Source organism: Marmota monax, unplaced genomic scaffold (assembly GCF_021218885.2).
Source record: "Marmota monax isolate L192 unplaced genomic scaffold, Marmota_monax_Labrador192_F-V1.1 WCK01_AAM20220418_F8-fsc00315, whole genome shotgun sequence".
NCBI lineage: Eukaryota > Metazoa > Chordata > Mammalia > Rodentia > Sciuridae > Marmota > Marmota monax.
In genome coordinates this window covers 49,889-338,246 of record NW_026692798.1, presented here as the reverse complement: position 1 = coordinate 338,246, position 288,358 = coordinate 49,889, and the positions used below count along the sequence as shown (strand labels likewise).

Below are 288,358 nucleotides of genomic sequence, written 5' to 3'. Positions count from 1 at the left end.
TCTTATTGATTTTCCATTAATGTAATCCCTCCCTCTGATGATTTTCATCACTGTTTTTCATTTACTGTTCATGGAATATTTTGCTGAGGATGTTCTGTAGTGCAGGCTTTCTAGTTGTACATTCTTTTAACTTTGTTTATCATTTCATCATCAAATCTAAAACTTAGTTTTGCTGGATATAAGATTCTTGGTTGGCATCTATTTTCTTTTAGGGCTTTATATATATTTCTATAATCTTCTGGCTTTGAGGATCTGGGTTGGAAAATCTGCCGAGATAAGAATTGGTGTCCCCCTATATGTGATCTAATTCCTCTTTCTTGTGGCACTTAAGATTCTATCCTTATTGTGTATGCTAGGCATTTTCATTGTAATGTGCATAGGTGTAGATCTGTTGTAATTTTGTGCATTTGGTGTCCTGTAAGCCTCTTGTATTTGGTTTTTCAATTCATTCTTCATGCTTGGGAAACTTTCTGATATTATCTCATTGAAGAGATTGTGCATTCCTTTGATTTGAAACTCTGTGCCTTCCTTTATCCCAATAACTCTTAGATTTGGTCTTTTGATGCTGCTCCATAATTCTTGGATGTTCTGTTCATGGTTTGTAACTTTCTTCACTGTGTGATCAACTTTATTTTCCAGATTGAATACTTTGTCTTCATTATCTGACATTCTTTCTTCCAAGTGACCTAGTCTGTTGGTTATGCTTTCTATTGAGTTTTTTATTTGATTTATTGTATCCTTCATTTCAAGGATTTCTGACTGTTTTTTAGAATCTCTCTCTCTCTCTTGAAGTAATCTTTTGCTATCTGTATTTTCTCCCTTATCTCATTGTTGGAGTGATCAATTTTTGCTTGTATTTGCTCATTTAGGTCATTCTTTAATTCACAGATCATTTTAATTATGAACCTTCTGAACTTCTTCTCTGACATTTCATCAACTTCACTGTCAATGTGTTCTGTTATTATAGTGTCCCGGTTTGTTTAGGACACTTACCTCCCTAGTTTTTTTCATGGTGTCTATGTGTCTTCCTTATTTGCAGTGTGGATCTGAGATATTATAGTTTCTTCCCTAAATTCTTGTAGTACCTGTGCAGATTGTCTGTACCTCACCTTGATGTTGAGCTTCCAGACCCTGCTGGTGTCTGTCAATGGATGCTACTTCATCTTGGTTCTGGGACCTGTGTAAGTTGGAGTGGGTGGATCTCAGTCACTGGGCTTAACCTCCCATGGTAATCTGCTGGTCAGAAGGGGCGGTCCTACGCCAAAGGCTAGGCTCTGGTGGTGTCTGCTCTGCCAGGGGAGAGATGAACAGGGCCTACTGAGATTCTGGATCCCACTTGAGCTGGTGTGGGTGGTCTGAGCTGGATTTTGGCTCCCATGGTGGTAGCCCACTGGTCAGAAGGGGCAGTCCTGCACCAGAGGCTAGGCTCTGGAGAGTGCCTGCCCCACTGGAAAAAGGGTGGATCAGGCCTGCTGTACACCTGCGTCCTGCAGACACTGGTGAGAGTGGATCTCAATTTTTGCATTCTTTAGCAGGTAATGTTAAACATTTTCACTAAAAATTTTCATGTTGACTCACACAGCTGTATGCTCAATCCTTTCACCAGGCTGTGCAACCACCCGCACTGTGTAGCTGCAGATGGAACCCTCAATAGAGCACATGGGTCCTGTGGAGGAGGACACACACAGGCAATCAGACAGGTGTCTTTGGAAGTTTGGGTCTCTGGTTCTCATTTATGAAATGGAACAGTAGTCCCCTCCCTGGGTGATATGAATCCAAATTGTATATGGTTGTGTGTGGAACTCCCCTGCCATTCCTAGGCCTAAGGCTGTGTGGGCACATGCCATTGAAACCATTCAAAGACACAATACAGCATTTGAAGAGCACAGAAGTCAGTGCTCAGGAGACATTTTCATTTCTTCAAGGCATTTAAACCATCATTATTACATTTTTTAAAAGTAAATTTTACTTTTCTTTTTTCTTTTTCTTTTCCTTTTTCTTTCTTTTCCTCCTCCTCCTCCTCCTCCTCCTCCTCCTCCTCCTCCTCCTTCCTCCTCCTCCTCCTCCTCCTCCTCCTCCTTCTTCCTCCTCCTCCTCCTCCTCCTCCTCCTCCTTCTTCCTCCTCCTCCTCCTCTTCCTCCTCCTCCTCCTCTGGAATAAACTCAAGCTTCTGTACTACTGAGTTTCTTCTACAACAATTTTTTGTTTGTTTATTTTGAGAGGATCTCACCAAATTGCCAAGACTGAATTCAAACTTGAGATCTTCCTGCCTTAATTCCTCAGGATGCTAGATTTATAGGTGTGTTACCAGGCCTCACTGTGTGGCTCTTCTTATAGGATTGCTACAGTTTGCCCCTAAGTTTTTTTTTTTTCCTTTGGGCAGGGTGGTGGTGGTGGTGGTGGATTGAAATCAAATTCCTTGCATGTTTAATTTTGTTAAACTAAACTCAAATACTATGTGTAATTATAATATTCTAATAAAAGAAAATAAAAAGGAGGAGGAGGAGAAAACTGAATTGTCTGTCCACTCTATCTAGTAGCTTAGCTACTGAATGATTATTGCTTTCTGAGATGCTTCTTTTTTACTGTCTACTGGGGCCTTGTTTCATTTTAGTTAGAATAGTAGGAGAAAACTGTCTGTCTGAAACTGCACAGAGGACAAAAGGAAGTGGCTTGCTGCCACTCTGAAAGAAGAAATGCATGCTTGCATAAAGACATGGAAAAGAGAAGTCCACACACATGGTTATTACCATGCTATTGGACAACCTGGTGGCTAGTTCCCACCATCCTTGCTCCTTGATATATATTGTACATCAGTGAATTTTACAACCCAAACTTTTTATCTATGGGAGACACTAAGTGATGGAAGCATAGGAATTCCACCTCCTTGCCATTCAATGGGGTCCCCTGATGTCTGCCTAGTGCCACACTAGCTTTTTCCCTAAAGGTCTGGAATCCCAGCAGTACTCTTTGCTGAGGAGCCCCCTTATCCTTCTTCTTCCTTCTCTCCCTGATGACCAAAGAACAAGAAAACTATAATATGACATGCTACTGTCAGTTTGTCACAAACATAAATACCAATTTTCAAAATATGCTGACTGGTAATGATAGGGAAAAAGAGGGAAAGAAGTAGTCAGAAATTCAGGAAAAGATGATATACAATCTCCCATAACCAATGTTTTTGTCAGCTTGTTCCCTGCTGTGACCAAATACATGACAAGAACAATTTCTGAGGCAACAAAGTCCATTTAGGTCTCACAGTTTCAGAGATCTCAGTCCTTGGACAGCCAGCTCCATTGCTCTGTGCACAGGTGAGACAGAACATCAGGATGGAAAAGTGTGGCAGAGGAAAGCACACATCCTATTTGGAGGACAGGGGTTGGCCTATTCTCAGGGATAGGAGTTTTATATGAATTGGGAAAGGCCCAGGGAAAGGCATTCATATTGGGGTTTTTCTTCTGTAGCTCCAGTGGCACCTCAACTTACAGAACTTCAGCAACAGAGCCCAATTTACAATCTTAACTTTGGGGCAACTCGCAACCATTTTTCTTGAGCTACTGGAAAAGAAGCCATCAATGCAGGAGGATGGATCAACTCTGGCACCATCTCCACAGGGAGAGATGGGGCCTCCAGAGGCCACTGTGCACCTTGAGGACCAAGAAGTAGCTCAACTGCTAGCAATGAAGCCAGAAGACAGTCTACCATGTCTTCCAGCTGCTGTAGATGCTGAGCCAGCTGTGTCTACATCTATGGCAAGAGAGCTTCCTTCCTCTGTGGCAATTTCTACTGTTTTTAAATTTCAGGCACTGAAAATCCAGAGGCAGGAAGTTGATAAGCAGTCAGGCCAGAGCCCATGTACTTTTTGTGGGACAGTTTCCATGTTTCCTGGTTCTAAAGCACTCTCTAGAATTTCCCACCATGTCAGATCCTTAATGTGACCAATGCCAGTCTCCCATGTCCAGCTTTCTCCCACTCCCCTTAGAAAGTATCCCTTTTATTTTTTGTGATACTGATACTTTAAATGTTTAGTTTGACATTTTAAGAATTTGTAGTAATAAAATTTCATTGTTGACTCATTTAAAGTTGCCTGTTCAATCCATTCAGTGGGTCTGTGCCACCACCAGCACTGTATTGCTGTTTGGCAACCTAGACAAGGAGGGAGTCCCTACCATGAGTAACCCTGCCAGGTGTCCTGGGGACAGTTGACACATATAAGGGTACCTACAGGCAGGTGCCAACACTCAAGATAGTGAATGTCCTAGGCAGGAGGAGTGGACCTGAAGATGCTCTCAGATATAGGAGGTCTGATGATTCTAGTTAGGCTGAGGGACACCCCATCCAATGGGGGGGGGCGTGAGAATGATTTCAAGGAGGAACAGTGCAGTCAGAGCAAGGTGGGCCTGCCCATCAGAGAGAAGAGAGTGGGAAGAGACCAGAGTCCATGGCAGCAGTGTCCTAGTAGGGGGAGACATCAGAAGAAACAGCCTAGGCTTTCTGTTTCCCTGCAGGAGCCCATGATCATCTATGTCACTTATTGCACTGCATGTGCTGAAGACACCAGATAAAAATGGAATGAGCATCCTCATTAGAGTGATGAGGAAACTGAGTCTTTGTTAATTAGCCCCTACAGAGTGACAGAGTTGGGGGTCTAATCCCAAGGCTATGAGGCTCTATGGGCCCCACATGACAAGGGGGATGCATTGTGTGCCCTGGTATGGACTTCTTGGATCTGCTCTTCCAAGAACATTTTCTCCTGGTACCTGGAGAGAAGCCTTGTCCTGCTCACAGATAGGTGGACCTGGTAGATGGAGAGCAGAGGGCCCAGGGTGGCTTTTCCCTACCTAGTACCAATGCAGACAGTGATGATGGCTCTGTCATATGAGTTTACAGTGATGGAAGAAGAAAACTCACAGTTCATGGTTGTTGTTTCTTAAATGACTGTTTGTAAAAACACACTTCTCGAGGCATGGTGTTCCCAGCAGGCAGTATCCTGTTAGAGGACAGCAAGGATTGAGAAGAAAACGCACACACCCTGTACAACTGAAAACTTCCATTCACAACAGGAGACTTCTGAATACCAATGAAGAAATGACCTGTGTAATGCCTGGTCACATGGCCCAGAGGTTTTGCACAAAGGTGCTATTCTCAGCCATGGCAAATTCCATCCTCAATACAGAAGTTGTCAATCTGCCCTGAGTTCTTCCATGCCTGGAATCTTCCTCAGGATGGAACAAGCTTCTAGACATGAACAATGAGGACTTACACTTTAAAATTCCCTTTCTCAGGGACACAGCCAATATAAATACAAATGACATGAAACCCAGCTCACATCAGTAGGGCCAAAATAGGGAAGAAAAGCTTCAGTTTAGACAAAGCACAGCCCTTGCCTGTTTCCACCTGGAGACATTTCACAGGATTCATTTCAGAAGTGTGGCCATGGGTGCTGGGTCCACATCCCATGTGTTACCTTTAGCAGTAAAGCTCTTGCTTTGCAAGTGTGATGCTTTGATCTGGGTGTGGTGACTTGTGTCTGAAGTCACTGCTACTCAGGAGACGAGGCAGGAGAATGGCAAGTTTCAGGACAGTGTGGGCAAAATATCAAGCCCTGGTTAAAAAACAATCAAAGGGGTGGGGCTGCCTGGCAGTGGTAGAACACTCCTGGATGCAAACCCCACTACCTAAGTAAACAAAATGAAGCAAAAGAGAAAAACTGCATTGATGCTTTGGGGGAAACATATGAGCAAGAGTCATAAAGTGGTAATAAGTAATTTATTCTGGTGAAAATCCTTTACTATTTCTTTGAGAGTTAAAATTCACCAGAAAAGGTAAACCATCTACACAGATCAGCATTAAGTATATACCACACTAGGGCTGGGGATCAGTCTGATGTGGGCACAAAGTTACAAACACTAAAAGCAAACAGATACTGCCTGCAGTATACAAGCCCCCAGTTGACATGAATACTCCAACAATGATTGTAATCATTTATTTGAATTGTCAACTTGATTGGATGAAGAGATGCCAAAGATTAAGAAGCTTCTGAGTGTTCCAATGAGGGTGTGTCTAGGTATGATTGGCATGTGGGGTAGTGAACTGAATTGGAGGCACTCCCTAAGCCTGAGTAGCACCATCCAATAAGATCTTGGCTTGAATGAAAAAAGTTGGAAGAATAAGGAAGCCCCAGCAGATGTAAGTTTATTCTTCTTGAATGAGTTCTTGATTGCTGCTGTGATCTCCTTGAAGATATCAGACTTTCACTCCTTCACTTTTTCAAAGTGGACTCTGCCAGTGATTCTCCAGGGAGTTTCCAATGGTCTCAGACTGGGGTAGCACCATTGATCCCTCTTGTTCTGAGGCTTCAGCGTAGCTCCTGCTTCCTCCAGCTCTCCAGCCTGCAATGGCCATTGTGAACTATCCAGCTTCTGGTCAGGTAAGCCAATCGAATAAATCCCCTTTTATAATCATACTGTTGATTCTGTTCCTTTAGAGAACCCTGACTAATATAATGGTATTATTTTGAATGTTTCAGAATGGACTTTCTTTTTAAATAATGATCCATATCTCACTGGAAACAAGCTGAATCCCACTCATACCTATGTCCTCACTCACTCATGCATCAATCATGATAATCACACTCTCACCAGAAGAGATTGCTTCAGCCAAAGGAGCCATTGCAATGCAATAGTCAAATCTAACATGAGAGAAAAGTGCTCTCAAATAGCAAGGATTCTCAGCCTTTCTTATTATACACTGCAACATGCACAAGTTTAATTGCTAGCATGCAGCTTTCAGTCCTCAAAAGTCTCCAGCTGCTAGAATTTCTCTTGAATTAACATGGCAGTCACCATTTTCATATAGTTCATTACAGATCTTAGTGTTAATGTCTTTCAGATCAAATCTGATATACTTTCTTTGATACAAAGCACAGTTATCTCACTCAAGCTAACAACAACAACTAATGAAATTCAACTATATCAAGAATAAATATTCCCATCTTCAAACATCAGTCATCACATCCTGGGAGTATATCCTGGGAGTTTGGAATTTCACTCCAATAATACAGTCTTAGTATGGATACAACTGGGAGTTGACTTTAATTCAGGGAATGTTTTCTCAATGCTTTTATTTTTTTTAAGTCCCACAAAACTCCTTTGCTTAAGATGAAATGCTTCCTCCACTGCATGACACTCAGCACACTTAAGTCAAATGGACTATTTGGTGCATTCAGCAGGGCACATCCTTCTTTTTGTGGGGAGGGGGTGCTGAGGATAGCACTCAGGGGCACTCAACCACTGAGCCACATCCCCAGCCCTATTTTGTATTTTACTTAGAGACAACTAGAGTTGCTTAGCACCTTGCAGTTGCTGAGGCTCCCTTTGAACTCATGAACCTCCTGCCTCAGCCTCCCAAGCTGCTGGGATTATATGGTGCACCCTTCAGGGCACATCCTTCTTGACCTCAGGTCTCAGGATCAGCACAACCTGCTGATGTGCTCAGGGTCACATTAGCATTAGAGCCTGGGTTCATTTTCTATCAAGTTTGGTAGCTGTGCTGACACACTATTAGTGTATGCAGTTTCCTCTCAATGTAATAAGCAGGTTTGCAAAATCTATAGTCACACAAAATAAGTATTTGCTGAAGAAGAAAACAAGTCTGTCAACAGCATAATATTACCACATGAAAAGGTAAATGCCTCAATGGTTATCTTCAAATCTCTTCTTCCAACTCCAGTATGTTCTCCCTGACACTTTGCTTCTAAGAAAAAGCAAAATTCATAAACTAGAATTTTGATCTTTTCCTCTGATGAAGAAGAAAGTGGACAAATGGTAGAGCACAGAAGGCAAGAGGAGCCACACCAATTCTCAATGCTAAATGGAGCATACCAGAGATGTAGCAAGAAGAGCTCATAGAACATCATCCAGAAAAAAGAAATAACTGATGAAAAGTGACTTAATTGTCAAAACTACCAATTAAATCCACTAGTTTTAGAGTACTGACACTATCATTAATGTCAGTAATACATTTTCAGTTTATCAATTAATGAATTAGGCAGATGAGGCACTTAATATTACTGGGAATCAAAGGGAAGTCCTTGCTCACACTAGACAAATGCTGCACCACTGAGCTACATCCACAATCATTTTATATTATTTGAGACAGCATCTCCTGGAGTTAGTAGGGAGGCTGCATCAAATCCTCCTGAGTCAGCCTCCAGAGTAGCTGGGATTACTGGCTAGAACCACTGAGCCCTGCTTTCATGAGGCAATTTAATGTATAGGAAGATTACAATGACAGAAAATATAGAAGTAAACAAAAACAAATTCTTTCTATGATGCTAGCCAAGAGCTCATGTTCATAAGAGTGTAACATTATTCTCTTGATAGAAAATATAAAAGTCTCAGAAATAAGAGGACTTATACCTGACTATTCCCAGTAAGATAAAACAAACAAGCAAAAAATAACAAATAAATTCATGCATGATGAAGCTGTACGTCACAAATACAGTCATATCTCTTTCTGACCAACATCTGAAAGCTTGCTTCAGAGATATTTTATTTTAAAAATTGCATTTAAAAAAATGCATTTTAAAAGTCTTCATGGTCAGGATAAGCATAGAATTTTTAGTGTAAATATGATCTAAAAATAATTTATTGGCATGGAAGCAGAGCAGCAGGAGAGCCTGGAGCCCCATTGGGGTCACTATCCTGGGCTGTCCAGCCTCTCCCACATGTGCTTTGGTCATTTGGGATGTGGCAGGGTCTTCTGGAGCTGGACTCCACAGTCCCTAAGCCTTCAGACTTACCCAATCCCCAATCAAATAGTACTACCCACCCCCCCCCCACCCCCCACCCCAGACCCAACCCTAGAGTCCCACTGCTGAATAGCACAGAGCACTATCCTTTCATTTGCAAAGATAGGCTGCTTCTGGACACCTGAGATTTCCTGACAGGGTGTGGCCACTGCTGATCCTACAAACATGAGAGGCCAGTCCTGGAGCTGCCTGTGTTTCAGGAGCCAGTGACCTTTGAGGACATGGCCGTGCACTTGTTAAGAGAAGAGTAGAGCATCTGACCTGGACCACAGGGCCTTCTACTAGAACCTGATGCTGGACAACTTCAGGAGCTGCGTTGCTTTGTGGTTTTGAGGCCCCAAACCAGACCTTGTATCTCACCTGCAGCAGTAGAATGAGCCCTGGATTGGGAGAGACAAGAGTTTGGGGAAGCAGGGAGAGAATTCCCACCCAGCTCCTCTGGGAAGAGATATCAAGCAGCTGTGTGAATCTAAGACAAGTTGGGAGATCCCTAGGTGGATCACATGGAACCTCAGGCTGAGGAGGGTGTGAGGTCTCTGGCTGGAAGGAAGCATATCCCAAAGAAAGGGTAAGAAAGCCTGTTGATGAGAAGAGATTGATGAGAAAGTCAGCTGATTTGCTGGCCTAGGCTTAGTAGAAAGTCCATTATGGGGAAGATCCTAGAATGTGGCTGGTTTCAGGAAGAGCTTCCTCCAGACTGCTACAAATATGCAGCATCTCAGAGCCACTTTAGGGAGAAAAGTGGACAAGCCCACAGTTCTGCAGGGTGGGAAGTCTTGCATACAGTGGCCTGGCCCCAGGGAGAAGCACAACGACCTCTCATCAGGCCATAGATCATGAATTCATCCATGGCCTGGTACAGAGCTGGCTGGGCTGAACTGCCATAGCCTAGTGGCCATTTAAAAAATAGGACACACAGGGACAAGGTCCTTTGATTGCTTCAAATGCAACCAGACCTTCTGGTGGCATTTCAACCTCCTGTGCCATAGAGAAATCAGAGTGAGAAGCCCACCAACTGTGAGTTGGGTGGTTGGGCACAGCATTGCCAATCCACACACAGCCCTGGGCCTCCGTGTGCATTGACTGGGCAAAGGCCTTCAAGGAGAAGTCCATCCTTTACCAACACCAGCTGGTGCACATTTGGGAGAACCATTCCTCTGTGCTTCAAGCCTTCCTTGACTGGTAGATTCACAGCAGAGAGAAGCCCCATGCCTGTGCCAACTGAGGAAGATAACCCAAGCGATTCAGCACCCACCAGAGGCTGCAGCTGACCAAGAGTTTCCATGGGTGTGTGAGCTGTGGGGAAGTTTCCACCATCTTGACTTCTTCCTGTGGCATCAAGGAATACAAAGAGGATGAGGGCTAGATTTACCTGGTCTGTCAGGTGCCCCACTTTGCTGGATATTTGGGCCTTAGGGAGCAGCTACCAGGGCAGATGCACTTGAGCCTGGAAGGAAAAATTCTTGATCCTCCATGCAGTAATTCAGAGCTCCCCTTAATCCCACAAATTGTTCTACCAGGTGAACTGCCATCTGGAGAAGGGGATTCGAGTACAACAGCAGAGCTTGCAGTGCCTACTCTCCAGGTACCAGGCCCCAGGGAACTGCAGAGGGTATGTTCAGAGGGGGTATTCAGAGGGCACGTTCAGCTACCATGTGTCCAAGGCTGGAATTTGAATTCTCTCCCTAGCCCCAATGTCACTCATGTGCCCTTTCAATTTCTTTCTTCCCAGGCTTCTTCTTCCCTATTCTTGATCATCTGCCTTTCTTCCATCTGTCTGTACAAGCCAGATTTGTGGTTTTCAGAGAAGCAAAAGACTTGATTGCTAGGTCAGAGTGTGGTTAGAGCACTGTGTTTGGCAATGTATTTGTGTGGGTTACAAAGCACAAGATCTGGGGGACTCACAAGTTTATTCAAACCACATTCACAGCCCTATTCATTTGGCACAGCTTCTCAGACTATAAGGGACTAGGGACCAACAGTAGTGGTGCACACCTATAATCCTAGTTGCCCTGAGTCTAAGGCAGGGGGATTGTGAGTTCAAAGCCAGCCTCAGCAATTTATGCCCTATATCAAAATAAAAATATAAAAAGGGCTAGTGATGTAGTTAAGTGGTTAAGTGTCCCTGGGTTCAATCTCTGGTACCAAAATAAATAAATAAGTAAAAAAAATGTGACTTGGGTGATGGGTCTTTGGAAAAATAGCATTGCATCTTTGCTTCTGTATATTTCTGCTCATAGGCTATGCCTATGAAGGCTGTTTCCAGGGCCATGGTCTGTGCCTTTGCCTCAGATCACAGCTGTCCACTTAGGGAGGTGAAGGAGAAGTTAAGCATCTGCTTCTGAGTCTGGGGGTGAAGAATGGACCAGTCTTACTATCCCTGCATTCCAATGTGGATCCAAGAGTCATAGAGATACTGCCATGCTGGGACTCTTTTGCTCTGTCCTACACCTTTGGGTTTAGGGCCCTTTGGTAAACAAGACCCCAGAGCACTTCTTTGTGTCATAGACTTTATGATTGCTGGATAGCTTCACATGCCTGGCAAGTCTCTGGTTGGGTTGGGATGATCTATTCTCCTGGTGGGAAAGAACTGCCAAACACCTGCCATCACAGAAGAAGCTCTCTCTACCCAGCTCTGTCATCATCAGATTGGTCGCTGCTGGAGTTGGCAAGTAAAACTGGATCTTAGAGCAGTAGGAGGGGACCCTGTTCATGTTGAGCTTCTTCTTAGGGTGTCTATTTACCCAGTCAGAAACACAAGTCTGCCAGGTGAAACTCATAGAGGCAGTGCCATATTCCAATAGCTGATCAAGGGACCAAGTACTTACCCTGACTGTCTCTCAGGTCATCTTAATAACTGGTGGAGGTTTATGGTTTTTAAGAATTCTGGTTAATAGCTGGGCACAGTGGTGTGCACCTGAAATTAAAGGTACTAGGAGGCAGGTGGGTTACAAGTTCTAGGCCAGCCTCAGGAACTTAGCAAGAATATCTAGAAGTTTAAATGGCTGGGCATGTAGCTCTGTAGTAGAGTACTCTTGCATGAGACCCTGTGTTCAATCTCCAGTACTAAAAATATAATAATTCTAGTTAACAACAGAATTCAAAATGAGTTCACAGAAAACAGGGTGCAGAGGACCAACTCATCTCACCAAGAGGAAGCACCAAGCCCAGACCCCTGAAAGATGTTGTCAGACAAACACTTCTCCAGGAAAACAGAGGTACAGAGAAATGTCAGAGGGTGGGCTGGTGGCCCTGATTCTAGCAACCAAGTGTAAGAAGTCATTTTTGAGACAATCATGGAAAATTGAAAAAGGATGTGGGTATTAACTGTAATACAGATTTGTTGTGATGACATGCTGTTGAGAAGAACTCTGATGTATTTATTGTAGAAATGACATGGTGTCTGGGATTTGCTATAAAGGTCCAATAAAAAGGAAAAAAAATATTACTACATTGACTAAGGTAAATCCAAGATGACTTCTTATCAGCATGATACCATATACTTCAGGCATGAAAAGACACAAATTCTACCTTTCCCCGAGGGACAAAATTGGCCTGAATTAATTAACACAAAACAGCAGAAAACACTAAATCCTTGTATTCATGGAATTGATCACTTAGTAGGGTAGAAAAATACCACTATGCCCTATTCAAAGTGCCAATAAGAGTTCAAATGGGAAAACCAGCTCTTTCAGTGGAGGTAAGAGAATATGGGGGATGACAAAGCTGCATGTATACTGGACTCTGGAGGGTGGGGAAGTTTTGACAGTGAAGGTCAAGTTGAAGACACACTAGCATTGAAAGCACAATGCTTTGAGAAAGGGTGGAAGAGCAAGCAACCAGCTTGGTTAGTGTATAGAGCACATGAGAAATAGACAGCTGAAATTGGGCAGGACCGTGAGGGATCATGAATGGCCATGAAGCAGGGACTTTATTCAATAGGCAATGGTTAGTCACTGAATCTTTGAGAAGTAATTTAGAATCTACAGTCTAAAGTCAATTTAAAATTGACTCAAGGGAGCTGTGGTGTAGCTCAGCAGCAAGTTTACATAGTCCCATCAAGGCTGAGGCAGGAGGATCACTTGAACTGAGGAGTTCAGGGTCACCCCAACAATGTAGTGAGATCCCACCTTAATAAGTAATTGAGTAAACATACAATAAAGCATAGTTAAAATTACATAATTGTAAAGAAACCAAATACAACAACTAAAGAGTAAAAAGCTTTTGAAACCATGCTGTTGATTTTAATAGTATTGATGATTGTTGAGAGACCTTTGCAGCTACAGTCTTACTGGCTTTCACCTCTCGAAACTCTCATTTTCATCAATATGTTGGTGACAAATAATAATCTCCCATTTCTTGAACTATTATGAATAATAAATGTTAACAAAGAGCCCTTCACAACCAAATGCAGCACATAAGGAGTGTCTTATGCTTATCATCAGGAGAACCCTTTAGTTATGCTAAGATAATGCTGACCTATGAAGAAAATAAACTACAAATACCAATTCTACATCATTTTTGTCTTACCCCATACCTACATAATAATTTTTTATTTGCTTGACTCTATCTCATCATCTTCCCTTCCCTTTTCTTTCATTAAATACTGCATATATTTCAACATGTTCATTCCTAAATGTATTTTATCTAAATAGATCTCTTCCCCTTCTCTCAGCATTTTCTGCTATTACTCTAATATAAGCCTCCACTCTCTATTATTAAAATTAATGCAGAGTCCTGACTGCCTGTGATCCAATGTCTGGATGAAAGGTAGCCTGCTAAACTGTTTGCTAAGACAAAAGTCTGAGAGTCACTCTGGATATCTCCTGGTGCTGAAGTAGTTGCTTCTTATTGCCAGGAACTGTGCCACTGAGGGGCTAGTAATCAAACAACCTCTGCCCCAGAGTTCAAAATAGTGTTTAAATCATAGTGAAAGACAAACATGAACAAGTAATTTGGGGATTTGTTGAAACCTTCCTGGAAGAAAGAACAACAGAGTTGGATCTTCAAGGGTTAGTAAAAACCTGCAGATCAGAGAGAAGTGCTCCAGGAAGCAGGAAAATCATCAACAAAAGGAGTTTACTGAACTATATAGAGTGTGCAGGCTACTACCTCTTCAGGATTCCAAAGGATAAGATAGGAAGAGAAGATGGAGCTATGAAGTAGGGAAGGTTGGACTTGATGCTGATGCATGGGAAGTCAAATATCAATTTCTACTGAAAGGAAAGTGACCACAACACTCGGAGGGACCAAAATATCTTTATTGCAGCAGTGCAAAAGAGGAGAAAAGAGAGGAGTGAGAAAGAGTGGGGGGAGCAGAGGGGGGGGGGAAGGAGAGAGGGAGAGGGAGAGCAAAAGCCAGAGAAGAAAGAGAGAACAAGAGAGAGAGAAAGCAAGAGAGAGAGAGGCCCTGTAGGAGGGAGTTTTTATAGCCAAAATCTAATGGGATCTTTGGGTCTGCAAGCTCCCTTGTTGGTGTACAATGATTGGATCACACAGTAGTTGTTAAGGGTGCCATCTTCTGCCTTCAGGCAGATGGGACAGGGGTCAGATGTGTATTTCTATTGCACCAGACTGGTGGGGGTTGAGTGTTCAGCCTTGAGTGGGGTCGAGTGTTCAGCCTTGAGTGGGGTTGAGTGTTCAGCCTTGACGCAAATAGATGATAAAGGACCAGACAGAGAGGGGTTTGAGTGCCCAGATTATCATGCAGCTAACGTTTGTTCAGCCTGCCCTGTAGACAACTTAGTTCAGCCTGCCCTGCACCTAACATCTACCTGGTTATAAAACATTGCCTCTCCTCCTAAAATGTTTTTCTCTGACATTTGCTGAATCCAACAAAGATCTGAGTTGTACTGAGCTGTCAATTCCCTGCCCCCAATAAGTTCCTCTTATATCTCATCAACATATCAGAACAGAAGAGATGACTCCAAGATAGCATTTAGCATCTGGCCATTAGATAAAGTCTCACATGAATTTTACAAATTGAGTAGTGCTACATTTAAAAACTCTTTCTAATTATCTGACTGTTCAGTTACAAAACAAGAAGAAATTATCTAGAATAATTCTTATCCCTTCTTGATCACATTAGACTTTCCTTGGAAAACAAAGATAAGATTGTATTTATTTTACTTTTTCATTTCATTTAATTAGAGGATACTGGGATTCAGGATTCGACCCAGGGCCTTGTGCAAACACTCTTCCACTGAGGTACATTCCCAGTTCTTTATATGTTGTGTTTTGAAATGTATTTTTTTAAATGGGCTTTAGTCATTATGTTGGTTGGAAAATTACTTCTTTTGAATTTCTTTCACATTTACCACCTTTTTTCAACTTTTTATATTAAGCTAATAGTAACCAAAGAGTCACTGGTTTGTTCATGCCCTGTTTGCATATAGAAAAACCAATCATCTGTTTTCATTAGATTTATATACAGTGTGAGAAGTGATGATGAGGTTTGTTGGCAAATCTTAGGAAAAGTGAGTTCATCTGTGAATTTAAGCTTATCAGCAGCTGAGGTGAGGTGGTAGAATAATTTGAGATCAATGTGAAGAGTTATCTGGAGTCTCTCTCTCTTCTTTTTTGTGGTACTGGAGGTTGAACTGAGGACCTTGTGTGTGATAGGCAAGCACTCTAGAATGAAGATCTATTCCTAGCCTCTTGTTTCTTCTTATAACATTTATAATCTTATCATTAGAACCCTGCCCTCAAGCCTCATCTAAACTTAATTACCTTTAAAGTAACAGGCTCCATTCTCAGAATAGCATTACATTGGGGTCAGGGCTTTAACCTGAATTGTGCAGTCACATAATAATTGTATTTCTAATGTGTGTACCTTTGTAGTCACCATCTAAGATACCATCTCCTACTACTAGTTTGATTAGATCAGTAATTTTTATTTATTCCTGTATTTATAAACTACTTATTTGGGAGTAAGGATATAAGTCAGTGATAGAGGCTGTGCTTCGTGTGTCTGAGGCCTGGGGTTTGATCCCCAGCAGCTCTACATAAATAAACTCTCTAATGGGAAGATAGATTCTATAATGGAAATACTATGGCTTTACAAAATTATTTTACTTTTTCTGTTACTGGTGATTGAACCAGGAGTGTTCTAAATTTAAGCTATATGCCAAAGTTTGTTAGAAAAACATGGCAAAATAAAATTCTGGTTTATTTTAGGACAGTATTGACTCACATACATCCAACAGTCCAACAAATAAAAGCAGCTTCATAGACAAAAAACAAATTAACAACAAACACACACAATAAAACCAAGGCATTTCATCTTTGGCTTTTTTAACCATCTCATATAAAGCAAGTACTTATATTACAGCTAAACTACATACACACACAAAAAAAATTTACTGGAAAAATTGGAAACAGATTTTTGTTGTTATTGTTGCTGTTTTTGATTTTTTTAAACAAGTTTTTTTCTTTTCTTTTTCCTTCTTTGACATTATAAGGCACATGGTCACGAAAAAGTAAACTCAGAAGTAGAACCAAGAACCACTCCAAGGATGGTTTGGTCATTCCAGATCAGTAAAAATGAATGGCCCCGACTAATCCGTATAAAAATACAAAATGTGAATAAAAAGCACAGATTTTCCTTTTTTAAAGTACTTTTAAGGGGGGAAATATAAGTAGGGCCTCGGAGGTTTTGGCTCTTGTTTACCCTCCCCTGTTGCAAACTCACTTTGTGTTTTCTGTGGGGTGGTGGAGAGCATATGTCACCTGCAGGTGGCGCTGGTGGGTGGGCGGGCTTCTGTCCTCCAGGTGACCTCCATTAGATTCCCAGAAAGGAAGTAGAGAGTGAAGAAGTCTCTGGGGCTTCCGTTGTTTAAGTTTGAATTCTCCTTTTCTGCTGTCTCGTCATCCTCATCCCTCTTGCGCTTCTTGGCATCAACGTCGTTCTCCTGGTCATCTGCAGGGCCCCTGGCCTGGCTGCCTAGGCGTCTTGGTCTTCCTCTCCTCGTCCTCCTCAGCGCCTCCCCCTCTGCTTCCCTGCCTCTCTGGGAGCCGCCAGCTGCATCTCCTCATTAGCATTCCCTTTAGCAGGGTTCTCTTCCTTTCTCTGCCTCCTCCACGACTTCCTTCTCCTCCTCTAAGTCCCTGGTGGTGATCTCGGAGCAAGTGGCCACAGAGGCCTCTGGCTTGGTGAGGCAAGCAGGTGATCCCCTGCAGCGGGGTAGAAAGAAAACTAGAGTTCAGGGACTGCGCCATAAAGCGGCTGGAGTCCGCGGGTGGAGGAGGCGCACACTGGGGGCAGTGGCGGCCAGAGCGGAGCTGGACCCGGGAACAATGCAAAGATGGATTTCTTCCTGGTAATGAATATATCTATCCCTGGTAAGCAGGATATTGCTAACGCCACATTTTGCATTTCTTTTCACAGTCAAGAGAAAGCGACAAAAGGGCTGATGATATTAATTACTTGGGAAGAAAGGGGACCCGGAAGGACTTAAAGATATAATTGGGATAAAGATAAGGAGGTCTTTAAATTTTGTGTGTGTGTGTGTGCACGCTAGAAGTGGCCTCTACAGTGGACTCTACAGCTGAGCTAAATACCACATCCAAGATACAAGAGTTTGACTCAGTTTACCCTCAGAATCAAATGATAAGATGTATGGGTAAAGAAGTAAAAGTAGGTGAAAGGGCAGATTTTGCTCCTTGTGCATGGCAAGCAAAAGAAGAGAACATTTTATTTAAATTTTTTTATTTTTAAATTTGTTCTAATTAGTTATACATGATAGTAGAATGCATTTTGATACATTGCACACAAACGGAGCACAACTTCTTCCTCTGGCTGAACATAGTGCAGAGTCACACTGGTTTTGTAATCATACATATATATAGGGTAATAATGTCCTTTTCATTCCACTATCCTTCCCATCCCCACACCCCCACCCCTCCCTTCACTCCCCTATGCACAATCAAAAGTCCTTTCATTCCCCCTTCCCATTATGGATCAGCATCTGCTTATTAGAGAAAACATTCAGCCTTTGGTTTTTTGGGTTTGGCTTATTTCACCTAGCATGATATTCTTCAGCTCCATCATTTCACTTGCAAATGCCATAATTTCATTCTTTTTTAAGGCTGAGTAATATTCCATTGTGTATAGGTACCACATTTTCTTTATCCATTCATCTGTTGAAGGGCATCTAGGTTGGTTCCATAGCTATTGTGAATTGAGCTGCTATAAACATTGATGTGGTACATCACGGTAATACACTGATTTTAAGTCCTTTGAGTATAAACTGAGGAAGGATAGCTGGGTCAGATGGTGATTCCAGTCCAAGTTTTCTGAGGAATTTCCATACTGCTTTCCATTATTGGCTCCACCAATTTGGAGTCCCACCAGCAATGCATGAGTGTACCTTTTCCCCCACATCCTCGCCAACACTTATTGTTGCTCTTATTCTTAATAATTACCATTCTGTACCATTTTGACTTGAATGAAATGAAATCTTAGAGTAGTTTTGATTTGCATTTCTCTAATTGCTAGAGATGATGAACATTTATTCTTATGTTTGTTGATCAATTGTATTTAAAAGAAGAGACCACTTTAAATAAAAGATGTCTTGAGGTTGTGGTAGAGACATTGTCTAGAACCTGTGAGGCCATGGGTTCCATACCCAGCACTTGTGGGGGTGTGGGGAGGAGGAGTAATTCTTCCATCTCTTTTCCAGCAACTCATAATAATTTAGGACAACACTGGCAAGATGCTGTCCAAATTGCAAGAGTATCAAAATTATTGAAGTCTGTCCTGTGGAAAAGAGGTATAGGTTGGGTTTTGCAAAGAAGAAATAAGACTTCTTTTGCTATTAATCCAATTCCTGGTCACATATTTTATATCTTTGGTACTAAAACATTCAAGTCCTAGGCTAGTTTATGCTAGGTCTCCTCAAATATCTACTTGAATATGCATGGGTGCGCGCACACACATCTATACACTTATACATATATGTGTGTGTGCATGTATGTGTGTGTGTGTGTGTGTCTGTAGTCCTGGATATGAAAACCAGAGACACTCTACAACTGAATTACACCCCCAGAACTTTTTTATTTTTTTTATTTTGAGAAAAGTCTCACTAAATTGCCCAGGCTGGCCTCAAACATGCAATTCTCTCCTGCCTTAGCCTCTCAAATAACTGGAATTGCAGGTGTGCTTCCATTTGACTATCTTACATACACATCCCCAAATTTAAGTGTTGCTTGGTATGGTCATACATAACTGTATGAAACTGAAGCAGGAGGATGACAACTTTGAGGCCATTTCAGCAACTTAACAAGACCCTGTCTTAATATTCAGTTATGATAAGGGCTAGGGATGTAGCTCATTGCCGGAACATCCCTAGGTTTCATCCCCAGTATTGAAAAACAGAAAATTACAACATCAAACAAGTGCCTGGTTTTTACCTCAAACTATCTCTCTTCCTCCTGCCCCATCATTGCTAAAGCCTAAACCATGAGAAACAATCTTCACAGTTGCTTTTTACTCATCCTCTCCTCTCTACCAATGTATCATCGAGTTTAGTAGCAAACAAGATCCTTCTCCATATAAAATTTTTAATTAAGTGAGATTTAAAAATACAAACAGGATTCAGAGAGAATAAAATTATCTCTGGGTATGGCCCCACATACCCACCCATAGTCCAAGCTCCTTGGCAAACTAAACCAGGATGAGCACTTGAGCCTAGTAGCTAGAGGCCAGCCTAGGCAGCACAGCCAACCTGCCCTAAAAAAAAACAAAACAAACAAACAAAAAAGGAAAACCATCAGTTATACTAATGGCAAATCTGTACTGCAAAATTGGGCTTACAGTAAGGAAAAAATGTTGCTACTTACTCTGGGCTGATCATGCCCTAAGAGGATAATTGGTCAGCTTGTCCAGGATCAGGGCCTGCCTCAGCCTAGTACAGAAGGCAAAGACAGATGAGCTACACCTGAGAAATGTCTCAGTGGTCTTATTCTCCCAGGAAAGAAACTTTAATGTAAAGGAGGTCGGATTTTCATTTCAGGAATGACAGCAGGGGACGTAGCTCAGTGGCAGAGCACTTGCCCAGCACTCACAAGTTTGAGTGAGTTTGACCACCAGGACCACCAAAAATAAAACTTAAATTAAAAAGCAGCAGCAAATACTTTGACTCTTCACCCCTAGAGAGAAGAAACCTGTGAAAAGTGATGCAACAAGAGTTTCTTCATCAATTCCAAGGAAGAACAAAAATAGACTAACGTAAAAAAAAAAAAGAGGGGGGTGGGGGAAGAGATCTCTGGGTGAATTGGCACACACAAACCTGTAATCCAGAGACTAGGGAAGCTGAGGTGGGAGGATCTCAAGCTTGAGTTGTGCCTGGACAATTTAGTGTGGCCCTGTCACAAAATAAAAAATAAAAAAAGATTGGGGATATAGCTCAGGTGCAAAATGCTCCTGGATGATATGATAGACATGCTCTTTTACATATGGAAGGAGATTGTACATCATTTTACCTGATTTTCTGGCTCTTCCTTTGTATCTCTCCCCATCATCACATTTCATATTGGAAATCTGCACATATGTGGTGACAAAATGAACCAGAGGACAAAGCTCAGAGATGAGTATGGACTTTTCTATGCTCTGCCCAAAGGTCTTTCAGGCTGAAGGCCTCTCCACAGAGCTGGCAGCTGAAGTGCTTCTCACCCTATGATTTTCTGGTGGCCTGGGAGACTGAACAACACCTCAAAGTTTGGTTCCATTGGAAGCACTCAAAGGACCTGGTCCCTATGTACACTGTTTGACAAGTGGCTAGCTGACTGTGGCAGCTCAGCACCTTCCTGCAAAATGCCACAGATAGACCCATGATCTTTAGCCTGGTACGGTACTTGTAATTCTCCCTGGGGACTTGCCGCCATTTGTAGGAGTTTCCACACACCTTGACATGGAGAGCCACAGGCTTGTCCATTTTCCTCCCCAAAGCAGCTCTGTGAAGGTACATGTTAGCTGTGGTCTGAAGGAAGATCTTCCTGAAGCCAGCCATATTCTGGGATCTTCCCCACAGGAGGACTTCTTAGGAGACTAGGCCAGCCAATCACAGCACCTCTTCTCATCAACAGGCTTTCTTGCAAGAATAAGGAAGATGTGAGATGCTGAACTGGCTACTTGCTGTTTTATTTCTCAAACTACCGAACATTTATCTACAGTAATTTGGCCATGAGTATTCCTCTGGGTAATGACAAATGTGCTTTTTCATTGGCTTTTTCTAGATTAAATCTTTGCTATTTGCCAAGTAACTGGATGTGTCAGTGTCCGCATTCTTTTCTTACTTTCTGATCTGTTTCTTGTGTTGGGAGGGAGTAGCCATACTGACAGCTGCTTCTGACCACAGTTCCAGGTTTTGCTATTACAGTTTTTTAAAATTATTTCTCAACTCTTCCCTCCTCTTTTTTTTGGGGGGGAGTGTGGTTTAAAGTAGCATGTTATTACTTCTTGTCTCCTGACTTTAATGATATCCAAGTCCAAGACAAAGGAAAGATTCAGAATACATCCTACTTCTAAAGGGAATGCAAATGCTGGAATTAAGAGGATCACCCTCTTTAGTCATGTGCAGAGGTGCACACCTGCAAGCCTAGCAACTTGGGAGGCTAAAAAAGGAAAATTTCAAATTCAAGGTCATCCCAGGAAATTTATAAAAGACCCTGTGTCAATAAATAATAAAAGGGCTGGGAGTGTGTCTCATTCATACAGTGTCCCAGGGTTCAAGTCCCCAATGCCACCCACTTTGTCATTGTTAGTTCTTTGAGAGGTGAAGAGGAAAATTTTTGATAGTTCTATAAAACATTTTCTTGTTCCTCTATGCTGGGTATTGAACCTCAGCATGCTACACTAGTGTTCTACAGTGAGCAAAGTTCCCAGCCCACTGTCAAAGTTTTTTGGTTTCTTTGTGTGTTTGTAATACTGAACATTGAACCCAAGGCCTCACACATCACCCCTGGGAATTCTTAACTGCTCTATTGCATGTAATGATTTCTGTTCACTTGGCAAAATGCAGTGAAGTTTTCTTGAGTAAATACCAGAATTACATGATACTAATTATCTGTACTAACCTGCTAATCCAGGGCCCATAGAAACCAGTGCTTTGGGAGGACTCTGGTGATCATTACTGCCCTCTACAGACTATTCTGGAAAAAGACATGCTACTGCTGTCCTGGTTCCTGCTCTCCCCACCTTGATTGCTCTTCTCACCTGTGTGCTTGTCCCATCTCATCTCAGATACAACCACTACTTGGGTGTGTCATGGGGGGAGTAAACAATGAATGCAGATAAGCATTTTGAACCTGATTACTATTACTTTTCTCAGTCCATGTGCTTATTTTACACACACACACACACACACACATACACACAGATTCCTTGCTTTTTTTCCTAAAGTTGTGACATGTTCACATTTTCCCAGCTTTTTTTTTTTTTTTTTTTTTTTTTAGAGACAGGGTCTCACTAAGTTGCTTAGGGCCTTGCTAAATTGCAGAGGTTGGCCTTGAACTTGTCATCCTTCTGTTTCATTCTCCCAAGCTGCTGGGATTACAGGCATGCATTATCTTGCCTAGCTTTCCTTTTCTTGTTTTAAGAGGTGTTTTATAGAAATAAATGGTTTTATATTTTTTTATGGTACTCGATAGTGAACCCTGGGGTGCTCTACAACTAAGTTACATCCCCCAGACACTTCTACTTTTTATTTAGAGACAGGGTGTCACTAATTTGCTGAGGCTGACCACAAACCAGCAAATCTCCTGCTTCTGCATCCTGGGTCACTGGGGTTATAGGCACGGTTCACTGAGCTGGGCTTTCTATCATGCGATTTAAAATAGTAATACTTCCCTTCCTTACGTGAGATTATTTAACCCATATCTGGCTGTGTTCCCCAGCTACCAGAGTCATGCATTCAACCCATCAGGGTCTTCCTCATGTTTGTGTTTATACAACAGGAGCCCTTCCCAAACAGCACAGGAGGGAATTGTTCTCAGGGATTTTGCAAGGCATTGTCATAGGTTCAAAGCAGCAGCTGGTCCAGATGATGCTCACCCAGTTCCCACCTCTCCTAAGGGAACACTTAGAGTGATAGGGCCCTTTTCAGTGTATATACCATTCCTCATTTGAAGAAACAGAATATGCAATGTAAATACAAATACTGACATTTTAACATTACTGGGTTTGCTGCCTCTCTCCCCAGGAAAAGGAAGTCAAAGCAAAACTTCCCTGTGAATAGTCTGCTATAAGTCCATTTGTTTCTGATCATTTCTTTCAATAGAATGTTCCTAAGTTTTTATGCACATGAGTTGTTGGCCAGCACCAAAGGAAAAGAAAAACTTATTTTTGCTTTGCCATATATTTTTTCCTGTGACTATAAGTCTTTTATTTCTTTCTTTCTACAGATTAAAGTGCCTCATGCAAGTGGGGCTCAGTGGTAATGCCAGGTACTCAGGGAGTATGCTGAGCAGGAGGATTGCCAGTTTGAGGCCAGCCTCCCTAACTTAGGGAGGCACTACCTCAAATAAAATGGTTATAGATAGATTAGTGATAGTGAACTTGCCTAGTGTGAGTGAGGCCCTCATTTTGATTCCCAGTACTGAGTTATAATAATAATCATAATGATTCAAAAAATTCAGTGCATCATCTGCCTAATTTATTACTTGATAAAGTGCAATTTATTTCTGACCCTCATGGTCTCAGCTCTCCACAAATAGTGGAATTGTAAGGGTCCGGTGAAGCGTCGGAGGAAGAGACCACCAAGAGACTACTCATGCAATTGGCAGAAGGGGATTTATTGATCCAGCATGCTGGGGCTCCATGCCCACTCAAGAAGGGAGAGCAGCCCAGAGCCCAGAGCAGGGGTTGAACAATGCTTAAGTACACTTTTTGGGGAGGGTGGGGGCTTTGCATACATCACAGTCTCCTTTAACAAATCACCTTACACCGTGGGAAAATCAAACAACAACTCCTAAACTTGATTAGTACATTCATTGGCGGGAACAGGGCTGGCTGGAGTGATAGGTCATTCCTAAGGAGGGGATTACATTTAAACTGATTGGTTCGGGCCCTGAATGTCTACGTGACAAGCTGCACAGGATCTTAGGCTATAAATCAACTAAATGGCCAGTAGGGCATTGTCTTAACTGCCTCAGGAATTTAACCCATGCTTTGCAGTTTAGAAGCAGGTTTACAATGCCTGGTCCTTTACATTTTAACTCAGGCTTTGCAGCTTAGAAACTTTACCCTTTCAGAATTAACTGGTAATTTTTTGAAATTAAATTACTTTAAGCATTTTAAATTAGGTATTTCCTTTTTTTTTTTTTCATGACATTCTGTGAGCTCTGCTAGCTACAGCTCTGGTTTGCTCAATTTATCATTGAGAATTGGTCTGGCTCCCCTCTTCCTTCTTCTTATCTTCCTTTTGTCCATTTTCTTCTTCACCAGAGGAAAAGATCAAGATTTAAGTCTATGAATTTTGCTTTTCATTTATAATCCATGTGTCAGGGAAAACATACTAGAGGTGGAAGAAAATGATATTTGAATATAACTAAAAATCCATTTTCCTACTCATGTGTCGATATAATGCCAATGACTTTAAGTATGATCATTCCTACAATTAGTCTTGTCTTCTTAGGCACATACTTACTTTGGTTTGATTCTAGGTTGTGCAAACCAAATCATCACAATGAGAGGACCCTCCATATTCTAATTACATGTCAGCATAACTAACAAACTTGCTAGAAAATAAACCCAGACTCAGATGTTAAGGATTCCTGGGGCACCTTAGCAGTTAATGCTGGATCTTGACAGATGAGGTCAGGAAGGATTCAACCTGCTGAATGCTCCAAATAGTCCACATGACCCAGATGAGCAAGGTTTCCTCCTTACCACCTCTATTCTGCCCTAGTCTTCTCTCTCCTTCCTTTTCTTCCTGAATACTTTTTTTTACCTACTTCTACCATTTGTCTATAAAACTGTTACCAGAGTGCAAGCTTTGATAAATCAATGTCTCTCTTTTATTTTTGTTTTCTTTTTGCTGAATTTCTCATACCTGATAGGCAAGTAATGAGCTGTGTCCCCAACCATTTCTTATTTTTATTTAAATGCAGGTTCTCACTAAGTTGCCTGGCTGGCCTCAGAATTATGATCTTCCTGCCTGACATATCTTGGTCATTAGCATTAGAGATGTGCACCACTGTACTTTGCAAAGAAATAATTATATATGTGTGTTTTTAGTTCAAATGTCCAGCATCTGAAACAATGCAGGCATACAATAAGTACTCAAAAAACAATTGCATGCTGGGCACAGTGGTGCATGCCTATAATCCCAGTGGCTCAGGAGGCTGAGACAGGAGGATCAAAGCCAGCCTCAACAATGGTGAGGCACTAAACAACTGAGACCTGATTTCTAAATAAAAAACAAGAAAATAGTGCTGGGGATGTGGCTCAGTGGATGAGTGCCTCTGAGTTCAATCCTCAGTACCCATCCCCCCAAAAAAAATTTCGTGTGGCTGGGCTCAATTATAGAGTGCCTATGCTTAGCATGAGCAAGCCATAGTTTCCATCCCTAGCAATGCAAAACAAAGCAAATGGATCAAACAAACAAAACCATTTACATAAATGAATGATAAGACCCTTTATCTAGATCCTGGAAAGTATTCAATAAATGCCAGCCATTGTTATGTCTCACATTAAAATCAAATAGGAATTCTGTGGATGCAACTGCCCTCTGGCTTCTTTATCCAGGGTGAAAACCTCATGGTAACCTTAGTCTCTGCTGTTCCCTGAGCCCACCCTCAGTCAGTTATCAAAACTTATCTTATGGTGCAGATACAACTGGCTCCTACCTGCTGTTGCCACCTCGGTTGGGGTTCACTCTTAGTGCTCCTCTTCAACCCCATCACTTCCCTTCAATCCATTCTCCACAGTCCATCTCAGAAATAGGAGGGTGCCACTCCAAGTGTTCTTAGGAGACAGAACTGAAGTGGTTGGTATGTAGATTAATGTGCTTGCCAATCTCTGAGCAAGGATCTCCTTATTCTTTTCTTTTAAGGTGCTGGGGATGAGACCCAGGGCCTTGCACAGGCTAGGTAAGCACTCTACCTCAGAGCCACACCCCAAACACTCACCACAGTCTTCATGTTGCTGGATATGACATTGCTTCTCTATTAGGACCTTCCTAATACTTAATTCTACTTAAGTGACAAACCACCACCTAGCCTCCAGTTCCCTTTCACTTAATTTCCACTGCTCCCTTGGAATCTTCTAGCCAAACTCAACAATTCACTGCACACTTTATTCATCCTGGGCTTCCTGTCTTCAGGCTTTTGCTGAAGGTATGGCCATGCCCTTTTCCCACTGCTCAAGGAACTACACTGTACCCTTCCTTCCAGCCTCAGCTCAATCCCCTAGCCATGAAGTTTTTCCTGATTCCATGAAGAACAAAGGGCCCCCACTTCTCCTTCAAGCTCCCTTGAATCTGACCTGTTTCTCACTTCTTTGCTGAAATTCTCTCCATCTTATTTCAATGTCATGAACCTGTCCCTCTTCCCTTTAGTCACCAGATCAGAACATCAGCAGCCAGGCCTAATTGACCTGAGTTAAGGAGTCCAGAACCTGTACTTTATCCCTTGCTTTGAAGGCATGTCAGGTATTTAATCCACAGGCCAATTTTCTCCCAGAGCACTGGTGAGGTCAGTGGACTGCAAAGTTATCATTTTTCTGTTATTTTGCTCCTCTCCCTTCCCCACTCCCCACCCACCTTTTGCTGTGGATTGAACCCAAGGGTACTACTACTGAGTTATATTCCCAGTCCACCTTAAAAAAATTTTTTTTTATTATAGCAATAGAGTTGTATCTGGTAGTTGGTTCATTTTGACAAAATCACATGCATGTAATTTGATTTAGCAGTTTTTAGTCTTTGTATCCCAATTTCCTCCCCTCCCCTCCCCCTTCTCCCTGTTTTCCTTCCTCTATTCATCTTAATCATTTATTTTGAGTGTTGCTTTGTACATATACATAAAGGTGATATTTCTGGAGTTACATTTATATAGGTACATAAGGTGATCTTGGTAAATCATTCCATGTTCCTTCTCTTTCCCTATCTCTGGGTCCCCTTCTGTTTCACTTATCTTCCCTATATCTTTATGATATTCAATCCCCCTCACTGTCCTTTTCCCCCTTAATTTGCTCTAGCTGCCACATATGAAATAAACGACCCTTGAATTTTTTTGAGTCTGGCTTCTTTCATTTAGCATGATGTTTTCCTTTTCCATCCATTTATGGACAAAAGCCATAATTTCATTCTTCTTTATGGCTCAGTAAAGCTGTTTTGTATGTATTTCCCTGATAAACAAAGGGGATGGATAAGGTGCTCCTTCCTAGAAGAGAGGGTTGCTTTGCAAGTCCTCAGACTTTCTGCCAAGCTCTGCTCAGGAGGCAGGTCAGCAGAAGGGTCATCAGAAATAGGACCATTGACTTATCCCCTGACTTCTGTTCCTTTTTGGAATATACTACTTTGGAGCTGCACAGCTTTGACTTTATTCTTATATTCACTTTTAGGAAATACTGCCACAGAGATCCCATGGTGTCTGAAGTGTATATTTTTCCCATGAAAGTAGAGCTGCTATACCATATGTATATTCGTGTTCTCTTCTTACACAGTTGAAATTCAGATTCTCACATAATCACAGGCCTCTTCTGTTTGATTCAATAGCATACACCCTGGAGTGTCTATTAAATACATCAGTAGCAAGCACACTTGTCTTACTCTGCTTTCTTACTATGAAAGCAAAATTACTAAATTTCTAAACAAAAATTATTCTTTTGTAAAAATTTTCAGGGCAGGGAGGCCAGTGCCTGTAATATAAGTGACATGGAAGGATGAGACAGGATGAATGCAACATCAAGGTTAGCCCAGGGAACATAGCAAGAGCCCTTGTCAAAAAAACAAAAACAAAACCTACCAAAAGGGATAGGAGTGTAGGGGGGCAAGGTGGCACCCACCTGTAATCAGACACAGGGGAGCTGAGGCAAGAGAATGGCAAGTTCAAGGCCAGCTTGGGCAACTAAGGAAAACTTGCCTTGAAATTAAAAAATATATGCATAATAAACACATATAAGGAAGGGGATGTAGCTAATTAGTAGAGTACTCCTGGGTTCATTTTTACTGAGAGAGACAGAAGAAAGGAATGAAAGAAAATGGGTACAGCTCAGTGGAATAAAACTTAGCATGCAAATATGAGGCCCTAGGTTCAATCACCAGTATTGCAAAAATAGACTAATTAATTAATGAAAGTTAGAACAACCTACACAGCACCTAAAAAGGCTCACATCTTCTCTCCCAAACATCATACTTCAATATCAATTTTTAAATGGCTTTTGTTTCCCAGATAGTAAATACTTTCTGTATTTCTGTGTCTTGATGGGAGGGCAAGGAATTAAAAGCAAAATATGCTAAAAAGCCGCTTCCAAACTTTTCCAACATCCTTGCGTGTTGTTGCAGGCAACACAACCGAGAGCCATGAAAGGGAATCTCTGCACCACCTATCTTCTGGACAGATCTTTGGGGAGCCAGAGAAGAGCTTCCCTCAAGCGCTGGGCAAGGTGCAATTCCTCCACTCTAAAGGGAGGTGACTGCCTGCTCTGCCACCCAGACCCGCTTCTGCTCAGCTACCAGCTCCAGCCCCTCCTCTGGGCTGCAGCCAGCACCTCTGCTGCCAGTGGCTCTTCACCCTGAGGATGGATGGGCTGCTGCCCTTGTGTTTCTTCCTCCTCAAACTTGGGCTGAGGAGCTTTTTTCTTTGTCTTTACATTCCACACATGGGAAACATTTGTATGCACTAAAAAAAAAAAAAAAAAAAAAAAAAAAAATCTCTTGCTCAGACTCACAAGTAGGTGGGAGTTTCCATGGTAAATTTTAGGGTGGAAGTATAAAGCGAGTTGATATGGAAATGGTTTCATATGCAAATAGGTAACCACAGCCTGCCTTCCTCTTTTCCACCTGGAAACTTTGCCTTCTGAATGTTGTAGATTTTTTTCCCTTTTCCAGGTGCTGGTGTGCAAGGCTAGGACTGGGTGTAGCTATAGGGAGAAAGAGTCACCAAAGCCATCACCTGGGTGAAAAGCTGCCTGTAGTGCAAAGCCTGCATCTTTGCCTGTGGAGGACTGAGGGGAAGGGAAATTGTTTATATTCTCTTGCCCTTGCCTTTTCTTGCAAATCAGCAGGGTCAAGAGCAGGGTGTGAACCTAAGGAAAAGGGCAGGCCCTAGATAGGGAGAGCCTTACCCATTGTTATTCTTATGCACTTTGTTTCTGAAAATTCTTTCTCTTGATGAGTGGTACCACTGGTGGGGAAAGGCTGGAAATGCCATTAAGTAATGAGATTTATGCTTTTCCAACATCTTATTTTCTGAATTAAAGTATTAGGCTGTAAGTTATTGAAGGTAACTTTTCAGCTCAGCTTCTTAAATTTGGCATAAATTTTAAGATTTTGCTATAAGAGAGGAATCCTATTTTAATGTTATAAATTGAGAGAACTGGAAATATTTTGATACAAGAATACTGTAACACTGAGGTACATCTTTCACACTTTTTCTTTGCCATTTTAAGAAGGATTCAGGAAAATTGCCAAGGGTGGCCTGGAACTCATATTCCTCCGAGAAGTTTTAGGTTCCCAAGTAGTTTGGCATTCCAAAGCACAGGATTTTTTCTGTTTTTCCAGATGATTGAACCCAAGATACTCTACCACTGAACAACCTTCACAGCCCATTTGATGTTTAATTTGAAGACTGGGTCTCACAAATTGCAGAGAATAGCCTTCAATTTGCAAACTTGCCCTCCAAGACACCTCAGAGCATGGCATTCCAGGTGTGCACTGCCATTCCTGGATTCTGGATCATAGCACATGGAAAGGTTGTGAACTCTGGGGTTTGACACTTTGCTACTACTGGAACCCACCTGACACTGTAAGGGTAAAAGAAATTGAAGTTAAAGCGTAAAAGTTAAAGGGTAAAAGACCGGGTGTTGTAAAAGTTTCTAAGCTGCAAGGTCTGAGTTAAAATGTAAAGGAGGTATTGTTAGGTTTCTATGCTACCTGCAAAACCTGAAATTTCTGTAGCTGTTAAGACAATGCTTAGAACCACCCAGTAAACATTTCCCCTGATTGTCTGGTTGTTTAGTAACTGAAGGGGTCTGTGTGGTTGCACGTAGGCATTGCAGGGCTTGAACCAATCAGTTTGAATGTATACTCTCCTTAGGAATGACCTATCACTCCAGCCTGACCTGTTCCCGCCAATGAATGAACTAATCATGTTTAGGAGTTGTTGTTCAATTTTCCCGCGCCTCATGATGATTTGTTCTGATGTATACAAAGCCCTCCGCCCTCCCCAAAAAGTGTACTTAAGCAGTGCTCAGCCCCTGCTCGGGGCTCTGGGCTGCTTTCCCTTCTTGAGTGGGCACGGAGCCCCAGCATGCTGGTTCAATAAATCCCCTTCTGCCAATTGCATGAGTGGTCACTTGGCGGTCTCTTTCTCCGACGTTTTGCGGGACCCTTACAACACCATGTCCAAGAGTCCAGGCTAACTCACTAGAGGCTGACTGTGGTGAGAAAACCTCATCAGCCCAGTCACCTCTACTAGGCCCTGGATGCAGGCTGGCCCTAGACATCCCATTTGCTCACTGCACACACAAGTGTGAGTCCTAATGAGCTGGAGCCAATGTAGCACAAAGCAGGATGATCTAGTGAACAGGATTCCATATTAGTGACCCTCCATAAAGTCAACTGAAACAATGATGGTCACCTTGAAAGTCAGCAAGGAGCTGAAAAGCAAGAGCAAATGGATACTCTGAAGTTTAGTGGTAGTGTTCCAGTGTTCCTCAACCGAGATCCCCCTTCAGTCTCACCAGGACTGGACCACAACTTACATAGGCTCAGGAATGGCTCATATGTTCTTCCCGAAACATCATTCTTTCATAGGAATTTTCATAGGCTTTTGGATCCCCTAGAGAAAAGCATTTGTGGGTCTGGCAGGAATTATAAGAAATGAAAAGCACAATATTCGAATCAGCCACTTTCAAGCAGCTGAGACAGCATGCCTGCATGCGGTGGCAGGCAACGGAACCCAGAATCATGAATGGTGTAGTCTCAGGCTGTGCCTATCTGTGGACAGATCCCTGACAGGACCCCAAGACCCAGGAGTCCTCAGGGACTTAGGTGCAACCCATGCTCAGAGACAGGAGTCTGTCTGTTGGCCGCCAGGGGGCACGCGCTCCAGTGCTGCGGGCGGAGTTGGTGCGTCCTCCATTCAGCCCAGTCCTGCTCTGCGCCAAAGGGCGCTGCGGAAGGTGCAAGTTGCAGCTCTTCCCAAAGGAGGCCACCGGCCTCTCAGTCACCCCAAGCCACCCCTTCTCTGCCCCCAGCGCAGGCCCCGCCTCCCGGTTGCAGGTTGCCGCCAGCAGGACAGCGCCCCTGGCGGCGGTTCGTGGGCCTTGTGGAGTGGCCCAGATGCTCAGGGTCCGTGACCCTGGGGTCATTGCTTGCATTGCACACAGGATGGGCTCCATCTGAGGCTCTTCCATGCCAAGACCTCCAGGGGGAGGCAGCAGTCCCTGCTGCCTCTGCAGGGTTTTCCTAAGTCCAAATTGGGCAGAGGACTCCTGGCTGCCAGGTTTCTCTTTGGATTCCACTTGTGGGAGGCATTTATATATGAAAGGAGAAAAAGAAAGACCAAAAAAAAAAAAAAAGTCATCCTCAAGACTCAGGCTCACTAGCAAGTTAGGGCTTCCAGCATTATCTCTAGGCTGCAAGTGTAAAGAGGGTTGATATGGAAATGCTTGCCTGTGCAAGGAGGTAACCACAGCCCTGCCTTCCTGTCTTTCACCTACATACTTTTTCTTCTGTGTGTTGTAGATTTTCCCTTTCCACATGCTGGTTTGCAAAGCCAGACCTGGGAGAAGCATGCACCAGAAAGACCACCTGGATGAGAAGCTGCAAGAGTGGCAAGCCTGCATTTTGGCCTGTGGAGGATTGAAGGGGAAGGGAATCTCTTGGTATTCCCTTGCCTCTGGTTTTTCTTGAAAATCAGCAGGGTCAAAGCAGGCTGTGAACCCAAGTACAAGAGCAGGCCCTAGATAGGGAGAGCCTCAGGCAGTGTTAGTCACAGGCAATTTTTTCTGAAAGTTCTTTCTCTGATGAGCAAGACCCTTGGGGTGGGGGGAATGCCTATGAGTCTCAGTACTCACTGAGGCTTGCCCTTTTCCAGCACGTGGTTTTCTGACTTCAAGTCTTAGGCTTTAGTTAGCGAGCGAAGGTAAGTGTGTTTTCAGCTCAGCCTCTTCAACGTGGCAGAAATAGAAAGATTTTGCTCTAAGAGAAAATTGCACTTGAATGTTCTCATTTGAAAGAACTAGAAAGTTTCTGACACAAGGCTTCTCTAGTAGTGAGGTCCATCTTCCACACTTTTTCTTTTTCTTTTTCAGACAGAATCAGGACAATTGCCCAGGTTCTCCTGGGTCTCCTGATGTCCAAGGAGACTTAGATTCCCAAGTAGTCTGGCGTTCGCAGAGGGCACTTCTGTGCCACGGTTCTGAAGCACAGGGTATTTTTTGTCTTTCCAGTATAGACCATTGAACCCAGGATGCTCTGCCCCTGAGCTCCATCCACAGCTCCTTCATTTTGAGGCCAGGACTCTCTAATTGCAGGGTGCGGCCTTCCATTCGCAATCCTGCCCTCCCAGGGTCTTCAGTGTCTGCATGACCTGGATCCTGGCCCATAGCATTTGGAAAGAACGTGAACTCTGGGGAGGGACGCTACTACTGGCTACTACTGGAACGCACCTGCTGCCATGTCCCTGAGTACAGGCTACCTCACTGGAGGATGACTGTGGTGAGACAACCTCATCAACCCAGTCACCTCTACTAGGCCCTCGATGCAGGCTGGCACTAGACATCCCATCTGCTCATTGCACACACAGGTGTGGATCCTAATGAGCTGGAGCCAATCTAGCACAAAGCTGGATGATCCAAGGCACTGAATTCCATATTGCTGAACCTCCATCATGTCAACTGAAACAATGATGGTCACCTTGAAAGTCAGCCAGGAGCTCCAAAGCAAAAGCAAATGGATACTCTGAGGTGTAGTGGTGATGTTGCAGTGTTCCTCTGATGAGATCCCCCATTCAGACCATCTGCCTAGGTCACTGCACACCATCTGCAAGTCTCTCCCCCACCCCCCATTCCTGTGACATTCAGCATCCAGAGTGTGGGCACCTGTCTCTAAGGCACTAGGAAGTATGTTATCTTCTTGTGGGTCAGGTGTTGGGGTGATAGGTGGTGGGGCATCCTCACCTCCTAGGCATCTAAAGGGCTGCACTGTACCAGGAGAGGGCCCCACCCACAGCAGCTTTCCCTGACTCAAGGAGACAGCACCCAGGGCTCTGAATCTGACAAGTTCCAACCTTTATTATGGCTGGCTATCTTTGGCCTGGTCCTGAAGGGAGTCTTTTGGACATGTGATTTCTGTGTATTTGTTTGCATGACATTACCAGGATCCAATGTGTGTAAGTTCCTTAGATGAGGGCTTTGACACATACACTCCACCCTCAGACACTGTGGACATCGGGAGCAGTGCTCTAAGTCGATCCTCATACTGGGCCTGTGCCTATCAACATTCTGCATGATCCAGTCAGGAGGATCTCAAAATTTGTGCCAGCCTTCGCCAATTAGGGAGTTTTTCACAAAATGCTCCAAGAAAGAGTCCTACCCAAGAACCTCGGTAGCAGAGCACCCTGGTTTCCTTGCACATCACTGCAAAAGAAAACAAAAACAAAGAAAAAATAAAGAAGAAAGATGTTGTTTGAAATAGGTCAACCATCATGTTTTCAGGGCTTTGCATGAGGAAAATGTGGCTCCTGAACACGAACTTGTGTGCTCTTCCAATTCTGCATGGTGTCTTGGCATGGATTCAATGACATGAGCCCAAAGCCTGAGACCCAGAGTTGGCACGGGAGTTCCATTTGCCATCACATTTCCATTTGAGTTCCTACCACCCAGTAGGGGGCAGGGGTTCCAGTCCACATTGGATAGCAGGAGACCTAAGTGTGACCACACTGGCAAAGACACCTCTTCTGTTGGATTCTACATTCCATGTGCATGGTCCTAAGGGCATTGCCCCCAGAAAAGCAGCCCCTTCTGGTGGCATGGAATCCTCAACCTTTTAGGCAGTCACCTCTCCCCCATACTCAGGGGTCTCTATCTCACCTCCTCAGAATGACCAGTGTGTGTTCTCCCCCACAAGACCCATGTGCTCTTCAGGAGTCTCTCCCATGGAAGCTACACAGTGTTGGTGGTGGCACAGCCTTGGGAATGGATTGAGCAGGCAACTTGATATCACACAATGTAAAACTTTATTACCATACTTTTTAACACACCTATCTCAACAATGAAAACTTATAGCGAAATAATCATAACAACAACAATGAAAGAACCTGAAACAACTAAACAAAACTCAAACGAAACCAGATAATAAATAAATAAATAAACAAATGAATAAAGGAAGGAAGGAAGGAAATAAATAACTAAAGGTAATAAATAAATAAATAAGGAATTAATAAATAAGGAAATAAATAAATTTTAGAAATCCAGAAATTTCTAGAGGAGAGGAAGAGGAGTGGCGTGGTGGGGATCTGGAACTGAGTAGTCCTCAGGAGCTCACAAAGGTAGAGGGGCCAGAGGAGATATGAGCCCTAGGGCAGTGTCTTCTTTCCAGCACATGTGGAGTTGGTGCTGGCCTGAGAGATGGGTGACCTGGTGCCTGTGGTGTTTGGCTGTGTTTAATTGAGGGTTTTTCCTGGAGAGGCAGCTGCAAGAGAAAAGAGCCCCAACATGACTGCCTTTCCCTGTGTCTTTCCTGATTCTCAGAAGAACCCTGGCTGTGAGAAGAGCCCAGCCCCTATCCCGACACCAGGTCTTCTTCCCAGATGAGAGCCCACCAGCTGCATGGGGTCTGGCATATTTGGCTGGTGACCACAGGCCAGTTCCCAGTAGGAGAATTAGAGGTTCCCAGACACACACACAGTCATCCACCTGAGGCCCCCTCATTAAATTGCTTCAGACTCACTGGGATCTGTTTTCTCCATGCCCCAGTATTAGGAGTAAAGAAACCTCCCAGAAGGCAACATCAATACAGTAGCTAATGCTTCTGAGGAGGCACATGGACAGATAACTCAGTGTAGAGAAATGGATGGGAAAGAGGAGGCCACTCCTGGCATGTGCACTCCCTCACCAAATGCATGTTGACTGAGCACCCTGTGCTCACTGTTTAGTGCAACCCAAGTGGCTGAGGTCTTCCCTGCTCCCAAGGGACTTTCAGAATTCTCCACCCATACCAGGAACCTCAGGTCCACCTTCCTGGTGCACACAGATCTAAGCGGCTGCTCATGTAAGCCAAGGTCAGAGGCACAGCATAGACCACTGGCCAGGAAAGACTGGAAGATCACTCCTCACATGCCAAATCACCCCTGAGGGGCTGGCTCCTAGCACAGGGCATCCCTGGATGTATGCTGGAGCATGGTAGATGGGTATATATTACCAGAATGAATACTAGCAACTTGGAATACTGATGGCTTTATGCTTTTCCATGTTCCAGTCATTGTGAAAACAGGAATATGTACCTTGTTTTCTAAGCTGGTTGATGTCAATTAATGGAGAATGAGCTCTGGTCCTGCCATCATGGGTCATGCCCTAAGCACAAGTTTAGCCAGGACCCTTCTCGCTTAATAGATCCTGGAAGCTATGAAGGACATCTGGTGATGTTTTTTCTTTCCTTCCTTCTTTCTTTCTTTTCTTTTCTTTCTTTTTTTTTTCTTGGAAACTTTTCTCAATATTGCCTTACTCTTGTCTTTTTTTTTTTAACTTTCCAAAATTGAAGACAGCATCAATAATTTCTGGAACTAATTATGATCAAAATGTTTTTTTTTCCCCAAGCTGTGGTCTTAGATTTTATATTCAGGTTTCCTACATGTTAATCAAATTTTTTTAAGACGCAAGTGTGTCTGACTCCATTTCCAACTCTTTTGTCAAGACTGTAGTTGGATGGTTGGGAATGGAGGCATCTCCTGCTAGCATTTTGTTTCTGAGGAAAGACTAAAGGCTGCTCTTTGTTCAAGTTGAAAATTCACCACATGTCTCAGCTCACCCAGCAGGTACAGCATGTTTTCTCTACTTTTTTGTATTCTTATGTCAGAGAGAATAATGTTCACACAATGTGCCCACAGCTGTTTCACCAATCTTGGCCAAATGCTGAAATCCATTCCTTCCCAGGTTTGTGTGAGATACCTGGAAAAATTTGGATGTCTTTGTCTTCAAATTTGAAGCCTGAAGTTGTAACTGAGGACAGCAATATATCCACAAAATGGATTCAGACAATACCACCATGGAACACCCTCATCCCCTGCTAGTCCTTCCCATGAAGAAGAGGTATTTTTTTTTCCCTTTGGAAACAGGCCTCCTGCTCTATAGCCATATTCCCCATACATGGCCCTGAGCATTGGGTCCACTCAAGTGAAGCCATGCTCTGAAGAGTTTGGGACCAGCTCTGGCCTTGGGTCCGTGAATAGCCTGAGTGAACAGCAGCTGGGCTCCAAAAGCAGCCCTCTGCATCACAAAGATTCCTCAGCTTACCCCAAAAGGGCCAGCCACGTGGTGGCTTGCCTCACTCTGGGCCACCAAGGAATAGAGCAGACACCAGCCTTGATGACTACCTGCTTTCTATGCCAATGCAACATCCAACATTGTCAACCTTAGGAACTCTTAGGAAGAGGCTCTACAATCACAACAGGTGTGAGTCCCAACTCTGCCACTTCCTAGCCATGAAGCCTCCTCCTGTATCTCCTGTCTAGTCCCTTTTCATTCAGTAAAACCCCAGGGCTTCTCTAGCACATTGCAGGCTGTGTAGGTTACACCTTACCCTGCTAACTGGGACTCTTGTTTCTTGCCCTTTCTATCCTTTCTGAACTCACTGTGTGTTGCCTGTCAGCATCAATCACACTCAACTCCCCACACAAAGGTTCCTTGCTCATCTCCTTTTTTTTTGTCTCCATCTTCTCTCCCCTTTTTCTTCTTCCTGAACACTTATATATAATTTTACTTATATCTCTCTTTGGACTAACACCAGAAAAGCAATCTTCCAAACATCTACAAATCTCTTCAATTCTGTGTTTTTCTATTTCTTTATTCCTTATTTTTTTCATGGTAGTGAGGATTGAACCCACATTGTCACATATGATAGGTACATAATGAACTAGGTTCTCAAACATTTCCTCATTTAATTTTGATAAAAGGTCTGCTAAGTTGCTCAGGCTTGCCTTAGACTAATGGTCTTCCTGCCACAGCTAACTTGATTATTGGCATTGAAGATGTGTATCACCTTGTGTGGCAAAGCAATAATGTCTAATCTCTTTGGTTAATATGACACATCCAGCATGCACAATGCAGACCCACAGTAGGTGCTCCCTAAACAATGGCATGCTGCTGGGCTCAGCTTTAGAGTATATACTTCCGGTCAGGTGGCCCCCACCTCAGATGTGACTCAGAGGAGCTGAGGCATGAGAATGCCAAGTTCAAGACCAACTTGGCTAACTAAGGGAAACCTAACTCACCATTAAAAAAAAAAATTACATATGTAAACACATATAAGAAACGACATGTAGTTAAGTGGCAGAGCACCCCTGGGTTTAGCTCCACTTTCAAAGGGGTAAAAAAGTGAAAGAGAAAAAGAAAGAAAATGAAAGGCATGTAGTTCAGTGTGAGAAACCTTACCTATTATGTGATCATTATGTCCTAGGTTCAACTGCTAGTGTTACAAAATTTGATTAATTCATTAAAGATCAAACAATTTATATAGCTACCAGAAAGGCTCACATCTTCTCCCCCAAACATCATACTTTAATATGAATTTTAATAGCTTTTTTTCCATTTAGAAATGAATTTCTCTGTGTTGAAGGAATTGTGAAGAATTACATGCAAAATAATCTAATAGACAATTTCCAAAGAGGTCAGAATGCATGCTTGAATGCTGTTGCAGGCACAGTGGTTCATGGGTCTTGTGGTGAGGCACAGAGCCTCAGGGGCACCTACTCTGGAGTCAGGACAGGCTTTGCAGACAGGAATGGGCTCCACCTGTGGCTAGGCTTCACCATTACCGCCTTGATGACCTTTCAGTCGCTGCAGGCTTTTTCCTCCTCCAACTTGGGAGTAGCCCATTTCTCTCTTGATTCCACATCTGGAAGGCATTTATTTATACACAGAAAAATTTTTTTAAGAAAATTTCATCCTCAGGACTCACAAGTAGGGTAGAGCTTCCAGGATAAACTTTAGGCTATAGGTGTAAAGAGACTTCATATGGAAATGAATTCCTATGCAAATGGATAATCACAGCCCTGCCTTCCTCTCTTCTACCTGAATAATTTTCCTTCTGCATGGTGTAGACTTTTTCCTTTTCCAGGTGCTGGTGTGCAAGGCCAGGCCTAGGTGTAGCCATTGGGAGAAGGAGGTACAAGAGCCATCACCTGGGTAAAAAGCTGCAAGCAGTGGGAAGCCTGAGTCTTTGCCCCTGGAGGACTGAAGGTGAAGGGAATCTGTTTGTAATTCTCTTGACCCTGCCTTTTCTTGAAAATCAGCAGGATCAAGACCAGGGATTGAGCCTAGTAAAAGGGCTGGCCCTAGATTAGGGAGAAGACCCCATGTTAGTCTTACACAGTTTCTTTCTGACAGTCCTCTCAATTATTCACTCAGGCCAATTAGACCTTCCACTTGGGAACCAGGGGATCAACCCTCCCTCTTTTCAGGAAAAGTCCTGCCTGTCCCACACCCATTGCCTCAGCCTCTTCTTTCTGCTCTCAAATGCACTGTCTATGCGACCCTACATTGTTTGTTGTTCCTTTTCTCCCAGGCTGTGAGCACGTGTTGTCAGTCTCATCTCTCCTGGATCTTGGATTTGGAGTCTGGCCATACCCATAATCCACAGGCAGGACTCCATCTCTCATCATTGAAGTGGGAAATAAGTAAGCAAAAAATGTACTGACTCTTATCTAGATTTGTCCTTCATAACTCTTTTGGAGATTCTGAAATGCTCACTGTTTATATTCAGACTATTCTCCTAGGATTTCCAGATGGGAGCTGGGCCAATACACAATTCTGTTTTTACTTTGAAAATTGACTTGTCATTTCTATCTGCAATTTTGATTTGTGTTATTTCAAAGTATATTTTTCACTTGTGCTCTGTTCCTTTTTTCCCATTATTTTGTGATGAACAACAACCAAAAATAGCCTGGTAGCCAATGGTCATATAGTTCACCTTAAAACAAATCACAGGAACAAGAGGGGTGAAGTCTCATGGGAAGGACAATAGGAATATTAGGGGAGCCATCAATGGGGTGAACCAGGATACCAAACAGGACTTTAATAAGTATACATGTTAGAAAGAGTTCTTTTCTCATTGCTCTGGCTCCTAAATCATCTCAGTGAATGGCTTCCAACTCAAAACTATCTTTCCCGATTATTTCCTTTATACTCATTAAATCACACTTGAACTCTGAGAGGGATTCCAGAATACCTATTTGTATCTCAGTGAGAAAATAAGTATTGCAGTTGTCAGGATGACTTTGGAAGAAGGAGAAAACTTATTATCAATGAAAGGTAGAATTTAGTAATTAGATTTAATGCAAAAATGATGGATCCACAAGAATCAAATCACAGAAAGATGAAGGGATAAAGCAATATATAAATAAGAAAGAAAGAAAGAAAGAAAGAAAGAAAGAAAGAAAGAAAGAAAGAAAGAAAGAAAGAAAGAAAGAAAGAAAGAAAGAAAGAAAGAAAGAACACCAACTCGGGTCTGGAAAACATTGAAACAAACAATAGAAATATAAAACTACAAAAAGTGAGAAATTGATTTTGGAGAGCAAAGAATTATGGGAAGAAGTGAGACTCCAGGGGAGAGAGTAGGAAAGCAGAAAATGCAGTGGAGTTTGGTCTGAATTCCTCCTGTGTTACAGGTTACTCTCTTCTCCTTTGTTCTGAGGGAATTTCTAAGGTCTGTGCTGGCTCTCACATTATTTTTTTTTTATCCATTTGAAGCTTGTTTTGTTCATAGTCTGACTTTATAGTTGTAAGTCCCTAGGACTCTAGTTTCCCCAGGTCTTTAGCATTGCAGAGTATCATTGTACATTGTTCTTACAGATGTGACAGAGAAGGGACTCTTTTGGCTCCAAGTAACCCTCTGGTCTACTTCTGTGAACCCCAATTCACTCCCCAGTGCCTGCTTCTTTCTCAGTTCTTTGGATGAGTTTTTGGCAGAAGTACAAAGATGCCTGCATCCTCTAGGCAGTTGCATTTATCAATTGCCTGAAAATTAAGTTCACCTCTGTTGATAAAAAGAGGCACAACTAAATGCGAATGTTATGCTTTCATTGTTATCCATTATATTATTTTATTTTTTTGGCGGTGCTGGAAATTAAACCCAAGGCCTTGGGCATGCTAGTCAAGTGCAGTAATACTTGTTTACACTGTGTCCTTTTAAAAATGTTATTGTGAGATAGGGACTTGCTTTGTGTCCCAGGCTGTCCTGCAATTCTCCTGCCTAAGTCTTTTGAGTGGCTGGGATTACGTGTGCACAACACCATGCCCCACGTGATTCATTATTTTAGACAATTTTGTCTATTCTTCTAGGATAATTTTGCCTATGCCTAGTTAAATTTCCCATATTATGATCATAACTATCTCAGTCAGCTCAGGTTCTCTCAAGAAAATGCCAATTGAGTAGCTTCAAAACAAAAATATATTATCTCACAATTCTGGAAGCTGGAAATTTCCAAAGAGGATGATAGTAGCTTGTCTGTTGAGGGGCTCTCTCTTCTGGCTTGCAAATAGAACCCAGTCACTATGTCCTCACATGGTAGACAGAGAGAAAGGTGATAGAGGAGGTGAGTCATCAGTTGTTTGCTTCTCTCACTTTTTTTTAATTTGTGGTAGTAGAAAAAAACAGAGTCTCTTAAGAGGGGGGCAGATGCCCTACTACTAAGAATCATCCCATATCCAAGATAGAGGAGTTTGATTCAGTTTAGCCTCAAAATCAGAATAAAAGTTAAGATGTGTGAAGAACTGAAGGGATGCAAAAGGAAAGATCTTGCTTCATGGACATGCCAATCAAAAGGAAGTTTAGGTGTATCTCAGTGGTAGTGAGTTTGCCTAGCATGAGAGAAGCTATAGGATCCATCTCCAGCACTTAAAGTAAAAAAGTAAGAACTCATTCTTTTTTTTTTCTTTCTGAAGAACTTATGATAAATGTGTTCATGGCACAAATGGCAGAAAGTTGTTTGTGTTACAAGAGTATCACTAAGATCCAAGTCTGACCTGCACAAAGGATGTAGAGGACAGGATTGCAAAAGAACAACTAGACTTCTTTTGCTATTAATCCAATATCTGAATTCCGGGTCAGACTTTTTATCTCTTTGGCAAGGACACATTCATGTCCCAGGCTAATTTATCCTAATGTGCTCTTCAAATAGTTTCATAAATACACACACACATACTTATTAATATTAGATATTGAACCCAGGGTGGTGTAGCAATATACAACACCTCTCTCCCTATAGAATTTTTAATTAACTGGGAATTAAATATACACAAGATTCACAGAGACGAAAATTATTACTGGATGTGATGGCCCCCACTGTTGTTCCAGCACCCCAGGAGGCTGAGACAGGAGAAATTCTGGAGTCCAGGAGCCAACTTAAATAAAACAGGGAGACCCTGCCTCTAAAAACAAACAAAAAGAAAAAAGAAAAAGAAAAAGTAATCAAAGGAAAGTTCACAGATTTATTGATGGTTGATCTGAATTGTGAATTAGGGCTGAGTGTAAGGATTAAATGTTGCTCCTATACTGGATCTGACAACCCCTAGGGAGATATTTGATCAGTTAGTCCAGAATCAGGGCCCACTTCAGCTTAATGCAGAAGCCAAAGATGAGGCAGCTGTACCTGAGAAATGCTTCAATGGTCTCATCCTCCCCAGAAAGAAACTCCAATGTAAAGTGTGGAGAATGATGGTGGGGAGGTAGTTAAGTGGTAGAGCACTTGCCTGGCACTCACAAGACACCGAGTTCCATCACCAGCACTGTCAGGAAGAAAAAGGAGATTAAAACTAGATATACTCACTTTTCTAGAGAGAAACCTGTGAGAAGACCAGTGTCTTCTCTATTCTATTGAAAGGGAAGAGGCAGAGTTAGGCAGTGAAAAAAACAGGGAAAGGGAATGCCCAGCATCGTGGCTTAAGAGACAAAGAGGGCTGAGGTAGCTTCAGCAAGTGAGCAAGACCTCATCTCCAGATGACAATAAAAAAGGCTGAGGATGTAGCTCAGTGGTAAAATGTACCAGGATTCTTTTCTCATTATTGAAAATAAACATACACACAAAAACACAACAACAGCAAAATAACAACAAACAACAAAAAACAAATGAAAGAATAAACAAAAACCTGGTTGGGTACGTAGAGAGGGAGAAAAAAGGACCTTATTGGAACTCTATGGAATGTGCTTTCCATCAGAAACAATGTTCTGGGGAGAACACATTGGAGGTGGCAGGAGAACGGGATTTGAAGAAAGACAATGACTCTTTGTCCTATTCATGTGCAAACCTATGCTCTTGACTTAAGAGGAATCATTTCAAGTTACAAGTCTTGTCATCTTGGAAAAACATACTTCATGGGACTCTAGCTTCTATAAACCTGCTGATCACATTGAAGGGATACTCCATATTCTACTTCCCAGTCAGTACAGTTAATGAAGTTGCTAGACAATGAACCCATGCTTGGGTGATAGGTCCTCTAAGGCAGCCTGGAACCACTGAGCTGCTGATGCTGGACCCTGAGAGTTGAGGTCAGAAAGTGTTTGACCTACTGAATGCACCAAAAAGTTCATATGAGGGAAATGTACCAGGCATCTTGTAGAGGAGGAGGATTTTCATCTTTGTCATAGGAGTTTGTTTCTCACCACAAAAATTTGAAAACAATAGGAAACCATCCTCTGAACTAAAGTCACAGCGGAAGTATGTTGTCAGAGCAAAATCCATCAGACCTGAGGATGTATGGACCCAGAAGTCATGGCTGTGTGTGCCATGAATGATTTAAGTGTAATGTATTTCTGAATGATTTAAAATAATTTGCACATATGAATAAATCTAAGAAAACTAAACACAAGATATATTTTATATTCAAATTTCCAAAGTTTCCTAAAATATCTTTTAGAGTTCCTTCCCCTTTCAATCCAGAAGCCAAAGTTTACACTTTGCATTTGGTTACTGATACAGTTGGTTCTTTTTAACCAAGAATAATCCATCCTTTCTTTTTCCTAGTGGCATTTAGTTATTGATGTCTAGACCAATTTTATTACAGAATTTATTACACTGTGAATTTTTTTGGTTGTTGACTCAAAATTTCAGTGTTAGTTTTATCTGTGCCACAGCTCTTAAATGTGATTAGGGTTTTACTTCTTCATGAAATGGAGTACAAGCCAGGTAGAGTGGCTAATGCCTGCAAACTCAGCAACTTCAGAGGCTGAGGCAGGAGGATTGCCAGATGGAGGCCAAACTGAAGAGCTTAGCAGGGCCCTAAGCAACTTAGCAAGACCTTGTCTCAAAATAAAAAATAAAAAGGAATGGGGTTGTGGCTCAGTGGTAAAACACACCTTGGTTCAATCCCCAGTATTATAACAATAACAACAGCAATAATAATAATTTAAGAAATAAAAATGGAATATAGAGAGAATGATGCTGTATGACATGCCATGCCAGACACAAAATTTAATGTGGTTTCTGCCTCATCCTCCTAGGTAGCTTGCTCTTAGAATTCAGCAAGAGAAGTGATATTACAAATAGGTATTCTAGTCAACAATCTAAGTCAAAGTTCCCGATGACAAGACAAGAAGCACTAATGATGTTTTATCACAATCACCTACTATCTTCATTTTCATAAAACAAAACAAATGGTGAGATCCCTGCTCCAAAGAGATTCATGTCCCAAATTCTTTGTTATAGTACTTGAGGTTTTCAACAAAATCTATCAATCATTCATTTTTTTAAGTGTTCAAGTGACTACTATATGATGTCTAATATTAGTGCCAAATTGTTTCTTATATTTTATTTTTGTTTTCCTTAGAGATGATGGTATGGTAGCTCTAAAAGTCTGTTGGTTAGCTATTCCTTCATTCTAAAAAAGTCTCTTGTAAACAGGAGTATAATACAGCATATGCAGTGAGAAAATAAATAGGCTGGAGCCCTATCTGGCTACCTAAATTTTGTGATCTTGAATAAGTGGCTAAATCCTTTGGAAGTTTAATTGGCTCATCAAAAACAATAGCATTCAAGACAATAATCTTCATGAGTAGGACTTTTTGGCAATATTTTGTGCATGTATGTAGGTTATGCTGTCAATATCATTTATTAGAAATGCTCTATAATTGTTGTTTGAAAATTTTTTTTCAGTTCAAGAATTATTTAGAAGACTGATTTTCCTTCTTCTAAGAATGGTTTTTGTTTTAATTAGAATATTTTGATATAATTTCTAAAATAATGACAAAAGATTTACTACTTTTTGAGAAAGGAATTGTGTATTCACTGAGGTAGGTACATAATTTTAAATAGTTTGTGAATCTGTCCCATTACTTTTATTATAGTTTGTTATATCCAAATGGGCCTTTAGTCAAATAAACCTAGCAAGTATAGAGTATGATATGGTGAAGCTTCTCACTATAATTTGTTTCTGTATATCTCAGATATATTTTAAAACATTTCCTTAGATATTCTTTATGTACTTGTGGTACCTAAAAGTACAAGAGCAATAATTTAAAGACAGCAATTGACTGACAATATCCAGTGATATTTTTGTTACTGGGGATACATCAGTCAACAAAAAGGGCAAAGATCCTGGACCTTGTAGCACTCAGATTCTCTGTTGGTCATATTGACAACAACAACAACAACAAAATAAGAAAATATGTAAGAGTAAAAAAATATGTGAGAGGTGGTGGTGACAGAGACCATTGTATTCTATAAGGTATTGAAAGTTGAATATACTGAGCAAAGATGTGAAGGGGAAGAGAATTTTAGCCAATAATTGTCAAGGAGATGAGAGACAAGAAAGCAGGATCCAGGCAGAAGGAAGAATGGCTGGTGTGTTCCAGTAATAGCAAGAAAAGAACATCTGAAGAGAAGTAACAAAGGCAAGTAGTAGGAATTGTCAGCAGGATAGCAAGGCAAGACCATGTAAACTCGTGTCAGCCATTAGAAGGACTTGGCTTCTACTCTATGAGAAATGGGAAGAGCAAAGACTTGATTTGCCTTACATTTTAGTTTTTAGGGATCACCTTGGTTTCTGTATTGGTAAAAGGCTATGAAGGTAAAGGTAGAAGCCAGCAGCAGACAGGTCAGGAGGCCCTACAGTAATAAATCAAGGAAGGAGGGTGCTCAGAGCAGTGTGAGAGCGGTGGAGACAGTGAATGGTGCTTGGAGCCTGTTATATTTTGAAGGTGGAACAAACAAAATTTTCTGAAACATGGGTTTGGGAGGTGAGAGAGGACAATAGAGGGTTTTCTCAAGGGAGTACAGGGAAGGGAGATTTGTTACCAAATATAATGTAGATTGGATTGATGAATTTATCCAATTGCCTAGTTGACCTTGCTGGAAGATGTCTGAGGAAATGTATTTATATGTTACATACATGTAAAGTAGAACTCTTGATGATGTGCTCATTAACACTCTACTTCAAAAACTGATATTACAGCTGGGTTTGGTGCTGCATGCCTATAATTCCAGCTGCTCTGGAGGCTGAGGCTAGTGGATCACAACGAAAATTTTGGCAATTTGGCTAGTTCCGAAGCAATTTAGGGAGACCTTGTCTCAAAATATAAAATAAAAATGGGCTGGAGTTGTGGCTCAGTAGTTAAGTACCCCTGGGTTCATTCCTGGAACTTAAAGAAAAATGGTATTATCTATTTACCTACTACCACTAACAACAACAATTCTTGACTCCTCACTAATTTTTTATCCTGCCCAGCAAGTTCAAGTGGCTCTACTTTCTGAATATTGCTTATTTAACTCCCCAGCTACTATCTCATTAAAAAGCCTCCTAACCTCTCATATTTATCTTCTCTATAGTCTCTTCTGGTGGTCTGCTTCCATTTTTAATTGCTTAAAACCTATTCTTATCAAATAAGCTAAAGTAATTCTTAAAAATTAAATTTTATTCATACTAATTAACTGAATAACTGATGTCTGATCATTTCAACCATAATAGAATTTATTCATTGAAAAAATATTCATTGAGCAAATACCATATATTGTATATAAAAATACAGGAGAAGACACAGTTTTTGGTTTCTGTTCTCACTGAGCTCACAGAAAAATACAGAAGACAAATGCTAAAACAGCACTTTAAATGCAATGGATTATGGATTATGAAGGAAAAATCGTAGGTGGTTCCAAGGGAAAATTTACAAAATGATGACAGAAGGAAGATTATGCTAATTTTCAGATTTAGTTTAACAATGTATTATTTTACACCTGGGTCAAGTGTAGGCATTTCCTAGGAAATGGCTATAAACTTGTTATAACAAAGATTTTTATATTTGAGAAATAGATAGAAGTTCATTAGCTTCATTAGACACTAGGCCTGAAGAGGGATGAATATCCTTTTTAAAACATCATTTATTTATTTACTTTTGTTATAGAAGTTAGATAATTAATTAGTTAATTAAATAATTATTATTATTATTATTTTTTTGTACTGGGAATTGAACTCAGGAGCACTTAACCACTGAGCCACATCCCCAGCCCTTTTTATATTTTATTTAGAGAGAGGGCCTTGCTGAGTTGCTTAGGGCCTTCCTAAGTTGCTGAGGCTGGCTTTGAACTCATGATCCTCCTGCCTCAGCCTTCCCAGCCACTGGGATTACAGGGATGTGCCACCATGCCTGGCTTAAACTTTCTTACTATAAACTAGGGCTTGGATAATAAAAGCAAGTTTAAAAAGAAAGTTTGTGTTACTTTTAAGTTGTGTAAATGAAATTCTTATAAAGCAGAGCATCAGTTCTCCACAACTTGAAAGAAGATAGCCTTGCAGTTTTAGAATCTTGACTTTGATCAATTCCACAGGTCCCAGGAAAAATCAGCCCCACTTGGTCAGCCTCACCAGCCTCAGGTTTAATGCTGATAGTATACATTAAGTAGAATAAAGTCAATAGTCCTATGCATTGTAAGACAGAGAAAAGTGAATGTGATTTGACTTAATTATTGAAACAGGATTTTTATCTATTTTTTATTTTCTTTCATGTTCCAGTACACATTGCAATGGCATCAAGAAAGGGCATTCTTATAGGTCTGATGAGACAAAACTAATTGATTTTAAATGTTAGCTTATTTCAGCCATAGATCATTTGAGAAACAATATTTCTAAGAAATGGATGAAAGGTTAGTGGAAAAATTGGGCTTAAATGGAAGAAGAGAACTTAATCTTATAAACAAAAGCTACATGATTCTACCTATATGTAGCATGGAAATTGGTAAAATTTAGAACTGAGTAGAATGGGAGGAGAGAAGGAGATGGGGAATTTGATGTTCAATGGGCATAAATTTTCAGTAATACAAGATGAGTTAGTTCTACAGATCGACTATGTAACATTGTGCTTATAATTATCAACATTGTGCTTGTAATACAATATACACTAGAGCACTGGTTAGGTCTACTTCCTAGAGCATTAGAGCACTCATTAGGAGGTAGCTCTAATGAGTGCTCTAGGGTATAGATGTTAAGTGTTCTTAGAATTCTTTAAAATGGAGTTCAGGAAAAATGTATTCAAATATATGTGAAATTGTGTGAGAGGTAGTAGAGGGAAATCATGTCTTATTTATTTTATTGATATAATAGAATAAAACTTGGGAATAGTTGAAAGATTGGCAATTGATGCAGAGTAACTTACATAGCTGGATTGCCAGAAGTCTTTCTCTACAAAATATTCATTTGTGTAGTTGTGTTATTTCTTCAAAACTAGGTCATGAATAAAAGTAAGAGCATATTATTATTCAAGATAGCCCTGATCAAGAATAATTATCTTATAAAAAAAGAAAAGCTCCATTTCTTTCCCTTTCTTCCTTTGGTACTAGATAATAGCACTGATAACTCTTTCCTTTATGTCTTTATTACACTTTAAAGATGTTATGGTTTGAATATAATGTGTCCCTCCAAGGCTAGTATGGTAAGTAAGGGCTTGGTCCCAGTGCAGCAATATTCAGAGGGGGGGATTTGGGGAAGTGACTGCATCTTGAGGGCCTCTCTTTGTCAATGAATTAGCCCATTGGGGGATTCATAGCTGCAGGACAGTTGGGATGTGGTGGTAGAAACTGTAGGATGTGGAACCTACTTGAAAGGAGTTGGTCCTTGGGGGCATGCCCCTGGGCACTATATCATGTCCCCAGCCCCTATCTCTGCTTTTCAGCTGCCATAAAGTGAGCAGCTTTCCTCTGACATGCCTTTCTGCTATGATATTCAGGCCCAGAGCGAGTTGACTGGGAACTGAAACCTCTAAAACTATGAGCCAAAATAAATCTTTCCTCCTTAAAGTTGTTTTTCACAGGTATTTTGTCACAGTGACAGAAAACCAACACAGAAGATGCCACAAGTCAGTGACCAAAAGGAAATAAACACAGTTCTGATCTTTAAAAAGTTTTTGGGGCTGGGGATGTGGCTCAAGCGGTAACGCACTCACCTGGCATGCGCGGGGTGCTGGGTTTGATCCTCAGCACCACATAAAAATAAAGATGTTGTGTCCACGGAAAACTAAAAAGTAAAAAAAAAAAAAAATTAAAAAATAAAAAATTCTCTCTCTCTCTCTCTCTCTTTCTCTCTCTCTTAAAAAAAAAAAAGTTTTTAACAAAGACCTTATCATTATCTTGACTCTAAACTATTTTCTAATGCCAAATAAGTGCTTTCCTATTTGCACAATCTTTAGTTCATAAAAGAAAACCTGGCTTTTAAAAGAGCTGAGTTAACGCTTGGATTTTGTGTTTGTAGGTATTTTTAAAAGTTAGTATTATTATTTCTTTTGTTTTGCTTTAATTTTGCACCCTGGAAGGGTAAGTAGTCAAGGAAGCAGTTTGCCAATGTATGTGCTGGACTAAATTAAACAAATATTATTTGAATAATTTCCACAATGCCAGAACAATTACAGTTCAGCACATGGAAAAATATTTATGCTTCTTCCTTCTTCCTGGAACAGTGCAAATCACTGACCTGGTAACAGGAAAAAAACCACTGGCTTTTCTCAATCATTGATCCTTTCTCTGGCTTGAAATGTCAGTTGATCTAACCACAGAGACAGGCTGTACAAACACAGATGGAATTGTAGAGGCTACACATTGTACAATGGCCACATTCTACACAAACAGAAATGGAGCCAGATTAAGTTCAAATTCTTATGTCACCTTATAGGTCTTAAATTTATGAATTCTTAAAATGTGCCAAGCATTGTTCTAAGCACTTTAATAACTCTTTAACCCTTTTAAGAAACCTATGCAATAGATACTAATATTTTTCTAATTTTAAAAATAATAAATTAGTTTCTGAAAGGTTTCAACTTGCCCAATATGAATTTGTGCTTTAAGAAGCCTAGATTTGAAGCATGTCAGACTCCAGAACCCACAATTTAACATAGTATATTCTTATTCTCTAACACTTTATAACCAGCAATATTGTCTAACCAATTTACCCAAACATGTGAAACTATATATATGTTCATTAACATATCAACATAATTGTTAGTCATATTTTATATCTTATTTATTAACATCAACATAATTTAAAATTTTATGTATTTACTCTAGTGTAATATACATTGTATTTATCAGCAAATGGTTAATCCCTTTCTCATGTCGTCATCTAATGTCTTTATAAAATATTTAAACAGTTAAACACTAAATACATTAAATATGTTAGATCTAAAAATATGCAACAAGCATTTTTCTAAAAATTTTATACTACATTTCCCCCCTTTTCTAGTCAGTCAGTACCAATAAATCTTAATTTACAAGAACTTTTTCTCCCTGAGACTTTTACAAAACTCCAACTTTATTCCTCTCTCTATTTTTTTAAAAATAATATTTCTCCATTTCTTGTATATAGAAAACATTCAGAAATTTTAAACTAATGAATCGGTGGAAAAGGGAAATTGATGCAAATCATTAGAATCTGAGTTTCCTGTTCTGCAATTACAATTTGGAAAAACTTCTCCCTAAACAGAAAAGGAAAATATATATCAGTAACTGTCATCATTTCAAGATAACTTTATTGTATATTTGAAAAACTCAATACTTTAAAATGTTCCTGTACAACAAGACAGTAAAATATAACATGAATATTTAGAAATTGAATGAAAAAGAAGAACTAAAGCAAAATGTAAATCATACTTCCTGCTCTCCATGAATAAATTTTTTTTTGTATTTGACTTAAGTCAGTTCTGCTAGTATTCATGAAACACTCAGTTTAGCTCTTGTTTGTGCTTAAGATAAAAATCTCAAATGCTTCACAGTTCTTGACAGTTTGGGGGCTGAAAATGGGATACCAACAGACACATACACAATAATCCCCATGAGTTGGGATACAGAATATGAAAATACTTCCTGAGGTCTGATGGTAATTAGTGTTAGCCAAGTAGTAGGCAGAGAGGGAGAATAAAATTCTTCAACTGACCTATAACTTAATCAATGTTTAGGTGCTAAGAAGTAAAAGATAGAATTGAGGCAAATTTCCTGAATGATGCCTTACGTTTTGCTACACGGTCCTGCAGAAAGTAACAGAGGCAGGCAGTATCCGGTCTTACAGGGCCTCATAGGTCAGGCCTTAGTTCCATTTTCTGTTCCTCCTAACCTTGATTAGCTTCCACAATATAGGGAAATCACTCTTCCTTACCTTTTCCATGAAAGTGTTCAGCATTTACTGTTTCTCCATGTATAGCACTGTGACCCCAAAAGAATTTTAGAAGACAGCCATGCCTATATTTTACAAAGACAAATAAAAAAGAAATATAATTTACCATGGAAAAATGATCCTTCAAGCTCTTGGAGAAATTAAAAAATGTATGACACCTCTATTATATACACCATTCCAATTGTTTCTTCCTTTCTTATTTTTCCTCTTCTTTCCTTCCTAGGATAGAGGTAGTAGGATCTATCTGTAGAGAAAGAACCATCATTGCTTTTCCTTGGAAGCATACAAGTGCAGAGACAGTGAGGGGCCAAACAGAAGCACACTGGAGGTAGATGAGGATTTGAAGAGAGGAGGATATTTCTAAGGGTGGTTTGAGGATATTAACTTGGGCAAATTAATTTAGTTGAACAAATAGATAAAAGCATGCAGATAATTAGAATTGGGTTTCTCTCACCTGGAAAATATATTTACAAACAGGTACAATTAGAAGTCCAAAATACCCCTACAGTATTGGATTAAAATGAATTATCCGTGTGAACTCACAATTATAGATGTTGCATGTTTATTTCTCTCTTTCTATTTGTCTTTTCTCTTGTGATCATCTACCTCCGCTAACTCTGTGTCCACTGACAGGGCCTAGAAACAATAGTACTCCAGTCATAGTGCACACATACAGCACCCAGTACTTCTAAATACTGTCCTCTTCTAAAGAAACCAAAACTCCTTGGAGGAATAACTGACTTTAAGGTCGAAGCAGGGAAAGTACAAAATTAGTTTCTAAATTTATTTTTTGAACTCATTTTAGTGGGAAAAGCAAATAAATAAGCAAGCTAATGTACATATATAGTTTGTCATATGGGAATGTGTTGAAGAAAAATAAAACAATGAATAGAATTGGAGCTGCTGAGAAATGTATAAAATATAGTGGTTAAGAGAATGCCTCAGTAGAAGTTGGCATTTGAGAAAAGACTTGGAGCTGGTGAGGGTGTGAGCCTTGAAGTTATATGCAGAAGAAGGTTCCATGCAGAGAAACAGCAAACAAAATGTTGTGCTGTGGGTACACCATGCTCCTTCCGATCTCTTAAGAGGGAGAGGGAAAATTCTGGCAACTTCCAGGTTCTAGGTCTGTAATAAGGGAGGCTGCTCCTAACATAAGTTTGCATTTCACTTGCAGCATTAGACCTGAACAGACTCTTCTCAGAAGAGGATATACAACCAATCAACAAATATACAAAAAAAAAAAAAAATGCTCATCATCTCTATCAATCAGAGAAATGCAAATTAAAACTACTTTAAGATACCATCTCACCCAGTAAGAACAGCAGCCATTATGAAGACAAACAACAACAAGTGCTGGTGAGGATGCCGGGGTTGGGGGGGAGAGGGGGAGAAGGTACACTCATACACTGCTGGTGGGACTGCAAATTGGTGCAGCCAATTTGGAAAGCAGTATGGAGATTCCTTGGAAAGCTGGGAATGGAACCACCATTTGACCCAGCTATTTCTCTTCTCGGACTATACCCAAAGGACCTAAAAACAGCATACTACAGGGATACAGCCACATCAATGTTCATAGCAGCACAATTCACAATAGCTAAACTGTGGAGCCAACCTAGATGTCCTTCAGTGGATGAATGGATAAAAAAAATGTGGCATTTATACACAATGGAATATTACTCAGCTATGAAAAAGAATAAGATCATGGCATTTGCAGGGAAATAGGTGGCATTAGAGCAGATTATGTTAAGTGAAGTTAGCCAGTCCCCTCAAAACAAATGCCAAATGTCTTCTCTGATATAAGGGAGGTGATTCAAAATGGGGTAGGGAGGGGGAGCATGAGAAGAAGATTACCTCTAGATAGGAATAGGGGTGGGAGGGAAAGGGAGGGAGAAGGGGAATAGCATGGATGGTGGAAGGAGACTCTCATCATTATACAAATACATGTATGAAAATGTGAATTTGGTGTCAACATACCTTATATACAAACAGAGATATGTTAAATTGTGGTATAAATGTGTATTAAGAATTGTAATGCAAAAATAATAAGAATAATAAGAGAGCTCATGTATAATGGCATAATTTGGCATGAACATACTTTATATTCAGAGTTATGAAAAATTGTGCTGTGAATGGATAATTATGATTGTAATGCATTCCACTATTGTCATGTATGTAAGAAATTAAAAAAAAAAGTGTCTTGAAACACATGCACTTTATGATTCCAAGGCTCAGGAGAGTGAAGAAGATTTGGAGGGGTGGAGGAAAGGAGGGTATGGGAAAGTCTCCATGGCTGAGGAGGCCTGTTATTCTTAGGAATCATCTTCAATTCGTATAATTTCCACTTATTATTTTAACTAACATGGACTTATTGTGTGCTTACTCTGTTTGAGACATGGTGCTCTGACCTAGAATAATATACTTGTGAACAACCAAACAGATTCTCTCTTCAGAGGAAACACAGCACAATAAATATTTACTAAATGAATGTTTTTCAAAAGAAATGTCCATTTCTGGCTGGGGGGTATAACTCATGGGTAGAGCATTAGCCTAGCATGAGCAAGTCCCTGGATTCAATACGCAGCACTGGGCTGAGCCGGCCGCGGGCGCGACTGGAGGCAGTTTCTGTTACTATGGCAATGACGGCAGGGACTACAACAACCTTTCCTATGAGCAACTATACCGGGAAAGAGTGACTGTAGCCAAGCTCACATTGGAAAATTTTTACAGCAATCTAATTTTACAGCATGAAGAAAGAGAAACCAGGCAGCAGAAATTAGAAGTGGCCATGGAAGAAGAAGGATTAGCAGATGAAGAGAAAAAATTACGCCGATCACAACATGCTCGCAAGGAAACGGAGTTTTTACGGCTCAAGAGGACCAGGCTTGGCTTGGATGGCTTTGAGTCTCTGAAAGTTATAGTAAGAGGAGCTTTTGGAGAGGTACGGCTGGTCCAAAAAAAGATACAGGACATATCTATGCAATGAAGATATTGAGAAAGGCTGATATGCTTGAAAAAGAACAGGTGGCACATATCCGAGCAGAAAGAGATATTTTGGTGGAAGCAGATGGTGCCTGGGTGGTGAAGATGTTTTACAGTTTTCAGGATAAGAGGAACCTTTATCTCATCATGGAATTTCTTCCTGGAGGTGACATGATGACATTGTTAATGAAGAAGGATACCTTGACAGTTCTACATTTCAGAGACTGTTCTGGCAATAGATGCAATCCACCAGTTGGGCTTCATCCATCGGGATATCAAGCCAGACAACCTTTTATTGGATGCCAAGGGACATGTAAAATTATCTGATTTTGGTTTATGCACAGGGTTAAAGAAAGCTCACAGGACTGAATTCTACAGAAATCTTACACACAACCCACCAAGTGACTTCTCATTTCAGAACATGAACTCAAAGAGGAAAGCGGAAACATGGAAGAAAAACAGGAGACAACTGGCATATTCCACAGTTGGGACACCAGATTACATTGCTCCAGAAGTCTTCATGCAGACTGGTTACAACAAGTTGTGTGACTGGTGGTCTTTGGGAGTGATTATGTATGAAATGTTAATAGGCTATCCACCTTTCTGCTCCGAAACGCCTCAAGAAACATACAGAAAAGTGATGAATTAGAAAGAAACTCTAGTATTTCCTCCAGAAGTACCTATCTCTGAGAAAGCCAAGGATTTAATTCTCAGATTTTGTACTGATTCTGAAAATAGAATTGGGAATAGTGGAGTAGAAGAAATAAAAAGTCATCCCTTTTTTGAAGGCATAGACTGGGGTCATATAAGGGAAAGGCCAGCAGCAATCCCTATAGAAATCAAGAGCATTGATGACACTTCAAATTTTGATGACTTCCCTGAATCTGATATCTTACAACCAGTGCCAAATACCACAGAACCAGACTATAAATCCAAAGACTGGGTCTTTCTCAATTATACCTACAAAAGGTTTGAAGGGTTGACTCAGCGTGGCTCTATCCCCACCTACATGAAAGCTGGGAAATTATGAATGAAGATCACAGTCACCCATAACCAAGAGAACTCAGGTAGCTGCATCACCAGGCTTGCTTGGCATAGGTAACAAGACACTGAAATACCCTGAAGACGGTGGTGCTTATTGACTACAAGAGGAAATTCTACAGGATTAGGATTTCTAAGACTACTACAGGAATTGGTTGGCAGTGCCAGCTGGCTTTTTTAAAAAATATTTTATTGATTTTGTTAACTTTATTATACGAAGGTACTGGAATAAAAGGAACGTATAGCCCTTTCTAACTGCACTGCCCACGTGCGTATTAAGGTCCATTCTGCCTGTGTGTGCTTTGGCTTTGAACTGTAACACCTCTAATCAATTCAGGAGAAATACATATCATTTAAAGCAGCATAGGCTAACCTGTAGGTAACACTGCAGTATTGCTGATTCACTGCAAATCTTATGGGTCTAGATAATCAGTAAAAGCCATCTTCCATAGTTAGAACATTTTCCCTATTGGTTTGGACATCTGTAGAATATATATGAAGACAATTTCTATAATGGTTTTAAGAAATTTAAAAAGAGATACACTGGTTCTTTAAAAATAGAATTTTATCATCAAATTATTACACAAACTCCACTGTAGGGAGTGACAAGTTTCTAATAAGGAAAAGGAAGTTTTAATACTTTCACTCAAGAACTCCACTAAGATATTTACTTTGTGGTCAGAAATACTGATGACCTTTATATACGTAGTCTGTATATTCATAGGGAGATGTACTGTATTATACAAAATGAAAAGTTGCTTTTTTTGTGACAAGAGGACTTCTTTTTTTAACAAGAAGACATGGCATTATTTTAATTTGATTATGGTGAGTTGAATTTCAGAATTGACCGTAAAGGCTGCTTGTAGAACCTAGCGTATTTTTGTTAAACTATTTTTTTAAATGTCAGACTTCTGATTATGTAAATGGACTTATAAAGAACAAAGAGCTATTTACTTTGGTTTTATAGAAAGTTGTTACATATCATGGCTAGTTACCTTTTATTTCTTTTGATCAAATTTTTTCCTTTGATAGTACTTGTATTATTGTGCCATTATTTTCTTATGCTCCAAATGTACCAAAGATCCTAAACAGAGTGGATGCTCCCAGCGGAATAGAATTTTACTTTCCTATGGGAATGCTGTATTCAGACATGAAAGATCTCTGTCTGATGGAGATCAGCTTATTTGAGGGCAGCACTATTTGGGTTGAGTTGCACCACTCTGGTTAATACCAATAGAAATAATGAAGTAAATGCAAGCCAAGAGATTGTTATTAGAGGAAGAGAGCAAATGTCAGCATCAAATTCTTTGGGTATTTCTCTAAGAATTAAATAATCTTTTCTTGCTCAACATTTTAATTCTAAAATGACTATCCCAAGGTTTTGGTTTCATATGTACTAGTTGAAGATAATACTTTATTAAAGAATGGCCTAATGTTTATCATAACTGTTAATTGATAGAATTATAAATGAATGATTTGTGATCAAAATCTAAAGTGATGATTTATTTGTAGGATGTCTTTCCTAAAGGGAAAGAATTGCATAGGAGCATTATACAAATCTACAAAAACTGATGACTGTTGCTAAGTAACTCCCAATGTTTCAGTAAGGCCATCCTGATGTGCCCCCCTCCTTTGGTTTGTTTCTTTATTTTTAAGCATTTGTTGAGTACTTTTTATGTGTTCATCTAGTAGTTTATCTCCATTTTTCTAGTTAGATCATGTGACTGAATATTTAGGAGAGAAAATTGTGAAAACTCTGGAGTTATCTCAATTTAACTGATTTTTCTAACTGCCTTTAATTTAAAAAAGAAAAAAAATTCTTTAACTCTTGCTGGGGTTCGTGAGATTTTCTCTCTCCAACACAGTCCCTTTTAAAAGGGATTTTAATCAGCAAAGATCCCTAGCTACTTGACATATTCTCTCTCTGAATTGTTAAAATTTAGAACATTTACAGTGACAATTTGCTGCAACCATGATTATTTCCTGTTTTCTTTATTTAAATTTCATATTTTCTTTTTTAAAAGGACTGTTTTGCTAGTGTGCTAATGAATAGTTAAGACACAAAGAAACTGCAATAGTCTGTAGTTTAGGTATCATAACTATGCTAGAACAGAAAGAATACCACTAATTCAAGTTGACTGAGAGACTGTAATCAATATAAGGAGCATATAAGAACAGAGCATTTTAGTTTTATTTCCTTCATTATTATCAGAAACAACTTAGAAATAGTTATGATTTCTTGGCATTAGAAGGGACATTTTGGAAAGTTTGCTTTGTTTAGAGCCTCATTCTTTTCTGGAGTTAATAGAGTGGTTCACATCTTTAGGGATTTCTCCTCATCAGAAGCGTTTCTTAAGTAAGATTGTGTCTGCCCTCTGGAAGCTACGAATTTGATTCATGATGCAAATTAGTTAGATAATTTGCAAAGTACCCTTGAGATTGAATTTTCTCTATTATACATTTCCCAAATTTCAGGTGAATCATTTAATTTAAATAACAGAACCCTATCTAATCAACTTCGCATAATGACATTTTCTTTAAATTAGACTCTATTTTGAATTAAAAGAATTTTATTATAAATTGTGTGCTTTTGGTTTTTTAAGTATATAGAAAGCTTGTATAATTCAGATTTTTCGGTTTCCTGATTTAATGTAGACATTGACTTTTTTATTAAACCTTTGTATTAAATAAAAAAAAAATACCCAGCACTGAGAAAATTAAAAAAAAGGAATGTCTATTTCTTCTCTTAAGTAAAATGTATATTATATCGTCTTTAATACTGATCCACATATATAGGTTAAATAACCAATACAATGATACTCACTTTGAAATTTATACAAAACCATGGAAAAGAATACTTCACAAGAAAATTTCACAGAAATATATTTTTTAAATAATTACAGCAAAATAAATGGAACCAAACATCCAAAATTTAGCCAAGAATATCTAACTACTTGTACCAAGAAAACCCTGATAGGAAACACTGAATCAGAAAACACTGAATCTTAGAAGTTTTATTGGAGAAGTTAAGCTTTAATTACAAAAATTATGCAGGTTAAAATTCAATACCAATAAAACATTTATAATAGCAGAAAATTTGAAGTGTGCCATGTGTTTATTGACGAATAAAAATAAAACAATGTCTTAAGGCCCAGAAAGTATGCCTGCGCTCTGCGGAGCAGTCAACCTGCTTTGGCACAGATCTGCTTCCAACCGGAAGGGGAGATTCTGTTCTCATTCTCTAATATAAGGAGCCTGACTCATAATGGGGTAGGAAGGGGGAGCATGGGCGGAATAGACGAACTCTAGATAGGGCAGAGGGGTGGGAGGGGAAGGGAGGGGGAAAGGAGTTAGAAAAGATGGTGGAATGTGATGGTCATCATTATCCAAAGTACATATATGAAGACACAAATTGGTGTGAATATACTTTGTATACAACCAGAGATATGAAAAATTGTGCTTTATATGTGTAATAAGAATTGTAATGCATTCCACTGTCATATACAAATAAAATAAATAAAAAAAAATAAAGGGGAGAAAAAAGGCCCAGAAAGCATGCCTGTGCTCTGCTGGGCAATCAACCTGCTTTGGCAATGGATCTGCTTCCACCTGGAGGAGGAGATTCTGTTCTCATCACACAAGGATGGCTACAGGGACTGATGGCAGCCCTACCATTAGGAATCTGAAATAACCCAAGTATTTCTTCATTATGTGTTCTGAAGGAAGGTTCCTGGGTTTCTGATGGTTCCATTTAGGACCCGGCTACGTTATCAGGACAAAGATCCCTTCTTCAGTCAGAGACAACATTCTCTTCAGTTTGTCAACTAGTCACTGAAATTTCAAAGCCTCTTCTGAGCAGTCTAATGAAACCACTCTGGGGCTGTGAGGGGCTTTCAAGAGAGGTCTCAGCACAATGTTGGTTCTCTCTCAGATACAACTTCATGAGCAAATAGCTTTTCCAAGTTGGCAGTTCAGGAGATAAGGAGAATTTCATGCCTCAAAGAAATAGGAAGGAAAGACAAGAAAGCAAACAGAAGACACTCAGGGATGATTCCATAGGCCAGGCCAAAAACAACACTGTAGTGCTTTGTCAAAAGTCCTCCCAAAGCATAGATTTAGATAATAGATCTACTCACAGGAGCAGGAAGCCAGAGACTGTGCTTGCTTCATACCTGTGAGTCAAACTGCCCCATCTTGTGCAATGCCTTGGAGCACATTGGCACCATAAAGGAATATCATGTTCAAGGAACTCTGTTTCAGGTTATACTGAAAACTACTTAAATGGAGCACTTGTAATTGGCATTTCTTATTTCCTTCTCTTGTGCCAACACTGCTATCAAAGTAGTTTCCATACTGTTCTATAACTGGGTTGAAAAATGTCTTTCATATTAGGTTTTAAAATCTCTGTGTCGGAATCATGTCTTGCTAATTATTGAACACTTGCTACGTTTTGCAACGCTTGGGAGATAGTAACTAGTCAGTATTTATTTGTTAAATGGATGACATTATTTTACACAAACTATCATGCTTATTTTTATCCTCACCCGATTACTTGAAGGACTTTTCAAGCAATGTTCACATTACAAGCATTGACAGAGTCCAAAGGCAAGAGAGAAATGATGACCTTCAATTTGTTATGCACAGTAACTTGGTAATCTACCTTGAAGGTATTATTGGAAATTCATGATCACCAATGAATGGACTGACTGATCATGAAAAAGCAATTAAGATAAATTATTAAATTGTCATACCTTGTTCCAAGAATGTAATAACAATTTAAATTTACATGCTTGATATTTACTGTTAGAGTAACAACGTCAGTCAGATGGAATTTTGAATTGGCCTAAGGCAAACAGGATGTGAAATATACCTTTGAAACTAACTCCAGCATAGAAATATAATTTATAACCACTAAATGTATCATCACTGTATAATTGTGATATTAAAAAGTGGTAGAAAGATGAATGTGTGCAATTCCATTAAATAATATAAGAAGAGTAATATATAGATATTGTCTTTAAATAAATAATATAAAAAGAGTAATATGTAGATATTGTCTTTAAATATATCCACAGTAGTTACAGTGAGCTAGATGTACAGACTAAAATGATTATTTAGAGTAGTCTGAGGACTGCCTAGATCACAGTGAAGTAAGTTAGACCTACTCAGTTAAAGTTATTTCATTTCACTATGTCTTCATAATGAAAAAATAAAATAAAATACAATTTCCCAGTGCCTCCCTTGTTTTGCAAAGAAATACCTTCTTAATTGGTTTTACCAGTCCAGGAGTTGCTGATAGGAGGAAGAGTTCCCCCAATTCAGATGAACCCAAGGTAACACATTAGCTAATTATTGAGCACTTTTGTTTTAAATAGAAAACGGGAAAATCATACTTCTTATTCCAAATGTAGCATCCAATTTCCAGATTCAATGTTTTGATTCCATAATTTTATAATCAACTTTTTCCATGTTATATATATTGCTGCATCATCTAGCCCGTTTGTGTAACAACAGTTTGGGTTATGGAATTCAACAAAGTAAAATTAACACCTGAGGATTCTCAGTGGCACCTCTTTTGTGGAATCTTCTTTGATCCTGCTCCCCTCCAGGTAGAAAATATATGTTTCTAAAATGCAGGCTCCTCTACTCTTTCACTTACATGGTCTGGATTTGTTTTTGTGTTGATTTCACCAATCATATCTCCACATCCTTGAAAAAGCAAATCATACATCATTTTCCTTGATTTTACCCAATTTCAACACCTAAAATACATATTTATTGGTTAAGACATTTATTGAAAAGTGTGTTGACTGAATAATACTAATTGAAAGCAAAGTGTTTTGCTTAGGCCATGTTTCTCAAGACGGGTAGCAGAAATTTCTAGAAGAATGATTGTTTCTTAGATGAACTCCATAGTTATGAATGCTACATTATATTTTTATTGTTATTACATATTCTTTCTTCAATTTAACCATCCACCCCTTTAATATTTTAGTATTTTCTCTTGCAAAAAATTGTGGAACTAAAAGTGTCTGACCTATATAGTGGTGGTAGCATTTAATAAGTTTTTGTGCCAGGCATGGTGGTGGTACATGCCTGTGATCCCAGCAGCTCGGTAGGCAGAAGCAGGAAGATCATGAGTTCAAAACCATCATCAGCACCTTTGCAAGGCCCTAAGCAACTCAGTGAGACCCTGTCTCTAAATAAAATAGAAAAAAGGGCTGGAGTGACATTTGTTTAGTTTTGTCTTTTTGTCTGTGTGGAATTAAATTGTTTAGGCAAATAGAAGGATAAAAACTGATCCTAAATGATCTTGGATAAAATTATGTCTGACATTGTTAAATTTTGTTTACAGTGTTGAAAAAAATGTAGTAATCATTCACTGGGTCCTGCTTTAGACATCTGTTTCTTTGCTACTTTATTTTATTGGTATATTTTAATTATACATAACAGTGGATTTAATTGTTACATATTTGTACATGCATCCTCCATTACTTCTTTTCAATAACTTATCAATGGTTGTGAATATTTTTTAGAAAATTTTTGAAAAACTAATGATCAGACAGTGATGCAAGAGATAACTTCTGAGAGCAAGAAGGGTAGTTTCACTTTTATGAAGCAGCTTATTCTTTTATGAGGAAAAAGCGATTTCCCTTTCAATGGATTGCCATATTAGAAACTGAAGAGTTTTATTTATTTAAAGCATAACTAACTTCCTAAACACCACAGATCTTGGGCAATACTCTTGCAGTGTTAATTTTAAATTTTATAAAGGTGAAAAAAGAAGTTTAATATGTTCTCACTAGCTCTCTAATAAAACTATTTTTATTGAGTTCTTAATGGATTATAACACCATATAGCTAGAAAAACTCAACAAAATATTTTCATGTTTTAAAAAATGTGTAAAACATAAAACAAGTTTTTTAAGGCATCACCTCAAATTTAGTTAAATGGAATTAGAGAAATAAACAGATAGAAACATATGTTTTGTTTTTGGTAGTGAGGATTGAACTCAGAGGTACTTAGCCACTGAGCCACATCCCCAGCCTTTGTTTAATTTTATTTAGAGACAGGGTCTCACTGAGTTGCTAAGTGCCTCACTACTTTGCTGAGGCTGTCTTTGAACTCATGATTCTCCTGCCTTAGCCTCCTGAACCACTGGGATTACAGGCATGCACCACCACACAAGACATATCATCACCAGTATTTTTCTACCACTGACCTTCTTCCCTTTTGTAAATGGTTTCCCCATGTAATTATATCAAAGTCCATGATGATAATCTCATTCCTGTACTATAATGACTCCCAATTCTATATCCATATCTATTTTCCAGAGCACCAAATTATTTCCATTAACTGAAATCACCTCTGTTGAACTGCAGTTTCATCCTACTTAATATATACCAAAGTTAAATCCTCCCTTCATCTATGCTTATTTTGTCTTTAAGTGCAAAAGCATTCATCTTTAGTGTTTAGTTCCCTCCTCTCTTTCCTCTTCAATCCCCTATCAAAACAGCCTCAACTTCTAAGAATTGGAGTGAAAAAAATCTCTCTTCAGCTATTTCCATTGTTCAGAGTCTGAGCAAAGCTTTATATGTCTTTCTTATCATTACCCTATTCTTACTCTTTTTTGTTTATCATAAAATAGAAGTGTTGTTATACTTACTGCTTTTTGCTATAGCATTCAGACTTCTTTGCACAAGTTACAGACCTTCACAAGGCAAACATATTTTAATCCGCTCATTGATTTATTTCGTACCACACTCTTCAAGGAGTGATATCTTGGCATGGCTTTGATTTGCATTTCCATGCAAATTAGTGATTTTTGGCATTTTTCATATACTTGTTGGCCATTTGTATATTTTCTTTTGAGAAATATATTCATTTCTATTTATTCAAATCATTTTCCTATTTTAATTCAGATTACATTTTTTGCTGGTGTTTGAATTCCTCATATGTTTAATATGTTAATCCCTTGCCAGATGAATAATTCATAACAATTTTTCTCGATTCTGTTGATTCATTCCTTTGCTATTTATTTTCAAGCTTGTTATTGATAAGACACTCTCTTTCAATTTTTGTGTTTATCCTTTGTTCCTTTCCATCCCTTGTATTGTATGGAGTGTGATAGAGAAGTCCCTTTTCTTCCACCATCACTTAGCATAAGATACGGGATACAGACTTAAAAACACACAGAGACTGGGAATATCAAACAATTATGACTAATATATAAGAGCTAATGGAAAATAGACAACTGCAAGACCAAATGAGTGTCATAGGAAGGATGGAAATTATAGAATCATAGGTGTTAAAAATTAAAAAAAAAACACTGTAATGGCTATAAATAGCAGCCTTGATGGACTTATCAGTACACTGAACACAGCCAATGAAATAATCAGAGCCTGGAGATGTGGTAAAAGTAACTTTGCCATCAGAGGTACAAAGAAATGAGGGAAGGGAAAAATATGGCATAATAGACATAATATTGTATAATGAGTTAAGAAATTACAATATAAACATAATTGTGGGTAAAATAATTATCAGAAGAAACATTTGTGGTAATAATGGTTGAGATTTTCCAAAATTAATAAAAGAAATGAAACCCTGAGCACTCAAAGCTCAGGCTCACCAAGCAGGATGAATCCTTCCCCCAATCAAGTATCCTTTTCAGGCTGCTGAAAAACTAAACGTAATTAGAGGAAATCTTGAAAGAAAGCAGAAAGAAACTAATACCTTAAATATGTAGGAACTATGATGGGAATTACAATGGACTTCTGCTCAGAAAACATGAAAACAAGAAGTAAAGTGAAATAGTGTTGAAAGAAAGTGCTGAGGCTGGGCTCAGTGGTAGCACACTTGCCTGGCATGTGTGAGGCACTGGGATCAATCTTAGCACTGCATATAAATAAATAAAGGTCTATCAAAAACTAAAAGAATATTTTTTTTAAAAAATGTACTTTAAAAATAAAGTATATTATAGAAAATACTTTGACTCATGCTCAGGTGGAATGTGATCAAGTGGAGTTGACTTGAAATGTCTTAGGAGAGAAAGAAAATACAGAAGAGAGTATTGAAATTCATACATTCAAGTAAAATTGGGAAACAATGGGCAGTAACCACAAGGATGGACTTTTAACCCATAACATTACAAGATCTTGTCAAGTTCTCTATTCTTATGTTTCAAATTTGGAGAAATACAAGGAAACAAATTATTCTGCATTGAATATCATCCAATTTAGTTGGCAGAGATATTTAAAGTCAACTTTAGGTTTGTGTATTATTAGTTCTCTGAGTCTTATTAAATCAACAGTTACCCTCCAAGTGCTGGTGAGGACCTCTGTAGTCAATTGTGGTATCAAATGGCTTTTAATTCTCATCAGCCCAAGGACCTCTGCTTTCTATCTAAGTGGTTAGAGGGAAAGAAGAAAATTATCTTTTTTGCCTTAATTCTAGGATTATTTTACTAATTTAAAGTTACTGGAGTACATTGGCCTTTTATTTACAAGTGTGCATGAGAACAATAAGACAGTGGCACACAGCTGAAGGAGACTTCTGGCATCTGGGCCTCACTTTGTTGCACATTGAAATCACCTGGCAGGTTTACCAAGTGCTGATTCGAGGCTCCCACCTCTAAAGACTTTTCTTTGTTCTGAGGTGTAGACTTAACATAGGGATTTTTAATGTGCAGCCAGACTTGAGAAGCTAGAAGAAGTTCTTTCAGCACAGGAATATCTACCCTATGCTGAGTCGTAGTGGGGCAGTGAGCATGCCCTTTTTTACTCATAAATGTGGAGACATCATGATCTCTTTATTTGTTACAGTAGTCTTTCTTGCCACCTACTCTCCAGGTGATCTTATGAGGATTAATAGCTCGGTGTGAACTCCAGAAACACACTTGTGTTTTCTGAGGATTGCATGTAAGTTCCAGCACCAGGCCCAGCGCCTGCTACGTATTCATGTTCAGCTGCTGACTTTACTTTCTTGGATTTCCTAACATCCTCCTGCCTCTCCTTCTTTTCCTATCATCACCTATGCTACCTCTGTCCTCTTCTTGCTTCCTTTTTATCTTCCTTTCTTCCTCCTTGTCTTCCTTTCTTCCCTTCGATAATAGAAGGTAAAATCCTTCATTTTGTCTTATTAATCTTGTTATCTTTAGGAACCTAGCACCAACCTGGATGCATACAAGTTCTCAATAGGTATGTTGGGTTCATATATAAATTTTCTGGGATCAGAGCCCATTGACCAGAAGACTAAGCTGATCACATGAAATTATTTTGGTATATCACATTCATGGAGGGCGAGCTACCAAGAAAGCATGTTGGTTCTCAAGACAATTTTTAAAAATAGTGTATGACATATACTTTTGATAACACTGAGTTGTCTGGATAAAAGCAAGAAAATTAGGGTCATTTATTCAACATAAAAGTTTTGCATTTGGAAATATACAAACACTTTAGAGAAGTTTCACTACTTTAGATTATTGGCCTTGGGTATAAATATTTGGTTACTCTATACACAATCTGCTTTGTGGTGTCTTAGATGCTGGAGAATGAAAACTGGTGTGTTTCAATTATTTTGGAAGCTAGTAACTTAATTTAATATGAAGAGTCATTCTAATCATAAGCCTAATAGGCTGTCAGAGGAAAGGGTATCAGTCAAAACCAGAAAATAACAGTTTGAGGTTCCATTGGAATGAACTTATACCTTAAAATTATCAGGGAAGGCCAACAGTAGAAAATTAGCTTCTCTAGCAAATTTGAAGAGAGTTGGCTTTCTATGCAGGGTTGGAGGGAAGGCACACAGAGACAGAAGTCCTAGATGGGAATGAGTAAAGAAGTAATGTCTCAGCTCTACTGAGAGCAATGTGGTCAGAATTTTCATAAACACTATTCTGTCTTGGTAAAAATATGTGGTCAACAAGGAGGCCCTGTTCTCACGTGCTTTAGATCTTGTAGTTGCATGTATTTTACCACTTGCCTTATAAGTCCTCAGCTATTATGTAACACACTGCAGACTGTCAAGAGTTTTCCAGTTTCTTTGCCATGGCTTGTTTGCTTTATAGAAATGAGATGTTTTTCAATTAAGATTATGGTATTGTTGTTTGCCAAGAAGTGGGGTGTGTGTGTGTGTGTGTGTGTTATTCTATTTAAAGATTTATTCCTATGTTGGGAGAAGATACTGAACATGGGTAAAGTAAACGTCATCAAGAAAATTATATTAAATGTTGAATGCATATCAACATTTTAAATGTTGAATTCTGCATTCTGAAATTATAAAAGAATCACTTAACAATTTCAGTTATACATAAAATCAACCTATAAGGAGATCTGTTTGCATCATGTTTTGGCAATATCATAAATGCCCCTTCTCTCATAAGTCTGAAAAATTTACGTTTTGGGAATTGGTATGATAATTCTTTGGAGAAGCAATTTCTTCCAAGTGCTACCCTGGTGTAGCAGTGTTTTGATAACTGCGGTTAGTCCTGTGAGTGAAGTTTGGAAATGTGTCCAAAGTGTCACACAACTAGTTTCTTTGTTTTTCCTCTTTCTTCCTGTCCAACTTGTGCTGCTGATTCTAAAACCAGAGCATTATTCAGTGAACTTAAGCATGAACTTTATATAAAGTGATACTCCCTGGAGAAGAAATAGGAGATGTGATTTAAATGTGACAGGTGGGTCTCCTGACATTTGCTCCAAAAAGAAATTGATCTTTCATTGTGCATGACTATAAAAGCAATGATATAAAAAGGCAGAACAGAATGAAGAGAGAGTTGAAGTAGCTGATTTCTAATGAGAAAGTTTATTTTAAAGTTGTTGCTGTTCAGGCATTGGGATTAAAATGGTGCCTACCATTTTGCTGAGCACCTTTTTGCTTCATTGGACTATTGCTGTGGCTTCAGAACTGTAAGGGAATACTCACTATTTATACTAAACTACTAAAAATATGACCTTGTTAAAATAAGTCCAAATAAAATTTAATTGTCTTTTATCATTTCAACTTCTACAACTGAATGCTGATTTTTCCTATAAGTGCTTAGCAAGCATAACATCTTAATCTTAAGACATCTCTTTCTCTACCAAAATTTGTTGTAATGCTACCTATCATAAATGTGTATTTTAGGAATATTTCAATAAGCTGAAATAGCTTCTGGTGGATGTTATGTATTTTTCATATTCTTGTTTATAGAATGTTGGTTATTTTCTTTGCATAGGCAATATATCCTGTGGGTCCCCTCTGTGATACAGAGTTATTCTGCAGAAATAGCTTGCCTCCATCTTTTAAACCTCAATGAATCTGCATCCTTGAGTGTTTTCTTAGAATATGATGGATCTAATACCACAATTTTTGACCTGTCTGTGGGAGAAGACACCTTCTATGCTTGTGCAGATTTCAAGGTGAGGAACTGAATTTACTATTTCAGAGCTGCAGATGAGGACATTAAATTATTATTAAAAGATTATTTTTAAATAACAAAACTAGATTTTGGATGAGTTGTAAAAATTAGGGGGCACAATTAGGAATTCCAGAGAGGCAAGGAATAAAAGGAAAATTTATACATGCAGCAAGACTAATGAAATGTTGCTAATCTTCTATCATAAGAATTGATAATGAAATAACTACCTCACTTTAGATAGTAAAAATGTTTCACATTGTGAGGAAAGAAAATTTAGGGAAAAAAAGAAAGGTTTGAATTCAGGGCAACAGCAACAAAAAAAGTAAATGGAAGTCAAGAAGATACAAACACAGTTTATTAGAAAATGTCCTCATGCTAAATTAAGCAATTGTAACAAGCAATCATTAATTCTTTTTTAAATTTTTAAATTTGTTTTAATTAGTTATACATGACAGTAGAATGTACTTATATACTTTAGTATATCATACATAGATGGAATATATTTTCTCATTTTTCTGAGTATACATATTGTAGAATCATATTGGTCATACAGTCACATACATACATAAAGTAATAATGTCTGTTTCACTCTACTATCTTTCTAATCCCCACATCCTCTGCCTTCCCCTCCTTTCACTTCCCTCTACCTAATCTAAGGTAACACTATTCTTTCTTTTTTTTTGCATTACAATTCTTAATACACATATATACCACAAATTTTGTATCTCTATTTGTATATAAAGAATGTTGACACCCAATTCAACTCTTCATACATGTACTTTGTATAATGAGGTCCATCACATTCCACCATCCTTGAGTTCACAAGGATCTCTCTGCCTAACAAGTCAAATTAAGACATTATTTATGATTTTCAAATTCTCTGCTTTCCTATATCAACAGGTCTCTCAGAAGTCTTCTGAACAGTTTGCTTTTGTGACACTCTTGGCTAAGGGAGATACTCTTACAATCTTTGAGAGGAGATCTGTAGCAATCAGTTCAGAGGAGAAAGTAACTTTTGTGCAGACAGATAAGCCCATCTATAAACCTGGAGAGAATGGTAAGTCAAAAATCCCCTTTCCTTTGTATCATTGACTTTAGAAATACATTCTTCAAATTAAAAGCAATCCAAACATGTAAGATTTAGTCATGTTATCCTCAATATCATTGGATCATAAATTTTAAAAAAATCTTATTGATGATCTAGGTAAAGTATGGGATAGTACCCTTTAACACAAGTCACTGAATATTTTGATTTGTAAAATTTACCCATCTTCCCCTTCCCTGTGTATAAACTCTAGTAACATAAAGGTATAAAGGTTCAAGCATGGAATGGGGAGTATAATTGATTTATTTGCCAATTGGGCAAGTTAATTAACCATCTTCTTTTTTTAAAAACATCAGAAATTTATTAGTTGCTCAAAACATTACAGTGATCTTGACATATCATATATCATACATTTGTTTCAAATGGGATATGAATTCTTATTATTCCCACGTGTACAGACTGCAGGATCACATTGATTATACAGCCACGTTTATACATACTGCTATACTAGTGTCTGATTAACCCTCTTCTTAAGGTTCAATTATATCCTATGTAGAGAAAATGAAAATTTATCTCAAGAATATTGTGATAATGAATAGTAAAAGTGCCAATATTAAAGAGTGCCTAACACATAGTAAAGATCTCATAAGTGATATTTATTATTTTCACTATTATTACTGATTATCATAAGTGTAACTAGATGGATGATAACCTAGGCAGAACCCTGTATTTTTTTTATTACTATAATAAGAAGAAGGTGGTAGAAGGATGCAAAACTAGTGTTCCAAAGGGATTGGTTTTGGCTTGGTTAAAAAATATATATTGGGTTTTGTCAAATAAGTTTTCATCTTTGGAATTTAGTTTTCTCATTTTTAAATTTAAAGTTGATTAAAAGCATCTTTACATTTGGTCCTGATGAATATTATATGTTGCTATGGTTTATTGAAAAGAAGTACATGAACTAAATACAGAATTTTTATACTGAGATTTTTTGCTGCATTATATCATCTCTTCTGAATTTATTAAGTGTTATGATGATAGCTTCTATATTCTGTATGCAAAAAGAATCAAAATTTTTCTTTTCAACTGTTAGCTAGCATCAATTTAGTTTTTTAGGAGTACTGTGTTCTCTCTTTCATCATACATTTGACATATTGTTCCTTCTATGACTATTTCTGCCACTTGGTCTTTAAGTGTTCCTCTGGCTCTTGGGGTAAAAGTCTCTGCTGGTAGCAGCAGCCAGTGTGTCAGCTTTGGTCATAGCAAAACACCATTAAGAGAAGAATGACAAATGCAATAAGAGATATTTCTTTCCCAGTGAAACTCAGTCTCAAAGGGTCAAATTGGAGCTGGGAAAAAAGGGGAATATGGTATTCTGTGATAGCAGGACAATTTAATTTCTTTATGTATTTGAAAAAGATTGTTCCTTTGTTTTCTTTTAGTTAAATTTCGAATTGTGACATTGGATACCCGCTTCAAACCTATTGAGGATTTGGTGAGTTCAGTCATTTCTAATGGTGCAATAACATTTGAACATATTAAACAAATCCATAGCTATCTAACACATCTTCAGGAAGCTTTCTAAATGCATGCAAATAAGGTTCCAAAGTAGAGTACAAGATAGGTATAACTTCAGTGCTAACCTCATATTTAAATATAAACTTTCATTTATAGGGAGTTGAGTTACAATTTTTTAGGTCTTTTTATCAAATAAAGAAGCGCGTGTGTGCGTGCACACATGCACACACACACACACACACACACACACACACAAAACCACACAAACACACAAGTTGCATGAAACTTCTTTCTACTTCCCAGAGAAATTTAGGTTCTATTTCATATTTGGGATGTGTTTGGCACTTTTATCTATAGAAATTTTGTTCTCTGAGAATCAAGGGCTAATTCTACAAGATATCATATGTATAGTACAGTATTTGGCCAAAAGAAATGTGCTATTAAAGTATTAATCTGTGTTTTCTCTCTTTCAGTATCCTTTAATCACACTTCAGGTAAGAGAACTGCTTTTTGTATCCATTATTTTAATTACTCATATAAATAATGTATGTCTTGTTCTTGTTTCTATAATTAGAAATCAAGATGACTGAAATAAAGAGAAGACAGTCTTTATGTGCATTACTCTGTAAGGCATCAGATTAAGATCTAAATTAAAGTCTGTTCCTTTTTATGTTAGCATGTTGGGCAAATGCAATATCTTGGTTTTTATGGAATATAAAAGATTAGACTCTAAAGCAGATATATATTTGAAAGGGTCTGATTTTGGTTGCCAAGCCCTTTTCAGTCTTAATTAATTCATATCTTATTATAAGAAAATGGAAAACACAAATACCTAAAATATAGAAATATATGAGAAAGTGACATTATTATAAAGTGGATTGTTTGCTTTTAGAAAATAATTAACAGTTTCCTTCTACCAGTTTGTCTAAAGTATTGTGGCCTTCAATTTATTTGCTATCTTATGCCTATTAGTAAATAGCTTGAATTTTAATACATTCAGAATACATTACTGAAGTGATGTTGTTTTAATGATTTAAGACAATTAGTTCCATATAATGATAGTACTTTCTTTACTTCTAAAATAAAGAAGGAAAGAAAAATATGCAATTTCTGATTGTCTTTATTTATTGTTTCCTAGGATCCTCAAAACAATAAGATTTTTCAATGGCAAAATGTGACCTCTTTCAGAAATATTACCCAACTGTCATTCCAATTGATTTCAGAACCAATGATTGGAGATTATACAATTGTTGTAAAAGGAAAATCAGGAAATACACTGATACATGAATTTACTGTTAATAGATACGGTAACCAATTTCTAGGTTTTATTTTCTCATATAAATGAGTTCAAATAAATGAGTAAAATTTTACATTAGACTTAGGCGAATGTAGGTGAAGCTTGATTTGGTTTTCTGCAATCATCTTCTGTTCTCTTATCAATCCTTTCTTGCTCCTCACTCATTATTCTGATCCCTACTTATCTGTTTCCCCTAGGAAACATCTATTTTTTTAGAATGTATTTAATATATTTCAACAACAACAACAAATGAACCCAGGGACTTGTGTATGCTTGGCAAGCACTCAACCAACTGAGCCATATCCCAGACCCTGTAAAGTTATGAGGACAGGAAAAAGGAAAAAAGAAGGGAGGGGGGATACTGAATTCTTAATGAGACACTATCACTTACTGTGGTGGACTAGTTTCACATACAAGTGGGGGCAATTGAAACATGGTCAGCACAAATGTAAAAATAGGAAAAAATTATGCCATCATAATTTTTTTATGCATCATCACTATGGTTATCTACATGATTTCCATTAGTTTTTCTTCCAGCCATATGGGAGCTGAAAATATATATCTCTTTGTTTTCAGTGTTGCCCAAGTTTGAAGTTAAGGTCAGTGCTCCACAAACAATAACTATTTCAGATGATGAATTTCAAGTGGACACATGTGCTAAGTAAGTATTTATTATGATTTGTCCCCACAGGTAACAGAAAGCTCAGAGATAACAAAATAGTTTAGCTATTAAATTTGTTCATATGCTCACATTAAAATTCTTAGAGTATTTTTGAATATTTGAAAAATATAAAGGAAAATGTAAGAAATTAGCTATAATTAATTGTACTCATTGTCATTAACATTGTGATTAGTTTTCCTGTAATCTTTTAGGAATATTTTCTTTGACAGCAATCTTACCTTCTTATCTACAATACTTAAGAAAATATTTTTTCCTTATTATGTCATCCTTTTAAACTACTCTAATTCCTTTCTCTATCAACATATCTTTACATAGTTATCTTTAGCAAATTCACTGAACCATTATTATTTTATTATCTAACATGTGGGCTGTTCCATTTTATTTTTTTAGTAATTAATAATTTTGTAGCATGTACCATTCTATATTACTGTATAATAACTTTGAATTAACAGTTGTTTACTTAGAAAAGATTTACAAAAGGGGAAATACCAAGACAAAATAGATAAAAATCTTGTAATCTTTTGATTGCCTTATTGCTCACCAAAGTATTGTGCCAAGGTACAATTCCAACAGCTGGTACAAAAGTACCTACCTCACTTAGTCTTCACAATCACTGAATATTCCCATAAAAAATAAAATGAATATGAAAAGAGGGGAAAGAAAATCTAACATAGATACAATAAAATATTATTAATTGTATCTTTAAAATACATAAAAATAATAACAGAAAATGAGCTATTGAAATTGTCATAGTGGAACTAAGGAATTTTATACTTTAATTTGAATTCACTTGAGTCCTCTTAATACAAACAATCCAAATTTCTATTTTCTCCTTGGGAAATTATTTCTGATTACTGATATGCTACTTAGTGTCAAATCTCTCTGGCATATAGTGTAAAGTTTCAAGAAGTCAGAATAATGATCGTAATTTAAAGTAATGTAAGAAATAACTTTTCCAACACTAAGGGAGCCCTTTGATGACAGAACCAGGATTTACACCTGGGCTTTATGGCTTTAAAGATACTTCTCGATTAATAATTCCATTATACTTTATGTAAACACTTAAAATATCAATATTTGCATATCTGTGAAATAATTTATGGCTGACATAAATTACTATTTTTTTAGTATTTTGGCAGTATATTAAAGATACATTATGTAAAGAACTGTATAGTAAACATGTGAGGATAATTTTTGAAGTTCTTCAGAATCTTGGAAACTTTTAGTCTTTTTTAAAGTAGTATTTAATATCTTTGAATTCTAGGGAAATGATCATAAAAATTTTCAGAGTTTCAATGTGAATCTGTGCCAGAATTAATACATGTGAGATTACATATTATCTGTTAAAAATCATGGGATAATCAACATAAGAGTGAAGAAATCAAAGATCATAAACTGGTTTTGCTAGAAAACCCTACACGAAGCCAGAAATTTTAATGCCTTTCGCATTTCTAATGTATTCAAATACCTTGTATTATGCTAAGAAAGTACAACCCCACAAATCAGGAGACCCAAAATGTTTATGCAAAACTTTCTAAGCCAAACACTAACATGAAATTGATTGTTTCTTACATTACTTTAAATTATGATCATTATTCTGACTTCTTGAAACTTAACATTATATGCCAGATACATTTGACATTAAATAACATATCAGTAATCAGCAATAATAATCTCCTGCCACATGACCAGGCAACTACATAGGAGCTGTGCTTGCTGCAAAGATGTTACTGAGCAGGCTTTGATGGAAGGACGTGAAGTCACTGTCCAGATCTCAATTAACACAATCAAGGAGTTACCTTTTGGGGGTTGAATAGTACTGTACCAGTTGTGCCCAGAGATTTAGTTGGAATGGCTAAGGAAAACAACAGCAAAATTAGATTATTTTAGCAAACAATTTCAGAAATGAATTAGGCTTTTAAGAGTGAAGAAAATTTACCTACAGATAAAAGAGATTTTTAATAAATTCCATTAGCACCATCAAAAGCTTTTCAAATCACAAAGGGCTTTCCTACTCTGTGCTGCATGAAGAAGTAAACTACATGTTCCAGGGACAAACCTTAGTCTGTAAATAGTTGTATGGTAAAAATTTTATTTTATAAATAAAAGATAGAAGAAATAATAAGATATTTGTCTTATAATTCTTACATCTTACATGCATTAATGAGACCTAACATTTTTGGCCCAATCTTAGTTCAACTTCTATTTTACATGTGGTTGATAATTAGAACTAACAAATGATTATAGTAATTTAAGTTGAATCAAGATGTCAAAAGCATAAAGTATTTTTATAAAAAAAGAGAAATAGGTTAGCGGAATGACAGGAGAACAGACCATGGAGTGAAACAGATCTGTTTGAGTTTTCATTCTTTCAATCACAACATGGGGAAGTTAGCAAATCTCAGTTTACTAATCAAGTTCACTGGAAAAATTAAATCATATAAATAAAGATCTGGTACAGATCAAAGTCCAACAGTCATAAAAGCAAAATATTGTAATCTATAAATTTCCTAATATTAAGATTGATTATCTCCTATGTATTTGCTCTCTATTTTTCTAAATCCAAGTGGAAAGAATCCTTAAGTTAAAAAATACAAGGGGGAGAAATGAATTACAGTAGAGGGGGTAGAGAGAGAAGAGGGGAGGGGAGGTGAGGGGAGGGGGGGATAGTAGAGGATAGGAAAGGCAGCAGAATACAACAGACACTAGTATGGCAATATGTAAATCAATGGATGTGTAACTGATGTGATTCTGCAATCTGTATACGGGGTCAAAATGGGAGTTCATAACCCACTTGAATCAAAGTGTGAAATACGATATATCAAGAACTATGTAATGTTTTGAACAACCAACAATAAAAATTTAAAAAAATTAAAAAAAAGAAAAAAAACAAACACTGATATTGACTAGCTTTGTGTTTGGTTGAAATTTTGTTGTTGTTGTTGTCAATGGATCTTTATGTATTTATATGTGGTCTGAGAATGGAACCTAGTGCCTCACACATGCTAGGCAAGTGCTCTACCACTGTGCCACAACCCAAGCCCACTGGTTGAAATTTTTCAAAAATTTGCATTATAGTTTTAGGAGAAAATGAGGTAATTTGTGTTGTGCTTGTATTATGCTAAGAAAGTGCAACCCACAAATCAGAAGACCCAAATGTTTATGCAATGTGCTATGTACAAAAATACTTTCTAAACCAAACACTAACATGAAATTGGTTGTTTCTTACATTACTTTAAATTATGATCATAATTCTGATCACTCCAGAAGGTATTATAATTTTATTCAAAATATATCCAATTTATGTCAGTTCCAGAAATTTTTTGATTTTTGGAGTGGCAAAATGAGCATTGTTACTTAAAATGCTGATCTGGACATACTTCAAGAACCTGAATCATCCCAGATTTACTTACTTAAATACATATTTTCTGCTAAAGAAAGAGTCACAACTAATTTTTTTCTGATACTTCTATCAGATTAAAAATTATTTTAAAAAATTAATCATTAAATTTTATTTGTTGAGATTTTAGATTACTTCAGATACTATGTTACTGAATTTGGTTTTTTAAAAAGCAGCCACATCCTCCTAATAAATCAATTGACCAATTCTGCGAGGAAGACAGTGCCAATAGGTGAGGATTTGTAATTGAATTGGGTTAGATTCAAGTCTTCATAGTTCAGAGATTTCATGTATAATTGTTGAAAGAGTCCAGAAAATACTGCTCTCATGTCATTCATCTGTAATCACAAGTGCACCTTTTCCCACTAGGTACACTTATGGCCAGTCTGTGCAAGGAAAAGCCCAAATCCGAGTATGCAGAAAATTTTTTTCTTCTACAAGTTGTGAGAATGAAAACAATGAAATATGTGAGCAATTTATTGCACAGGTACTAACTATAATACTAAAAAAATCTAATTTTTGGCTATTTTATTTCTTTGATTTCATTTATAAAAAGGACTTAACACTATTTTCATTTTGTATAAAATGGAGGACTCAATTACAAAGGGTAAAAAATAAGGAGAAAATACAATGTCTAAAAGTTTCTTACTCTCTAGGCAACGTATATTGTTATTTATTTATCAGTTTTTAGAATTTTTAAAATTTGAAAAAGATTTTTTTGCATTCTTAATTTTATATACTAAGTGGCCTCCCCAATCTTTAAATAAACTAATCTGCATTATTTTTCACTATGCAGCCTAGACTTGTCCTTTTAATACAGCTTATGTTCAAACATCTGCAATTCAGATCATATACATCTATTGCTTTAGATTTGCAGTGGTATGTGTATGATGCTGGGGATTGACTTTGGGGCCTTAATATGTCCCCACACCCTGAGATTCATACGTCAAGCCCATAGTTGCTTTCTTCATCTATAACATCATAACTTTAAGATAATGACTCCACCCATTTCTTTTAGTGAGAATTGACTTTGGAATTCCCGTAGTGAAATTTGCATATATCCCATAGTATATATCTGGTTGTCCTGAAGTTACTCCTCAAATTTGATGATCACCCTCTAGGTAAATATCAATAATTGCATATACAGGCAAAAAGAACCCCTAACTTTGTATAGGAAATGCAGGCTAAGAAGTGTTAAATGAATTTCTTCCACATCAGTTGCACATCGTTTCACTGAGGTTGTGATGTAATGCAGTCAACCATTTTACCTAGTGAAAGGTGTTCATTCAGCTAATGTTTTTTCTTTCCCTATATGAAAAACATAGCATTAAAAAAATCTGATGCAACAATCTCTATGTGAGAAGTTTTATTTATTTGAAACATTCCTTGGAGTGAGTTTCCTGAATCTAACTCACTCCACTCACTCCACTCACTCACTCTAGGAAACTATAGATTGATATAAACATAAAGATTATTTCAAGAAATATTAGCATATTGCTATCCATAAATTTTAGGCATTCAAATTCTTGTCAGCAAAACATGGGAGTATATTTCCAAAGTTATTTCTAGCAATATATTTAAGACTTCAATTTTTTATCATTTTGGCAGACAAATTTATTTTGTTTTAACATGTATTATCTAATTCCTAGCTAATTTGGGCGTCTTTTCATATTTTTGTTATTAATTTGGATTTGGTCTTTTGAGAACTATTAATTGGCTCTGTTTTTCCCTATTAATATAAAACTAAAACTTTCTTTCATTATAAACATTATTCTCTATCCTCTAAGCAAATTTTTCCAGTATATTTAATTAAGTCAAAGCATTGACTTTGAAATTATGCTATTTTTGACATCCCAAGGTTCTTACCATTTATGGGTTTCAGGATTAGGGAGAAAATGTCTGATTTGTCCTTCTGTTGTACATGTAACTACCTAAGTATGCTTTAAGAGTATTTCAATTTCTTTAGTAAACATAAAATTAATTTTTTATATGTTTAATATAAGAAGTTTGTTTTCTCCCATATGGATATTGAGTTCATAGCACTCATTTTACATGTTTGCTTTCCCTCTTCATTCTAAATGACTCTTGTGTTTGTCTATTGTATAGGTTTTTAGTATAGTCTTATGTTATTTTGGGGTCATCATCATTAGCCTTCATCTTATTAATTCTTTTTCCTAATATTTTTAGTTGAAACTTTAAATATACAGTCATCCCTCCCTATCAATGGAAGTTGGATCCACAACCCCCATATACGAAAATCTATAGATAGCCGGGGCGCTTCTATAAAAGGGTGTAGATTTGCATATAGCCTAGCACATCCTCCAGTATACTTTAAACCTCTCTAGAGTACTTATGATATGTACAAATGTACATGTGATTTCAATAGTTGTTATACTGTATTATTAAGGAATAATGACAAGTAAAAATGTCTGCTTGCGTTCAGTGCAGGTACACTTTTTTCCAAATATTTTTTCCATTATTGGTTAAATCCATGGGTGTGGAGCCCACGAATACAAAGCTTCATTTAGTAATACACATATTCAGTGCTTTATATTTTTCTTTCGCCACACAGCTTAACATTATTTGATGCAAAGCATTTTTCCTTTACCCCAATATCTAGATTCTTACTAGTTTACATTATTTTTCTCTTTGAAGGATTACTGAAAATGTTTTTCTCCTAGTTTTAAAGACATTAAGATTCTTTTGGCCACTTTTAATTATTTCATTTTAATTTGTATTATTTAGACAAAGTAGAAGTAATGTTTTTGATGTCATTGATAAAATAGTTCCTAGTCTAGAGGAGTACACACTCTACAAACTACACACTTGTTTAGCTCCAACACCTTTTAACTCTGTGGCCTTGAGTAGGTTATATAATGTACTTGTGTTTCAGTTTATTCATCCTTATAATTGGTTTAATAATAGTGCCTGGCTCATATGACAGTTTTGAGGACCAAATGAATTGACAGGTACTTCTGTTTAAAATTTAAATTAGTAAATATTTTTTTCAAATAAAACAAAATCTTTTAAATTATTGATGTTACTGGTCAAAGGTTATCTACAGATTTTTCCTTATTTTAAATGAACAATTGATCTGAAGAAGTGTTTATTTTGATGGTACACCTTTAAAGAGTGATTCTTTTCCACCTGTTTTATGCCTTTCAAGATGATTTTAATTAAAAGTAATTAAATATTACTTTAAAAATATTATTCAACTTCATTTCCATCCTTTAATCTCTTCCCATTGACACTGCTTTCAATAGAATTTATTTTGAATCTGTAAAATAAAGATTATCTACTTTACCTTTTTTTGATATGCTGATATAATCTTTCCCCTCCCCTCCCTTCTCCTCTTTAGTTTTTTTTCTTTAATTATTTCAAAAGTCAGGGTTGGTGGTTATATACTTTTGCTAAAATTTCATAGTTTTTAAAATACTCTTAAATCCCTAACTTTTCCACAATATTTCTCTTTATTTTTCAGTTGAAAAATGGTTGTGTTTCTCAAATTGTACATACAAAAATCTTCCAATTTTATCGTTCTGGACTTTTTATGACATTGAATATCAATGTAGTTGTTACAGAATTTGGGACAGGTAAGAATTGAATTTTATGTACAACTGGGATATCAGCTTACTGGGAAGAAGCTTTTTGAGTTAGCAGTATGCACAAAATACACATCAATTATTGCTCAAACTGGTAAAATGTACTTTTTGCCTTTAGGTCAACTTGAGGTTTGTTTTTGAATAAAATTCTCCTAATTATATTTAAAGATAGAATAATTATGTAACTTTTTTATATTTTCATCTGTTTTTGTGACTCTATTAATCAGAAGTAGTAGACTTGAGCTAATAAATTGGCTATTCCTTTTTAATTTATATATATATATATATATATATATATATATATCAATTGATAAAAAAAATTACCAAAGTCTAACATCTGATTTAATTCTCAGTGTTTAAAATCTATGTCCCCAGGACCAATCCAGTTTTTTTTTTTTTTTAAACACAGTCACATTTTGTTTACCTTGCTTAACAGCTATAAGCAAAGTAGAGAACTTCTGTCAAATACTCAACCCAGAGTGGCCCACACCCTAGAATAACTGTTAGGCTCTTTATGGAAGTTTATCAACCCCTGATTTATTAGAATTGGGAACATTTGCAAGTGAAAAAAAAACTATTAGTGAGAAAATAATTTTGTACTATGTATGTACAAACTCATACATATATAGTGAGTGCTCAGTAAATATTTGTAAAAAGAATAAAAAACCAGGAAAGTGAGATTTTAATTTGGGCAAGGGAACCAGTTGAATTGCTCATAATTTCTTGTTACTTAAAAAGGGGTTGGACGTATGCTATTTAGTGATTTATGTACATATACTTGATCAATATTGTGATAGCTCTCACAATAGGTGAGTTTGTCACACTTACTATTAGCAACTTAGCTAAATATGTTTCATTCTGCCTATTTACTTGGTTTTTTGATATCTCAAGCCATTTCTTTTTACTTTGCTTTTCAAATCTGAATAAAGTCTAAATATTACATTTATTTTGTAGTGTCGAGAAAGTTTTCAGAAAGTGAAAATCCTGTTGTGGAGATGTTTAAGATATTCTCCATCATAAAGTTACAAGCCAGAACTGAGTGAATTGATAGGAAGGAAGAATTTGAGAGCATTTTCTCCTGCTCCTGATTTAATTATTTCCATACTAACATCATCATTCCTTTTGAAGATACAGATTGTGTGTATTTCAAACAATTTACATCTCCTTTTCAATATAGAACAAAAATGTAAACCTGTGTTTAGAGAGTTCTCACATGTACCATGTACCTTAAGCTTTTTTTTTTTTTCTTTTGGGGTTTTGAGATTGAAGCCAGGGCCTTGCCCATGTTAGGCAAATGCTCCATCATGGAGCTATATCCCCAGCTCTGAAATATTTGGTGGAATAGTTAATTCTTTCTGGACACTGTGTTTCCTCATTTCTTACAGGTGTACAGATCAGTGAAAAGACCTCCATTTTTATCACTCCATTGCTTGGCAGAGTGAACTTTGAGAATACGGACCCTTTCTATAGAAGAGGAATTTCTTATTTTGGAACTGTAGGTTTAACTTTAAAAAATGCAGGTCCTATTTCATTTTATTAGATCACTGATTATCCTTTGAAAATTTCTGGATACTTTTTTTTCTACTTTCATAATACATTTTCAGTATTACCATGTCTGATACACTGAAAAAGTCCTAGGCTAACAGTAATAAATACAATCTTAGCTGTTTCCATATTTTATATATAAACACATAAATACTTAATGAAACATCTTTCTGTTCATTAGAATTTAAGAAAATTTCTATTGTGTGATCAAAGTTAAGGACAGAAAATTATTTCTCTGTAGGAATATGACATTTTATATTCAAAGAGTATTAACATTTTTTTGTACAGCTTAAATTTTATGGTCCTAATAATGTACCTTTGGTGAGCAAGTTATTGCAATTGGAGCTCAATGATAAATTTATAGGAAATTACACTACAGATGAGGATGGTGAAGCTCAGTTTTCCATCGATACTTCAGACATATTTGATCCAGAGTTCAATCTGAAGGTAAGACATCAAAGAACAGATGAAGACTGGTAGGTATCCCACGTCATATTCAAATGTTAGTAATTTTGAACATTAGGAATCTCTCTCTCTCTCTCTCTCTCTCTCTCTCTCTCTCTCTCTCTCTGCCTCTGCCTCTCTCTCACTCTCCCTCTCCCTCTTTCTTTCTCTTTTACAGATCCTCTCTCTGAGGCTATTTTTTTTAAATTATTGTTTATTTTTAGTTACATGACAGCAAAATCCATTTTGATATAATTATTCAAGCATAGAATATATCTTATTCTAGTTAGAATCTCACTCTTATGGATGTGCATAACAGTGGGATTCACTGTGATGTTTTCATATATGTACATGTGAAAATCACGTCAGATTCATTCTACTGTCTCTTAAAAGACAACATATGTTTTGTTATTTGCTTGTTGGTTAAATAATGTGTGAGATTTGCTCAAGATGATGAGAAGATAATGATACTACAATACAATCATTATAAGTTCTATAACAACCACTATTTTCTTCTGAGGAGTTAGAAATAGCTCATGAAGAAAATTTGGCTTTTTTTTTTCCCTCAGATCATTTCATACATAAATAAGGGAAATACTCTGATTTCTCTTTTCTGCTGCTTAAATGGAATTTTGCAGTTAAACAATTTGTCAGTCTTCAAATGTAGCTTCAGGAAACAGAGATTACATTTCATTCTCTTTCAATCAAAAGTAAGAAACAATTTATTGTTAGTCTAGTAAAATGTTTATACAATTATGGTATAAAAGAGAAAGCTATTATTATTTCGATTCCAATAACTCCACAATGAAATGTCAGCCCCAAGCTAAGTTTCCTCCTTGCTTGGAAGACATGTCTTCTGTTACTGTCTTTGGAAGTCTTTGCCTCTCTAAGATCCTTCTCTTTCTTTTCTCATGTCAGGCTTCATATGTTCAACCTAAGAGCTGCTATCCTAACAGCTGGTTGACACCTGAATATTCGGAGGCCTACTTCAGAGTCTCACGCTTTTATTCACGAACCAGCAGCTTCCTGAAGATTGCTCCTGAACCGAAACAGCTTAGATGTAACCAACAGAAGATTATTACCATTCATTACTCCTTAAATCCTGATGCATATAAGGATGATTCACATGTCAACTTCTACTATTTAGTAAGTCTCAGTTAGTGTATTCTTGGAATCCTGCCTAATTATGAGTCTTCTGAGCACAGGACAGTTCAGACAGTGTGCATTAGTTGTGCCATGCCAATCTGAATGAGTTCCACCCTCTCACTTTGCTGGCAAATGCTACAGGATCCATTAGAAACAAACAGATAAAATGCTCTCAGATTATTTGTTTCCCTAAGATTTAAAAACTTATTATTCAGAATCTGCTTTTTTCGGCATTCAATTATTAATTCATATCAGGTGTTTAGAACGCTTTGTAATAGTTGAATATTACGCAGATGCAAAAAAATACAATGGAAGATTCACTTTGATAAGCAGTAAAAGGAAGTAGCTGGCCTGTGTCTATCCATTTTGTGTCTTCAAGGCAGATTGCAGAGTGACAGACAGACTTGGAAATTAAGGCAGTCCACCCTCTTGTTGCTTCTTGTTGTTTTTGTTGTTGTCATTGTCTTCTTCTTTTGCTTGTATTTTTGCGGGTGTGGGTGGGTACTAGGGACTGAACCCAGAGTCACTCTACCACTGAGCTCCATCCCCAGCATTTTTACTTTTTTAAGACAGGGTCTCACTAAGGTGCTTGTGGCCTTGCAATTTTTCTGAAGCTGGCCTTGAAGTTGTGATCCCCCTGCCTCAGCCTCCTGAGTCACTACCACACACAGCTTCCACCATCTCCTCTTAATCAGACAAGTTAGTCTATCTTGGACAGGTTCTTTAAACTCCTTAAGCCTTGGTTTCCTCAGATGTATATATGTAATTAGAAATGATAAGTTTTCCCTCCTAGGGTGGGGATTCCATGTCAGGTACTGCCCTTGTATGTATTGGCTGGCTTCATCAGCCTTACGGAAGTCTCATTTTTACAGCTAATGGAACAGAGGCAAACAGATAGAATGATGTGTCTTAAATCATATAGTTGATGGAGATTAGATAAAGACATATTCAGAGCCAGAAAGTCTGGATAAAATTCTCCTCCTCCTACAGTTCATTTCACATTGTTCACAGAGTTTCTAGTCCATGATAGGCTCCCAATCTATTGTGGTTACTTTCTGTTCTTCTTCAAATGTGCCAAGTTCACTTTTAATTTGTGGAAGCTTCCGTATCTTATGTAACAGAATTATCATGAGATAATTCATTATATAATGACAATATGATATGATATTAGGCAATAGATTTCATAGTGTGTTTTCTTTGTCCTGCACAGATGATGGTGAAAGGAGCTATCTTTCTCAGTGGACAAAAGGAAATCAAAAACAAAGGTGTATATAATGCAACCATTTATAAATATGTACTTTACCTTTTTTCTCTTTGAGGAAATATTATTAGAGAGTCTAGAAGCTGAATTGAAATAAGAGCACTTATTTCAATTTGAGGACAGAGTACAAATAGGATGGCTTAAAAAAGCTGCTAAATAATTGGATAAATGACAGTTTGACCTCTTTCTACTATTCCCAGGTCATCGAGTACATTACAGAAAAGGGATTTCCAAAACCAGAGTATTCTAATTACCTACATTACCCAGTCTTATTTTTCATATGTAGTTGGCATTATTTGATTTGCTTGTCTTTAAAACAAAGCCTAATTTGTACTTTATATCTTATGGATGATATAAGTCATTCTCTTTTATCTAAGCATACCCAGTGATGCAAGAAATTTTTGGCATTATCTGTTAATCTCCTGTTTACACAGCCTGGAATGGAAACTTCTCATTCCCCATCAGCATCAGTGCTGATCTGGCTCCTGTGGCTGTCGTCTTTGTCTACACCCTTCACCCCAGTGGAGAAATCGTGGCTGACAGTGTCAAGTTCCAGATTGAGAAATGTTTTAAAAACAAGGTGATTTTTCTTCTATGTGTGACCTGTCCAGAGAAAGAAGAGTAAGCAGTTTGCTTCTTACTACCTCCTTAATGGACCACTCTGATCTTTACGTGGCAATCTCACAATAAGTAGGGGTATCAATAAAGTTATTAGGGAATCAGAGAATTGCCAAAGGGAAAGAATTATCCTTGACAGTAGTGCCAATCCCGAGATGAGAGAAGGGTGGTAAAGGAGATGTCCCTTTAAGGAGAGCTGAGGGTGAACATGGGCTGGAGGAATATATGTACAGAATCTATAAGGATTTCTTTAGAAACTATTGAATTTATTCAGATTTTCCTCATAGAAATCATCTTTATTCCTTTTCTTCCTCTTCAGGTTAGCATAAAGTTCCATAAGGAGCAGGGGCTTCCTGGCTCTAATGCCAGTCTCAATCTTCAAGCAGCTCCTGACTCATTCTGTGCCCTCCGGGCTGTGGATAAAAGTGTCCTCCTGCTGAAATCGGAACAACAGCTATCAGCTGAAAGTGTAAGATCCCTGATTTCCTCAGTTTTCTTATTTCTATCTGGACTCTAAGTCTTACCCTTCATATGGAGCTTATGTGACATGGAACATGTTGAAACTATTGACTATTTCTTCCTTTGTTACTTTGTGAATTATTCACTTATTTTCTTTGACTTACTCAACACTCATAGTAAAACATAATTCTATAGATGATGTTTATTAGTTCAATGGGGATAATAAGACAATGGAGATCCAGGAAATCATCTTCATCATGGTAGTCAAAATTAATATCATCAAAGATGGGAAGATGGATCTTGTGTACCGTGGGTGTAATATCCTGAAAAACACATCATTTTTTGTGGTATTCTCATCAACATTTACACTTAAATTTAGCATTCATTGATAATTCTTGCCTGAACCAATATTGTTATAATAGTTGATGGTGGTTTTTCCAGTTTTACTTCTTCCTCTTTACTTGAGGACACACTTTTTTTTTTTTTAACTCAATGGTACATAATTTATTGCTATTCTTAATTATTTTTATGTTCAAATTGTTCCAGGTTTGTTCAGTAGGAAAATCATCAAGTTGGTCTCCATGTCCTCTTTGGTATGTCCATATGCTGGTTCTAGCACTCACCAACTTTCTACTTTAAGAGGTTCCAGAATTATGTTGTACATTCTTTGCATTAATCTTAAAAATCAGTATTTTTCCAGGGATCCCTGATTTCTAGTATAGAATAATAGTAATCTAATTTATCTTGTTTCATTTTATACCTATCTAGTTGACACAACACCATCTTTGCTCTGTTAGTTTAAAATATGACCTTTGTCATATGTTTCTATTTGTAGTTATGTTTATTTCTGAATTTTATATTCCATTTCACTGGTCTGTCTTATCATGTCTCAGCCCCACACTGTTTTAATTATAGAGAATCTGTGGTAAGTACTAATTTTTGTTGTGAAACAAATTCTTTGGCTTTCCTGGGTGCCCCAGTCACTTCAATTTTATGGTTCCCATAGATATTCTTGTTGATTTTATGTACCAACTTATTTCCAAGTTCTCAAATTCCAGCCTATTGATATTTTTGTTGTAATTACATAGACTTTATAAATTAACTTAATAGTTTCATCTTTATGGGATGATGTTCTGATTAAGACCAATAAATCTCTGTTTATTTGTCCAAGCATACTTTTGTGTTCTTTGTGAATTTTAGTTTTAAATAATTCTCTTATATAGTTTCTTACTAAGCTTACCAGCATTTAGCTTACCAGCATTTTAACTTTTTTTCTGTTTACTGTAAATAGATTTTTTTCCTTCCATTATATATTCTAAATGTTTTTATTTCTGTTCTTGGGAGTTATTTTTGCATAGTAATTTTATATTTTGCAAAATTGCCAGATTGCTTTTGGTTGAGTTAGTTTTCCATTGGTTTTCTAGGGGCTTTTAGATATGCAACTATATTATCAGAAAATAGTTTTACCTTTCATTTTTCATTTTATATGATTATTTTTTCCCTTAACATGAGTACAGTACCAAATTGCAAGGCAACAATAGCATTCTTGCCTTGTTCTTAACCTTAGTATAAATGACTAGTGTTTGGTGCATTTGTGTATCATAGACTCTTACCAATTTTCTTTTTCTTTTGACGAAAATAATTTTTTAAGCTTTTCTTCTATACTAATGTCAGTTTTGGCATATTGTTATTTTTTAAGAAATTAAGATATTTTATATATTTTAAATTTTTTGTCGAAAAATGGACTCTCAATAATTTTACTATGTTGCATCACTACATTCCTTTTATTTTTATGTTTTCCTGTATTATATAATTGTTATTTTGTATATTTGTACTTCTTTCCTTATTAGATTAATTAGTAGTTTCCCTATTTTGCTCTTCTCCCCAAAATAGGATTTTAATCTATCAGTAAGATGCAGTATGGGTTTTTTGGTACTCGATCACAATTTATCATTCCCTTAGCAGTACTTCATTTTGTTGTTGTTGTTTTTAGCTAGTTTTTTCTTTAATATAAAATTTACACAGTTTTCTCATTTTTTTTTATTGGTTTGAATGTTTAGGTGTTTTTCTGTAATGTGTGTGTGTGTGTGTGTGTGTATGTGATGCATGCCCCTGAGGATCAACCCCACGGCCTTGAGCATGTTAGGCAAGTATTCCAGCATTGAGCTATACCCAACCCTGATCTCTACTTTCAAAAATATCCCATGTATTCTGACATGTGATGATGGCTCCATTTTTATTTTAAAGAAATTCTTCAATTTCTGTTTGCATTTGTCCTTTCATCAAAAATTTACTTACTAGAACATTTTTTAATTGACCTGTAAAAATGCCTTTTTATTTTGGAATTTTATTTTAGTTTCAATTTATAGTGTCTCATAATCAGTAATATTTCTATTTTATAAAGTCTACTGATATATTTTTGTGCCCAAATACGTTTTTGACAATGCTTCCATTTTTTGAGAAGATATAGTTTCTATTATCTTATTTAGTACCCTTAAATCTGATTATTTAGATTTTTTTATTCTTGCCTATTTTCTTAAATCCACTTAGCCTGTCTTATACTGAAAGTAGTATATAAGAATACCCTGTAAGTATTGTTTTCATATTTTTCTCTCTCTGTAGTTTCTGCTTTATTACATGAGACACAGGTATTCATAATTGTTGAAACTTTATTATGAATTGCAGCTTTTCACAATATAAATCACAATTCTCTGTTTTACTTGAAACATTTTGGCCTTAATTCTTTTTTTTTCCCTGATATCAGGAGGACTGCAATCTCTACCTCATTATTTTCATTTACCTGCCCTTTAAATTTAACTTTGTTCTTTGAAACACTAAAATTTTGTGCTTAATTATTTTTATATAAATATATCTTTGGGTTTTGCTTTTTTTTTTTCTAAAAAAAAGTTGTTTTTGAAAGAGAATTAAGTTTTTTCACTGGTATTGATAATGATTTATATATTTAGACTTGAATTCTATCATTATTTTAGTTATAATTACTGTTAAATCATTATTGTTTTTTGTACTTTGTTAAAGATATCTTTTTTTCTTTTTGGTATTTATGTTAGATCAAAATTTTGTTTTAGTGGTTATATTTTTTAATACCGTAATCTCACTTTTTTCTTGCTTAAACTTTTTTTCTTTCCTTTTGCAGTTATGGAGCTCAAACCCAGTGTCTCACACTTCTTGTTTAACCCTGAAATTTAGTTAGTTTTTTTTTTTTTTTTTTTTTTTATTGTACCAGGGTTTGAACTCAGGGGCACTCAACCACTGAGCCACATCCCCAGCCCTATTCTGTATTTTATTTAGAGACAGGGTCTCACTGAGTTACTTAGCAACTTGCCATTGCTGAGGATGGCTTTGAACTCATGATCCTTCTGTCTCAGCCTCCCAAGCCACTGGGATTACAGGATGAGCCACCATAGCTAGTTATTTTTAAGTAGTATTCTTGACTTATACCTATTATCTACTCAACAGTTAATAATCTTATTTTAGTTTCTGCCTTTCTTTGCCTTTTGTTTCATTTTATAGTTGCTTCTTTTTCTTGTTTGAACATATAATGCTTACATTCTGACTTTTTCCTCTTATCTGCAATGTTTTAACAATTTCCTCATCACTTTTTGGTTACATAAAGCTCATTCTCTACTGGTTTCCTCAGAAGGTCATATAGGCTTAGAATTCCCTAAAAGACTTCATATTCCAAATTGTTTTTCTAAAGACTTCTTCACACATGAAGACAGTTATTTGTACATTAAATTCTTGGCTCATACATTAAATTACTTGGAATTACAGCTCCAATATTGCCTTGCTTTTAATACTGTATTTAAGAATTCTGACTTCAGCCTAATTTATTTTTTTGTTCTAGGTTATTTGACCTTTTTCTCTGAAGGCCTCGAAGGTTTATCCGTCTCAATACTTAAAATCTAATAGTTTAAGTAAAATATATCTCAATATTTATTATTTGGTTGAAGCTTTACCAGTAGAACCATGGAATATATAGACTACATTTTTTATTTCTAAAACTTCATCTTGAATTATAATTTAACACTAAATTTTTTATTTTTCCCTTTCTTGAAAGACTCCATCCATGTAGTACAACTACTTTGTCTGCTTTGCAATGCAACCATGTTGCCTATGACCTGTTTCATTCTTTTATTTTTCTCCAAAACTGTCTTTAGAGTTTTATTATGATCATTTTCTCTTGAGGTCTTTTGTACTTTCATACTTGCATTTGATGTGTTTGTTTATTTCATCTATTTTGGAGTTCATTAAATTATTATTTTATGTTTTTTTTTGTTTCACCCATTTTTATTCTATATTAAATTTCTAATTCACAGTGTTTTAAAATACCCAAATGCCAGCATGTGAACATTTCATTTATACTGAGATGTTTGGAGATGGCTTTTCTCTATTTATTTATTTACTTAATTACTTGAGTAGAGATGTTTCATCAGCTGAGATGTTTTTATTTGCAGTTTTTATTTCCCTTATAGCAATTTTATATGGAGTTATTTTTTTCTAATTCTTAGTATTTTATAGGTAGTGTTCATAGGTAAAAATACTTTTTATGTTATTTTACAAAAATAGTTTTTTTTTTTGTACCCAGGATTGAACCCATAGATGCTTACCCACTGAGCCATATCCCTAGCCCATTTTTATATTTTATTTAGAGACAGGTTCTCACTGAGTTGCTTAGGGCCTCATGAAGTTTCTGAGGCTGACCTTGAACTTGGGATCCTTCTGCCTCAGTTTCCCGAGCCCCTGGGATTACAGGGTGTGTCACTATGTCCTGCCAAAAATAATTTTTAATGAAAAATTCTTCTTTTGTTTCTGTAGTATCCTTAATGTTATCCCATTACATCCTTTTCTCCTTACCTGCCCTGTCTGCAATAGTCAGTACCCCACCTCTCTTGATCAAATTATTTTCCAGTACAAATGTTGGGCTTTATTTTGAGTTGATTCAATGTGTTTCTTCTAATTTCCATGTCATTTTCTTTTATTCATGATTCTCTCAAACTTTCCCTCTTCAGTTCTATGCACTCTCAAATGTTTAGTGTCATTAGGAGCTCTCATCTTCCACAAACAATTGGAAGATCATAGAATTTTTCTCTGTGTCTAAGTCATGTTAATGATATAAGTCAAGGATATTATTACTTGCTCTTTTTTAAATTTGGTATTTTCTTATGAAGCTACATGAGAAGATTTAGAATCAAGCAGTTAATATTATCCTCTGGACCTGGAAATAGACTTAGCATTATTAATAAGAATAATGAATTCTTTATGTACTAAGCTTTGGATTAATCAATAGCTAGATCTCAGCAAACTCTTTTATACTCTCCAAAATTCTACACTAGGGAGGAAAATTTTTGTGAATATGACGTTGACTGCCTAAAATAAAGTTGGTTTCTTATTTTGAAATAATAAGTCAACTAAAAAAATCGGATTAAATATTAGTCCCTTGTTCTTAAAGAAGAGGAAAAGAGTAAATGATTATGACACAAAATTTTTCAATTTTGTTGTTATAATAGGTGTGATTTAAACCACTGAGAAACATATGGTTTTCCACACAGGTGTACAACCTGCTTCCAAACGTAGAACCATATGGTTATTTCTACCATGGTCTCAACCTAGATGATGGCAAGGTGAACCCTTGCATTCCTCAGAAGAATATGTTCTACAATGGTTTGTATTATATGCCTATAAACAACTATGGAGATGGAGACATCTATGATATTGTCAGGGTAAGACCATTGAAGATTTTACAAAATATTTTATCTCAATTTTAATTTTAGTATTCATAATGTCTGTTTAATTGTTTCTCACCTAATTTGAGATTTAGTTTCAGTAATTTGCTAATACAGTATTCCAAACTTGTCTTATATAAAATGAGACATTATTTGTTGAGTTTTCTCTTTTCTGTTGAAAATATTTTGCTGAAATTATAAAGCTTCAGGTTAGAAGTAATGAGATAGTCACCCAATATATCACCCAAAAAATATTATGCAGAAAAAGTCAAATCAAGAGGCTAAAATATAGTCTGGATTCCATATATAACTAGGCTACAAAATAGCTGTGCTGAGGCTTTCATGAAAGGATGTGTATAATAGAATCACAGTTGTATAAGAACAGGGCTATTGAATCAGACAGACGTTAGCTCAAGTCCCAACTCTTCAATTTACTCAGTGTCCATTGTGTGTATGTGCGTGGGGGGTGCTTTTTCTGTCAATTAGCTAGTGCTGATTTCATGAGTAATATTGAATAATGATGTATAACACTTAGCAAAATGGTAACACATAAAAATAATAATTATTATAATTTTTCCTATAAATTAGGAGTTTTCCCTAAGTCAAATAGAGTGGTGACACCTATGACCCCATACTCTTGCTAGCACAGAAAATATGCTTATTTAAGATCTATTTATTACTACAATACTATAAGCCTTTTGTATGTCTTACATGAAAGGAATGAACTTTCTGTTTGTTTCTTTTCTTTCTTTCTTTTTTTTCCTGTTTGTTTCTTTAAAAGGACATGGGTCTGAAAGCCTTTACCAATCTCCATTATCGGAAACCAGAAATATGTTCAGAGGAGAATAATCTGCCATTCCCTAGGCCTGTCTATCTAAAAAGAGGAGAGTATGCATTGATGCAAAATGCTCCAGCTAGAAGTGCATGTGCGTAATCTAGATATTCATAATGACTCTTAAAATTAGGTGTATTGGGGATAAAACCACAGAAAATTTGGAATTTAAGTGTGAATATTAATGTTTTGGGCTATAACTAGACACCCTAAAGTTCAGTAAACAGAATAAGACAGGCCAGAATATTATTATTATTTTTCTGGCTATAGGGAATAATTGTCTTTAGATATGAGAGGAATTTTATTTTTATGGTAGAACAAAAGAAGTGTATAGGATCAGGCAGTGTGTGGTGATGTGTGAGAGGATAGTCATTATAAATGAGTATGACAGAGGAGAATGAGATCCCTTATGTGGCCATCATACCTTTATTATATAAAGAGAACAAAGTGCAGAGTCAAAGGCAGAAGGTATTTTATTTTAGCTTATTTTTTATTAGTTCATTATAGTTATACATATATTTTTTGGCTATAAGGAATAATTGTCTTTAGATATGAGAGGAATTTTATTTTTATTGGTAGAACAAAAGAAGTGTATAGGATCAATCAGTGTGTGGTAATGTGTGAGAGGATAGTCATTGTAAATGAGTATGATAGAGGAAAATGAGATCCCTTATGTGGTCATCATACCTTTATTATATAGAGAAAACAAAGTACAGAGTCAAAGGCAGAAGGTATTTTATTTTAGTTTATTTTTTATTAGTTCATTACAGTTATACATATATTGGGGTTATTTTGACATAATCACATGTGAATGGAATATAATTTCTTCCACTTCAGACCCCAGTTCTTCCTATTTCCATCCCTTTCATGTTGGCCATTTATACGTATTCTTTTGAGAGGTTTTTGCTTTGTTCTTTTGCCCATTTATTAATTGGGTCATTTGGGTTTTTATTTTTTTGTGTGTGTGTTAAATTTTTTGAGTTCTTTCTATATTCTGGATATTAATCCCCTGTTGGAGAATCCCTTGTTGATTCTTGTCCTTAACTCTATTTTAATGATAAATTAAATTTATTGATTTATGTATGTTGAACCAACCTAGCATCCCTGGGATGAAACCCACTTGATCGTGGTATATTATCATCTTTCTATGTTATTGAATGTAGTTTGCTAATATTTTATCAGGGATTTTTGTATGTATGTTCATCAGACATATTGGTCTGAAGTTTCATGGAATAATTTGAGAAGTATTGGCATTAGTTCATTTTTAAAAGTCTGATACAACTCAGCTGAAAATGCAGCTAGTCCTGGGCTTTTCTTTGTTGAAAGGCTTTTAATTGCTGCTTCAATCTTATTGCTTTATATTGGTCTGTTTAGGTTTTCTATAACCTCATGGTTCAATTTGGATAAGTCGTATATGCTTAGACATTTGTCAATATCTTCTGGATTTTCCAGTTTATTAAAGTATAACTTTTTAAAATAATTTCTAATAATCCTCCAGATTTCAGAAGGATTGGGTGGTATCATTTTTCATGTCAGATTTTGTTGATTTGGGTCTTTTCTCTCTTTTGGTTAGTCAGGCTAAAGGGTTATCAACCTTGTCTATCTATGTCAGTCTCATGTTCTGAAGGCAGAAATATTTTAATTCCTGGATAGCCATAGAGCTGGTTTCAGAGATATGTGTTCCAATACCAGTCCATTTCCAGTTAGAAGGACTATAAGTACAAAACCAGGAAATAATCTTGGATGATTAATATAAGTATGCAGATTTCTAATATAGAAATATATTCAGGGAAGCAAAATAGAACAAGTCCACCATAATAGAAATGAAATCAAAGCTGTATTCCCAATGCATCTGAGAGGACTTGAATAGCATTCCTTAAATCCCTCTGGCCTCGAATGGAGATTAGTCTAGTGATTAAAGTGGGGCTGATTCTGGAAATGGGTGTTGGAAGTTTCACCTGAGGAAAATTAAGGGCCTGAAGACTTTATGTAAGGATAGGTTGAATGAGTATGTAAGAGGCCTTATAAATTCTAAAAGTTGAAACCACTTTGAAGTCTGGTCAAGATGTCTACTCTTACTAATGGATTAAACCATATTTAGTGATCTTTATCAGAATGTCTAAACTTTTCTTTATCCATAATTAAAATATATGGAAACCCAAAGCTATTCTTTTAAATACTTTCTCTCTTAATCATTCATTTATTAATTCACTCAAGAAATATTTATTGAATCTGAGTACTGAGTGTATGCTGTAAATACACTGACTTAATCTCTGCTTCTCTGGAATTTTTCTTCTAAGAGGGAAGTATTACAATTAACAAGGTATTTACAAACACTGGGAAATAGTGCATTAAATGGAAATATATAACTTTGAATAGACGAAACCTAAATTTCTCAAGATCCTATGAAATGCTCCTAGGGGAATAATATACGGAGACCTGAAAGATAGATGATACTGTATCACAAAAAAGAGAATGATATTTCAAGTAAAAAGGGAACTACTATAAAAGATGAATTAAGAAGCCCTGCTTGAGAATAGCAGAAGGTGAGCTCAAGGCAAGAGCTCAAGCCCAGCTGAAGCAAGAATGATAAGCAAACAGATCATGAAAACCTTGCAGGGCGTTTAAAGAGTTTAGAATCCATTCTAATTCAATATACCATTAACAAGCTTTAAGCAGACAATGTACTATGTGTTTTAAAATGATCTCTATGAGAAACAATAAAAGAGGTAAATAGGGAGCCTACATCTTGGGAACAAATTTTTACTCCTCACACTTCAGATAGAGCCCTAATATCCAGAGTATACAAAGAACTCAAAAAATTAAACAATAAGAAAACAAATAACCCAATCAACAAATGGGCCAAAGACCTGAACAGACACTTCTCAGAGGAGGACATACAATCAATCAACAAGTACATGAAAAAATGCTCACCATCTCTAGCAGTCAGAGAAATGCAAATCAAAACCACCCTAAGATACCATCTCACTCCAGTAAGATTGGCAGCCATTATGAAGTCAAACAACAACAAGTGCTGGAGAGGATGTGGGGAAAAGGGTACTCTTGTACATTGCTGGTGGGACTGCAAACTGGTGTGGCCAATCTGGAAAGCAGTATGGAGATTCCTGGGAAAGCTGGGAATGGAACCACCATTTGACCCAGCTATTGCCCTTCTTGGACTTTTCCCTGAAGACCTTAAAAGAGCGTACTACAGGGATACTGCTACATCGATGTTCATAGCAGCACAATTCACAATTGCTAGACTGTGGAACCAACCCAGATGCCCTTCAATAGATGAATGGATAAAAAAAATGTGGCATTTATACACCATGGAGTATTATGCAGCACTAAAAAATGACAAAATCATAGAATTTGCAGGGAAATGGATGGCACTAGAGCAGATTATGCTTAGTGAAGCTAGCCAATCCCTAAAAAATAAATACCAAATGTCTTCTTTGATATAATGAGAGCAACTAAGAACAGAGCAGGGAGGAAGAGCAGGAAGAAAAGATTAACATTAAACAGATACATGAGGTGGGATGGAAAGGGAGAGAAAAGGGAAATTGCATGGTAATGGAGGGAGACCCTCATTGTTATACAAAATTACATATAAGAGGTTGTGAGGGGAATGGGAAAATAAACAAGGAGAGATATGAATTACAGTGGATGGGGTAGAGAGAGAAGATGGGAGGGGAGGGAGGGGGGATGGTAGAGGATAGGAAAGGTAGAAGAATACAACAGTTACTAATAGGGCATTATGTAAAAATGTGGATGTGTAACCGATGTGATTCTGCAATCTGTATTTGGGGTAAAATTGGGAGTTCATAACCAACTTGAATCTAATGTATGAAATATGATATGTCAAGAGCTTTATAATGTTTTGAACAACCAATAAAAAAAAATAAAAATAAATAAATAAAATGATCTCTATGGCAGCTATGAGGAAAAGGGGATTAGGATGTAGACTGCTTAAGAGTTTATGAAATTATGTAAATGTTAGTAAATTCAGGTGAAAGACAGTGGTGGCTTTGGATTACTATCAAAAGGCAGTAGAAATTTAGAAGTAAACAACTTACATGTCTAAGTTATTTTCAAGTTGTAAATAGATGACATTTGTAGGTTGATGAGTACTGGAAAATGCAGGGTAGGTAGGGATCAAAGATAATTCTGACTTGGGTAAATGGAGAGAAGCAGAGGGATACATAATGAATTTGGGACCAGTTATGTTTCAAATGCCTGTAAAGTATCCACAAGAAATGCATGCCCAGATGCATAAGTCTAGGGCTCAAGATAGAGTTTAAGTTGAAAGATGAGACTGAAGAGGCATCAGACTAAGTATTACAATTAAGTCATGCGTCAGGGTATCAATGGGGAAACAGTACATAATAGAAGACCTACAACGGAGTTGCTAGGAACAAATCAAGAATGAAGAGTTTTCATCCTTCAAAACAGACAAGAAAAACACTAGGATAAGGTATTGTGCAGGTTAACAGTAGTGCTTATTCGGGAAACAACACTGTTAAAGTATGTGAGATACAGTCTACAGACCACAAAGCTGAAAACCTGTTCTTGAGAATTATAAATACTAATGTCAGAGTTTATGAAATTAAATGTTAGTAAATTAAAATAAAACTAATGTGCTGTTTATGAATTTTAGCAAAGCTAATGTTAGCTAGTGGAATTGACAGGCATTGGTATGTCAGATGAGAAACTTAATTAAATCAGTAGACATTACTTTCTCTAAATTTGACTGTGGAAGAAAAATGTAGTCTTATTCTTTTTTATTTGTTATTGTTTTTAATGTAGAGGTTCAAATCTCAAAATGTTGATAGATTGAGATTTACCTTTATCAACAATGAGTACCAGGAGCAATATTCTGTGTTGCTTCACACACACTAAGTCACTCTGGGCATGTGTACTTCACATATTTTTATTCTCTTTAAATAATTCATTCTCTCTCTCTCTCTCTCTCTCTCTCTCTCTCTCTCTCTCTAGCTGTTGAGTTCACAGCAGATGTCAATTATGCGGAACAGGCTATAATTGAAACAGTAAGAACAAACTTTCCTGAGACATGGATATGGGATCTTGTCAGTGTTGAGTGAGTTTTTAACAGTTTTCTTTGTGTATCTTTATTTCTGTTTTGTTTTTCTTTTTATTCATTAGCTTATGCTCCTGGATATTTATAACTGTACCATATTTGTAAAATATATAGTATCATTCACTTATAAATACCAATCATTTTTTTTGTCTTTTCTTCTAGATTTTTTTTTCACCAAAGATTTCTCTTCTATAAATTTCATTCAGATAGATGTAAGCTGATTCTCTTAAAAAAAAAACAAACTAATGTGTTGTTTAAAGAATATAATCTTTCTAAGGTTAAGTTTTGTAGAAATCTAGCTCTCAAGATTTTTATCTAATGACCTTTCCAAGCACTACAACTCATTTTTTTTAACCTTAAATCAATATGCTTCTGCTTACTCTGCACTGAATTCAGGTTTTAGTTCAAAGAATGTGTTTTGGTAATCATCATTCCTTGCAGTTCCTCAGGTTTTGCAAATCTTTCATTCCTCATCCCTGATACCATAACCCAATGGGTGGCAAATGCCTTCTGTGTGAATGGTGATGCTGGATTTGGTATTTCATCAACGGTCTCCTTGGAAGCTTCTCAATCTTTCTTTGTTGAAATCGTTGCCCCCTTTTCAGTTGTTCAAAATGAACAGTGTGATTTGATCATCAATGTCTTCAGTTACCTGAATACCTGTGTAGAGGTAAGTTGTTCTCTTTTATATGGAAGCCAAAATCTAACAAAACTAAAAGTTTCTTAATATTCTTCTTCAACATCACTGTATTGTCTATACTCTCAAATGCAAAATGATACTATAAAGGAATAGACTTGGTTCCACATTCCTCAAACAAAAGCAATTGCCTTAACTCACAGCAATGATTTGTATAATGTTTTGAGAATAGCATTTCATAATTTTGCACATTTCCCCATATTTATCTTCTTACAAGAAGAGTCATTTGGTATCTTTTAATTTTGCTAACTTAAAACAAAGTCAGCCGGGCATGGTGGTATACACCTGAAATCCCAATGGCTTAGGAGGCTGAGGCAGGAGGATCATGAGTTCAAAGCCAGGCTCAGCAACAGCGAAACCCTGTCTCAAAACAAAATACAAAAAAAGTGTGTGTGGGGGGTGCTGGGGATGTGGTTCAGTGGTTCAGTGTCCCTGATTTCAATGCCTGGTACCTCCACCAAAAACCAAACCAAACCAAACCAAAACAAAACAAAATCAATAAAGCTGAATTGTCATAAGAAGAAAGATGGGATAATAACATTACAGTATTTAAGTTAATGAATCACTGTCTTGGTTCTTTTTTAGGTATCTGTTCAACTAGAAGCATCTCAGAATTATGAAGCCAACATCAACACCCTGAAAAGCAATGGCAGTGAGATTATCCAGGCTGGAGAGAAGAAAACATACCTCTGGACTCTGATACCTAAGAAATTGGGTCAGTAGCTATATATTCCTGCCAATCTTCCATGAGAAACAAGCCTTTTCAATAATCTGTTTTCCTTAAATTCTCTAAATAAATATTTTTTATTTTTTTTCATTATTCTGCATTAAAACTCTATTCTTGGGCTAGGGTTGTGGCTTAGTGGTGGAGTGCTTACCTAGCATGTATGAGGCACTGTGTTTGAGTCTCAGCACTGCATATAAATAAATAAAATAGAGGTCCATTGACAACTAAAAAATATTTTAAAAAACTCTATTCTTATCTAATTTCTGGTTGCTAATATATAGAGCAAAATCCCATTCACTTGCATACATATATAATGTTATTAAAATACAACATAAATGTTGCTGGGTAGGTGAGTATATGTCTCTAATCCCAGTTACTTAGGAGGCTAAGGCAGAAAGATTGCAAATTCAAGGACAATTTTTAAAAGGGGCCAAGTATGCAGCTAAGAGGTAGAACACTCCTGGGTTCAATCTCCAGTTCCATAAAAAAAATTATAATACAAAAGCACAATATAAATGTTAATTTCTATAACATGACAAGTCCACACATCATATCCTAAATAAAGATCACGTTTTCATTCATTAATGTGCCTTATTTTTTTTCTTTTCAACACCCATCATTTATTCAAAATGTCATTAATATAAAAATTGTTTTTCAATCACAGTGACCAATTATTGGAATTTCTTGGACATTTCTTGGAATTTACTAAATATGTGACAAGATATCAAAGACACTGAACACTTGAGTGAGGACCAAACACTGAAAAGGCTTTTGTCTCAGGGCATGTGTTATCTGTAGCATAGGAAACTAAATTTAGAAGTATCTTGTTGAAGATATAAGGAAGGGTGAAAGCTAAAAATCACAGTAAAAATTCTAGATGTGATGTGCATAATACTAATTATGAGTAATTTTTTTAGAGGTAGAAAGAAGTTTTTTTTAATTTCCTGTCTCATATTCATTGTATTATTATTATTATTATTATTATTATTATTATTATTATTATTGCAGCAAAGAGTATATTTATAAGATCATTTTTGTTTACTGATATTAATGTGCCTTGGATTATTTTTTTATACAATATTTAAACTTTGTCAATTTTTAGCCTATGCAAAGTCTTCAAAATTTTTACTTTGAAATTTATTTATAAATATTTTCATATAGGATTTTGAGATGGGTGAAACAAAATTTACCACATTATCTTTTCCAGGCAATGGAAGAAGCCAATTAATTTGCTCTGAACAGTAATATAATAATCATCTACTCCAAGATATGATTCAAAGATTCTAACACTTTCTCATTGTGCAAGGAACTGATGGTAGACTTAAATTGTATTTGGGAATATTTTCCAGGTAAAGTGAATATCACTGTGATTGCTGAGTCCAAACCAAACAGCGCCTGCCCAGGTGAAGCAACTGAGCAGCAAAATCTAAACTGGAAAGACACTGTGGTCAGAAGCTTATTAGTAGAGGTGTGTACCTGAAAACTATCAAGCTCTTTCTAATAAGAATAGATACTGTCGAAGAGGCTAAATAAGAAAAGACATTCTTCTTGAAAAGAGTTAATTGAGCAAAGTTACTTTTGATAGAAAACAGTCCATTTTAAATGAGTTAAAATATAAAAGTCTTTCTTTAATTAATACCTTAACCAGGATAGTGAAACTTACAGATTTTGTAATTTTTTTTATTCAATCCTGACTTATCAGGCTTTCTATGTACCTACGCCCCCTCCCCTCTCTTTTTCAACTGATTCTCAAATCCAGAAGACAAATCTACTTGCCCTACACTCCTGAGCAGTTCCTGTCATCCTAAAAAAAAGTTGATATCACATTTCTAAGCATGTCCCTACTCTACAAAACACTCATCTGTCTGCTGGAGATGCAGGACAGGATCAGAGGAGTTTAGAGTGTCATCCAATGACACAAGGTTGTCCTTGTTCAACCAATAAGAACAGAGAGTCCAAAAGAGTAGAGCTAATGTACAATGACATTTAGATATGTGTGAAGGGGACATGAACAGATCTGAAAAGGTAGACATTACCAGCCAGGCCTAAGTGAGACAATGATTTACTGCTTTTCCTTTGTGAAAAGATGATGCAGACTCATTATCTTGTGTTTCCTTTTGTTTACTCTTTGATAGCCGGAAGGTGTTGAAAAGGAAATGACCCAGAGTTTCCTTATCTGTACAAAAGGTAAGAAGTTATTTTAGGTGGTGAATTAGTCCTAAAGAAAATTTATCAATGGGGTCAGTTTATTGTATAAATTTAGCAAACAATATATATATATATATATATATATATATATATATATATATATATATGCAGTTTTTTAGTTCACCTGTGGCATTGTTCTTCCTCAACCTGTTTTTCTTAATCTTATGTATGCTTGACTCCTTTTTATTATGATTATCACACGGTTTTGGTCATTGAGAAATCAGGATTATGTTTACATAGCACATAATATAACCCTTGCTTTTGTACTCTTAGTATCAAATAATACATAAATATATCACTAATCCTCAATTGCCTTCTTTATGGTCCTCAGGAGTACTATTTTACCTGGACAATGGTGATCTGATTTTAATATTTAACCAGAATCTTCAAGCTGTACTTTTTATATGGACTGTTTTAAATATCTTAGTCAGAAGTTTTTGCATCTTTACTTTTTACTGAAGTATGGTTTAGACACTAAACTCATGCCAAATGGGTGCTACTAAAAAACACAGAAATATAGCATCTTCTGAAGATATTACTATACTAAACTAGACCAAACCCTTGATTTAATTTCATATAACAAGCAATTTATAAAATGAAAATAAATAATGAAATCGGTTTCTAATGTGTTTTTAAAATCTATTACTTATGAAAAGAAGTTTTCACATTATTTTTTATGGATGTTTTCTTTTTAGGTGCCAGAGCCTCTGAGGACATAGTTTTGGACCTGCCAAATGATGTAATAGAAGGCTCAGCCAGAGCCTTTGTCACTGTTGTGGGTAAATAGATTAAATTTTGTTTCATGATATTTGACAATCTTGGTTGAGGTGAATTTCCTAAAATAATAGAATGGAGAGATTTTCCTAAGCTATCAGAAGAAATTATTGTTTAGGTCTTCCCTTGTTTGTTTCCATAGGAGATCTAAAGGGATTATAATACCATTCCCAAACCATGTGCTGCCAAGAAACATTAGTTCTGGCAGATGATCAGGGGTGCTGGGATTTTCTAGTAGAAGGAAAAATCTATTTTATAAAAGGAAAAGTTCTTGTCTACCATCAACACCCTTTGGAGAGAGAAAGATTACAGTTTATACTTCATAGGATCAGTTTCTCCAAAACAAACAAGCAAAACATGCTTTCCTAACTTCCTATTTTCTCTGGTTAAAGAGATTTTCTGAAATATTTTTCACAGAAGAAATCCCTTTAATTCTATCTGTGTTAGTCAGTTTTTTTTTGTCACCATGGCTAAAATACTTAACCAGGAACAACTTAGAGGAAAAGTTTATTTGGAGCTCACAGTTTGAGAGGTTTCAGCCTATAGACCGCTGATTTCATTGCTCTGGGTGAGGCAGAACATCATGCTGGAAGTTATGGTGGAAGAGTTAGGCTCACCTCATGGTAGCAGAACCAGAGAGGGAAGAGGGGAAGGGAAGACATGACAAATGCATCCTGCCAGGGCACATTTCCAGGGACATACCTCCTCCATGTATGCTTCACCTGCCTACATTTACCAGTCTCTTTAAATGGATTGATTAGGTTACAGCTCATAAGCCAATCATCTTGCCTCTGAATATTCCTGTATTAACACAGGAGCTTTGGGGGATACCACATAAATAAACCATAGCACTTCTCTTCATATCCATCTACCTGGAATTACTTTATTAAATTTTTTTTTGTTTCTACATTTTAAACTCAAAGTGATTTTCTAATTCCCCTATGCCTTTTTAAAATATTTATTTTTTAGTTGTAGTTGGACACAATATCTTTATTTTATTTATTTATATGTGGTGCTGAGGATCAAACCCAGGGCCTTGCATGTGCTAGGCAAGCACTCTACTGATGAGCCACAATCCCAGCCCTTCCCCTATGCCTTTTTAATCTTTGGCTATTCATGCTGAGACGGCAAGAATAATTGATAGGACTTTGTGTTTTTCCTGTTTCCACAGGTGACATTCTAGGAGTTGCAAAGCAGAATCTGGATAATCTTGTCCAAGTGCCTTATGAATCTGGAGAGCAGAATATTGCCCTTCTATCTTCTAATACCTATGTCCTTGACTACCTGAAATTTACTGAACAATTAACAGAGGAATTTAAATCTAAAACTTTCTTTCTCTTATCTAATGGTAAGATGACTTAAGTAATTTGTGCCCGTAGTTAGTCAAATTGATTGCTAATAACATCAAGAAGTCATAAAGCTGTAATTATACACTTGTCTGGTGGAGCAAAAGTGAATCTGAATCTAGCCAGTCTGAGTCTTAGGTATGTTTTCTCTTTGACTTAAAAATTTGTGTGGGCATTTAGCTTCATAATCTAGTGCTGTAAAGATTCAAATTATAAATTAATTTATTTTAATGCCAAATGTTTTGACAGATTACCTTGTTTATTGTTGTTGTTAATAATAGATGTAAATGATTTATATTTCATCTCCTGGATTTGCTTTCCAGTTGTGTTTAATTGTAGTATTGAGATTTGTAGGCAGAAAGGGGCATATAATGTGATATTAAGGAAGCATGTGCTATAAAGGAAAAATCCAAGAGCATAATGGCTTTGTTTTACCTTTTTTTCAGAAAGGTAAAACCAAATAAAGTAAAATCATCTTTAAGGGAAAAGTATGGATTAGTAAGCAAAATGATGAGACAGTTATTAAGCTAGGCATTTTTCCCAGGAGACTTATTTGCCATAAAAATGCATAGGAAAGAAGTTATTTATTCCCCATATGGATAGAGTATCCAACTGTGAGAAATTAAAATAAGAAGTATTCATCATTCTAGTATTTTTTGTCTAAAAAATAATTTCCTACTACATTGTATTTTAGGTTATCAAAAGCAGTTGTCTTTTAGAAACTCTGATGGTTCATATAGTTTGTTTTGGCAGTGGAATCGGAAAGGAAGCATATGGTGAGACAACAATTTTATTTTCTATAATATAGGAATTACCTGAGGAGGGCTTAAAAGGAGGCAAGGGAGGATTGAGTTCAGTGTAGTTTTTCCAGCAAACTAGATTTCAAAGTGAATTTACAGAGAAGAATCAGATAAAACCAAATTATTTGATTATTCTAATTCTCATGTGACAATTTGCCTATAGTCTCATATAATTTGCTTAACAGCTTGATCATTTCATGATAATCTCTATACTTGTACAGTTGGTTAACTTCATGGAAAATGGCACATTCTACTCTACATTTCTCAGCATTCCCATTTAGATTTAAGAAAGTGATCCTGATGACGGCAGTTTTGTCTCCATGTACATATAATCTAACAGACTGTATAGCAAGACCTTTGAACTTAAACAGGCTAAAAACTACCTGCTCTAACTTATACAGATTGTTTTTCATAATATTTTACTAACACCAAAGAAATAGCCACTATCAATCAACATTGGTTGCCCTCAATATTAGCCAAGGTGAACGCATCCATCACCCAAAGGGAACAACAGTGATGAGTTGGCTGGGGAGCTGACATCATCATTTCTGTTTTTATCCAACTTTTGCTTTGGCCGTCCACATTACAGGCTCACTGCCCTTACTTTTAAGACATTGGAGAAAATGAAAGAATATGTATTTATTGATGAAACAGTTCAAAAGCAGAGTTTAATCTGGCTTTCAAGCAAACAGAAAAGCAATGGCTGCTTTGAAAATGATGACAAGCTGTTCAACAAAAAGGTGAGGAACTAATAGCAGAGACGTTCCTTGTTCCTCTGCCTACCTGTTCCTTCTCTTACCTCTGGCCTACTGTATCTGGAATAAGATCACTTGGTAGGGGGAATGTTATGCCTTCTGAATCGTCTGTAGTCACAGGCCTGTGGTGTCCTGGTCAACAGCATGGTTCCTGTTGTATGCACATTTAACCATAGCCAGGATACAACTCTTCCCAAATTTCGCATACATTATTAAGTCCTTAGTCCTTCCATTGTCAATCCTTTGCTATAAACAAATTGAAAAGAGGATAGAGAGGAAGAGAAGAAAACTTAGAGAGCAAATCTCAATAAGTTTGGAGCCAAAGAACATTTTAAAGGAAAGGGAGAGCTTTGAGAGTATGAGAAATTTAAATTTGTACCTATTCATGGGATCAAGAAATCTCAGGGGACAGTATCGAGTAATTATCATTGTTTCAATGAGGAAGGCTATTCTAATACCCTCTCAAGGAATTATGAATTGGTCAAATACCTATAATGTAAATGAGGTGAAGTGTGTTCTTGGCAGGACTCACTTTTTGCCCTTTCCTGCCCACATTTAGGTAAATCACTAAGCATTCTTCCTTCCTTCTTATTTCTGTTCTTTGAAGATAGCTATCCATCTCTTCCCCATCATGTGTCTCCTCTAAACTTTGTTTCCCTTTGGATGCTTGAAATCTCCTACCCTGATATGTTAGCATAACCTAATAGCTCCTAAAAAATTTCCTGGGCTTTTCGTCTGTAACATTACTAATAACCACTCTTAGTTTTGGAGTGAGGACTATAAATTTAATCATTACAAAATATGGATGAATAGTAACTCCTTATGAAATAGGACAGAAGAGTCTGGACACCCAATGAATTTTCAAGAAGCAGGTTTATTGGCTGTAGCTGTCCAGTCAAGAGTATGACTCATGCCTGAATTCTCCTCTAGACCAAGAGTCTAGAAATTCTTGGAACTTTATACTTGTTGAATCCCAACACAAAGAAAAGACCACCAACTACAATTTTTAATCAAATTAAAGCAAGCTTGTATTTGTGTACACAAAGGGAGTTGATCAGCAGCTGTCTCCCCTAACATAGGCTGGAAACCAGCCCCCAGCTCTCCAGGAACGAGGTTTTATAGCACAAAAAGTTGCAAAGGTAGGTGCTTGGGAACTTACAGATAATAGGATTTTGACAAACATAATATAAAGACAGATAGTAGGTTAATGATCTACAAGGCATGATATTTCAAGGTAGGGAGTAAATTCAGATCCCAACATCAGAATTTATGAGGCACCGCTGAGGTTTCAGAAAGATCTGTTATCTGGTCAGGGGAGCCAGGATTTATGAGGCACCACTAAGGTTTTATAGAGAGGGTTGTTTCCTGGGCAGGGAAAACCAGGCATTGGTGAGTTCAAGGCATGGGCAGGAATTCCAAACAAGTTTAGAAATCGCAGTAATTTATAGTAAAAGAGAAATTAACTTTTCAGGATTTTGTGACGAGATGGCTCCCAATCTTAAGATGGAATTAGGCTGGGTTCATCAATACCCAGTTCAAAATTCTTTGAACTTTATACATTGGCATTTTACATTTTTGTGGAGGTCTACATAAAATAACTTTTTTATTTTGAGTTCTCAGAAAGTGCTTTTTAGGCCAGACAGAGGTTTTAAAAGTTTTTACCAAGAAAACAGAGAAATATACTTTTGTGTCACAAGCTTGACTCTAAATTTGTCATACCTTTTGTGTGCAAACCTGGCTTTTTACAAGAAAGAGGAAACTTCAAACCACAATTCCTTTTACAGACATTTTGCTGATACTATTTGTAAAAATCTTTCTGACAAAAGGAGAAGCTTAATTATGGTCAGGGTCTTTTGGGTGGGGGTACCTGGTCTACTTCACTTAATGGTATTTAACTTCTTCTTTTTTTAAAATGGTGCTTGGAATTGAACCCAAGGCACTGTGCACGCAAGACAAGCATTCTACCAAGTGAGCTATATTCCCAACCTGGTATTTAACTTTAATGCAGTTTATTTTATATTACCCTCTTTAAGTTACTCCAGGACCCTTAGGAGAAGAGTTATTGTTCCTACATAGAAAAATCAATGACTTTTTAATGTTCTCTTTTAAACCACCTTCTCCACATCTTTCTTCTTATTGGATGTGTTACTGATCACTGCTTCTATTTGTGTGATCTTACCCAATCCATTCTCTATGCAGTATAGCTGGCCCTCTGTATCCAAGAGCTCCACATGTGTGGATTCAACCAGCCTAGGATTAAAAGTCTTTGGAGCGGAATGAAGGATTACTTCTGTATTGAACATGTACTAACTTTTTCCCATGTCATTATTCCCCAAACAATATAAGCGCTATTTATAGCAATGTAGAGCTATTTAGTATAGCAATTATATCATATTAGGTATTGTAAATATTTTAGAGATGATTTACATTATACAGAACCTAGGCATCCAGGGTTTTTTTTTTTTTTTCTTTTTTGGTATCTGCAGTGCATCCTGGAACCAATTCCCCATGGATACATAGGGATGACTGCAATTAAGTGTGTGTGTGTGTGTGTGTGTGTGTGTGTGTGTGTGGTAGATTATGAGAAAGAAAGATGCAAGAGAAAAATAAAAACGTGGCAGAAGAATGGTGATACCACTTAACTATAATTTAAATGTACTGCTAATCACATCTTACTTTGGTGTCCACCCTGTGCTATTATTTGCACCTTGAAAACTTTGTTCTTTTTTTCTTAGATAAAATGAGAGTTTTGTATTAGATCATTGGAACTCAAATGCCAGTCTGAATGCTATTTGCATCAGAATCACTACAGTACTCATTACAACTTATTTCCCTGAGCACCCATTTCAATTCATATTTCTGAGTTTTTAAATTATAATCTCTTGTGTGGATGCTAGCTTATTTAATGCTTGAGTTTCTTAGGGAACTTTTATACACAGTCAATTGCAAATTACTTGATTTATAGTTTTTTGATTTTTTTTTTAGTTTTACATTGTAAGACTCTACCTGACAACTGTTACCTCCTAATAATTTTGCATAGAGTTTTCACTGACTTTCTATTATACCCTATTACAAATTCTTTATTTGCTCTTTTCAAACTAATACCAAATAGTGTCAAATTGAGTCATATGAGTTTCTTGGAGTTCCTGCTTAATACCAGGCCACATAAATATCAGATATGCATTAAATATATTTAAAATTTTGTTATGTTTTATTTAATCATTACATTGGATCTTAATTGATTCCTGTTCAGATAGAATGGATATTAATTAGCAAGTTTAAAGTTTTTACATGTTTTGGTTTGAGGTTATAGCTTAGTGGTAGAACACTTGCCTAGCATATGAACCCTTGGGTTTGATCACCAGCATTGTGCGTGCATGCACACATGCACACACACACATACACATACACACACAATTGCATGTGTTCAAGTGTTTTATGAAAAAAGGATATTTGTGATATTTGTCCTGGTATTTCTTTCCACTTAGCTTCACTGCAGAAGAACAGCTGGTTTTTGGTTGTCTACTCTCTTATGTGACTCACTGTTGCTCTTTTTAGGGTGGTGATGAAGAGGACATTTTACTCACTGCATATATCGTTGGAGCGCTCCTTGAAGCTGGGCTCAATTCCACTGTATGAATTCTCATCAACTTCCAGTTTCAGCATCTGAATGTACATTAAATAGACTCTAGATTAAGAGTGGTTCAAAATTCTTGGAGGAAAACTGCCATATTCTTATTACCTAAATTTTGTTTCTCACATAGTAATAATAACATTACAAATGTATTTCAGTGATACTTTTGAAGTATATTACTTTTAAGTATATATGAATGAGTTTATATGCAAAATATATTTCAAAAATATACACGCATATTATATATTATATAATAATATATATATAATGAACAATGACTAGTTTAAATATCCAGCAAGCTTATACAATGTTGGGAATCATTTTAAAATATGTTTTTCCTCACTAGTTTCCTGTTCTGCGCAATGGGCTCTTTTGCCTAGAGGAGGCATTGGAAAGCGGTGTCTCTAATGGCTATACCCAGGCAATCCTAGCTTATGCTTTTGCATTAGCTGGAGAAAAAGAGAAAGTGGAAGCCTTATTCCAGATCCTGGATCATTCTGCTATAAAAACAAGTAAGTCATAACATTCAATTTTTCTATAGGAGATGATCTTTAAAACAACATGATGTAACTTAATACACAATCATTTCCTAACCCTGGCTTCACTAGAATGTTCCTACTGCGCTTAAGAAATTCAACTGTTTCCCTTTTTCTTTAAAGAATACTGTGTGTTTTAGATTCCCCTCTTTCTCTTTTCTTTTAGATTCCTCTCAAATGAGTATAGTAATGTAAACCAGGCACAGCAACCATGTTATATACAGTATCTTCTTCTGTTTTATTTTGGTTTTGGTTTAGTTTTAGCAGTTCTTGAGAGGAAACCCAGGGCCCATGCATGCTAGGCTAGTAATGTACCACTGAAATACATCAATAATCCATACTTATGAAACTTAAGCACATACCACTTTTGCCCTTACATAGTTACTCTTTGGAGTTATATTATTTTTCTAGAGCTATTAAACAAAAGACCACACTGACTTAAACAACATAAAATTATTTACTCACAGTTCTGAAGAGCAGAAGTCTAAGATGAAAAAGTCAATAGGTATACTTTTTTTACTTTAACTGGGCATCTCCCTGTCTTCACCTGGTTTCTCCTTTGAGTATAAGAATTCCTGGAGTTCCTTCTATGTCTCCAAATTTCTTATAAGAACATCAGATTAAATTTAATCCCACCCTAATGAACTCATTTGAACTTTATCTCTTCAAAGATCTCATATTCAATCACATTCTGAGGTCCCAGGAATTAAGACTTCAGTAGACGAATTTTAAGGAGGCATAACTCAACTCATAACAGAGGCCAAAAATGGAATTTTCCCCCTCCTTATCTATAAGTTCATAGGAACTTGTTTTTCAGACTATGTGAAAATTCATCCTTTTTCTCAGATAATGTGATATATTGGGAAAGAGAAAAGAAACCCAACACAGAAGAATCCCCATCCTATACTCCTTGGGCACTTTCTGGGGACAATGAGAAGACTTGCTATGTGCTGTTGGCTGTCATTTCCTGGAAAACTCAGGACCTCAGCTATGCTAGTGAGATTGTGCAGTGGCTGGCTCAACAGATGAACTCCCATGGTGGCTTCTCTTCCAGCCAGGTGATTGATGTGGGCCTGCCATTTATTACAAAAATGCAGAAGATGATATGCCATAAGAATCTAGATAGCAAAGATATTCACCAAAATTTACCTTCTAAGATGAAGAACATTAGATAATATATAAATCATCTTAGTCAACAATTATTTATGGGACAGTTATTGTACATCAGATACTCTATTAGGAAGTCTGTATAAACAAATGAATAAAATGAGCTCCATATGTAGGAATTTACACTAGTTTACAGCTCCAATTTAAACAGTAAAAGTAGAATGCAAGTCTAGAAATAATTTCTACTACAAGCATCAGAATCTCAGTACATTAGATATCTGATGACCCTGTAGTCAAAGTATATATCTATGAAGAAGAAAGATTTCTTTCTAATTCTATGCTCTAAACATTGAAAAAAGTAAATGATAAGAGTGGATAACAGGAGAAATCCATAACCATAAAAATAATGATTTCTTTCTTTCCCTAGTGGAAAAAAATGAAACTTCAAGGAAATATGATTTATTTATACACGAAAAATGTTCATTTCCCTCCTATTTTAGTCTCAGTTGTCATTAAAACCTTAGGCAGAGATTATATGTATAAATAAAATTATATCTATTATATTAAATATCATTTAAAACCTTTTAGAAAACTAAAATCAAATTAAGTTTTCTTGAAGACTGTCAAATGGCAACTACTTATACAAGTAAATATATTTTTTTATTGTTCAGGATATTGCTTCTTGATGTTCTGTTGACTGTTTTAGGGATATTTATATGAATTGATTGAAGATTTACAAATGATGACTAATATTGCCTCATTACAGAACTTGGGTCATTGCTTGTACTATTTCTGTGCAGGACACCATAGTCTGCCTTCTTGCCATAACTCGCTACATGAAATTAACCTTCTCTAGTGATCAAAACACCGTCACCTTTAGAAGTGAACAATCCAATGAGATTTTCCAGATCAACAATGATAACCGCCTACTGGTTCAACGTTTAGAACTAACAAAAGCACATGGACAATACACAGTAGATGTGGAAGGACACGGCTGCACATTTATCCAGGTAATAGAAATGAACCTAAGAAGACATAGAAAAATGTTTACCAGTGAACTGGCATCAGACCAATTGTTCAATTGTATATGAAGGGTTATTTTGCCATTTTGTATTGTTCTGTGATATCTCTATTCTTGCTCTCATACATGTTTTCTAATTAATAGCAGAAAATACAAGTTATTTTATGAAGAATCACTCACATATTTTTATGAGTTCATTTTAGCTATATATACTATTAGGGTTCATTTTGACATGATTTTAAAACCAAGGAATATAATTTGCTCTAATTAAGTTTCTTGTACTCAATACATTGTAATGGTTCCAATTTTCACTCTTCCAATGATGTAAACCCAACTCCAATTTCCAATCATGCAAAAGATGCTGTGACATATTAATAAAAAATATATAACAGTTTTTCTTAGTATGTATGTACATGTCAGTAAGTTCTCTGGGAGGCATACTGTGGAACAAATATTCAGAATTATAGGACATTTATCTTTATTTAACTAAATTATTAATTATTAATCTTTATTTTAACTAAAATATATCAGCAGTCTCTACATGAGTCTAGAGACTCACCCAGGTTCATAAACAGTGGTGTCATCTAGCCTTCTAGTTTTGTTAGTCTTTTGGCTATGAGAAGCAAATATATTGTAATTTAAATTTGCATTTATTTGATTATTTATGGTTATGAATATTTCTTTTTTATTTTGTTGGTTCTTTTTAGTGTACTCACTGTTAAGTCTAGATGGCTAGCAAAAGTTTCTTGAGGAATATTGTCATTAGAAAGTATTCTACCTTCAATAAATTTTGTTGTGAAAAATTTTGTGTCTGGAAGCTGAGGCTGTAGCTCAGTGGTAGAGCATTTGCTTAGCATATGTGAGGCACTGGGTTCGATCCTTAGCACCACATAAAAATAAATAAATAAAATAAAAGATCCATCTACAACTACAAAATATTTTTAAAAATTATATGTCTGATGAAAACTAAACCTGATTCCTTGATGATAAGTATATAAAATGCATTAATAATAGGCTTAGAGAACAGTTCCTTTCATTCTTAATACAGGATGAATTTTCTCATGATATGTCATCCTTTCTAGGCAACCCTCAAGTATAATGTGCCACTCCCTAAGGAAGCTTCTGGATTTTCCCTTTCCTTGGACATAGTAAAGAATAACTCCTCAGATACATTCCAGGCTAATTTTGATCTTACAGTGACTTTCAAGTAAGTGTTGCATTTTGATGTCAGCTCCCAGGTTGGAGAATAATAATATATAAAAAATAATTAAATAGAAGAGAAATAACAAAATATAAATGATGCTACCTGAGATAAGTTCACATGGTAGTGGTGGTGATAGTTCTGCAGAACAGTCACTTGCCAGCTTTGTGTACAGACACCACCATTTAGTACATCTTTAGCTAAATCAGAGCTAAGATTATGCAAGTACAGTTTGTACTCTGTGCAAATATAAATGGAATATTTCACCATGCTGATATTAACAGCAATGCTTTTATTTATTTATTTATTTATTTATTTTGTGTGTAATTATTTCTAATTTGGTACAATGGAGACAGTGTATTTTCTTCTCAAGACAGGTATAGGTGGCCCTACAGTGGAAATTCCACAAATTTTATTTTATACCTAGAAGAGCCAAATATTAGATTTCTACTTTTTAGAATGGAAAAAAAAACATCTTGAATTCAAATATGATTTATAGACACTAGAGAGTTTTATCATAAGTTAATGTCGAAAAAAATTATTTGGGGAGAGTGTACCTAGGATTTCTAAATGAAAAATCTCTTGAATACCACAGCCATGGAGTAAGTACATTGTGGAACTCTTAACTTTATGTCCCATTAATGCTTTCCAGAGGCAGAAACAGGTCTAGAATATGTGAGGGCATATGTGTACCAGAATACTGTCCTTCAAACTAAGATCTCTTCTACATGTTGTGCCGATCTAAGGTTAGCATGAGTATAAGTAATATAAGAGTATAAGCTTTACTTATAAGTTTTGACATTGAGATCTCAGGTGAACTTAAGAGCAGTGTTTAGGGAGAGTTTAGATCTAGATACTTTCTTATAGCTCTGTTGGTTTGTATCATCTCATTTATTATCACTCTGGTTGTACCAATTTTCAGATGTTTGAGGATAAATTTTCTAAGGTCTTTCTTCTTTAGCTTTTGCCTTTCCTCCAGACTTTTAGCCTATCAGTATTTATCCATCTTCCCCCTTTACTATGAATTAAGTCACATTTCTAAACTGATGTCTAAACTAATGTTGTCATTGTTTTAAAATTTAAGATATACTGGAATTCACAATAACTCCATTATGGTCCTTGTGGATGTAAAGATGCTATCAGGATTTACTCCCATCCTGACATCCATTCAAGAGGTAAACAGTTGAAATACAATCTTTTGGTACAGAGAAAATTACCCTTGTAAATAGATGAAATAAACCATTGGTTAGCAAACAAATCCATGTAATTTTTAACTTAAACATCCTCTTTAGAGTCCACATTTGTATTTTTGCTGTAACATAACTAGAGGGATGATGTTTTCAATTTGGAGCAATTCACAGTCATTTCCCCCCCCCCCCCATGGCTCATAGTATATTTGTTTGGTTCCTATGTGTGCTTATATAAACACCTCATAAATAATAACCTGACAAAATAACAACATGAACATACAATTTGGGAATGCTTCCCTCTGTGTTCTAATGTCTAACTCATCTTCCCTGCCACTTTCTTCTAAGCTTGAGAACAATGTCCAAATAATGAAGACTGAAGTAAAAAAATGACCATGTTCTTTTCTACATGGAAAATGTAAGTTCACAATAATTTATTTGTTTCATGCCTTTTATTGTTGTGTCTTCTGAAAGATTGTTGGGTGTTTCTTTTTCATATAGACATAAATTAGAGAGTTTACAAAAAATATGAGATATTAAATATCCTGTCCTACTGATCCTCTTCTCCCTGTTAACTGTAAAGTTGTTTAATTCAAGCTTTGGTTACCTGACTAGATAGTTCTCAAGTTTAGAATCTTCACCTCCCCATTTTTCATTCCTAACAACATCTGACATAGTCTGGTTACTGAGTAGAGATATATTTTACTCAGATTTTTCACCACGGTAACTAAAAGATCCGACTAGAACAATTTTAAAGGAGGAAAGTTTATTTGGAGGTTCACGGTTTCAGAGGTCTAAGTCCATGGAGAGCTGACTCCATCCCTCAGGGCTCAAGGTGAGGCAGAACATCATGGTGGAAAAATGTGACAGGTGGAAGCAGCTTACATGGTGATCAGGAGGTAGAGAGATAGTCCATTCACCAGATACAAATATATATACCCAAAGCCATCTCACAATTCCCACTTCCCCCACCCACACCCTACCATGTCAGTTACCAATCAGTTAATCTCTATTGGGGGATTAATTCATTGATTGGGTTAAGACTCTTATAACCCAATCATTTCTCCTCTGAACCTTCCTGCATTGTCTCACACCTGAGCTTTTGTGAGATACTCCACATCCAAACCATAACAAGATATAATTATTTCATCATTTGACTTCAATTCCAATGAAGGTGGAGATAATTTTTAAAATTCATTGAAATTGTATATATTTAAGGTGTACAGTGTGATGTTTCATATGTATTTGCTTAGTGAACTGAATGTTATGATCAAATTAATTAACACAATATCTCTTTATATAATTACCTTTTTGTGAAGATAACACTTAAGATCTATTAGCAAATTTTGAGTATACAGCAGAGTATTATTGACTATTGATCTCATACTTTAGATCTTTATAACTTATTCATTCTATATAACTGAAACTTAGTACACTTTGATTCCCTGACAACTACCATTCTGCTTTCTGCATCTGGGAATTTAACTTTTTATATTTTACTTCTAAGTATGATCATGCAGTATTATTTTCTTTATATGATTTATTTCACTTAGCATAATTTCCTTCAAGTTCATCCGTGTTGTCAAAATTGAAGATTTCCTTCCTTTCTAAGGCTAAATAATTTTCAATTTTGCATATGTACCATGGTTTCTTCATCCTTATCTGTTCACAAACACTTAGGTTATTTTCATATCTTGGTAATTGTGAACAATGCTGCATTGAACATGGGAGTGCAAATCTCTCTTCAATATAATAATCCAATTTCTTTTGAATCCATACTCAGAAGTGGGATTGCTGAATCATATAGTAGTTCTACTTTAACTTATTTAAAGAAACTTCAAATTATGTCATGAATTTTAGAGCCAACCTTTCTATATACACATCACTGCCACTCACATGAATATTCCTCTAACATTTTCAATTAAATTGCTTGCACCTCAATATAAACAATGGAACTGAAGGTGGTATACACTTTAACAATAGCTAGCTCATTGTTTTTGCTATTATGCAAGATAATGATCACATTAGATGTCTTTAATTGAGTAAATCATGAACAGCCTAGTGTTAAATTTCTCAGTAGTTTCTTTTTCAGACATGTTAAGATGTATTTATCATTGTTTCTTTCTAGGTTCCTGGTATAGTAAAAAGTTTCACTTTTTCTGTTGAGCAAAGCAACCTCGTATATAACATTCAACCTGCACCTGTCATGGTCTATAATTATTATGAAAAAGGTAGGAAATCTAACATTCTATGAGCAATGGGAGCTTTCCAAAGTCATCCTCTGTCTTGAAAAACTAAACAATGGATGGTTTTACATTGTATGATGATTATTATTACTCTGTGATATATTCCTGATTAGCCTATTTTCCAGTTACTGGAGTTTTTCAACACTTTATTTGTGATATAATGTGAAAAGACTCCCCTTTAACTTGAAATACAAACCATGCTAAGATTCTAAGTCTTTCTTGTTTTTGTCATTGTTGTTGATTCCAAGACTTACCCTTTCTTGCTACCTCAATAGACTCACTTATGGGGGGTGGGGTGAACAATATTCTCAAGTGTTATAAGAGAATTTCAGTAGCTTATGTGCCAGAACAGTTCCTAATATGTTGTAGAAACCATAAAACTCTTCCCTGAAAGGTTGATACTATTAGTTTCTTGTTAAATGGCATATGAAGTTTGTCAAAAAGTATTTTAACTCTGTCTCTGTCATTTGCGAATTGAATGCATTCTATCAAGTAACTTAAATTTTAGCAGAATATTTATGGATTTCTAAAATGGAGAAGTGACTGCTTCCCTTGAAAATTTATTGAAAGATTAAATATAACATGTTTATATTGTCTGACATAGTCTGATTATGGACAGTTGGAGAGTCAATACGGATGGATATTCCTTTTATTTTTCAGATGAATATGCCTTTAATTCTTACAACATCAATAACATTCCAGTTTCCCAATGAATCAAAGGTAAGGAAATTACCAGTATTATAGACTTGAAAGCATTCCTGGTAGAAAAGTGAAAATATGAAAATTGAACAATGGATCAAGCCAAGAGAAGTCTGTAGTACCTCATAAGAATATGTACCTATGTGTGCTACATCACTATTCTGATGTTCATTAAAACTTTCTCATATTGTCTAAAATAGCTTTAAGAAGTGTATAGCTATTTAAGTATTTTTTTATCAACCTGTCATTTTGTTTATAAGTTTGCAGGTCTATGTGCAAATATATTTATATAATTCATGTATACATTCTATGTATATATGTATATCTTCTGAACATGTATATATTAGTACATTTTTATGTCTATTTACTAACCCAAAAATATACACATATATGCATTTATCTATTTCTTAAACTATGTTTTAAATCCCAGGTGGAGAACTACTTCTTTTGACAAATTCCATTTCTGTATCAACCCTGAAGGAACCATGATGACCTCACATCCTGAAAAATTTGAAATCTGTTTTGTCTTTTTATCAAATTTTATTTCTTTATTATCCTATTAAATGCTGTCATTTCACATCTGAGTGCCTCATTTTCATTTATTTTAGTACTCATTCATAATTTTTATTCTAGAAAACTTGAGGCTTCATGTGATACCACCTTGTATAATGCACTTTATTGTTTCCAACTCAGAATTCAAGCCTTTAGACATTATGAGATATAGAATTGGAATCTTCCAATATGCAAAGAAAGATTGAGAGGTGGAGGAAAGGAGAAAGATTATGTGAAAGTTGAAGAGGACTTTATAAAAGCTCAAGGAAACAAACATAAACACACAAACACAATAAAACAGACTCTTCTCAGTAAAATGTTATAAAGAGGAAAAAAGTAGAGAAGAGTCACAAATTAAGTGATAATTTTATTCGATTTATATGCAAGATCAAGAGGTTAATCTCAGAGCATTTACCTTTTTAAAATTTTTAAATTCTTCTGAGTTTATAATTTATTGCTGAAAAGTCATACTCAATGTTAATCCTTTGCCTTATTTAACACCACTACTGTAATGAATAATGAGGCGAGAAGAGCTTTCAGGAAAAGGATTGAGGGTCACTATTTGGACTTTGGCTTTCATTGTTCAGAATAAACCTGGCACTCTCTGCAGGATTTGGGTAGAGGACGGACCTGCCCCAGTTGTTTCAAATATATCTCTTGGCTTCTGTGTTGAGAAGAGGTGGTAGGAGTGCAAGAGGAGAAATAAGGAAACTTGGTAGAATCTGCTGCAATGATCTAAGCAAAAAGTGATGGTTACTTGAACCAGTGTTAAAGCTGGGCAGATGGTGAAAAGTGAACAGGTTCTAGGTATGTTTTGATGGTAAATCCAATAGGTTTTCTTGATGGGTTAGATATAAGGAGTGATAAAAATAGTGAACAAAGATTATTTTAAATGTGTTTTGCCTGAGCTTTGGAAATATAGAATCATCATCATCTGAGCTGGTCATGGTTGAAATAGGTTTGAGATGGAAGATTAAGAATTCATTGGGGAGGTTTTGATGTTATAAACAGAAGTGGAGATACCAAGTTGGAAGTTGAATAATCAGTATAGGAATGTGAGAAAGCGAACTGTGTATTAAAAATATAAATTTGGGAGTTTTGGGCACATTACTAATAATCTCTTCCCTTTCAGGAAGTGAGTCTGGATAGAGAAAAGAATCAAGAACTTTGCTGTGAGCATTGCAAGGTAGAGAAGGCCAGTTAAGAAGGAATCAGCTTGGGAGACCAAAGGAGGGGCAAGTGAGATGGAAAGCCAAGGGAAACTAGAAAGGAAAAAGTGTCAAGTGCTATTACTTAGTCATGTAAAATGACAACTGCAAATTGATCATTTACTTACGTAGCAGAAAACAAAGTTACAAACTGTTTGATTTTGGTCTCATAAGAAATATCATATACCAAAGTAACTGGATTCTGTTGAGACCATGGCCTGGTTCTACTAGGGCAGTGGAATAGGTTGCCAAAAGGTGAAAGAAAATGCCTGAAGATAGTATTCAAGATACAAAGTTTATTGGAAAATGCTTTCAGGGAAATTCCATGGTGACACACTAGACAGCACCTCTGTCCCTCTTGGCACTTTGTCCAGTGGCAGCCAAATGGAAAAGTGACCCTTATCCTTTCCATAGTGCCACCAACTGTGTACTAGTTATTACACAGGAAGTGTTTTATGAGGTAGGCTACAGAAGCAGTGACATTGTTAGTTTGCCTAGTGTGCTTTGTTCTTTGTATGACTGGCATTCCAAGGAGCAGCTATTCTGGTATGCATGCAAGAAAGTAGTTCCTGCATATAACACTAGTTTTCCCCAGTTGTTACATAGGTGAGAAAGAGAGTTAGTGTCCTGTTCAAGATAGTAATTATTTGGATGTTCTGGTCTGAGCCCGCTTTTATTGTTCCCTTAACTTGACTAAGTTCTTGGGAATGGAAAGAGGAGTTTCAAGGACATGGTGTTTTATTGTCCTTTTTCAAGGATAGCATGCATTCATTCTTCTTACACCCCTAGCACCAGTGTACTAGAAGAATCACATTTTTCTTGGAAGGAATTTCTTGAACTTCATAATAGCCCAGGGTACTGGTTCTCTTTTTACAGTACAAAATGTGAATTCTTGTGTTTTACCTTCACTAACTTAATGAGAATCTCTGAGATAGTCGTGCTTGAACTTTAGTCGCCAGAACTACCCAGGTAATGAGATTGTTGAGGTTCTTTCTCAGGAGTCTGACTCAGACCATCTGGATGAACATAGACTTTGTATTTTGAGTAGATTCTAAGGTATTTCTGGTACTGTTAGGCTCAGGAAAACAACTAAAATTTTCTGATCTAAGAGTGTAGCTTTGGCATAAAAGCTCTCCAGGCATTTCTCATATTGAACTGGTTGAAGGCTGCTGCTTAGGAGCCTTGCCAATTCAAATGTGGTTAGAAGAGTAGCAGCATTGGCATTGCAGTGAGCCAGTTGGAAGTGAAAGGTTTCAGGTCCACATATACTGAACCAAAACTCATATGTTGAGGAGATCCTCAGATGATGCATAGACATGTTAAAGTTTCAGAAGCCTTTTTGGACCATGTCTGAATGTCTCTTTCAGGAAACACTACACATGTAGTAGTACCTAGGGAGAATGGGGAACCTTGGGTGGAATGTCTCTCTGAGGATAAGGGAAATTCTCAGAGCTGAAATCATCTGACAACCCAAAGTCCCCAATATTTGGGATTCTGAGTGCTTCCACCATAAAGCAGAGCATCTAAGGGCATACTATAGTAGATCCCACTTTGGTTTAGTAATAAGGGATATATATATATATATATATATATATATATATATATATATATATATATATATATATATATAAGCCAGAAGTGGCTAAGGAGCTATACAGAAGTGTTTCTTGGTGTGGCATCTGCAAAGACTTCACTCCTTGTTTAAAAGAGGAGAAAGTGGAGAAGAAGAAAGAAATGCAAAAGTAGGACATTCTTCCACTGCTGATTCCTTCCTTACAGATGGGTAGAAATAATCTCTAATTCTTCATGATCCAAATTGTGGCCAAAAAGGCAATAATATTTATATCCCAAGGATGTAGAGCATAAATAATATACAAATACTTTAATGGCACAAATGAGCTGCTAAATCAATCCCAGCACCACCATTCTTCAAGTTTGTTCCAATTTTCCATAGTAATTTGTGTATGAGTAGGAACTTGGGAGAGTGTGAGTATGTGACATTTCATCATTGTAAGGATTTATCCAAATGTTTGCTATGTGTCAGTCACTTTGCTAATCCCTTTAAGTATATTGATATATCTAATTCTTATTATACATTTATGACTTAACTGTTATTATTCCCAAGTATACACAAAAAGAAACACAGGGAATTTAAGCCACTCATCCGGTTCACTTATCTGGTAAGTGGTACAACCAGGATCTAAATACCAGCTGTAAGGCCTTCTCTATCACTGCCTTATGAGGAAAGGAAGGAAAATATTGTACCCTAAAAAGATGATGGTCATATACGAACATTTAAAAGTCAGTGTAAATGTAGTCCTCTCAGCCCCAACAAAAACATAACTATTTTTTATGAAAAAGAACTGCATCTACTGTAAACCATTCCCACCCAGCAAAGGGCATTCATTTCCCAACCACATTCTGCCTCCAAGACTCCACCTGCTTCCTGTGGCAATAAGTTTCTGGAAATGTGTATGACTTGCCATGATAACTTAATGCCAGATCAAACAAGTTTACAGATACTCTATTATGTTCAGTAGTGGTAATCTAGAGGATGCAAGCTTCTATCTACCCTGACACAGCTCCACCAGAGTCCATTCACCTTTGGATCTCAACACAAGGAGAGACTTTCAGGGAGAAGACAGGTAAACACTGCTTACCTTATACAGCATGAAATACCTACCCACTGAGGTTCTGGAAAGAGCCCTTGTTAAGAACAGGTTCTTCTGGGAAAAGCCAAGTTCTCATTTGTTAAATGACTCATAGTTTAAGTTCCTGGCAAATTTCCCCTAAGCCTTTCAACTCTACCTGAGAAGAGACACTGAATGTTATGCAAACTGATGACAGCAAAGGTTGCAAAATGATTAGGTTTCTTTCCTGAAGTTGTGACTTTCTTAATATTCCCTTTAGGAATACTACCACACTATAAAGAAAGTGAATCAGAAAATATGGCAGGATGTAGGAAAAATGAGAGGTTATATTTCAAAATTGACATTGAAGTAAAAAATATCCTTTCACTAGGAATGGAAGCATAATTTATTCTTACTCTTTTTACTTTTCATGAGAATATATGACTTATTTACTTTTTAAGAATATATGTTACTTATATATTCTTCAATCATTTTGCACTGTAGACAAAGATATCTAGATATAAATTTTTCTCTTATTTTAAATATAAGAAGTCACTGTAAATAAAAACACAGTATGTATCACCAGAATAAAATTCTTGCCATATATCCACAAAATAACTCATAATAATCTTATTTATATTTTAATTAATAATTACTGAACTTTTCATTAAAATAATTGCTGCTCTTTGGGGAAAAATCAATTTGAGGTATTCCAAATACATCCTTGACTAGAACAATAGTCTTAAATTTAGGAGCATTTGTTCAAATTTTATTTGGAATGCTTGAAGCTCTTATAGTAATTCTAAGGAGGACTTATACCAATACATTTTTTAATAGTTGTGATGAGGTAAATCTCTGTTTCACAGGATGAGGGAATGGATATTAGGATGTAGGTGAATGAAAAGGGATTTTCATATACCCTGTAAATAGTATGACCCAATTTCCTGAAAACCCACGCCATCATTTTCTCCACTCTCTACACCACACCCTTAAATTTATTAATGATGTCTTTCTCTTCTTATAAATAGTAAAATCTTTTCTTACATTAGAAGGGGAATTCCCCATGAGGTGGCCTGAAAATCAGAAATAATTGCTATGTATCCTCTATGCAAATAACATTGCTTTTTATTGACTTAATCAAAAAATCCTTGTTCAGATCTGTGTTCATATGTGCATATATCTTTCTGTATTTCTTAATGTTTCCTTTAAAACAATTATATTACCTTTATAAAATTTAGATGGTCTAGTATGGAGATATGTAACTATGTATCTGTGTAGATAACATTTAATGTGCAGTTACTTTGTAGATCTGGGGAGACATCTCAAAAATAAGCAATCCTACTCTCAGTAAGATGAAATTTATTGTAAAAGATATAAGGATAAATAATATAAAGAGAATCATTCCATAAGCATTGGACTTTTATGGAAAGAGAAACCATATTTCTAAATGTGAGCCCCAGGTATACAAATTTTAGGTGCTACTTAGCAATACAGAGCATTTTCATATAGGCCAATGTAGTAAGCTCAATGTTGACATAAATTTATTTTCCAGAGAGTTATTAGTCATGTATTTAAAATTATAATTGCCTTTACCAAATCAAATTATATGTATGTGTGTAAATATAAATTTTATTCACCTTATAAAAGAGAAATTTTCTGCAAATTTTCCTCCTACTCAATAATTTGAACATTTGCATGTATTTGTGTTTTTAACATTTTTATGTGAACTTTCTGTTATTGATGTTAGACTTGGACTTCCAAATTGTAATAAGTTAGTAAGATTTTGGAAGGCATTGGACCTCCAGGTATCCCCCACTACTGCTGTGATTTCTGTTGTGCATTTTATTTAGTAAGGGTATTCTATATAGAAGCAAATGTCTGACTGCATTTTTCAAATATTAAGTGACCATTTTAGATTCACACTTTGTAGTGAGTCTTATAGGAAGGGGAAAACAGACCCCAAGGAGTCAGTAATGGAAAAACAGAAAGAGTAGTAGATTTTGGTACTGCTTTTCATAAATAATATCATAAATGATCACCAGTCTGAGACTTTAAACTATCTGGCATATAAAAAAAAGTAGTAGATTAAAGGTGTAAAGTCCACACTCTTGAGTGAGAGGGTTCAGTTTTCTTCATATTTGGTCAAAACCTTGTAGATGAAGAACCATAAAATACCAAGCTATCTTTCTAGGAGGAGTTAGGGATAAATACAATAGAAGTAAATAAAAATGAATACCTCACTAAGCTGACCTGAAGATTATATCATGATTGGCATTATTCCATTTGCATTGAGTGCAATGCAGAACTGTAGAAGCCTAGGAGAAGACATTATTACCCAGAAAGGGGTGTCTGCCTTTTTGCATCAAAAGCCAGTGTGCTCTCCTTGGATAGAAAGACAGCACCCCAATAAGTGGGTTTGCTCACCAAGTCTGAGAGTGAAGGGTGCTTACTTACTTCAGAGACTTGCAATATCCCAGCTGTTGGAAAGCCAGCAACAAATCAAATCCACAGGCTGTGCCTTTGTGATTCTCACAGCTAAGTTGCACATATGACATGAAAACAAACAATTATGGTATAAAATGACATCCTGTAATAGAAATTTGTACCTAAGTAACAAGAGTTTAGGGAAGCAATAGCCAATTTCATCTTGGGAGTCACAAAATTTGAACTGAGTAACGAAGAATGAGAAGGAAATGTATACCTGGTAAAAAGGAAGTCAGAAATAGTGAGAGAGAGGGAGAGTCTAGACACATAAATGTACATGGAAAGATGAAAGAGCATGGCAGACCTAAGAAACTGCTAGTGTTTTCATGGAAGAAAACAAAAACTGTCTGTAGGGAAATGGTGGGTACAAAAGTATACAAGTACCTTAGTAAGAAGAAACTTGCTGGAGTTTGGGATTTATCTAATAGGCAGTAGCAGAACACTAGAGAGTTTTAAAGAAAAATTTATGTAATTAATTTGCCTCTTAGGAAAAAAAAGATTTTTATTCGATATAAAATGGATTTTCTGTTTAGTAAAAAGGGCAATATTAGAGGCAGAGCCTAATTACAGACGTGGTAATATGATGAAACCACAGCAATTGTGAGATTATCCTTCCAAGGGCTTCTTACTTAATCAAAACTCTAGTGATAAAGGACACAAAACACTTGGCAATAAATTTGTAATGGGAAAGACTAAAATTTAATTTAAAAAGTGATTTTCAAAAACTTTCTTGCTAATATACTTTGATATGTTCACTTAGGCCTTGATGAGGCCTACCTAACTCAGATTCATCTTAAGTTTGCCTGACTATGGTAGTGAAAGTTATGTCCTCATTTCCTCCTCAGATTGTTTCTACTCTATTTGGTTCTATTTATAAGAACTAAAAAGGGATTTAACCTTGGTAAAGTAAAGGGGGCTGAGGTAGGAGGTACAAAAAGAACTAAAACCAAACCAAAACAAAACATTTTATTGCATTTTTTCCAAGGATTTTTGGGTATCAGTTTGCTTTAAGTGAAATGTGACTTTCTATAGTTATATCAATATAGTAATCTAAATTTATCTTTAAGAAGCCAACTGCTCTTTCTAAATAAGTTAATATATGTGCCATTTATTATGCACTTTGCTACATTTTTAAACATAAGAGCAAGAGAAGATAATTTTATAACAATAAATTTTGTTGATTACTATCTTTATTTTTCTTATAATTATTCCTTTGAATATTTGAGAACTGGAATTAATTATTTCCTCTTGACTTAGAATTTCAAGTATATATTTGGCATGCAAATTATACTATATGGAAAATACAACATCAACAATTAATAAGTAAAATCACATGATCATGTTTGAATCTTTTATTTTTCCAATCTGAGCTTCCATAAGTCCATTTCTATTATTTTTACATTATTCCAATTCTAATGTCTACATGGAACTATTGCCAACCAAAAATCAATACTGTTATTTTCAACACAGATTTAGTTCTCAACCACAAAATAATGATTTAGCAAGATACCAATTTATTTTTAATGATTGAATTTATTGGAATGAAATTTCATTCGTGCTAGAAAGAGTCACTCATAGTCATTATGTATTAACTCTAGGAGTATTTTTCGTCAGAAGATGATGACACTCAAATGACACCCTAGTAACATAATAGACATGATTGATTACAGGGAGGTGACTAAAATTTCTAAAGTGTATCCAGTTGGATTACTTGTGTTATTCTTTAGGAATGATTCAGGAAATGGTCCTAGAAGTATTGCACGGATATATAGCTCTCCACACTTGGCTTTCTTGGGCCGTGAGAATGTCTGAGCTTCCAGCACATTGACCCACGTGTGGATATAACGAGCACAGTCTATTGACTTCTTTGTCTATTTGGATCATGAAGTGGATGAAAATACTTCTGGGTGTTCTTCTCTTTCATCTGTCTCTTTCTCAGTCTCCCCAAGTGTAAGTGATTGCATAGAATTTTGTTATTTCATGTGGAACCCAAATAGAGCTTGATATTAAAAATCAGAACTTGTTATATTTTTATTGCATTGATTAGATTTTAAATATATCCTTACACAGCATAGTAAACATGTTAATTTGTATAATGAATTCTGAATTTGAACGGTACCATTATCGCTGTTAGCATGTCTGCTGATTAAATTATAACACAATATTTATACCAATGAAGAGATGTCAAACAATTGCTGGGGGAAAAAAGCTAGACAAACACTAGGCAAAAATGAAATGGAATGTGCGTATCAGTTCACGAGCAAAAGCACTGCATGAAGACACAGATGGTAATTTTCATAGAACGAATGACAAATTACTTGCTTTTTTGCAAGTGGTATTATTCTTGTTGAATTCACGAATCCAACTCACAGGCAGCATATTCCTATTTCATGAATTTAACATCCTCTAATTTAGCATGCTGTATGTCTCTAACATTGAAAAACAATACATATTTCTTAAACTGCAATCCTTTAGATAACTAAATAATAGCTAAGTATCAAATCATTTCTTTGACAATTTTAATGTTCCTGCTTAAATTTTGTAGGCAGTATGTTCTGCTGGTCCCTTCTGTTCTCCAAGAAGGCTCTTTGGATAAAGCTTGTGTTCAGCTTTTTAATGTGACTGAGTTTCTTGTTTTGACTGTCTCCATCAACTATGGTGAGGTCCAGACCAAAATACTTGAAGAGCAGGTTACAGGAGAAAATGTCTTCAAATGCTTCAGCTTTGAGGTAAACATTTCATTCTGCTCACTATAGAGAAAATACTGCAGGGGCATGAAAGGCACCCACAAAACTGACTTTTATGGACAAATGTTATTTGCCTGTCTATATAAAGTTATTTTAATGTTTTCAAAAACAATATACTCCTCAGTTTCAGATAATGTAAGTACAGTTATAAATGGAGGCAAGGAGAAAAGTCTATTTACTATTTTAAAAGAAATTTATTGAAGAGAAGAAAACACACACACACATACACACATACATATACACAGAGAGAAATGGAATATTTTAAGAAGGCTAGAGACGCAGCTCAGTGGTAGAGTACTTACCTAGCATCCTAGCATGTGCAAGGATCTGGGTTCAATCCCTAGTACCATCAACAACAACAGCAACAACAAAAAAGATAAAGGAGAATTTATTTAAATGATGAGATAATTTATCTAAATGATGTGACAGAAGCAAGAAAAATGAACAAGGTGGGTTATTCAATAAATGGAAACAACAAGTTATGGATTTAAATTCACTGGTTAATAACGCACAATTAGTCATGGAGATCTCCTGCCAAACACCAGTCTCATGAAGTATGTATTTATTTGCTCCCTAGGTTCCTCAGGCCAGATTGGACCCAGTGGCTTTCATCACATTCTCTGCTAAAGGAGGCACAATCAATCTGGAAGAGAGAAGAGCTGTGGCAATCAGCCCCAGGGAAAATGTGGTCTTTGTGCAGACAGATAAATCCATCTACATGCCTGGACAGAAAGGTGTGTATACCTACATTCTGTTACCCTCAGCTAATATCATTTATAGAATGTTTAAAATGATAGTACACAATACAAGCTCAGAAAATTTATTGCATTAAAATCTACTAGGGAGATTGCTTTAAAATACAAAATAGCTCATGTTACCTAAATGTTTGAAATTTGATTTCAGTATGTCTCGGGTAGGGAGCCTCAGAAACTATTTTTAAAGAATTTCTCAATATTCTAATAATATCTAGTAATGTATATGTTTGGAAACCATGACATTTCAACTTATGTGAATTTAGGAATCATGGTTGAATTAGAAATTAAAGAGCAACAAAGTGTTTCAAGAACATATTAAGAGCTAGGCATAGTGGTGCACAACTGTAATTTCAGCTACTTTGTTTTTTTTTTTTATTGGTTGTTCAAAACATTATAAAGCTCTTGACATATCATATTTCATACATTAGATTCAAGTTGGTTATGAACTCCCAATTTTACCCCAAATACAGATTGCAGAATCACATCGGTTACACATCCACATTTTTACATAATGCCCTATTAGTAACTGTTGTATTCTTCTACCTTTCCTATCCTCTACCATCCCCCCTCCCTCCCCTCCCATCTTCTCTCTCTACCCCATCCACTGTAATTCATATCTCTCCTTGTTTATTTTCCCATTCCCCTCACAACCTCTTATATGTAATTTTGTATAACAATGAGGGTCTCCCTCCATTACCATGCAATTTCCCTTTTCTCTCCCTTTCCATCCCACCTCATGTATCTGTTTAATGTTAATCTTTTCTTCCTGCTCTTCCTCCCTGCTCTGTTCTTAGTTGCTCTCATTATATCAAAGAAGACATTTGGTATTTGTTTTTTAGGGATTGGCTAGCTTCACTAAGCATAATCTGCTCTAGTGCCATCCATTTCCCTGCAAATTCTATGATTTTGTCATTTTTTAGTGCTGCGTAATACTCCATGGTGTATAAATGCCACATTTTTTTTATCCATTCATCTATTGAAGGGCATCTGGGTTGGTTCCACAGTCTAGCAATTGTGAATTGTGCTGCTATGAACATCGATGTAGCAGTATCCCTGTAGTACGCTCTTTTAAGGTCTTCAGGGAAAAGTCCAAGAAGGGCAATAGCTGGGTCAAATGGTGGTTCCATTCCCAGCTTTCCCAGGAATCTTCATACTGCTTTCCAGATTGGCCGCACCAGTTTGCAGTCCCACCAGCAATGTACAAGAGTACCCTTTTCCCCACATCCTCTCCAGCACTTGTTGTTGTTTGACTTCATAATGGCTGCCAATCTTACTGGAGTGAGATGGTATCTTAGGGTGGTTTTGATTTGCATTTCTCTGACTGCTAGAGATAGTGAGCATTTTTTCATGTACTTGTTGATTGATTGTATGTCCTCCTCTGAGAAGTGTCTGTTCAGGTCTTTGGCCCATTTGTTGATTGGGTTATTTGTTTTCTTATTGTTTAATTTTTTGAGTTCTTTGTATACTCTGGATATTAGGGCTCTATCTGAAGTGTGAGGAGTAAAAATTTGTTCCCATGATGTAGGCTCCCTATTTATCTCTTTTATTGTTTCTCTTGCTGAGAGAAAACTTTTCAGTTTAAGTAAGTCCCATTTGTTGATTTTTGTTATCAACTTTTGTGCTATGGGTGTCCTATTAAGGAATTTGGAGCCCGACCCTACAATATGTAGATCGGAGCCAACTTTTTCTTCTATCAGACGCAGAGTCTCTGATTTGATATCTAGCTCCTTGATCCACTTTGAGTTAACTTTTGTGCATGGCAAGAGGAGGGGATTCAGTTTCATTTTGTTGCATATGGATTTCCAGTTTTCCCAGCACCATTTGTTGAAGATGCTATCCTCCCTCCATTGCATGCTTTTAGTTCCTTTATCAAATATAAGATAGTTGTAGCTTTGTGGATTAGTCTCTGTGTCCTCTATTCTGTACCATTGGTCCACCCTCCTGTTTTGGTACCAGTACCATGCTGTTTTTGTTACTATTGCTCTGTAATATAGTTTTAAGTCTGGTATCGCTATACCGCCTGATTCGCACTTCCTGCTTAGAATTGCTTTTGCTATTCTGGGTCTTTTATTTTTCCATATGAATTTCATGATTGCTTTATCCATTTCTACAAGAAATGCCGTTGGGATTTTGATTGGCATTGCATTAAACCTATAGAGAACTTTTGGTAATATCGCCATTTTGATGATGTTAGTTCTGCCTATCCATGAACAGGGTATATTTTTCCATCTTCTAAGATCTTCTTCTACTTCTCTTTTTAGGGTTTTGTAGTTTTCATTATATAAATCTTTCACCTCTTTTGTTAGGTTGATTCCCAAGTATTTTATTTTTTTTGAGGATATTGTGAATGGAGTGTTTTTCCTCATTTCCGTTTCAGAAGTTTTGTCGCTGATATACAGAAATGCCTTTGATTTATGCGTGTTGATTTTATATCCTGCCACTTTGCTGAATTCATTTATTAGTTCTAGTAGTTTTCAACAACCTAGACTTAACTGACATATATAGAATATATCAACCATCATCAAGTGGATATACTTTTTTCTCAGCAGCACATGGATCCTCCTCAAAAATAGACCATATATTATGCCATAGGGCAACCCTCAGTAAATATACAGGGGTGGAGATAATACCATGCATTTTATCTGATCATAATGGAATGAAACTGGAAATCAATGATAAAAGAAGGAAGGAAAAATCCTACATCACATGGAAAATGAACAATATGTTACTGAATGATCAATGGGTTACAGAAGACATAAAGGAGGAAATCAAAAAATTCTTAGAGATAAATGAAAATACAGACACAACATATCAGAATCTATGGGACACAATGAAAGCAGTTTTAAGAGGGAAATTCATTGCTTGGAGGTCATTCCTCAAAAAAAGGAAAAACCAACAAATAAATGAGCTCACACTTCATCTCAAAGCCCTAGGAAAGGAAGAGCAAAACAACAGCAAATGTAGCAGAAGGCAAGAAATAATTAAAATCAGAGCGGAAATCAACGAAATTGAAACAAAAGAAACTATTGAAAAAATTAACAAAACTAATTGGTTCTTTGAAAAAATAAATAAGATCGACAGACCCTTAGCCATGCTAACGAAGAGAAGAAGAGAGAGAACTCAAATTACTAACATACGGGATGAAAAAGGCAATATCACAACAGACACTACAGAAATACAGAAGACAATTAGAAATTATTTTGAAAACCTATATTCCAATAAAATAGAAGATAGTGAAGACATCGATAAATTCCTTAAGTCATATGATTTGCCCAGACTGAGTCAGGAGGATACTCACAACTTAAACAGACCAATAACAATAGATGAAATAGAAGAAGCAATCAAAAGACTTCCAACCAAGAAAAGCCCAGGACCGGATGGGTATACAGCGGAGTTTTACAAAACCTTTAAGGAAGAATTAATACCAATACTTTTCAAGTTATTTCAGGAAATAGAAAAAGAAGGAGCTCTGCCAAATTCATTCTATGAGGCCAACATCACCCTGATTCCGAAACCAGACAAAGACACCTCAAAGAAAGAAAACTACAGACCAATATCTCTGATGAACCTAGATGCAAAAATCCTCAATAAAATTCTGGCAAATTGGATACAAAGGCACATCAAAAAAATTGTGCACCATGATCAAGTAGGATTCATCCCTGGGATGCAAGGATGGTTCAATATATGGAAATCAATAAATGTTATTCACCACATCAATAGACTTAAAAATAAGAACCATATGATCATCTCAATAGACGCAGAAAAAGCATTCGACAAAGTACAGCATCCCTTTATGTTCAAAACATTAGAAAAACTAGGGATAACAGGAACTTACCTCGACATTGTAAAAGCTATCTATGCTAAGCCTCAGGCTAGCATCATTCTCAATGGAGAAAAATTGAAGGCATTCCCCCTAAAATCTGGAACAAGACAGGGATGCCCTCTATCACCACTTCTATTCAATATAGTTCTCAAAACACTGGCCAGAGCAATTAGACAGACGAAAGAAATTAAAAGCATAAAAATAGGAAAGGAAGAACTTAAATTATCACTATTTGCAGATGACATGATTCTATACCTAGAAGACCCAAAAGGGTCTACAAAAAATTTCAGCTACTTTGGAAACAGGCAAGAGGATCACAAATTCAAGGCAAGCCTGGACAACTTTTAGCAAGAGCTCCTCACAAAATTATAAAATGGGCCAGGGGTGTAACTAAGTGATAGAGTGCTTGCCTAGCATGCTCCAGGCCCTGTGTTCAGTTCTTAGTATCAAAAATACATATGCGCACACACACACACACACACAGTAATGGAGAGAGAGGTTCTCCTAGTGACTAAGTAATTGCCCTGCATGATGTTGAATTAAACTGAAAAGCCTTCTCTCGTCTCCTGGGTTTAGAAAGAGGTAAGGAACACAGCTACAATCTTAAAAAGGCAGACATTTCTCATGAGCTAAAGGAACACAAGAAAACATGGAGGTAGAATTAACTCAAAAACCAGACCTTAAAATGTTAAAGAGATAAACTTATTTGGAGTAGAGAAAATAAATGGAAGGAATAAGAAATGAAGTAAATGACAGTTGAAGAAAAGCCCTGATTGTGAGCGGAAGTGGCATTTTCATGCAGTTGAGCAATATCTATGAGGCATCACTACGGCTTTGGGGATTATGCCATGATGAAACACTATGAGGATTATTCTGAGAAATCTGCACATATTGTTATAGCACATCGTTTTTGTAAGCCATTAGTATTGATGTTGTAATGAGTAGCACAATGTGCTTGGACAAGAAGAGTGGGCATGAACATAGAGTAAAGGTTTGAGGAAAAAAACAGACCTGAGTGCTTCTATACTTCTGCTCCTCAAACAGGCTCCTTTTAAAAAAGAATAAACAAAAAATTTAAAAATATTACTTCTTTTGACATATGACAGGATCATGTTCTCATTAGACTTGCAAGTATGATCCTGTTGAATAATAAATTGAGATTTAATTTTTTATATATCTGTAATATAATATACGGTGACATTTATTTTTGATATACATATTGGGAAAATTCCATGCACTCATATTTTAAAGTTTAATGAAACATGCTGTTAAACCATTTTCATGTGTTAGTTAAAAATATATTTCATTTATGTGATGATCATTACTATCCAAAGTATGTTTATGAAGACACCAATTGGCGTGAATATTCTTTGTATATAACCAGAGATATCAAAAATTGTGCTCTATATATGTAATACAAATCGTAATGCATTCTGCTGTCATATATAAATTTTTTAAAAATTTAAAAATATAATTCATTTAAACTAGATGTATTTTTTATTAGAGCATTGTAGGTATACTTAGTAGTTGGGTTCATTTTGAAAAAATCACACATGCAAAGAATTTTATTTCAATCCCCAACTTCCCCTCTTTAGCTCCCTCCACTCTCTCCCACTACTCTCCTTCCTTTGCTCTACTTTCTTCTCACTTCTCTATTTATTTTTGATTGGTACTTTCTACATATACATAATGGTGAAATTCCCTTTGGAATTTAACATGATTTTGTTAAATTCATTGGATATTTCCTTCCCTTTTCTGTTCTCCCTCCTTCCTCTTATTCTCCTACTGATCTACTCCATTGAGCTTTCCTATATATTTATGATATTTGATTCAGTCCCCAGCTGCCTTCATTCTCATAGATAGATAGATAGATATAGATGTAGATTTTTTTTTGCTCTGGATTTCACATTTGAGAGAAAAATTTGGCCCTTGATTTTTCTGAGTCTGGCTTATTTTACTTAGCCTAAGGTTCTCCATTTTCACCAATTTACCAGCAAATGCCATTATTTTGTTCTTCTTTATGGCTAAGTAAAACTCCCTCATGTATATATACTACATTTTCGTAATCCATTCATCTATTCACAGACATCTGGGTTTATTACATAATTTGACTATTGTAAATTGTGTTTCTATAAACACGGAAGTGGCCATATCATTATAATATGATGGTTTTCATTCATTTGGATAAATACCAGGGAGTGGGAGAACTGGGCAAATGGTAGTTCCATTCCTAGTTTTTTAATGAGTCTCCACACTGCTTTCCAGAGTGGTTGTACTAATTTGCAGTTCTACCAACAATGTATGGGTGTACTTTTTCCCTGTATCCTGGGCAGAATTTATTAGTATTGTTTCGATAATTACCATTTTCACTAAAGTGAGATGAAACAGTGGTACAGTTTTGATTTGCATTTCCCTGATTGCTAGAGATGTTAAATATTTTTTTTCATGTATTTCTTGACCATTTGTGTTTCTATTTTTAAGAAATTTCTATTTAGTTCTTTGGCCCATTTAATAATTTGGTTACTTGAGGGCTTTTTGGCATTGAGTTTTTTGAGTTCTTTTATATATTCTGTTTATTAATCCAGCTATTTGAAGTTTCTGTTCTAATTACCAAGTCTTTGATGCATTTTGATTTCAATTTTGTACAGAGTGAGGAATAAGGATCTAGTTTCATTCTTGTATATATGTATATCCAGTTTTCCCAGTACCAATTGTTAAAAAGGCTATTTTTTTTCCTCCAACATACATTTTTGACACCTTTATCAAGTATCAGATGACTGTACCTATGTTGGTTTGTCTCTGCGTCCCACATTCTATTCTATTGGACTTCATGTCTATTTTGATGCAAATACTATACTGATTTTGTTATAGTTCTCAAGTATAATTTGAAATTGGATATTGTGGTGTCTCCTACATCACTCCTCTTGGTTAGAATTGCTTTGGCTATTCTGGGTATCTTGTTCTTTAAATTAATTTAAGGACTGTTTTTCTAGTTCTGTGAAGATGGTCACTGGTATTTTTCTTGGAATTACATTGAATCTGTATAACACTTCTAGTAGTATGGGCATTTTGACAATATTTTAATTCTTCCTATTCAAGAACATTGGAGGTGTTTCCATCTTCTACAGTGTTCTTCAATTTCCTTAGTGTTCTTCAGTTTTCATTGTACAGATCTTTCACCTCCTTGGTTAGATTAATTTCCAGATTTTTTTTTCAGGTTATTGTGAAAGAGATGTTCTTCTTGAATTCTTTCTTAGCAGAATCACTGCTGCAGTGTAGAAAATCTATGATCTATGAATGTTGATCTTGTATCCTTCTACTTTGCTTAATTCATTTATCAGCTCTAGAAGCAATTTTTTAGGTCTTCTAAATGTAGAATCATGTCATCAGCAGAGATAGTTTGAGTTCTTTTTCCATTTGTATCCCTTTAATTTGCTTCTCTTTCTTGATTCCTCTGCCTAGAGTTTCAAAACTATATTGAATAGAAATAGTGAGAGTGGACATCTTTGTCTTATTCCTAATTTTAGAGGAAATGCTTTCAGTTTTATTCCAATCAGTATGATGCTGGCTTTGAGTTTGTCACATATAACCCTTATATTGTTGAGGTAAGTTCCTTCTATCCCTAGCTTGTCTAGAATTTTTAACAAGAGTCTGTGCTGGATTTTATCAAAAGCCTTTTCTACATCTATTGAGAAGATTGGATGATTTTGTTCTTCATTCTATTTAAGTGGTGAATTATGTTTATTGATTTGCATATGTTGAACCAACCTTGTCTTCCTTAGATAAAGTCTACTTGATCATGAAATATTATCTTCTTGAAAAGTCTTTGAATGTGGTGTGCTAATACTTTGTTGCATGTATGTTCATCAGGGATATTGGTCTGTAGTTTTCTTTATGCATCTTTGCCTGCTTTTGGTATCAGGGTGATACTCACTTTATAGAATGTTTGGAAGTAGTCCATCCTTCTCAATTTTATGGAATAGTTTGAGAAAACCTGATATTTGTTCTTCTTTAAAGGTCTGGTAGAACTCAACTGAGAATTCATTAGGTTTGTGGTCTTTCTTCTTTTTTATTTTAAGAGAGAGAGAGAATTTTTAAAATTTATTTTTTAGTTTTCAGCAGACACAACATCTTTGTATGTGGTGCTGAGGATCGAACCCGGGCCGCACGCATGCCAGGCGAGTGCGCTACCTGCTTGAGCCACATCCCCAGCCCCGGGGTCTTTCTTTTTTGGAAGGTTTTAATTACTGTTTCAATTTCACTACTTGATATTGGTCAGTTTAGACTTTCTATATCTTCTTGGTTCAATTTGAGCAGGTCATATGTGCCTAGAAATTTGTCAATATCTTCTAGATTTTTCAATTTATTAGAATATAAATTTTCAAAGTAGTTTCTAATGGTCCTCTGGATTTCAGAATTGTCTTGGTGATATCTCCACTTTCACTTCTGATTTTGTTTACTTGGATCTTCTCTCTTTCTTTTTTTTGGTTCATTTGACTAGGAGTTTATCAATTTTATTTATCTTTTCAAAGAATCAACTTTTTGTTGCACTGATTTGTTGTATTCTTCTACTATTCTCAATTTCATTAATCTTGGCTCTGATCTGTCTTAAACTGATTTTAGAATTAGTTTGTTCTTCCATTTCTGAGTCCTTGAGGTGGAATATTACTTTATTTGGTTGGAATCTCTCTTTTTTAATTGTAATTTAAATGTAGGCATTCAATGCTGCACAATTTTCTTCTTAGAACTGCTTTCATACTGCCCCACAGATTTTGATATAATATGTTGTATTTGTGTTCTCATTTGTTTCTAAGAATTTCTTGAATCCTTGGGGCTGGGGATGTGGCTCAAGCAGTAATGTGCTCACCTGGCATGCGTGGGGTGCTAGGTTTGATCCTCAGCACCACATAAAAATAAAGATGTTGTGTACACCGAAAACTGAAAAATAAATACTAAAAAAAAAAAAATTATCTTTCTCTCTCTCTTCTCTCTCTCTCTCTCTCTCTCTCTCTCTCTCTCTCTCTCTCCTCTCTCTCTTAAAAAATAATTTCTTGAATCCTCTCATTTCTTCTTTGATTCATTCTTCACTTAAGAAAGTATTGTTCAATCTTCATGTGTTTGATTTCTATTATTTTTCTTACATTGTGTTCTAGTTTCATTCCATTATAACCCAATATGATGCATGGTATTGTATAACTTGTTTGTGTTTGCTAAAACTTACATTGTGATCTAGAATATGGTCTATTTTGGAAAAGGTTCCATGAGTTGCTGAGAAGAAGGCAAATTCGGCTTTTTTAGAGTAAAATATCCTGTAGGTGTCTATTAGGTCCATTTGAATTATCAATGGTATTATTTAGTTTAGAAATATCTTCATTGACTGTTTTGATGATATTTTTATTGAAGATAAGGATACATTAAAATCATTCTGAACTAAATGTATTTTTACCTTTTATATTATTTTTTTCAGAGCATTTTAGCTTTCTTAAATATATTAAGAAAAATACAATTGTCTCTCGGTATGCAATGAGAATTGGTTCCAGGACCAATTATCAAGCCTTATGGATGCTCACATTACTTATAAAATAGCATACTATTTCTGGGCATGATGACTTATGCCTGTAATTCCAGTGACTTGGGAGGCTAAGGCAGTAGAATCAGAAATTCAAGCCCAACCTCAATGCAGTTTAGCAAGTCCTCAGCAACTTAGAGAGACTATGTTTCAATTTTTTAAAAAAAATAAAAGTGCTGTGGATGTGGCACAGTGGTAAATATCCCTTGATTCTATACCTACCAAAAATATAAAAATTTATAAATTGCATAGAATTTGCCTAGAAATTATGCACATCCTCCATACTTTAAATCATGCCTACATTACTTATTACAAATACATAGGTAGTGTTTATAAACAGCTGTCATACTGTATTGCTTGGGGAATAATAACAAGAAAAAAAATTTTACATCTATACATATTCATGACAGATACAATTGTTTTGAATGTGAGTATTTTTAATGTCTGATTAGTTGAATCCTTGGATTTAGACCCCATAAAATAAATAGCCAGCTGTAATACCTTATCAGTTATTGTCCTCCAGGACATACTATTAGGATATATACTTACTCCAGGATATACTATTAGGTATAATTATCATGTATGACCATGAATATGTTATAACTATTTTTTTTCTAGTTGTTTACATATAATAGAACAAACTGAGTAGCTACAATTGTTCTCAAGCTTCAGTGACTAAAATTAATTATTTAAGAAGTTTGTTAATCCCAGTGGCTCAGGAGGCTGAGACAGGAAGATCATGACTTCAAACCCAGCCTCAGCAAAAGCTAAACAACTCAGTGAGACTCTGTCTAAATAAAATACAAAATAGGGCTTGGGATATGGCTTAGTGGTCAAGTGCACCTGAGTTCAATCCCCAGTAAAATCCCCCCGCCCCCACTAAAAAAAAAGTAGTTTGTTAAAAGTCCATTTTGCTCTGAAAGCAAGGAAAGTTTTAAAATCTGTGTTTAAAAAATAAATTTTATAGGTCTTTTCTTTTTCTGCTCAGGAGACAGAAAAATTGTTTTAGCACTGACCTGCTAGTTGACACTTGATCTTTGAGGTGGGTTTGAGTAAGTTGGGTTTTTCTTAAATCACAGGCTTCTTAGGCATCAACATGCTGTGACTATGCAAAGCCCAAACAGAAGGAGGTGAAAAATACTGACATTGTGGGAACTGAGATGTATGAGTATTTTCATCCCACACCCTTCCACTCCCCTTTCTCAGAAAAAGTCCAAGATCCAAGTCTCTTTTGATGTTTTGGTTTGTTTTTATGGTGTTAGATGGGCCTTTGCCATCACTTCCTCACTACAGAGCAGTCAAAAACATGGGAGTTCACATCAGTACTGGGGTACCAGAGGGAAATAGAAGCACTGGATAAGAAAACCAAGGTATTTATCAGTGCTAAAATTTAGACAGCACCAACGGTTTTTGAACCAACACTATAAATTTACTTGTGGTGGGTTTAGCTGTGCTCAGGAGGAGGAAGATTGTATATAGTAGACACAAGCAAATGCCCAAGGAACGTTCCTAGATTCTTGCTAAGAAGAATTGCAGAAGGCAGAGGTTGGCAAGGAAGCTACTACTTCAAACAGCATAGAAATGTAAAAAGTTAATCAAAATGAATTTCTTTATTATTCTTATCCTATCTACTTTCTAATAAAGGACCTAATGTGCACAGAAATGGTTTTTCTATACTGCATAAAATGAAGGTTGAGTATTAGACAATTAAAGGATATACAGTTAAAAAAAGTCATTCGTTATCTGAGATATAATGCTGTAACTGTTCCTGGTTTACTCATTATAGCAGTTCTTCTTTTATATAAAGTACATTGCCATATTAACTATGACCTTACGCTAAAAATTCAGGGCACATATGATTTGTTATAGCTTCCTATGTGACCACTATCTTCATTTTGATGCATATCTATTTCTCATTCTGTCTCCTTCTAAGAAATTACAGATTATATGACATCAATGCAAACTAAAAATTTTACAAGAAGTTATTGATGACTGTCATAATAAATTTAACCATTTAAAACTCTTAAGAAAAGGTTTATAAATTAGCTACATGCATTTTTTTTAACTTCGTATTTTCCAACTTTCAAATTTTTGGCCTTTATCTTACATTGAAGTATCTTACCTTATTGTGATTAAAATCTTTAACCAGAATTATCTGGCTGGCTGAAAATTATGTACTTGTCTGACTGGGATTTTCCTGATTATTGTAATCACTTCTTACCAAACTTACCTCATATCAAAAAAAAAAAAAAAGCAAAGAATTCTAACTCAGAAATCAGAAGTAAGGACAGGGTGGCCATGTAACTTGTCTGCTATCCCATAGATAATTTGGACAGTGATCCTTAAACAATTTAGAACAGGTTCCAACTAGTATAATTTCAGATTGCAAATTCCTCCCAAATCATAATTACCACCTGATTTTTGTTCCAAGAATTCTGTAGTAAGAGTTTTATTTCATTTGTTTAAAATACTTATCCTTCAAAACAAAACATTTTGAACAAAGAGGTTTTTATTATTTAAACATTAGGCTTAATATTATAGTTCCCTTTTAAAGGTATATACTCATTGGTAAATCTTTAAAGATGTCAGGCACTTGAATAGAGGAAGAAATGAAACTAAAGGTTTTCCATTTCTGCTGGCAAGTGGGGCCTGCATAAGCTTCAGGCCTCTGTGGCACAGAAATGTGCTACAGTTCTTAATGATGGGCCCCACTTCTATTATCTCACTCTTGGCCTGCAATCCTAGCTTCCTAGGAGGTTGAGATCTGCAGACTGTGAATGCCACGGGTGGGGATAATGTGGGCTTCTTCGATGGGGCATTAGCTCAGCTAGGTAAGGCTGCTGTGAGACACCAGGTCAGGTGTACCCTGGCATACCACACCTCCAGCTTGAGCTAGCATATTGGGCTCCACCTGGCCATGGTCAGTGCTCACTGCCCATGTTCCAGCTTGCCCAGGCCACTAACTCTGCCACTCCACTAACCCACTGCTACTTCTTAGTGGGGATTAGTAGACTGGCTGTGTGGTGAATGGCTAGGGAGTCATGCCAAAAAAAAGTTCACCAAAAATCTGAAGATGAATTAAGGTCCAAAAACAAAACTCTTAAGACTTAAGGAGAGATTATTTTAATTAACTTACTAGTCCAGAAAAAATAGGAGCACACCCACTCAGCAGAAAAGAAACTTATTCATTTATTATGTTTCCAGTGATAACCACCATCATCTTATGAAGAATATTGACAGTTTGGCACTCTTTTGGCAATAAGTTTTTCCTAGAGGCATAAGTGAACAATGTCAAATTAAATTATATGACTTTTCAGTTTGGATCAGGTATCCATCCAGGTGACCAGTCCACGATACAAGATCATACAGAGCGGTGGTACTGTTAGGGATTCACTCTCCTAGATGTTCATATAAGAGAGGTGCGGGATGGGCAGTTTTCCCTAGAGATATATACTCTAGTATTAAAAAAGAGCATTGAAGAAAATATTGCTTAACAAAGAAAAAATAAGGCACCCATGATTCTAGCATGTAAGAAATAAGTTAAATAAGGAAATCAGTCTCTTTTTTTTTGAGAAGAAAAGGATTAAAATTATTATAGACAGAAGTGACAGAAATAAAGATAGTGCTCATGATGAAATAACACAGAGGGATATGCTAAATGGCTTCAAGTTAGGTGACACCATGGGGAGAGGCTAGATAGGAGGCTGGAAGGGAGGGGAGTTTAGAAGGGAGGTAAGGCTGGAGTTTTCTAGAGAGAAATATGTTACTTGCACATTAAGTTATTAAGACACACTTATTTCGCAATGGGAGGTTTTCTTCAGAGAAAAGATTTAGTCCTCAAAGGTTTGCTTTTATGACTATAGAAGGATTAAGTAGTTTAGGGCAACTCCAATGGCAGAGATCCAGTTAGTGTATCTTGAAAGAGACCAAGAAAAAGACCTTTATGTGTTGAATAAACTTAATGACAGACTAAAGGAGAAATCAGTGTCTAAATGGCAGTGCTAACAAGTGGGTGGAAGGATTGGGGCTAGAGGAAAATACTTGTTTAAGGTAATTGAGCAAAGGCTTCAGTAAAGTGAAGTTGTGCAACATGGGTGGGGAGAGTCATTCTGGGCAAGAGACAAGGGAAGCACAGTATTTCGCAAGTATATAGGGAAGTAACATTGGAAGAAACCCAGGATTTCTGATGTGAACACCTGTAGTTATAAAAATACCCTTTTATAAAATGTGAAAGAGTAGGACAAGAGTAAGTTTAAATGAGGAAATTGAGTTCATTTTTAACTGGTGATAATAGCTCAGTTAGTAGAGAGCTTGCCTTGCATGCTCAAAGCCCTGGGTTCAATCCCCAGCACCACCAAAAAAAAAAAAAAAAAGTATCAGTGGAGTTAATTTTTAGACACATTAAACACAAGATGGTTTTTAAACAACAAGGCAGATAAGTAGGCAAGTAGGAAGTATGTTTTATAAATCCTTAGATTAGAAGAAAGGGTTGGAGCAGTGACTTTGGGGAGCCATCAACAGGAAATCACATTTAAAATCATAAGACTTAATAAGATTGGGATTTCTCTGCCAGTTTATGACAGGTCCATGATATACAGAGGCATTTTTTCTTTATCTTCATCACTTGACAATAATCCATGCACACACATATGAGTGATAAAATATATTCTCAATGAACATTTAAAAAATGAGTATGTGCATAAGTAAATTGAAATAAGAAGAGGGTCAATAGTCTGGAAGAATGAGATTAACAAAGCCGATCTCTAACTCAGTTTGAAAAACCCATTTAAAGGGCTTTAACCAGATGACAACATAGGGTTTTAACTATCTGACCCTATAAATGCATGGCTTTTTTCCCCAAAGTGTAATAACATTGACCTATTGACACAAATTTTGACACCAATCTTCACTTTCCTTAAAAGGACAACTAAAGGACCCCACCCCATGGAGCCTTTTAAAATGGTCTATGATATCTTTAGCTGGTAGAAAAGAATGCCATTAACTCATTGAAATCCTTTATATTATTTAAACAGACAATAGCTACTTGCTTTTTTTTTTTAAACAAATGACATCTAAAATACTTTCTCTTTAATTACAGCAAAAGGAAATTGTTTCATTGGAAGTGTAACTTCGGGAATTTGCTTACTCCCATTTTGGGTGCAGGAGGTATCAGGGATTGAACTCAGGAGCACCTGACCACTGAGCCATATCCCCAGCCCTATTTTGTATTTTATTTAGAGACAGGGTCTCACTGAGTTATAGGGTCTCCCTGAGTTGCTTAGCATCTCACTTTTATTGAGGCTGGTTTTGAACTCCCAATCCTCCTGCCTCAGCAACTCCAGCCACTAAGATTATTGGTGAACGCTAACACGTTCACTTATTCCCATTTTTAAGTCATGTGGACAATGAATTATTCCCATTAGAGAGACCTAAAGGGCAAAAGGTAACCTCAGTGCAGAAAAGAAATTGAAAGAACATTCTGTGAGGAAAATAGGGGCAAAAGAAAACACCTTTAAGCAGAATGAATTTCATTGACAGCACTGTAACATGGATTTGACAAGGGCCATCAGGCTAAGAACAGATAGGACATAAAGAAGAGTGGGAGAGTAGAGGGGCCTGCAGTTGCTTACACTGCATATTTTGGAAGAAGAGAATTAGTTAATGACCTATAGACAGGGAAAAAAAAAGCATATTTGAATTAAGTCCACACAAAATTTCTGGGATGAATTGTACAAGTAAGATAAAGTTAACTTATCTCACTTGCTTCCTCTTTCTTTCATTATTTTAAGAAAGTAATTAAGCAACCTTGATCACATTTTATGATGATACATGGGAGGAGAAAGTGCAGATGGCAGTAAAAGAATGAGAAAGTCATTTTACTGAACTCTTTCCTGAGGCTGCTTTAACAGTCCCAAGATCATAGCCCCTGTATTTGATTTGGATCACTTTGGGTATATGTGTTTCTACTCATTACAGTTTGTGGTAGTCTCATGCTTTCTGATTCACTAGGTTAATCTATTTAGGAGAAAAACTGTTATGATAGTTTTTAATGATAAATAGTGTTTTATTTCCTTCTTCAGTGATGATTCGAGTTATGTCTCTGGATGATTATTTGAAGCCTGTTGAGGAAATGGTAAGTTATACTTGGAAATATGTTGAGCATATACATAGTTCTGTTTCTTACCTTATAAAATTAATCTATGAAAAAAAAGAGATCAGACTTAAATTGTTAGTTCTGTGTTCCCATTAGTCAGTCTATGACCCATGGTGTTCCTCACTTAGAATTATAATACTTCTTCTTCTCCCTCATCCTCCACTTCTCCTTCTCGCCCTACTCTTCCTCCTTCTTTCCTCTCTCCCCTCATCCTCTTCCTCCTTTTTCTTCTCCTCTCTCTCTGTATCTCTCTCTTCCCCCTCTCTCTTTCTCCCTTTCCCTCGCCTCCCTCCCCCCTCTCCCCCTCTCCCTCTTCCTTCTCCCTCTGTGTCTCTCTCTTTGATCAACAAAATAAATATATTTTCCAATTTTAATCAGAATTCTATAATTTACTGAACTCCCACCACTATAAAGCACTGTGCTACGTAAACTGTTATCCAAAGATAGAGAAGATATAAATCATTGATTCCTCCCAAATGATTACATTAGAACTGAGTTTGTTGGGAAGAACAAAAATTACCATAAGGGAAGTGGCATTAAAAACATAAAAGAAAATGAATCATTGTATCCTTGGCATCTGGAAGAAAAGAATATGGCAGATCATAGGTTTTAAAATTATATAGTGGGTAAATTCTGTATTGAGTGAATGAGTATTATACAGCATGAATAACATTGTATAATGCTTGCATGAATGAATTTATAATGTCTGAATGAAAGCATTATGGTTGCTTCATATTTTAAATTATCAAGAATGTTAAGTGAGTCTGCTTTAATAGTCCCAAGATCTTAGTCCCTATATCAAGAGAAGCATTAATTTAAGTCATTTCCTCAGAATCAGATTCTGAGACAGAGAAAAATGAAAGAATAAATTATTAAGGAAGTGCTTCAAGAGAATTCAATATGGGAGTTGTGGGAAGCAGGACAGTGTGAAGGAAGAAGCCAAGCATGTGTGCAACTGGTTTCAGGCTAAGTCATCAGCCTGATGGGCAGGAAGCTCCAGAACACATGTTATAATTCAGTGTTTGTTCCATTTTTAGAAATATTTTCATATTTCAGCACCAGACAGTTGTTGGTTGGGGGAGTCCCCTATGTAGAAATAACCTCCCAGGAACTTGCCAAGAGGCCCAATGACAGGGCTCTCAAGAAGTTCAAAATTAAATGCTGCTAGTAGGAACAGAGCTCAGGGAAATTGGGGCTGGGTGCAAAGAACCAGAAAAAGTGATCTGATAGAGAGCATTGGCTACATCTGCTACAGGTGTCAGGGAGAGGTGAAGCTAAGCCACTCCTTAAAAAACAGATGATCCAATGGTTAAATTAGGGATAGTAAGATATTTAGAAAGGGATTCGTGAGAACTAGCCATTCTGTTGTGGTGTCCCACATTGACTCATCGACTGAGCAGTTACATCAAAGCTTGTTAAGCTTATAGAAGCTAAATAGATGGTTTCTCTGTAGGTTGACTATTTCTTTCTCCTTCCAAATAATCCTCATCCTTCAATAGTTAAGACATCATCTCTTTTAATGAACATCTTTTTTCCCCATTTCCTATAGCTACAGTAATCTTGTAGAATTGCTTCTTATTTTTTAACTTCTAGAACATATACCTATTTTGAATGCTAAAAATTCTTTTAGTAATTTCAATCCTAAATCACTTCTAGGAGACACCAAATGCTCCCTGTTCTCCTTGGTTCAAGGTTGAAAGTCATTTTGTTTTTAAGGATGCTTTAAAACAAAGCAGCAAATATTTCTACTGTAATCATTGAGTCAAACATAACTAGCCTTGACTAGGAGGACCATGGGAAAGTGCAGGGTCCCCTGAAAATCTGAGGGTCTCCCTTGTTAGGATCTTCTACCAGTATTGTTTGTTTGTATTGTCAATAAAACCAAATATTATCATCTTATTTCCACATTTAGTAATTATTGCATTTACACGAATCAAATAGAATCAAATAATTCTTCTTCAAATATTGGTCACAGAAAATAATATCATTTGTATCAGTCACTTCTGGGAAAGATTCTATGGCATAGCAAAGAACATTTACTTTTGTACCGAGATCAAAATTAATGTAGCCTTTCCAAAAATGGTAATGATTTGAAGATTACATTTTGTGTATTTTCAGACCAATATTTCTAAGGTCAACCACTGTTTCAGTATCATATTCCATTTAAATAAGTGACTCAATATATGGTTCCTTCTACAAGATCAGGAATTCATAGTAATTTTGATGACAATTACCAAAACATAGTAGTGATATAATTATCAAACGGACAAAGATATAGAGCATGCACCTAATTTCTCCTTCCCAGTCTTCTTTCCCTTCATTCAGAAGGTGACATGAAGATGGTCTTGGTCCTGGGCTGGTTGTGCAGATTAATTTTTTACTAGAGAAGATTCAACTCCATTTCAATCTTTGTTTTTGGAGAAAACTAGCATCTTAGAACAATGATATTATACTTTTACTTGATTTTTGCATACTAGTTTTGTGAAGTACTCTATCCTTAGTAAAAACTAGACAAAGTAATAAAGATTTTAAATATTAAACACAATGAAAATCATCTGCACTGGAAGCATCACAAATAGTTTTTAAAAAAGAGATAGTACTCTAACTTTGACCCTCATTATTAGAATTTGGTCCAAGTGGTCAACCTCTCCCTATGCCACCTATGGATAAGAGTTATTTATTTCTCTCCTGTGAGGAGTCTCATGAGAAGATCTGTATCCCTTAATGTTTGAGTTAATAACACATAGTAGTTATCTTCAACACCATCCTGACATTTCATCAAAGAAACCCATTTTATGATTCTATAATACAAATAGATACCCCAATTCTGCTCCTTTATTTTTCAGTTCTAAGAATTCCAAAAGCTATGGATCCTGTTTGTATTTCTCTACATGTATGTTTTATCATTTTATTAGATTTATCATGTTTTACAGTTTGTAGGGAGTAGCACTTTGTTTTGAGGGGTGAGTAAAGAAGCTTAGGTAGCTGTTTTAACTTACCCCTTAGCCTGTTCACATCTGTCCCATGGATTCTAAATTACAGGCTTCTTAGTTTTAGTGTCCTGAGAGATTGCACTAAGAGATGAAAAGCAAACGGTTGACTTTGTGGGTCTAGGGGGGCAGAGAATGGTATGCACTAGTGAGAACTGCGGGGCTGTGCAAACAGATGCAGGAAGGCAAAGGAGAGAAGACCCCGGGGCCAGATTTAGAACAAATGCCTAAGATTATTTACTCAACTTATACAGAAAAAAAAGCATAAAGAAAAATTAAAAATTTAAGATAAATAATATAAAACTTAAATGATCAAAATATTTCAGAAGTCAACCAGCAGTGTAAAACATTGTCACTGCTAGATTGAAGACTGGCCATGGATTGTCCATAAGGAAGTAAATCATAAGGTCAGAGAAGTCTTTTTATTATGTTGGAAAGACCTAAGAACAGGATTGCTTGCTGAGAATGCAAGGTGTGCATTTGTGAAAGCAAGAAGTCAATGAAAATTCTTGGAAACTATGAGACAGATTCAATATACATAATAGACATTCAAACTTTCAGTCAGGAATTAATACTTGAGTTTTCTTAAATTATCTGCTTATGTATACTTACTTATTCAATAATAGTTTTATAATTAATCTCTGTACTCAGTGATTAAAATCAATCTTGAGAGTTCATATATTAACATTATTTTATTTTTATTTCAGTATCCAGTAATCACCCTCAAGGTAAGGTAACTGCAAGTTTAAGAGGGTTAATTTTCCACCTCCGTTTTAGAGCATCTCCTCAAACCTCAGTATTAAAAGGCAGTTGGCGGGGAACATTATCTATTTAAATTGGTAAGATATTATTTAGTTTGTGTAGCCATCCTCAAGAGAATAGAAATAAGTTATTTTCCTTCTCTTTGATTTAAATTCACATCTATTTTTTAATATGACAGGAAGCCAGTATAATTCATTTAACACTTATTGAATGTGTCTAAAAGTGCACTGGGGTCAAAATGTAGTTCACCTATAAGAACTGAAATTTTGATGCAGAAAACAGCTGTAACAAAATAATAATTCTAGAGATATGATAATTGAATCCCCAGTACTGCAAAAATAAATAAATAAATACAGACATAAAAATATACTAAATGCTCTGATATATAGAGATATGAATCCATTCAAAACAACAATCACTTCTCCATGGTGAATCATTTAAAACTTGTGTTTTAAATCAGCAGATTAGCATTTTAAGAATTAGGAAGTTACTTGATGAAACGTTATGATGAATGAAAAATCCAAAATGCAACACAATATACGTTATTCCTCCTCAGGACCCACAGGGTAATCAGATACAACGGTGGGTTAATGAAAAGGCTGTGAAAGGCGTGCTACCACTCTCCTTCCTGTTAATCCCGGAGTCCATCCTAGGATGGTATGAGATCACCGTGGAGATGGGCTCTGGAAACAAAGAATACCACTATTTCTCTGTGGAAGAATATGGTAAACATGCGGCTACAAAAATATGATATATTAATAAGAAAACATGTAAAACTATCCATTTTTCCGAAGGCCTGTACTTAGTAATTGTGCATCTCTGAAGCTTTCCTCTTAATCGTCACACATTTTTCTGTTGACCTAGGATGTCTATTCTGTTTTTCTTTCGTGATGTCTAGAACTGAGTTAATATGATGGTTTCACTTTCTTTTTTGGCCATATTTATGCTTTGAAGCACTTTTTATAAAAAAAAAAAAAGGAATTCACATTAACTATGTAAGGAGGAGTGCTGCTTGTAGGATTTTAGTAAATCATCATAAAATTTCATAATGATATCATTATTCTCATTTTACAGATGAAGAGATTGAGAAACACTTACCCAAAATCAATATTTCAGAAGTTATGGATTTGGAATGCACACCCGCATTTTCCTATTCAATTTCAAAGTCCAGCCCTATGTACTTCTGCATCTTCCTAACACTCTTAATTAACAACAAATATTGGCAAAGAACCATGGATTATAAAAGGGGAAAATTGCTTTATATGAATGCCTTTATATAATGCCTTATAAGGTTGCCTTTTTTCTTTTTACGAACAGTGTTACCCAAATTTCAAATGACTGTGGATGCACCAGGAAACATCTTAATTGTGGACTCTGAATTCAAAGTTAATGTCTGTGCCTTGTAAGTACAAATTGTACACAATAAAATGATGTATTAATGGAAATAGAATAGAGTACAGAAGGTAGCTAAAAAGAAGCACAATAAAAAATGATGGAAGACAAAGGAAAAGGACAATATAAAATTACCTTGCTGATTTTACTTCAAATAATGTTAAATATAATTACATCAATAATTATTGGAATATGACACATGTTAAGTAACAGTTTGACTACTGATTATTGTCTTACAACATAACACATTGTTTTATACCATCCAATGCAGTATCTACTGAGTGCCCCTTTGTGGGTAATTATATTCCAAAATTAAATAAAATTAAACATTCCAATCCCTCAGTTGCACTAGCCACATTACATGTAACCAGTTGATGCTGATTTGGATAGTGTGAATGTACAATGTCATAAGAACTAGGAAGTTACTTGATGAAACATTATGATGAATGAAAAATCCAAAATGCAACACATTAATGTACTCCCACATTAATGTATATTCAAGCATACTTTACACATCCTAATATTGCACCAAACACAATGTAGTAATAAATGACTTTTAGATAATACTGGCATGATTTAAGAGGGAGGGGAAAGCTTCACATAATGGTTGCACCCCAGTATTTTTTTTTTAAAAATACCATAAAATCTGCAGTGATTATGTGGTTGATATATGGAATTCCCATTTCAAGAGAGCTCTGCTGGTATTATCATGTGTTTACTCTGACTTCTTGATGAAAGTTCTTCTTATATTACATGATTAGAGAAGAAAAGCATAGGTCAAAATGTATCATAAAGAAAACTGCCATAAGATCTCAAATTGCTCCTGGGCAATCCTGGTACAATGTGTGGAGAATATCAAGGGCAGACAAGGACTTGGAGGGCACATAACAAGATGCTCAGTTAGTATATGGCAGTGGTAATAGCCAGACAGTTCAAGTAATTTTCTCCCTCCCTTTGCCACTAAATAAACAGTTGGCAGAAATTTCATAACTAGCAAAGACAGCAAGAATGCAAATATCAATTTATTTTATAGCCTGTAATTTCTAATTATAAACAGAGTTTCTGCTTGTGTTCACCCTACATTGGAAATTTAGGATGGTAAAGAAGGGATGTGGCTATCTTGAGTGTAACCTCCAGAGTGGGAGGAGAAATAAAGGTCAGGAAAGTTTCACTGTACTTGGATTATAGAGGCAGACAAGTACCAGGCAAGTACCTGTGAGAAATGGAAATCCTAAGAGCCCAGATGTCCTGTGATTCTTGTCTGTGTCATTTTTGCTGGAGAAACATTGCAATTAAGTGTGATAAGGCTCTCTGGGAAAAGCCAACTGGAAAGCATAAAACATAAGTATAAATGAGTAAGTAGTTGAAGATTCTAACAATTTTAAATCCTAGCATTAAGCTAAAAAATTGAGCAATTTATACCTGGAAAAATAATTGAAGATCATCCATAATAAAAGCTTAGAAATAAATATGACTGAGTCAATAGTGTACCTTTAAAATTAAGCATATTGATTGATACAGTAAGAACATATAATATGTATGTATATATACTGACTGAAAGAATGGATGGTGCTGAAGGGAGAATTAGTGACTTGGAAAATGAAATTGAGGAATTATAAAATGTAGTCCAGAGGATCTACCATTATTTCTTATAGACAATTTTGTTCTTTTAAACCTATTACTTGAATTTTTAATAATGATAATTTATTTGTGTACTTAGATATAAATAAAAACAAATATAATTTGTTTTAAAAGTTTAGTCCATAAGAATAATAAATGCTCATATACAATATTTTGGAAACACAAAAAAGCTAAAAGAAGTAAAGTACTATCCTAAGAAATGAAACAATCAATGATCTTGTATACCTTTCCCTTATTATTATTTTTTTCATTTATACTGTATTTTAGTGACTTACATAAATTAGTTCTACATGTTGTCTAGTTTGACCATTTTAATTAAAATATATGTTGGCCCAAAGTCATCAGTTTAGTTTTAGTCAATACCATTGTTTAGTTTTACTCCAGAAAATAAAATGTAAGATAACTTGTTGTGGCAGTGGTGGTTTTAGGCACTATAAATCTTTCAAACAATTCTATGCAAACTAATTATACCATTGACTTTTATGGTTGTATTCTTGTTATATCATTTTATTAGATACACCTATGGCAAACCGGTGGAGGGGAAAGTTCACCTTAGTGTATGCAGGGCATCTACTTTTTATGGTACTTGTGGACCTCTCAATTCACTCTGTAAAAATTTTACTCTTCAGGTAAGAGGCACATCTGCAAAATCATAAATAACTGTGCATTAACCTTATGACCTCAGCTTCCATTTACCTTCCTTTCTTCTTGTTTCTCTCTTTAGAATTAAAAATTATACTTCTCTTCTATATACCTATTTCCATTTTTAAAATTTCTATTGTTTTTTCTTGCTAACTTCTCATGTTCTATTAAATGACAAAACACAGGTTGTATTACTGGAAAGCTCTGGAGTAAATTTCTATTAATTAAAAATGAATTTGGTTCCATATCAAAATCTATACTCTAACAATGTACTACATGGGATATATCTTTCACTTTATACTTTCTAGATATAGTCAGGGAGATATGAAGATGTTCATGTGTTTTCAAGATTATTAGATGGGTGATTTTTTTTCTCAATCTTTTCTCATTGGAGTTGGGTGTTTACAGAATTTCCAGATGGTACATATAACAGGCGAAATTCTTATCTGCTAACAAGAGGAATTAACTTTTCCAAACTCCTAAGGGGAGGAATTTCCTGAAAAGATTCAAGTAAACCTTGAGAACCAGCATCAGAAAATTGAACCAACAAAGCTAGGATATGGCAAGGATTTCAATTATAATTATGCCAGAGTTTGACTTGTTAATACACAACTGCTACTTACATCTCTGTATCACAAATAGCAGCACACCCACACACATGTACTATACATACACACACGTTATATATTTCTATTATTTATAGAGAAGAATTTTTATTAAAAATAATTGTGAATCCTCTGGTTCTTAAGTTTAAAAGTTGAATTTGAACAATAAACAATAAAAACAGTAATAATTATAATAGCCAACATATTATGGTTGTGTCAAATGCTAGGATTAAGTAGTTCATATACATTTAACTATTAAAAGAACTGTATATGTATAGTACTGTTATTATCACTCATCTGCAGATGAATGGATTAAAGTAGGGAGAAGCTTAAGTATATTGCATGATGTCAAATGTATATATTAGTAGCATTGCTATATCCTTAGGCATTTCAGAGGCTACAGAATTTTCTCCATTTATTTATTCAACATTGAGTTCCTTTAATATATAAATATTATTGTGTTTAGAAGCTCCAGTGTTAAACCACACAGACCTGGTCCTGTCCTCATGGGGCTTGCTTTTTATGAAGTGGTCATTATATTTATTAGATGCACACTCAGGAATAAGAATGAACCAATATAAGCCAAGAACATGAGGGTGGATAGATCCCAAAATGAATTACAAAGAAGCTTATGTTATGTAGATTCCCTTCAAAAGATTTGAGAGATCTTTAAATTTAAAATACAGCAGGAGTGTAGCCTAAATGATTTACCTGACTGCTAACCTTTAACTCTAATGAAATTTACCTGGACCTTTAAGATTGTGGAACTGTCTTGAGGATTTCATAGAGTTTCAAGGGCCCTGAGAAGCAGCATATGATTCTGGTTTGGTATTATTTCTCTTGTTTTGGTGGTGCTATGGGTCCAACACAGGGCCTCACATATGCTGAGTATAAAATGGCATAGGATTTTAACCTGCCACTCAAGGACCCAGTTTCCTGATTTCAAGATGAAGGAGTACAACAGCAGCTCAGTTGTCCTGCAATAATCTACTAATCTATGAACACATTTCATCACCAACCTAAATATCTTTTAAGTATTTTCAATTCTTTCTGTTTAACCATTTCCTAATTATGACATTTTAAAAAGTCCCCAATGAGGCATTCTAAGTTGACCAGATAGACATTGAGACAAATTCAAAGAATCTAATAAGAATAATACCTACCATTTACTAAATGTTCACTAAGTACCAGGCACTATGCTAACCACTTTACAGCAATATGGCTTTAACATCTTGCTTTATACCAAGTAGTAAGTGATAGAACCAATATTAAAATCCCAGTGTTTGACTCAAAAGCCTATGTCCTTAACTGCCATATAAATTTTAATTCAATAAATATTCAAGGCATAGTAACTACAAAACATAAAACACAGTTTCAAAACTGAAAAGGAATATGGTTGAAATTAACAAAATCGCAATATCACATCTGAGTAAATGTGATCAGATTTAGATGTGTTAGCTTATAGATTAACAAAGTAATACCGCCAGGAGTGTTCTGTTTAACTCATATTCTCTTTAACTCAGAATTGTGAGAGTTGATATTTGTTAACAATTCAAATGAAGTCAGAGTTAAATACATGAACTGAAATTTTGAAGCAAATAAACACAATGAATTATTTTATAAAGTTCAAATTTGAGTAAAACATTTCTCTTAACGTTGCTTCCTGTAGGTTACATATTTTTTTTTCCAAAACTGGTATTTCTTATAGTCTTTAAAATTTGACTTATCTTTTATTATTACATTCATTAATGTTTCAGATGGGGAAAGATGGCTGTGTCTCCCAGCTTATTAACACAGATGCTTTTGAGTTAAATCGGGAAGGATATCAGAGTTACTTTAAAGTATACGTTCTTGTCACAGAAAGTGGAACAGGTAATGCTCCTTAAATAGTAAGACCCCAGTGGATAACATTTTCCTATTTGAACTATTATCTACTAAGGTTAATTTCACAATGTTAATATGATAATATAGTCATTTTTTGCATAGGATATGTTACCATTTTTTTAGATCCAAACTCTGTTTCTTATTTTAACCATAAGGTTTTAGACACCTATTGATGGATGGATAAATATTACTTTCAAATGAGACTAAAGTAGAATTCAGAATGCTAGTGTATTAGCATATAAAGGGAAGATATGTTTTGAATATTGGTATATTCCCTTTCCTTAATCATTGCAATATGTAACTGAGAAATATAGTGGTTGATTGCAAAATTTTGGGGGGAGCATAGAATCGAAACAAGGGAAGTAGAATATAGTTTTTTGAGAATATCACCAAACTTCTGAAAAGAAATTCAATGAAATATCTTTAACCCACAACCAGGAATATATTTCTAATGACTAATTTTTTATCTCTCTGATGCAGTATATTTCTCTCTCTTCATTAAATTCTTTTTCTTGAAATGGTCCTGTTCTGACCATTTCCTTTCTGTTAAAATAGACTTTCTTTAATTCACCTATGTGATATTTCAGTAAAAATTTCTGTCCATGATATCTTAAATACTAATATGCTTCAATCCATATTCAAAGTTTTAGAGATATCTGTCACATCCATGTCACAGGAAATCCATGTCCTGTGACACATCTGTCACAGGAAATTCAAGTAATAAATAAAAATTTAATGGATAATTAAATATATTTGTCACATTAAACAAAATAAATAATGAAAGGTAGCTAACTAAATGATAACATACATTTATGGCTGCAATGTTATACAGTCATTAAAAGAACTAGGTTTTTAGAAAAGTATCAAAACCTCAAAATAATGTTTAAAAACATAATGTCAAACTACATATTTTTTACAATGCAGATACACATATGTATTTACACACATTTATAATCCCAACTGCATTATTATAAATGATAATTTAAAGGATAAAAAAACTTGCAGAAAATAGTCTAACTTGTTAAATTTTGTTTTCTTTGGCATGTTTAAAAATTTGCATTATCTTCTTAAATTTTTTAAATTTCTAATAATATACATATATTACCTTTCTTACTATGAATAGATTAAAATGTATGTTTTAAGCAGGAAGATTGTGAAATAAAAGTTTCAAACCATTACTGATGAATAATAAGAAAACAACTGGGCATAGTGGCACAAGTCTATAATCGCAAAGGCTTGAGAGGCTAAGGCGGGAGGATCCAGAATTCAAAGCCATCCTCAGCAAAAGTGAGGTACTAAGCAACTCAGTGAAACCCTGTCCATAAATAAAATACAAAATAGGGCTGGGGATGTGGCTCAGTTGTCGAGTGCCCCTGAGTTCAATCCCCAGTACCCCCCAAAAGAAAAAAGAATAATCAGAAATCAGTGACGTTAATCCATCATGAAAGACTAATAAATGAATTGAACAGTGTATAAAGACCAAGAGTACTGGTCAAGAATGATAAGCTTTTTTGATTTTTCCCATCTTTATTAATTTACTTTACAAAACTTCTGAAAAAAATAACATGTATTAAAACTGCATAGAAAAAGTGAACTATTATAAAGAATAGGACATTTTGAGATTTTTTTCTATAGTTCGGTTTGGCTATATTTTGAGGATATTTTCCTAATAATACTTAATTTACTGCAGGTATTCAGCTTACAAAATTCATGTATATAAACATAGACTCATCAATGGTGAAGATTAGATTTGAAAATATGGAGACAATCTACAAACAGGGACTCCCTTATTTGGGCCAGGTAAGAAAAGTGATAACTTCTTTACTTTCTCATTCATTTATTCCCTCATCTATCTTTCACTTATTTGTTCATTCATTCATTCATCTACCCAATAGCTCTTTTCTGAGAAATTACAATATTAGAAACTCTGTGTTAAGCACTGTAGGATGATTTATTCTATTAGTTTTCAGAGACACATCTTGGTTTATGCCTTTTATGAAGTGGTAACTGTTAACACTGTCCCATTTCACACACAAGTGTCCATGATTGAAAGATAAATTGTTTATTCTGCATCAGAATTAGGATTAAAAAAATAAAAGCACTACTATTTGCCCTTGAGGGTTTTATAGCTCACAGAAAATAGACATTAAACAAATAATTTTATAAACAATGAATGAACTATAGTCATGGGTGCTCTGTCAGTGAAATACTGACCATTTAGTAACTGTTCTACATTAGGGAATTAGCAAACCATACTCCTCAGGCAAAAGCCAACAGAGTCCTACCTTTCTATAGCCAGTGATTTGGAGTGGTTTATCATTTTTTAAAGATTATAAAAACAACCAAAGGACGTGAGAAAGAAACAATATTTGGCCCCATAAAGTTTACCATATTTATTATATGATCCTTTATAGAAAATTTGCTAAACTCTGGACTAAATAGTCATAGAAAGTTTCTCTAAGGAAGTGATATTTAAGTTGATACAAGAACACTAATAAAGTATTGCAAAAGTGAGTTACTGGACTAGATCTTACAGAGAAGTTTTTCTCAAACTTGATCCTGTGTCAGAATCATCCAGAGGGCTTGGGAAACAAATGTCAGTAACAGCCATTTTATGAATAAATTTAGATTAAAGTTTGGCTTTGGCAAATAGATAATTTAATATATGATAATTTCATTTACTAAGCAGCCATTGAGTATATGCTAACAATTTTTCTCCCCTTTATCTCAATGCATTTTTGTTTGAAATGTTTCCATGTTCTGTTACTTAATATGTAAAGTTGAGGTTTATTATACCTTCAAGGAATAAAATTATTTTCCAAATATGAAATAATTTTCTCTGGACTGGTGAGTTTCCCTCAAACATTGTCATCAAACTCAAATGATTTCCTGGGTTCCTCTTCGTCTCTTACATCTTTTCAGTTCCATTTAAAAGCATATTCTATTAAAAGAACATTTTGTGAGAAAATGATATATTTTTAGCATCTTTTGTATACTTAAGTTTCTGGAGTATTGTTTAATAGTTTGTTTTTTTTTAATTGGCTTAAATCTCCAAATTGAAGATCAAATATAATAGCAGACTTTTTGTCACGTTATGCATTTTGAGGAATCCATTTTTAAAAATCTAATCTTCCGGGCTGGGGATGTGGCTCAAGCAGTATCGTGCTCACCTGGCATGCGTGTGGCCCGGGTTAGATCCTCAAAGATGTTGTATCCGTCGAAAACTAAAAATAAATATTAAAAAAAAAATTCTCTCTCTCTCTCTCTCTCTCTCTCTCTCTCTCTCTCTCTCTCTCTCTCTTTAAAAAAAAAATTTAACTTCCAGGCTTCTAAACACAAGAATTTTGTAAAATAAATTCTCAAGTCAAAGAATCTCCTTGTTTAAGTTTAATGAGAGCTCTCAGTACAGTTTTGATTTTAGATGTTCTCTTTCTCTTAAGTAATTTTGTTATTGTGTGTGTGTGTGTGTGTGTATGTATGTATGTATTTCCCATTAAATTTAGGCTTTGAAATTATTTATATTAATATTTCTAATATTCACTTATGATTTGAAGAAATAAGTCTACCACAATTTATTTTTCATTTTCTATTCCTAGTCTTGTGGGTTTTTTCCTCCACTAGTTGTTGGCTTTCTTATTTATCTTTATTTTTATTTTATTTTAAATAACATTTTACTATCATTCAATTTTATTATAACCTTTCTTCTTTGGATTTTATTCCTAACTTCTTGCTATGATTACTAAGGTTAAACTTTCATGTTTTCAAATGTTTACATTTCTAAGTACTACTTTACTTTTCATAGGTGTTTTTCTGTGCTATTTTTAGTTTTGAAATTGTGGTAAAATACATGTTACATAAAAATTATTACCTAAGTCACTTTAAGTTTAGTTATAATTATTTTTCATGACTTTACAGCATTTATTTTCACTTTCTCTTTCACCTAAGAATGACTTAGGGTTTTAATTTTTTTTTGGTCTAATATGTGTGTTTGTGATTATACATTAAAAAAATAAGTAAATTTTTCTGGGTGTGTGATGCACACCTGAAATTTCAGATACTAAAGAGGTGAGACAGGAGGATCACAAGTTCAACACCAGCATGGGCAACTTAGACCCTATCTTAAAATAAAAAATAAAAAGGTCTGGGAATATAACTCAGTGATAGAGCACTTGCCTGGCATGCATGAGGCTCTGGGTTCCATCCCCGGTACCTCAAAAATAAAGGGAAAAAAACAGAAAAGAAAGAAAAGTAATTTTTCTTTTAGCACAGGCACCATACATATTAAAAAGAAAAAAAAATAATATTGATAAAACTATAAAGAACAGATAGCACTTCCCCTTTAAGAGCTTTATGTCCTGAGCAGTTCTCTAGGAACAACTATTTTAACTCTTTCAGAGATTCCCACAAATATTAATCTTCATTAATATTAATAATATTAACTGTCACTTTGCAAAACAAAGGATGAAGAGCAAACCTTTTACACCTGCCCCATCACTTCTACACTCTGTGCCCCAATGAATTACATATTTCTAAGTAGACATTCAATTGTTACATTCTGTTAGTATGTGCATCTATTTTTCACAGGATAACCAATTTAGGATTCTAGGATTAAATCTCATTTGTGCAATATTGGGTTCTCCTTTGCTATTATTATGTACATGTCACTACTAATGTTCAAAAAGTTCTAAAATTATTCCCAAAGTTTTAATTATATTGTCAAAATACACGTTACATCTATCATTCTTGATCCATCTGAATTGCTCTCTGTGTTTCTCAAAAGTAATTGTCATTCTCAAAGATAATTCCCCTGATATCTTGATACTTCCCTTTGCTTTTTCCAGCTTCAAATGTCCTGTTTTTTAAATTCCATTTCCTTGGTTTCCACATTAGTTCAATGGATCAAGCCCTCTAGTAGCTTCTTGAGCAAGGACAGATGGTATTTGGAGAAGGTTAAATATTCTGCATAATTTTTAATTATTGGTTGGACATTTTTGGAGTTTGAATTAAATATTTCTGCAATAATTGTGGATTTGTTAACTTTTTTTGTCATTTCTGCCAATGTTTGATACATATACACACAGAGACAGTGTTGAAATTTTTTTGTATCATGTATGTAGCCTTTTATCCCTATTGGTACATTTCACTTCTCCCATTCTGCTTTAATATTTTAAAAATAAGTTTTTGAGTATCACTTTTAATTCCTCTGTTTTTAACCTTCTGTATATTTTTATGTATGTTGATGATGAAGAGTATCTAGATGAATTTTCAAATACAATATAAAAATTTTCCTTATTAATAGGTTTAACCCATTTCTTCATTAATGCTGGTAGAGGTATATTTACTTCTACCATGTTATTTTTGTTTTCTATTCCCATAGAGTTTTTTTTCAACCACCTCTCTTTTTTTTAACCTTGTCTTCTACTCAGTTCTTAAAATTTCTCCTTGTAAGTTTTTTTTTCTTATTTCTTAAGTATTTAATACATTTAAATTTCTATTTCTATTTTTATCCTAAAATTTAAGTGTTTTTGAAATCTTAATTTTTTAATTTCCAATTTTACTGCCTATTATTTCACATTAGACTATTTTAATTCATAACCACATCTGCTTAATGCATAAACTTGTTTTTTGACAATATTTCTAGATAGTTACATACATTTATCCTAAAATTCTTCTAAATTATTCTTATCTGGATTTCCTAAACTGCTGATAATAAAAATTTATGGGCATAAGAGGTTATGAATTGTCTTTCATAAGATATATGTCAAGGATCTGTCACATTTTCTATTTTAGGCTCCCATGCAAATGGTTCAATTAATTAGAATCCTCAGATCATGAAATGATAACATAGAACATATCACTTATTTTATTTATATGTTTATTATTTCTCCTTTATCTTTAGTTCCTCCCCACTCCAATCTTAATTATTTACTCTAATATACTTACTTATATTCTTAAAATTCTATGTGTAGACCTTTCTCTAAAATATATCCTCTGCAGTGGAATTGCTGGGTCACCATCAGATACATGTAAAGTTTGACTAGCTATTGCCAAATTGCTCACAATAATAGTTACAAAGTCCCCAGAAGAGACTCAGAGGTCTCACATTCCAGCAGCTCCAATAGCACTGCATCATCACATCTCAACATTTAGCATCATCCAATTAATCAATTATCTTGATAATCCATTGGGCTTTAAAGTGATTTGTCATTATTGCTTGAGTTTGCATTTATCATTTTACTCATTTGCTTCACCATCCCCTCATTACCTATTAGTGATTTGAACCTTCTCTTTTGAGAACTGCCTGTTTCTATTGGTTTATCATATTTAAGGATACCTTGCTTATTCTAGATATTAGACTATTTTGCATTTGGGTATTAAAATGTATTCTGCTTTTTATGAATCTGATAACATTTTGTTAAAAAACGACAGGCGACTTTTGTTAAAAATATTTCAAATATTTAAAATATTATAGAAAAAGTATATAAACCACCATGTACTATCACTCAAGTAAAACATTTATAAACTTATGCCAAACTTATTTTCTACATTCAGCTATCAAATTAAGCTTCCCTTTTAGATTATTATAGATGTATCAGTCCTTCTTTAAACACTTTATTATTTTTTTCTAAAATAAATGGGTTTTTTAAACCTATTACCTCAATTCCATTATTCCATCCAAAAACAGAATAGTACTTCCTGAAAAATCAAGTTTTAAACTCTCTAACTAGAATTTTTAAGTATATTTTAAAGTTATTGTAACAGAGAAATAATGTATCTAAGCATAACAGGATAGAAATAAGATCCATAGATTCTATTGGTTAATGTGTCTCTTAGTTCTATTTAAAATTAAAAGGATCCTCTTTCTTTTTTCTTTTGTTTTCTTGAAATATGTTTATTAGGAAACTGTAATTTTTCCTGCAGATTTTTCTAGAGGCTGGATTTTTCTGATTGCATCTGCCAGTTATCATTTAACACTTTTCTCTGTCTCTTACATTTCCTGTACTCTGGTAGTTAGATTTAGGTGCTTTACCATATTGGAGTTCATTTTTGTGGAGGAAGTCAAGAAAACTTCATAGATATCATCATATATTTTTCATAGAACAGACTTTCTTATTGTGTTGTTGGCAGCCATTGCCAATAATTGCTTAGATACATTATTTCTCTAGCCACTGTCTCATAGTCTTGGCACTATTTAAATTTTTGATCAAATAATACTTTGCTGTGGATTGCATCCTGTGTATGGCAGATGTCTAGCAAGATCTCTGACTTCTTGTTAAACGTCAGTAGCACAGGTCCCCTCCCCATTTGCTGCAGCTCAAAATGTCTCCAAACATTGTGAAATAGCTACTAGAGGGCAAAATATGTTAGCTAACAAATGAAGCATGATAGAGTTTTGTAAACTCTAGAATAATAATTCTCAACAAAGGGGAATTTGAGATACTTCTGAGCACATTATCTAAATGATATTATTTTATCTAAAAATTAATAATCATTCCCTAAAATTTACTTGTCAACCATGTTCTAAACTTAGCTCAGAGATTTTATTTATTTTTCTCCTACACAGGATCTGGGTCTGAAGGGCGTGTGTGTGTATGTTTGTGTGTGTGTTTAGAAGCTAAGCCTCAGCCTAGCTACTAAAGCCCAGGTCTTTACCATTCCTTCTCAAATGTTCTTAATTCCTGAAGGTATAACATCATCTCCCCCTATGATCAGGAACCCCAGGATATCTCTTCCTATAGGGAAGAATTAGGAAAACTAACTGAGGTGAGTCCTAACTTATCACAGGAGAGGGTGATAGGTGACAGCTACATGGCTCAGGAATCCTTGGCAAAGTAGTCTGTTCTACCATAATATGATGCAGCTGTTCAGTGTGGATATATTTTCTTCATTAGCATTTGAAAGAGTTAGTTCTTGGAAACTAACCTAAGAGCTCTCATCTCCTTGACTATTATAAGGGGACAGATGGCAGTCATAAACAGATGTGACTAAGTCTTTTTTTAAAAATTTTTTTTAGTCATACATGACAGTAGAATGCATTTTGAAATATAATACATACATGGAATGTACATACATTCATGTGAATGTATGGATACTACATGACTAAGTCTTAATAAATAAAATTGTTTTCATTAAAAAATATGGTTGTGTGAAGTTGTCTCTTCCGGATTTTTAGATATTTCTTAATGGCAAATGCTCTGATCACTCCCTGGGATGGGCTGGTAAAAATCAATCATTCCTTTTCTACTTTTTAGAAATTAAATGATTACTCTGTGATGCATACTGTAGTAGCTGCATTATTATAAATTACAAATGGCACATCTGGCTCTGCTTTGAGTATTAGAGAACTCCACACTTGGCTCAGCAATGTTATGTGGTCCTTTGGATGGCAAGTTTATTACTAGTACTATTTCATCTTTGTGCTATCTGCTGTAAATTTCAAAACTTCAGAGATAAGGTTTCCAGAGGTATCTATATTTGAACATGAAAATGGAGCAATGGTGTGGGCTAACAGGATAATTTCTCCGTAAGTGACAGTAGTAGTGTTATTGGATGGCTAAAATGATAGTGCTTAAATATGTAAGACACATGACACATAGAGAGTGTCATGTGACACAAAGAGAGTGTTGCATGCCTATTGCAAGCCTATTTCAAAGTAATGACAAAAAACGTCCCTAGGAAGCTTGTGGATTATTCCTTCTGTGACTAGAAAGGGCTCAAGGATCTTTCTTAAGTGTAATAAGATTAGAATAAATAAATGTCTGTGGGGATCATGGAAGCAGGGTATCATGTGTCAACGGCCTGTGGATCATAAGTTGAATTTTTTTATGAGGTCAAGCTATAAATTGATACTGAATTTAAAGGCCATGTAAGTGGTGCAAGTGAGGCATGAGTCTACAAAAGCCAAACAGGGACTGAAATTAGACTTGAACCAATAGAAAAATAACAGGTGCCAGAAATATCAGGGCAGGTGTTTTTCAGAAACCACATGAACTTAAAACAAGGGTTGCTGTAAAAAAAGGGTCTTCCCCCTGATATCTGTGGCCTTAGACGTTGTTAAGAAATGTGCACTTCAAGGTTCATGACTGGCACAGATATTCATGTAGGCGTTATATCTACTACAAACATGCCAGTTTCGTAAGGAACTTTGAAAAGCTAATATTGCCTGTACCAGTAAGACAATGAGAATGAGATTTCTAACTAAAAAATGTGATTTAACAGCATTCCCTGAAATGTTTTAGGGAGAAAAATTCTGAGTTCTGAATTTTAGAGAATTTGACTTTATGCCACTATAAAGAAAGGATAGAAGCATTATAGAATACAGATTGGAGACATCAACGTATATGAGGAAAAAAAATAAGAAATTGATATAAGGCAGTAATGGTGAGAATGAATATGATAAATTATAAAGAAGAATTATAAAATTTTAAATTAAAAATATTTTATTAACAATTATAAATTGTAGGTTTGGTTTCAGTAGCTAAATGAATGGTTGGGCTGGTCATTGAAATAAATAGGAGAAAAAGAAAGAAGAGAAAGTAAGTTGTAGCAATAAATCATGGCATTTTGAGGGTTTCTGTGATATTTTTATTATAAAACATTCAGTATACAATTATATATATGGACTTGAATTTCCAAAGATCTTTTTTGGAAGAAGAAATGGAGTTTAGATTGAACAAAATATTGATGGTATGCATCACGCAGTCAACAGGAATTGGAGCTACTTAGGAAGCACAAAAGGAGACATGTCCATGACACAGCTTGACAGTTTCATCAAAATTGATCCCCAAATTTATTAGATGCTTCAGAAATTGCTTTTCTTCCTCTTAAACAGATTAAATTGCTTCATCCTGACAACTCCCCCATCCCAAATGAAGTTATCCAATTGCACCTAAAGGACAAAATTGTGGGTAACTACACCACAGATACAAATGGCATTGCACAATTTTCCTTGGACACATCTAAGCTTACATACCCAAACATCACTTTGAAAGTAAGTTATCCAAAGGCAAGTAGAGAAAAACAAACAAGCAAAAGTATATTGGCTAACTAAGGTTTACATTTATGCTACATTTTATTTTTGGAATAGAAATGGGGGGGGGAATCATGTTAGTTTGAATTTAGAGTGCTACAAAATGGTTAACTATTAAAGAAATAGTCTCTATAAAATAGATAACTATTTTACAAATCCTGAGAAAGTGCAGGCTAGCCTACACATTAAAGTATATAGAGGAAAATTAGCTGAAAATAAGCCACACTTCACTTTTATTGTTGAACTAGAAAGAGAATTGCATTTCTATAGAGGAAAATACTTGTAAAATCTTGTAATCTATTATCATGGATAATGTAAAGAATTTCTCTGCACACATTCAAGAGAGAAGCAACCTAGTATCTTAAATGAGTTAGTAATGACTAAATGTCAAATTTTCCTAGATATTTTTAAAGGACCTCACAGACTTGTGTGTTTGGTAATTGACTATTGTTAGATTAATCTCCTTGCTCTATTTGATAAAAAAGTTTTTTTCACTTTTCAGAAAATTCCATTATGTTATTATTTTCAACATCAACTTATGTATGCATTCATATGTTCTTCATATAACATTGAAAGATACAGTGTATACATACTTGTAAAAACATCACTTTAGTACAGAGCATAGTAAAACAGTGTAATATTACTGAAACAGGATTTAAATAATAAATCATAAAAACAATATAGTGGTGATTCTAGAGTATAACTGGAAAGTTGGATTAGGGAATTCAGTCAGACTTAATGAAGAATGGGCCTGAAATTTTCCTTTAGAGATAGAGCACCATGATGAAAAACCATTTTAGCAATATTCTTTCACTTATCCTTTCTTTTTACCTTAAAATAACTAAATTTGATTTTTTGCCAGGCAACCTACAAGGACAATGAAAATTGCAATGCACGGGGGTGGGTGTTGCCTCGTTACCCACAAGCAGAGTACTTTGTGACCCGATTCTACTCCAGGACTAATAGCTTCCTAAAGATTGTCCCAGAGATGGAAGAACTGAAGTGCAACCAGCAGAAGAAGGTGACAGTGCACTACCTTCTCAACACGGAAGACCTTGAAGACAAAATATATACAGTAAACTTCAATTATTTGGTATGAACTGAAACATTCTGCCCAAACTAGAATTGCTTCTTGACTTTAAAACTTCTTTGAACCTAATGTAAATCCTTTGGCCTAAATATCATGAAAAAGGTCAAAGTAAACATAGAAGAAAAAATTTAACACAACTGAAGTTTTAAAGCTCCCATTTTAAATAAAAAAAATAAATAAATAAAGAGGAACCAGACAGAGGATGTTACCCTAACCTTGATTCACTCCATCATCCTTGCCACTCTTCTTCATAGTTGCCCATTTTTTAAAATACTATCTCTCACTCACATTTTTCTTTCCTTCAGCATTTCCACAAACATTAAAGTATTTTGGACCAGTAAGTCTGGATGCCAAATTATCAGAATGGACACTATATAACTCCACACTAACCCTTAGCTAAGCTGGTGCAGGTGGAGGTACTGGTTGTGGAGAATAGGTCCTAGCAGGGCAGGGTGGGAACTCAGAGAAGTGACTCTACCAACCAGTACAGAAATTCTTCAACATTTCAACAGCAATATTGCCATATGGCTGTGCGAGGAATGTCAAAGAACCTTGGGTGAGAAGCTGAGCCTCTTAACTAGTCTGTACAATAACACTGAAACATCTCCCTGACTTTTGCGTCTCTCTTCCCTGCTGCCACACCCTGCCCATCTCAGTATCCAATAGCTCCCACTCCAGAGGGAGCCCATTTTTAGGTCTGTGGGCAAATTGGTTTATTTCTCATTAGTTTCCCTCTTGAAACAGCTGAAGATCAACCCTTTCCTGCTCTGATAAATCTTTTATGATTACCTCTCCTGATTTCCATTTAAAATAGGAAGTTTGCCTTTCCCTTCCTTCCTTCCTTCCTCCCTCCCTCCCACCCACCCACCCTCCCTCCCTTTTTCCCTCCCTCCCTCCCTTCCTTCCTTCCTTCCTTCCTTCCTTCCTTCCTTCCTTCCTTCCTTCCTTCCTTCCTTTCTCCCTCCCTAAGTCTAAAAATCTAAAGTGATTGTTTTCCAGAGCCATTTGGGTTATTTCAATCTTCTAATAGAAATACATTCTATAACTTCCTGTCTCTATTAAAACAGCCAGCCAGCCCTTCTCTTTTGCCTCCTGTAGGGCCTCGCACTAGCCAGCTGCATTCTGCCCTTTGGCCTTCTCTCCTGCTGACTCATGAGCCTGTTGTTTTTAATGAAAAGCCACATTCTTATCTATCTCAGGAGCCTCTCGCAACTTTTTCCCATTTGTTGTTCATAACCTTCATCTTTCCCTTTTGCTGCCACTGCACCTGCACCACCTGTACCCCCTTTTTCTAGTTGATTCTTCCCATCATTTCTCACTCAGGTGAAGTGAACTTTCCTATTCTCACTGGTAATTCAAGTCTTACTATGTACACTTTCACAGTACATTATTGTTATCTATAGTCACTCTGCTGTCCAAAAGCACACTGGAACTATCACCCCTAACTATAACATTGTATTCATTGATTAACCTCTTGTCATCCCTTCCTCCTTCTTACTCACCCAACCTCTGGCCACCACCATTCTACTCTCAACTTCTATGAGATCAACGTTTTTAGATTCCACGTGAGTGGTATCACACAATACTGGTCTTTCTGCGCCCAGCTTAATTCATTCAATGATCTCCATTTCCTTCCATGTAGCAATAACATGAAAGTCTCTTGATAATGCCTCTGTGAACTGTGTTCCATTAAAAAAAATAAATTTAAGTATAATTCAGGAATTACAAATATGAATGAAGAGTTTTTCATTTGATCATAGGAACTGATTTGGGATATGTAACACTAAATTGTTTTATAGGAAATTTAACCATGAATCTTAAATTCTCTTGAAGATTGTTAATAGGATTGTATGCTCATATACTTGTATCCTGAGTTCACTGGTAAACATTTGCAGTTATGTTGTTCAGACAAGGAAAACAGAAAAATTGTGTAAGTTTATAATTAAGTGAAGTTTGGTTTCTATTTTATAAACTTTGTCATAATATTTTTTTCTCCTAGGTTATTGCAAGAGGTGTAATTGTTCTTCATGGGCAACAGAAAATTGAGAAGAAAGATGCTTGTGAGACCTCTAATTTGAGCATGGGATTTTATGCAAATAGAACATTTTAGTTGGGGCATATTTTATATATATATTTTTTTTCAAGTCACAGCTTTCACATTTTAGGCCTTCTAACCCCAAATCACCCTTGGAGACTATGTAATACATAAAAATAGACAAAATATCAAAGAAAAATGATCAATTAATAAGGATTTATAAAGCTAACTATATTTAAAGCATCATATATGGGAGAGAGCAATTGTTCCTTCTCTTTCTCTTCCAGGAAATACAGTTAAGTATTTGTACACTCAAACAAGAAGGAATAAACAATGAAACAAAATAAAATTTTAGAGTTTGAGGTAATCAGAAATGTCCAACTAGTCCTTCCAGAGCAATTTATGAACTCCTTCTAAAAAGATTCCATAAATTAAATGTGTTAGATTGGGGGAGTCTTATTCAGAGGCAGTGGGTGGGATGTCTAGGAAAATTTCTGCAAGATGATAGTCGACTGTTTTACCAAGACACTTCTTCAGTTTAAGCTTTTCTTTCCCCAGCTATGAAGGGCGTATTTTCCATTCCTATAGATGTTAGTGCCCAGCTAGCTCCTTCTGCAGTTATGCTGGTCTATAGTTTGCATCCTGAAGGAGAAATGATTGCTGACACCACCAGATTCCAAATTGAGAAATGCTTCAAAAATGAGGTGAGGAAAAAGGAGCAAAAGACTCTTTTTCAGATTTGTTCAACTTATTGGAAAACTAAAATGAATTTGAAGTGCATTGGGCTTATAACCCATTTACTCTGAGTTTAAAATGAAATAAAAGCTAGAATGGTAGTTAATATGTTAGACAATCAAAAAGTATCAGGATTAGGCATTCACTTTGGATGTCATTCCTATCCTTCTAAGTTATTGGTGTCATTAGAAGAGTAAATCAGAGAACCCTTCCAACTTGTATGTTTGAAAATTAAAAATAGTCTGAAAGGTGATTCTTCCCAAGTGGTTTGCAATACCTTAACCGCCCCCCCCCCTTTTTGTTTTGTTTTTATTTTCAGGTCAACTTAAAATTTTCTAAAGAAAAAAGTTCACCAGGATCTACTATCAGTCTTCAAATCTCAACTGCTTCAAATTCTCTTTGTGCTCTTTGGGCTATAGATCAAAGTGTATTGCTACTGGGGAATTATGGTCAGCTCTCAGCACAAAGCGTGAGTGAAATTACCTCTATTTATTACCAACTATATAGGGTTATGTTTTTACCTTTAGATATAAATGAGAAACCTTAAATAAACTATGGCACAAAGGAATTTTCTGGAATCCAAGGAAAAAATATTTCAGTTTAGAAATCAGGTCAAATGGACTTTATTTACTAATTATACATATTCTCTCATGCTAAAAGTTAGCTCTACCACTTTTAAAAATGAATTAAAAATTTTTAAATATTATTTTTATCTTTTTAAAAAAATATAATATATATGTATATATACTTCTGTATGTATGTGTGGACATTCTTGTACTATTACTATTATATCTTTATTATAATTTTTGCTATCTGGTAGTGCTAATTTTCTAGTCTTAAAAATTATGTTCACTGCTATGATTTATTGGTTCTTTTATATGAATTTTAAGATCAAATTCTTATTCTCTGCTTAGAAAATGAACTGTTGCAAATTCTTAAAATAATTGCATTGAATATATATGTTTACTTAAGGAGAAGTAACTTCCATATGATCTTGAGATTCCCATCTCTAAATACGCCTTATCTTTTCATTTAATAAATATTGTTCAATCCAGCTTTAAAATATATATATATATAATATATATATACATTATATATATATATATATATATATATATTATATAATATTTGCTGAATGTCTGCTGTTTGACACATACTATATTGAGTGTCTGGTATATGTTATATAATTTTATTCTCAAATAGAATTTATATAATATCCCCATTTTGACAAATGAATAATTTTAGGCTCAGGGAGATTTAACAAATTAACCAAGGGCATTATCTGACAATGTATTTGAATGAGCCATCAAAGAATATTGAGACTTCCCTTTATCTGGAAGTTATTAAAATCCAATTGAGTTTCACCTATCTTTGTTGATTTTATTTCAAAATGATTAAGCCAACCATTATTTAAGTGACTAAATATCATTCAGTCTTTATAGCTCTTCTTCCCGGGTAACTATATGTTACTCATAAGAAAAAGAATTTTAAAAATTGCTTTTTTAAAAAATATATAATTGATTCTCTTCTATCACTCAGGTATATAATCAGTTAAATTACAGGGAACTATATGGCTATTATTTCAAAAGTTTGAACTTAGAAGATGGCCCAGTAGTGCCATGTCTGAAAAACGAACAAATCCTACATAAAGGAATTTATTATGAGCCTGCGTTGGCTGACTTTGGAAGAGATGCTTATGATCTTATGAAGGTAAGATGACTAGCATTAAAATGTTTACTGCATGTGACAATATATAAATAAGTAGAATAAAAATAATAAATGTCCATTGTGTGAATTTTTAGTCCAAGAATTATCAGTCTAATCTATAATTAGTATTAATATCTGAGAACTAATATTTCAAAAATATATTTATAAAAGAACTTATCATTATACATTTGTTATAAATGATAATATTACATGATATAATATTATAAATAATTGATAATGTCATAATATTGCTAAAAGAAAACTAATATCTCAGAGAATTATGTTTTATTGACACAGTGTTGTATGCATTTTATGCTGAGTCTCTAATATAAATACCCCAATATGTTGCTCCTACATCTGTGCCCCAAATTCAAATTCTATTATGTTAAGTTATATACATTTTTGAAGTGTTTACAAGTGAGATATTTTCCCTAGTCTAAGAAATATGTCAAATTCAAAACAGTGACAATATAGTGAAGTAGGAGATGAACTGGGGTCTGGCTAGTTTTTTAGTTTGTTTTCTGTCCTCTCTTATTTAAAGATTTTCCTCATTATCTGTTAATTAGGAAAACAAGACAAAGGTCATTAAATCTAAGAACCTAGGGTAATGGAAAACATAGACCTTAGAAAATAGCTATCTCTAAATATATGACCAGTAGAGATGCAGAAATAAATAAGAGAAAGAAAGAAAAACATCATCAGTTTGAAAAAACTGATCAAAATGAGAGTCTGTACTGTCATATGATATAAAATTGATTTTTATCTTGAAAGGCAATAGGATTAAAAGTCTTCACCAACTCTCATCACCGGAAACCAGTGCTATGTGAGGATCTCAAACATCCAGGCTATGCTGATGAAAATTATTCAAGTGAGTTGTGATATAATGTAAAAGAGAGATGACAGCTTAACAGTCTTGTAATTCATCTAAACTGATCTAGGGCAAGGGGAGAGGATGTTGTTTTGTTCTGTCTTGTTTTATAATTAATTCAATAATTAATTCATAGCAAATGCTAGAAATATAGTGAGAATAAGGTAGGCAGATCTTTATATTCAAAGAGTTTAGACTGAATTTTGGATCATGATAATATATAAATGGCATAATTTCAGATGAACATAAGGGCCCTGATAGCTAATATTTATTGAATGGTTGCTATGTACCAAGCAAGATTTTAAGCATTTTACATATATCAACCAATTTGCTCATCACAGGCTATAGATTAGAAACTGTTATCTCCAATTTGGTAGAGAGAAAATGAAGCAGAGGGAGGAGAAGTAGTTTACCCAATGCCACAGAGAATAAGTGATAGAGATGGGAGTGTGGTCCAGGCATTCTGGTCCCAAGTCATATTATATTATCATTATGTTGGACTCTTTTGAAAAAGTACTGTAAAGAAAATATAAGGGAAGAGAGCAGACCATGAGGATGCTGTTTTAAGTAAGGTAGTCAGCAAAACTCTCTATTAAGAGATAACCTTTGATCAGAAACCTGAAAATTTTCAAGTTCTATATAAAGAAATATCTGCAAATTTTAAATATGAAGACATGATGAAAAAGGAAAACAAGAAAAATACATAAAAATCTTATACAAAATTTTGCTAGTAATCAGGAAAAATGATTAAAAGAACATCAAGAAATCAGTTCACATACATGCTAATAGCAAAAAGAAGAGAAAGAAAAGTCAGATAGCAATAACTGTACAAATGAACAAAATAGGAACACCCCACACACTACAGGAGGGAACCATAAGTCAGCACAGCCATATGTGGGTGAAAATCCTTAAACCAATATGCGTCTACCTTCTAACACAGCCATACACTTCTCAGCATATATACCAAAGGATTTTATTCAAATTCACAAGAAGCAAGAATGTTATGGGATATCTAGCCCATTGTTGTGTGTGCTGCCATAGAATGGAGACAACCCAAGGGGCTTTTACTAAAATGATGGATTAAAATCATGTGGTGACTACATGCTATGGAATATTTTATAGCATTAAGAAACAGGATGAAGGCTGGGAGCAGTGGCCACGCCTGTAATCCCAGGGGCTCCTGAGGCAGAGGCAGAAGGATCCAGAGTTCAAAGCCAGCCTCACAATTTAGCAAGGTGCTAAGCAACTCAGTGACACCCTGTCTCTAATAAAATACAAAACAGGGCTGGGGATGTGCCTCAGTGGTCTAGTGCCCCTGAGTTCAATCCCCAGTACTCTCTCTGCAAAAAGGAAAAAAGAAACAGCAGGGATGTGTTTTAAGACCAATTTTTATGTGGGGAAAAGTAAGAAACATAGTAACATCCAAATTATACTATCATTTGCCTTAGTGAAAAATAGATAAATATTTTTCAAAAATTTTCTATTTGTCAAGTATATATACATATCCAGTATATACATAAAATAACTAGAGTATTAGTGGAGGGAAGAGTTCCTCAGGAAAAAGACAGGGATGATGTTTAGATATTTATATATCATATGTACTAATAATATATTATTTTTATGTTTACTTTCCAAGAAGTAGAAATATGGGCTAAAATTTGCAAATAGAAATAGACACAGATCATAGTCAGCATTCAAGATTATCTCGGTACATCTAAAATAAAGAATCAGGAGACTGTCTAGATGAAAGGCATTTTAAATTTAATATGTACACATGAAACCTCCCATAGAATATGTTCTCATGACTAAGAATTATAAACTTCTGAGCAATATGTATACTTTGAAAGACTATGAAAGTGAACAACAAAAAGAAAGCTATCTTTAAAGCTAAATGGACCATTGAATAATAAGGAAAAGATATTAAAATGAATATTATATTGTTAAGGCATTTAAAAAGATGAAGTGAGCATTGGTGGTAAAAGTCAAAGGAATTTTGGTTTTGTTTTTTGTCTTTTAATTATTTAGTAGGATAAAGTATTTCCATACTAGTTGTGTAGCATATGTTTAAATACAATATAACAAAATATCAATGATTGATGTTTTCAGGGGTGAATTATTTGACTTTTTAATAAGCATTTGTAAAATTTTCACAGGTTTTTTACCGAATATAAGATATAACTAGAAATGGAATTTTAAAGCTTTGTCAAAGATTTTTGTGAGAATTGGATGAGTATTTTAATTAGTTCTAATCAGTTATAAATGACAGCAAATAGAGCACAACTCTTCATTTCTCTGGTTGTGCACAATGTAGATTTGTACCACATGTGCAGTCATACCTGTACCTAGGGGTAATCATGTTCATCTCACTCCACCATCTTTCCTACCCTTATGTCCACTTCCCTTCCCTCTCTCCCCTTGGCCCAATCAAAATTCCTCCATTCTCCCCACCCCCACCCCCATTATGGATCAGCACCCACTTATCAGAGAGAACATTTGGCCTTTGTTTTTGGGGGATTGGCTTACTTCATTTAGCATGATATTCTACAGCTCCATCCATTTACCTGCAAATGCCATAATTTTCTTTTAATGCTGAGTAATATTCCATTGTGTATATATACCATAGTTTCTTTATCCATTCATCTATTGAAGGGTATCTATGTTGGTTCCACAGTTTAGCCATTGTGAATTTTGCAGCTATAAACTGAAGTGGCTATGTCCCTATGGTATGCTGTTTTTAAGTCCTTTGGGTATAGACTGAGGAGTGGGATAGTTGGGTCAAATGGCAGTTCCATTCCAAGTTTTCTAAGGATTCACAATACTGCTTTCCAGACTGGTTGTACAAATTTACAGTCCCACCAGCAATGTATGACTGTGCCTTGTCATATAGGAAAAGTGCTTTCAATCCTGAGACATAGCAGTACTTCTGTAAGTGATGACTGCTATTATTATTAAATACTGCCCACAAAATATAATCCCATGTATTATGATATGAAGTTTGGGATATGAAATAACTAATAATTTGCTGCCTTCCTCCAAATATGTTGTATTTTATTCTATTAAGACTTGTAAATTTATAAATAACAATTTTGTGTATTTATGGGGAACAATTGGATGTTTCAGTACAAGCATGGATTGTGAAATGATCAAATCAGGTTAATTAACATACCTTTTGCCTTAAGTATTTATAATTTCTTTATGGTAAGAACATTTAACATCTTCTCCTTTACCTGGTGCTGAAGAACTACTATCAGAATCATATTCTGATCGTGCTCTTGGTGGATCTTATACTGAAACACTGAGGAAATCATTTCCTGAAACATGGGTGTGGAGTCTTATTACAACTGAGTGAGTTTTTAAATTACTATTATTTTTTTCTTCATTTAAATTTTTTTGGTCTGAGTGAAAATATCCATTGTCCTTCACAAAATGAGCGTGCCCTAAAGAGTAAAAATTAAGGGAGTGTGTCAAAATTCTGCCAAACCTGTGATAGGTTTCCACTAAATTCTCTTTTCTTCCTTTTACTTTCTCATTTCTTTCATTTATTTACTTATTTTTCTTACTCTGTTACTTTTTGTCATTTACTTTTATAAGAACTTGACTCTGTTGGAAAGAAAGTTTTATATAAAATAGTCTGGAATTTTGGTTTTTGTTGTGTAACATGGTGAACATGACACTCATCAAGTACACATGGATATAAGGGAAACAGGAGAAAGAAGAGGAACTAAAATGCTAAGGAATCAAAAAGGGCAACAAAGAAGAAATAATGAAAAGGAGGAAGAAAGGGACAAAGGGAGGTTGAGAAAAATGAATTTCTAAACAGCACCCAAAAAATTAAAGTACAAGGCTAGTGTACACATTTTAAACTTGAAAACCACTTATGTGACTCATATTTCTATGCTTATCATTAAAAGTAGACTAAACTAATCCTTAAATTATATATTCTGTGTAAATTAAATGAGTCCTTAATTACATGTATCCCGCTCACCCAACATTTCTAAATGCTTGAGTGTTTGAGACCATTCATGGTGTCCACTAATAACAAAGATAAAAATATACTCAGATAAAACCATCCTAGTATTTTATAAGAAAGTGAGAGATTTGTGTCTATGTCAAGTATTTTAGTAGTTTTTTTAATTTGGTAGGAATTGTAAGCAAAAATATACCTTCAAAAATATGTAGAGTTAAAAGGATGAGATCACAAATCTTAAAAAACAGAGTAGAAGCAAAGATAACAGTACTACAATAGGAGCATCTAATGCTCAGAAAACAAATACCTGATTTTGAGCTTCTTTATAGATAATGTGTAACATGAAGCAAACAGAGTAAGAATAGAATAAAAAGAAGATTTGCTTACTGTAGTTTAGTAGCATTGAACTGTCAAAGGAAAGTCCATAAACATTTGAGTGGATGGGATAAAGTGATTATATGGTGACAGTTCCTCTCTTCAGTGTTATCTGAATCTCCTCTTTTAGCTCCACAGGAATAGCCAACCTTGGTCTGACGGTTCCCGACACCATTACACAGTGGAAGGCCAGTGGATTCTGCATGAATGACAAAGCTGGATTTGGCATCTCTCCAACCATCTCCCTGACAGCTTTTCAGCCCTTCTTTGTTTCCCTCACTTTACCCTATTCAGTGGTTCAAGGAGAAGCATTCACTCTAAAAGCCAATGTGTTCAACTATCTGAACAAAAGTGTTCAGGTACTAACTTAAGACTTCTTAGTCATATATATATATATATATATATATATATATATATATATATATATATATACCTTAGTAATAATATGCCTTTCCAGGTATGTCCTCCCTACTTTTGAGCATATTAAATAGCTTTACCAACATTTTAGTGTGGAGTTTAGAAATACAAATTACCATACCTGGGTGACTGTGTGAAAATAAAATAATTTAAGACAAGGTTTATGAAGTAAGTCATCTGTTTGTGAGAGGAAGATGGATGGGAAGATTAAATGAGGAGATATGTGGCACCTCTATTTCTTCAACATATTCAAGAATTTTACACACAAGTCCCTCTGAAACAGAAGGATTTACAAAATTAGTAAGCTGGATATTATTAAATTGGAATTTCAATTGCTTGCCTTTCACCTTTGGATTACCTGAGGATATACAGAATATATGAGATTGTAGTAGCTTTGTGGACTTTTGACATCTGGAAGGTGGCTTCAAAACCAAATAGCAATTTCATATTAGAAAAAAGCTCAGACATTTAAACCTGGGTTCATGTCTTAGTTTTAATAGATTCTAGTTCTGTTGCTTTGAACAAAGTACAACCTTTTTTAGTCTCAGATTAGGAATGTGTAAAATTATGTTAATAATAGCAATTTCACTGCGTTTTTATGAGCATTGAATGAAATAATATTAATAGTCTTGCACAAAACAATGCCGATAGGCATTGGATTTATCTTCCTCACCCCAGTCAGAATGGCAGTCATCAAAAATACAAGTAATAACAAATGCTGGAGAGGACATGGAAAAAAAAGGAACACTTTTACACTATTGGTGGGAATGTAAATTAGTACAACAACTATGAAAATCAGTATAGAGGTTCCTCAAAAGACTAGGCATGGAAGCACCATATGACCCAGCTACACCACTCCTTGGAATTTATCCTGAAGAATTAAAGTCATCATACTACAGTGATACATGAATGCCCATGTTACAGCAGCACAATTCACAATAGGTAAACTATGGAACCAACCTAGGTGTCCATCAACAAGTGAATGGATAAAGAAAATGTGTTACATATATACAACAGACATAATAAAATCATGTCATTTGGATGGAATTTGAGACCATTTTGTCACTCCTTTATTGATATCCATTTATTGGGTCAAAGTCACCAAACAATAGGTACAGCATGATGTATTCAGAATGCCAAGTAATATAAATAATCAACATACTTTTACTTTAACTGATACTATTTACTGAAAAGAATAAAGAGGGTTGTATGTATTGTTCAGTAGTAGAGTACTTGTCTGACACGTGCAAACCCCTTGGTTCAATCCTTGGGAAAAATAAAGATAAAATTGGAAAATAAATCATAAATATCTATTTAGTTTATCAGGATGCAGTATTGAGTAATAGTCATCTTTAGAAAAAAATAAGAGCATTTTTTATAATCAAGAAAGTTTCTATTTGCTTTTCTGTGAGACTGAATTGGAATATACTGCTCTAGATATTCTGTATATGTTATGTTATGAAACCAAGATTCATAAGAGCTTATGTTAATTTATGTGATCAAAACATCAACTTATTTTGCTGCAGATCTCTAAAGAAATGTCTTGTTTAGTCACTAGTGCATTGATTGCTTTTTTCAAAATAATTAGTCAGAAAGTGCCAAAGGTCAAATTATAATAATTATGTAATGAGATTTTGAAGGTTTCCCCATGGTTTGGAAACCATTCTTCCCACAGCAGAATGTGAAATGGGAGAAATTTAACTTATCAGGCATGTACGACTATATTATGTTTACATATGGAAAAGACTAAATCTTTTTCTATATTTTTTGCCAATGTGTCCTTCACAGATAAATACTGTACTAAAAGCATCTAGTTTTTACCAAGCCAGATTTCTCTCAACCAAGGATGAAAATGATTATATCAATAGCAATGAAAAAAAGTCCTTTACTTGGCTGGTTACCCCACATAAGCTCGGTAAGATTTTATGTAAGACATACTTTTATATAAGATATGCTTTTATATTCTTTTATAATGCTCCTAAGGGTTTGTTATACTATTTCTCTACTATAACAAATTTACCCATTTCATAGTACCACCATCCATTCTCCTATTCCTACTACAGCGTACAGCGCTCTCTCTCTCTCTCTCTCTCTCTCTCTCTATATATATATATATATATATATATATACACACACATACACACACACTTAGTTGTATTTGAACACAATATCTTTATTTTATTTATTTATTTTTATGTGGTATCAAACCCAGCACCTCACACGTGTTAGTACCACTGAGCCATAACCCCAGCCCCTACAATACTCTTCTATCACCTAAATCCAATATATCTGGGGATAGGAGTAGGGAGTTGAATCAATTTCTGACTTTAAAATTTCCTGTTTTCTAGCAATTCTCAATTTAAAGTTCTGTACAATTTCAATTACTTTTACAATTTGCCTCAACTTAGATCCCAAAATGATCACTGCTTCCTTGAATCTTCATTCAAATGACTCTGCCATTCACATTTCTTGCCATTTCAGGTACAATCAATATCACCATTACAACTAAAACCCTGCAGAGGAGTAGCTATGCCAACAGGTCATCCATGGGTCAGGATATTGGTTGGAAGGATACATTAATCAAACCACTGCTGGTAGAGGTATGATCTTAATGGAAAACTGTGGTCCTTCATGTTTATTGCAGCACTGTTTGTAATAGCTAAGAGGTGGAATCAACCTAGGTGCTCCTCAAAAGGGGAATAGATAAAGAAAATGTGGTTTATATCCACAATGGAGAATTATTCAGTCATAAAGAAAAATGGAATCATTTCATTTGAAGAAAAATAGGTGTAATTGGAGGAGAACATGTTATGTGAAATAAGCCAGATATAGAAAGACAAGTACTATATACTCTTTCTTATATGAAAAAGTTAAAAATGTTGATTTGAAAGTAGTGATTACTAGAGATCGGGAAACACAAGGAATAAATATGAGGATAGAAAAAGGGAGGTTATATTTGCTCACAGTGTATATCACATTTATGCATGGAAATGTCACACCAAACCTCATAATTATGTGCAATCAATGTGTGGTAATTAAAAAAAAAAGAAAGAAAGAAACTTAACGGGCTTTGAGGAGAAGCCTACTTGTATTTCAACATTTTTTCTTCATAAATAGATATTAAGTAGATGTTTCAAAATTCATAGAAACAGGTTTTATTCACTTATATAACAATACAGCACAATATTTTAATAAAATATTTGGGACAAAAGGCCAGAGATAGCCATTTATTCCATTCCGTAAAGAGAACATTTGCAAACAATGTTTATTATTCTTGAAATTGAGCAACAGAATTTTGGAGATTGAAGGATTTTTGAGAAAATTCTTGCCTTCAGTTTTTGTAACACTCAGCTTCTTTTATAGCATGCAAAATAAAAATTTCATTTCAGCATTATCTTGGACTTAAAAATTCATATATTCATTACCTGTTACAAATTTTTCAGAATGGTTTATTTATATATTATTAATAATTTACAAATGTTCTGAAATTACTTGAAACATGAAATTAAGTATAACTACCCTCTCTTCTTTCAACAATTAGCCCGAAGGTATTAAAAAGGAGGTGACACAAGGCTCACTTATTTGCACAAATGGTAAGTAGATATCTTTACACAGGCTTTCTGACATGGCAATGTTGAATGACACCTCCATTTGTCTTTGGGGATTATTCTTTTTTATCTCTAATATGTGGCTACTGGGAAAAATTAAGTTACTTTCAAAAATAAAAGTTTAACATCCTATGTATCAAGGTAATTGTAAAACTTTTAGGTCTTCCTTATTTCCTACACCATAAATCAAAAACCAGAGCATCCTAATTTTATTTAATTCTTAATTCTACTCCTGAATTTCTTTCCATCTAACCCTGATTCTTTCATCAAAATACTCATGATTACAAATGTTCTGTCCAAAGACCACCAACAGGGTAGAATGATCTCTAACTACTTCAAATACATAGCTTCTAGGACCTTCTCTTGTCAACCTATCTCGGAGCCAAATTATGGTAAGTCTTTTTTTCTAACTACTACATCACCAGAGATTTACTTACCCAGAGGTTTGACTCATATCTATTGTCTACATATCTTTCCATTTCACCAAATTCAACAACTAGCTTGCCATATAAATAACAGAGTACAACAAATATTTTTCTATTATCTAACTTATTTTTCAGTGGCTGCTATTTTTTTGTTTCCTTATTTGTTTGAATGTTAAAAATGCAAAATTCTTCTAATCAGAGAAGCCAAAAGTCTCATTTTATTTTCTAATATCTTATCACCTCAAGGAGTATACTCAGGTAGTAGAGCACTGTAGCACCTGTGTAGAAATTATATTGACCCTGAATTCAAAAAGCCTGGATCCAAGCTAGATGTTCTCTTAATTTTTTTTCTGATTGCTTTATAGTTATGAATAAGCAATAAGAAGATATTAAGTAATTTATTAATAATATATAAATTATAATATAAAACTCCTGGTTTTTAAAACAAATGAGAGTTCTGAGTTAATTGATGAACTTTTGTGTTTCTTAGGATCCACAGTATCCCAAACAATAACATTCACTTCACCAGAAAATCTTGTGAAAGATTCACTGAGGGTTTATTGGTCTGTTCTTGGTAAGTCTGAAATACTATGAGATGAGGAAATTATACATAGGTTTAGAAGAGGAAGAAAAAGCATTCCTATTTTTGCCCTGGTTCTATTTGTTAGCTTGTCATCTATTTGGGTTCCATATCTATCCTTCTGATTTTATGATTGATATTGATATATCTGACTAGATATTCAACTACACTCAGAAATCAATTGTCAGAAACTCTAAAACATCTTCATTTTTCTGGCTCTTACCTTTCCCTTTTTTAACTGAGATAGAGTCTAGCAATATTGCCCAGGGTTGGCAATCCTCCTGCCTCAGCCTTCTGAATAGCTGAGATTACAGATTGGCGCCACCAAACCCCAGCCTCTTTCCTTTTTATAAAGGTCATTGTAACTCTGGTACATACAATTTAGTCTCTCTATTGATCTTTCCATCTGGTGTCTCAATTAAAGACCACCACAGTAAAGAATAGTTCTGATGTGCTCTCAGAAACTAGTGATTTTCAGAACATATCATGTAGGGCTAGTAAACATTGGTATTTCACTCCTTTTGATTGGAATTATAATACTGAGGCCAAAGCAAATAACATTCCACACAAAGGTAGTGGTTCTTGCAGGCCAATGATCGCGGGCAGACAAAGCCTTTTATTTCACTCTGCAGGCTCTATAAACATACATCTTCAAATAAATGCAAGATCTTGAGGCTAATCAATAACAACTAATAAATACTTTTGGACATATGCTCAAGGTAGTTTTAAAATGGAGATCTGAGGGATTCAGTGGAAGGGCTCCGCACTCCATGTGGCATTATGGTTAATCCTCTTGTTGTCAAAGAAAAAGGGTGGTCTAGAAAAGTGCTCATGAGCAAAACAAGTCAAATCAAGAACATCCTCCAACCTCCAACATCAAAACCCAAAACATGGGGGCTTAGCTGAGCTTACACTTTAGGCAAATCACTCTCATCCTTAAAACTATGCCCTAACAATAGATTGAAAGCATAATTATATTCATGGCAATCACCCCAAAGCATTCCATGAACTTATTTGTAAATAGTTTAATTTATTAAAATGGTGTTGAATTTACTTTGCTAGTATTTTGTTGAAGATTTTTGGGTTTATGTTCAGCAAAGTTACTGACCTACAGTTTTCTCTTCTTGAGTAAATGCTGGCCACTAAAACAAGTCTGGGAATGGACCATCCTCTTTAATGTCTTGAAAGAATTTAAGAAAAATTGGTTTAATTATTCTTTAAATATTTAATTGAATTCACTGTTTAGCCATTTGGTCCTGAGCTTTTATTTGTTTGGAGACTTTTTTATTTGTCAATCTTATTACAATTATTGTTCATATTTTCTATTTCTTCATGATTCAATCTTGGCAAGTTGTTAATTTCTTCTAGGTCATTTAATTCATTGGCATATAATTATTCAAAATAGTTTTTATGGATTCTATATATTGCTGAGGGCCATTGCTAAGTAAGAATGACGCATGGCATGACCCAGGTCATTTGCAGTGTCATTGCATGTAAGGTGACCTTGCTCAAGGATCAGGGTGGATCTGGGTTTAGGGCGGATCCGGGTTTAGGGCGTTCCCGGTTTAGGACAATCCGGGTTTAGGGCGGTTCCAGGTTTAAGGTGTACCCTGCTGGGAATAGGGCGTATCCTGCTGCCTCAGGCGCCCTGCTCGTTGAGTTCCCCTTGAGTTCTCGTTGAGTTCTCCTGGGATTCAGAGAGTATTTGGGATTTTGCCCAGAACGTGATTGGGGCCCGGAACGTGGATTTCCTGAGAACGTGTGTAGAGTGCTGGTGACAGTTCGAGAATAAAGAGTTGCTGTTTGAATCTACAAGGCTGTGTGGTGGCTTGTGATTTTGTGCCCAGCCAGACTGCGGCAGTATATCTCTGTGACATCCATTCTAGTGTCTTCTTTTTTGCTTTAAAATCTCTCTGATCTTATTTATTTGAGCCTTCTCTCTTTCTACTCAGTCTAGGTAAGGATTTGTCAATTTTTATTTATCCTTTCAAACAACCTGCTGCAAGTTTTTTCTATAATTGTTTTTTAAGTCTTTATTTCGGTTCTGATAATTTATTTTCTGCCTTCTGTTGGACTTAGTTCTCTTTGTAGTCCCTTCAGGTGTAAAGTTAGTCTGTTTATTTGACATCTTTTATTTTTCTTAATGTAGGCATTTATTGTTATAAACTTTCCTCTTCAGCTACTTTACTATATCCATAAGTTTCTTGTGGTATGTTTCCATTTCTCTTTTTCTCAAGATTTTTTGTTTTCTTTTGATTTCTTCTTTGACTCATTAGTTGCTCATAAGTGTGTATTTAATTTCCACAGATTTGTGCCTTTTGTAATTTTCCTTCTGTTGTTGATTTCTAGTTTCATATGATTTTCATCAGAACAGATGCTTGATGTGATTTTAATCTGTAGACTGTGTGCTTTGCTGTAACAGAGCACAGCAGATAAGAAAATTGACTCTCACAGAAGGCTACCTAGATTTGAATCCCAGATTTACCACTTGCTGTATCATTTTGGACAAGTTTCTAAACCTCTCTGTGCCTCATTTCTCATTGTCCCTTAAATGAACTTAATAATATCACTTACTTCATAAGCTTGTTATAAAAATTAAAATAAGATGCATAGATACATCCAGATACATAGTCAGGCTATGGAAGTGCTAGGAATTGACAGGAAGTGTGTTAGGGAAGGGACTGAGTCCAGGAACTCTGAATCCATATTGATTTGGCTTATTCCTGACTCTGTTGCATCTTTTATGAATGATGGTGGAAATACTTTTAGCCTTCTCTGCCTCTATTTCTTCATAGATAGGAGCTGTAGTATCTATTTATGTTATTGTTCTAGGGATTGAATGAATTAGTGTGAGTAAAGTGCTCAGAAGAGTATCTGCTACATGTTTCATAGATGCTCAATTGGGGGGCCACATTTTGTCTCTTTTGATTGATGAAGGGTCTGATATTTTCTACTTCATCTTGGGACCTCTTAGGACTTTTGATTCCCACAATCTTTTTAGTTCTTTTTCTCTTGACTGTGCTGCTTGGGATAACAATTTCCCCCCTTACTTCTGTAAATAGTGCCTTAAATTATCTTGCTAATTTTATGGTATGGCCTCAACAAACAGAAAAAAGAGAAAGCTCCAATAATATTTTAAAAATAGTTATCATGAATATACATAACACAGAAATATTGAGAATAAACTAATTTTATTTATTTACCAATTTTTATGAAGCACATCATATTGACTTGATTGTCTTTTCAGGAGACATTCTGGGTTCTATCATGCAAAACTTACAGAATTTTCTCCAGATGCCTTTTGGGTGTGGAGAACAGAATATGGCCTTATTTGCTCCTAATATTTACATCTTGGACTATTTGAATCAAACTGAACAACTCACAGAAGAGATAAAATCCAAGGCTATTGGATATTTGACCACAGGTGAAACATTTAAAAGCGCTATTTTGTTTATCCAAGTTAAATCTCTGAATCCCAGCTGTTTTGCTTATTAAGTACATAAATGTACATACACATATATACATACATATATATGTATATATGCCTATACATGTATATATTTATCCACATGTAATAAACATAACTATTCAATTAATCAAATTTTCCTTCTGGACAATTGCTTCTAAACTGAAAAATAGTAACTCTTTTCTTATTTTAGGATATCAGAGGCAGATGTCTTATAAACACTCAGATGGATCATATAGTACCTTTGGACATGAAGATCAACAAAAAAATACATGGTTTGAATTTATTATTTATATCAGCAGTGAACTAGATATTTCAAAATATGTCTACTTTTAAATGGATTTTGGAGATTTTCTAAAAAGTATGGGTCCTGTCCTCCAAAGTATCCACATTATTTTAATAGGACTCTTGAGCTCTTTGGTTAAACATTTATGGAATTTCTATCTTTTACTTACCAAAAGAATGAATAGCAAATAAGCAAATCATTAGACAATACACAGTCACTCAGTGGGACAAAATAAGGGATGGGAAATCACACTTATTATATAGCAAATTATTCCAATTGAAACATTAACATCTTCCAACTCACCTTCAAAGATAGGGCCAACATTGCTTGTGCTGACTTGTGATACTACTCAGAAATCATGTTGTATAGACATGTACTCTCTTAATGGCAAATGAAAAAAAAAAACCACTAATTTGATTAGAATAATAGTTGCCAAAAATAGTGCAATAAGAACCAATACAAAATAAATTAAGCATAGGTTGTGTTTTTATTGTAATATTATTCTACTTGTTTTAAATTTTATTCCCATACAATTAACTTTTAATTACAGACACATATTCACTCCTTGTTAATATGTCCTGAACATTAATATGGTTTTGAGATACAAAAAGATAAATAGTAATTAAAGTAATCATTGTTGTTTCTTTTATAATCGAGTATAATTAATCCCTGTAACAACCCAATGGAGCAGGTAACATTATAATACTTATTTTACATATGAAAAAATAGAAACAGTTTATTTATTGACAGGGCTACCATAACAAAGTGCCACAGACTGTGTGGCTTATCCTCTTACAATTCTGGAAGATGGAAGTCCTAAGGTCAGTGTGATGGCAGAGTTGATTCTCTCTCCTTGGCTCCCAAGTGGCTACCTTTTCTCTAGGTTTCCCTAGTCTTTTGTCTGTCTGCATCCAAATTTCCTTTTCCTTCTATAAAGACACAAGGCACGTTGGATTAATGCCTAAACAAATATTCCACTTTTACTTTGTTACCTCTTTAAAGACCCTGTCTCCAAATATGGTCACTTTCTGAGGTATTAAGTGTTAGGACTTCAACATATGAAAATGAGGAAGACACAGGGCAACCCATATCACAGAGAGGGTAAATATATTTTTCTAAATGTACTCTGCTAATTATGTGGTAGAATTTTAATGTCTTTCCAGAATCTGACCTTTTACCTGCTCTAATATTTTGCCCCTGAGTACTATATGATCTCTGACCTCAGAATGTTTGCAGTACACTGAGAAAGAAAATAAAGTACATTGGAACACAACATGGCAAAAGATGTAATAAAAATATACACAAACTGCCATGGTAGCTCAGAGGCAGGAAATGTTCCCCAGGAACTATATAATGACGTGTTTGTACACAATAACATGTTGATGAATCTGACCTAACACTTAACTGTAAGGAACACAAGTCTAAAAGGGAAAAGGATGCATATCTAAGTACACACCTTATTCATCATGTCTGGAGGAGCCATTTCAGGTAATCATCTGTGAGAACAAGTCACACATGCCTGAGCTTGACTGCTAATAGGTTTTCTTTAAAAAAAATATGTATTTATTTATTTTTTTATTTAATATATGACAGCAGAATGCATTACAATTCATATTACACATATAGAATACCTTTTTTCATATTTCTGGTTGTATACAAAGTATATTCACACCAATTCGTGCCTTCATACATGTACTTTGGATAATGATGTCCATCACATTTCACCATCATTTCTAACCCCATGCCCCCTCCCATTCCCTCCCACCCTATTTAGAGTTCATTTATTCCTCCCATGCTCCCTCTCCCTACCCCTACTCCCTACTATGAATCAGCATCCTTATATTAGAGAAAACATTCAGCATTTGTTTTTTTTGGAGATTGGCTAACTTCACTTAGCATTATCTTCTCCAGCTCCATCCATTTACCTGCAAATGCCATTATTTTATTCTCTTTTATTGCTGAATGATAATCTATTGTGTATATATGCCAAATTTTTCTATCCATTCATCTATTGAAGGGCATCTAGGTTGGTTCCACAGTTTAGCTATGAATTGTGCCACTATAAACATTGATGTGGCTGTGTCCCTGTAGTATGCTGTTTTTAAGTCTTTTTGGTATAAACTGAGGAAAGGGTTATCTGGGTCAAATAGTGGTTCCATTCCCAGATTTCCGAATTTCCATACTGTGTTCCATGTTGGTTTCACCAATTTGCAGTCCCACGAGCATGTGTGAGGGTGCCTTTTTCCCCACATCCTTGCTAACACTTATTGTTGTTTGTCTTCATAATAGCTGCCATTCTGACTGGAGTGAGATGGTATCTTAGAATGGTTTTTGAATTGCATTTCTCTAACTTCTAGTGATGATGAACATTTTTTCATATATTTGTTGATTGATCGTATATGCTCTTCTGAGAAGTATCTGTTCAGGTCCTTGGACCGCTAATAGGTTTACATAGGTATAACGTTCTGTAACTTCTTATTAAATTCGTAGACATTAAGCGAAGAGAAATGCAGGAAGTCTACTTTGGCTCAAGGTACAGATAAAAGAATCTGAGAATACATCATAGTGGAGATAACCCTTCATCTGGGACACATGATGAATGGGGAGAAAGAAAAGGAGGCATATGAGCCAAATGAGAGGACATTTGAAAAGGAAGCAGATACACTATGAGGCTAAAATTTGGGGAAGAAATTTTCAGGATGTGAAACTCAAAAATCCAGTTGTGTCCAATCATCTATGCTAATAAGAATGTTGTCTTCTTCTCAATGTTTATTATAAATATGCACCATATGTAATTTTTTTCCAGGCTCACTGCATTTGTATACAAGTCATTTGCACAGGCCAAACGCTACATTTACATTGATGACAAAATTCAATCTCAAACACTTATTTGGCTCTTAAGTATTCAAAAATCTGATGGCTGCTTCATAAATCATGGCAAAGTCTTCAACAATGCTTTGAAGGTATGCATGGAATTCTACCTTACAGTTTTCTATTCTTTCATCATGATCATTTAATGACTCCCAAAGTACCACTTCGGGAAATTTCTACTGTAATCAAACTGGAATTTCAAGTCACATAAATTAACTCTCAGGAAAACCAGTAATTTCTTTTTCTTTTCACAAATACATTATTTTGTTTCCATCAGTCAGATTTAAAACTAAAAGAATCTAACAGTAGTTGTGGGGCACTGTGGCAAGATGACTAAGAAAAGTATTAATGGAAATAAAAAAATGTAAGAGAACCCAGATAATTACCAATAATTTAATAGTTAATCATTTAAGAAATTATTCTTGGGCAGCTAAGGCAGGAGGATCACATATTTGAGGCAAGGAGGGCAACTTATGACTGGGGATGCAGCTTAGTGGTAGAGAGCTTGCCTAGTTTACATGAGGGCCTGGGTTCAATTTTATGAATAACACATGAATAAAGGTTTTTTCTTAACTTTTTAAAAATTATTAGAATTTAATTTGTTGAATTCTCACTTGTTAATATCCCCAAGGTAGTGTTAACAAATGAATTTGTCTTTTATTTCTGAGCTTTTCCTAAACTTGTATTTTCTTCATAATTATCATGTGTTTATAGTACATCACAGATTTAATATAATTATTAAATATAATAAATATAAATATAATAAATATAATATAACATTTACCCAAATATTATCCCTATGTCAACAACTCAGAAGTAGCCACTGTTTTGGCAATTGTTTCCTTCAGTCATTTCCCCAATGCTATATAAACATAATTTGGATTATTATGTACTGATTTTTTTAATCTTACTTTTTTGAAACCTAATTTGTACATAATGATTTGCCATTCCATTAGAATAACTTAAAATCATAAAATAAATATCTTTTTGTATACTCCATCATATGGATAAATCATCAATTATTAAATTATTTGATCTTCTTGTATTAAGTGAAAACAATAAATAAGTTGAATATTAAATACAAACTAAAGTTACATAAAAATTCTTATATGTTCTCCAATTTTATTAACTTAAGGAAAAATATCTACAAGTAAAATTTTTTGAAGTTCTAAAATGACACCAGACTGATTTTTAGTAAAGTTATGTCAATTTATATTTTCTCTATGTGGAGAGTGTCTATCTGAATCATAGTACTATCACTAAAACTGAGCAATATATGTATGAAAACAGTCTTCAAAAATGTAGGAACACAAAAAAACTGCTTTATCCTATTTCTGTTAACAGGTTAAACAATTTTTTTCACATGATTACTTTCCATTTATATTTTCTCCCTTGTAATTTTCATTTAATCTTTGGAGTATCTTAGATTTTATTTACTACTAGTATTATTGTATAATCTAAAAATCATTTATTTGTCTACTCTAAATAGTTTACCATTTGTAGTACCTCCTGATAATTACTGTTGTCTGGGCTTTCTGATTTTTGAGGCCATTTATATTGATGATGAAGTTCAGTCTCAAACTCTTATTTGGTTTCTGCTTTCTGTACTTGCTATGATTTCTTTCTGCTCTGCTTGTTTTGTTGATCAACATGCCTCTCTATTTTATGCTACACTCTTTTAATCATTGTAATATGTTAGTCTGCATTTTCCATGACACTTTCTAGGTTCTTTCTGGGGTGAGGATGAAGGAGAGAGTTGGGAGATGTTTGCAGAGCATCCTATGCCTCCTTTGATTTTAAATACATTTGTAGGACCATAATTTATTTTTCTAAGTTATGTTACTATTTCTATAAATGTTTTATATTTTCATGCACTATTTTCTAATTTATGAGAAGTATCTTTTGAGGATATGAAAATCTTTGCCCCCCAAATTAGGAAAACATGTACAAATCTGAAGTTTCCACAATACATTACATTTATTTTTCCATTCGTACATTACAATTATATGTAATAGTGGGTTTCATTATTCCATATTTGTACCTGCATATAATATAATTGGATCAATCTCATTTCCCTGTACCTTCCTTTCCCTCCTCTCTGCCCTTCACTATCTGCTTGATCTGATCTTCTAATTCTTCTAATTTTATTATTATTTTAATTGGTACATTATAATTATAAAGGCTGACAATACATTACATTTCAAAAGAAACGCTTCTTTTCCTCTGAATTTCATGAAACTGACATGATCATGTTTTATTCAGGGAGAAGATAATGAAATCTCCCTCACTGCATATGTCATCAACGCCCTGCTTGAAGCTGGTCATCCAGTCTCAGTAAGTTGCTCACAAGTGATACCACTAACTAGCTTCTTAAGAATTCAAAACTTTATGCTAACAATATAGTAATAGATCTAAAACTGTATGTTCAGAGCTATTGCAGAATACTGCTGAACCAATTTCCTTCTGTTAGATTTAAATACAAGGTGTTCCCAAAAGGTATTGTGTGGGATGATGCAAGAACATTCAAAGGTAAAATGATTAGATTATGAGAGGTGTAACCTGATTTGGCGCAGTCTGGCTGGGCACAATTCAGGAGCCACTTGTCAAAAGAAATGAACTTTATTTTTAGAACAAACAGACCACACCACACAGCTCCTCAGGAAAAGCCCTCAGAGCCCAACTGCCACCACCGGCTTCCCACAAGCCTCTCAACCTCCCCAACTCCTCCTGCTCTTGAGGCTGATTGGCTGGGTCGTGTAGGCGGAGCCAAAAAAAGTCCCCCAATGAGCAGTTCCTGGTCTGAAAGGGCGGGGAAACAGCCCAATGAGCATCCCCGCAGAGGAGCCAATCAATTGGCAGCTAGAAGTTTGCTCCGGCGGCTGTGAACCAGTCATCAGCTGGCAGCTGGAAGTTTGCTGGGGCCCCTTTGGCTGTGGCTCTCAACACTGATTGGTGCATTAGCTCACTAAAATGGATTAACTGGGTGGTGATTATAGGAAGGCAAGGTGTGACTGGTGAAGATGGGTCACTATGGATATGACTTTGGAATTCATATTTTGTCCTTGAGCAGAGCTCTCTCTGCTTAATTACTATCTTGTCCTGAGCTGCTTTACTCTAACAAGCCCTTCAACCATGATTGTTCTGCTTCATCTCAGGCCCATAGCTGACTGTGGGCTAACCCTCTGAAATCTTGAGCCAAAATAAACTTTTCCTTCTAAGTATTTATTTAAACAGTGATTTAATAGTCAAATCACACTGTTCAGGTAGAACTATGCAGATATTAAAAATAAATTCATTGAATTTCCCTTTGAACATTTCCGCACAAACAAGATTCATTCCTGATTTTTTTTCTGGTAAAAACACACCTACCTGTATTTGGACATATGTTTTCATGTGCAAAGATTTTTTCTTTTCCTTTCCTTTTGCAGTTTGTGGCAGTTCAAAAGGGTCTCCAGTGCATAGAGGCTGCATCTAGGAAGAGAGTTCTGACTATCTATGACCAGGCTCTTTTGGCCTACACTTTCAGTTTAGTACAATATAAAGACAAAAGAGAATTCCTCATCAATGAGCTGAGCAAGAAAGCAAAGAAAGCAGGTGAGTACCTTTGACATCTTTGGAATCACATGTTGAACAAGAACAATGGCTAGAAGGGGTATAATTAACATCTTTTCATGTTTCACTATTTCTAATTGTGGGGTTTGCACTCCCTTAGATATCACCGGTCCAGTTACATGCACATAAAATCCTGTACTTTGACATAGGTGCTATTGACTTCCCTTCACTTTTTTCTCAGGTGGCTCAGTGTATTGGGAACTGGAAGAGCGAATTTCTATGGAAGGCTCATCCTCTTTCTACTATCCTCAGTCTTCCTCTGCAAACATAGAGACAACCTCTTATGGCCTACTAGCCCTTCTTTCCAAGCCGAGGCTGACTTCAGAAGAGCTGTCCAGTGCTTCACAGGTTGTACAGTGGGTAGCAAAGCAGCAAAATTCCTATGGAGGTTTCTCCTCCACGAAGGTAACAATATCTTTTCTAAATCTCTAAGAAAACTGGGCACATACTTGGCCTTGGCAGTGTTGGTCTTTTAATGTATAAATTATATTTTTCCTGCAGGTGGTGGGGGAGTGGGGGTTGTGGCTCAGCGGTAGAGCGCTCACCCAGCACGTGCGGGGCCCTGGGTTCGATCCTCAGCACCACATAAAAATAAGTAAATAAAATAAAGATATTAAAAATATATAATTTTCCAATTAAATTTGTTATCACTATTAAGCTTGCTATCCTTATTTCACCTGTAGCTCATAGTAATCTTTAATTGGTATACATTAATTGTACAGAATAGTGGATTTCAATGTGGTATGTTCACACGTGCCTATAATTTTTAAATTTGCTGTGTTTCAGGTTTGGGGAAATATTTTCTCTAGTAAGAACTGCAAGTATTTATTCAAAAGATAATTAGCTTTTATTTTTTTCTGTATAGAAGAAAGCCTTTTAATGCAATAGCTTAACACACAGTTCAACAAATTCAGTCAGTTCAAATTAACTTCAACATATTACAAAGAACTAAGAAGCCTGGAGGGGCCACCACTTTGGGGAGGAGGGTGGGGAGGCGAATTGCTTCCCAGAATGGAAGGATACTGACCTCAAGGAGGCCCCTCTCCCCATCCCAAGAGGTGTGTCCATAACCATTGGGCTCTTGCAATAGCTTAGGTACCTCCATGCAGAAGGCAGCAGCACAGAGTCAAGGGCAGAGCCATCTAAGGATCACAGCTCTGTCTTCTCACCAGAGCAGGGCCTTGAAAAAAGGCACTGGGGCTGACACAGAAAACTGTGCCCAAGACAGGGTGGTGACAGCAGCTGCAGCACTGGAGAACCAGCTCAACAGACCACTTTGGGTGTAGGTGGGCCAGGGATTTTAGCTTCTCCCCCACCTCTACCCAGGAGCTAAGTTCAGATTAACTGCAGAGAGGTGAGGTCTGATGCAGCTACAAAGGCAGCATTCAATCTGCAGCACACTTGAGGCAGGGACAAAGCCAAGTACTTTGCTGTTGAGGACATGCTTGTCTGATATGCTAGCTAACTGAGGCAGCAGGGTGGGAACAGGGCTCTAGCTTCACACTCAGCTCTAGCAAGGCCCTTTGTGGTGAAACCATGTCTGTGCTTGACTATGCTGGCTTAACTTGAACAAGCAAAGCCTCTCAAAGGTGGAGGCCACTGCTGTTGGAGGGGCTGAGGATGGTATTTCAAAGCTCCCTGTGGGGCATGCTAGGTTTCGGGGTGGCTGCAGGGCAGGACACCTCTGGCTTCTCTGGGAAGGTTTGACAAAAGATTCCTGCTGCCCTTTAAGGTTTTATTTCAGTTTCTGGTTAACTTCCTGCCTTAACATCTGTGCAGGGCCATTCCTGGGCTCAATTTGTAGGAGGCTGCTAATGTCTGCAAGGCTGGATTTATAGTCCTTGAGTGACTTGTAGGCTTGAGCCCGTCTGTACAATGCTCTCATGTTCTTGCCATCCAGCTTGAGGGCTTCTGTGCAGTCCTTCACTGCCTCCTTGTCCTGATTCAGGACCAGTGAAGAGTGCTCTGTGGCTCTCCGTGGTAGATTCCAGGTTACTAAACAAGAGGCTTTCATTGTACTTCTCAATAGCTTTCTTATGGTTGCCCTTCTTTACAAGCTCATTGCCTTCTTCCTTCAGACCTCTGGCTCACTCCACATCCCCAGCAGAAGGCACTGTGCTCTTTGTAGTTTCGTTGGATTTGTTTTTGGTTGTCTCTTTGTTTTCTGAAGGCAAGGAATTCCACCTCTTCTGGTCTGAGACAGGCACCACAGGGATAGAGCGCAGCTTCAGGCGCCACTCAGGCCCAAGTGAATCCATGAGAGCTCTGGTCATTCTGTTGATGCCTTTCAGGGCTGACGCCACACTGTTATCAATTTGCAGTACAGTCTTGTAGTCGACATAGGCCCGAGGATACTTCTCTAGGGCCTCATAGGCAGATGCTCGCCGCAGCAGAGGCTTCATGCTGAAAGGAACCAAGGCCAATACTGAAGTGCAGTCTTTGATGCAGTCTGTGCATTTTCCATCCTTTAAGTGGCATGCTGCTTCATTGGAGTAGAGAACACTCTCTTCTTCAGGGTCTGAAGAACCTCGCACCTGCAGCAACCTCAGCGCGCCGCAGTAGAGCGCTGAGGCCTCCGCGTACTGGCCTTTGCGGAAGCTCTGGTTGCCGATGGCGCGGAGCCCCTCCACGGAGTCTGGGAGTTTGGAGGCCATCCCGGGGCCTGGCGGGCACACAAGGCTTTATTTTTTTATTATTTATTTTATTTTTTTATTTTTTATTTTATTTTATTTTTTTTTGAGAGAGAGAGAGAGAGAGAGAGAGAGAGAGAGAGAGAGAGAGAGAGAGAGAGAATTTTTTAAATATTTATTTTTAAGTTTTCGGTGGACACAGCATCTTTATTTTATTTTATGTGGTGCTGAGGATCGAACCCAGTGCCCCCCCACATGTCAGGGGAGCACCCTACCGCTTGAGCCACATCCCCAGCCCAGCTTTTAATTTTTAAAAGTGGAATTTTAAAATAGGAATATCTACATGCTAAAAATTTATATTTAAAATTAAAGCCATAATTTTATCAAAAAAAATTGTATCAATGTTTTCTTGTTAGCAATGAGAATCTTTCTCTAATTGCAAAATCATTGGCCAAATCTCTTTTGATCTGATACAATAAAAGTGACCACTTATTCGCTGTAAAAATACATATCCATGGTTTCTACTTATATATTCTTTCCTCTCTTAGTTCTCTTATTTCACGTGTGTTTAGTCTCCTGGTCACATTTCATTTGCATGTTTTCTAATAGGAGTATTCATCTTTTTCTTGATACTTTTTAAGATTTCTGAATACAATAAAAGTATCAGTCATGCTGATGTATGTGATATCCTTTCCAGGTTTCTATTTTTCTTTCAAATTGTGTAATACTTTGGATAAATAGGTTTTTTTTTCTTTTCATTTTTAATTAATTCTATAATGTTGTTTAAAGATCTCACTTTAATAGTAGGCTAAGAGTAACAACAAAGACAAAATAAAAACTATATAAATATATGTCCATACATTTATGGATTAATTACATTTAATTATTAATTAATTGCTTTCAATTATAAATTAATTTATGATATTTTGATATAGACATATGGTAGAGACATAACTTGTTTTTTTTTAAATTTTTGAGTAACCAGTTGTCTCAATGTCATTTATGCACTAATTAATCTTGCTACTTATTAAAAACACTGCTTTTATTGGAAAATAAAATTATATATTCTTGTCATTTTAGGCTTCTCATTTTTTTCACTAACTTTTAGCTTTTTATGTTTTAATATCTGGTAGTCTGACTCAGTAGGCATTTTAAAAATTTCCTTATTTCTTCTCACATGTGTTTTATATTAGATGACAATTTTGTCTTCATGAAAGAGTAGGATGGAAATGTTGCCATAAAACTCATTTATTAGTTAGGTACTGGGAATTGAACACAGGGACGCATTACTACTGAGCTACATCCCTATTTTAATCAGCTTTTATGCTGCTGTGACTAAAAGACACGACCAGAAAAATGTTAGAGGAATAAAAGTTTATTTGGGGGCTCATGGTTTCAGAGACTGTCCATAGACAGTCCACTCTATTCCTTGGAGCTCAAGTAGGGGCAGAACATCATGGCTGAAGAGTGACAGAAAGAAGCAGCTCACATAATGATCAGAGAGCAGAGAGAGAACTCTCCACTTGCCAAATACAAATATATACCTCATGTCCCCAGGGCCCCACCTCCTCCAGCCATACTCCACCTGCCTTCAATTACCACTCAATTAATCCCATCAGGTGATTAATTCACTGATTGGGTTACAGCTCTCATAACCCAATCATTTCTCCTCTAAACTTTCTTGCATTGCCTCACACATGAGTTTTTGGGGACACTTCACATCCAAACCACAACAATCTCCAGTTCTTTTCATTTTTTATTATTAAGGTATTATTAAGATGCTGAGGACCTCCCTACATTGTGCCTGGAACTTGTAGTCCTCTTGCCTAAGCCTCCAGAGTCACTGAAATTACTGATGTACACTACTACACCTGGAACAAACAAACAAAAAACAAAAGCATTTATTTTTGATAAATTATACAATATTCAAGACAATATAGTTCACAAAACAATGAAAAATTAACAAAAATTGCAGTAGCTTTTAAAATCATTTTTGAATGAATCACAGCTATATTTGACTGTGATTTCTAAGTCCTATAATATGCTCTAATAGAATCCTGTCATTATTATTTTAGGATACTGTTGTGGCTCTCCAAGCTCTAACTCTATTCCAAAGGCTTACTTATTCTAAGAACAGACAAAATTTGGTGCAAATTTCCTCTGACAAAGCATTCAATATGGCCTTCCAAGTGAATGAAGAGAACCGATTGCTGCTACAACAAATTCCATTACCAGAAATTCAGAAAAACTACACTGTGGATGTGAGTGGTGATGGCTGTGTGTACATGCAGGTAAATCTGGACTTTTTCCCCTATTTATCACAATTGTCAAATACACATGAAACTAAGAAGTGTAGTATAGCCAATATCCAGATCAACGTTGTTCACATTTTTTTCTATTTGCTTTACTTGTTTTTTCTTTTTTAGCTGAATTTTAAAGTAAATTAGAGGCATCATACCACTCCTAAGTATATTATAATGCAGGTCCAAAATGTTCCATTGTTTGGCCTCAATGCCATTATCACAACTAGCACAAGAGCATAATAGTTTATAATATAATTTAATTACCACCAAATCTGTTTTGTAGGTCTTTTCTTTTTCAAACCAGATTCAATCACGGAAATGCTTTGCAATTGTTCATTGTGCTTCATAAGTCTCTTTTAACTTAATAGATCTATCCAGTCTTTTATATTTTTGTGTGTGTGACATTAACTTTTTGAAGATTCAGACTATTTGTGTTGTAGAATGTCCTTCATTCTGGATTTATCAGATTGTTCTCTTTGGGGCATTATTTAATTTGTTGCCTCATTACCTGTGTTTTCTATTAACTGAAAGTTAATCTTGTATTCATTTTGCTCACATACAGAAATATATCACTCTTGATGTTATTATGTTTTACCATTAGCTGAACACCTTCAAATAATGGCCAAATTTCTTCTGCTGTTTTATTTTCTGCTTTGAATCTACCAATTAATATTTAAAATATTACATTGGAACCATGCAAAAGTCAATTTTTGTATCAATTTTCATCAACATGTCTTAACATACATTGAAGATCTTTGCCTATATAAGATATTTCAATAAGGGCTAGGAAGTGGTGAATATTAATTCTAACATACCTTCTGTTTTTATAGCTGGCATTTTTATACAATATAGATATGACAGAGTATATATAATAAATTAGGTATTAATGGACATTTAGATTATTTTTCTTCTTTCACTATTACATATAGTATTGTAATGAATAATATATGTAAATTACTTCAAACTTGGGCAAATGCAACTTCAGAATACATTTCTATGAGTGTGATTATTAGGTCAAATTAAATCTTTAACTAAATGTATTTCCAAATCATGTTATTATTGATTTTGATTCATAATGTTTTTATTCATTTAATACAGGTATTCTCCTTAATCTTGTAACTCTTGCATTATAATATTAGCTGTTTCTTACAACAAAAATCAGATCATTTTAATTATTTCCTCAAAGATAGTATGGATATAATTTAGCTATGCTATTGCTTAGCTGTGTAAGGTTTGAAAAGTTAGTAATCTCTCTGAACCTAATTTCCCTTTTTACAAAGTGAAGACTAAAGTAGCAATGGATTAACTGGGCCATTGGAAATAATTAGTTATTACATAAAAAGCACTTAAAAGGGAGTACATAGTATATGCTCAATAAATGTTAATTTATCATAACTACTATTACCAGTGGCATACAAAATAGGAAGCACATAGGTTCAAATTGATTTTTAAATTAATTTTAAACTTCAATAAGGAGGTAATAAATGAAAACTTTTTATTGATATGTAAAATATTCTATGTTTATTTAAGACAACTCTGAAATATAATATCCTGCTGCCCAAGAAGTCATCTGGGTTTTCCCTTTCTGTAAATACAGCCAATGCTTTCTGCAGAGGATTATTTGATTCAAAGTTTGATCTTGTGGTTTCAGCCAGGTAATGACATTTTTTATTTTGTTGGTAAATTAAGATGTGTCTCTACCTCTAATAAAGATAGCCTAGGTTTTCTTCCTGCCTTCAGGTAAAACCATACCCCAATCTTTTTATGAAAAAAGTTGGCCTATTTCTGTTATCTAGGGAAATATATTTTATCTTTTTTAAATTACCAAAATTGTGTGCAATAAACTAGATAAAAAATAAATATGGCTTCAGAAACATTGAATAGAAGACAGAAAAGAGAATTGTACAAAAAAGTTTTATAAATTTCTCTATAATAATTGTATTCCCTCCCAGCCACTTGGGAGGCTGAGAAAGGGAGATCACAAGTTCAAAGCCAGCCTCAGCAAAAGGAAGGCACTAAGAAACTCAGTGACAAGTTAGTTATCTCTCTGAACCTCATTTCCCTCCTTTACAAAATGAAGACTAAAGTAGCATTGAATTCACTGGGCCATTGGAAATAATAAGGTATTACATAAAAAGCACTTAATATGGAATACATAGTATATGCTCAATAAATGTTAATTTATCATTAAGCAACTAAGCAACCCTGTCTCTAAATAATATACAAAATAGGACTGGAGATGTGGCTCAGTGACCAAGTGCCCCTGAGATCAGTCCCCAGTACCAGAAAAAAAAGCAAGAATTGTATTCCTCTCAAATTTCTATTTCATAAATTAACATTTATAGCATATTGTAGTTCTTACTTTGGGAACTCCAAATTCCAAAACAAGAATATTACTTGGGTCCACTTTCTATGTCCACTTGGAAATGGATTGAAATGTATGTTGTTTCATTTTGGAATGCTACTAATTTCAGTTTATTCTGATGGTTTAGTCTCAGAACAATAAATGTAAATATATTTTATTGGTAAACTGTTTTCTTAAATAATGATCAACACTTATCTGAGTTTTAAATTTTGTATTTTTTAAAAGTTATTCTGGAAGGCACAACTCTTCCAACATGGCAATCATTGATGTGAAGATGCTCTCAGGATTTGTACCTGATAAATCTTCAGTTGAGAAGGTAAAGAATTAAATGCTTTTATTTAAAAGAGCTTCAGAATAGCTATAATGTATTTCTCTGTTTATACATTTGTCATAAATTGATGAAAATACAACACATATTCTATTCTTAAGGAATAAAGATTAAATCACATATATATCCGATAGTACATTATTCAAAGTTCTCAAATTTATTTGAATTCAGCTAGTATCACACTCAATGGTGAATAAAAATTGAAAGCTTTCTCTTGAATATGTGAAACAAGACAAGGATGCCCACTCTCACCACTTTTATTCAATGCATTACTAGAAGTCCTACACAGAGCAAAAAAAAAAAGTCAAGAAAGTAAATAAAAGGCACCAATTAGGAAGCAAGAAGTGAAATTCTCTCTCAATGTTGGTGACATGATCATACAAAAGACTCAGCAAAACAAAAAACAAAAAAAACAACTGTTAGAACTGATAAACAAATTCAGTAAAGTTATAGATTAAAGATCAATGTACAAAAATCAATAGAATGTTAAAATACTAACAACAAATTATCCGAAAAGGAATTTAATTTATAATAGCGTCAAAAATAAATGAAAATCATGGCTGGGGTAGTGGCTCAGTGGTGGAACACTTGCCTGACTTGTGTGAGGCACAGTGTTTGATTCTCAGCACCACATATAAAGATCCATTGACAACTAAAAAATATTTAAAAATAAATAAATAAATGAATGAATATATATATATATATATATATATATATATATACTTAAGAGTAAATGTGACCAAACAGGTAAAAAAAAATCTGTACATTGAAATTATATAATATTGATGAAAAAATTGAAGGAAACACAAAAAAGTGGAATTATCTTTCATGTTCATAGATTGAAAGAATTAATATTGTTAAAATACCCCTACTAACCAAAGCAGCCTACAGATTCAGTGCAATCCCTTTCAAAATTCTAATGGCATGCTTACTAAAAATAGAAAAAAAAATTCTCAAAGTTTTGGGAACCAGGAAAAACTCTAAAGAGCCAAAACAATCTTGAGAAAAAGAACAAGGGCAGAGATATCAACTCCTCTTTAATTTCAAAACTTATGAGAAAACAATTATAATCAAAACAGCATTGTATTATCATAACAACAGACATACTGACCAATAGAACAAGACAGAAACTTAAAAATATACCCAACTAGAATCAGTTGATTTTGGGCAAAGATGTGAAGAATACACATGGGAAAGGACAGTCTCTTTAATAAATGGTGCTGCTGAGAAAATTGAATATCTACACACAGAAAAAATGTAATTGGACCTTTGTCTCATACCATATATAAAAATCAACTCAAGATGGATGTCAGATTCAACAGCTGAGGTACTAGACAAACACCAGGGAAAAACTTCATAACATGGTCTGGGTAATGATTTCTTGAACAGAACTGAAAAATTCAGGCAACAAAAGCAAAACCAGGCAAATAAGATTGCATCAAACTCACAAGCATCTGCACAGCAAAGAAAATAATTAGAAAAATGAGGAATTATACCCCATCAATTTATGATATATCAAAGTACATAAATGCATTCTACTGTCATGTGTTACTAATTAAAACAAATAAAAATTTCTTTAAAAAAGTGAAGAGATAACCTATAGGATGGGAGAAAATATTTGCAAAACACAATCTGATAAGGGGCTGATATTGAAATTACATAAGAAACTCAAACAACTCAGTAGCAAGAAAACAAATAATCCAATAAAAAACAGGCAAAAAATTTGAAAAGACATTTCTCAAAATAATAGATATAAATGACCAACAGATAGATAAAAAATTCTCAAGACATCTAATCATCAGAGAAATACTAATTAAAACCACAGTGAGCTAATACCTTCCATATGTTAGAATTGCCATTATCAAAACCATGAATGATAACCAATTTTGGCATTGATGATGCAGAAGTAGTGCCCTTGTACATTATTGGTGGGAATATATTACTGTTTAGCCATTTTGGAAGAGAATGTGGGATTTCTTCAACAAACAAAATAGAATTACTGTACAGTCCAACATCCCCACTTCTGGGCAAATATGCAAAGGAATTGAAATTGGCATATCAAAGGGACATCTGTACTCCCATGTTCATTTCAGCATTATTCACATTGGCCGGAATAAGGAAGCAGCTTATGTGTACAACAGCAAACAAATGGATAAAGGAAATGTGGTTTGTGTGTACAGTAGCATATATGTAGAGTGGAATGCTAAACTCTAAAATAGAAATTCTGTCATTTGTAACAATGTGGATGAAACTGGAGGATATTGTGCTAAATGAAATAATCCAGGCAGAGAAAAAAAATACCATATGATCTCATTTATATGTGAAATCAAAATTTTAAAATGTGATGTCATGAAAACAGAGTAGAATGATTTGGACCAGAGTTTTGGGGCAAGAGGAAGAGCTAGTAAAAGAAAAGATGTTGATCAAAAAGTACAGCCTTTCAGTTATACCAGAGGAATAAGTTGTAGTGACATATGGAACTACAGGTAGACCATGATTATTAATACTGTATGTTTTAAACCTGATGGAGGGATAGAGAAGTTGGTGCAATAATGAATATATTAGCTATTTTATTTGAATCTTTCTACAGTGTATAGATAGATAAAAATACCATAATGTACTCTTTAAATATGCACAACTATTATTTTCCAATTAAAAATAAATTTATATTGAAGTTGAAAAGGTAAGTTAGTGTTTAGTTATTCTATTCTATTCTATTATTCTACTTAATATGTTTTTTTTTTTTAGAAACCAATATTATATAGAAAGATCTCTCAAAAATGTTGAACAAATGATACCCAAAGATTAGTATTTATTGTTGAAGCTACATGGAAACTTCACAAGTATTTATAAAGATGCAAGAAAATTACCAAATTAAAATTAAATATTTTTATCTTTGGATTATAAGTTGTTCATATTTCTAGTCCCCTAAATGTTCAGTATACTTTTTTGCTTTACTTTTAGCTTCAAGAAGATGGCAAAGTACAACGCATAGAAATCAAAACTACACATGTGTTTTTCTACTTGGAGAATGTAAGTTTAATATTATAATTTGATTTGGCTGTTGGTGTATATGCTACAGGCATAATTGGTTTTTATTTTTTATGTTTTTTTTCTATTTTCCTATGGGTATAAGTACCAAAAGAGCATTGTTTTATCTTTGCTTTTGTTTGTTTTGTTGTTGTTGTTACTTTCATTGTAGTTCCATTTTGTTTTGTTTTTGGAGGTGCTGGGGATTGAAACCAGGGCCTTGAGCATGCTAGATGCTATCAGTGACCCACATCTCCACCTCACCAAAAGAGCATTTTAAAAATAATTCTAAATATTTGAAATGGGGAAAAAAGTGAAAAATATGCTTTATATACTAAAAATATTCATTTATTCCTAGGTTACTCAAAAGGAAATTCAATTCTCATTTTCCATTGAACAAGATGCACTTGTATCCAACATCAAGCCTGCATCTGTCCAGCTCTATGATTACTATGCAACTGGTAAGAATTTTACTTCATTTGAGTGCCATCATATTCTGCATTTAATTATACATAAGCCAATTATTGCTTTCTCCACTTATAGTTTCTCTTTTTGAAAACTTCACTTGTTATTTGGTGTTTTTAAACATTGCATATCATCTAATACCAAGTACTTCAGAGTTTTAATAGCTAACATGTACAAAAGTTCATTTACAGACCATGGATAACATGTACCAAAGATCATGTACAAAAGATCATACCTGAAAACACTTAAGAATGATCATATACATTTGTACAAAAGTCATAGGAATAAAAGTATATCTGACAGTTATCAATCAAAGAAGTTGTTATAGTAGCATAGGTGTATGAGAGCTTATTTATGAACAGATAATAAAGATGTTTTCTTCTTAAACAATGTTGTAAGACTGTTTCGAGTAACAATTTCTCTCTTCCAGATGAATTTGCAGTTGCAGAATACAACACACCATGCAAACAGATATCTTTTGAAACCTTTTAGTTCTCAGAGAAGTGAACTGTGATGGAAAGGAAGACACCTTAGAATTGGGATTTATGTTAAGAGAACATTTCCACTGTTTCAACCAAAGAAAAGTTTCAGAATGTGAAACTTGAACAGTGCAGCACTTGTTCAAGTTCTCCCACCCACAGCATTCTCCTTCAGTCACTCCACCACCAATTTCATTCTTTCTGCTTGAGGACTTTTTCCTGAAGTCCTGGTAGCCAGCTTAGCCTGTGTACAATTTAAAATGGGAAGCACAGGCTTAATGTTTCCAAGAGCAAACTTCAACTAGCAGAGATTAACCACTGGACAAATGCTCCTGCTTTTACTCAGGGAACTCCGGGGTCATTCCACATGCTTCTGGTAAAATCACCTTGAAACCAGTGTAAGATCAGGCAAGGCAGCGACCAAAGGAGGCAAATTTAAAAAGATCTCCGAATGAGGCTTTATTTGAGATATCATTCCTGGGCGGAACTTGATCAGACCGACAGAAACTGGAGAAGGGTCTGAGGAGAAACCGCTCGACCGGATTTGGATTTTATGGGGCTTAGGCAGAAAGGGAGGGGCTTGAAACAGGAAAAGGTGTTTTTAGAGTCCCTAGGCCCGCTGGAGTTGGTTGAGGGAGATGGCTGAACTCCAGGATTGGCCAGTGAGTCCTGATGATTGACAGGCGTCAGTCAGGAGATCCCGCTGATTGATAGGCTTTCTGTGGGTGCCTGATAGATGTTTTTTCCTGAGTGGGCTGCTTTGTTCTAAGTCACCGCCACTGATCTGACAATCAGCATTTCATTTTCTCATGAATTGGCCTCTGTAGATACAGTTTCTTAAATTAGCTCTTTTGCTTTCTTACACAATCTCCTGATCTCTCACTGTTGTTTCCTGGGATCACCTCTGAAATGAATTATCTGCACTCCAGTCCTTGCTTCAGATTCTGCTTTCAGAACAAAGAAAATGTACCACAGCAATCACTGAATAACTACGTAAAATGTTTTGTTAGGTATGAAATATCTGTGTTGTTAATTTAGATCTAGTGTTTGTTTATACCGTAGAAAAGTAGAACTTTTACAACATTTCAATATAAATATTGCTATTTTGACAATTATTATTGAGTAACACCTGACAAGCATCTATGTATTTTATCTTCCATTTCAAAATTAAATTTCTTTTCTCAGTATAAACCTAGTGTAAAGTAAATACATTCTCCTTTTCTGCTTACTCACCACAATCACTTGGGGTATTTCTGAAAACATATCTGTAAGATTCTCTTGGATATAAAAATATATATATTTTAATAAAAGATCAAACTTCCCCAGATTCTACAAATCTGGAGAATACGTGCATGAAGATTTTACAATGATACAGGAAAGACAACAAAATCATATTTAATCATTTTTTATTTTTAAAATATGATTGAATACTAAATATGATGTTTTAATTAAGATAATATTGTATCAGAAAAAGTGGAAAAGATTTCTCAAAATGTGTCATGAAGTACTTGAAGAAGTTGAGTACGTGTGAGCACCTAGCCCAAGTTATCACCAACTCCTGAAGATAAATATTGATTTACTTTGGAAGCAATTTCTGAAATCACAGAAGGAAAACTTTCACTGAGATGAGTAGCTTTATAAAGGAAAGCAAATTAAATTGGCACAAACAAGTCAATGCCAATCAAATTATTAAATCAAGTTTGTTCAGCTCACATGTACTCCTGCAAATCTGATGAAAGCTTCAGAGTTTATAACTATGAAGATCCGCATCTTCTCTGTCATGTGAATACATAGAATTTCTAGGTATTATTTTAACCTGTGAGGTATACTTATGAAAAAATCATGTTTAGAATCCCAGGAAAACCAGAATTTTCCCTGGAGAATCTACTCTCTAATACTCAGATTTCACCTAAAATTCAGAAAGTACTTTTGTGATGCCAAAGCAGATTAGGCATAACTCTATGGAAGGGATAAAGAAAGGAAAAAAAATACGCTGTTTAAAATTCAAATTTTTCACTTGTAGAATTTGGATTTGAGAAGGGACATACAGGTTTGGTGATTTTTTAAATTTTATTTTTATTTTATTTTATTTTGGGATATCAGGTATTTCACCCAGGAGCACTTAAACGCTGAGCCACATCCACAGACTTTTTTATTTTTCATTTTTAGATGGGATCTCACAAAGTTGCTTAGGGCCTTGTTAAATTGCTCAGGCTGGCCCTGAACTCATGATTCTCCTGCCTCAGCCACTTGAGTTGCTGAGATTACAGGAATGCGCCACCACATCCTGCTGATAAATTTGTAATAATTTATTTTTATTCTGTCAAATGGCAGTTTTTCTTTCTCAGCCTAATAGATAGCTTTCTGGTTTTGTTCTTGCACAATATTAGCCAGAGATCCTACGGGGAAATCAAATTTAGCTGGTATATCCTACCTGTGGTACTCCTGAACATCCAGAATTGAGAGAACATTATGATACCTCACTCATGGTAATTGCTTGAATACAAAGTTTTCTATCTTTAGATTAAATCAAAAAGCATTTCAAAAGAATGATATTATGTATTATTTTAGTGTTGTTTCAGTTAGAAGGCAAAATAAGGATGTGTGAACTTCTAGGACTGGATTTTGTCTCTTGGTGTCTCTAAATTTTGCCCCAATGAGATTAAAAAACAAAACAAACTTTCATTTCCCCTTGAGAAGGAAGTCAGTCATAAACTAGGGGAAGATACCAAATTCTTATTAAATCTATCCTCACTTAATAATATCTGATCTTTTAGAGACTTGTAAACTTCATTAACTTTTACCTTAGGGACATCTATGCAGGAAGCAATCTACCTAGTGAACAGGTAACATATTAATAATAACAATAACAATGACAGCATTTGAAAATAACACCTGTGATTTAATTTATTCTTCATATATTTGGGAATAAATGGTTCCACTCTTCTTGTCCAGAACAGGGTTGCTTCAAGAAAGTAATTTATGAAACAAAACTATCATTGTGTCCTGAAATACAATCAGCAGACATTTATAATGTTTGCTTTACATCTCTTCTGTATAGGGAAATATCCTCTGATTTTCTTTTACAATCAATCTCTTTCAGTACCTAAAGATATTATTTATTTAATCAAATCATATTTATATTGTAATAGTATCAGTAACAGGTAAAAATCAATTTTTGCAAGGGCTCCCCAAGGGCAGTCAATTTTCTTATAATTACAAACTACAAAACTGTTTTTACCTCCAATTCCTAAGCTAACATTCAAAAAATTGTAGAATGGTGTTTGATGAAGAATAAAGTTCAATACATTTTTAGAGGTGAAGTTTATTTAAGGCTCACAGTTTCAGAGGTCTCAGTCCAGTGGTGGTCTCAGTCTATGGTGGAGGAAAACAGCTCAGGATATGACCACAAGGAAGCAGAGGGAGCAAGCTCAGCCTGAACAAAATTATACCCCAAAGACATGACTCCAGTGAACTGCCTCCTCTAGCTACACCCTTCCTGCCCACAGTTACAGCCCAATTAATCCATATAGGTAGATTAAGCCACTGATTAAGTCACACCTCTCATAACCTATCATTTAATTATTTCACCTTTGAATGTTTTTGCATTATCTCACGCACTAGCTTTTGGGGATACCACAAATCCAAACTATAACATTCTGTCCTGGCCTCCTAAAGCTTATGTCCATTCCACAATGCAAAGTACATTTACTCCATTCCCAAGAATCCCTTTGCATATTTTGCATTGTCTAAAAGTCCAAGTCCAAAGTCTTCTCTGAGTCTCAAGGTGAAATCTCAGCATAATTTTGTAAAAATAAAAAGCAAGTTACATATATTCAATATATAAAGGAACAGAGTAAACAATGGCTTCCCACAAGGGAGAGAGAGAGGCCCAGAAAAAAGAGATGGGACCAAAGCAAGACTAAAATCCAACTGGGCAAACAAGTCCTATTGTTCCACATCCAACTTCTGGGATACAAAGCTTCAAGATATTCTCACCAAAAGGCTTGTGTAGCTCTGTGACCATGCTGGTTGCAGCCCACATGGGCTCTTAGCTTGTTTCTGGTTGATTCCTGCAGTCTTCCTCATCAGGCTTCCCACAGTAGGAGTACCTGTTAATCTCCAGGTCCACTGCAGCTTCAGTTACTTTTTCACAACTTCATACATCACCCTCTCAGGGGCAGCGAACAGGAACTCTGACCCTGCTACACTTCTCCTGGCCTCCCTGGTCTTCCTTTAAAATTTTAGTGGAAGCCTCCATGAACTCATAACTCTAGCATCCTCCATTCCTGATGAACCAGTACTACATGGTTGCCAGCAAAGTCTGCCATGCTCTCAAGCAGTCACCAAGCCTGTTGTAACCACAATGGCAGAAACCTCTGAGTTCCCAGGCAGGTGAGCATGGTGAAATAACTTCCTTATCCCCCCTGTACAAGCAGGGTGTCCCCATGGACTCTTCTCAAAGGAAATTACTTTTACACCCTTGATTGAGATGAGTGTGGACCTGACAATTCCTGAGATGCCCTCAAGGCATCTTTTCTATTGTCACTTGGTAGAATATTTCACATTTACTTAGTGGCTCAAGTCTCTTTAACAATCACACCTTCTTTAGCCACAGTTTTATTTGCACTTTTCTGGACAAACTACAAATGTTTTTCACATCTTTCTGTTCTGCTCTCTGCTCTTGATTATCATATTAAACTTAACTAAAAGCCACTAACAATATCCAAGTCACCTCCTAAATATTTTGCTCCCTTAAAATTTCCTTCACCAGATTAATTAGTGCCTTTAAATTCAGTCTCACAGAAGAAGGTATTAGGACATGGAAAAAATGTAGACAACTTCTTAGCCAGAATGTGACAAGAATAGCCTCTGGTACAATTTCCTTCTCCTCTCAACCTCATGAGTCACGTCTTTACTGTACACAGTCCTATCTGCATTCTGGCCTTCTGAATACCTACCAGAATCACCCACTAAACTCCATTTTAAATTCTAAAGATTTTCCAGCTTGTATCTATAAATATTTCAAAATTTCTCCTACCAGAAACCAACTCCACAGATGTCTGAATCACATGATCACATTCATCAGAGCAATGACCCCACCTCTGCATGACAATTTCAATTTTAGTCAATTTTTTTTTCATTTCTGTGACCAAAGACCTGACAGGAAAAACACAGAGGAAGAAAAAGTTTATTTGTGACTCATGGTTTCAGAGGGCTCAGTCCCTAGATGGTTGACTCCATGGCTCTGGGTCCAAGGCAATGCAGAATATCATGGCAGAATGTTGTGTTGGGGCAAACCAGCTCAGGACATGTTTACTATGAAGCAGAGAGGGCCTCAATAAAATATTTTATTAATCTCTTGACTCTTCCTAAGTATGTTTCCTACTATGCCTAGCCCATCATCAACACAGTTCTCTTTCTCTCCATAACTGTCAGATGATTCAAAGCGGGAGGACTGACTGACTGACTGACACAATGAAAGGCTGCTGCCCCCCTTCAGGAAGTCAGAATCATGAAGTCCAAGTGAATCTGTCATACAGCACATACAGACTCATATACAGTGAATCCAGTTAGTGATATCCATTTTAGTTCTATTCTGGCCTGAGGCAGATTCCTCCACTTGTTTGGAAACCTCAAGCAATCACATTTTCCCACATTTCTCTTCCCAATCTCTCCTCTTTTACATGCCAAAGATGTCCTTCCAAATTAAATGCAAAGTGTGACACTCTATTCCTGAAAATATTGTTTTTGTTTATTATGAAATTTTTGGGAAACACTGGTTACATTTACTTTGGACCTCTTTCTCTGAAAGTCAGAGTTATTTCCTTTTCAAATTCCTCTTAACTCATCATCCTGCTCCCATTTCACACTTATTATTTCTGTAGTAATTCTATTTTGAATCAGGTTCGACCTTTTCATTTTAAATTTTGGCTTTATTTTCTAATGGTACTATGCCTACGTTTTTCATAACCCAAAGAAGGGATCTTTACCCTAAGGGAAAGTGCACCACTCTTGGATCCTGCACAATAGTTGAGGAAGTCACATATGACTATGTCTGCTGTTCCTCCTAATATCAGCCCTTTCCTCCAGGGTGGAGCTCCTTTATGTTATCTGAGGAACTTAAGGGTCCCATTTAGATTTTCAAAGACGGGCATCATTCACTCAAAAAAAAAAATAATAAATTTCTTATTCATTTGAGTTGTTTCTTGAGAATGCATATCTCTTCTCAGGAAACTGCAAATTAACAAATTAACAACTGTCAAATTCACATTTTTATTCAATGAAAAGGCAGGCTTCTGGGAGTGCTATGTAACTATCAGTTATTAATGTATATTATCATTTTATTGCATGATCAATCATAAAAATATAAGTACTGTTACTCTTTCAATTGATTTTTAATTAGCCTATGAGTCTCTGGTCATTCATTGGCTGTGGGGTAAGCTACATGGACTCAAAAAACAGATTTCTATGAATGCAAAAGACTTTATTTTAATAATAACTCAAAAATTTATTAGAAAAAGTAGGCCCAACTCTCCATTATGTCAACCTAGGAATCAAATTCCTCAACAATACTCCTAAAGCACAAGAAATAAAATCAAGAATCAGTAAGTGGGATGGTATCAAACTGAAAAGCTTCTTTATAGCAAAGGAAACAATCAAGAATGTGAAGAGAGAGCCTACAAAATGGGAGAAAAACTTTGCCACCTTCAGCTCAGATAGAGCATTAATCTCCAGAATATATAAAGAACCCCCAAATTTAACACCAAACAAACAAATAATCCAATCAATAAATGGGTAAGGAACTGAACAGATATTTCACAGAAGAAGAAATATTATTGGTCAACAAGTATATGAAAAAGTGTTCAAATCACTAGATAATAGAAAAATGCAACTTAAAACTACAGAGATTTCATGTCATTCCAGTCTGAATGGCAATTATCAAGAATAGAAGTAGCAGGGGTGATCCAAGATGGCAGGCTAGAGGGAGGCTGTATTCTGTGTCACTCCATGGCCTGGGATTCAAGTAGTGGGAATACTATGTCTCTGTGAATTATTAGAGAACTCCCAACACCTGTTCCTATGCAGGAATTATGGCCGCTGAACTGGCTCAGGTCTCCAGACCTCAGGATTGGCACGCAGGACTCCTAGCCATTCACCCGCCAGGACCTCCGGATGCCTGACAACTGGCATCAACACCTGTAAAGGACTCCTGGCCTCTGTTCCCATGCAGGACAACCGGCTACTGACCACATGCAGAACCTCCAGCTGCCACTCTCATGTGGACCCCTGTCTACCAATGTGAGGCTCCCCGGGTTACCTCCATCTTGGGACGCTGAAACCACTTCCATAGTTCCATATACATGATTGCCTGCACCTGGGGACACCGCACAGGGTCAGGAGACAGCCACTACCACAGCACTGCATGCCACAGAGCTGCATCTCTGAACATGCTGCCCAATGCCACCACCTGGCCCCACCCAACTGGACACCCCATGGCTGAAAGCAGCCACCTCCGTCTTGGGACACATTTGTCACCATCTTCAGTTGGGGCAACTCCCAGCTTGGGACACCTGCTGAGACTTAGAAGAAAAATCAAGGAGAGTATTGGAACCCTGCAAGGACACACTACAAGCACATAGGGTAAAAATTGTAATGTCCGAATCCACAGCGCTAGAAGGGAAGTCACACAAACAACATGCAAAAAAAACAAGAGAAGAAAGTGCCCAAAACAAACCAAGATACTACATTATTAAATCCATGGGCAGAACAACAGAAAAATGACAAAAAAGTTTGGGATGTACATAATTAAAATGTTCTGTGGAATAAAGGATGATATAAGAAAGCAAATACAGGCAGCAAAAGATCATTTTGATAAAGAGCTATATAAGCAAATACAGGAAGCAAAAGATTACTTCAATAAGGGGATAAAGGTTCTGAAAAACAACCGAACAGAAATCATTGAAATAAAAAAAACACAATAAACCAAATTAAAAATTCAATAGAAAGCACCACCAACAGATTAGATCTCTTGGAAGACAGGACCTCAGACAATGAAGATAAAATATATAATCTTGAAAAGAATGTTGACCACACAGTGAAGATGGTAAGAAATCATGAGCAGAACATTCAAGAATTATGGTATAACATAAAAAGACTAAATTTAAGAATTATTGGGATAGAAGAAGGCATAGAATTACAAACTAAAAGAATGAACAATCTATTCAATGACATAATATCATAAAATTTCCAAACATAAAAAATGAATTGGAAAATCAAATATAAGATGCTCACAGGATGCCAAATGTACAAAATCACACCAGACCCACACCAAGGCACATTATAATGAAAATGCCTGGCATACAGAATGAGGAGAGAATTGTTAAAGCCACAGAGAAAGGAATCAGATTACATATAGGGGGAAAATAATTAGGATATCTGCAGATTTTTCAACCCAGACTCTCAAAGCTAGAAGATCCTGGAATAACATATACCAAGCTCTAAAAGAAAATGGATGCTAACCAAGTGTCTTATATTCAGCAAAATTAAGCTTTATATTTGAAGATGAAATAAAAATTTCCATGATAAAAAAAACGTTAAAAGAATTTACAACTAGAAAGCCTGCACTACAGAATACTCTCAGCAAATTATTCCATGAAAAGGAAATTAAAATTAGCAAAGGGATGTGTTACATTAAAGGAAAAACCAATCAAAGGAGAAACCACATCAAGTTAAATGCCAAAAATAAACAAAAATGACCAGAAATACAAATCATGTCTCAATAATAACCCTGAATGTTAATGGCCTAACCTCACCAATCAAAAGACATAGACTAGCAGATTCAACTAAAAAAAGAAGACCCAACAATATGATGTCCTTCAAGAGACTCATCTCATAGGAAAAAGCATGTACAGACTGAAGGTGAAAGGTCGGGAAAAAACATACCACTCACATGGACCTCAGAAGCAAGCAGGGATTTCCATCCTCATATCAAATGAACTAGAATTCAAGCCACAGTTAATCGAAAGGGATAAAGAAGGACAATTTATACTTAAGCAAACCATACATAAACAAGACTTAACAATTATAAATATATATGCCCCAAACAATGGAGCATCTACATTCATCAAACAAACTCCTCAAGTTCAAGAGTCAAACAGACCACAACACAATAATTATGGGTGACTGTAACACATATCTCTCACCACTGGATAGATCTTCCAAACAAAAGTTAAATAAAGAAACTATAGAACTCAATAATACAATCAATAACAGACTTAATTGACATATATAGAATATTTCATCCACAAATGAGTGAATGTACTTTCTTCACAGCAGCACATGGATCCTTCTCTAAAACAGACCATATATTATGCCACAAAGTAACACTTAGCAAATACAAGAATGTTGAGGTCTGTAAACAAGTCAGGATGGCGCCTGGCAAATGTTAGAGTCTGTAAACAAATCTGGATGGCGCCTGGCATTTTGCCAGAGGGAGTGGTTTGTGAAGTAAAGCCAGCAAGTCATTAAGTGTGGAGATTCCTTATTCCTGTATCTAGTTTATGTTAATTAGATAAGCTGTGTGGAATGTATAAATACCCCTCCGGTCCTACAATAAATGGCTCCCACTCCTGCTGTATCAATGTATACAAGTTGCTCGTCACCCCCTGGTTATTTTGCCCAGCCAGCTGGGCTGCGGCACAAGAAAAGTAAAGATACTACCTTGCATTCTATACAATTTTGCATTTGGCAAAATACAGCACCTCTTCTTATTCAAAACAGTACAGAAACTAGTGATAACAGGAACATATCTCAACATGTCTCCAACATCTGGAGACTAAATAATATGCTATTGAACAGAATATGGATTCCAAAAAGCATCAGGGAGGAGATTAAAAAATTCTTAGAGGTAAATAAGTATACTGATACAACATATCAGACTCTCTGGGACACTATGAATGCAGTAATAAGAGGAAAGTTCATTGCATGGAGTTCATTCCTTAAAAGAAGAAAAATTCAACAAATAAATGACCTAACATTACATCTCAAAGCCTTAGAAAAAAAAAACAAAGAACAAATAAACACCAAAAGCAGTAAAGAACAAGCAATATTTAAAATCAGAACTGAAATCAATAAAATTGAAACAAAAGAAACAATTGAAAAAATTGACAAAACAAAAGTTGGTTCTTTGAAAAAATAAATAAAATTGATAAACCATTAGCCATGCTAATGAAGAGAAAGAGAGAGAAAACCCAAATTACTAACATCCAGGATGAAAAAAGAAATATCACAATGGACACTACCGAAATACAGAAGATAATTAGAAATTATTTTTAAAATGTGTACTCAACTAAAATAGAAAATATTGAAGGCATTGACAAATTTATAGAATCACATAATTTGCCCAAACTGAATCAAGATGATATACACAAATTAAACAGATAAATTTCAAGCAATGAAATAGAAGATACCATCAGAAGCCTACCAAACAAGAAAAATCACAGGAACAGTGGATACACAGCTCAGTTCTACAAGACCTTCAAAGAAGAACTAATACCAATACTCCTCAAATTATTCCATGAACTATAAAAAGAGGAAAAACTTCCAAACACATTCTATGGGGCCAATTCATCCTGATTCCAAAACCAAACAAAGACACATCAAAGAAAAATTTCAGACCAATATCTCTAATGAACCTAGAAGCAAAAACACTCAATAAAATTCTGGCAAGCCACATACAAAAATATATTTAAAACATAGTGCACCACATCCAAGTGGGGTTAATCCCAGGGATGCAAGGTTGGTTCAACAAATGGAAATCAATAAATGCAATTTATCACATCAATAGACTTAAAGATAAAAATCATATGGTCATCCCCATAGATGCACAAAGGCATTTGACAAAATACAGCACCCCTTCATATTCAAAACACCAGAAAAACTAGAGATAACAGGAATATATCTCAACATTGTAACAGCTATCTATGCTAAAGCCCCAGGCCAACATTATTCTAAATGGAGAAAAATTGAAAGCATTCCCTCTAAAAACTGGAACAAGACAGGGATGCCCTCTTTCACCACTTCTATTTAACATAGTTCTTGAAATTCTAGCCAGAGCAATTAGACAAAAGAAATTAAAGAGATACAGATAGGAAAAGAAGAACTCAAACTATCACTATTTGTGAAAAACATGATTCAATACCTAGAGGATCCAAAAAATTCCACCAAAAAACTTTTAGAACTAATAAATTAATTCAGCAATGTAGCAGGATATAAAATTAACACCCATAAATCAAAGGAATTTCTCCATACCAGTGACAAATCCTCTGAAAGAGAAACTAGGAAAACTACCCCATATACAATAGCCTCAAAAAATTATTTGGGAATCAACTTATTGAAAGAGGTGAAAGACCTCCAAAAGGAAAACTACAGAACCCTAAATAGAGAAATCAAAGAAGACCTTAGAAGATGGAAAGATCTACCTTGTTCTTGAATAGGCAGAATTAATATTGTCAAAATGATCATACTACCAAAAGCACTATACAGATTTAATGCAATTCCAATCAAAATCCCAATGACATTCTTCATAGAAATAGAAAAATCAGTCATGAAATTCATCTTAAAAAATGAGACTCAGAATAGCCAAAGCAATGCTTATCAAGAAGAGTGAAGCAGTTGACATCACTATATCAGACCTTAAACTATACTACAGAGCAATAGTAACAAAAACAGCATGATATTGGCACCAAAATAGACTTGTAGACCAATGTGCACAATTGTACCCAGAGACAAACTCGCCTAAATGCAGTTATTTCATACTAGACAAAGGTGCTAAAAACATATATTGGAAAAAAGATAGCCTCTTCAACAAATGGTGCTGGGAAAACTGAAACCCCATATGTAGCAAAATGAAATTCAACCTCTATCTCTCACCATGCACAAAATTCAACTTATAGTGCATCAAAGACCTAGGAATTAGACCAGAGACCCTATGCCTCATAAAAGGAAAAGTAGATCCAAATCTTCATCATGTTAAATTAGGCTCCAACTTTCTTAAGAAGACTCCTATAGCACAAAAATAAAATCAAGAATCAATAAATGGGATGGATTGAAACTAAAAAGCTTCTCCTCAGCAAAAGAAACAATCAATGAAGTGAATAGAAAACCTACCGAATGGGAGCAAATTTTTACCACACACACACATCAGACAGAGCACTAATATCTAGGATATAAAAAGAACTCAAAAATCTTAACACCAAGAAAACAAATAACCCAATCAATAAATGGGCCAAGAAACTGAATAGTCACTTCTCAGAAGATGATATACAATCAATCAACAAATACATGAAAAAATGTTCAAAATCTCTAGCATTAGAGAAATGCAAATCAAAACTAAGATTTCATCTCATTCCAGTCAGAATAGCAGCTATTAAGAATACAAACAACAATAATTATTGGCAAGGATGTGGGGAAAAGGGCACACTCATACATTGCTGGTGGGATTGCAAGTTGGTGCAGCCAATATGGAAAGCAGTATGGAGATTCCTTGGAAAACTTGAAATGGAACCACCATTTGATCCAGCTATTCCACTCCTCAGTCTACACTCAAAGGACTTAAAAACAGCATACTATAGTGATGCATCCAAATTAATGTTTATAGCAGCAAAATTCACAATAGCTAAATTACAGAACCAACTTAGATGCCCTTCAACAGATGAATGGATGAAGAGAATGTGGCATATATACATATTATAATGTTACTCAGCCATAAAGAAGAATGAAATTATGGCATTTGCTGGTAAATGTATGGAACTGAAGACTATTGTGCTAAGTGAAATAAGCCAATACCAAAAAATCCAAAGGCCAAATGTCCTCTCTGATATATGGATGCTAACTCACAATAGGCAGAGGTGGGAGGAAGGGTATGAGGAGGTTCACTGGATTGGACAGGGTAGAGTTAGGGGAAGAGAGAGGACATGGGAATGGAAAAGACAGTAGAATGAATCGGACGTAATTTCCTATGTTCATATATCAATACATGATCAGCATAACTCCACAGCATGTACAACCACATAAATGGTAAGTTATACTCCATGTATACATGATATATTAAACTACATTCTACTCCCATGTATAATTAAAAAGAACAAATTAAAACTTCAAAAAATAAAAAACTGTATTAAAAAATTTTTCTCAGAAAATAATAATAAACTAAAGGAATATAAAAGAGAATTGCATTTCTTTTTTATTTTTACATTTAGCTAATATTTTTATTTTATGTTTACATGTTTAGTACACACACATGCCAAAAATATATGGAGATGCATATGTATATATTCATATCATTAATATTAAGAAGAAAATTGTCCTGTGATCTTCTAATAAAACTGTGCAATTGAATCTGGAATATGATTATTTGCAGAAAGACTAACTTCTCATTACCTTGGGTAAGTCTTAACTCATTCTCCTAGAAATGTTATTGTTTTGTTCTATGTTAAATATATACTCACATTTCAATTTATTTATTCTTTTTCTATACTTTGTGAAAGAGAAAATCAAGTATCATGTCTCATGGTCACATGACTCTTTTGTTCATTTATTCCACAAATATTTATTGACTGTTTGCTATTAGTTGACATTGTTCTTGATGGCAAGGAACAATGAAAAATAAGACAAAGTTTTTGCCACAATGCAAGGTAATAAGTATGAAATATAATAATAACATTATATAATATGTCAGAAATGACATGTTCTATGACAAAAAGCAGAGCAAGAGCAATCAAGAGTGCCAGAAGATGAGAGATAGACTGCAATTTTATAATCCAAGGTCAAAGTAGAACTCACTGAAAAGTTGATAGATGAGCAAATGCATAAAGAGATGAGTTTGCTATTTGCTATATTAACATCAATAGAAGAGCAATCAGGGAGGAAGTTTCACAAAGCTCAAAAGCTTTAAATAAAGTGGAAAGGGTCTCAAGTGCTGGAGTAAGACAATGAGATCAAATTGACTGAAGTGGAGAAGGTAGAAGAGACAGCAGGTGAAGGATGTAGGAACTAGGGGTTCCCACGGCACATGTGGGCAGGCATCAAACCTTTCTTTCTCCTGGGCAAAAATTTCACGGATTACTTAAGAGAAAACTGGGCTGGAGAGAAGATTAATTTGCTACTATGGCAGTTTATAATGATGCAAGCTCAAGAAAGTACCTCTGCGGTCCTGAATAGACAGGCTAGAAGAATGACATCTCAGATGTCAAGTGCATGGGCTGATCTCTGAATATCAATGTAGTGGTAATATTAAAAATGAGTTTAAAAAAATAGCACATTTCTCATATTTTTTAATCATTTGTTCTGCCTCTGAGAATCTGTGCAGGGATATACAGGAAGGATGAAAACGTGTTCTGTTATTTATTCCCTGATTTTTCCAGCCTACCCTCAAACAGGCAAAGTATTCACAAAGAGAGAAAACACACAGAATTATTCAGCAATTTATAATGATAGATAAATTATCACAATAAATATTTCCACTTTTTCCATTAAAAATATTGTTATTATCCAGGAATGGTGGTGCATTCCTGTAATCCCAGCAGCTCAGGAGGCTGAGGCAGGAGAGTTGTAAGTTCAAAGCCAGCCTTAGCAACTTACTGAGGCCCTAAGCAACTTAGCGAGTCCCTCTCTCAAAATAAAAATATAAAAATGGATGGGGATGTGATTCAGTGGTAAAATGCTTCTGGTTTCAATCCCCAGTACCAAAAACAAACAAACAAACATACTATTGTTATTAATGTCCTTTCATGTTGATAAGAGCTTCAGTTTCATTCTACATATGTGAGTGAATCTAACTGTACCTCCCCCAATGTACACTATGATGATAAGGGCACTTTTTATCCTCGAGTTGCTCAATGCTCTGTAAACACAGATCTCTTGGAAATGACATTAGTTTAACTTTCCAAAGGTTATGATGTCTTTTGTAGCTTTTATAAGTAGTCTTATTTTGATAGTTTAAAAGATCTGTTATATAATTGTCAGCAATTACAAGTCAACCCTTTCACTTGTACATATTCTCCTCTTGTTTTTGTAACTACTTGCTGCTAGAATTCATTTGTAACTTTGATTTTATTTTACCTTTTTCATTAAAGCCTTGGAGGGTGTGAGAAAGTCTTCATATTCAACACGTTTGACAAATTTGTAACAGTTGGTGGAATCCTATGAGATTCATCTTTGACTTTGATATTTGTCTAAAATCTGTCATTCAGATGCAGATTTGTTCTCAATTTCAACATCACTTCTGGAATCTTTGAAATTGTGCATGATAAATAATTGTGTGATTTTTGTAAGTAATAATTATATAAAAATTATTACCATTATCATACTGTTGACAATGTAATCATAGCATGAACTGTGGGCTTTTTAAAAAAATATGTGAATATTCTGTTTCAGTTATCATATGCATTTCAGATATATCTTGAAATGAACACTTACTACTTTTCTCTTACAAAAAAGACATTTCAAAACATTGATAATTGTATAAACTCTTTTTTATTAGTTCTTTTAGTTTATACCTAACAGTAAAATTCATTTTGACATAATGATAAAAGCATGGAATATAATTTATTCTAATTGCACCCCCAGTACCTCCTCTTTCACTTCCATCCCCCATCCCCTAGTCCTTTCCTCTTCTGATCTTTCTACCACCCACTCATTGTTATTTTTAAAATTAATTTCTTGTGGACATGCATGATGGTGAGCTTCATTGTGGTATATTCATATATGTACATAGGAATGTTCTATCAGATTAATTCGACTATCTTTTCTCACCTTTTCCCTTCATTCCCCTTTGTCTACTCCATGGGTCTTGCTTCTATTCTTCCTCTACCCTTATCGTGGGATAGCTTCCACGTATCAGAGAAAACATCTACCTTTGGCTTTTTGGAACCAGCTAATTTCACTTAGCAGCATAGTCTCCAGATTAATATCTATAAACACTCTAATAGTCAAGGCATCTTCAGCCCATCCTAGGCCTCATGCATCTATTTAACATAAATCTATTTCTGGTATGAAAAAAGCATGACATTAGAAATGGCTTCTTCTACCCACTTTTCCTTTACACATATATATTATAAAGTCAAATAGCAGAAATGACAATTTTCAATTAAAAACAGCACCTCTTTCCTTCTCCAACTATTTCAGTGTTTGTATTCCCTCTGAGAGTTGCACAAGAGTAAAGAAGAGGGCATGGGAAGAGATAGTAGAAATATTTTACTTCATATAGATAAGAAATATCCAGCAATAATCTTCACCCTATAATAAAATTGAGAAGTGGAAGAGTAGCATAAGAACATAAATTAAAGTTGTTAGAATTAAAAATGAATGAATATTTTCCTGTCAGAAATAAGTTGAATTTAATTATTCTGATAATGAGTATTGGCTTTGCAAATTAGATTATTGTCAGAAATGTTCTATAAATATAATGAGCTAAATGTGTAAATCATGCATTTGATCAAATTAAAGAATTTTATGAAGTTCTAGATTGACAAGAGAATATTTAAGTTGATATTTTAATTTCCTCAAATTCCTGAGTATATTGTGTCTTTAAATAAGAAAGTAAGAATTGGTAGCCATTTATAAGTACTGATAAGCTTTTTAATTTTTATATTTCTAAGAACTAACTAAGAATAATTCTAAAGATGGATTTTCAAATCCTTTTGCAATTGGCATGGTTTCCAATTGCTTTAACAAAATTAGTGAAGGTATATTTAATTTATCAACTTACACATAATTAAAATTAATTTTTAATGATGATTATAACGTGAACTTTGGCTTATAACTTGAAAGCCTAAATGATTAAATGACATTGTTAGAATTTCCCCCAGTTCTATCTCACTTTAAGTGAACACATTTAATTTTTCTATTTCCTGTAAAACATAAGAGAAAATATAATGTAATAGGAAATAGGAGTATTCTAAAATAGAAATAGACTAGAAAAAATAGGAAGAGAATAGACAATTAAAACCTGTCTCAATATACAATAAGCAAAATTTATCCAAGAATATTCAACATCATTGAGAGAGCCAAATGGAATATTTGATTAATTTCATTAAGAAATTATTTTCAAACAAAATTTTCTTGTTTTATAATATTTCTTAGGACTAAAGTAAATGTAATATATAATTTTAATAAGTAATAAATTGATGATTTCAAAAATAACTTTATATAGAAATATTTTATTACTACTTAGAACTTCAGATGAACAACACATTTTTATAATTTTTATTATATTTAGTTGCAGAAATATCTGATAGAGTATGAAATACTTGAGTAAAATGGCTGCCAGAAGTAGGATAAAAATACAGAATTAAAAAAAAAAAGAATTATAGAAATTGTTCAACAGGTAAGGAGGTCAGATAAGTTTAAGTTTTCAACAGATACTGCTGGGTATAAAATTGTGGCAAGATTTACATTTCATTGGATACATTTAGAAAATGTTACACTTTTATTTTTTCAATGATAGTTTATATAATACACTTCTTGTCATCTTGCTCATAATGATAATTTTTGTGGTCAAGTAAGCATGAAAGATTACACAAAATTATTTTCATGGAATTCTTTCAGAGAATATAAGAAAAACGTTTGAAGATCATAAGATTATAAGAGCATTAGTTGACAATATTGAAAAAGTACTGCTTTTGCATTATAATATCAAATATTTAAAATATGTTTATTAAAATTCTAATCAAAATTTGATAATATTCCAGGTTAATTCTTTCATTTTAGAAGTTCAAACTATGAAGATGATTTTTTCACCATTCACAAAAGGATTTGTATACTTAGTCATTTGGCATTACTTCAAACATACGCTTTGGTCATTTGACATTAGACCAAATCTGGACTTGATGTGTATCCAGAAAGTATAAGTATTCCTGAGAAAAGTTTATCTACTTAACTTGGAAATTTTTACCTGTGCTTATTATAATACTTAAAATTCTAATATCTTACATATCTGTAGTTTCATAGTTGACCAAATGTTCTCATGCGTATTATCTTCACTTCTCTGTCACTCTTTCTGATTATATTTTAAAATGTACATCAAGGTGCTGGGGATAAACCTTACTAGTAGATCTTGTCTAGCATGTGCTGAGCTCTGGGTTCCATCTATAGCACCACAGAAAAAAAAAATATGTTAAGACTTTCCTGGCTCCAATTTACAGGAGAGCCCAATAAAATATTCCTCATACTCAGAAGTTCCTGTTTCTCTACATATTTTATAATTTAAAACAGTGCTCTTTTCAAAATATGCAAACTCCAATTTGGGGATGTTCTGTTTATATTAATATAATAGTAGGATCTTTCTTAGTTTGAGAACTCAGTAACAAATGGATTACAGCATTCGGATGTCATCTGGAAGGCAAACAGGAAGATGACTCACAATTGATAAAATATCTCTACTTAGGTAAAATTAAACATGAATGTTCAACAAATAAATTTTACTTCCTGGAGAGTAAAATAAATTAATTGGCTTTGTATTCTTGAGGTTTAGTGAAATTAGAAATTGTATTACATGGGTGGTTATATCCAAATGAACCATCATTTTCTTTATAAAAAACAAATATAAAGGCTGAGGCTATAGCTCAGTGGTAGAATACTTGCCTAGAATGCATGAGGCACTGGGTTCTATCCTCAGCACACATAAAAACAAATAAATAAAATAAAAGTATTGTGGTATTTCAATAAATAAATTAAATAAAGGCATTTTTTAAAAAATTCAACTTAAAAAAGTGTCATGAGTTTAAAAATACAAATATAAGAATAGGTATTTGAAACAAAGTTAAACTTATAAAAACTAGAGGAATTGCCTCCAAGTTTTTTTTTTTTTTTTTTTTTTTAGAATTCTGTGACAGATTTCATATTTCATTTCCTTATTTTATAAAGGAACCACTGAGGATGAATCTTAAATGAGTAAATGTGATGCTCTCTGGATAACCAAGAAAAAATCTGGAATAGAGATTTACATTTATTATATTTTTTTAAAAGTCAAGAATATTGATTTATTCATCAAATCATGTAATTCATCTGATTTTTCCCCAAAATATTTAAAGTGCTGATTGATAAGCTGTACCAGTAGCAGCCTTAAAGTACTATCTGTCAAACATTTGGAAAATTTAAAAATGTGGATGGAACAATATTGATGTTCCTGGAAATTATCTAGAATTGATTTTTTTATACTAAAGTAGTTAATATGTTACAAAAATAGATGGTTGACAGTTAACCTTCACTACCCATCAGGTAAAATAAAAACCAGTGAATCAGGAACAAGATCAGAGTTCAAGGAATCAAGAGCTCATCTCCCATTCTCTTTGGTTCCTCTCTATACCATGAGGGGAAGTCAATTTCCCAACCCAGTCTTGATTCTACTTTTTCTGCTTCTTCCCAGAGATGCTTTGGCTACTGCAAAATCGTAAGTAATATTTTCCCCAAATTCTATTGTCCTTCTTTCCCATGGTGTTATCTCATTCTTGATCTTTTTTAATTTCCTGTTACTTGAGAGAGTCAGCAAATTGTTATTACTCATGTGGAATGACATATTACAATTCTAGAAAACTTAGACATGAGGCAGCAATATTTGTCAATCATTCATGAAAGAATATAGTATTCTTATTTTTTTTTTTTTAAAAGGAAACATTTTTTATTACTCATAAGCAGACAGCAGTGTTCTGGCCATTGTGAAGTGGCTCTGTGTCTGTGTTTTCCCCCATGTGAGGGGTTGCCAAGATGAATGGAGGGACCTACATACAGACAAGCCAGGAAACTGGATCAATTCACTTAATCCTTCAGCAAATCTTAATGTCTGGCATTAGGTTTGGGGAATACACAGATTAAAAAAATTTAGATCTTTTCTTCAGTACCTCAGAGAAGAGAAAAGGAGAGAGATGGAATACAGAAAATGAAATATAGCCACCCCAAAACAGGAGCAGACACTGCAGGATTTTAGGAGAATACTGCCAAGAAACCTAACTCTTCAAGGGACCTGCTGTAAGAAAAGGGCCATCCCCAAATTCTGCATAGAAGAAACTGCTTTTGAGATAAGACTTAGGAAGCTAATTTAAGTTTTCCAGATACACAAAGACACGCAGAAAGAGAAAAGTGAGCAAACATACAACATCATGAAGTACATATTTGAGTGATTAAAAGTGGAAAGGTAAATGGCTACAGGGGAATGGCCTTTTCTTCTGGGAGTAACTGGTTGGGTCTGCTGATGAGCCTTGCTTAGATTGGTTCAGCTCTCATCACTACAGAGTGAAAGAAAGGAAAGAAATAAGATTGCTTCTTAAACTGAAGCAAAAACAATCTAGTGTCTCCCACGTGTTAAATGTTATTTTTCTAGAATTTTTCTGGAACAAAGTGCTTTGTGGTAGTCACATGGAACTCAAGATCACATGCAGACAGGATCTTAATACCTTCAAAAGTGCCTTGTTGATTAATTCATGTAAATTTGGAATTTCTATCCAACATATGTGATAACTCTTAGATTCCTTTCCCATAGTTTTCTAATATTCCAAGGGTAGAGGTTTTTAAAACTCAAAAGATGCATAGCAATTTTAATTTGATGTTTTCTAAATTCCCATGGTCTTTTATGTTGGCCTTTGAGCAACATGAAATCTGGTTAAAATCTGAAATCTGGCTCTATGCTATGATTGGTGATGATAGAGAATATTTTCTAGAAAATAGTAATAATTTTGACATCTTTTGAACCTCTCTCTGTTTGATCCTTTTCTCCACAGGCAATACATGGTTCTGGTCCCATCACAGCTCTATGCTGGAGTTCCTGAAAAGGCCTGTGTCATCCTGAATCACCTGAATGAGACGGTGACACTGAATGTGAATCTGGAGTATGGAACACAGAGCAGGAACCTCCTTACAGAGCTGGTGACAGATAGGAACTCCTTCCACTGCAGCCCCTTCATTGTTAGTATCAACCACTGGGATGAGGGAGGTGGCTAGAGAAAGTGTTTAGTTGAGACCTTATGTTCTCATCCCTCAAATTTAAAAAAGAAAAAAAAACAGCATAATGAAGGAAAATGAAGAGTACGGAGTAAGTTACAAATGAGAATCTAAGAATAAAAGTGTACTGAATATGCTTACACAACACAAACAGATCAAATGCAGTATTTGAAAGGTAACAGTAGCTATAGGATTTCATTTGATCTTAAAATACACTTGTGATGTAAATATACTCTTAACATTATTGGTATAAATACTGAAATTCTTAAAGTCAAAAGACACTTATCTAAGACCTCACAGGTGGTTGATTGTTGACTTATTTCACATAGCCTTTTATCACTTAAAGTTTTAAATCTTTAATCCTACTAACTTACTACAAACGATAAAATAAATTTGTTATTGACATTTGGAAAATAAAATATAATGATTTTTTTAATACCACCATATAGCCATGAAAATGAGAAAATGTCACCTCTTTCACTAACATGACTGGATTAAAGAGTTAGTTCATTTTATTGAAGTGATATTTTCCTTGTCAACCAAATCAATGAATTGTTAGTGTCATGTTATAAAATTGCAATAATCTACTTTTAAGACAAGAAATGTAAACCTTAACCTTGTTCCTTTCTAATTCTCAGGGACTTACCAGGAAAACGGAAAATCATGAAGGCCAAAGCTTTCAGAATTGAGTCTGGGTAGATTCTTCACTCATTTCTGTTTTGCAGATTCCAGAGTTGCCATCTTTTGCAGCGTTTATTACCGTGCTGATAAATGGGACAACCCAGCATTTCATAAGCAGGAAGTCAATGTACATAATGAAAGCAGAGAGCCTTGTCTTTGTCCAGACAGACAAACCCATATACAAGCCAGGACAAACAGGTATAAGGAGCCAAAAGAGCAAAGACCACCTTGGGGGAAAGTACATATTTTTGATTATGTGATTCAACAATCATAGGACTTCTAGCCTGGGTTACCACTGGGGTTTTCATGGGGAAAAAATCTCTGTATTTCAGTGAGATTCCGCATTGTCTCTGTGGATATCAATTTTCACCCATTGAATGAAACGGTAAGTCTCATATCTGTGGGTGGGGTTGAGGAAAATAGGCAAAAGTTAAGGTTCTATTGGAAAACCAGAAACCAATGTAAGAGATACTTAATCCTTCCACACACACACACACAAAAAAAATCTTATTAAGGTGGACAAAAGTATATTGGGTTTCTCTTTTTAAAAAGCTTCTGTAGGTTGGGGATATAGTACAGTTGGTAGAGTGCTTGCCTCACATGCACAAGGCCCCTGGGTTCAATCCCCAGTACCACACACACACACACACACACACAAAAAAAAAATCCTGTAAAACACATCTCATTTGAAAATAATAATAAACTTACTATTTGGATCTTTATCCAAATAAGTTTCCTCAATTGTATGTTATTTCACAAAAAGAAAGACACGAATTCTTAAGAGATTTATGTACCAAACTAAACATACAAAGTTATATGAACCAAGCAAGGAACATTTCCTATTTGGACAAGAAATGTACTTTCTTCCCCCATCCATAAACTTTTATCAGTGTTGACTTTCCAGTTTTCTCTTTCTAAACTCTATCACATGCTCTATACTACTTTTTCTTTCTTTTATTTCAGTTCCCAGTCATTTATATTGAGGTAGGTAATATATTGCGCATGTAGGTTGGAATGAGGACTCACTACAAGTAACATTTAGTTACCTCTCTCCTTCCAATCACTACTTTAACAAAACTAACAAACACTATTTTCCCTGTCTACCTTAAATTATTTGGGAAAAGTTGGTTATATACAAATGAAAGAAAAATTACTTGAAATGATTCAATTTAATAATATCAAAAGAGGTACTAGTATGAAATGTCATGAAATGCCATCTGCAGTACCTCAGAGCTAATAAACTTATTTTCCTTCTCTCAGTCTAAAATCTACTGAAAATGTTGCTAATAGTTATAATGCCAATTTGCCAACCCATTAACTCTAATACCCAATGTCATTCTTACCTGAAAAGCTGCCCCTCTACTCAAAAGTATCTATTTCAATTGTTTCTATGAACTCATAATATTTTTACCTATAGAATCCGAAGAAGAACCGAATTTTCCAATGGCAAAATATCAATCTGCAAAGGGGACTTACCCAACTCTCCTTCCCACTGTCTGTGGAGCCCTTCCTGGGTCTCTACAAAGTCATTCTGGTGAAAGAGTCTAGAAAAATAATACAGCACTCCTTTGAAGTGAAAGAATATGGTAAGAATTATGCAGGAATAAGGCATGTATAACACTGTAATATTTACACAGGAAGCAAGCAAGGTCTATCAAACAGTCTTTGAAAATTACCAAGTTTTTTTGTTCACTTGAGTATTTGCTAAGCACTTGTCATGCATTATCTCATTTCATCCTCTCTATAGTCATCTGAGGCATATACAATTATTATATTCACTTTACAATTGAGCATATAAATACTAAAAATATAGTCATTTATCAAAATCATAAAACCAATAAGAAACAAGAGAAATTTCAATAATTACAAGTGATTATTCAGATATTCATTGCTAACCCATACATTGTGTCAATTACATGCACCATGAATATATTTATTTGTCTTATAACTGAAGGTATTTCTTGGCATTATCTCATAATTTTCTAATTTATTCTTGTTGTAATAATCAACTATGATATCTAAATCCTAGTAATTTAGTACTCAAATAAATTATAGTTCAACTCTGTAATCAATTAAACTATAACAGTTAATTTAACAATCAGCTAATTACTACATCAGACATTGAATCCATCTAATTAGTTACAAATTATGTGGATTTTCTAATAAAGATAAATGTTTCATGCCATGGCTGAGAGGTCTTATTATAAAAAAAAATAATTCCCAAAGCTCACCAGAACGTCCATGAAAATCACAAAATAAAGTTATATTATAGGAGTAACCTCTTACACAACTCTGGGAGAGACTAGAAAATAAGATTCTATCAGGATCACTTGACAGAGAATATTGCTAACCACACCTGAACATTTAATGGGGATGGATTGATTCAAATTTGCAAAGGACCTGGGAAGAAAACATCTTCAGTGGCCAGAGTGTACCATGCTGGGGAACTTATGGAAGGACCTAGAGAGGGCTGTGACCTCTACATAGTTATTAGTTCAGTGGAACCATTGCTGAGGGTATGGTGATGGCCTGGGATTTTGTTAATTAGCAAAGCAAACATTTAGGAAGAAAAGCTGCACATAGAGAAAGACTAAGGACACACTGGAATCTATTTGTCCCTCTACTGCCATATCTTACTGTGATGATCTTCAGAGGCTTATGGTACTATTTTCCTTCTACCTTTGAAATCGGGTGCAAACTCAGAGAACAGCAGTCTAGGAAATATAGTGCTAGCTCAACCAAGGTGACATAGTACAATGTGCCCATGGTAATGACCAACTTCTTGTCAGTATTTTCCCTCGTGCTCCCTACTATAATTGAAGTCAAATTACATGATTCTATGTTACAAATTCCCCTAATGGAATCTAATGGAATCCATTACTAATATTTTTAAATCTCTGGCCCACTCTCACCTCTTTTTCTCTTTTATTCAAAACAGTTTTACCCAAATTTGAGGTCCAAGTAAAAATGCCCAAGACTATTCCTTTTCTAGATGAAGAATTTGAGGTATCCGTCTGTGGCTTGTGAGTTGCATTTGCTATTTCACTGTTGTCTCCATATTATATGTAAGAAATGTATTTTAAATAAGTTGCTGGACTTTGAAGGATTTTAATTCAGGGAGTAACAATTCTCCCCAGCTCTCCTATGCTAAGCAGCAGGGATATATGTATATGACACTTCTACTAATAATAACATCATTCACTGGACATTTAAAATGTGACAGATAATGTTTTAAGCATATTTTTATTCTTATACTAACTCTGTGTAATAGAGGTAATTATTATCCTCAATTTACAATGAGGGAAACAAAACACATAAAGGACAAAAATACTTGTTTGAATTATTGTGATATCTAAATCATGGTAAACAGTGGATGGAAGACTGGAACTTAGATATAATAGTGTAGCTTAATGCTGTACTTTAATTCCTAGATACACATAATAGAATTAAAAATGCAAATCATAATTATTTCTTCCCTGATTACCTTAATGTACTAGAGCATCCTCAACTTGCTTTTGGAAAATAGCATGAGTAACATGTTTTCATCCCTTTCAAGAGCCTTGATGCTTTAAATATTTTCATCAGAGGGGAAGCCTTTTGATCCAGATCTACATATGATTCAAGATCTAATAGAAATTCTACATGTTACCAGCAATTTATATTTATCAGCAATTATAGGAGTTTTGAGGAGAAAACTATAGAAAAGGAAAGAATGGGGCACTGAAGCTAAGCCTCACCTACTTCACAGCTACAAAAAAAGCTACAGAAGTCAAACTTGAGGGTACATGAGAATTTATAGGAGGTGTTTAATTAAAATGAACAACTCTGGTCCCCTCTACAAAGATTCTATCCATAAACCGGGGGCAATACTCAAGCATCTGGCATCTCAATCTATATTATAGGTAATTTCAATGGTGGTGGTTCATAAAATACACTTGAAGAAAAAAATAAATTGATTTGAGCTTTGCATCATATCCTTCCATCATATGTGGCAAAAGTAAATCAAGTCATTATGATACTGTTCATAAATCACATTTTTATTTGTAGCTGCTACTTTCTCTCTAACTTTCCCATTTATCCTATTAAAATACTTAGGAATTATGGCGAATGTAGAGAGCCACAAACAAGTCAAGATGGCACCTGGCACTTTGCCAGGAGGAATGGTTTGAAGGGTAATGCCAGCCAGTCATTAAGATGATGTTAATTGAGTTGAGCTGTGTATAATTGTTAAGATGATGAGGATTGCTGTATCTGGATGATGTTGATTGAAACAAGCTGTGTATAATTAGTTAAGTGTATATATACCTTTGCTGTCCGGTAATAAAGCGGCTCCCACACCTGCTGTATCAACCTTCACAAGTTGCCTGTCACTTCCCCCCGCTATTTTGCCTAGCCAGCCGGGCTGCAGCAGGCGAACTTAGAAATAATATTCTTTTCACACCCTTATTTTGTTTTTTGTCCTAAATCAACTTAGGTGTTGTCAAAGCTAGAATTATAACCTAGATAATCAGACAGCAGAGAAAGTGAGAGACAGGACAGTGTTAAAGTAAAACCTCAATGGAGGGAGGAAAAAAGATCTGAGAAAAACTAAACTTATAACTTTGAATTTGGAGATCTTTCAAAAAGATTCAATCAGTGATTTCTCTTAAAGTCATAAATGTATTCCTACTAAGGTAATTAAGACACAGTCTCTCAGAATTATTGCTCCTGGAGTGCAAATGCCATGGAAGGTACAACCGTTGCTTTAGGTGCATAAAAGATGGATGTACAGACAGGTCAAATCAGGTGAAGAAATATCCGTTTCATTTATATTAAATACATTTTGTATGATGTCATTAATATTATAGATACACATATGGAAAGCCTGTCCCTGGTCTGGTGACAATTAATGTATGCAGAAAATATTCCCAATACCTTTCTACTTGCCATGGCAAACATTCACAAAATATCTGTGAAGAATTCAGCCAACAGGTATGTGGAAACAACTCCTCAGAGCACTAATACCAGATCTTGTTTTCTCATGGGTTATGATTATAAATATAATACAATAGAGAATATGTTCAAAATAATCAAAAAGCAAAATTATGGAGTAAGGAAAATTTTTAAGGCAGGCAGTGTTAGGAGTGTTGGGCTTTTGAATTTATTGTTCTATTTGGCCAATTTTATAATTTTCTTCCAACAGCAATCATCATGCAAATATAAAGTATGAAAGGATAAGGAAATATCCAAATTTGACATTTGTCCAACAGATAACAGAAGAATGTGGCAGGTGCTAAGAATTTGGCTAGTATGAGAATTGAATGATGTGTCATGGATCCAAACTGCTTATGAAGAGTGTTAAGTAAAAACAAGGTTCAGGAGAGGACAGACTAGAAGTATAACAGATTGGAGGTCCCACTTATATCAAAGAAGAGATTTACTAAGAATAATTAAACGAAACAGCTGAAAGTTGAATATGTTGCATTGACAAAATGGAATTCATAAATTACTGATTCACAGGAAAAGTATGTAAAAGTCTAGGATATGACAAAGACAGCAGGTGCTGCAAGGGTAAAAAAAAAAATGAAAGTTATTTATCAAAGCTGCAGAATTCAAAATGAAAGGCCAGGATGAAGAGTATGATGATGATTATCAAGATAAATAAGATAACCAAGAGAGGACTATAGCTGCCAAAATCTTTACTATATCAAGGAGACTAGTATAAATTTTATTTTAAAGTGATCAGAACATCTGTATGTGAATAAATTTTAAAATTATTGAATTTTATTGTGCTATAAATATTTTTATGTAAATGAGTACAAAATGAAAACGTGAATCCCAACATTTATTTTGGAAACTTGATTACTAGAAGGATTTATCTAGTCCCTGAATGTGTGTGTTCCTATTAATATCCAAGAAAATATCATGAAAATGCAGTTAAGAGAATATAATCCATAGTCAATATTTAGGTGGAGGTGGTTACAGAGGCTTCTTAGAATGTATTATGCCTGAGTTGAGTTTTGAGTAGTAGCAACCCTTGACCAAAGTAAGAATGGAAGATAGAAAGTTGCCATTTGGAAAGAAAAACAGGCAAAAGCTAGAATTATCAAATATCATGGTACACATGGAAACTCTAAGAAGTTCACTGTCAGAAATGGGATTATTCAGAAGACAAGGGATAAGGCAAAGGTTAACAATGAATAATTCAATGATTAACGAAGAAACTTTATGCCCAAAAAATGTAGTCTGAACACTTATAAAATGTATTTATACAGCCAATAAAAAGTTCATAGACTGATGACTTTTTGACAGCAAATTAGATGACCCAGGAATTCTTTCCTTTTCTCTTCAGGCAGACAATAAAGGATGTTTCACACAACTGGTAAAAACTAAAGTGTTTCAACTGAGACAAAGGGGCTATGACATGAGAATACAAGTAGAAGCCACAATCAGAGAGGAAGCAACAGGTTTGCATTCTTTTTAAATTATTTATTAATTCAATCAACGTTTACCCAGCTTCCATTCCATTTAAAATATTTTATAGTTTCAGCATATTATGAAGAAGACATGGGCCCCTCGAGGCATTAAAAATTTTAAATAAGATGTTTATATTTATGTGTATGATCATAAAATTCCTACAAGAATTATAAAACTAAGGGCCAAATGAATATGAAAAGAAATAATTAATCCTGATGTAAATCCAGAAGAAAGCTTTATAAGATAAACTAGCATTTGAAATTATTTGAATAGGATGTCTAATATTTTGAAAGATTAGTGATGGTCAGGGAAACATGAAAAACGTAGAAAAAATGGGTTAATTTTCAGAAGAACCCATTCATTTTCAGAAGAATCTGAAAATGTAGGTTGGTGCTAAGCTGGAGAGGAAAGTAAGTCATATACTGAAGAGTTTAGAAGTCATTCTGAAAATTATTAGTTATCAGATAGGTTTGAAGAGATGGATTAAAAATTGATATTTTAAAAACATAATTCTATCAGATACAGAGAAGATAAGCTAAATGAAAACTGTGTTGCAATGTAATATACCAGAAACTGATTCAAAAACGCTGAACCCAGATTTTAATTCTTTTGGATAAATAAATAGCAAGGAGTGGGATAACCATCACATGGTGGTTCCAGTTCTAGTCTTTGAGGAATCTCCACACTGTTTCTCAAAGTGGTGAAGCTGATTTGCAGTTTCACTAACAATGCATGAGTAGATTCCAAATATGGAGAAAAGGAAATGCCATTAACCAATATAGAATACATGTAAGAGCTGGGATGTGGCTCAGTGGTAGAGTGCTTGCCTAGCATGTGTGAGGCACTGGATTGAATTCTTGGCACCACATATAAATAAACAAAATAAAGTTTTTGACAACTAAAAAAATTTTTTTAAGGAATACATGTAAAAGAACTATTGTGATGAAAATGTCAAATTGAAATCTATAATATTAAGTTGAAGTGGATACGTTGTGCCAATAATAATTTTAATCTTTATAAAGAGAGCCATCAGAACAGGGGTAAGAAATATAAATCTGAAGCCACACCTTCTGTATCCATATCCTAAAAGTGAGTGCAGTACTTTCTGAAAGTGAGCTCATTTAGCATTGCTAAATTTAGGATACATACAGGACAAAGAGGATCCCAAGAAGAAAAACAACTGTATTAGTAGATTATACAATAGTATAAAATAAAATCATAAGACCTAGGGGTAGAGAAGAATAAAACTGTAGAATTTCTTAAAAGCCTTGGGAAAGATGACATATCACAAGGGTACTGCTATATGAAGTACTACCAACGGTTCACCTATGATGAATCTGAGATGAGGAATCTATATGGGGTCAAGTCATGGACCACTTAGACTTTGATAACATGATGACTTAGATGATAAAAAAAGGCACACTGAATGGAAGAGTACCAGGTATTGGGTATACTTTGGACCTGCCATGCAATGAAAAGGAAAGTCTTTCTGGGAAAATATTTGTGATAGAAATATAAACATATGTTAAGGCCAATGTGAATGTGAATGATCTAATTGTAAGTACAAAGTTGAAAGGAAAAGCAAAGATATGAGAGAGACAGAAACAAAGCTGGAGCGAGATCACAGAGAAGATGAGAACTTAAAAACAGGTGGAACAAGTAGGCTACTTTCAAAACCAGAATTGGGGATTGTGGATGGTAACTATGTTTTATATGAAAATGAAGCTAACATCAAATTGCTTCTCAAATAGCTTCTATAGTGTATGTGTGAGAAATTCTGGAATAAATAAGAGAATATGGATGGTGTTTTGTTATGATGAAGTGAAGATACAGTGGAACTAGAAGGTGAATTTGGAATACATAGAACTGTTCAACTTCACTTTTTTTTTTCTTTTTTAGGATTAGAATTAACTGGTTATGGATCAAGTGCAATCACAAATACCTTGAGCAAACTGAAATTTACTAAAGTGAATTCACATTACCGACCTGGACTTCCTTTTCAGGGACAGGTAAAATTATCTTTTCAATATATATTAATTTCAGACATGAGGCTTTTAATAAAACAAATTTTAAAATAAAAAAATCAATATTTATAAGAAAAATAAAATTAAGAATAAAAAATTATGGCAAATAAATTTGAAAAGCAAATAGCACAAAATGCAGGAAAACAAAGCATGATTTTATTAATTAAATTTCAAACATAACTCTAATGCATTTTTTGTGTAATTCTCTTTGATTGGCTTTTTGTAAGTAATAATTTTTTTAAATATAATTTTCCATAGGAAGAATAAAAAGGTAATTGTGTCAATCACTTTTTACTATGACAAAATACTTGACATAATTAGCTTACAAAGAGAAAATGTTTATTTTGGCTCACAGTTTTAGAAGTCTCAGTGCATGATTGATTGGCCCCATTGCTTCAGAGCTTGTGGTGAGGCAGTACATGATGGGAACATATAGCAGAGAGAAACTGCTCCTCTCATGGTCAGAGGGAAACATGGGGAGAGAAGCAGGGGAAGGAGAGAAAAAGAAAAATATGCTGTAGTGCCACAGTCTCCTTCAGGGATGCATCTCCAATTTTCCAAGTACCTCCCACTAGCCACCCCCATCAACAAAGGTTCCACAACTTCCCAATAGTAACACCCAGGAGACAAAACCTGTAACTATAGGCATTTGAGTGATATTTAACACCCAAACTATAGCAATAATCTTTCATCTAGATAATTTTTTTATTACTAATATTTTTTAAAAGTTTTTTTTTGAGTTTCAAAGTTCAATATCAATAATGTCAACAATGGTAAATTTTAGGATGGATATCCCAATTCAATATACTATTAATTTTCTTTTATATAAGATATGTAAGTTTCCTGAGTATTTTAAAAGTTGCTTTTGTACTAACTTATCTTTCAATTGACAGCTTATAGCCAATTTGCTCATTTTATATTTTGAATTTTATATTTGAATTTGTGATTTGACATTTTCCTCTTTCATTCCAGTATTTCATCCATCAAATGGGAAAGAAATTAGGAACTATATAGATATAGTCTGGCCAGGCCATTTCAGATAGAGAGAAGATGATGAGAAAACTTGAAGGATGAGAATGACCTGGCCAGAAATAGGAGACTGGCCTAGGCTCAAGGTGTGAAATAGTTTCAGGAACAAAGAACTACAAGGTAGACAGTGTGACTGCTGCTAAAATAAAAGGTGTGACTGAATTCACCAAATAGTTGTAGGGAAGCCACATCAAATCTTTGAGAGCCTTTAAGGATATGGCAAGAATTTCAGATTGAGAAGTGACTGAAGGTTTTTAGGTACTCACCATGATCAGGTAAGTTCATGCTGTATAGAGAATGATTTGGAGCAAAGGGGAAGCAGCAAGAGGGCAGAGTGCAGACTACATAGAAAGCTATTGGGAACCAGAACACTGAAGCTGGAAAAAATTGGGGAAGGTAACTTCATGGTTCCATTTTCAAATAGTCTCAAATAGAAATATCCTAATAGAAATATTAACAAGATTTTAAGATCGATTTCACAGCTGGTGTTCTATAACCAATAGTATTGCATTTATAAAAAATAGTAAATTTTAAATGTCTCACTATGAAATATAATAAGAAAATAAGGTGATCTATATTACATTATATCTCAGAAATGTATACAAATATTGCTTTTCAATTAAGATGATAATAAAATAAGCTACATTAATATTTTCAAAAATCACAAGAATAAAGAAATATTAAAAATAAATATCAGAGTTTAGAGCTCAGGAAACACATCTTGATTTCAGACTCTAAGATCTTTGGTAAAAGGTAGGAAGTGACCAGCAAGTGAACACCTGCACAGGTCAAAGAGTAGAAGATGTCACTCCTTCATGACATATAACTACTACTTTCATATTTCTAGATTCTTCTAGTTGATGACAAGAATCAGCCAATCCCCAATCAAAACGTAATTGCCAGTGTGAACAGCTTTGTTTACAGTTTTACTACGGATGAGCATGGTTTGGCCAACATTTCCTTCAACACCATGAACTTCACAACGGCTTCCATTGTCGTCACCGTGAGTGAAAATGGGCATCTGGGACAGAAAGACAGATCAGTAGGGCTACATAGTTCAAGGATGTATGAGAAGCATGTGAACTCTAGGAATAAAAGAAAAGGTGATAAAGAATAACATAAATTAAGCAATGTGGAGCCCTAAATTATACAAAAAAATTCTCTGCCAGAAAACTTTCACTCTTACATGGACTCTTCACAACATGGTCTAGTGGCAGGTGCCATTGGATAGATCATCTTGATGTTTCCTTGAAATTTTTAATGCTCTGTAGTTCTAATGTCCATTAGATGTTTCTTTGTTAGTTTTTTGGCATAATACTGTGTTTGACTTTTACTGAATATTTAAATGCTCTGACACAATTTACAGCCATAATGTCTTAAGAAAAAGTAATTAAACTTGACTGCAAGTGAATAATATCCACTAAATGAGTTCAGCAAACACCCAAATCACCTCAGGAGGAAGGTGGCTATGTGTTATACTGTACGCTGTATTTAGGAAAGCAGCCTCTTGACATATTTAGAAAGGAGAGAGAGAGAGAGAGAGAGAGAGAGAGAGAGAGAGAGAGAGAGAGAGAGAGAGAGAGAGAGAGATTAACTACAAGACTTTATATTTTCACACTAGGTTACTTACAAACAGAATACTAACTGCTTTGATGACTGGTGGCTCGATGAAGTTCATGAAAGAACACAGCACTCTGCAAGCCTCATGTTTTCCCCAAGCAGGAGTTATGTTCAGCTTGAACTTGTTGCTGGTACTTTGACCTGTGGGGAAACCCAAGAGATTCAGGCACAATACATCTTGAATGAACAGACCTTGAAGGATGAAAAAGAGTTAACCTTCTATTATTTGGTAAGAATAAGAGTCACTGTATCTCTTTCTCAATGCATTAACTCGAAAATTGCTGGATTCCTGTCAAAGTAACAGTTTTTATGTCAATATTAATAAAGGGGGTATTGTTTTTATGCTAGAAAAGAAATTAATTCCTAAGGAGTTAATGCCTTAATTTCTCATTTATTTTCTGGTCACCACTGAAACACCAGCTATACAATCATTTCCTTAATTCTATAAAAAAAGTAGAAAATTAACAAGTTACTTTCAGTTTGATCTTGTATAAATTACTTAATTTCATCTGTAAAGACAAATATGTCATTTCACCTGAGTACTGGAGATAATAACCACTTCATATAATTATTATTGAAATTAAATCATTCAGTTTCATGTCTAATACAAAGAGAATGCTGAATATATTTGTTTTTTAGAGAAAGGGGCAACAATAGAGAAAACATGTATATTTTACATCCATCTTCATTATGCATTGCTCTGCATATAGTAGGTACTTAAAATATTTATTAAAATAACAAACTTGAAATGAAATATCTAATAGAAATGATAAATATTAAATGAAAATGTAAAACATACTAAAATTTGTTATACAAAGTAGATAAAAGCACAGTTAGGAAAATATTGGAAGGTAAAGATAGTAATAAAACAAAACTTCTGATTGGAGTTGTATGACTATTGTTTTTTTATATATTATAAACATTTTGAAGTAAGATTAACATATACACTTTTAAACAATAATAAATAAATTTCTTTCTATCTTCAGATAAAAGCAAGAGGAAGCATCTCCAAATCAGGAATCCATGTATTGTCCATTGAAAAAGGAAATGGTAAGCATTTTCTAATTACATGTTTTGGTTCCCTCTCAATTGGCCAAGTCCTGAACAATTTAGCAGGTTAGAGCTATTTTCACATTAGAGGAAACATAACATAAAAAACAAACTATCTCATAAAGCAATAGCTTCAAATTTTGTTTCTGTAGTAGAGTTAAAACAATTTATTTATTGAGTACCTACAGAGGTGAATAGGAAAAAGAAATATAACTTTAACAAAAATATGCTGCATTTTGTTCAATGATAATATATTAGTGGGTGCTTTTCCATTTTGTCTTTGACTTCCATGAAACCTAATGAAAAGTTTAAGTACTTAGGAAAAATAACTATTTTGTTAACATTTTCCTAATAAAATGAATGTCTGCTTATATTTATTACATACTTACTTATATTTAACTGTTTCAGAAATATACCTTCATATGTTTTTAGTATTTTTTTTATCAAAATTTATTTTGACCCTATTGGTTTTGCTTCTATCACAAGCTAACTTCACATTTTTGTAGATAATCTCAAAACTTATTAAAAGAAATTCCTATATAAGTGAAGACATGTAACTTGTTCATAAAGGGAGACTTACTATCAATTGTACTCAAATTGATCTTCTTCTCAAATTTCTTATTGAGGTGAAATTCACTTAAAGTTAGTCATTTTCAAGTGTGCAATTAATTTAGTGACATTTAGCACATTCACATTTTTGAGCAACCACCAACTCTACCTATTCTCAATACATTTTCATCACCCCAAAAGAAAACTCTATGCCCATCAAATCTTTTAAGGACATAGGAAGGGGATAGTTTTTTTAATATTTATTTTTTAGTTGTAGTTGGACACAATACCTTTATTTTGTGTATTTATTTTTATGTGGTGCTGAGGATCAAGCCCAGGTCCTCGCACAAGCTAGGCAAGTGCTCTACCTCTGAGCCACAATGCCAGCCCAGAGGATAGTTTTTTAAATAGGAGTGTAAGCTACAAAGACCTAAATTAGAACATTCTTGAGAGAAACAAGGTGGAAATGTTACATACACATTAGGTGATTTGCACAGGAAGCAATTACTAAGATATAAAGGTGAAATTCTTTTATAGAAATAAGAGTCTCTCAATGTCTTATATGTGATTATTTGTACCTGTATCTCTGTTGTGTTGTAAATGGCCTGAAGGAAAGACTGTATTGGATTATTTGTATTGTTCTTACACACAGGACAAGATGTGCTGATTTGGATCTTAGGGATAACTAGAACTGATTAAAATTCTCTCCTTCATCCTCTCCCAAATTTCTTAAATTTTTTCATATTAGAAATAGATACATGACTACATGTTTTTTTTCTTACTTAAGCAGAGAAAATAAATAATTAAACCTATATCTTTAAAAAGTCATTATTTCAGCATATATTTATTAAATAACTACTATATGCACACTAGTGTGTATACAATTATTTTCTTACTTTAGTATGTCCCAAATGTGAATAAGGTAAATAATCTGAGAACCCCTGTTTCATAAGATTGAGAAAATTGTTCCTAATCTCTAATCTTGAACTTTCTTTATTCTCCAGTGATGGGGGCATTTTCCTTCTCCTTTCAAGTGGAACCAGACATTGCTCCTACTGCTCAGATTCTTCTTTACACTATTTTACCTAATGGAGAAATTATTGCAGACACTCAGAAACTCGAAATTGAAAACTGTTTTGCGAACAAGGTGGGTCATTTTGTTTAGGCTTAGTCATTTCATCCTTTTCTTCTTTCTAAGTATGGAAAATAAGGAAGTAAGTAAAATACTCCCATAATGTGGTCCTAAAACTTTTCTCCAAAGAATCTCACAAGGCAGAATGACATCATACCTTGAGTGGTCTGGTGACAATAAGAATCCTCACAAGGCAGAATGACATCATACCTTGAGAGGTCTGGGGACCACGAGCACAATTTTCAAAAACTCTTTTTTATCATAATAGTTATATGGATTTCAAAATCATTCCAGTATAAACTCTTAATAGTTTTAAGTTTAAAATATTTCATTACCAAAATTTTCACCTGAAAATGATGCTTCATAAAGCTGTGTCATTTTATTGAGTCACACCTGAGCACAGGAACCAGTAGGTTATTATAAGTTTGCATTTAGCTTGACAGTATAAACCAGGAGCATATGTCTGTACCCTGCTTTGAGAAACACAATCTTGGTACTCTAATAATGATTATAGCATAAAAATCTAACATAAGAATAAATGAAATTTTTTTTTATTTTTAAAGAATACAAAGCTGCAATGTGAAGCCCAATAGATTAAAAAATAAGTTTTATCTCAGTAGAATTTGGTGCTTTTATCTGATTTTTACTATTCTGGCAGTATATTTTAACATTAGCAAACAGAATCTACCTACTTCAGATATCTCTTCAAAAACTGGGAGGAATCTTTAACACACACTTTACAGAGAATAAAACAATGTGTGTTTATAACATCTGAACTTTTCTCCCATTAAAACAATATTTGCATTACTTAAAAAAAAAATACACTGGATGCCAGTGAATGTGCTAATCAACGTTAAGAATTGTTGTATGATTTTCCCATGGTGTGAAATGATTTGCTGTGTGATGTTGTGACATATAGAGTATCCCCCAAAACCTATAAACTCTCACTGAACAAAGGACTGGGACTCACTCCCTAGGACTGCTGCATCAGGAACAGTTTTGAGTCCAGGCTCGAGCTTGCAATAAAGACTCTTGTGTGATTGCCAATAAATAAATAAATACACTGGGGCTGGGGAAATAGCTCAGCTGATAGAGAGCTTGCCTCACCTACACCAGGCCCTGGGTTCAATCCCCAGCACCACTACCAAACAAACAAACAAAGAAAAACACACAATGGATTCTGATACATATCTTTATACATCTTCAATTCCATCTAAAGAATTCTACTAAGCCTGGACCTTTTCATATTAGAAATAGAATATAATGTCCTTGGAGTCTAGTGCCTCTTCCTTTTGGGATTTTGGTATGCTTTCTGTCAAGTGAGGGGAGACGCCTGCTCAAGCTTCATGGCTTTCACTGTTAACCCTGGAGAGTGAGTTGTTCAATCCTGGAAGGGCCCTGCTATGCCACAGATATCAGCCCACTTTACTCATAGCAGTGGAGCAGTGCTCTTTCTGATGAGTTGGTGTTCCCATCACAGTGGGGAATCAGAGAGGTTTTCAAAAATATAATCAACAGAACATCAATTTTCTTCTCAGAGTTCAAACTAAACAATGTTTCTCAATCTGCCAAATCTGCAACAATTTCTGTGTAACACCATGAAACTTTCCCACAGAAACAAAAGCCCATGGACGTTATATTTCTCTTCATATAAAATACCACAAAACATTAGAAGAGTAGATCAATTGAAGGTATAAATCAATTTAGACAGCCTGACGGGATGATGAATAAACAGTGGACTGAGAACATGAGGAAATACCTCAGGTTTGACTGAGACATGAATTCCTTCAAATCAAATATAATTTAAATATTTATTTTCAATCTTTGTTGGGACAGAGAAAACTATTTTTATTTTGAAAACACCTTCCCTTTAAAACAACAAATTTGGTGCACACATTGAATATGTAATGGATTTTATTATTTGTTATTCTCTACTGGATATGATTATCCATTAAGGAAAACACTGATTAACACAGCTAGATAAGGACTCCTTCAAAACATGCTATAAAGTTCTTTTGGCTTTCAAATTGTTAAAATATTTTATATTTTATCACATTTCCATTTCTTGGTCAACAGTATTTTCAGTTGATTACAATTCCAAACAACCTTCTTGTTCATTTGATGTGTATATTCATAAATTTATTTTAATGAACTTAAATTTTCTAAAACTAAAAACACTTAAAATGAAATTTTCCAAAAGCATTGTTTTCCAAATATATTGAATTAGAGATATAAATATGTCTACATTTTGAGGATATATAATTAGTGATTTATTTTTCATGCATGTTATATGATGCATGATTCCAAACTGCTAAGTTAGCAGACCACATAGCAGGATTCTTGTAGTTAAATTCAGTAAGTTGAATGTTATTTAGCTAAACATACTAACCTTTTGTTTCAATTCAAATAAATTTCCAGTTCAAGAATTTAGAAAAGCCAGAAGCGGTGGTGTACGCCTATAATCACAGCAGCTTAGGAGGCTAAGACAGGAGAATTGCAAGTTCAAAGCCAGCTTCAGTAACTTAGCAAGGCCCTAAGCGATTCAGTGAGGTCATTTCTCTAAGTAAAATATTAAAAAGGGCTTGGGATGTGGCTCAGAGGTAAAGCACCCCTGGGTTCATTCCTTGGTACCAAAAAAAGAAAAAATGTAGGAAGTCATCTGATATTACTACTTTAAATTCAAATGTAGCTCAGGTATTGCTTAAGAAATATCTGCATAATAGAAGAAACTAAAAGATTCACTTGTCAATTAATTTCTACTGACTAAAGTGAAATCAAATCTGTAAAAAAAAAATCTGCATCATTTCCCATTATTCTGTTGTTATTGATCTTTATTCACAGGTGTTTGAATTCCCTAAAAACACTTAGGATATGTATGTATTAGATGTTTAACCTATTTTATTCCATCGTCCTATCTGTGGATAATCTATATAAAACTTAAATTGAGCAACAAATATACCACTTATGGTAACTTTAAAATAATAATATTTTACTATTTATTATTTTTACAGAATTTAAAACTTAGAATATCATGAGTTATTTTTTAAATGACCCAATAAACACCCAACCTGATTATCAGTAGTACCCTGCTTTAAGACTTCATGTGGCTAAGATATCCAGCTGGAAGAGAATTCAGTTGACCAATTAAAATGCTGAATGTGATTTTTTCACAGAATCTTACAAAGCACACACATTCATCACAATACACTGCACAGAAATAGGGCAGCCACTTACACTTAGCATGTGTGTTTTCAATCCCAGTCCAGGATTTGAATTCTATGTGATCCAAGCCAACTTATATTTCCCCAGTTATATAAAGAATAGGAAACCTAAGTTAACTGGAACCTCATGTCTAGATTATTCCAAGGATGTTTAATTGGTGGTTCCTGGGAAAATTCATCTCTTATGTCTGCTCTAAGAAGGAAAGAGAGAAAGAAAAGGTCAAAAAGACTCATCTTGGCCTGGAGTAAGAGAGATGTGAGACTGTAATATTTACAAAAGTTGCTGCTATGATCATATCCTCTTTACAGGTAAATTTGAGTTTCTCATCAGTCCAGGGCTTGCCAGCCTCAGACAATCACCTGAAGGTCAAAGCCACGCCCTTCTCCCTCTGCGCCCTCAGGGCTGTAGACCAGAGTGTGCTGCTAATGAAACCTGAAGCTGAGCTTTCACCTCAGTCGGTGAGTACCACTTCAGACTTGGGTTTAACAAAATGCTCACATGGCAAGACTATTTTTGGACGTTGCAACTGCAAAGGACAAGTTTTTCTGAGTTATAGGCATGATGTAATTCCACAGCAATCATTGAAGCAAGCACTTTACTTGTATCATCTCATTTCATTCTATTATATACTCTTTGACAGAACAATCTTATTTACCACCACATTCCCCATGACTAGCACAGTTTCTTAAGTATAAGAGGAGCTTAACCCATTTGTCATAAGTGAATAAATGAACAATAATTTCAAGTAGGTATTATCATATTACTTTATGACTGAACAAAATATACCTAGTCCATATTAAATGATTATAGAGAAAGCATGCTAAAACTGTGTTTCAGAGGTGAAATTCACAACAAATTGGTTGCAATGCAGCTTCCTAACACACTGCATTTAAGTTGTTATGTAAAGTGCCAGGTTTTAAGTTTTTACTGAAATCAAGACTTTACTGATTTTAAGAGTAGGTGAAAGAGAGTTCCTGCCCAAATTATTTTTAAAAATGTCTCTTATAAATACAAATGACCAAGAAATATATGAAAAAATATCCAACATCCATCAGAATCAGGGAAATGCAAATCAAAACTACATTGAGGTTTCATCTCCAATTAGAATCCCAATCTTCAAGGATGCAAATAATAATAAATACTGGTGAGAATATGGGGGAAAAGGTACACTCATACATTGTTGGTGGGAGAGCAAATTAGTTTATAGCCACTTTGGAAAGAAGTGTGGGTATTCCTCAGATCTGGAATGGAGCTACCTTATGACCCAGATATCCCACTCCTGGGTATTTATCCAAAAGAACTAAAATGAGCATACTAGTGATACAGGCACATCCAGTACAACTCAAAATAGCCAAATTATGGGACCAGCCGAGATGTCCCAACAAGAAAAGAATGGATGAAGAAAATGTGAGACACACACACACACACACACACACACACACAATGGACTTTTACTCAGCCATAATGAAGAATGAAATTATGGCATTTGTTGGTGATTTGATGGAACTGGAGGACATCATACCAAGGAGAGGTCTTGGATAGGCAGAATAAATATTGTCAAAATGGCCAAACTAACAAAATATTATAAAGATTTAATGCAATTCCGATTAAAATTTCAATGACATTCTTCATAGAACTAGAAAAAGCAATCATGAAGTTCATTTGGAAAAATTAAAAACCCAGAATAGCCAAAGCAATGAAATTAAACCCTTATCTCTCACCGTGCACAAAACTCAATTCAAATTCAAATAGACCAGAGACCTTGCACATAATAGAAGAAAAAGTAGGCCCAAATCTTCACCGTGTTGGCTTAAAACCTGACTTCCTTAACATCAAGAAGTAAAAGCAAGAATAAAATGGGATGGATTCAAACTAAAAAGCTTCTTCTCGGCAAAAGAAACAATAATGTGAAGAGAGAACCTACAGAATGGGAGAAAATCTTTATCACATGCACCTCTGATAGAGCATTAGACTCTGTGTTCTTGATAATATAGGCTTAACAACATTAAACAAAACCCATAACCTTTGAAATACCATGTTGAATATTGTCACATTAAATATAAACAAAATAAGAATTTCCCCATTATTCTCCCAATTTCACAGGTCTATAAGTTACTACCAGAAAAGAGTGTTGTTGGCACTGGATACAGAGGTACACCAAATGCAAATGGTGAAAAATGCATCCATGCAAAAGACATAATTCTCAATGAAATGGTATACACACCAAAGCAGCTACTACATAATGATGATGTTTACAGAATTTTTGAGGTAATTCTTTTTCCACAAAATAAAACCTAAGTTGCTTTGTCTCTATTAAGGTGGAGAATCAATAGAATTCTAAGCTATAGGATTTAGTCTTCCACAAACTCTAACAAAACAATGACAAAAGAGAAAAATATTGGAATGTCAAAGGCATAGAAAACTTTGTACAGATTTTCATACATGAATTTCTCTGTTACCTTAAACAGCAAGTGATTTATTTTTATAGCCAAAATCCTTAATCAAATTTATTTTCATGGTGAGTTCCATCATCATATTCCCCTTTCAATAATTCTTAGAGATTCTAATGTATGAATAGTTTATTGAAGCCATCATACAAGTCGTTAGGACAATAAATCCTTGTTAAATGAATAATGACTGAATGTATAAAGTGCACTACTTTAACTCTTACCTTTAAGGCAGTAACATTTCAGGCAAACAGAAAGCAGCCATTTTCTTAAGAAAGGATTAACACTATTTGTGTTAACGTCAACCTGTTTGAAAAATGTATAATTTTAACTATTCTTTAGTAGAGTTATAAAAGAAGAGTTTAACTAGGTTGTGAAATTAAATCTAAATCATACCACCATCAAAAAAGAAACACAAATTTTTTTATACCTTGAGGAAAACACACGTCATTCTTCTGACAGAGGTCAGCAGCTAAGCTGAAAGAAACTTAAATCTCTCTTCTCAAGCCTCTAAATTTAAATAAATTTAAATTTAAATAAACACACTTTATGTTTATTAACTAGCTGTTCAGTCTTTAAACCTTTATGTCTGACTCTTTCTATCCCGTATCCAACTGCCACTGACAACTATGCCCCAGGGTCATATGGCTCCCCAGGTACTCTGAGATGAGACAGTAAGTAGAGTTTATCAGCGATGAATATTGAAGGTAAAAGGTGGGGACAGGGAGACTCCAGGAATCAGACTATTGTGACATGTGTGCTTTGAATGCAGATATTCCATATAGTTAAAAACTGGGAAAGAAAAGAGGGAAGGAAAAATCCCAAAAGGAACCAATCGAGTATACTTATTCAGGGAAAGGAATATCTTTGAATAAACAAAATCTATTAAATTGTGGAGAAAAATCTCTAGTATGCAATCCCACAATTTCAAATGACAAAACCACACTTTCTACAGGGAAATCATTAAGATTTATCTAGTTGGCTATACATATAGGGATGCAGATCTTTAGTGAAGAAATAGGAGGGAAGAAAACATCTAAGACTGAAATCTGTAGTTACCTGGATACAAAAATAAATAATTCCAGAGGTATCACAGTATAGCAGACAATATTTTAAAATAGGAATCATAGGAATCAGAATTAGAATTTCAATCCCATTATTCGGTAGGTAAACTTCATGTTCTGTGACTCCATTGCATAATTATAAGTAGACGTCCTCTTTATTGTGCAGAATTTTCATAATGATCCTATTAATTCTGTATTAAACAATAGTGAAAGTGCAATTCAAATTTAATAAATTAATGCCATTCTCAAGATTAAACTTCCTCTATGCTTTAACAAGTTAATCTCTCTTTCAGTCTATAGGATTAAATATTTTTACCAATTCAAAAATCCATAAGACACATTTTTGCCAACCTCCTCATCGTTTTACACCGGTAGCTATGGCCTATGAAGTAGGTAAGGTTGTACTTTATTTGCCTGCTAAAGCAAAAGAAAAATTATACTTTACTGGGGTGGGTTGGGATAAATAATTCTTCATCTAAGTATTGACTCTGATCACTCTGCATCAACTTTTTTGGCAAGTTATCCACAAGTAACATCTTTTCCCTAAATAAGACTTTAAATAAATTATTGTTCTTCTCTTACCCCCTCTCTCTGATGTCAAAATTGGCTATTTTTGTGTGTGAGCCTTCAGTACTTTTGCATTTCAGATCCTCTTTATTCATTGTAGATTCAATACCTGAATTAGTCAGGGTAAGATCTATTACATTGCAATAACAAATTCACCCCTGTATCAAAATGGCTAAGCACCTAGCCATTTATTTTATTTTATTTTATTTTATTTTTATTCACACAAAAGCTACTTGTGAGTCCACTAGCTCTCTAGGATTCTCTTTCTATCAAATAAAATCAGGGATAACCAGTTTGCTTTCATCTGGTAACACTACCACCTCCAGTGGACCTTTCAAAGTCACAGTCATGGTAAAGGAGCAGATTGGTGTGTGACTTTTATGATCAGAAGTGAAAATGGCAAATATCACTTCTGCCTATATTCCTTCCCTAACTGCAAGGGAAGCTGATAAATGGGAAGGATCACGTGGATATCAACTATGGCATGTCTTTTTATGAAAGTTGAATAACATAGAATAATTCAACTTTTGACAAATGTTCTATTGTTCTCTATGTATTTTTTTTCAAGATACCTAGAAATAAGGAAAAGTTAAAAGGATCCTGAATATTTTTTCCTACTGTTACCAGGCGTTCATAGATCTCTCCCTGGAAGCTTGAACGTCTATTAATCTTATTCTCTAGTAAAAAATGAGTGTGGTAATATAAAGACTTTTTTTAAAAAAAGAATAAACACACAAAAAACATATTCAAATATAAGTAAAATTACTATATTAGACAGGGGTCTAAAACCTCTTGGGAAGACAAGGGTCAAAGATCTAGTTATAAACAAAGAAGTGAATAAGACAGTTTCCTCAACAAGAAGAAAATCCTGTATAGTGAATAAGTATTATTGTTTTCTTAGAACAAAGGGACAATTTAATATCTCCCCTTTATTTGCTATGATAAATATGACTTTGAAATACCACAAATTCATGTGACCTTCTGCTGGCTCAGTATCTTCATATCTAGAATCAGAATGACCACCAAACTCACTGAGGTGTTCAGAGCATAAAACGAAAAAAAAAAATCTAATTATTATTCCATGTAATAGAATGTTTCTGAAAAAGAAATCTGAACTGCACTATAAATTGATTTTACTTTTCCTCAATATCAAATGCATATTTTCTTTTCAAATCTAAGAGAAAAAAGACTGTCAATGGAATGATGCAGAAAATCCTGTAAATTCAGAGTATCATCATCATAGTATTATCCTAAATATTCTGAACAAAGTTTTCCTTCAGCATCTGTCACCTATTTATTCTTTCCTCTTCATTTTCAGTTACATCTCATCTCATTCCTATCCCTTATAGTTTTATAACTAGATTACTAAAAAGCCATGTGAACTTTCCTTCCTTATCTCTGGTCTTTCTCCACTTCAGTCTAACCCGTATACTGTGAAAGGCTAATCGCCCTTAAATAGTTATCATGTCTCACTCCCTACTCTCAGAAGGGACTGTGGCTATGGCTTTCAACACCATATCCAAACCTTATTTTATACATATATATTTATAATTATATATTAATATATAATTATACTAAGAAAGTGATATTCCAGAAATCAGAGGTATATATAGCTATACAAGTGTATAATAACATTATAATAAAGATATATAAAATAATATTTAAAATTATATATATATTCTGATCTCTGGAATATCTTTTTTATCAAGCTAAGGAACTGTTGCCTTAACAGATCTAATTTATTTGTCCTGACCTTCATGGTGTCTTATTATATAATTACATCTACTATTTACCCAGAGATGTTAAAGTTCCCCCCAAATAGACATTCTTCTCTGGAAGGGGGAGTTTTTCATAAACTCTTTGAATTATTGCTTCCTAGCTCTGCCACTCTGGGTACTCCTCTTTCACTAGCATGCCCTCCATTCTCCTCAGCTTCCTACCCACTAAGGATCATATGACCTTGCTCCTTGTTAAAGTCTTTTCTCCTAAAACTGAAGTCAATTCTCTTCTCCCTGTCTGTCTCCCTCTTTCTGGTACTAGAGACCAAACCCAGGGACACTCTACCACTGAACTACATATGCAGCGCTTTTTATTTTGAAACAGAGCCTCACTAAGTTTCTGAGACTGGCCTTGAACTTGTGATCCTCCTCTATCAGCCTCCCAATTAGCTGGGATTATAGATGTGGCAACCATACCCAACTATTCTCTTTTCTTTCTTGAGTGTTTGTGTCTGTAACACACACATTACTGTGTCCTATTGTTTACTATTTATATCTCTATATCTCATTCACTGTTCAAGCAAACAACCAACAAGTAATTTCTGAAATCTTGCAAAGGCTAATGTCCATTTTTCTTGTTCAATTGTTACTGCCAATGGAAAGCATGATGTTCATTTCAGTGTAACAGCATTATTTGATATATTAAATTACTCTAATCTTTTCCTAATTAATTGAAAAATCATTTTAGAGCTACATTTGCTTTTATTCATAGAGAAAAATATATTTAGCTCTAAACTGTATTTGAACAAGCAATAGGGACTAAACTTTCTACAGGACAAACAGGTAAGAAAACAAAGCAACAACTTGGAAGGCTAAATAATTCTAAGAAGAAACATTCCTTGCACAAATGGCCTTATTCCACCCGAGAAATAAGCTACCATAAGAAATTAATGATGAAGCTGAGCATCGTGGCACAAACCTGCAATCCCAGCAACTCCAGAGATGGAGGCAGGAGGATCTCAAGCCAAAGGCCAACCTCCACAACTTTGTGAAACCTGTGTCAAAATTTTTAAAAATCGGGCTGGTGATATAGCTCACTACTGGTAAAACACTACTGGGTTTCATCCCCCGTATCATATGCACAAAAATAGAAATTAATGATGAAAATGAGGCTTACATTGGGGCCTATGTGCTGTCTTCCCATAGCAACACCAGATGGCTTTCGTTCTGGACTGCGAAGTCTTCCAAGGTTGACTTCCTCAATGCCGACAGACTTTCCAACTACACAAGTGAAAGAGACAGTCCGGAAGTATTTCCCTGAGACCTGGATCTGGGACTTGGTGGACCTGGAGTAAGTCACATGTCCTCTGACATTCAGTTCAGGACAGGATTTGAATCCTGCTCTAGGACTCTTGTTATCCTTGTTCCTGACCCTTTGAGTTCTGCTCTTTTCTTCTCTGATAACTATTTTAGGCTCACAGTTCATTTAACTCACAGATAAGCAATGCTATGAAAAAAAATTCTCCTGAGATAACTAAAATAATAGAAAGCAGGAGGATACCCTCTCTGCTACAGGAGAAAAAGAAAAGAATATAGAAAGGGATGGAGGGAGAAAGGAAAGAGGAGGGAAGAGAGTGGCAGAAAGGGAGGGAAGAAGGGACAAGAGAGAAAGTGCCAGACCTCCAGAGACTCACTGGTCACTAAACCTTAGGTCAAGCTCACAAGTTTACTGAGTCACCAGGTTCTAGGATCAGTGATGGCTTGAGCTAAAAATGACATTTGTTCACCACCATCCTCTTTCCCTTCATTAGTTTGTCAGGGCAGAGCGAGTTGCCCCTGAAGATCCCTGACACCATCACAGAGTGGAAGGCCAGTGCACTCTGTCTGTCTGGAACCACAGGGCTTGGTCTTTCCCCAACGGTCTCTCTTCAAGTCTTCCAGCCCTTCTTCCTGGAACTCACTCTCCCCTACTCTGTGGTGCGAGGAGAAATCTTCACCCTCAAAGCCACTGTGTCCAACTATTTGTCCCACTGCATCCAGGTAAATGCATCTTTCCGGAAGTGAGTGGACATGAAAAAAGGCACATGGTTACCATGATCATCATTGCCTTTGGCTCCTAGAGAATCCCCCAGGAAATCAGAACCTAATTTCAGAAAGGAAGTGAGTAAAGCCACCTTGGCAGGCCCAATCTACTATGATTACAAAAATCTACGACGATTTTCACTGAGGCCCCTCTTATTTATTCCCAAAATCCAGATACTGTTTCTCCATGATTGCTTCATTTTTTTAACTCTAAAGAAATGTCTTTTTCATGCCTTGGCATGATGCATTTATCCTTTTTCCTGCAAGTTTTTCAATTCCCTAATTGCAAATGCCCAAACTGCAAGGTAGTAGATAGGATCTACTTGTTCAAACAATGTCTCACACCCTTTGGACTGGTATGTACTGTCCCTCTAAGCTATTCTTCCTACAATTGATCTTCTGCCCGTGTCCTGCCACCAACTTGCATTTGGGTGTGGGGGCAGGTCAGAGTGCAGCTGGAGGTCTCTTCTGCTTTCCTGGCCGTCTCAGAAGAGAATAATGAAAAATCTCACTGTGTCTGTGGAGATAGGCAGAAGACTGTGTCTTGGTCCGTGATCCCAAAGTCACTGGGTGAGTGCTACAGCTGTTCACAATCCATGATTTGCTTTCTCCTCAAACCCCAAGACATGCTTTTTCTCCTCATTCAACACTGGTTAAGAGGAAGAAAACCATTCAATACAGAATAACTGTTTAACTCCCTAAAAACCTTAATCCTCAGGAAAGGTGAATTTCACAGCTACTGCAGATGCCCTGCAGTCTCAGGAAACATGTGGCAATGAGGTGACTGAATTCCCAACACTTGTACATAAGGACACTGTGATAAAGTCCTTAATAGTTGAGGTATGTGAATATATTTCCTATCTTGAAAGCTTCATCATATATTATTATCTAACTATGCCTGAACTCTGTTCATTTCCAAGAGTAAAGGTGTGTATCCACAACTCAATTTTTCACAAATACATTCTCCCCTACTTTAGAGAAATGAACTTTTATTCTTTGTTTTTTATTTTTTTTTATTTTCAATATAAAGCCTGAAGGAATAGAAAAAGAAGAAACTTACAACACACTGTTATGTGCATCAGGCAAGTATAAAAGTAGATAAAATTCTCATGTTAAGCCATTTATTAAAGTATATAGTTGTGGAATAAATGTCCATTGGTGCATGCTTCCCTCTGAAAAACTCTCCTGTGAATAACTCTAAAGACATTTGACAAGGGACATCCATTTTCTGATTAAAAAAAAAATCATGTGGTATTGGCTCTATTTTCTCAGGGGAGTGAAAAATGAATATTATTAGGGTATTAATTTTTAGTAATTAATTTATGTATTTTAATTAGGTATATATGACAGCAGAATGCATTTTGATTCATTGTACACAATTGCAGCACAACTTTCCATTTCTCTGACTGTACACGATGTAGCATCGTACCATATGTACAGTCAGTCATATATGTACCTAGGTTAATAATGTCTATCTCATTCCACCATCTTTCCTGCCCCCATACCTCCTCCTCTTCTCTCACTCTCCTTTACCCAATCAAAATTCCTCCATTTTTCCTATGCTCCCCATTATGGATCAGCATCCACTCATGAGAGAAAACATTTGGAGGGTGTTATTATTATTGCCATATTTTAGGGATAAAGGCAAAAGACACAGAGAATCGAAAAGACTTGCCTTAAAGCTGTTGGCTAATAATAAGGACTAAAGTTGTTGACCCAGAAAATAAATTTTTCTAATATATCTGTGTTTTACAAACTTCTCCTGAAACTGTATTCAAAATATTGAAATATTGGCATGACATTTAATATTATTTGTTGTATTTGCTATTATTTATTATTACTACTATTTATTTTTAAACTAGTAGCTTAAATGTACTCATATTTGTGTAAAACTCTTAATTTCATGGGGAATTCTATGAAATTTACATGTATAAAAATCAGAATTTTACTAATATCATTAATTGTAATCATATAAAAATAACTACCACTAAAAATTTAATTCTGTGCCATCTAGTATCATTTTGAAGACAATGCACCATCTACACATCTGTTCTCTATGCAGATGCCCCTTAACTTATTATGAGATTACAGTTCAAGAAACTCACCATAAATTGAAAACACCATGATGAGTCAAAAATGCATTTTTTGCCAGGTGTGGTGATACACAACTCTAATCCCAGCTGCTTGGGAGGCAGAGGCAGGAAGATAAGAGTTCAAAGCCAGCCTTAAAAATGGCAAGAAGCTAAGCAACTCAGTGAAAACCTGCCTCTAAATAAAAAATGCAAAATAGGGCTGGGGAATGTGGCTCAATGGTGAAGTGCCCTTGAGTTCAATCTCTGGTACCTCCCCCCCAAAATATGTGTTTTGTGCACCTGACCCAACATCCTAATTTAGCAGACAGTACAATGTAGGGTGTCTATTTTCACCATCATGATCCCATGTCTGGCGGGGAGCTGTGCTCACTGTCATGGCCCAGAATTACCAGAAAGTATCATATTGCATATTGCTACTCCAGGAAAAGATCAAAACTCAAATCCACAATGTCTATAGTTCCTACTGAATACACATCACATTTGCACAATGTTAATTCAGACCATCATTTGTCAATCACCTCTAGGTTTGTAGCTTTAGTATCAACTATGTGATAGAGACCATAAAATTGACATTTTGGTGCACATCTCCTTCCTGAACTCAAAGCCATGATTACCATTGCCCACTTATTATCTGCACTTATGGGCATGCAGGTCTAATATCATGTTTAAAAAACAGAAGCTCTGCTCATCCCCATAATCTTGCTTAACCCATAGTTCTCTCCATTTCAAGTGATGGAAATTTAATTTTCTACTTTCTAGGGTCAAAATTTTTAGAGTTCTCCTTGTTTATGTTCTCTTCCACTCCACATCCAATCCATTCACTAATTTAGTGAGCTCCACCTTCAAGTAACATCTGAAATCTGCCCACTTCTCATCATGGGCACTTCTCTCTAGTCTTTTCTTCCCTGGCCTATCTCAATAACTTCCTCACTGCTCTCCTGATCATCTCCCCTTGTTTCACTACAGCAAAGGGATCCTTTAAATCATATATCGGACCACTCAGATCATGTCTTTCCTCTACCCAAACCCTTCAGAGGTTTTCAATGTTCCTCAGTGTTGAAGCCTGAATCTTTAATGGCACCTATAAAGCCTCACCTCATCTGTGACTTCATATCCTACTAATTTCCCCCTTGCTCACTCCACTCCAGTCACACTGGCCCACTCTGTCCTCTTGGAATACATCTAGGATGCTCCAATCCCTAAAGTAGGTTTAGTTTTGGTTCCTTTGTTCTGGAAGTACCTTTCCCCAGGTATCTCTAAATATTACTCGCTGCTTTAATTATGGTGTCTGCTCACATATGACATTTACCAATGAGCCTTTCAATAGGGAGCCCGCCTCTCTCCCCACACCTTTCATTTTCTTATTAGACATGGTTGACTAGCTCACCAGATAAACCTCTGTCCTCTTCTAATTTTTTCCAGAACACCTATCAACCTCTATCATACTAAACATGTCCTTGCTTATTTACCTTACTCCAGAAGTTCAGGAAATTCATTTTAAAAAATTATTATATCACTACACTTAAAAGAAAACTTGGTACATAACACACAATACATATTTATAGAACAAATGTGATTATGTAAAAGCACTAACAATAGTAGAAATTAAAATCAGCCATGAAAGGAAGGCAATAATTATATCTTAAGGTCCATACTTGTAAGAAATGCCATAAAAAATTAGCACAAATATATATGATTAGTGTGGTTACATTATGATTTATTATATATGATTAATTTTTCTAAGAGATTAATCATGACTTTAGAAGAAACTTGAATTGCATCAAAAATATGATATCATGTGTGAGAGAAATAAAAAGTTGAATCTGGATCATGTAGAAGAAAAAGATTTATAACAAAAACAGAACACTTCTCTCATTTGCCCCTCCCTTATATGTTTATCTTCTTTCATTAGATACTGGAGTGTCTGAAAAGCTGTCACTGAGAGTTCCTTTAAATGTGGTTGAAGGATCTGCCAGGGCAACATATTCAGTTTTGGGTGAGTCTCTCAGACCAACAGAAACAGCTGTCTCTCTCCACAATTCTAGTGCATGGGCTCACTACCCAGGATTAATAAAATCACTGACACTCAGTATTGGATAAAAAAAAAGAACACTAAGCTAAGGATTGCACTATGTATCAGTTAGAAAAGGGGGTTCAATGAATGTTGTGTGACATGGGATACCTGGATATAGTCTAAAACGTAAGGAGGGTCACAGTTCTGAACCCTCATCTTCAAGTGGTTTGCTAGGTGGCGATGCTTCCTAGTGGATTTTGAAATGGTTAGTAGTTCCATTTTACAAGATGCACGGTCCTTCAGAAAAGGTGTTGTCACCTGCCATTCAGTTTCTTCCCTGCTTTCTTAAACATCCTAGAAACAAAATCTGTTTTCTCACTTTTTGCTTTTCTTTCATTCTTCTTTCTCACCTTTTGTGCTTTCTGGTTCTTCCCTCCTTAATTACTGTAGCATCTCAGTTATCTAGTCTTCTATTTTCCTAGGCCATCACAAACCATTTCTGTGTTCCTCTGATTTTCTTTTTTTATGAATTTCATTCACCAGGAGATATACTAGGCTCTGCAATGCACAACCTCCAGAATCTTCTAAGGATGCCCTATGGTTGTGGAGAACAAAATATGGTTCTTTTTGTCCCTAACATCTATGTCCTGAATTATCTGAATGAGACACAACAGCTGACAGAGAAGATCAAGTCCAAAGCCATCAGCTACCTTGTCAGTGGTAAGAGACCTCAAAAGAAGAAATGTTAATGGACCTCCTAAATATCTTGTGGTGAACTCAAATCAGTATCTCCTTGGCTAAGGTTTGATAGTTGTCATTGCTGTGATTTCCAATAAGAAAATGTAATGGTACCATCAATTCTTGGAGACATCTTAGCAAAATAATAGTTTCCCTATGATTCTTCAATAATATTAAGAAAAAAAACCACTAAATTTTCAATGTCTCTGCTATTTCATACATCTATGAAAAATTTCTCTTCAGGGTATCAAAGGCAGTTGAATTATAAGCACAGAGATGGTTCATACAGCACCTTTGGAGAGTATGATGGTACAAGACAGGGAAACACTTGGTAAGATAATTATCTCCACATGCTCTCTGCTGATCCTTGACATTTCAGGATTCTAAAGATAGCTTCTCTGATGCCTGGAGTTCTTTCATGGAAGATTGTTAACCTTTAATAATTGTCCCTACTAGTTAATCTCTGAAAATTCACCTACTCTGATAGCACAGCAAATAATGGTAAAGTGAGGATACATAATAATAGAAAATCAAGAGAGTATCATCATGTAAAAGAACAGAGGATGAAGCTTCTACACTGCACATTAGAAGGAGAGGAGGGAGAGCCTGGAAAGAGACTGAGGTAGAATAAAATCAAGAGAAGTCTTTTGGGAAACTCAGTGTTGATGGGAGGCTTGGAGGTTCCAACAAAGCCTTCTTGAGAAAAGAGTGAAGAATAGCATCAATTGTAGAGAAACCAATAAAATTGAGAGAGCAAAAAAGAGAGATCCAGGCATTTGCTAGACTAGAGAATACCCAACCCTCAAGTATCATTTCCCCCATCCTTTCTCTCCTATTATTTCCTCCATTGCATTGTGATGGTCTGTATCTGCAGGCAGTGAATGAAGTGAGCTTCAAAGGTGAGATGTTTTTATATCTTCATATCTTTTGCTGGACAGGCTCACTGCATTTGTGCTCAAGTCCTTCGCTCAAGCTCAGTCATACATCTTTGTGGAGAAATCACACATCACAGATGCTCTCACCTGGCTCTCACAGAAACAAAAGGAAAATGGCTGTTTCCAACTCTCTGGATCACTGCTAAACAATGCTATTAAGGTAACACCTTCCCTTTTGTTCTGATTCCTGAGGATTGTGATATGTAGGAGGGATTGATGCTCCTGTTGAGTCTTTCAGTCCTCATTATATTAACTTTAAAATCTATCAATATATTCATAGTAGTTTTTAATGAAAATGGAGGTTTAAAAAAATAGAATTTATCCATGTTTATATCTGCACAATTCACAATAGCCAAACTACAGAACCAGCCTAGGATGGATATCTAGGTATCCATCAGTGGATGAATGAATAAAGAAAATGTGGTAGATATATGCAATGGAGTTTTATTCACCCATAAAGAAAAATGAAATTATGACATTTGCAGGAAAATGAGTGAATCTAGAGACCATAATGTTAAGCAAAAATAAATCAATTTCAGAAGGTCAAAGATCATTTGTTTTATCTCATGTGCAGAAGTTAGAGAGTAAAAAGGAAAAGAAAGATGGAGAGGATCTCAGGAAAAATCAAAGGAGATCAGTAGTGGAAAGGGACCAAAGGGGTGGGAGGAAGGAATGGAGGTGAGGAAATGCTGGAGAATGATATGGTCAAATTATATAATTATAGTGTGTGCATGTATGCATATGTAGCAACAAAACCCAACATTATGTACAACTATAATGAACCAATCAAAAATATGGAAAAGAAATCAAATGTAGTATATAATTAAAAGTGAGGAAAGGTGAGTTGGGACAGACTTCGATATTTTAGATATAAGGTAGAATGGGAGAAATCAACAATGCAAACCAAACAAACAAAACCTATCTAGGGAAGACATCAAATGCAAAATGAGAGAGAGCTAGCAGACACTGGCTGATGAATGTTGTAGTGTTTGAGACTGTTGCCTCTGATCCTTCCAGGGTGGGGTAGATGATGAGGTGACACTCTCTGCCTACATCACCATTGCTCTGCTGGAGATGCCACTGCCTGCCACTGTATGTACAAGCCCCTTCCCTACACCTCCTTCATGAATATAAGAAATAAAAAATCACATAACCATGACTCCCTGAGGGAAATTAATTGTGATTTTCATGATATTTAATTTTGGTATATTTCTCTGGAATATAAAGAATTAGTTCCTTTGGGAAGCTACAGGGGAAGATATAATTAGGGGAAGCTAATTCATTCTCTGGTAATTCTAATGTTGTATAGACACATTGACGTTTTTAATCTGGGGTTAGCATGGGGACAGTTCATGAGCCTGGTTCTGCTACTTAAGGATCACCTTTCATCTTTACAGCATAATGTTGTCCGTAATGCTCTATTCTGCTTGGAAACAGCCTGGGGCTCCATTTCAGAGACCCAAGGAATTCATGTGTATACCAAGGCATTATTGGCCTATGCCTTTGCCCTAGCAGGACAACAGGCCAGGCGGAGTGAACTGCTTGAATCCCTAGGCAGAGAGGCTGTGAAAGAAGGTAAGAGCTGTTACTGCAAAATTTACTTCTAACAATCACTACTGATCAAAATGTGGGAGAGTACCTCTACTGAGCTCACACCCATCATGCTACTTTCATTATGATGAATAATTAAATTTTATACAACACTTAAATCTTGGGAAACATGGACCATTTTATCAATACATACATTATCAAATTTATGCAACTCAACTTCTAATACAAGACAAGTATATAGACACAGAGTCCATGTGATTGTCTAGAAGCTTAATTTACTTTTTTGGCAAAGATTTGCCTGATGGTGACTATTTAAGACTTTTACTTCATTTGTATCAATTTTTCAGGGAACACTAACTATAATCATTGCTTATGGATTAGATTTTAAACCATTCTCTAAGATGAAGATTCTGTCCTTTTCATTTCAAAGAGGATTCAATGCACTGGCAACGTCCTGGGAGCCCCCAAGAAGTTAAGACACTCTATCAACCTCGGGCACCTTCTGCTGAGGTGGAGATGACATCATATGTTCTCCTTGCTTATCTCACCACCCAGCCCACCCCATCTTCAGAGGACCTGTCTGTGGCATCACGTATTGTGAAATGGATCATCAAGCAACAAAATCCCTTTGGAGGATTCGCCTCCACTCAGGTCTGTGGAGTGACCATGGGAGGGAAAATAAATAAGTTAACACATGGGATGACACAACCATATTTTAAGAGTTAAATAAGTATGTTAGTATTTATAACTTATATTTTCTCCGTTCCTCCACCATCAGACAAATTCCAGCCTGTTTCTTCTATATATGAATTAATGTTCTACCTGTCTTCTAGCCTTTCATTTCTTCTCTCCCGAGTAGACCCTGAGAGCACAGGTTAGTCAAATCTTCCCAAAGCAATGCTTTCATGGGATTATTTCCCTGAAAAAATAAATCTATTTTTCATCCAAAATCTAAAATTATCTAATATTTTCCCATAGCTTTATTGAGGTAAAATTAAAATAAACTGCACATATTTGCAGTATGCAATTTGATCAGTTTTGACATGTATGTAACCGATACAATCAATATAAAAAGCATTTCCATTACTTTTAAAATTTGAAACCATGCAGACAGTGTTTCTGCATGATTTATTACATTAGAAATCAATCACCTAAAGATACTTGGAACCCTACCCCCACATATCAACTATTTCAAAATTAAATGATACATTTATAAATATCTCAGAGGTCAAGAAAGAAAGCACAAGAAAAGTAAATAAAAAGTGCTTTGAACTAAGTGATAATAAAGCTTAAAATATCAGGACCTGTGGAATGAAACAGTACTCAGATGAACATTTATAACTTAAAGTACTTGTATCAGAAAGCTAAATTTACAATCAAATTATTTTCAAGTTGTGTAGTAGGAAAGAAAAAATAAGAATAAAAGCAAAAATATATGAAATATAGAAGAAATGATATAACTAAAATTTGATAAAAATCAAATAAGTCTAATCAAGAAAAAATAAAGAACATAAAAATCAATTTCAATGGAAAAGGAGCTATCAAAATAACCCTATAGTAGTTAAAAATATATTAAGGTAACATTAAAATTGTGTGCCAACCTATGTGATATCATACATAACATGGTCTGTATTAGAGAAGGATTCATATGTTACTGAGAAGAAAGTGTATGCAGTCATTAATGAATGAAATATTCTATATATGTCTGTTAAGTCTAAATTCTCAATTATATGTTTTACTTCTATAGCTTCTTTATTTAGTTTTTGTTTGGAAGATCTATCCAGTGGTGACAGAGGCATGTTAAAGTTATCCAGTAGTTACCCAGTATGTGTTGTGGTCTATTTGATTCTTGAAATTGAAAAGGGTTTGTCTGATGTACATAGATGCACCATTATTTGAGGCATAAGTATTTACAACTGTTATGTCTTGTTGATGTATAATTCCCCTTAAGCAGTACAGAATGGGCTTCTTTGTCCCTTCTGATTAACTTTGGATTAAAGTTCACTTTATTTGATATGATAGAAACCCCTGCTTGTTTACATGATCCATGCAAATGATATGTCTTTTCCCACCCTTTCACCTTCAGTCTGTGAATGTCTTTGCCTATGAGGTAAGTCTCTTGGAGACAGTGTATTGTTGGGTCTTGTTTTTTAATCCAATCTTTCAGTCTATGTCTTTTGATCAATGAGTTGAGGCCATTAATGTTCAGGGTTTTAATTGAGCTATTTCCTGGTTTTTGGGGTTTGTTTTTAATTAGTTTCTTCTTTGATTGACTATTCCTTTAGTATAGTTCCTCCCTTTGCTGGTTTTCACTTTTTTTTTCATTTAATTTCCATGAAATATTTTGTTGAGAATGTTCTGTAGTACAGACTTCCTAGTTTCAAATTCTTTTAACTTTTGTTTGTCATGGAAGGCTCTTATTTCATTATCAAATGTGAAGCTTAATTTTGCTGGCTATAGGATTCTTGGTTGGCATACATTTTTTTTCAGAGCTTGTTATATATTATTCCAGGACCTCTTAGCTTTGAGGGTCTGGGTTGAGAAATCAACTGAGATCCAAATTGGTTTCCCCAGTACATAATCTGATATTTTTCTCTCACAGCCTTTAAAATTCTATCTTTATTCCTAATGTTAGGCATTTTCATTATAATGTCACTTGGTTTGGTCTGTTCTAATTTTGTACATTTAGAATCCTGTAAGCCTCTTGTATTTGTTTTCCATTTCATTCTTTAGGTTTGGGAAATTTTCTCATATTATTCCATTGAAAAGATTGTGCATTCTTTTGGTTTGTATCTCTGTGTCTTCATCTATCCTGATAAATGTTAAATTTGTTCTTTTCATGTTATCCCATAGTTCTTGGAAATTCTATTCCTGGTTTCTTAACATCTTCTCTTCTCTCCATGGTCAACTCTATTTTCAAGATTATATATTTTTTCTTCATTACCTGAGATTCTGTCTTCCAAGTGGTCTAGACTGTTGGTGATGCTTTTTATTGTATTTTTAATTTGGTTTATTGTTTCCTTCATTTCAAGGATTTCTGCCTGTTGTATTTTTATCAATATCTCTGCTTCTTTATTGAAGTGACCTTTCCCTTTCTGTATTTATCTCTGATTTTATTTCTTAAATATTCCTTTACTTTGCAGACCAGTTAACTGTGTACATTCTAAACTCCTTCTCTGTCATTTCTTCCACTTGGGTGTCCATGGATTCTGTTATTGGAATACCTTGGTTTGTTTGGGGACATTTGTTCCCTTGCTTTTTCATATTGTTTGTATTTCTACCATCTAACAGTATGGATCGGAGGCAATAGAGTTTCTACTCTGTGGAATTATAGTGTTCCTGAAAGTTTCCAGTACCTCACTATTTAGGGGGAGACAAATAATAACAATAAGCAATGAAAAGAATATATAGCATTAAACCAAATAGTTCCTACTATGATGTCTACAATGTTAATTATCACAATAAACAGAAATGATCTGATGAAAATTTTCTTGATGAAAAGTTAAAAACTTCTTTCCATTAGGGTTCAAAAGATTCTTAATTTCTCTTCTCAGCAGTTTTAGGTGGGACCATCTGGGGCATGATGCTCCACCCTCTGGATTTCTGGAGTGAGAGAAGTAATCCTGTAGGCAGAATTCCTGGAGGTGAGGTTTAGGCTAAAGTGGGCTCCATGCTCTTTTCTGAATGCCAATTTATTTGGAGATTTTAAATCAGTGCACCTTCAGCACCCAGTACTTGCTGGTTCATGCTGAAAGACTGGACCCAAGGGATTTCCAGTGTGGTTGGTACCAATTCTTAGTCTACTGTGTCACCTTTGCACCCCAAGTTTCCTGGTCTCAGGTTCAGTCCTCCAAACAATCTCTCCCACCTGTACCCTTCTAAGTTCCTGGCCAGATGCATCTCTCCCAGCTGGTCCCACAAGCAGTTGGATTAGTTGAGAGGAGGTAGAGCCAGGTGGGTTTCCACAACCAGATGTCCCCTGTGTAAACCTCTTTCCACATCTGATTTTCACCTGGTCACTTAAGCACACTCTATGTCAAGCAATGTGTGTGTACTGGGCTTATATTTCAGGCCAAACTTGGGTTTTCCAGGAAATGGCCCTCTCAGCTGCCAGTCCCTGGGCAGTGGCTGCAAAATTATTCCTTCCTGTGTCCTGAGAATGCCACCTGGATAGATGGCAGCTTCTTTCCCTGCACAAAGATATTGTGAAGCATGTCTTTCAGGTTTGTTGGGCAATGTCCTTGATCTCTAAACACTCCGTATCCAGACATGCTTTAGACTTCCCTAAAAACACAGGTTCCTTTAATTCCCTTACCTCTTCATTATGCTCATGGAGGGAACTCTCTGGCTGGTGCTTCCAGTCTCTCTGGGCCACTGAGGATTTCTTATTTTATTATATGCAACCTCCTGTGTCCCTGATCTGCATTCAGTGTTAAGCTTTAAATTCCAGTAAAGTCTCCAACATCTTTTTGTTCACACATTTTGCTGAGAAGCGACCTGTCTGCTTTTTTTATTTCATTCCACGGAGAAACCAGGAAAGCAATCTCCTCTATTCTTTCATCTTGAGAACATCCTGATAAAATTATTTAATGTTTCACCCCAAATATCTCCCATCCCTAGTAATCATAAATGCACAAATCCAAGTAGGCAGAGCCCTTTGGTTTTCTGGAATCGGCTCACTTCCATTTCCATGTCTTGTCTTAAACCCTTCCTGGCACTCCCTGATGCTTCTCTCTGTCTACAGAAATGTTCCTTAATATTCAGGGGTATCATTTCTCACCTTCATCAGTCTTCTTTTACTGTTCTAGCCCACATTTTCTTCTGCCTTTTCTGAATTTTTGAACAAATATTGCTACATGAATTTATAAATTATTGAAATAGCCTTTTATTATGTCAGATAGTTGAGTCTTATTGCTATATGTGTATTGTAAGCTACTACAATGAAAAAAAATATTTTTTCCAATGTACCTAGAATGGTTCATCATTAAAATCTAGATTTGAACTGAATTTAGATTGTATTAATGAATTGTTTTTATTACTAAATAATCCTGAATGAGTATAAATTTGATATGGTTTACATTTAGTGTGATTTAGCTACCTCCTCTTCTGTGATTTTTGTACCCATCTTTTTTTCAGGATACAGTGGTAGCTCTCCAAGCCCTCTCCAAATATGGAGCAGCAACTTTCACAAAAAGTAAGAAGGCAGTTTCAGTCACTGTCAAATCTTCTAACACATTCTCTGAAGAATTCCACATAGATGATGACAATCGCCTGCTACTGCAGGAGGTCATGCTGCCTGAGATTCCAGAGGATTACGACACCACAGTGTTGGGGTCAGGATGTGTGTACCTCCAGGTGAGACTGCCATGGTGTAAGGGATGCTGCAAATGGGAGAGAAAGTCTCAAGGGTAAATTCTGAATGTTAAAATAGGAAATGTGTGCTAACAATAGAAATGAATTATTTGAAAGTGATTGTTAAATTTTTTTGTGTGCAAAGATGAAGTATTTCCCTTTTTTTTTTTAAAGACTTCACTAAGATATAACATCCTTCCCAAGAAAGAAGGGAAAGATCCCTTCACTCTGCATGTTGATTCTCATCCCAAAAATTGTGATGGAGTAGATGCTCACAGGAAATTCCAGATTCATATCAACATTAGGTAAACCCTAAATCACAACTAGACTTTTTTGTAGAATATGAAAACTTTTCTTTCCTTGTATTGGGGGAACTCTATTGTCCAAATTAATTATGTAATGAGTATGGAAGTCTTGTAGTATTTATTTATAAGAAAATTTTCTTCACCCTTACTGAAAAGCCTTAACCTCAATAATATATTGCCCTAACTGAAGAGTAGAATTGACAAGGGTGGGTTTTTCAAAGAACAATAACACAGATACAGTAGGTAGAGAAACTGAGTGGTACAAATAAACAAGGTGAGACTTCTATCTTCAATCAATTCCAAGGAATTTTATTTGAAGGTTTATCACTCTGCCTTACTTCATAGTTATGCTGGTGGAAGACCCAACTCCAACATGGTTATTGTGGATGTGAAGATGATATCAGGTTTCATACCTGTGAAACCATCAGTGAAAAAGGTAAATCCAAAATGTCTTACAGATAGCAATCCCATAATAAAATGTGATATTTACACTGTCAATTTGATTTTACTAATGTCCTGGATCTTGCCTCTCTAAAGTATATTCCCACAGTTTTAGTGTAGGTCAGAAGATTATATGATGTCAGTTAAGGTAAAAGTCATAAACATGATAAATAATGTTCTAGAAGGCTTAGACATCTAGGTATGTGCAGAGATACTGAGTTACCTTCCAACTACACAAAAAGAAAAAAAGAGGGTATATAAGTGTATGTATAACTATCACATATATATCGAATATACATTTATATCCTATAGGTATATCATATGTATGAGAGTAATAGGATCAATATATGAGAGTAATAGGATCAATAAATATTATCATTATTGTTATTCCTGAAGAAATAAAAAGTAGTAATTTGAATGCTTCAGAGAACTCATTTTGATGATAAATACCTAAAAACTGCTCTCGGTATAGAATTTCTTCACTCCATGTTTCTGGCTTATCCCCTTTGTCCATAGCTTCAAGAACAGCCTGAGATTCAAAGGACTGAAGTGAGCACCAATCATGTCCTAATCTACTTTAGGAAGGTAAGACTTCATAAGACTCTGCTAGGTCTGTAAAACTAATAGAAGTTTTAATAAGTCTATCCAGACTCCAAATAATGCTTTTCACATACACAATGAGGAAGGACAAAAGAGTCACAAAGGGAAATGGGACAACTGGTCAGTGAGGTTCACTTTGCTCCATTTGATTGCCCACAGAAATTTTGTCCTTTTTTTGTCATTGGGTATGTTAAGAAAGTCACAAAATTCCCCATTCTCTCTTAGGTTTTGATAGGGATATAAAGTACAGTTATGGTATTTGATAATATTTTAAGAAAAGGAGATGTTAACCAGTAAAAAAGCTAATCTTTGATCCCAATTCATTTCTCCTCTCTCCAGCTAACCAATCAAGCCCTGAGTTTCTCCTTCTTGGTGGAACAAGACATGCAAGTAAAGAATTTAAAACCAGCTATAGTAAAAGCCTATGATTATTATGAGACAGGTGAGTGAGATTTACATATGCTGAGCTTTGATACAAAAAACTAACACCATAAACAGTTGCATTAACTGATATGAAACTCCAAGATATTTCACTGGAAGAAAAGGCAAGTTTTGGTCACTAAAAAATCATGTCCCTGTATATTAACCTCATATTTGCTCCATAAGTAAGTTTTTGAGTCATTATTATAAACTGATCATAAAGTAGAGATAATCAGTTCTCTCTACACTTCCCTCTAAAGTTGCTGTCTTGGACCAAATTATTCTAGAAAGATAAGAAAAGTAGCAATAACTTAAAAACTACATCTCAATATTGATGTATAAAATAAGATCTAAAATTGAATGTTTTGGTTTGCTTTGGACAGTCTCACACAATTTGGGGAATTTTGTAATACATTAAGAAATTCTTCCATTTCCTCATAACTTTAAAGTCAAGATTTACCAGCACCAGAACATGCTGCTACTGTTAAGACTTATCTCCTTTTTAGTTTAAGACAGGTTCATAGAGGAAGGCATAATTCCACTGGGGAAGACGCATCTGTGGGAATTGACTGTCCCCAGTGCTGTAGTGGCACACAAGCACACCATCCATATCACCAGCCCTCAGTTCTGTGCCCAAGAGCTTAGTTCTCTTGGTCTCTTTCCCCAATCCCAAACAGCTTAGTACAGAATTGTTTTCATTGGTTCTGTGGGTATATTTTATGTCTATTTACTTAGCTTATAGGTTTGTTAATTGTTAATTAATTGCTTATTGTAGGATCATTTTTGTGTTTCAGATGAATACACTATTGAAGAATACAGTGTCCCTTGCAGTGCTGGTACAGTATAAATAGTAAAACCTAATGCCAATTTAAAGAAAATGAATAAGTGCCTCAATTCTCCACATAAGGCTGCTGCTTAAGATGAGTGTGTCATTTCCATATTATAAAATCCTATGTATCTTTATGAATTGAACTAAACCATACATATTATAGAAATTCTCAATTAAAAAGTTCAAGTAAAATATAATTACTGGTTTCTAAAATGATTGCTTCTAGATAAGTTCAAGAATTTGCCACATATAAAAACTAAAATGTCTATTATTTAGTTTACATTCTCTTCCAAGTATTCACCCACACCTATCTAGGATATTTCTGAATATATATATAATTAAGGCTCAGAAATGTGTCTCTCTAATTATCCATATAGCATGAGAGATGCAATCTATAATACCTTCTCTTAGGCTGATTAACAGGGTCCAACTTTGACAATATTGTACTATGTCAAAATTTCTGTCACCTTTAGTTTTCTGTTTTAAAATACATAAAAACTGAGGACAAACCTATCATTTAAAATGATCGGGTTATTAAATTTCTATATTTATAATTGAATATAAAAATGTTCTTTTAGTAGGTCAAATATTTTCTTTAATATTTCTGCATATTCTTTTACTTTTTAGAATCTGAACAAGGAAATGCTTGAAAATGGAAACTTATGGATTTAATCAGAAAATCCTTAGAAATAAAGAACAAAGACTTTAAAAAGGGAAAGGAATTGGAAACACATAAAATTTATATGTCACATAAATTTATGACAACTCTATCTTTTCTGTTCTTGCATTCTTCTGATTATTCCCCATCATAATTTCAGACATTCAAGCTAAAATAGATCTATTATCCTGTGCCTTATTCTGCTATGGTTTGGAGGTTTGCCCACTAAATTGCATATGTTGGAAAACTAATCCCCAAAGTTCTGGTGAACAAAAAGTCCAGGACTGGACAAACCCTACCCTAACATCTCCCCCAGCAGCCTCTCCCCAGCATTCACAGTTTAGAACAACCAAGATGTCCCTTTTCATCTCAAATGGAAGGTACCTCATGCAGGCACAAAACAGAATGTTCCACCTGGTCAAGGTGCTCACCTGTGTCTGCTGAGCCCAGGCTGGCCCTCTAAAGAAGTAATCATATGGCAGGTAGGTGGTATGCACACACTTCTCAGGGAGGCCTGGGACAAAGTCTGAAAGGGAAAGGGGGAAAGACAAGGCTTATTTTCTAAATGCTGAGGATGGACATCCCTCCCCACTGGGGCTTAGACAGGGAACTCAAGAGGCCAAGACCAGCTCCTTCCTCCTCCTCTAAGCTTAAGAATTGCCAAGGGTGTTCCAGGTCCTAAATGAACACTGTGTTGGTCTCCCAGATGGTGAACTCTGAGGCTTCTTGGTGGCTATTGACCCAGTCCTGGTCAGCTTCAGACTGGCTCTGTGGACCCCTGACTAGGTGTGGAACAAGCACAAGGAAGACGGAACTTCTCAGGCATTGGGTTCATAACTCACCCCTCACTCTGGGGAAAGTAGCCTTGTCCTTTGCAGGCCCAAATTTTCTCCTCCTCCTCAGGAAGCTCTCCTGCCATCCACATGAAAAGACCAAGAAACACCTATGCCCAGGATGGTCTATCTTGCTCCCATGTACCAACCTGGCATCAGCAGAGGATCTGAATCCCTCCAGGCCCATTAGTCATTCCCTATCCCTGGGCCCCATGCTCACAGCAGCCTGAACCAAGGTACAGAAGTGACTGGTGCTGAGGACAAAGCTAACTCCTGACAGCATGATGCCCAGGGCCTTCCAGCAGCTACAGTGAATGGGTACTTCCCCCACAAACCTCACTTAAATATACAAGACAGGAGATGCAGCCAGGAGCCCTTTGTGGGGCCAAAGGAGACCTCTACCACCAAAAGGAATCTGTTTCCTCAGTGGGACAAGGAGCCTCCATTAAACATACCCTACACATCACATTCTCCATCTGCTACAGGAGGAGCCAACCCAGAGAACCAGACCTCTCACCTCCCTGAGTCTGAATTTGGTCAGGGCCTGTATCTTGGGTGGCATAGCCCAGGGGCCAGTCACACTCCTTGCCCTAGTCAGCTTTGTCCACAGCTGCCTGATCTCTGTATTGTCACATCCACTGTGTTGGGGAAGATTTTAACTGCCTCAAGAGACAAGTGTCCAGTTTGAGCTCCAAATTTTATTTTTGGATAACAGTCTTGAAAACTAGGCTTCCTGCTGAAAGGGGAAAGGATTTTTCTGCATATCAAGCTGAATACTCAGCCTAAGAAGAGTGCCCTGCCCCACCAGGTGTAGGGAGGCCCTGGGACACCCAGGGGAGATCTTCAGGAAAAGCATTGTCAGCTTGGCCCAGGCCCTGGGAAGGAACTCGGAGGGAGGGAAACCAGAAACCACCCATGGGAGCATTTCCTTTCCTAGGGATCCCAGTAGGGTGGAGGGTCTACACAGATGACATGATATGACCCTCCAAATTGTTCTCACTTCCCTATGGTCTATGGGTGCTTAACAGGCCCACAAAGGGGGAAATGTAGAGTCCATTCATTGGCCATGGTGCCAAAAACCTACTCAGGGAATTAGGAGAGACTAGGTACTCCACAGTGGCCATCAGAGAAAGGGGGGCTCTGTCAAGACTACCAGGGTTACAAAAACTCCAGAGACCTTTACCTAGCCACAAGATACAGATACCTTTGGGGAAGAAGGAATTGAAGAAAAGGGATGAGATGTGGTAAATGTGGACTGTCCCACTGTTTATACCTTGAACTGACCAGTTCCCTCAGTGACAGAGCAGAAGACAGAGTTTACAGTTTGTCCATCATCAATAGAAATGGATAGGCTGGGGATGTAGCTTAGTGGTTGAGTGCTTGTTTAGCATGTATAAGGCCCTGGTTTCCATTTCTGGTACCCTCACACATACCCACACCAACATAATGGATCTTGACACATGAGAACTCCCTGTGTTTGCAGGGAGTTTGGGTGAGGGTTTACACAGAAAGTGAACCTTCAGAGCTCCACCTGAACTGGATTTGGGTAGGCCTTGGTCTTTACGTTTGCAACAAGAGGAAGCCATTAGTGATAAAGGCACATCTTAGCTACTGGACACATGTGGCCACTTCTACTTCCCATCTCTTCAGAGGAAGTCTACTCAACCCTCACATTCCCCCATGTGTAAAGAAACCAGAAATAGCTAATCAAATAAATCCTCCACTTGCATCTCTAGATATGTGTAAGGAATAAAAATGCAGTTCAGGGGATATTCACCTGTGTTTTCTCCCCACACTGATCCCCTCATTTTGTTGGTTGGTTTGGTTGGTCAGTTGGTAGTTCTCCTAAGAAATTTTGTCTTCAAATAAATCCAGAGCCCAAACTGTGAACCTCATTCCTCTTTTATGACTGAAAGGAGAAGGACCCAGGAGCACCTAAGGGAACTCATATTCTAAGCTCAGGTCTCTGTGAAATCAATACCTGAAAAAGGATAAGCCTGGAATCACTCTGGTTAAATTATTGGAAAATCAATTGCTGAGCCCAGAGAGAGAAATCTAGGATTTGAGGCAGAGTCGGATTAGGGAAAGGGAACTCTTAGGAAGTGAGACCACTCTTCTGCTACCAGACTCCTCCCTTGGCTTTTCCTGGCTCTTCTCCTGGTTTCCTCTAATGCTATAGCCACAGAGGTGAAAGCCAGCCAGATAAGTATACATGTGTTCACATGTGCTGTGTGTGTGTGTTATACATGCATGCTCAGGTGCATGGGTGTGTACATAATAGGCATGAGTATCTGTTGGTGGGGAAGGTTGCAAGGCTGTGTGTATGCATGTGTGTCTGCACACCTATGCACATACATTTGTTTGTGTATGTGTATGTGTGTTAATTTGGGGTGTCAGTTAAGGAAGGAATGCACCCCTCTTTTGCAGGGGAATTTTATCCTCACTATCCTTCTATGCAAAATAAAAAATGAAAAAAAACCCACTACCTTCACCTTTAAGAAAAATTATGAAAATAAAGTAATATAGTTCTTTTTATTATTCACACATTCAATCAAGACCCAGCCCCACTCATGGAAGGCAGAGGGGCCAGCCTTGCAGCCTGGATAGCAGCCTTTATCCCCCTGCCATTGCTCTCCCTTTCTTGTGCTACTGGATAGACCTCTCTTTCCCACCCCAGCAAAAAAAGGACTAAAATGTGCTGAGGATTCTCTCAGATAAATAGTTGAACAGAGGGGCTATAGAGAAGGGGGCAAATGCCCCAGACACTTGGGGCTTTTTGACTCTGATGCCTGTGGAAGAAGAATTTAGCTTCTGGACTTGCATCTGATACTCCTCCTTGGGGTGAGGACAGGGCTCTCAGACTGCAATGTCCCTACGGTATGCAATGAAGGGCATGGACTCAGAATAAGGGGATTAGTTGCTCACAATCAAGTCAGGTCACTCCCAATCACATATCCTGACCTTATCTGAGCCACACCTCCCCTGAGGTCTTTCAACTAAACCCTCCAAATGTCATGCCCAGTTTCCTTGTCCACTCCCCCTGATCAAAATCCATATTTCTCCACATTTCCTCCTCTTCTTCAAATTCAGAATAGCCTCCTCAATATTGATGTGATTAGCAAAGTACATTGGGAGAAACAAAGGGCATCTTTAGTACAGAGACAGCCAGTATCTGCATTTCCTAGAGCTTCCACAACAAAGTACTGAAACTTTGTGTGACTTTAAATAGAAATGTACTATCTCATTGTTCTGGAGGCTAGAATTCTTAAATCAAGGTGTTAGCAGGGTCATTTTTCCTTTGAAAGCTGTTGGGAAGGATCCTTTCTTGCTTCTTTCAGCTTCTAGTGGCTTGCTAGCCATCATTAGTGTTCCTTGGCTCGCAGTATTAGAGAAACAATGATCTAAAAATACTTATTAAAGCATGGGAAGATACTTTATCCAGGACCATCATAATAGGTATAGAGACTATTGTAATAGGGTATTAGGCTTCGGCAGAGGACAGGGAGAGACTTTACTCAACTTCCAAAATCATGAAAGCAAGTTGGAATTCATAGCCAAGCAGCATGGGACAATGTGTATAGAACATGATTAAGAAGAAATATCAGGGTTGAGGGTGAGTCTGGCTAAACTAATAGGATTCTTGTTGGAGATAGACCAGAGTGGGCAGATATCACCCAAGAATGATAGAGGAAGAGGACGCTGATTAGAAATGAAGGATGATCAGATATTGGAGAATGGGATGTTCTTGCTAAACTGACATAACAGGGTTCTTTGCCAGCACAGGATTTGACAAGGAAAAGCACAGTGGGTCTAGGACAGCTCAGGAGCCATAAAGAAGACTAGCCAACCAGAAAATCTTGTTCAAGAAAAAAAAGAGAGAGAAATTTCTTTTCTTTTTAATAATACAACTCCATATTCTCATTGACTACCTTCAATTTATGAGGGACCCACAAACCATATGTAGGATTTGGTAACAAAAGATATTTGCTGTTTGATGCTCACAATCAGGCATTTAATGAGGAGGAATTCCCATGAAAGTAAAGAAAAACAGTGGGAATTCCAGTGTCTGAATCCAGAGGGAATCCAGCTGAGATTTCTCAGTGTTAGACTCTAGGATGACAGTGACAATCCCACAGATGCCCTGGTTTACCATTTGAATATCTCTGGGGATGACATCAGATGCTCTGATTAACTTTCTGAGTGGCTCACAGAATGATCAACTCTCTTATTATCTAGAACACATCTAAAGGATTGTTCCACATGTTAGCCACATCAGAAATCTCTCAAGTGAGTACGCTTTACCTTTATATTTAGCCATTTCTATTCTACTACAATTATGTTCTAAGCCATAGCTACACCTAACTCTTCTACCAAAATACAAAGGACCCATGTGAAAAAGTCTTCCTGATTTTTCCTATAAGAATACACGGGATTGTCTGAGATTTCAGTTTCATAAACTTATTCTGTATTCTAATTACTATTTGACTTTATTTTATTTTATAATATTTTATATTTTCAGTTTTGAGGATTGAATTCAGGGCATCACACATGTTAGGAAGCATGCTGCCACTCAGCAAGACCTCAGGCTTTTTATTTTGAGACAAATTCTAAGTCACCAATGTTGGTTTCAAAATTATGATCCTCTTGTTTCAGCCTCCAGAGTAGCTGGGATTACAGGCCTGCCTAAGGATTCCTGCTCTAATTGTTATATGTATGTTTACATACGTTAAGAGCAGAGAAACTTGTGAGTTATCTTCATTTTTTTTCTTTTCATAATAAAATCTTATAGTATTAATGCTTTTAAACTCTGTACCTTCACAACTTTTAGTTGAGCACATTGGGCGTTTACAGGAACCAGGTTCACTTCTGAGCTGCTAAGAAGTGACCTGCTGTATGGGATATTGTGTTCTGTGTTCTCTAGAAAGGTAAGAATAAGGAAGAAGTGTAATACAGAATTGGCTACTTGATGCTTCATTTATCAAACTACTGAAAATTAACCTACAGTAATTAGGCCAAGTGTATTCTTCTGGGTAATGACAAGTATGCTTTTCCATCGACTTTTTCTAGATTGAATGTTTGCTAGTTGCTGAGTAACTGGATGTGTTACTATTTCTATTTCATTCCTCGCTTTCTGATCTTCTGTTTCTTGTTATGGGAGGCAGTAGCTATGATGAGGACTTCCTCTTACCACAGCTTTGGGGTTTTGCTATCATGTTGTTTTTTTTAATTGTTTCTCCACTCTTTCCTCCTCTTTTTCTGGGGTTGAAGTAGCATGTTTTTCCTTCCTGTCCCCTGACTTACATGACATGCAAGTCTAACACTAAAGAAAGATTCAGAATATATCTAACCTCCAAAGGAAACACAAATGTCAGAATTAGAAGGGAACACCATGTGCAGTAATGAACACCTGCAATCCCAGAAACTTGGGAGGCTGAGGAAGAATGATTGCAAGTTCAAGGACAATCCAGGCAATTTAGCAAGACTCTATCTCTAAATAAATATAAAAAGGGGCTTGAAGTCTAGCTCAGTGGTAAAGTGTCCATGAGTTCATTCCCCAATGCCACAATTTAAAAAGACAAAAAAAAAATCACTTAGTGTGTCATTGTTGGTTCTTTGCTAACTGAAGAAGAAAAATTTCAATAGTTCTATAGAACTTTTCTAGTTCCCCCAGTGCTGGGGATTGAACCCAGAACCATGCTAAACTAGTGTTCTACAATAAGCTATGCCCCCAGTCCACGGTGGCTTAGTGGTTAAGTGTCCCCAAGTTCAATCCCTGGTACCAAAAAAAGAAAGAGAAAGAGAGAGAGAGAGAGAGAGAGAGAGAGAGAGAGAGAGAGAGAGAGAGAGAGAAAAGAAGGCCAGAGTTTCTCTGATCATTACCAACATCTATTTTTATTTATCCTATGAATGAATCCCCTCCACAGCATTATCTCATTTAAAATCTCAGCAACTTGAAGCCAAAATCTATACCTGCCATTATCCATAACCTTGCAGCTGTGCAACCCATGAATTTAGATGGTGTATTATCTATATTAAAATGTTCTCTTCATGAGAAAAGAAAGTTAATTGGATAACAGTAATTATGCAAACACTCATTGGCAAGCCTTTGCACCATTCCAGAGCTTTTGCATGGCTCTCACCTTCCTTCATGCACCCTCACAGTTCTAGTGGCCATTCATTTCTTTGTGCTGCCCTTGTGACAGATTGAGGAAACCTGACCAGAAGTTTGTAACTTTCTTAATGTCTTCTACCATATGAGAAGCAAGGCTGTATGATTTGAGTTATTCTGATTTTTCCAAGTTCTCCCATTTTGGGGACCCTACAAAACAGTCTTGGCAATCTTTCTGCAAGAGCTATACCATGTATTTACTTCATGGGGGCAGGCTGGGAAGGGCCTTGCAACTGTCAGTGTTTGGCCTGTGCTCTGCTCACCATAGCCATTTCCTGATTTCTATAAACGTGCTGTATAGGCTCCATCTAAGTGCCAAGTATCTTCCACTAAAGAAAAATAAAGAAAGTTGTATCCAGAGTCAGGGCTTCTAATTGTAGCTGATTTCTTCTCTTTACATGCTAAATGATTTTGTGTGTTTGTGTGTGTGTGTGTGTGTGTGTGTGCGCATATAGAATGGCCATCAGTGCCAGTGATCTTCCATTAGCTTTCCTGGTTAATGTGCTGAGTGTCTATGCCTCACCATGATACATTTTTCTCTCTTCCCTTCTCCTACCATTTGAACTTTCTTTCCCTTCACCTTTGCTGAGGCCACTGGCCTGGGGTGGGGATGTGGAATGAGCTGGGAATACACTGGGCATTGCTGATCCTCTCCACACTGAAAGACCTCAACTTGGTAGTCTTGACAAGGCCCATCTTGCTTAACTAACAGATGACTTCCCAGTGTCCACTCTTCCTTTTCAGACTCTGACCTTGGTAACAGTGTTCAGGTCTTTAGTAGAGAAGAATGAAATTTACCCACTGTATTGTAGCTCCCTAATTTATCAAGAGAGCTACATGGAGAGAGCTGCAAACTACATCCACCTTTCCATCTTCACATGAGTCTATTTAACCCCCACCTGGCTTATTGTGTTTCCCTGCTTTCAACCTATCAGGTCTATGATTACAACAGAAATACCATCACCAACAGCTCAGGTGGGAATTGTTCTCAGAGATATTTACAAAGCCTTGTCATACATTCCAATGAGCTACTGGCCCAGGTGACACTCACCCTGTTCCCACCTCTCCTAAAAGGACATCTTAGAGCGATATTGCTGTGTCAATAGACATATTTTGCCCCTCAAAATAAGGAGAATGTGCAATTTCAATGCAAGTTTTGACATTTTAAGATGACTGGTTAACTGTCTCTTTACCCAAGAAAAGGAAGTTGAAGCATATCTTCCCTATGAAGACTGTGCCATAAGTCCGTTTGTTCGGAATGATTTTTATCAAGAGAATGGTTTTAAATTCTTATGCACATGTGTTATTGCCCCCCCACCCCTGCCAAAAGGAAAGAATAAATTTATTTTTGCTTGGACTTATTTTTTTTTTACTGTGGCCATAGTCTTTTATTTATTTTTTCCTACAGATTAAATTGCCTCATGCAAGCAGAGTTCAGTGATTCTAGCCAGTAATCCCATCAACGCAGGAGGCTGAGATAGGAGGATTGCAAGTTTGAAGCCTGCCTCCCGCACATAGGGAGACACATACATAAAAGAGGCCTGGATGTAGCTCAGTGGTGGAACACTTGCCTAGTGTAAATGAGGCCACAGGTTTCATTCCCAGTACTGTGTTATAATAATAGTCATTACAATAATCATTACAATTCAAAAATTAAGTGCCTCATCTACCTATCTTCTTAATTAACTAAGTTCAATTTATTGCTAACTCTGTCTCATCTCCTCACAAATTCTGCAATTAATTAGTAATTTTAGAAATTAAGTTCCTTTAAGAATTTTACTTAAACAACAGGTTCATGTCCTCTCTCTCTCTCTCTCTCTCTCTCTCTCTCTCACTCACACACACACACACACACACACACACACACACCACATTCCATGAGCTCTGCTTGTTACAACTCTGGTTTGTTCAATTTAGCATTGAGGATTGGTCTGGCTCCTCCTTTGCCCTCCTGTCCTCTACCTTTTGTCCATTTTCATATCTACAAATTCTGCTTTCCACCACAAGCAATGTGTCTTGGAAAACATACTGAGGAGAGAAGAAAATGAGATTTGAAGATAACCAGTGATTCATTTTTCTTCCTATTTGAAGATAACCAGTGATTCACATTTCTTCATAATGTGGTAACATTATGATGTTGACTTAAGCTTGATCACTTCAGACAATCAGTATTGTCTTCCTCTTCAGCACATACTTACTTGGTTCATCTCTAGGTTGTGAAAACCTGATCATCACATTGAGAGAACACTGCATATTCTAGTCACCTCTTAGCACAGCTAACAAACTTGCTACAAAATGAACCCAGGCTTTAATGCTAAGGCATCCTGGAGCACCTCAGCAGGTGATGCTGGACCCTGAGAGCTGAAGTCGGGAAGGATTTGACTGAAAGCATGAAAAAATCCACATGATTTAGATGTGCTAAGTGTCTAGCAGAGAAGGAAGACTTTTTATCTTTAGCAAAGGAGTTTCTGGCACTTAAGAAACTGAAAACATTGAGAAAACATTCTTAGAATTAAAGTCAAATCCCAGTTATTTACACACTAAGATTATATTTTTGGAGAAAAATTCACCAACTCAGAGGATATACCCAAGTTTTCATGACTGATATGTGAAGTAGAGAATATTTATTCTTGTTATAGTGGAATTCTTTAATTTTAGTTTGGAAAAAGGTTGATAACTCTGCTTTTATGAGCACTGACAGCCATTCTGTATACACACACACACACACACACACACACACACACAATCATTTAGCATGTAAAGGAAAGAAATCAGCTGAAATTAGAAGCCCTGGACCCTGAACATAATTTTTCTTTGCTCTATACCCAAGTGTGTATCAGTCTTGGTCTGAAAAACATTAACATCAAGACCAGTTATGAACTGTATGAAAATGGTGGATGTATTAATTCAAAAGATATACTGGTAGTTGAAGGCCTTGTGCATGATGGAATATATTAAAACAAAGGCTGGGATTCCTTGCTATTTAAGATCCTTTTTCCCTCAGGTTAGATTTGACTATTGCATTGCAATGGCTCCTTTGACTGAAGCAATCTCCTCTGGTGAGAGTGAGATTGTCATGACTGATGCATGAGTGAGGGAGGTCATAGGTATGAATGAGATTCAGCTTGTTTCCAGTGACATATGGACCTTTGTTAAAAAAGAAAGACCACTCTGAAACATTCAAAAACTATCATTGTTGGAGTATTTATGTCAACTGGGAACCCATGTACAATAGGTAATAATTGTTTGCTTTTAATGGTTCTAAGTTTGTGCCCACATCAGACTGATCCACAGCCCTACTATGGTGTGTACTTAATGCTGATCCATGAAGAGTGATTTTAAATTTAAATGAATTTAAATTCTAAAAAAAAAAAAAAAAACACGCAGTAAAGTGGAGGCTGGGGTTGTAGATCAGTGGTTGAACGCTTGCCTTGCATGCATGAGACACTGGGTTCAATCCTCAGCACTACATAAAAAATAAATAACACAAAGATATTATGCAAAATACTAATGAGGTTCATTTTTTTCTGTAGTCTATGGAGAAACTTTGAATGTTATGTACATAATATAATTAAAATTGAATGCTCAAACTAATAAATTATTATCTTAAACAAAGATATTGTTTCCATCTACAATTTAAAAATATTTTAAAAAAAGTAAAGATTTTTTCACAAGAATGAATTTATTTATTACCATTTTATGACTCTTGCTCATGTATTTCCCCCAAAGCATCAATGCAGTTTTTCTCTTTTGCTTCATTTTGTTTTCTGAGGTAATGGGGTTTGCATCCAAGGGTGCTCCACCACTAACAGACAGTCCCACCCATTTGATGTTTTTTATCAGGGCTTGCTACTTTACCCAGGCCGTCCTCAAACTTGCCATCTTCCTGCTTCAATTTTCTGAGTAGCAGTGACTCCAGACACGAGTCACCACACCCATCTCAAAGCATCACACTTGCACAACAAGAGCTTTACTGCTCAAGGTGACACATGGGGTGTGAACCCAGCATCCATGGCCACACTTCTGAATTAAACCCTGGGAAATGGGTCCAGGTGGGAACAAGCCAGTGCTGTGCTGTTTCTAAACAGAAGCTTTGCCTTCCCTATTTTGGTCCTACTAATGTGAGCTGGGTTTCATGTTACTTTTATTTATATTGGCTGTGTCCCTCAGAAAGGGAATTTTGAAGTCTGCATATTCATTATTCATGCCTAAAAAATTTTTCCCTTCCTGAGGCAGATTCCAAGCATGGAAAAGCTCAGGGAAGATTTAATACTGAAGATAAAAAGCTACTAAAATGACAAATTCCACTTTTCAAGGAAGCCTTGATTTTTTGAAAGATGAGAAGTGCATTGAGCTACTTGATTTTGGTCCCAGTGGTCATTGTGGGCCCTCACATCACCATCACACCCTTTAATCTTCTCCGATGCTCTTGACTCAGACTCAAGGAAACCAAGCCAAAAAAGCTAAGGACTGCTTATCAAGGATGGAATCTGCCATGGCTGAGAACAGCACCTGTGTAGAACAGTGACCTAAATCATGGCTGTCTCATTCTCATGGCTGCATTTGTGCTAAAAGCTGCCTGTGCAAAAGTGCAATTCAAGTTGGCCCAGTTGCTATGGTGACACTGAACAGGAGAGGCTACATGCAAAGGCATGCAACAGTTGTCAGTTTTGGCTTTGAATTCATTACCAATTCCTAGGGATAGCGAGTTCTAAGGAAAATAAGAGGACCCTAATGTCTCACCAGCCCTGCATCCTTCAGGTTGCCTATTTGCTGAATCTTTCGACAATTAACCTTTTGATAATAAAACCTATACAATAAACATGCTAAGTTACCTCTGAGTCTGTCTGAAATACAGAGCTCCTACCATCCTTTGGCAGAAGGGAGTAGGGAAGACATATCAGTGGTTGACATAGAAGATAAGCGATAGGAAGTCTGTCACTCTGTGGACCAGCATAAGTCTCTATCCCTCTGCTAAAGTCTGTTTTCTAACAATTCGAAATGATAGGCACCTGCCTCTGCTCACAGGCTACACTCCTCATCTGTGCCCACTGTTTCAGGCAGTGTATGTTCCCAACTAGATCACTACCTTCTGGAAAAACATCCTTTTCATTTTATTTTAACCTAACACGTGTTCTGGACTAGTAGAACGTGTTCAAGTTGATTTTCATGAAAAATCATTACTTGCAATGGGAACACTAGACTTTGAAAAAATCTTAAGATTTATCTAGTCTAACTTCTTTATCTTAAAAGCAAAGAAACTAACAACAGTTAAGTATCTACTAGCTCAAGATCATGGAGCTTGAATTAGCACCCTCATCCTCTGATAGAGATTTCATCTTTTTCCAAGTAGCATTCAACTCTTCCATTATAACAAACTAATAATCACCTTCCAACAGAAAACAAAGGAAAAGCAGCTTCCTTTTGGTATTCACTATGTGCCATGGCCTTGGCAGCCTGGGTGTGTGGAACCTGCTTTGTGAACATTGCCTTACCTAATACCTAGGATAACTCCACATGCTAGGCAATAAGCACTCAATTCTACAAATGAGGAGAATGTAATTTGACCATGATTAAAATAAGTGGGAAAACAGATTCTCAGTCTACCAGAGAAACTACTGCCTCTCATTGAATTTACCCCTAAATGCTGAAGTTTTACACAGACTCCAGCACAATGCCTACCACAGATGAGAAAATAATGTTTATGTAACTCATTAAGTGGATTATTTGATTCAGTACAACAAATCTTCTCTTATTGCCTATACCTGCAAAAGAAGGTTTCCTTGTTCAATTCATTACATAATCCCTAAGAAAGGCTTTTAACATTTAATATGCGTTTTGCATATTAACAGGAGATTCAAGCAATGAGACTTTCTCATCCTACAAATAATTCATTTGTTCAAAATGTATGTAGTGAGAAACTATTTTTTACAGTGTTAAATGTGAAGATGAAAAGTAAAACAAAACATTTCTGCAAGATCCTATTACCATCAATTAAAACAGTTATAAATTTCTAAAATGCTCAAGAATCCAAAATAAATGTGTAACACTTTCTTCCTATTTCTGGAGAAAAAGAACTAATACATACCTGAGCATCTTCAATATGCCAGTTCTTAAACTTACACCCCTGATCATCCTTACAACCAAGCAAATTAGGCAACATTTTATTTTCTTATCCTTAAAACAAGGCTTAGTGAAATTAACTTATCTCAGGTCACTTAATTGGTAACTGAAGATTCAAAACCGGAACCCAAAATGGAGTCAGAAGTACTATTTTTCCACTCCTCTCCAAGACAGAAAATGAGTTTCTTTCAAAAAAAAAAAAAAAAAAAGAAAGAAAGAAAGAAAAGAAAACACTTTGTTTGCTTTTACTGCACTTAACCCCTGGGTCACATCCCCAGCCTTTTATATTTTCTATTTTGAGACAGAGTCTCTGCTAAATTGATTAGGGTCTCACTCCATTGCTAGGGCTGGTGTTGAATGTGCTGTCCTCCTGCCTCAGCCTCCCAAGTAGCTGAACTTACAGGTAGTCACCACCACGCCTGGAAGAAAACAGTTTTAACAGTAAAAAGACATTACCTCATCGAATCTTTTCAAAGCACTTAGTTATTATCATCCATTATTATAAATGATGAAGCTGGGACTTAATTTTGTATGCTCAAGAACACCCTTCTGGTAAGCAGCAGAATAGCAGCTGCAAGACACTAACCACAGAAAAAAAGTGGAGAAGAACCCCAGTCCACACAATTGCAAACTAATTCACCTTGCTCTTGATGGGTAAAAGGTAACAACATAGGAGGAAACGGAGGCTTCTGAGGTTGTTGCTCTGAACCAGCGGTGTCTGAACATTGTGCAGCTGCACCCACAATCCCTGCCCCTCAGTGGATCCTTGTGGCCCCTTACTCTTTGCAATGGGTGGCATTCCGTGCATCCCTGCTGCCAGGACAGTGGGCATTGGTGCTCCTCTGCCTCCTTCTGCTCCCCTGAGTTGCCACACCACAGCCTTCTCTTTGGTGGAGAGTGTGAAAGCAGCAGCCCTCTGGACTCCTAGAAATCTCTAAACATTTCAAATCACATACTGACCAACTTGTGTTGATATTGCTGAAAATTTTTTTGAAACATTAAGATACTTTGAGTCAACATGGACTTCACCATGGACTTACCATTCACTTGGTTATCAAAACAGGAAACAGGCCTCCAGATCATTCAGCCCCACAAATACCAATGAAAGCAATGTTACCACCTCATGAGCTCCAGACAGTAGCTCCACATCTGGTTCTGCTACTAACAATCCTTTCGGTTTTGGTGACCTAAAGGACTTGTAAGTCTGAGTAGCTTAGATCTGAGTACTACCAACTCTGTTAAACTACAGAGACAAATGCAGGAACAACTTTTGTCCAACCCTGAAATTTTCAGAAGCTTCAGGTCATGGAAAATCCCTTAATCCAGAGCATGCTTTCCAATCCTGACCAATGAGGCAGTTAATCATGGCCAAATGCAGAAGTGGATATAGAGAAATCCAGAAATGAGTCATACATTGAAATTCCAGCTAAATGAGACAAACATCAGAACTTGCCAGGAATCCAGAGATGATACAGGAAGTGAGAAACCAGGATCTAGCCTTTAGCAAACTAGAAACCATCCAAGGGGATGTGATGTTTGAGGGTGCATATAACAGGGAGATTCAAGAATCCATACTGAGTGTACCAAGAGAGCAGTTTGGTGGTCTTCTATTTGTTTCCATAATGAGCAATACCTCCTCAGGTGAAGGTAGTCAAACTTCTTGTGTAGAACATAGAGATTCTTCCCTAATCTATGAACTTCACAGGTGTCCCTGAGGGCATAAGCTTCAATGCCAGGAGAAACACTGTGAGTCTCACTGCTGGGCAGAATACCTGGTGCCTAGGTACTGGTGCCTAGGGCAGGAGCTATTAAGATCAACAGAATAAGAATGCAGAGCTTGTTGCAATAATTAACTTAACCCAGGCCTTATGCAAAACATGCAGTCTGTCCCTTACATGAGTAGAATAGTGCAGTCCCACTAAACAGAACCCTGACCTTGTTGCAAAGATGATGCTGAATAACCATATTTGATGGAAATCCTCAGCTTCAAGGTCAAGTGAGACAATAGCTCCTGACTTTCCTCCAACAAAATGCAGAATCCTGACACTCTGTCAGCAATGACTAAGCAGCCCTAGAGCCTGCCTCATCCCTGGCCTTTCCTAACTAGGGGGCATTAGGAACCACTGGATGCCCTTCAGAGACCAGTGGGTCTAGCTCTGCACCTACAGCAGGAACCACTGAACCTGGACACCAGCAGTTAATGCAACAATGCTTCAGGCTCCTAGTTAAATTGATGGAGGTGACCTGGAACTTGTAGTCCCCTGCATCAGGCTCCTGAGTCAGTGGGATTACAGGTGTGTGCCACCATAACCAGCTTTGGCATATATTTTTGCAAACAATATGCTGTAAGATTTATACTACTGGCAATATTTGCTTAATTTCTTTGCCCTATCCACATTTGGGACTGCATTTCCAAAAACATGCTGTAGCAGATTATATGAAAAAAAAAATTGTAATCAAAAAAGCAAAAAGAAAGAACTACTCTTAAAACAATGTTTTCTAATACTTAGAACTTACAGTATCATTGATAAACATCTCTCAGCAAAAGAAGTTAGTCACATTTGTTAAATAATAAAGAAGCCGATACTGTTATCTATTTAGGGACATTTATTTTATACCCAGCATAATATAGCATTGTCTCAGTATTCACAGACTGACTGTCAATAATTACCTTAATCTTTGTGCAGTGGAAAGAGCCCCCTAGTACACTCTACAATGCATTTGCCTAGGTCTTTTCAGTTCTCCCATAAGCAAGTTGAACAGATGTTGCAATTGGTAATTAAAGGTTGCTTTCACTGAACGTGTTGATATTTCCATGTCTTAAACACCATACAAAGTCAGAACAATATTGGGGTTTTTCAGTTTTATCATAGATGGACAATAGGTGAATTTTCTCTTGAGAATTAGTTAAGTATTATGCATTTCAGAGACAGAGAAAGGGAAAAGAGGAAGGGGCAAGGTGGATTCTATACTGTATTGGGTCAGCCTCAACAAATAGCACTGCCAACTGTTAGGATGTCTGTGCATATAGTGAAACCATGAAATATCATTTGGGTGAAAAACAAAGAAAAATTTTAGCAACACTGAGTACATTTTGCTGCCCCACAACCTTGTCTTCCCTCCCCAAGGAAGTCCTTTTTGCCTGATTCTCAAACTATTGGGCTGGTATGTGCCCCCTAGGACTTATTAAAGCAGGGTGGCACACACCTGTAAGCCCAGTGTCTTGGGAGGGTGAGGCAGGAGGATCATGAGTTCAAAGACAGGCTCAGCAATTTAGTAAGACCCTCTCTCTGAATAAAATACAAAAAAAGGGCTGGGGGTGCGGCTCAGTGGTTAAGTGACCATAGGTTCAATTCCTGGTACCAAAATAAAGAAAAAAAAGCCACATGACTTGAGGGTCAGTAATGTGTTTGACTGACTCTGCTTCAGTATTCTCTTAGATCATTCTATTCTCTCACATACAGTTTTTGGAAATTGCAATGTTAAATTCACCTAAACAGAAGCCAGACCAATAAAATTAAGGGAAACATAAGATAGATTCCATTTCTTCTGTAAGTTGCTTGCTATTAAAATAGGTCAAGAGTCCTGGTTGCTCACCAGTCTAACACTTTCCCAGGAGATAATTGTCCTCTAAAGTTGTTCTGGTCAGATCCTTTAGAAACAGTGAAAAAAAAACGGACTACAACAGCTAAAATGGAAACAATAATGTCACTCTCCCTAGTGAATGAAAAAAAAAAAAAAAAAAAAACAGCCAGGTGCAATGGTTCACACCTCTAATGCCAGCAACTTGGGAGGCTAAGGCAGGAGGATAGCAAGTTAAAGGACAATTTCATCAATTTACCAAGACTGTTTCAGAAAAGGAAGGAAGGGAGGAAGGGAGGGAGGAAATTAATATAAATGCTTGGGATATTGCTCAGTATAGATCACCCAGGATTCAATCCCCAGTACAACACATAGAGAAAGAAAAGTCAAAAAAGACATGCTCCCTCCTTTCAAAAAGTGCTAACCCCTTAAAGTAGTCCTTGTTGTGGCCAGAGGGCATGACACCGGCCAGGAGATTGGTGGAGCCAACTTAAGGTCTGCATTCCCTAGAAGCGCACCCGGAATGCCAGCACAGCTTGCCGGACCCAGGCAAGCATCCTTCTCCCTGGACCTCCAACCTCGAGTCTGGCTCTTTCTCTCCACTGCACCTTCCCCACCCCGACTCCGGTGAAGCCTGGGCCAGGGTCTGGACCTCCATAAGCACAAAAACCAATTGGGATCCTGTCGGAGTCCCGCCTGCCACGTGGGAACCCTCAGAGATCTGGGCCCAGGTCACTGCGAGGAGACCAGGTTTCCGCAGCTCTTCCCGCGGCTCTTTCTTCTGCCCAGTATTTATTGCCTGACAGTGTCTCCAGCTGGCCTGGCAAAGGAGCTCCACGCAGATTTTGCCCGGATGCAGGCCAGTGGGAAGCACTTGATACTTGAACTTGCGAGGCTGTTTAGGTTTCTCTAACAGGTGGGAGGGGGACTCCCAGGCCAGGTGAGCTAGCGTGCAGCAGTGCATATAATATACTAGCTCAGACCCCTAAGTGGCCTTGACTCTAACCAACTCATAATATTCTCAGCGCCCCAGCCTCAAAGGGGGCGCATCAGTGACAGGAGCCATGGAAAGATCTAGCAAAAACCCAGTAGAGTTCATGGTCCTCCCTGGCCCAGTAAATCATCTCTGCAGGACACATCGCGCCTAGCTGGAAGTTCCAGGAGACCCTGGGGCAGGCGGCCAGAAGCCTTTTGGACTTAGTCACGCACTGCTGCAGCCTCCTAGGTAATCTGAATGGTTTTGAGCTCCCCGGGCCTGAGGGGAAGAGGTGTCCCTGCGGGAGGTGCTTTGATGATGCTCACCAGGAACACAGCCAGCGCTACTCAACTCAGTGCACTATGCACACCAGGACGCTCTGGTTGCCCTCATATCAGGTACTCACCCTGCAGGCAGGAGGTAGTCCATCCCCTTTTCTGGGGTTTGGGGGTGTTGGGGAGTTGATGGGGAAGTTGACCGCTGCTGCAGCGGAAGCAACAGAAAGCCCCGAGAAGTCCAGTCACCTGGTTTCCTGGATATCTTCCTTGTCCTCTTCTTCCTCCATGAGCCACTTCAATGGAGCCCCAGCAGAGAGCCGGACTTCACCAGTTTCCTTGGCTGGGCAAGCTCGGAGGCTGCCCCCTCCTCCTCCTCTTTATCTTCCTCTTTCTTCTCTTAAGCCTGTTCGATTAGAGCAAGGTTTGAAGTACTTACCCTATACAGGTGAGAACACCAAACAGGGAACAGCTGAATATCAAGGAAGGAAAAATCTGTGTAAAAGCCTGGCCAAATTGTCCAGAGGTTCTGAACTAAAGTGCTGTTCTTAGACCATGACAAACATCAGTCGTGATAGGCAGGTATTGCTCATTTATAAAGGTATGATGGTGATGTAGGGGTCCATGTCAAACACTGTGTCCAAAATCAAGTAACTAACACTTTTCCTCTTTCCACGTAGTAAAGATTTTCATAAAACTTTTAAGCTAATGTTGGGCAGGAGTGTGGTGTACTCTTGTAATTCCAGGAGTTCAATGGCTGAGACAAGCAGATCACAAGTTCGAGACCAACTTAGCAGTTTAGGAAGACCCTCAGCAATTTACAGACATTCTGTCTCAAAATAATATATATATTTTTTAGTACCAGTAATTGAACCCAGGGGAATTTAGCTACAAAGCCACATCCCCAGTCCTTTCTATATTTTATTTTGAGACAGGGTCTTCCTAAATTGCTTAGGGCCTTACTAAGTTACAAAGACTGGCTTTGAACTTACAATCCTCTTGCCTCAGCCTCCTGAGTTGCTGGAATTACAGGCAAGCACCACTGTACCTGGCTCAAAAAAAAAAAAAAAAATTAAAAAGGATTGGGGATGTAACTCAGTGGTAAAGAGCCACATGGTTCAATCTTCAGTACCATAAATAAAGCAAAAGAAAAATAAAAAAAGAAAAGAAATTAACTTTAAGCTAATGCATTCCATTAACTACCATATAAGCCTTATTAATAGTTTATCTTTGATTTTTAGGCCCCCACACCTGAGCTCATCCATGCCTGGGATCTGACTCAGAAGAGAACAGAATTCTAAGCAAAGAGGTGAAAGTAAGACTTAAGGCCAGAAACTGAGGTAGTTCCCTTTCTGAGGGACCACAGCCAAAATAAATAAAAGTAACATCAAATATACCTCATGTAGGTAGGGCCAAAATAAAAAAAGAAAAACTTCAGTTTAAAAGCAGCATCACACTGGCCAGTTCCTACCCAGAAGTCTTTACCCTCAATGCAGATCCAGTGGGTGTTGAGTCCAAATCACATCAGTCACCTTTAACTGTAAAGCTCTTGTGGCTACAAATGCGATGGTTTGGGCTGGGTGCAATGCCTCTCACCTGTAGTTATGATCACTCTTCAGACTAAGGTGAGAGGATCCCAAGTTGGAGGCTAGCCTGGGAAAATTTGGGAGCTCCTGTCTCTAAAACTTCAAAATGCCTTGGAGATGGCTCACTGGTAGAGCTCCCCAGATTCAAGCCCACTTTCTCAAAGAACAGAAGGAAGCAAGATTTAAAAAAAAAAAAAATATGATTCCCTGGGGGAATAACATGAACAAGTGCAATGAAGTACTAATGAAAAATTTCTGAACAATGATACTTTTGTTTTTCTTAAGTTTACATTCATCAGAAAGGAAAAACCAGCCTACATTGCTCAGCATGAGTACATACCACACTAGGGCTGACTAGTACTCTGATGTGGGCAAAAGGTTAGGAACACTAAAAACAAACAGAAGTTACCTGCAATGTGAAGGCCATTGTTTGAAGTAAATCTCCCAGTAATACTGATATTTTGAATTTTTTGGAGAGCAATTTCTTTCACAAAGATTCATATGAGTGGAAACAAGTTGAATCGCCCATACACATATACCTACCTCATTCACACATGCATCAGTCATTACAATCAGACTGTAAGGGAGACAGCTTCACCCCAAAGAACCATTTAACTATAATAGTTCAATCTAAATTAATGAACAAATGAACAGGGAACAGCTGAATATCAAGGAAGGAAATAATCACAGACTATCACTTAGAATATGTTTAATCATTAACAACATCTTTACTTTCTATTGTTTCAGTTAATACATTTTAATGCACCTTATGATATGTCATGGTGTTGATTTTTTTAGAGTCTTGAATATAAAGCAAGTTCATTGCCCCCTCTCCAAGCTAAAATAAAAGTTTGTGCTGTATCAAGAAAAATGTTTCAATCATCAAAACATCACAGCCATGACATTTTCATTGGTAGATTTTGCTCAGAGAACATAATCCTGAGAGGTGACTTTAATTCAAAGAATGTTTTTCCATTGTTTACCAAATATTTGTTGTAACAGAATTTTTTTTTGCTAAAGATGAAAATCTTTCTCCTTCCTAAGACACTTATCACCACCAAGTCATATAGACTATTTGGTGCACTCAGCAAGTCAAATCCATGATCTCAGATCTCAGGGTCCACCATCACCTATTGAGGTGCTGTCTTAGAGGACACAGCATCTGAGCTTAGGATCATTTTCTAGTAGTCTCTTTAATTGTGTTGACTGGGAAGTAGAATATGGAGTGTCCCTTCACTATAATGAGCAGGCATATAGAATCGGTACTCAGTCCAAGTTAGTGTGTTCTTCCAAAACGGACAGAACTGATAATCCCCCCAAAAACTCTTTTAAGACAATAGCATAACTATTGCCACATCCACAGGAAACTGAGTCATTGTCTGTCTTTAAATATCATTTCCTTGCCATCTCTAATGTGCTCTCCCCAAAGTGATACTTCTAATAGAAAGCACAACACATAGAGTTGAATTAAAGTCCTTTCCCTGGTGAAGACTGGATTAACTACTGTCTTAAGGATATATATTGCTGATTAGGTTATATTGTAGCCATTGTCAAAGTAAAGGTGAAACAAGAACAAAATATAAAAAATAAGCTGTTCTCTCCTCCCTGTTTTTTATTTGTTTGTTTGTTTTTGGTTTGTTGTTTTTTATTTTGTTTTGTTTTTTATTTATTTTTTGGGTTTTGGGTTTTTTGTTTGTTTGTTTTTGTTTTTTTTGCAGCAATGAGGATTGAATACAGGTACACTTTACCACTGAGCTACATCCTCAGCCCTTTTCATTTTATTTTACTTTAGAGGTGATCCTGGGAATTGAATCCAGAGCTTCATCCATGCTAACTAGTCCAGAGCTCTGCCCCTGAGCTATACCCCCAACCTCTCAGTCCTTTTTATTTTTATTTCAAGGCAGGATCTTGCTAATTTGCTGAGCCTAGCCTCAAGCTTGATATCCTCCTGCCTCAGCCTCCTGAGTATCTGGGATTACAGGCATTGGCCACCCTCCTGGGCATTCCTTCCCCCTATTTTTGCTACTACCTAATTGTATCTACTCTATTTTTATTCCTTGCAGTGCTGGTGAAGAAACTTCAGGTCTGGTGAATGTCAGACAAGTGCTCCACCACTAAGCTACATTCCCAGCATCATTCTCTGTCCTTTAGGTTTCTTTCCTGGGAAGATGAGGCCATCCAGGTATTTCTCAGGTGTGGCTCACCTGTCTTTGCCTTCTGCACTGGCTGAGGCAGAATCTGATACTGAACAAGATGATCTATTTATTATGATCCCAGGGGATGAGAGGCCCAGGCTGAGGAGCAACATTTTATCTTTATTCTTAGCCCTATTTCACAATTCAGATTTACCAACAGAAAAGCTGATAATTTTCTTCTTGTTGTTTGTTTTTAGAGAGAAGCTCTTACTGTGTTTTCCCAACTCCTGGACTCAAGTGCTCCTCCTGCCTCAACTTCCCCAGTAGCTGTTATTACAGGTGTGGGCTACCAGCCCAGACTACATATATTTTTCTTTTTGTCAGATTTTCTATACAATTTTATCCATATATTAACATTTAACACAACTAGGAAGATCTTAGACTATCTCAGCTTAGGAAGATGAGGAAAAGTCTGATAATATTAAGGATAGATACAATAAGACAAATGCATTTGTAGCCAGAGTGAGAAAATCATTGCTGAATTGATGAGACTTGAATCTATCAGTAAGTTTTGGGGGAATTTCAGTAATATTGTAAAGTTTTCATGACTGAAAGAAAGTAGTATGCTGAGACACAAAGAGGTTTGAGGTTTAGGGTATAACATGGGAGCTTTTTCAGTTGCTCTGCTCATTGTTCAATATTATTTATTTATTTATCTATCTCTCATGGTGCTGGCTATTGAATCTAGGACCTCATGAATGCTAAGCAAGGGCACTTTCAGTGAGCCCACCAGCTCTTCCTTCCTTTCTCTCTCTCTCTCTCTCTCTCTCTCTCTCTCTCTCTCTCTTCCCCTCTCTCTGTTTTTTGTTTCATAGAGGGGAATGTACCCGGTGTTCTACTAATGAGCTACATCCCACATCCTTATATATTTTTTAAATTTTGAAGCACTGCCTCCCTAAATTACCCAGACTGGTTTCAAATTTGCCATTCTTCTGTCTCAGCTCCTTTGAGTCTCTGGGATTACAGGGGGGTGCCCGTACTACCTCCCACCATTCATTAAAAGAAAAAAAATGATACATATATAAATTTGGGATATTCACACTGTCAATGGACAAAATTTAAACAACTTAAGGATCTTCATTGGCTTTCTTTCACAACTCTAGAACCAGACAACACTTCATTTCATCAAATAGAATATTATTCTATGGGCTGATCAGTGGAAGTTGTTTTATAGATAAGGAAGTCTGGAAAAAGTAGAAACACAAGAACACAAAACAAAATTGTTGCTGGGAAAGCCCAAGAGGGCTATAGTCAGGCTCCCTCACCAAGGCTTCTGGCAGGCTATGTTATGTTGTTAGTAAGTAGGCAAGGCCATGAATCCACCATGGTATGGTTAGTCAAGGCCAGAAACACTCTGATTCAAGTAGCACTCGGGGTCATAAGCATTTGCTTATTAGTACGGGGTCCACTGATGTAACCTGCTGGCAATATGCCTTCTTTGTGTGGCCTACATATAAAAAGGGCCTATGGAAAAGACTTGGGGCAAAATGGAACTGGCTGGGGCTGAAGCTGAAGCTGGAGGATGGAGGTTGTGGCCATTACTGAAAAAAGCATGTCTACTATCCTTACTGCATCTTACAACTTCTTCCACCTCACAAGCCCCAAACCTTGTTTCCTGGGCTGAGCCATCACAGGACAATTGTTCATTTTCAAATTAATTCCCATGTAAGGCAAGGATAGTGTGACAGAACAATAAAAAAAATAACTAATTTGTTAACATCAAGTTACTTCAATTTCCCGTTTTTATAAACGTTAAAAGAGGGACATTGTGATGAAAATTAAAATTGGTTTGTTTGGGAGTTTTGGTTCTCTCTCTCCTGATATCTGTGGGACTTTTGGACACTAGCTTGAATAATTCCATTTTTACTCCTTCTCCCTCTCCTCTCTTTCTTTTCTTTTTTCTTTTTTAGATGACTTCTTGCCTATTTGTGTACTGCCTATTTGATGGTGCTGGAGACTGGTCCCATGGTTTAGTCAAAGCTAAGCATGCACTCTACCTCTGAGCTATACACCCAGCCCACTACAGAAGCTTAGTTCTGTTAAAAGAAAATCCTTTAGACTAATGAGGTTTAGTAAAGCTTTTTGTTTGTTTGTTTGTTTTATACCAAGGACTGATGTTGAGGGCCACAACCAAGTCAAGATGGCACCTGGCAGTTTGCCAGGAGGAGTGGTTTGTGAAGTAATGCTAGCGAGCCATTAAGATGATGAGGATTCCTTAATGACTGACTGCTGTATCTAGATGATGTTAATTAAGTTAAGCTGTGTGTAATTAGTTGGGTATATATACCTCTGCTGTCCCATAATAAAGGGCTCCCGCTGTTTCAACCTTCACAAGTTGCTTGTCACACACACCGCCCCCCCCCCCCCCCCCCCCGCTTATTTTTCCCAGCCAGACTGCAGCAGACTAAACCCAACTGTGTTCAATTTCTGAGCCACATCCTCAGCCTTTTATTATTTTTTATTTTGAGACAGTGTACCACTAAGTTGCTTAGGGCCTCACAATTTAGTGAGGCTGGCTTTGAACTAGTGAGTCTGTGATGAAGTTCAAGACCAGATAGAGTGGACTTGGACCACAAGGTCTTCAAGAAGAGAATACCTGCCTTCACTTCCAGAGAAGCAGAAGAACGAGGTTCTGCTGCCTCGGCCTCCTGAACCTCTGGGATTACAGGCCTGCTCCATGGCTAAATTTTAGTAAAGTTTATCTGAGCAAAGAACAACAGAGGAAAACAAAGCAAAACTTTTTTTTTTTTTTTTTAACCTGGCAGCTCTGAGAGAAAGTAACACTTCTGGGACTTCAGCCAACCACTTAATCAGATAGCACTTAGAGAAAAGCAGAGGGAAGCCATAGAAAACAAATTGGCTGTAGCTTAGTCAGCCTGTCAATTGGTTACAATTGAACTAATTAATGGTTTTAGGGCCTCCCTAATCAACCAAAGCTGTTGCTCATTAAACTCTTTTATTGATTTGGCCTGTTGGGCCCAATACATGTGCTCACTCCAAACTCAAGTCCTCTCATTAATTTCAACAGTCCTAAGCAATGGCCTCCCATATTGTTTTTAACAACACACAAAAAATGTGCATAGAATATTTTTCCCCTTATGTGCTGGGGATTGATCCCAGGGTGAAAAATAATGGTTTCGTTGTTTTTTTTTTTTTTTTTTTTTTTTTTAAATTTTAATATTTATTTTTTAGTTATCGGCGGATACAACATCTTCGTTTTGTATGTGGTGCTGAGGATCGAACCCGGGCCGAACGCATGCCAGGCGAGCGCGCTACCGCTTGAGCCACATCCCCAGCCCGGTTTCGTTGTTTTTTGTTTGTTTGTTTTTGTTTTGTTCTGTGGAGCTGCAAGATGTCTGCAAGATGCCTCACCCCTATCTCCTGGTGGCACCAGACTGGAGCTTCACTCTTCCCTGACAACTGCTGCAGGAGGACCACAGGCCTATGGTGGTGAGCTAGGGAAAACTGTGGACACCTGGAAAGGGTTGCAGCACATCCCTGCACCTGGCTTCTAGCTACCAGCACACTGATTCTGCCTCTGTGTATCCTGGACTGACCCAACTTCCGATTCTCCCACCAGCTCGCTTAGCCATGACTCACTTGGGTCTTAATTCACCTGTGGAGTGAGCCTGTGATGAAGTTCAAGACCAGCCAGAGCGGACATAAGTCCATGAGGTCTTCAGGAAGACACTGCCTGCGTGCACTTCCAGCGATACAAGGTTCTGTTGGTGATTACTCAGACCAGAGCATTGTCCCAGCAGGTGACCTGCGGTTCTGCTGAGAGAAGTTTATGTAAAGGAGCCTGAATCCAGGGAAAACTGTGAAGACATTTTTTTTGTGAGCCACTAAAATAGAAGATTGGGAAGATCCTGTTTACACAGAAAGGGAGAGAGAATAGTTCAAAGTAGCAGAAGCAACCAAAGTCTCCAGTGTCATAAATCTGTGCATGCAGAGTATCTGGAAAAATTAAAGCTGGGTTGTTCCCCAACCAATGGAAACTCCATGGTTCCTTCCCTTTCACATAACAATGCCTTATTTGTGATGTTGCACAGACCTTTGTGTTGCCAGCCAGTATAAGAGAATTAGGAGGCCCTCCCCCACCATGTGTGATCTCATGGGGAGAGGATTCTTCACTTTCCTTCCTAAACATCTGCTTTATGCACAAACTGCCTTTATTTGCAGGGATTTCACACAATTTGAATGTTTTTCAAATGCTTTCAAATCTTGTTTTTTTTTTTAATAGTGTAAAATATTTTAATAATCCAAAGTCATGTGGAATTTTTGGAGATGCCTTAACTGTGCCCCTTCATGTAATTTTTGTCTTTTTTGTCACATCATTATTTTTTAAATTTTTATTGTTCATTTGACTTCACTCTTTTACTTTGTCAGATCAAATTACTGGTGGGTATATTCCCCCTAAGTTGTTTTCTCATTTGTAGCCTTGACATATTCAACCAAATTTTCTGTGGTGAGAATTGATGAAAAAAATATTCTTGGTATTAAATCCATCTGTTTCAGAATTTGTTTCATAGGATCAGAATTTTAATTCATAAATTGCACATTTAAGGTATCTCTGTATGGCCTTATGACTATTTTGGTGAAGGACTTTATCTTGCTGTTTTGGGAATTTGTCAGCTCATTTGAATTTTCATAACTGGCATTGTGTTACTGTCATCCTGCTATGGGTATTTCACCTAACGCTCAATAGTAATTTAACATGAAATATTACTCTACAGAGTTAGAAACTTTTAGAGAAGTATTATCAAAATGTACATATTACACACGTTAATCATGAAAACTAATTCCTTTAGCCTGCTCATTTCCCTTTATCTATAAGCTCTCTTTACATAGAAAACCTTAGAGCCATTATTTCCCTCAATGTAAATTGCTCTTAAAACATATTTTCAGTTTTTGATGTTTTCCAATAACCACAGACTTTACCAATAAAGTCTCACCCTCAGTGCCAATCAGTGATGTTTGTGCCACAGTGGATTATAATGGCCACTTTGCTATTCAGCTGTTTGGGGTTTAAGATTATTAGAGAGCACCTTTGAATGTCCCCCTTTTTTTTTTTCTAGGTTATCAGTAAGTACTGTTTGTCACATAACTCACCTTTGGAGCACTGGAATTTGGAGCATACATAAGCTAAGAATTATTTCATCTTGTCCTTTATACTCACTTAAAATCATAAGTATTTGATCTGAAACTTCTGAGCTTCCCCCCAGGAAGTCAGAAATGGGACGGGGTGGGGGTGGGGAGGAAGTGCAGAAGTTTGACCAAGATGTGGGGTTGGGAGAGTGAAAGGTCACTTGTTGTGTCAACATTAGCATTTTGTGAATATTGTAACTAGTGCGTATAAAGTACAAAAATTACAGTTAAAACATTTGTTGTATATAATTGTTGACCTTCAAAAGTACAGTTGCTGCTAAAAATAAAGTTCTTATACTTCAGGAAAATTGGTGGCCTGTTTTGAAAATGACCTCTTGTTCCATAAATGCAACTGAACTAAATATAAACATTAGTTCCCAAATTTATGCTGTCAACAGAATGAATAAAGCAGAAAAACTTTTAACCAGTAATATTTTATTCTAAATTATGTAATTTAATCAAACATAATCATCCAGAATTTTTGTATTTTTCTTTGTACTGAGATTATGT

The 288,358-nt window shown here is 35.9% G+C and overlaps 3 protein-coding genes, 1 long non-coding RNA gene and 3 pseudogenes across 5 annotated transcripts; 6 read left to right on the top strand and 1 right to left on the bottom strand.

Annotated features, from left to right (window-relative positions):
- Positions 1-16,597: 16,597 nt before the first annotated feature.
- On the top strand, positions 16,598-21,073 carry LOC124095099 (uncharacterized). Its single transcript, XR_006852416.1, has 2 exons — positions 16,598-17,152; positions 20,431-21,073. It is a non-coding gene; the product is annotated as an uncharacterized LOC124095099 (long non-coding RNA).
- Positions 21,074-53,464: 32,391 nt separating this feature from the next.
- Positions 53,465-57,487, top strand: LOC124095091 (serine/threonine-protein kinase 38-like; annotated as a pseudogene).
- A 9,205-nt stretch (positions 57,488-66,692) lies between these two features.
- On the top strand, positions 66,693-114,891 carry LOC124095089 (ovostatin homolog 2-like). The gene is given in 37 exon segments (XM_046448198.1): positions 66,693-66,757; positions 67,066-67,249; positions 68,149-68,305; positions 69,736-69,788; positions 70,285-70,305; positions 70,950-71,118; positions 71,685-71,769; positions 75,560-75,677; positions 78,672-78,783; positions 80,178-80,287; positions 80,626-80,784; positions 81,700-81,927; positions 83,138-83,192; positions 83,623-83,768; positions 84,126-84,275; positions 89,836-90,006; positions 90,791-90,935; positions 95,837-95,939; positions 96,381-96,609; positions 97,222-97,351; positions 98,713-98,831; positions 99,499-99,557; positions 100,274-100,350; positions 101,517-101,693; positions 102,386-102,467; positions 103,081-103,218; positions 106,735-106,756; positions 106,805-106,879; positions 107,227-107,392; positions 108,263-108,474; positions 109,324-109,533; positions 110,627-110,751; positions 111,830-111,920; positions 112,281-112,316; positions 112,318-112,350; positions 114,061-114,163; positions 114,839-114,891. Coding segments are annotated over 37 exon segments (4,368 nt in total).
- Positions 114,892-123,633: 8,742 nt separating this feature from the next.
- On the top strand, positions 123,634-194,413 carry LOC124095079 (ovostatin-like). The gene is made up of 31 exons (XM_058580497.1): positions 123,634-123,701; positions 124,297-124,480; positions 125,076-125,232; positions 140,726-140,778; positions 144,497-144,517; positions 145,108-145,276; positions 145,869-145,953; positions 148,099-148,213; positions 150,589-150,703; positions 152,406-152,515; positions 160,548-160,706; positions 161,608-161,838; positions 163,835-163,895; positions 164,429-164,574; positions 166,145-166,315; positions 167,084-167,180; positions 170,384-170,525; positions 171,653-171,881; positions 173,728-173,854; positions 174,421-174,539; positions 175,481-175,532; positions 176,463-176,546; positions 179,800-179,976; positions 180,212-180,293; positions 183,111-183,267; positions 185,438-185,509; positions 186,604-186,769; positions 186,969-187,192; positions 191,493-191,795; positions 193,251-193,375; positions 194,311-194,413. Exons 1-31 carry the CDS (start codon positions 123,634-123,636, stop codon positions 194,411-194,413), a joined length of 4,104 nt encoding a protein of 1,367 aa, XP_058436480.1.
- LOC124095093 (mitochondrial import receptor subunit TOM34-like) lies at positions 188,519-189,441 on the bottom strand (annotated as a pseudogene).
- A 23,269-nt stretch (positions 194,414-217,682) lies between the features above and the next one.
- LOC124095086 (pregnancy zone protein) lies at positions 217,683-261,073 on the top strand. Of its 2 annotated transcripts, XM_046448193.2 has the most exons (36): positions 217,683-217,840; positions 219,165-219,348; positions 220,110-220,263; positions 220,398-220,450; positions 221,029-221,049; positions 221,483-221,651; positions 223,004-223,088; positions 224,913-225,036; positions 226,397-226,511; positions 228,421-228,530; positions 230,422-230,577; positions 231,196-231,423; positions 232,181-232,244; positions 233,798-233,940; positions 237,456-237,605; positions 239,251-239,415; positions 240,952-241,051; positions 244,150-244,294; positions 244,755-244,983; positions 245,469-245,595; positions 245,744-245,865; positions 246,056-246,107; positions 249,031-249,114; positions 249,676-249,852; positions 250,114-250,201; positions 250,809-250,965; positions 251,823-251,897; positions 252,203-252,380; positions 252,787-253,007; positions 257,493-257,711; positions 257,883-258,013; positions 258,359-258,449; positions 258,971-259,039; positions 259,394-259,496; positions 260,269-260,310; positions 260,931-261,073. In XM_046448193.2, the coding sequence occupies exons 1-36, from the start codon at positions 217,758-217,760 to the stop codon at positions 260,951-260,953; spliced, it is 4,437 nt and encodes a 1,478-aa protein (XP_046304149.1). In that variant the 5' UTR covers positions 217,683-217,757; the 3' UTR covers positions 260,954-261,073. The 2 variants fall into 2 exon arrangements, with proteins under 2 accessions (XP_046304149.1, XP_046304150.1); XM_046448194.2 differs by lacking the exon at positions 221,029-221,049.
- Positions 261,074-270,991: 9,918 nt separating this feature from the next.
- Positions 270,992-276,161, top strand: LOC124095078 (ubiquilin-1-like; annotated as a pseudogene).
- Positions 276,162-288,358: the final 12,197 nt, after the last annotated feature.

Coding starts and splice junctions, on each gene's coding strand:
- LOC124095086 (XM_046448193.2), top strand. CDS start 217,758: ATGAGGGGAAGTCAATTTCCCAACCCAGTCTTGATTCTACTTTTTCTG. Junction 233,941..237,455: donor AAAACTGTTTTGCGAACAAG/GTGGGTCATTTT, acceptor TCCTCTTTACAG/GTAAATTTGAGTTTCTCATC. Junction 245,866..246,055: donor TAAAGTCCTTAATAGTTGAG/GTATGTGAATAT, acceptor TTCAATATAAAG/CCTGAAGGAATAGAAAAAGA.
- LOC124095079 (XM_058580497.1), top strand. CDS start 123,634: ATGAAGTGGATGAAAATACTTCTGGGTGTTCTTCTCTTTCATCTGTCT. Junction 187,193..191,492: donor GAGGTTTCTCCTCCACGAAG/GTAACAATATCT, acceptor TTATTATTTTAG/GATACTGTTGTGGCTCTCCA. Junction 191,796..193,250: donor TAGCCAATATCCAGATCAAC/GTTGTTCACATT, acceptor TGTTTATTTAAG/ACAACTCTGAAATATAATAT.